At 54.1% G+C, this 264,988-nt stretch overlaps 99 protein-coding genes across 99 annotated transcripts; 50 read left to right on the top strand and 49 right to left on the bottom strand.

Annotated features, from left to right (window-relative positions):
• Positions 1–2,536: 2,536 nt before the first annotated feature.
• On the bottom strand, positions 2,537–3,575 carry J7T55_008420 (uncharacterized protein; the record flags this gene model as incomplete). The annotated part of the gene is made up of 3 exons (XM_053138735.1): positions 2,537–2,795; positions 3,054–3,256; positions 3,492–3,575. 3 exons carry the CDS (start codon positions 3,573–3,575, stop codon positions 2,537–2,539), a joined length of 546 nt encoding a protein of 181 aa, XP_052997696.1.
• A 228-nt stretch (positions 3,576–3,803) lies between these two features.
• On the top strand, positions 3,804–7,097 carry J7T55_008419 (uncharacterized protein; the record flags this gene model as incomplete). The annotated part of the gene is made up of 3 exons (XM_053138734.1): positions 3,804–6,290; positions 6,350–6,553; positions 6,624–7,097. 3 exons carry the CDS (start codon positions 3,804–3,806, stop codon positions 7,095–7,097), a joined length of 3,165 nt encoding a protein of 1,054 aa, XP_052997695.1.
• Positions 7,098–7,839: 742 nt separating this feature from the next.
• J7T55_008418 (methyltransferase) lies at positions 7,840–8,862 on the top strand (the record flags this gene model as incomplete). The annotated part of the gene is made up of 3 exons (XM_053138733.1): positions 7,840–8,210; positions 8,272–8,357; positions 8,438–8,862. The coding sequence occupies 3 exons, from the start codon at positions 7,840–7,842 to the stop codon at positions 8,860–8,862; spliced, it is 882 nt and encodes a 293-aa protein (XP_052997694.1).
• Positions 8,863–9,447: 585 nt separating this feature from the next.
• J7T55_008417 (u6 snrna-associated sm-like protein lsm6) lies at positions 9,448–9,888 on the bottom strand (the record flags this gene model as incomplete). The annotated part of the gene is made up of 3 exons (XM_053138732.1): positions 9,448–9,473; positions 9,537–9,650; positions 9,780–9,888. 3 exons carry the CDS (start codon positions 9,886–9,888, stop codon positions 9,448–9,450), a joined length of 249 nt encoding a protein of 82 aa, XP_052997693.1.
• Positions 9,889–10,486: 598 nt separating this feature from the next.
• Positions 10,487–11,372, bottom strand: J7T55_008416 (uncharacterized protein; the record flags this gene model as incomplete). The annotated part of the gene is made up of 2 exons (XM_053138731.1): positions 10,487–11,177; positions 11,233–11,372. 2 exons carry the CDS (start codon positions 11,370–11,372, stop codon positions 10,487–10,489), a joined length of 831 nt encoding a protein of 276 aa, XP_052997692.1.
• A 1,423-nt stretch (positions 11,373–12,795) lies between these two features.
• J7T55_008415 (multicopper type 1) lies at positions 12,796–14,957 on the top strand (the record flags this gene model as incomplete). Its single annotated transcript, XM_053138730.1, has 2 exons — positions 12,796–13,477; positions 13,534–14,957. The coding sequence occupies 2 exons, from the start codon at positions 12,796–12,798 to the stop codon at positions 14,955–14,957; spliced, it is 2,106 nt and encodes a 701-aa protein (XP_052997691.1).
• Positions 14,958–15,634: 677 nt separating this feature from the next.
• Positions 15,635–16,390, top strand: J7T55_008414 (uncharacterized protein; the record flags this gene model as incomplete). The annotated part of the gene is made up of 1 exon (XM_053138729.1): positions 15,635–16,390. The coding sequence occupies one exon, from the start codon at positions 15,635–15,637 to the stop codon at positions 16,388–16,390; it is 756 nt and encodes a 251-aa protein (XP_052997690.1).
• A 663-nt stretch (positions 16,391–17,053) lies between these two features.
• Positions 17,054–18,379, bottom strand: J7T55_008413 (uncharacterized protein; the record flags this gene model as incomplete). Its single annotated transcript, XM_053138727.1, has 1 exon — positions 17,054–18,379. The coding sequence occupies one exon, from the start codon at positions 18,377–18,379 to the stop codon at positions 17,054–17,056; it is 1,326 nt and encodes a 441-aa protein (XP_052997689.1).
• A 2,710-nt stretch (positions 18,380–21,089) lies between these two features.
• J7T55_008412 (rna-binding protein) lies at positions 21,090–22,220 on the bottom strand (the record flags this gene model as incomplete). The annotated part of the gene is made up of 1 exon (XM_053138726.1): positions 21,090–22,220. One exon carries the CDS (start codon positions 22,218–22,220, stop codon positions 21,090–21,092), a length of 1,131 nt encoding a protein of 376 aa, XP_052997688.1.
• A 1,960-nt stretch (positions 22,221–24,180) lies between these two features.
• J7T55_008411 (pentose phosphate metabolism-2) lies at positions 24,181–26,119 on the top strand (the record flags this gene model as incomplete). The annotated part of the gene is made up of 4 exons (XM_053138725.1): positions 24,181–24,194; positions 24,454–24,561; positions 24,623–25,178; positions 25,241–26,119. The coding sequence occupies 4 exons, from the start codon at positions 24,181–24,183 to the stop codon at positions 26,117–26,119; spliced, it is 1,557 nt and encodes a 518-aa protein (XP_052997687.1).
• Positions 26,120–27,016: 897 nt separating this feature from the next.
• On the top strand, positions 27,017–29,208 carry J7T55_008410 (uncharacterized protein; the record flags this gene model as incomplete). Its single annotated transcript, XM_053138724.1, has 3 exons — positions 27,017–27,052; positions 27,128–27,394; positions 27,451–29,208. 3 exons carry the CDS (start codon positions 27,017–27,019, stop codon positions 29,206–29,208), a joined length of 2,061 nt encoding a protein of 686 aa, XP_052997686.1.
• A 1,323-nt stretch (positions 29,209–30,531) lies between these two features.
• J7T55_008409 (uncharacterized protein) lies at positions 30,532–31,644 on the top strand (the record flags this gene model as incomplete). The annotated part of the gene is made up of 1 exon (XM_053138723.1): positions 30,532–31,644. The coding sequence occupies one exon, from the start codon at positions 30,532–30,534 to the stop codon at positions 31,642–31,644; it is 1,113 nt and encodes a 370-aa protein (XP_052997685.1).
• A 325-nt stretch (positions 31,645–31,969) lies between these two features.
• J7T55_008408 (metallopeptidase family M24) lies at positions 31,970–33,451 on the bottom strand (the record flags this gene model as incomplete). Its single annotated transcript, XM_053138722.1, has 2 exons — positions 31,970–32,113; positions 32,174–33,451. The coding sequence occupies 2 exons, from the start codon at positions 33,449–33,451 to the stop codon at positions 31,970–31,972; spliced, it is 1,422 nt and encodes a 473-aa protein (XP_052997684.1).
• Positions 33,452–33,992: 541 nt separating this feature from the next.
• On the top strand, positions 33,993–34,487 carry J7T55_008407 (uncharacterized protein; the record flags this gene model as incomplete). The annotated part of the gene is made up of 1 exon (XM_053138721.1): positions 33,993–34,487. The coding sequence occupies one exon, from the start codon at positions 33,993–33,995 to the stop codon at positions 34,485–34,487; it is 495 nt and encodes a 164-aa protein (XP_052997683.1).
• A 487-nt stretch (positions 34,488–34,974) lies between these two features.
• J7T55_008406 (glycosylhydrolase family 18-2) lies at positions 34,975–37,041 on the bottom strand (the record flags this gene model as incomplete). Its single annotated transcript, XM_053138720.1, has 2 exons — positions 34,975–36,398; positions 36,984–37,041. The coding sequence occupies 2 exons, from the start codon at positions 37,039–37,041 to the stop codon at positions 34,975–34,977; spliced, it is 1,482 nt and encodes a 493-aa protein (XP_052997682.1).
• Positions 37,042–37,661: 620 nt separating this feature from the next.
• Positions 37,662–38,990, bottom strand: J7T55_008405 (ran gtpase activating protein 1; the record flags this gene model as incomplete). Its single annotated transcript, XM_053138719.1, has 2 exons — positions 37,662–38,732; positions 38,796–38,990. The coding sequence occupies 2 exons, from the start codon at positions 38,988–38,990 to the stop codon at positions 37,662–37,664; spliced, it is 1,266 nt and encodes a 421-aa protein (XP_052997681.1).
• Positions 38,991–39,839: 849 nt separating this feature from the next.
• On the top strand, positions 39,840–41,011 carry J7T55_008404 (zinc finger protein; the record flags this gene model as incomplete). The annotated part of the gene is made up of 2 exons (XM_053138718.1): positions 39,840–40,362; positions 40,425–41,011. The coding sequence occupies 2 exons, from the start codon at positions 39,840–39,842 to the stop codon at positions 41,009–41,011; spliced, it is 1,110 nt and encodes a 369-aa protein (XP_052997680.1).
• A 758-nt stretch (positions 41,012–41,769) lies between these two features.
• On the bottom strand, positions 41,770–42,441 carry J7T55_008403 (uncharacterized protein; the record flags this gene model as incomplete). The annotated part of the gene is made up of 4 exons (XM_053138716.1): positions 41,770–42,053; positions 42,106–42,210; positions 42,265–42,382; positions 42,436–42,441. 4 exons carry the CDS (start codon positions 42,439–42,441, stop codon positions 41,770–41,772), a joined length of 513 nt encoding a protein of 170 aa, XP_052997679.1.
• A 628-nt stretch (positions 42,442–43,069) lies between these two features.
• On the top strand, positions 43,070–44,824 carry J7T55_008402 (cytosolic fe-s cluster assembly factor nar-1; the record flags this gene model as incomplete). Its single annotated transcript, XM_053138715.1, has 1 exon — positions 43,070–44,824. One exon carries the CDS (start codon positions 43,070–43,072, stop codon positions 44,822–44,824), a length of 1,755 nt encoding a protein of 584 aa, XP_052997678.1.
• A 1-nt stretch (position 44,825) lies between these two features.
• Positions 44,826–45,748, bottom strand: J7T55_008401 (uncharacterized protein; the record flags this gene model as incomplete). The annotated part of the gene is made up of 3 exons (XM_053138714.1): positions 44,826–44,987; positions 45,037–45,511; positions 45,582–45,748. The coding sequence occupies 3 exons, from the start codon at positions 45,746–45,748 to the stop codon at positions 44,826–44,828; spliced, it is 804 nt and encodes a 267-aa protein (XP_052997677.1).
• Positions 45,749–46,532: 784 nt separating this feature from the next.
• Positions 46,533–48,078, top strand: J7T55_008400 (rgininosuccinate synthase; the record flags this gene model as incomplete). Its single annotated transcript, XM_053138713.1, has 6 exons — positions 46,533–46,566; positions 46,624–46,644; positions 46,703–46,820; positions 46,878–47,014; positions 47,079–47,185; positions 47,242–48,078. 6 exons carry the CDS (start codon positions 46,533–46,535, stop codon positions 48,076–48,078), a joined length of 1,254 nt encoding a protein of 417 aa, XP_052997676.1.
• Positions 48,079–48,641: 563 nt separating this feature from the next.
• J7T55_008399 (uncharacterized protein) lies at positions 48,642–49,057 on the top strand (the record flags this gene model as incomplete). Its single annotated transcript, XM_053138712.1, has 2 exons — positions 48,642–48,858; positions 48,936–49,057. The coding sequence occupies 2 exons, from the start codon at positions 48,642–48,644 to the stop codon at positions 49,055–49,057; spliced, it is 339 nt and encodes a 112-aa protein (XP_052997675.1).
• A 1,520-nt stretch (positions 49,058–50,577) lies between these two features.
• Positions 50,578–51,291, top strand: J7T55_008398 (uncharacterized protein; the record flags this gene model as incomplete). The annotated part of the gene is made up of 1 exon (XM_053138711.1): positions 50,578–51,291. One exon carries the CDS (start codon positions 50,578–50,580, stop codon positions 51,289–51,291), a length of 714 nt encoding a protein of 237 aa, XP_052997674.1.
• A 6,057-nt stretch (positions 51,292–57,348) lies between these two features.
• J7T55_008397 (uncharacterized protein) lies at positions 57,349–60,154 on the top strand (the record flags this gene model as incomplete). Its single annotated transcript, XM_053138710.1, has 2 exons — positions 57,349–58,655; positions 58,717–60,154. 2 exons carry the CDS (start codon positions 57,349–57,351, stop codon positions 60,152–60,154), a joined length of 2,745 nt encoding a protein of 914 aa, XP_052997673.1.
• A 2,630-nt stretch (positions 60,155–62,784) lies between these two features.
• On the bottom strand, positions 62,785–63,641 carry J7T55_008396 (ATP synthase H chain; the record flags this gene model as incomplete). The annotated part of the gene is made up of 3 exons (XM_053138709.1): positions 62,785–63,059; positions 63,411–63,501; positions 63,615–63,641. The coding sequence occupies 3 exons, from the start codon at positions 63,639–63,641 to the stop codon at positions 62,785–62,787; spliced, it is 393 nt and encodes a 130-aa protein (XP_052997672.1).
• A 917-nt stretch (positions 63,642–64,558) lies between these two features.
• Positions 64,559–66,110, bottom strand: J7T55_008395 (uncharacterized protein; the record flags this gene model as incomplete). The annotated part of the gene is made up of 4 exons (XM_053138708.1): positions 64,559–64,966; positions 65,018–65,094; positions 65,243–65,983; positions 66,062–66,110. The coding sequence occupies 4 exons, from the start codon at positions 66,108–66,110 to the stop codon at positions 64,559–64,561; spliced, it is 1,275 nt and encodes a 424-aa protein (XP_052997671.1).
• A 3,869-nt stretch (positions 66,111–69,979) lies between these two features.
• J7T55_008394 (serine threonine-protein kinase psk1) lies at positions 69,980–71,593 on the bottom strand (the record flags this gene model as incomplete). Its single annotated transcript, XM_053138707.1, has 1 exon — positions 69,980–71,593. The coding sequence occupies one exon, from the start codon at positions 71,591–71,593 to the stop codon at positions 69,980–69,982; it is 1,614 nt and encodes a 537-aa protein (XP_052997670.1).
• An 816-nt stretch (positions 71,594–72,409) lies between these two features.
• Positions 72,410–74,101, bottom strand: J7T55_008393 (pre-mRNA splicing factor; the record flags this gene model as incomplete). The annotated part of the gene is made up of 3 exons (XM_053138705.1): positions 72,410–73,869; positions 73,927–73,957; positions 74,051–74,101. The coding sequence occupies 3 exons, from the start codon at positions 74,099–74,101 to the stop codon at positions 72,410–72,412; spliced, it is 1,542 nt and encodes a 513-aa protein (XP_052997669.1).
• Positions 74,102–74,491: 390 nt separating this feature from the next.
• On the top strand, positions 74,492–76,006 carry J7T55_008392 (cyclin-K; the record flags this gene model as incomplete). Its single annotated transcript, XM_053138704.1, has 2 exons — positions 74,492–74,971; positions 75,032–76,006. The coding sequence occupies 2 exons, from the start codon at positions 74,492–74,494 to the stop codon at positions 76,004–76,006; spliced, it is 1,455 nt and encodes a 484-aa protein (XP_052997668.1).
• Positions 76,007–76,440: 434 nt separating this feature from the next.
• Positions 76,441–77,872, bottom strand: J7T55_008391 (tRNA-dihydrouridine synthase 4; the record flags this gene model as incomplete). Its single annotated transcript, XM_053138703.1, has 6 exons — positions 76,441–76,505; positions 76,569–76,619; positions 76,693–77,099; positions 77,167–77,491; positions 77,570–77,751; positions 77,823–77,872. 6 exons carry the CDS (start codon positions 77,870–77,872, stop codon positions 76,441–76,443), a joined length of 1,080 nt encoding a protein of 359 aa, XP_052997667.1.
• Positions 77,873–78,546: 674 nt separating this feature from the next.
• Positions 78,547–80,467, top strand: J7T55_008390 (phosphoribosylaminoimidazole carboxylase; the record flags this gene model as incomplete). The annotated part of the gene is made up of 3 exons (XM_053138702.1): positions 78,547–79,367; positions 79,446–80,187; positions 80,261–80,467. The coding sequence occupies 3 exons, from the start codon at positions 78,547–78,549 to the stop codon at positions 80,465–80,467; spliced, it is 1,770 nt and encodes a 589-aa protein (XP_052997666.1).
• Positions 80,468–80,921: 454 nt separating this feature from the next.
• J7T55_008389 (uncharacterized protein) lies at positions 80,922–81,749 on the bottom strand (the record flags this gene model as incomplete). The annotated part of the gene is made up of 1 exon (XM_053138701.1): positions 80,922–81,749. The coding sequence occupies one exon, from the start codon at positions 81,747–81,749 to the stop codon at positions 80,922–80,924; it is 828 nt and encodes a 275-aa protein (XP_052997665.1).
• Positions 81,750–82,354: 605 nt separating this feature from the next.
• Positions 82,355–83,349, bottom strand: J7T55_008388 (succinate dehydrogenase iron-sulfur subunit; the record flags this gene model as incomplete). The annotated part of the gene is made up of 3 exons (XM_053138700.1): positions 82,355–82,675; positions 82,727–82,878; positions 82,950–83,349. 3 exons carry the CDS (start codon positions 83,347–83,349, stop codon positions 82,355–82,357), a joined length of 873 nt encoding a protein of 290 aa, XP_052997664.1.
• Positions 83,350–84,571: 1,222 nt separating this feature from the next.
• On the top strand, positions 84,572–85,684 carry J7T55_008387 (5-azacytidine resistance protein azr1; the record flags this gene model as incomplete). The annotated part of the gene is made up of 1 exon (XM_053138699.1): positions 84,572–85,684. One exon carries the CDS (start codon positions 84,572–84,574, stop codon positions 85,682–85,684), a length of 1,113 nt encoding a protein of 370 aa, XP_052997663.1.
• A 1,418-nt stretch (positions 85,685–87,102) lies between these two features.
• On the bottom strand, positions 87,103–87,827 carry J7T55_008386 (extracellular matrix protein; the record flags this gene model as incomplete). The annotated part of the gene is made up of 2 exons (XM_053138698.1): positions 87,103–87,185; positions 87,245–87,827. The coding sequence occupies 2 exons, from the start codon at positions 87,825–87,827 to the stop codon at positions 87,103–87,105; spliced, it is 666 nt and encodes a 221-aa protein (XP_052997662.1).
• A 2,743-nt stretch (positions 87,828–90,570) lies between these two features.
• J7T55_008385 (uncharacterized protein) lies at positions 90,571–91,939 on the bottom strand (the record flags this gene model as incomplete). Its single annotated transcript, XM_053138697.1, has 3 exons — positions 90,571–90,699; positions 90,795–91,409; positions 91,487–91,939. The coding sequence occupies 3 exons, from the start codon at positions 91,937–91,939 to the stop codon at positions 90,571–90,573; spliced, it is 1,197 nt and encodes a 398-aa protein (XP_052997661.1).
• Positions 91,940–93,875: 1,936 nt separating this feature from the next.
• On the top strand, positions 93,876–95,874 carry J7T55_008384 (phenylacetone monooxygenase; the record flags this gene model as incomplete). Its single annotated transcript, XM_053138696.1, has 5 exons — positions 93,876–94,381; positions 94,445–94,602; positions 94,658–94,881; positions 94,950–95,352; positions 95,426–95,874. 5 exons carry the CDS (start codon positions 93,876–93,878, stop codon positions 95,872–95,874), a joined length of 1,740 nt encoding a protein of 579 aa, XP_052997660.1.
• Positions 95,875–96,171: 297 nt separating this feature from the next.
• On the bottom strand, positions 96,172–96,710 carry J7T55_008383 (ACN9 family protein; the record flags this gene model as incomplete). The annotated part of the gene is made up of 3 exons (XM_053138694.1): positions 96,172–96,257; positions 96,323–96,422; positions 96,492–96,710. 3 exons carry the CDS (start codon positions 96,708–96,710, stop codon positions 96,172–96,174), a joined length of 405 nt encoding a protein of 134 aa, XP_052997659.1.
• Positions 96,711–97,502: 792 nt separating this feature from the next.
• On the top strand, positions 97,503–101,513 carry J7T55_008382 (uncharacterized protein; the record flags this gene model as incomplete). The annotated part of the gene is made up of 5 exons (XM_053138693.1): positions 97,503–97,553; positions 97,601–97,791; positions 97,854–98,701; positions 98,813–98,992; positions 99,175–101,513. The coding sequence occupies 5 exons, from the start codon at positions 97,503–97,505 to the stop codon at positions 101,511–101,513; spliced, it is 3,609 nt and encodes a 1,202-aa protein (XP_052997658.1).
• A 151-nt stretch (positions 101,514–101,664) lies between these two features.
• J7T55_008381 (tp-dependent rna helicase) lies at positions 101,665–103,932 on the bottom strand (the record flags this gene model as incomplete). The annotated part of the gene is made up of 1 exon (XM_053138692.1): positions 101,665–103,932. One exon carries the CDS (start codon positions 103,930–103,932, stop codon positions 101,665–101,667), a length of 2,268 nt encoding a protein of 755 aa, XP_052997657.1.
• Positions 103,933–104,820: 888 nt separating this feature from the next.
• J7T55_008380 (plasma membrane snare protein) lies at positions 104,821–107,992 on the bottom strand (the record flags this gene model as incomplete). Its single annotated transcript, XM_053138691.1, has 7 exons — positions 104,821–104,859; positions 105,024–105,044; positions 105,104–105,539; positions 105,680–105,736; positions 105,812–105,983; positions 106,038–106,635; positions 107,423–107,992. The coding sequence occupies 7 exons, from the start codon at positions 107,990–107,992 to the stop codon at positions 104,821–104,823; spliced, it is 1,893 nt and encodes a 630-aa protein (XP_052997656.1).
• Positions 107,993–108,895: 903 nt separating this feature from the next.
• On the top strand, positions 108,896–111,523 carry J7T55_008379 (uncharacterized protein; the record flags this gene model as incomplete). Its single annotated transcript, XM_053138690.1, has 1 exon — positions 108,896–111,523. One exon carries the CDS (start codon positions 108,896–108,898, stop codon positions 111,521–111,523), a length of 2,628 nt encoding a protein of 875 aa, XP_052997655.1.
• A 727-nt stretch (positions 111,524–112,250) lies between these two features.
• Positions 112,251–112,675, bottom strand: J7T55_008378 (uncharacterized protein; the record flags this gene model as incomplete). Its single annotated transcript, XM_053138689.1, has 2 exons — positions 112,251–112,541; positions 112,610–112,675. The coding sequence occupies 2 exons, from the start codon at positions 112,673–112,675 to the stop codon at positions 112,251–112,253; spliced, it is 357 nt and encodes a 118-aa protein (XP_052997654.1).
• Positions 112,676–113,706: 1,031 nt separating this feature from the next.
• J7T55_008377 (proliferating cell nuclear antigen) lies at positions 113,707–115,754 on the top strand (the record flags this gene model as incomplete). Its single annotated transcript, XM_053138688.1, has 3 exons — positions 113,707–113,755; positions 113,876–114,081; positions 114,138–115,754. 3 exons carry the CDS (start codon positions 113,707–113,709, stop codon positions 115,752–115,754), a joined length of 1,872 nt encoding a protein of 623 aa, XP_052997653.1.
• A 1,056-nt stretch (positions 115,755–116,810) lies between these two features.
• On the top strand, positions 116,811–117,803 carry J7T55_008376 (proliferating cell nuclear antigen; the record flags this gene model as incomplete). Its single annotated transcript, XM_053138687.1, has 4 exons — positions 116,811–116,852; positions 116,922–117,351; positions 117,427–117,716; positions 117,786–117,803. 4 exons carry the CDS (start codon positions 116,811–116,813, stop codon positions 117,801–117,803), a joined length of 780 nt encoding a protein of 259 aa, XP_052997652.1.
• An 821-nt stretch (positions 117,804–118,624) lies between these two features.
• On the top strand, positions 118,625–120,092 carry J7T55_008375 (pyridoxine kinase; the record flags this gene model as incomplete). Its single annotated transcript, XM_053138686.1, has 5 exons — positions 118,625–118,678; positions 118,779–118,789; positions 118,874–118,953; positions 119,054–119,384; positions 119,492–120,092. 5 exons carry the CDS (start codon positions 118,625–118,627, stop codon positions 120,090–120,092), a joined length of 1,077 nt encoding a protein of 358 aa, XP_052997651.1.
• A 507-nt stretch (positions 120,093–120,599) lies between these two features.
• J7T55_008374 (deoxyuridine 5triphosphate nucleotidohydrolase) lies at positions 120,600–121,383 on the bottom strand (the record flags this gene model as incomplete). The annotated part of the gene is made up of 3 exons (XM_053138685.1): positions 120,600–120,909; positions 120,961–120,997; positions 121,071–121,383. 3 exons carry the CDS (start codon positions 121,381–121,383, stop codon positions 120,600–120,602), a joined length of 660 nt encoding a protein of 219 aa, XP_052997650.1.
• A 1,052-nt stretch (positions 121,384–122,435) lies between these two features.
• J7T55_008373 (uncharacterized protein) lies at positions 122,436–123,960 on the bottom strand (the record flags this gene model as incomplete). The annotated part of the gene is made up of 3 exons (XM_053138683.1): positions 122,436–123,338; positions 123,393–123,636; positions 123,755–123,960. 3 exons carry the CDS (start codon positions 123,958–123,960, stop codon positions 122,436–122,438), a joined length of 1,353 nt encoding a protein of 450 aa, XP_052997649.1.
• A 1,590-nt stretch (positions 123,961–125,550) lies between these two features.
• On the top strand, positions 125,551–127,041 carry J7T55_008372 (hnrnp protein e2; the record flags this gene model as incomplete). Its single annotated transcript, XM_053138682.1, has 1 exon — positions 125,551–127,041. One exon carries the CDS (start codon positions 125,551–125,553, stop codon positions 127,039–127,041), a length of 1,491 nt encoding a protein of 496 aa, XP_052997648.1.
• Positions 127,042–128,502: 1,461 nt separating this feature from the next.
• On the bottom strand, positions 128,503–128,808 carry J7T55_008371 (uncharacterized protein; the record flags this gene model as incomplete). Its single annotated transcript, XM_053138681.1, has 2 exons — positions 128,503–128,530; positions 128,597–128,808. 2 exons carry the CDS (start codon positions 128,806–128,808, stop codon positions 128,503–128,505), a joined length of 240 nt encoding a protein of 79 aa, XP_052997647.1.
• Positions 128,809–131,256: 2,448 nt separating this feature from the next.
• On the bottom strand, positions 131,257–131,902 carry J7T55_008370 (uncharacterized protein; the record flags this gene model as incomplete). Its single annotated transcript, XM_053138680.1, has 2 exons — positions 131,257–131,583; positions 131,690–131,902. The coding sequence occupies 2 exons, from the start codon at positions 131,900–131,902 to the stop codon at positions 131,257–131,259; spliced, it is 540 nt and encodes a 179-aa protein (XP_052997646.1).
• An 840-nt stretch (positions 131,903–132,742) lies between these two features.
• Positions 132,743–133,531, top strand: J7T55_008369 (uncharacterized protein; the record flags this gene model as incomplete). The annotated part of the gene is made up of 1 exon (XM_053138679.1): positions 132,743–133,531. The coding sequence occupies one exon, from the start codon at positions 132,743–132,745 to the stop codon at positions 133,529–133,531; it is 789 nt and encodes a 262-aa protein (XP_052997645.1).
• Positions 133,532–134,361: 830 nt separating this feature from the next.
• J7T55_008368 (uncharacterized protein) lies at positions 134,362–135,435 on the top strand (the record flags this gene model as incomplete). The annotated part of the gene is made up of 2 exons (XM_053138678.1): positions 134,362–134,548; positions 134,744–135,435. 2 exons carry the CDS (start codon positions 134,362–134,364, stop codon positions 135,433–135,435), a joined length of 879 nt encoding a protein of 292 aa, XP_052997644.1.
• Positions 135,436–138,390: 2,955 nt separating this feature from the next.
• J7T55_008367 (uncharacterized protein) lies at positions 138,391–139,828 on the top strand (the record flags this gene model as incomplete). Its single annotated transcript, XM_053138677.1, has 2 exons — positions 138,391–138,613; positions 138,711–139,828. 2 exons carry the CDS (start codon positions 138,391–138,393, stop codon positions 139,826–139,828), a joined length of 1,341 nt encoding a protein of 446 aa, XP_052997643.1.
• Positions 139,829–140,054: 226 nt separating this feature from the next.
• J7T55_008366 (saccharopine dehydrogenase) lies at positions 140,055–141,341 on the bottom strand (the record flags this gene model as incomplete). Its single annotated transcript, XM_053138676.1, has 3 exons — positions 140,055–140,581; positions 140,649–140,845; positions 140,917–141,341. 3 exons carry the CDS (start codon positions 141,339–141,341, stop codon positions 140,055–140,057), a joined length of 1,149 nt encoding a protein of 382 aa, XP_052997642.1.
• A 690-nt stretch (positions 141,342–142,031) lies between these two features.
• On the top strand, positions 142,032–142,833 carry J7T55_008365 (uncharacterized protein; the record flags this gene model as incomplete). Its single annotated transcript, XM_053138675.1, has 2 exons — positions 142,032–142,314; positions 142,394–142,833. 2 exons carry the CDS (start codon positions 142,032–142,034, stop codon positions 142,831–142,833), a joined length of 723 nt encoding a protein of 240 aa, XP_052997641.1.
• Positions 142,834–143,234: 401 nt separating this feature from the next.
• Positions 143,235–144,326, bottom strand: J7T55_008364 (uncharacterized protein; the record flags this gene model as incomplete). The annotated part of the gene is made up of 1 exon (XM_053138674.1): positions 143,235–144,326. The coding sequence occupies one exon, from the start codon at positions 144,324–144,326 to the stop codon at positions 143,235–143,237; it is 1,092 nt and encodes a 363-aa protein (XP_052997640.1).
• Positions 144,327–144,556: 230 nt separating this feature from the next.
• J7T55_008363 (prenylated rab acceptor 1) lies at positions 144,557–145,087 on the bottom strand (the record flags this gene model as incomplete). The annotated part of the gene is made up of 1 exon (XM_053138672.1): positions 144,557–145,087. The coding sequence occupies one exon, from the start codon at positions 145,085–145,087 to the stop codon at positions 144,557–144,559; it is 531 nt and encodes a 176-aa protein (XP_052997639.1).
• Positions 145,088–146,854: 1,767 nt separating this feature from the next.
• J7T55_008362 (uncharacterized protein) lies at positions 146,855–148,347 on the top strand (the record flags this gene model as incomplete). Its single annotated transcript, XM_053138671.1, has 3 exons — positions 146,855–146,927; positions 147,008–147,936; positions 148,003–148,347. The coding sequence occupies 3 exons, from the start codon at positions 146,855–146,857 to the stop codon at positions 148,345–148,347; spliced, it is 1,347 nt and encodes a 448-aa protein (XP_052997638.1).
• An 862-nt stretch (positions 148,348–149,209) lies between these two features.
• On the bottom strand, positions 149,210–149,995 carry J7T55_008361 (uncharacterized protein; the record flags this gene model as incomplete). Its single annotated transcript, XM_053138670.1, has 1 exon — positions 149,210–149,995. The coding sequence occupies one exon, from the start codon at positions 149,993–149,995 to the stop codon at positions 149,210–149,212; it is 786 nt and encodes a 261-aa protein (XP_052997637.1).
• A 1,611-nt stretch (positions 149,996–151,606) lies between these two features.
• Positions 151,607–152,605, top strand: J7T55_008360 (dnaj domain-containing protein; the record flags this gene model as incomplete). The annotated part of the gene is made up of 3 exons (XM_053138669.1): positions 151,607–151,634; positions 151,740–152,350; positions 152,528–152,605. The coding sequence occupies 3 exons, from the start codon at positions 151,607–151,609 to the stop codon at positions 152,603–152,605; spliced, it is 717 nt and encodes a 238-aa protein (XP_052997636.1).
• Positions 152,606–153,802: 1,197 nt separating this feature from the next.
• On the top strand, positions 153,803–154,962 carry J7T55_008359 (thioredoxin protein; the record flags this gene model as incomplete). Its single annotated transcript, XM_053138668.1, has 3 exons — positions 153,803–153,881; positions 154,006–154,568; positions 154,627–154,962. The coding sequence occupies 3 exons, from the start codon at positions 153,803–153,805 to the stop codon at positions 154,960–154,962; spliced, it is 978 nt and encodes a 325-aa protein (XP_052997635.1).
• A 3,287-nt stretch (positions 154,963–158,249) lies between these two features.
• Positions 158,250–159,413, top strand: J7T55_008358 (uncharacterized protein; the record flags this gene model as incomplete). The annotated part of the gene is made up of 1 exon (XM_053138667.1): positions 158,250–159,413. One exon carries the CDS (start codon positions 158,250–158,252, stop codon positions 159,411–159,413), a length of 1,164 nt encoding a protein of 387 aa, XP_052997634.1.
• A 1,261-nt stretch (positions 159,414–160,674) lies between these two features.
• Positions 160,675–162,228, top strand: J7T55_008357 (major facilitator superfamily transporter; the record flags this gene model as incomplete). Its single annotated transcript, XM_053138666.1, has 1 exon — positions 160,675–162,228. One exon carries the CDS (start codon positions 160,675–160,677, stop codon positions 162,226–162,228), a length of 1,554 nt encoding a protein of 517 aa, XP_052997633.1.
• Positions 162,229–163,252: 1,024 nt separating this feature from the next.
• On the top strand, positions 163,253–164,028 carry J7T55_008356 (uncharacterized protein; the record flags this gene model as incomplete). Its single annotated transcript, XM_053138665.1, has 2 exons — positions 163,253–163,703; positions 163,862–164,028. 2 exons carry the CDS (start codon positions 163,253–163,255, stop codon positions 164,026–164,028), a joined length of 618 nt encoding a protein of 205 aa, XP_052997632.1.
• A 791-nt stretch (positions 164,029–164,819) lies between these two features.
• Positions 164,820–165,564, bottom strand: J7T55_008355 (uncharacterized protein; the record flags this gene model as incomplete). The annotated part of the gene is made up of 2 exons (XM_053138664.1): positions 164,820–165,433; positions 165,540–165,564. 2 exons carry the CDS (start codon positions 165,562–165,564, stop codon positions 164,820–164,822), a joined length of 639 nt encoding a protein of 212 aa, XP_052997631.1.
• A 1,505-nt stretch (positions 165,565–167,069) lies between these two features.
• J7T55_008354 (uncharacterized protein) lies at positions 167,070–167,303 on the bottom strand (the record flags this gene model as incomplete). Its single annotated transcript, XM_053138663.1, has 1 exon — positions 167,070–167,303. One exon carries the CDS (start codon positions 167,301–167,303, stop codon positions 167,070–167,072), a length of 234 nt encoding a protein of 77 aa, XP_052997630.1.
• Positions 167,304–168,792: 1,489 nt separating this feature from the next.
• On the top strand, positions 168,793–169,323 carry J7T55_008353 (uncharacterized protein; the record flags this gene model as incomplete). The annotated part of the gene is made up of 1 exon (XM_053138661.1): positions 168,793–169,323. One exon carries the CDS (start codon positions 168,793–168,795, stop codon positions 169,321–169,323), a length of 531 nt encoding a protein of 176 aa, XP_052997629.1.
• Positions 169,324–170,139: 816 nt separating this feature from the next.
• On the bottom strand, positions 170,140–171,701 carry J7T55_008352 (g2 mitotic-specific cyclin-b; the record flags this gene model as incomplete). The annotated part of the gene is made up of 2 exons (XM_053138660.1): positions 170,140–171,600; positions 171,687–171,701. The coding sequence occupies 2 exons, from the start codon at positions 171,699–171,701 to the stop codon at positions 170,140–170,142; spliced, it is 1,476 nt and encodes a 491-aa protein (XP_052997628.1).
• Positions 171,702–173,782: 2,081 nt separating this feature from the next.
• J7T55_008351 (mitochondrial 54s ribosomal protein rml2) lies at positions 173,783–174,993 on the top strand (the record flags this gene model as incomplete). The annotated part of the gene is made up of 2 exons (XM_053138659.1): positions 173,783–174,743; positions 174,809–174,993. 2 exons carry the CDS (start codon positions 173,783–173,785, stop codon positions 174,991–174,993), a joined length of 1,146 nt encoding a protein of 381 aa, XP_052997627.1.
• Positions 174,994–175,253: 260 nt separating this feature from the next.
• On the bottom strand, positions 175,254–175,901 carry J7T55_008350 (fad-dependent pyridine nucleotide-disulfide oxidoreductase; the record flags this gene model as incomplete). The annotated part of the gene is made up of 1 exon (XM_053138658.1): positions 175,254–175,901. One exon carries the CDS (start codon positions 175,899–175,901, stop codon positions 175,254–175,256), a length of 648 nt encoding a protein of 215 aa, XP_052997626.1.
• A 1,585-nt stretch (positions 175,902–177,486) lies between these two features.
• On the top strand, positions 177,487–179,093 carry J7T55_008349 (pap2 domain containing protein; the record flags this gene model as incomplete). Its single annotated transcript, XM_053138657.1, has 2 exons — positions 177,487–177,887; positions 177,977–179,093. 2 exons carry the CDS (start codon positions 177,487–177,489, stop codon positions 179,091–179,093), a joined length of 1,518 nt encoding a protein of 505 aa, XP_052997625.1.
• A 6,595-nt stretch (positions 179,094–185,688) lies between these two features.
• On the bottom strand, positions 185,689–187,843 carry J7T55_008347 (MFS general substrate transporter; the record flags this gene model as incomplete). The annotated part of the gene is made up of 6 exons (XM_053138656.1): positions 185,689–185,704; positions 186,021–186,642; positions 186,696–186,712; positions 186,799–187,517; positions 187,603–187,642; positions 187,704–187,843. The coding sequence occupies 6 exons, from the start codon at positions 187,841–187,843 to the stop codon at positions 185,689–185,691; spliced, it is 1,554 nt and encodes a 517-aa protein (XP_052997624.1).
• Positions 187,844–188,695: 852 nt separating this feature from the next.
• J7T55_008346 (uncharacterized protein) lies at positions 188,696–191,711 on the top strand (the record flags this gene model as incomplete). The annotated part of the gene is made up of 7 exons (XM_053138655.1): positions 188,696–188,778; positions 188,901–189,456; positions 189,513–190,241; positions 190,306–190,513; positions 190,584–190,866; positions 190,920–191,403; positions 191,478–191,711. The coding sequence occupies 7 exons, from the start codon at positions 188,696–188,698 to the stop codon at positions 191,709–191,711; spliced, it is 2,577 nt and encodes an 858-aa protein (XP_052997623.1).
• A 2,592-nt stretch (positions 191,712–194,303) lies between these two features.
• Positions 194,304–196,494, top strand: J7T55_008345 (surf4 family protein; the record flags this gene model as incomplete). Its single annotated transcript, XM_053138654.1, has 6 exons — positions 194,304–194,467; positions 194,557–194,669; positions 194,748–195,241; positions 195,313–195,443; positions 195,746–195,807; positions 196,121–196,494. The coding sequence occupies 6 exons, from the start codon at positions 194,304–194,306 to the stop codon at positions 196,492–196,494; spliced, it is 1,338 nt and encodes a 445-aa protein (XP_052997622.1).
• A 151-nt stretch (positions 196,495–196,645) lies between these two features.
• On the bottom strand, positions 196,646–198,045 carry J7T55_008344 (uncharacterized protein; the record flags this gene model as incomplete). Its single annotated transcript, XM_053138653.1, has 2 exons — positions 196,646–197,898; positions 197,958–198,045. The coding sequence occupies 2 exons, from the start codon at positions 198,043–198,045 to the stop codon at positions 196,646–196,648; spliced, it is 1,341 nt and encodes a 446-aa protein (XP_052997621.1).
• A 2,000-nt stretch (positions 198,046–200,045) lies between these two features.
• Positions 200,046–202,644, top strand: J7T55_008343 (uncharacterized protein; the record flags this gene model as incomplete). Its single annotated transcript, XM_053138651.1, has 2 exons — positions 200,046–200,966; positions 201,019–202,644. The coding sequence occupies 2 exons, from the start codon at positions 200,046–200,048 to the stop codon at positions 202,642–202,644; spliced, it is 2,547 nt and encodes an 848-aa protein (XP_052997620.1).
• Positions 202,645–203,130: 486 nt separating this feature from the next.
• Positions 203,131–204,819, bottom strand: J7T55_008342 (GDSL-like Lipase/Acylhydrolase; the record flags this gene model as incomplete). The annotated part of the gene is made up of 2 exons (XM_053138650.1): positions 203,131–204,291; positions 204,775–204,819. 2 exons carry the CDS (start codon positions 204,817–204,819, stop codon positions 203,131–203,133), a joined length of 1,206 nt encoding a protein of 401 aa, XP_052997619.1.
• Positions 204,820–205,730: 911 nt separating this feature from the next.
• On the top strand, positions 205,731–207,963 carry J7T55_008341 (minoglycoside phosphotransferase; the record flags this gene model as incomplete). The annotated part of the gene is made up of 2 exons (XM_053138649.1): positions 205,731–207,413; positions 207,604–207,963. The coding sequence occupies 2 exons, from the start codon at positions 205,731–205,733 to the stop codon at positions 207,961–207,963; spliced, it is 2,043 nt and encodes a 680-aa protein (XP_052997618.1).
• An 831-nt stretch (positions 207,964–208,794) lies between these two features.
• Positions 208,795–209,469, bottom strand: J7T55_008340 (uncharacterized protein; the record flags this gene model as incomplete). Its single annotated transcript, XM_053138648.1, has 1 exon — positions 208,795–209,469. One exon carries the CDS (start codon positions 209,467–209,469, stop codon positions 208,795–208,797), a length of 675 nt encoding a protein of 224 aa, XP_052997617.1.
• A 4,764-nt stretch (positions 209,470–214,233) lies between these two features.
• Positions 214,234–215,898, bottom strand: J7T55_008339 (FAD-binding domain-containing protein; the record flags this gene model as incomplete). Its single annotated transcript, XM_053138647.1, has 3 exons — positions 214,234–215,202; positions 215,252–215,664; positions 215,733–215,898. The coding sequence occupies 3 exons, from the start codon at positions 215,896–215,898 to the stop codon at positions 214,234–214,236; spliced, it is 1,548 nt and encodes a 515-aa protein (XP_052997616.1).
• Positions 215,899–219,560: 3,662 nt separating this feature from the next.
• J7T55_008338 (uncharacterized protein) lies at positions 219,561–219,887 on the bottom strand (the record flags this gene model as incomplete). The annotated part of the gene is made up of 1 exon (XM_053138646.1): positions 219,561–219,887. The coding sequence occupies one exon, from the start codon at positions 219,885–219,887 to the stop codon at positions 219,561–219,563; it is 327 nt and encodes a 108-aa protein (XP_052997615.1).
• A 170-nt stretch (positions 219,888–220,057) lies between these two features.
• J7T55_008337 (uncharacterized protein) lies at positions 220,058–220,753 on the bottom strand (the record flags this gene model as incomplete). The annotated part of the gene is made up of 3 exons (XM_053138645.1): positions 220,058–220,192; positions 220,293–220,348; positions 220,594–220,753. The coding sequence occupies 3 exons, from the start codon at positions 220,751–220,753 to the stop codon at positions 220,058–220,060; spliced, it is 351 nt and encodes a 116-aa protein (XP_052997614.1).
• Positions 220,754–221,341: 588 nt separating this feature from the next.
• On the top strand, positions 221,342–222,161 carry J7T55_008336 (ubiquitin carboxyl-terminal hydrolase isozyme l3; the record flags this gene model as incomplete). Its single annotated transcript, XM_053138644.1, has 2 exons — positions 221,342–221,372; positions 221,458–222,161. 2 exons carry the CDS (start codon positions 221,342–221,344, stop codon positions 222,159–222,161), a joined length of 735 nt encoding a protein of 244 aa, XP_052997613.1.
• Positions 222,162–222,587: 426 nt separating this feature from the next.
• Positions 222,588–223,202, bottom strand: J7T55_008335 (uncharacterized protein; the record flags this gene model as incomplete). The annotated part of the gene is made up of 2 exons (XM_053138643.1): positions 222,588–222,691; positions 222,881–223,202. The coding sequence occupies 2 exons, from the start codon at positions 223,200–223,202 to the stop codon at positions 222,588–222,590; spliced, it is 426 nt and encodes a 141-aa protein (XP_052997612.1).
• Positions 223,203–223,825: 623 nt separating this feature from the next.
• J7T55_008334 (uncharacterized protein) lies at positions 223,826–224,500 on the top strand (the record flags this gene model as incomplete). The annotated part of the gene is made up of 2 exons (XM_053138642.1): positions 223,826–223,867; positions 223,958–224,500. 2 exons carry the CDS (start codon positions 223,826–223,828, stop codon positions 224,498–224,500), a joined length of 585 nt encoding a protein of 194 aa, XP_052997611.1.
• Positions 224,501–225,374: 874 nt separating this feature from the next.
• J7T55_008333 (uncharacterized protein) lies at positions 225,375–226,519 on the bottom strand (the record flags this gene model as incomplete). Its single annotated transcript, XM_053138639.1, has 4 exons — positions 225,375–225,836; positions 225,902–225,985; positions 226,042–226,287; positions 226,454–226,519. 4 exons carry the CDS (start codon positions 226,517–226,519, stop codon positions 225,375–225,377), a joined length of 858 nt encoding a protein of 285 aa, XP_052997610.1.
• A 1,197-nt stretch (positions 226,520–227,716) lies between these two features.
• J7T55_008332 (dna-directed rna polymerase ii chain rpb7) lies at positions 227,717–228,577 on the top strand (the record flags this gene model as incomplete). The annotated part of the gene is made up of 3 exons (XM_053138638.1): positions 227,717–227,965; positions 228,019–228,099; positions 228,167–228,577. The coding sequence occupies 3 exons, from the start codon at positions 227,717–227,719 to the stop codon at positions 228,575–228,577; spliced, it is 741 nt and encodes a 246-aa protein (XP_052997609.1).
• A 973-nt stretch (positions 228,578–229,550) lies between these two features.
• Positions 229,551–231,299, top strand: J7T55_008331 (uncharacterized protein; the record flags this gene model as incomplete). Its single annotated transcript, XM_053138637.1, has 2 exons — positions 229,551–230,576; positions 230,637–231,299. 2 exons carry the CDS (start codon positions 229,551–229,553, stop codon positions 231,297–231,299), a joined length of 1,689 nt encoding a protein of 562 aa, XP_052997608.1.
• An 831-nt stretch (positions 231,300–232,130) lies between these two features.
• Positions 232,131–233,844, top strand: J7T55_008330 (major facilitator superfamily transporter; the record flags this gene model as incomplete). The annotated part of the gene is made up of 3 exons (XM_053138636.1): positions 232,131–232,411; positions 232,500–232,883; positions 232,950–233,844. 3 exons carry the CDS (start codon positions 232,131–232,133, stop codon positions 233,842–233,844), a joined length of 1,560 nt encoding a protein of 519 aa, XP_052997607.1.
• Positions 233,845–234,549: 705 nt separating this feature from the next.
• J7T55_008329 (uncharacterized protein) lies at positions 234,550–235,659 on the bottom strand (the record flags this gene model as incomplete). The annotated part of the gene is made up of 1 exon (XM_053138635.1): positions 234,550–235,659. The coding sequence occupies one exon, from the start codon at positions 235,657–235,659 to the stop codon at positions 234,550–234,552; it is 1,110 nt and encodes a 369-aa protein (XP_052997606.1).
• A 1,187-nt stretch (positions 235,660–236,846) lies between these two features.
• Positions 236,847–237,662, top strand: J7T55_008328 (chitooligosaccharide deacetylase; the record flags this gene model as incomplete). The annotated part of the gene is made up of 1 exon (XM_053138634.1): positions 236,847–237,662. The coding sequence occupies one exon, from the start codon at positions 236,847–236,849 to the stop codon at positions 237,660–237,662; it is 816 nt and encodes a 271-aa protein (XP_052997605.1).
• Positions 237,663–239,640: 1,978 nt separating this feature from the next.
• Positions 239,641–240,627, bottom strand: J7T55_008327 (uncharacterized protein; the record flags this gene model as incomplete). Its single annotated transcript, XM_053138633.1, has 1 exon — positions 239,641–240,627. One exon carries the CDS (start codon positions 240,625–240,627, stop codon positions 239,641–239,643), a length of 987 nt encoding a protein of 328 aa, XP_052997604.1.
• A 4,000-nt stretch (positions 240,628–244,627) lies between these two features.
• J7T55_008326 (pre-mrna-splicing factor atp-dependent rna helicase prp16) lies at positions 244,628–247,582 on the bottom strand (the record flags this gene model as incomplete). The annotated part of the gene is made up of 1 exon (XM_053138632.1): positions 244,628–247,582. The coding sequence occupies one exon, from the start codon at positions 247,580–247,582 to the stop codon at positions 244,628–244,630; it is 2,955 nt and encodes a 984-aa protein (XP_052997603.1).
• Positions 247,583–248,061: 479 nt separating this feature from the next.
• Positions 248,062–249,720, top strand: J7T55_008325 (periodic tryptophan protein 1; the record flags this gene model as incomplete). The annotated part of the gene is made up of 2 exons (XM_053138631.1): positions 248,062–248,282; positions 248,334–249,720. 2 exons carry the CDS (start codon positions 248,062–248,064, stop codon positions 249,718–249,720), a joined length of 1,608 nt encoding a protein of 535 aa, XP_052997602.1.
• An 888-nt stretch (positions 249,721–250,608) lies between these two features.
• On the top strand, positions 250,609–251,821 carry J7T55_008324 (mrna splicing factor rna helicase; the record flags this gene model as incomplete). The annotated part of the gene is made up of 3 exons (XM_053138630.1): positions 250,609–251,051; positions 251,112–251,491; positions 251,544–251,821. 3 exons carry the CDS (start codon positions 250,609–250,611, stop codon positions 251,819–251,821), a joined length of 1,101 nt encoding a protein of 366 aa, XP_052997601.1.
• A 956-nt stretch (positions 251,822–252,777) lies between these two features.
• J7T55_008323 (superoxide dismutase) lies at positions 252,778–254,001 on the top strand (the record flags this gene model as incomplete). The annotated part of the gene is made up of 2 exons (XM_053138628.1): positions 252,778–253,072; positions 253,217–254,001. The coding sequence occupies 2 exons, from the start codon at positions 252,778–252,780 to the stop codon at positions 253,999–254,001; spliced, it is 1,080 nt and encodes a 359-aa protein (XP_052997600.1).
• Positions 254,002–254,484: 483 nt separating this feature from the next.
• J7T55_008322 (uncharacterized protein) lies at positions 254,485–255,891 on the bottom strand (the record flags this gene model as incomplete). Its single annotated transcript, XM_053138627.1, has 1 exon — positions 254,485–255,891. The coding sequence occupies one exon, from the start codon at positions 255,889–255,891 to the stop codon at positions 254,485–254,487; it is 1,407 nt and encodes a 468-aa protein (XP_052997599.1).
• Positions 255,892–260,248: 4,357 nt separating this feature from the next.
• J7T55_008321 (uncharacterized protein) lies at positions 260,249–262,508 on the bottom strand (the record flags this gene model as incomplete). Its single annotated transcript, XM_053138626.1, has 2 exons — positions 260,249–262,212; positions 262,409–262,508. The coding sequence occupies 2 exons, from the start codon at positions 262,506–262,508 to the stop codon at positions 260,249–260,251; spliced, it is 2,064 nt and encodes a 687-aa protein (XP_052997598.1).
• Between the last annotated feature and the right edge of the window lie 2,480 nt (positions 262,509–264,988).

Raw genomic sequence — 264,988 nt, 5'->3', positions numbered from 1 at the left:
GAGATTAGGTTTGTGTCACCTGACGGGGAACAGCAGCACACGTGTTAGGGAGTTCGTCTCTGGTTGCATTCTGGCCCCCAGTTATCCAATGTTCTGGGCAGAACAGGCCGTGGAACGTGATCAAAAACGCAACCATCCAGTTTCCAACCCTGGCGGGGAGCTGCTGCGGGTGGGAACAGGATAGATCTCGGGAAGAGGCTCCGATCGGAGAAAATGAGACACGTCCAGTGATACGGGGCACGGCAGCGGTTGACGGCGGTCTGTCTCGAAAGCGAGCAGTATAATTAGTCGCGAAGTCTTGATGATTTCACCGGTGCCTGTGGGATTCTTCGCATCTGCAGGCCAGGGTCAACGTTGGTGCCAGGGACGGAAGGGGGTTGCAGGTCGAGTCAGGGGGAAGAATCGATATCGCAGGGTATCGGCAGTTGCCGCTACCGCAGATGGTGTGGAGACTATGCCCAACATCTGCGTGCGTGCTGCTGATCCATCCACTCATCTCCAGATTGAGCTGTGGAGTTGATTTCCTATTTTAGGTCTGACCCCATCCTCCCGGAAGACTGGAACTCTGTACCTTTAGACGAGCCCGCCAGAGTCCGCCAGGCGAGGCACCTGATCCACCTCGCGATGTCTGCACACCGTCTTTCCACATTGCCATCAGAAGTCCAAGTCCGTGACTCAGGGGCGCATGGCGGTGTCCCATCGTGGCACACACGCCACATCGCCACATCGCCACATTGCCTCATCAGTACAGACTTGCAGACTTGCAGACTTGCAGACTCGCAGAGGTGAGGTGCAGACGTGCAGAGGTGCAAGATATGCAGAGATGCAGAGGTGCACACTCGCAAGTGTTGCCGCGGGAGGCAGGTTTCCAAGAACCGTGCGACCCAGGACTGCAAGTGCGGAATGTACGCACTGCATTTGGAACAGCCAGTAATGTTGGATTCCAAAGTTCTCGACTTACACAGCAGCTGGCCATGCTGGCCGCTCCCACAGTACCGCGGGACGCAGGATCGGGCAGGCTCATTTGGGTCGACCTTGACGTTGCATCATGCCATTTGCTTTTGTTTGACAAGGACCCGGCCGTACGGGACCGGGGATTGCTGTCGGCCAGTCAGACCTCCCATCCTCCCCTACAAGACCCCCCAGGGCCCCGGCGAAAACTCCGCCGACTTCGTTAGCGGTCCACACTTGATGTGCAGAAATATCCGGCGCCAGGTGTGACTGCAGCGCGTCCAAAGGGCTACAGCTGGGCTGGCTCACCGTTCCCAAGCTGGACCTCCCCCCAAGGTGTGCGACCAGCTGTGTGGTAGAGTAAACAGTCTTTTGGCTGGCGCCCGACCCTTGTCTTTGTATGGCATGTACAGTCGTATCGCCCTCGGCCAAGGATGGGTCTGAAGGAGCTGGATCGACTAGCAACCCCGGGATGAACGACCAAAGTCTGGGTCGGTGGTGACACCGCATGGATTATGGATGGCGGCCGACGCTCAGTGGTGATTTTCCCCTTAAATGCTGTTGGTTCCTCGAGGACATGACATGAGTCGCTGCACATTTCGATGCCACGAGCAGACCGTGTTTTTTTTTCCTTTCTCGGGGCTCCTCTCCTGGTGATCGATTGCGTGTCTCGTCCGACGGTAAAGCCTTGACCTCCTCCAAACAAGGCCCCGCCTCGACGTGCCAGACCCTGTTCCTGCTCACCTCAATACATCCTCATCAGAGACGCCAAATCTGGAGTCGAGGCTTATGGTGCCATAGATCTCGCCTTTGTGGGGATATACCAGCAGCAAGAAAGGGGAACGAGAACAGACGGTGCGTATCCACTCACATACTCTCACACATACAAATCCACATACACATACACATAACACATATACCCTCTCTCACCAGCCCAAACTTGGCGGGCGGAAGACGTATGCTTATTACTGCCGGTATGACGTGCAGATTCCAACAGGGCGGGGAGGGTCTCCATGTGACAAGCGCACGCGCAAGACTAGAGGCGTGTAAGCAATTGAGTGAGGCTCTGCAAGCATCCTACCTGGCGTGGGCTGCATGTTCTGCATGCCGACGTCGTGTGTGCGAGAAGGTGGGTGCCCCAAGCAGGCAACCGGATGAGGCTGAAGAGACTATAACACGTAAGTTCAATCCATCTGGGGACTAGCCCAGCTAGCGCGCCCCTTTCCACCCCTCTTTGGCCGGGATGGGCGTACTTTGACGTCTGGCGAAGCTTGTCCATGTGCCCGTTGAGTCGCTGACCGCGGGCGAGAGAAGGTGTCGTCGCCGCTCCTACTGAGTCACCTAGGAGCGCGTTCCTGAGGGCTTGGATGAGGCTCTTGAACATACGCACACACACACGCATACGCACACCATCTGTGCCATTCTGACTGCACTGCACTGCACCTGTAGCACTGCCCAGCCCAGGCAGACAGGCACAGGCACAGGCACAGGCACAGGCAACGGCCTCCAAATCGTACTAAAACCCCTGTGACAGAGACAGAGGAAAAGATGATTTGATAGCCGCCTGGGAGGTATATCTTCTTCTTTACACCGCATCGTCATCGTGTTTGCCGCTGCCCGTGTTCCTGGAGGTCAGACTTCTCCGAGACTGGGATTTGTCATCTTGATCCTCCAACTCCCAGAAGACTAAGACGGGCGTGAGGAAGTGTGCGGCCGCGCAAGCTGTGACTGTTTTGCTGACGGTTCGGTTCAGTTCGGTGCAGTACTGTGCAGTGCAGTGCTGTGCTGTGCTGCGCTGCGCTGCGCTTTGCTGCTGTCCTGTCCTGCTACCGTACTGAACTGTACTGTACCGTACCGTGCTTTTCTGTGCCGTGTCGTGTTGTAAAAGACTGGGTCTCTCAGCCATCCTATCTTATTTCAACTTTACTACTCAGGGTCACGCTGGGAGGCGCGCCGTTTGACACTAGCAGCTGGGCAAATTGGCGGGACAAAGAGTCTCTGCGCAACTCAGAGCTCGATCCTTGAAGCCGGAAGGTGCGCTCGGCCTGGGTCCCAGGACAATCGCAGTTGCAGATCGCAGTCGAGCCCCGGTTACGGCTTACCTCTGATCGCCTCTCAAAACCTCACCTTCCTGCCCCTTGCTGGGACTTTCTACACATTTCCCATCTTCCAGCTCGAGGAGGCCCCAGGAAAAGGACTTGAGGAAAGGACATCGGGGTACCAACTTGGCCCTGCCTTTTCCGTCCACTCCCTCTGGTTCGTCGCGCACTGGCTCGCGCACCACCTCCGCCTCCTCGGCCAACGTCTAACAAGTCAAGTGCAGGCCACCGCTTGGCTGCTAGCTGCCTCCCCTCGATTCCATCTTGCACGTTGTGGTGCGGTGCTTGGCTCACTTACTGCTCATAGGAAGGCACCAACTCCATTCCATCTGGCTGACTGTCTTGGCCAAGGCAGAAGCTCAGTCAGAGAGAGAGAGAGAGGGAGGGAGAGCATTGCACAAAGAGTCACCAGGCGCAACCCATACCTCACCTCCAAGTCACATAAAGGGCGTCGTTCTGAGGCACCCCGGCCTCACCTGCGTCTTTCGCCCCTTCTTCCCTGGTCTCTTCGCCAAAACAATCCATTGTTCTCCTTTCAGACCGACTGTCGCATCGCTGAGCTCTCGGTCTTCCGTCCACCTCCTCTCTACGTCTATATCAACAGCTGAACGGACCTCTTGGACGAGCCGATTCAGACCTCAACAACCAACAGCCCAGATTAGGCCTTTTCGACATCACATCCTTTCAGTCCGAGAATCTGAAAGCCCCCCATCCTGAAGAGCATCGTGGTAACGGCAGAGAGACCCTGCCAACATGGCCCCTTCGCTTGAGCTACTGCTCAAGATCTCCTATTATGTGTACCCGACTCTCGTCTTCGCTTACTACATCGTCTGTTACGCATTCGCAACATGCACTCTCCAGACAACGCCCTCGAAAGAGCAGCACCCTCGCCGCCGTCTCATGACAACTCTGATGCTCTTTGCTATTCTCACTTACTTGTCACAAGCGGTGCTCATCCTTTTCTCGCCCGGTCCCGTTCGACAGGACGCCATCGTCGGTCTTCTGGCTTGTGTTTTGGTCTATGGCCTTGAGTTGGCAATCTTGCACGACACAAAGTCCCCTCTGTGGTATATTTACCTGGGCTCATACGCCGTCGCACTTATCTTCGATCCTCTGCTGGAAATATCGTCTCTATATCTCAACCCAAGCGCCTACTTGAAATCCATCTACTTTGTGGATGCCTCGCTAGTTGCCACACGACTTGTTTGCATCATCACCGCTCTCATCACCTACTTCGTTTGGAGGGAGGGAGGAAAGGCCCGGGAATTCGGAAGTGACGCAGAGCGTCAGTCTCTGATTCGAAAGAAGGCTTTAGGAGACTCACAGGACACTCTTGTCTCAGACTATGGCGCCACCGACGGCAACTCGGATGATTCTGCAAAATCGTCAGGCAAAGCCCCCGAATGCGAATGGGAACGCCGCCAGCGTCTGGCCAAGGAGCAGAGAGATAAGCGCCTCAAGGAGACAGGGTCCTGGTGGACTTATGCACTGGGCTTCAAACTTTTCATCCCTTATGTCTGGCCCGTCAACAACCGAGGCCTGCAAATGCGCGCTGCGCTTGTCGGAATTTGTCTTCTCGCCAACAATGGACTCAACGTCTTGATCCCGACCCAGCTCGGCACTGTTATGGATACCCTCACAAAGTCATACCAGGGTGACGAGGCGCCCGCAACTTATTGGGACAGCCCGTGGGTCCAAGTTCTTATTTTCGCAGGTCTGAAGTTGAGTGCGTCCGAAGCTGGTATCAGCCTGCTTCGACGGAGACTATGGATGCCTGTCGAATTCTACGCCGACCGTGCGATAACTGAGGCCGCGCATTCTCACGTCATGAACCTTGATGCCAACTTCCACGACACACAAAGTCTATCAGACGTGCTGGTGGCCATTCAGAACGGCCAAAGCATAAGCAATATGCTGGAGACTATCTGCTTCGAAGCCCTGCCGAACCTCATTGACTTGGTCGTTGCTTTCATCTATCTTACCTTCAAATTCGGCCCGTACGAGGGACTCATCACAATCAGCACTTCCATAGTCTTCCTGTACATTTCGACTACTGTCATAGCGCGCCTTCGCTCCGCCCGCGAGACCGAGATCTCGGCTTATTTCGAGGAACATTATGTTCTGCAGTCGGGGATATCTGGATGGACCACTGTCAGCTCGTTCAACCAAGTTCAATACGAGGAGAATCGGTATTCCTCAGCAGTTCAGGACAGGATCGCCAAGCAGAAGGTTGTTTGGGTTGGCTACTACGCTGCTCACGCCTTCCAATACCTCGTCCTGCTCGCTGGTCTGCTTGCAGGTCTATTCCTGGCCGTTTACCAAGTCTCCCACAAGATCACTACTGCTGGGGACTTTTTGACACTCCTGACCTATTGGTCTCAATTGATGGCCCCTCTCAACTTCTTCGCTGGCCTGGGCCGCAACATTTCTCGTGATCTGCTTCAGGCCGAGCGACTGCTCGATATAATGCAAACGAAGTCGAGCGTCGTCAATAAACCAAACGCGCCCCCCTTCCAATTTAACGCAGGCGCTGTCGACTTCAAAGGTGTCAAATTCTCTTACGACAACAAGAAGCAGGTGCTGAAGAATGTCAACTTCTCCGTGGACCCGGGACAGACCATCGCCTTCGTGGGACAGACAGGCGCCGGCAAGAGCACCATTCTAAAATTACTGGACCGCTTCTACGACGTGACCGAAGGCGCCATCGAAATCGATGGCCAGGACGTTCGTGAGGTTGACCTACACAGTCTTCGAGCCAACATCGGGGTGGTCCCACAGAATCCCAGTCTGTTCAATGACACAGTCATGAACAATATCCGGTACGCGAGGCTCGAAGCAACCGACGAGGAGGTTTTCGAGGCATGTCGAGCCGCAGCTATCCATGATCAAATCCTTGGTTTCGCGGAAGGTTACAGCACGCGTGTTGGAGAACGCGGCATGAAGCTGTCTGGCGGAGAACTCCAGAGAGTGGCAATCGCCCGGGCGATTCTCAAACAGCCAAAGATAGTCTTGCTGGATGAGGCAACGAGCGCGATCGATACTGAGACAGAGTTCCAGATTCAACAGGCTCTACGCCGTCTTTGCAAGGGCCGCACCACATTCATTGTGGCTCACAGGTTGTCCACTATTGTCAACGCCGATCGGATTGTCGTGGTTATGGGCGGCGAGATCTTGGAGCAAGGCAATCACGAGACACTCATATCAGCCGGAGGCAAGTATGCCGAGCTGTGGTCCAAGCAGGTGAGATCATCTACCTTCTCAGTAACGAAAAGCCGGTGATGCTAACTTTGCGCCAATAGATCTTTGTCAAGCCCAAGGAACAAAATACGGTTGAGGAGGTTGATATGAGTGATGAGGATAGGCTGAAGACCCCTCAGGCAACAACCAAGTCGAATGCAAACGGTGACGCTGCAAACGGTGACGCGGCAAAGGGCGAGGGATCTACCGAAGATGGCGTGAAGCAATCTACGGAGGCCAAGACGCCGTCGGGACACAAGAAAGAGGTATAGACTCCGCTAAAGAATCATTACTATATGCATTCTTTGGCAGTTTCTAATAACCTCTTTCTTGTAGGGATCAAAGCTAAATCCGGGCGCCCCCGAGTTCACGCCACGCTCTATGGCTGCTGGACCATCGGAAGTTCACAGCCCAGTGTCCAGGGCTCATATGGGCGGCCTCTCACCAGTGCGAATTACGGCACCAAAGGCGATCACTCCGACCAAGGACCGTACCGTCGACGATCCCATGTGTTCCCTGTCCCCAGCGCCCATAGAGATGACATCGGCCACGCCAGTCAAGATTCTGGCTGAGGGTGGCCCTATTGTCTCACTACCCGGTCTAACCCGCCGCTCCTGGACGCAGAGCACTTCCGAGGGAAGTGTCGACAACGATTTCACGCCGGCCAAAGACGCGACGAAGCCAGCAGCTAAGCCAGCAGCTGAACAGAAACAGCAAACCCGAAAGGTCAGCTATAAGATACCCCGATATACTGGTGGTCGTCGGAACCAGTCCCGAAGCGAACCATTCGACAGCAATACCAAGCCTTGATCTTCTATTATCGATCGGGCTGTCATGAAGACACGAGAACACAGTATATATCGACGAGACCAATCCGAAAGAAGACATGAAGTAAAGTATGGATATCGTTGGAACATAAGCAACCGTAGCAACAGAGGCGGAGTGAGTGACAGGATGCATTGTTATGCTTACCTGTAATGGTTCTCTATTATTTAGACTTCGCTGTTGGGACATAATAAGGTCCATTGACGACGACTTAGGATGTCTTATCACAGCAACAACTCCATCACTTATTTACCTTAGCAGCTTTTGTCCCATCCGTGACTGTTCCTCTGCGAATTCCAAATGTAGGGCAATCGTATGAGCTCATTGAATTTGCTCCCTGAAAACGCTGTGTGATGTTGTCGAGCCGGAGTTCTAGACTCTGGGTAGATGTGTTCGCTGTCAAAAAGGGCTGGCATAGTGGTTGTAGGTTGCCTTTCAATCCATCATATTTTGTCATTTCCGTAGCCAAGCACTCAGTCGGCCCAAAATGACGCAAGAGCAACGAAGGAATGGTCTAGCTCAGCCAAAGTCAGCATTGCAACCTTCCCACCATAAGGACCAACAATTAGCATGACACCCTGTCTGAGCTCACCAGCATACATCCAAACATACGTGTCGAAAGCAATCCATCTTTGTCATCTACCGTCATAAGCATCCCCTTACTACGTACCTAGCGGTCGGGTATCCGCTCTACCGTCTCCGGTCCCACCAGGCCCCGCCGCCCACGATGTCCTCGGCACACGCCCTGGCGCCAGCAGCCGCGGACGGCTTCAAGGACGCCTCGGCGTACGACGAGCACCGGCCCTCATACCCCGCGGCGGCAGTGCAGAAGCTGCTCGAGCACATGCGGCTGGCGGACAGGCCGCACGCCAGGGTCGTGGAGATCGCGGCCGGCACGGGCAAGTTCACGGAGGCGCTCGCGGCCAGGCACGAGGGCTTCGAGGTGCGGGCCGTCGAGCCGCACCCTGATATGCGCAGGGAGCTAGAGCGCAAGGCGCTGCGCGGGGTCGCTGTTGGGGACGGCGCAGCTGAGGATATGAGGGCTGTGGTGGAGGACGGGTGGGGGGACGGGTGTGTTGCTGCTCAGGCTTTTCACTGGTGAGTGTGTCAAGGATTTCTTTTGGAAGGGAGGCTCATGGTTTCTGATCTGCTGTGATAGGTTTGCTACGGATGTGGCGCTTGACGAGATACACCGGGTGCTCAAGGAAGGGGCGGTGCTTGGGATGATTTGGAACATTGATGATTGTAAGACTGTCCGATCCGAAATCCGACGATGGGACCAAAATCTCCTCTGAACCGTGGCACTGAAAACCTCCCCCCCACAGACAACAAACCCCAGTCCTGGACGGCATCGACGGCGTGGGCCCAGCACCTCAACGACTGGGTGCACAGCCTGGCGACGAACGACGCCAACCCGCGCTTCCGCGAAATGGAGTGGCAGGACGTCTTCTCGGCGCAAATCAAGTCGAACCCGGTGCAGGTCCTCCGCGACACGCTGACCAACAACCTGCCGCGCTTCTCGGTGCCCATCGGGCAGGACACGGTCGAGTGGACGCACTGGCTGGGCGAGGACGCGCTCTGGCGGCGGATCAACACGCTCAGCCACGTCGCGATGCTGAAAGGGAAGGACAGGGAGGCGGGGGAGAGGGTGTTCCGGGAGGCGATGGCCATGCCAGATGTTGTGAGGAACGAGAAGGGCGAGGTGGAGTGTCATGGGCAGACGTATTTTGCTTGGACGGATAGGATGTAGATCTTCTGGTGCGCGGTGTTGAAAATGGCGAGGAAAGGAAAATGGCGGGAGATGAGTCGCTACAAGACGAGCAGCCCTCACGACATGGCCGGACTCCTCCTGGAGATTCCGCTACAGCAACGGCTGCCTAGGGTATAGAGACCAGTGGTCGCAAGAAGGATGAACGAGCTGCAAAGGTTAGACATGCCAGGAACGCTTGACGCGAGGCTTTTGGATGCCTGAACAATAATCGTAAAAGGCCAGGAACGGCACAAGCAGGCCTTTGTCAGAAGACCTTGGTATTGATATCATTGAGGCCTGATCACCTCGGGACTGTTCTAAAGTGTTGCGCTCGCCTTCAGACCTTCTTCGAAGGAAACATTTAGTCCAGGAATGGTTTCCGGAGCCACCGCCGACACTGAGTTTCCATTCGTGGCCTCGACCAGCACGGCCCGCTGTTCAGATATCATCCACGACATCGCGTCCGGGCATGGGGCTCCTTAGAGCAACCCGTCATCTTATCCCCGATGCCTTTAGCCCATCCAAAAGGTCGTCGAGCGACAGCCAATCCGTGACAAGTCCATCCTATCATTCGTGCATTCTGCGCTACGAGTCGGCAGAGATGTACATAACTAGGCAGTACTGTAATGAGCCGATGGTTGTTCTCAGGGTGGGCAGGGTCCTGCTTGACTTACCGTTGTTGCCTCTCACAAAAGCGTCCCCGTAGGATCGCCTCTTCTGGCCGTTGACGTACTCCTCAGTCTTCTCGAGCGCGATGTTCATGTAACCATCAACAGACTGAAGCTCGCCTACCTAGGCGGTCAGCATCTGCACATGTGAGATCGGACAATGAAGAGTGGACCGTGGCGGCGATGAGAACGAGCATAGGGCCGAAGGTAGGGACATAAGAGAGGGGCCAAGCAGCAGCTCCAACTCACCCTTGTACACGACGCCAGAGTTGAGCTTCACCGTCACCGCGTTGCCGATGATCTGGCTGAGGAAGCCTGATGGGTCCTTGCCCTCGTTTTGTGGCGCTCCGTTCTCCATGCTGGCCGCGTTTCCTTCACTTCGAGTTCTGAAGGGTTGCTGCTGAGAGAGAGAGGGTATTGAAGAGAGCCAATGTCGGTGTTTTGATCCGCAGCCTGCTGGTGAGAATGAGTGCCAGGTACTCGGGGTGCCCCACATATCTTCTGCCGCACGGACTGTCTAAATGCATATCTACGGTATTGCATTCCCTAAAGTCAGAAGATATGCATTTCCTGATGACATTCATGTGACATCCTTCTCACTTCTCAATTCATTTCATCATGCCAGAAAAGCTCAAAACTCGTGGCGATGTAAATTTCTTGTGTTTTGTGTGCTGTTTACCAGTATCCATTAGTTCCCCTCATTTCAAGGAGTCGATCTTTCTGCAATCCTACCAACGGCATCACCACCAAGACCATCAGGAATTCTCCTGATAGCTGAGCTGCAGCCATGTCTTAGCCTGCTTCCCCTACTAGCACCATTTTGATTGTTGAAAAGTGATTCATAGGCCACAATATTTCCTTTAAAAAATGCATGAGCGACTCCCCTCCGTCTTTTCCACTTCGTTGCCGTAAGTTTGACTGTGCAGAGCCCTTCCCTCTCTTCCGTGTTGGGCAAATCAAAGCTGGGCCGTTGTAGAACTCTGTCTCTTCTTCAAAACCTTGGGCTCAGTCTCCTCTTGGCATCTCCTCTTTCTCTGGGTCACCTTTGGGTCTGCCACACGAAGTGCGAAAGCCTTCACAACCTCGGCCTTGAAGCCAGGGTCGAGATGATCGAAGCACGTGGCCACGACCTGGCCTGGGCATTTCGCACAAGCAGTGACGAAATCCTGCGCGAACGGGATCGACTCGTTGACACACATGGTATAACCCCTCTGCAGCTTCGAAAGTAACTGGCGCATATGGGCCTCGGGGAACTTGACGTACACCGTTTCCCACTGTTCAGCAGTAAACTCTCCAAAGTACTGCGTCATCAAAGCCTCCTCCACGCACAGGCGCAAATTGGAGTTGCGAAAGCGCAAGCAAAGCTGCCAGAGTCTCAAGAGGAGATCGATGTAGCCGGGGAAGGTTCGTGCGGAGGACAAATGGCGGCCTCGGATCCTGAACTTTGGTGCGAAGGCTGATTCGAAGAGCAGGTTGACGTAGATGTTGAAGAGCTCAACATCGAGGTCGTCAAGGACGAGGAAAAACTTCTTTGGCTCGCCTTGGTTCAACTCTTCTGCGAAGAAGACCGAGGTAGCAATCAGTAGAGCTCGAGGGACTTTGAAGAACTTCTGCTCAGCTCGGATAGTGACGGTGTCGGTAAAGTCGCTGTACGAGCGTGAATACTCTTCCCCGGCGGACTATAAGTCTGGAGCACTCTTACCTGGCAATTCGAGCCATTCCGTCAGCCTGCTGTTTTATTTCTTCCTGCTTTGTAGCGGACGGATCATCTTTGTTGGCCATTGCGCTGGGCTTGCGAGCATCGGATTCCAGGGGATTGACGGTGCCCTCCTTGTCGTCCATTGCCGATCAAGGGCGTGTTGGAGGATTTTGAGAGTGCTAAAGGCAAGGTCGTGAGAGCTTTGGAGGGCTATTGAAGGATGTCGAACCAAGATGTGATGTTTTGAAAAGATTTGGTTCGGAAACGAGAAGAGAGATGCCGTCTCTAAAATCCAAGCTGCCCCTCGTTTCCACTACAGTCGGCAGGCAGGCCATGGGTGCTCGGCTGGTCTGCGTGAGCTACCCGTTTGTGGGGATATTGTGGCGGGGCAGAGAATTGGACGGAAACTAGAGGTCATACTATGCGATGGAAGTCTTAAGGAAGCTTCAGGGTGAACTTTTGTATTGTTTTCCTGGGGCGCGGTCTTCCGCAGGTCGTCATCGGTGAAGTCTCCGGTGGGGGGATCGTGACGACTCAAGCGCAATGCTATGAAAGGAAGCCATAATAGATGAATAGCACAAAGCTTTGGGCAAAAACAAAGAAGCACACAAAACTTGTTACCATTCCCGTGTCTGGTAATCGCACGCGTTCAGGGCTTTAAGTGGAATGGTCCTCATGTGAAGTATCCGCCAGGAGGCTGGCTATAAGGAGGCGACAGTGGTGATGTTGATCTAGCTTGGGAACAATACTCCAGAGAAACATCGAAGCACACTCAGTTCTTGCATCAAAATAAGGTGATGATCATGATTTGAAAATTTGTTGTCTGTCGTTCACAAGCAATGACAAAAGTACTTGGCACAGCATGTCCGCAGAAACCATTGTCGGTATGCATAGCATGACCAGTGCGCCCCTTCTGGACCTCATGTGAAGATTTACGAAACCTTTCACCTTGAAAACTTCCTGAATGTCTCAATGGTCCCTTACTTTGCTCTTGATGAGAATCGGTATGATATGATACACGTCTGTTTGGAACTTCGTCCATACTTTTGTCGCAGAAAACATTCGGTAAGATGATTTGGCCTAGGCTGATGATAATCCAAGACAGTTCAGTGGTCCTTCCCACGTTGCATTGGCAGGGGTCCAAGGGGATCGCCCCCACTCGCTGCATGACCCCTGCGACACATCCACGAGGTCAGGCCAGGGCCCCTGGTTGGTGGCGCCGCTGCTCGAATGTAAAGGGGACATCTGTCGACCTTATTGACTTCTTTCTCATCGGCGGAGCATATGTAAATCACAATTCAGCATGCAAGTGACAGCATATTTTGAGCCTTGACCCCGATTCCAGTACAGATTCAGGCTGCATTGCTTGCGCCAAGTCACCAGGTACTTACTGGATCAGAGGCTTGGCTCGGAGGAACAGGGGGATTCTGAGTTCACCTCTGACACTCTTACTCCCACTCAGCCGCACGGCCATACCAGTGTTCGTTGAAAAGATGAGAGTGGCAGCTGTTGGAGCTACTTGATCAGAGCGTAACGTTGGTTCCGAATACCCAGCCGCCGTCCAAAATGGGCGACTACAAGCAGGTCCGCTCATCTTCGCCTTCAAACCACCATCGCGACAGCGACGAACTTGAGCTACAGGAACATGATATCCCGGCAAAGACGCCGAATCCAGGCGACGAGCAGCATGAACGCCTTTTGTCGGATGACGACGAGGAGAAGCTGAAGGATGATCACGATGAGGACGACGACGAATCTGCTAGGAAGCGACGGAGAAGATGGTGGCGTCTAGGGCTGTATGGTCTCACCGGACTCCTTGTCCTGACAGCTATGGCCGTAGCGCTGAACTATTTCTACCTTGAAGAAGTGGAGGACGAGCCAGCCAGCACATTTCGTCGTCCGTCGTCCGACTATGTTATCGATCCGGACTGGGACTACGACGCGCCTCCCACGGTGCGCGAGTATCACTGGGTCATTTCCGACATCACAGCCAATCCAGATGGAGTCTTCCGGCCGATGATGGTGATAAACGGACAGTTCCCTGGCCCCATGATCGTGTGCAACGAAGGTGACACCGTCGTCGTCAATGTGGTGAATGAGGCAAGGAATTCCACCGCCATACACTGGCATGGTCTCTTCCAGAACGGCACGAATTGGAACGACGGGACTGTGGGTGTCACGCAATGCCCCATCGCATCGGGCCGCTCATATCGCTATGAGTTCGTAGTGAAGGGTCAAGCTGGTTCATGTAAGTTGATGGAAATTCATTTATTTGCTCTCTGTACTGATTTCTAAATTGTATAGTCTTCTATCATGGGCATCAAGCGGCCCAAAATTTAGATGGCCTAGCTGGCCCGTTGATTATCCTTTCTCAGGAGGAAAGAGATACTCAACCGATTGCATATGATTCGGACCGTGTAATAATGGTGCAGGACTGGTACCATGATCTATCAGATGGCCTACTGAGGAAGACACTCTCTCCTGGGAGCGAGGCGTCGCCAACCCCGAACGGAGCCTTGATCAACGGGGCGAACAAGGTGGACTGCTCCTTGCACAAGAATCGTCGATGTGATGCATCGTCGGCACTAATACCAACGATTGACCTCGCGCCGCACAAACAACACCGACTTCGGGTGATCAACGTCGGCGGTTTCGCCTGGTTTGAAGTCAGTGTTGACAAACATACGAACCTTCCTGTGACAGAAGTCGACGGAGCAACCGTCGAGCCGCTGTCCGACTCAACCTTACTCGTCGGGCCTGGTCAACGGTACAGCCTCGTGCTCTCCACCAACCAAACCGATCCTTCTAATCTGTACTGGTTCCGAGCACGCATGATCAACCACTGCTTTGCCGAGAATGTCCTCCCTGATGATGGCGTAGCTACGGCGCAGGCAGTTCTCAGGTACAACTCAACAGGGCCCGCGACCAAATCCAAAGGCCAGGCTGTTCTCCCCCACACCGAAAACGACAGCGGGAAATTTACAGTGATATGCAAGGACAAGGCCCCAGACACCTACAAACCTGTACCTGCGCGGCCGGCACCGGAGTTTGCGCACCACTCGTGGTATTTACGAGTGAACCTGGAAATCGGTGACTGGCGCTTAGAGAGAGGCTTCGTGAATAAGAGCACGTTCCGGCCGCAGCTGCAGTCTCCAACACTCCACCGACTGGTGGAGGGTCTGAATAACGCCAATAATACATTCGACGTGGAAGGCGTGAACGATAAGGCTTTTGATACTAAGAACGAGCTGGTCGTCAGCTCGGGAGGAGTCGAAGTGGTGGACTTGGTACTCCAGAATTTCGACGAGGGCAACCACCCCTTCCATTTACATGGTGCGCAGATGTTTATCCTGGCGGCAGGGCACGGCTATTTCCCAGGATACCAGGCACTAGGCCTCCAGGAGGAGGGAAAGGGTCTTCTGGACCCTAACAATAACACCATCATCGCGAACCCTGTCCGGCGAGACGTCACGACCATCGAGGCCTTTGGATGGACGTTGGTCCGTTTCATCGCTGATAACCCTGGCGTGTGGCTCTTTCACTGCCATATGATCTGGCACGCAGAGGCGGGCATGGCGATGCAATTTGCATCTAGGCTTGATCTGATGAGGAACTGGACAATTCCGGCGGAGAACACACAGTTGTGCGAGGCACCTATAGAAGAGCTTGAGAAGGGCTCAACGCCAAAGGATAGTATATGGTATGGACACTTCGAGGATGATTCCTGAATTTTACGGGCACATGCATGGCAAGGAGTTACTTTTTTATATATATCTATTGAGTGTATATACGCATAGATGAAGAACAGTACATCTCAAAGTCAGCCTTCAGAGAGAAGACAGGCGATTCAATGGGGACAAGAGCAACCTCGCTTCTCAGGTGGGGTTTCGCTCAGTTGTCATCGACATTTAGCTGACACTCGCGTAGGAGATTTGCTCGCGTGACGGCGCAAGAGTCGTGACACTAGATACTATTCCGTCCGAAGAGTTGCAATTGTGCTGTCAGTTGACGTTCTCTTGGTACGGTGAGCAGTCCTAGACAAAGTGATTCACTCTGTACCTGTACGCAGTGAATAGAATATGTCAAATTTCCAGCCCGGTGAATAGCCGTCGTCGTCGTCACTATTTCAATAAACACAACCCTACGCCCCCAGATATCTGACCTGCACTCAGTGGTATCAGAGACATATATATATTTCCCCTTTGACACGCAAACTCATTCTTGAGCAGAGTGCAAACCCAGAGCCCGAATCACTTTTAGCTTCCAGTAGGTACCAGCAATTTTCAAGCTCCCTCAGAATTCTAGACTGATGTAAGGTCATGAAGCGCAGCAAGCTCTCAGGAAGATTGTCTTCGTTGAGAGCACCCAAGAAGCTACACAGAGAGACACCCAAGCCCCAGCCACGATGTGCCACGAAACAATAACCCACTTCACCCGCTGCTCCCACAGCACCTCCACCATAAACACCTGCGAGCGCAGAAATCAGTACGGGCCAACCATCTACCACCCCTCCATGCGCCACGTCCGGCCCTGCCAGACCAACAGCCATGAGGGTCTGTTCGTCCAGCGCGACGCGCTGTGCGAGGGGTGCAGCAGGGTCAACTCTTGGATTGCTGGCGGCGGCGGCGATAAGTCCAACGGCACGCAGGGGGCTACGGCCTCGAGGAGGAAAGCAAGGCATTCATCAGTGCAGATGGCGAGGAGCTCTCAGTGCTACCCTCACGTCACACAGGGCAAACCGTCACCGAATATAGCTGAGTCGGCGTCCCCGGTGCCCATGACGGTACAGAGTGAGGGCCTGTGTGCGTTGCCCGAGGCGTTTGAGCGCGTCGTGATTGGCGATGATGAGAGAGAAATGACAGGGTCAGGAGGGGTTTTCTGGGCTGACGAGGGAATTGTCATTCATGGGAAGGCCCAGGAACAAAAACTGAGGTACGAGCCGTCCAGGCCTTCTCGGTTCTCCTCCAACAGGGGTGATGGAGGCGTGGAGCACCGCCTGAGTGGCTTGTTTTCTTTGTTGGGTGATCGTGGCGGAGGTATGAGGAAGCATCGTGCGGCAGTGAAGAAACGTGTACGGTTTACACCGAATATCGAGGTTGTCTACTTCAAGAAGAACTGGCCTACCTGGAAGGTGAGCAGGGAGTACAAGGAACACCTCTAGGTGATACTGACGCCCGTCTCTGCGTCTGAGGTCAAATTTCATATTTCGCGCTGTATTCCAGCCTTCGCTTGCCGTTGAGTGATTGAGAACTTAGAACGATGTTTTTCAAAGTATTGATTCTCTTCATTGTCATGCCCTTTCTCCATGGTCGGGGCCTTTTAAATATACATCTAGATGTATTTGGTGGCTCAGCTCGTAAGTCACCAACTTAAATATGAACTTCGCTCTCTCTCTCTGTTTCAACCACTGTAGTCATGCAATCAAGAAGTAGTCCATCACCCATAAAATAAGAAATCAACGAGACCAGCTCTGCTGGCCAGGTCTGGACTCGTCATCTGCGCCTCTAGTCCCAAACTGTCTGTGAGAAAAGAACGTGGGCAACCGCCCACACAACCACATCGGAGGTGAGAAAACCATCCAGCGACGGAAAAATAAGTCCTGAATGACGTGAACGGGGATAGAGAATTAGAGAAATTCCACGCCGAAAAGTGGACAAAATGCCTGGTAATTTTCCAAGGCCGCCTACTGCTCCGTGGCACGGGGATATATGATATGCAAATGCCAAAATATCCAAACTCCCGCGAAAAGGACATAACAGAAAATGTCGATCATTGAAGTGCTGCATCGAGCCAAGAACGCCTTCGACTTTACGAGCTTGCCATTCTAACGTTTTGGCTGATATGGCTTGTAGCCTGGATACGCGGCGGGCTCCTCCTGCTGGCCGCCGCCACCGCCTCCTCCTCCTCCTCCATTATAGGAAGTGTCGAATGTGTTTGCTCTGGCTGGTGGTCTGCTGAAGCCGGATTGGAAATCGAAGCCCCCGTTGTTCATCGGGCCAGGTGAGCTGGGCGCGGGGCCGGCGTCAGCCGTGTATTGTCTCCGCGGTCCTGGTCCTGGTCCTGGGCGACCGCCCGGCCCGCCGCCACCTGCTAGAGGTCGAGGTGATGACGAAGAGTACTGTCGCTGGGGGTTGGGAGCAGAGTCTGCTGAGAACTGTCGGAATGGCTGCCCACGTGGCGGCATGGGTCTTCGCCCTGGGCCTGGAGCTGAGTCCGCGGAGAATTGCCGTTGGGGCCCCCCGGGCCCGGGGGAAAAGTTGCGTTGAGGCCCGGGGGAGAAATTGCGTTGGGGCCCAGGGGAGAAGGTGCGTTGAGGAGCAGGAGAGAAGGTGCGTTGAGGAGGAGCAGGGGAGAACGTCTGCTGAACCGGAGCTGGTGAGTAGGTTCTCGGGGGCGCATCGAACTGACCGCCGCCGAACCCGTAGTCCTGCTGTGGCGGCGGGGCCGGTGAGCCACGTGGAGCGGGAGATGCGCGAGGGCCAGCTCCTCCTACGGCGCCGACAGCCCCTCTGGGTGGTCCTCGCCTTTCAGGCTGCGCACCGGCCACCCCGTACTGGTCCGTGGCTGGTTGAACAGGACCGTTCCCTTGCATACCGTATTCGCTGTATGCGCCATGTTCATCGTATCCAGGTGTCTGTACTGGGGATTGATTATATCCATATTCTGTGGGCGATGGCCCTGGCATTTGTCCATAATCTTGCCCACCAGTGATACCCCAGCTTTGCCCCGTGTGATATGAGGCCTGCGACTGATCATACCCATTGTGCATCTGGTTGTACGGTGGGGCCGGCGTTCCATATGCACTTGCTCCCGAGCCAGCACCCATGTAGCCACTGGCAGCGGCTTGGGCTCCTTGTGGTCCGTAAGGACTTCTGGCGTTCTGCCCAACAGGAGTGGTGGCGCCAGGTGTGGCTGCTGGCGACATTCCGTTCATAAGGGGTTGGTTCGCGCCGTTGCTCTCGGGCTTCCTTAGATTTCGCAACTCGACAGAGTCCGCCTCGGCCTCTAACCTCTTGCTTTCCGAGTCTCCCCAGGTCGGCATCGCTGGCAACGAGTCCTCTCCTTCCTCCTTCTTGGACACGTCGAAAGTCGCATACTGCGGCGGATCGGCAGCCTTCGGTCGCGATGTTGGTATGGCTCCCGCTGTCATGGCGGGTTCTGATCGATATCCTGAATGATCGGCGGCAGGAACGTAAGGGTCGTCGAGGTACTTCCGCCTGTGTTTCTTCGGAGTATCGCAACAACCGCAGCAGTTTCCACAGCACTTCAGGCAGTAACAGCACTCGCAACAGCAGGAGAGGCCGCAGCAGAGACATCTCGCAATACACCAAATGATGGAGAACACAAACAAACCCACCACTATGATTATTGCAATCACTGGCCATCTGGAGAGGAGTCAGCACACCAAGCACATCCACGGAAGGAGGACTTTCCACCTACTTGCAATACGTTGCCTGCATGCAATTATCCCAGCTGGAAAATGCCAGTTTGATATCTGATATTTGTCCCTGGGCCTCTGAGACCACGCCTCTCTTCTCGATTCCTGCCTGCAAGCTGCGCGCGATAATCTCCACCACTCCTCCCCTTACACTCCTCGCCATCGCGACGTCTATTGAAGGCATTTTCGCGTCGACACAGCAAACAAAGTGCTGAAAAGTTGCCCAAACTCGCGGATTCGAGAGACGTAGCACCTCGGGCGTGCGGCTTTATTGCGTCTCGTGAGAAATGCCGATTTTGCTGCTCCTTTCTCAAAACTCCATGGTTGGGTCTCTCCCACGTGGTCGGCAGCTTCAGTCGTCTGATGTTTCTACTCGCAACAAAATCTCCGAGACAGCCCCCAAATGCAGTCAAATGCGGTCGGTTCAATGAACGGTCGGACGATCAGCGGCTGGGTCGATCAGGGTCGGTTCTCTGTGACCAATGAGAATGTTGGGCGCGGCAGGAAGTCCCTGGCCTCTTGGGCGGCGTGAAGCAAACAGCGAGTGTCGTGTGGTGTTCTCAATCGAGCAGTAAAGACAGAAAAGTAGTCAAACAGGAAGAAAAAAGACAGACAGGCAGGCAGACCAACGAACAGAGCCAAGGCCGAAAGAGTGACTGTCGTGGAAGGAGGCAGTGCCGTTCAGGAAATGAGACGTCCAGTCTCTGCTGAGAATCGTGGGGGAGGCTGCACGCAAATAGGTGGGCGTGCGTGTCTGAGGAGAGCTGGGCGAAACCCCGGGATCCCTAGCGCAGATCTTGGTGTTGAGGTGCGCGCAAGCGGTCACAGAAGCCGCTGGGTCAAGCCACTCGAATGATGAATCGGAGCCCAGCCTTTTGGGGTGTCTCGCGAAGATGGCTCAGCCCCTCCTCGGCAGTGAAAATAATCCTTGACTCGCCCGCTGCGATTGCCCAGCTGGCCGCGTCGGATGTGATACAGAGAGCAAGCAATGATGCACGGGGGCTTAGATCTCTTCTTTCGATCTTTGAAGTCGTTTGTCGCAGTTGCAGTCGCAGACGAAGTCGAGCTCAGGGGAGCGCTGTCAAGTATATTGAAGGGTTGGAGAGGACTCCGAGGATCGACGTGAAAGATGGTCGTGATCAACGGCCAGCCCCTTTACGGCATGAAGATAGCCAGTCCCAAGCCTGGATGCACAAGCACAAACACAAGCACAACGACAAACACTGCTGAGCTTTGCGATAAAGTTAATAAACGACAGACTACTGGCAGTCAACCCCTCGCGACAAGGCAGGGGAAAAAAATAGAGCGGACGGGTGCAGCCCTGAATCAACCGGGCCTTTGCTCCAGGGAGATTGAGTGAGTGTAGCGAGCGGTGCGACAGGAAGAGAGGGGCGAGGGAGGATCCTAAGAGGCCTGCTGTTACAAAGAAAGACGGCAAAATGCCGAGTCCATACTTCAACGAGCTGATGGGGGCGCCAGATCCCAACCAACGACGACAGGGGCACTGCGGCAGCGGCACCAATCCATGGGCATTGGAGATAGATCCCCTGCAGGGCAGGTAAAATTGCGATGGAGCGCTTCCCGCGACGCTGACATCCGGAGATGAGCATCGACATGCGCGCCCAGCCAAAAAGACATCTGACAAAACTCGGTTGCTGGGCGTCTGAAGTCATTGCTTCCCGCCCGTCATTCGTTTCCCGTAAAAACCTACGTCAATACGGCCTGCTTAGCGCGAGCTTTGCCTCGTTGAACCTCAGGTTTTACGTATTCAGTCCTTGCCTTGTTGCCGGCAGCCGAGTCTTGACAGCAGATCCAGCTGAGCTGAGAAAAAGGCACCTGAGACACACCCGTCTCCTGTGACAGACAGGGGCACAATGATTTGACAACGAGTTATTTAATAGGTAGCCAGCCGGGGCAACAACTCTAAATTGCATGCTTAGGTCCAGCGGCCTATGGGCCAAGGATGCACCGGTGATGCCTTGCCCTCTTGACTGCCGCAGGTTGACGACAATGACGAGCCACCGAATGGTGTCCATTTCCAGGGTACAGGGGTAGACAGCGCAACATCCCATCTCAAACTAGCAATCTAAGCCTGCACAGTAGTCCCGGAGTCGAGAACGCAAATTGGCGGATTTGTTTGTTGATGGCGCCGAATACCTTCTATTCTACCTTAGCACCGTCTTATTAACCAGTGATGCCGCGATGGTGCAGATAGCCTTGCGCAACGCACTCATCACCTAACTTGGCCGCCCCTGGTCCCTGTTTCAAAATGACCGCCATACATTGCGCGTCCCCGGAGAGCCTAGACGATTTCGAGGGCCCTGGTGGTACCTGACGGGTGTCGGCTTCAGTATTCCCAGACTCGGCCTGGCCCCAGCGTCCGGTCGCACGTGCCGAGAACAGATGGACGAGAAGACGTCTCTCAACCCAAGAATTTCATACCGCCCTTGGTCTTTGTCCCAGACTTGACGATGCCTCCGGCCTGGGGCCCAAGGTGCGGCGAGTAGCCGTCGTCACCATTGCCTGCGCCGCTGCCAGACTTGTTGCCTCCCTTCTTGTAGTTCTTGCCTTTGCGCTTGTCATTCTTGACAGCTGCAGGCCTGATCTCCGTCGTGCTCTTGCGCACCACGACCGGGTGGCTCTGGATATACTTGCCGTTCATCTCTTTGGCCGCCTGGAAAAAGTCGTCTGGGTCGCTGAAGCTGACGAAGCCAAAGCCCTTGGACTTGTTTGTCCGCTTGTCCCGCACTACCTTTGCCTTTTGCACCGACTGCCAGCGGCCAAACGCCTTCAGCAGGGAGTCGTCTGTTGTTTCACCAGCCAGGTTACCGACAAAGATCCGCAGGTGCGAGGGATCCCATTCCAGTAGCGAGTCGTCAGCCCATTTCTTGCCTCCTCCTTCACGGTAAACCGTCTTCTGTTTGTCGCCCGCAGTGTTCGCGGCTCCTTCCTGCGCAGCCTTGGCAGCGTTTTCTGCGTTGAACGTCGGTCCGGAAGCAGTGCCAGGCTTGCCGCCGGCTGTCTTAGCACCAGCAGTGATGTTGGCTTCGGCCCCTTCCTTCGGTAGGTACGCGCTTTGCCACTGCGCGATCTGCGCAGCCATTTCGGGATCATAATTCGGATCGCTGCGGTCGAAGGGGTTCTGCGCCGCGGCGGTAGCAGTAGGGGCGGCGGCGGCACCCGGTTGTGGAAAAGGGTTGCGGATTTGCGGTGGCGTGGAGTAGGACGCCGTAGCCGGCGCACCGTAGTAAGCTGGCTGTTGCGAGTAGCTGGCTGAGTAGTTGTAGGATTGGTTTGATGCCCCGTAGCTGCCACGACCCGCACCTACGGCGGGTGCCTGTGGGTAGGAATAGGTAGAGGCAGCGGCGCCATACTGGGGTGCTGAGACGGGTGCTGCACTGTATGATGGGGCGCCGGAGTAGGGTGCGCTTGCAGCGTAGGTCGGAGCAGCACTCGTGGTAGGAGGGAATGCTGGCTTGAATCCGCCGCCGGTCTTGCTCGCTGGCGGTCGAGGAGGTAGAGATCCGAAACCTGGGGGTCCCGGATAGGACATGATGAATTTGATGTGCCTTTGAACGAACTTTTGTTTTGTTTCGTTGTCACGTACCTATGAGCCCAGCCCGGTGTCACACAGACTTTGCTCCTGATGCCCTTGCTCTCTCCAACGACAGAGATTTGTAGGATCTCAACGGCGCTGCTTCAGGCGGTTGAAAAGTGAGCGGTTGGTTGTTTGGTTGACAGATGGATGGGCAGTTGCTTGATGCGTATCGGGAGGCGAAGAGAAATCGTCGCAGCAGAGAGGTTTGGTCATTTCGACCTTGCTTTCGCTGAGGCCAATCAGAGGGACCGTACGGATCAGTCAGCAGCCGCCTAGAATTAAGCCGAGACCCCTGCCTGCCAGGCGTGCCTTGGGGTCGGTGAATCTGAATTGCAGCCGACCGTCGCACTCCGTCGCACTACGAAGGCGGCTAGCTGTCTGGGTACGTGCCCAGGTATCTGCCTGGCAACTCCTAGGTACTCACACAGCACACACAGGCTAGGCTATACTAGACGCTGTACATCCAAGACACACGTAAGTCGATAAGCCCCTCCAAAGCAGTTCTGAATGCATCTCCTTCACATGTGGTAGCCGCTCTGGCTGCTGCACCTGGTAAGGTCGAGGAATCTGACAGCTAGGCCGATGCCTTGGGCTGTTGAAGACTTATGCTCTGTCCCTGCTTGAATGACGCACTTTGGCGGGGCAGCCCACATCCCACTCTCAGTTGCGCCCCCATCCGCCCCTCTTTGAAGTCACGGTGTTGATGGCATTCGATCAATTCGCGGCTGTGGCATCTACTAAGAGCTGCTAGTCCTCCGTATCCCGGAGCCGCGAATAGCGATGTCGCTCGACGAGATTGGCTGGCTGTCTTTGCCGCTCGAGTATTAATAATGTTGAACCACTACGAAGACAGTACGCTGCAACTGTGGGCTGGCCTGGATAGTTACAGATGTGGTTCATGAATTATCCGGACTCGGCTCGTCCGGACCTGCAGCCACAGACGAATGTCATTGCATGAGGAGTACAACCTGCAATATGTTGGTCATGACACAAAAGTCGGCTAGAAGTGACCTGTCATGGACGCCTTTTTCAAAGCAGCCGGCGAGGCAGGAAGACACAACCGGAGGCAGGCAAAAGTTGCCCAGAAGTGGCTAGCTTGGCAATTGATCACTGCATCAACGACATCGACCGGGCGAGTTGCCATGACCAAATAGGAAGAAGGGGGTGTTGACACGGAGGCGCCCCGACCTCCCAGGGAGGTGTGTGGTATGGATAAGTGCAAGGCCCGAGCCAAGCACAAAGCACTTCCGGAGTTGCGAAACGCGAGAAGTGGACACCAGCACTCATGTGTCTGACAAGTTCCGACGAGATCGGTTTGAAGCATCGAAGGAACCCCCACGCTCCTCCCAGAGGGCCCAGAGGGCACAGTGGGAGGTGAGTTCACTGAAGGATTTCCGTGAGGAAGCGAGGAAGGGTCCGCAGCTTGGACGGGGCGGCGAAGGGGTGCGCCGGACATTTTGACCATGATTGTCGAAGGAAGTGACAAAGTGAGAAACCAAACCGTAGGCCACAGACAGAGCTATGCTCCTTGGCACTGGGCCAGAGCTGCGGGACCCGGGTAGAGATAGGTACAGTGCCTATTGTACCTAGTCAAGATCCTGCGCAATGCCTGGAGTACCAGCTGCTGCTGCTGCTACTGCTGCTTGCATTGGGACCTGGAAACGTCGGGACTCGAGCTTCTGAGTAAGCCCCCACCTACTTTAGCTCTCTCTGCTGGCACGACGACGTCTTCCCAGCTCCCCCGAGGCCATTCACTTATTCCCTCGAAAATTTCTCTCTCTCTCACCTCTTCAATTCCATCCATAACTTGGCCAAACTTCCTCTCGGTCGATTTCGAGACAGTTCATCCATCCAGAGAGCCAGCCTCCAACCCAATCAGTCCCCCTCTAACAACATCCCCTCCGTCGACCTCGCAATGTCTGGCGCAGTGTGAGTCCTCTCCCATCCGTCAACCCCACATCCTACCCCTCCGATGAGCCATTTCGCTGCTGCAGCGAACCCCTCCATCGAGACACAGTCCAGAGGCACAAACTACAGAGATCCGAGTCCTGCCTTCTGGTGCCTGATGCCCAATGGCATCCAGGTTCGATATAACGGCATGCGCAATTCTTAGATTGCTTTGACGCTGAGCGTTGCTTTCCATCCACATCTACCTTTGAAATCACTCGAGGCTGAGGGCTTGTTGCAGCGCCCGGCTCGCCAGCATTGCTGGCGGTATGACCACTTCAGGACCAAGCAATGCTGACAATGATGTATCTCCAAGTGCTGATCTCGGCCTTATCGGCCTGGCCGTCATGTAAGTCTCCGAATCCCTATATCGCGCTTGCTCAAGCGCTGTGGTGCTAACTGCTCCCCAGGGGTCAGAACCTGATTCTGAACATGGCCGATCACGGCTTCACCATCTGCGCTTTCAACCGAACAGTCTCCAAGGTCGACCGTTTCCTTGAGAACGAGGCCAAGGGCAAGTCCGTCGTCGGTGCCCACTCCACCGAGGAGTTCGTCTCCAAGCTCAAGAAGCCCCGCCGTGTTATGCTTCTCGTGCAGGCTGGCAAGGCCGTCGACGACTGGATCGAGACCCTCCTGCCCCTGCTTGAGGCCGGAGATATCATCATTGACGGTGGAAACTCCCACTTCCCCGACTCCAACCGCAGGACTCAGTACCTCAAGACCAAGGGTCTCCACTTCGTCGGCTCCGGTGTTTCCGGAGGTGAGGAGGGTGCCCGTTATGGCCCCTCTCTGATGCCTGGTGGTGACGAGGCCGCCTGGGCCCCAATCAAGGAGATCTTCCAGAGCGTCTCCGCCAAGAGCGACGGCGAGGCATGCTGTGACTGGGTCGGTGACGAGGGTGCTGGCCACTACGTCAAGATGGTGCACAACGGTATCGAGTACGGTGACATGCAGCTCATCTCTGAGGTATGTCGTCCCATAGATCTAGATGCGTCGCATAAAGACGGCGTGGGCTGACTGTCACATAGGCCTACGACATCATGAAGCGTGGCCTCGGCCTCAGCAACAAGGAGATGGGTGACGTCTTCACCAAGTGGAACAAGGGTGTTCTGGACTCCTTCCTCATCGAGATTACAAGAGACATTCTGTACTACAACGATGAGTCGGATGGCAAGCCTCTGGTCGAGAAGATCCTGGACCAGGCTGGCCAGAAGGGAACCGGCAAGTGGACTGCCATCAATGCTCTGGACCTGGGCATGCCCGTCACTCTCATCGCTGAGGCCGTGCTCGCTCGCTGCCTGTCTGCCATTAAGCCAGAGCGTGTTGAGGCTTCCACGAAGCTCGAGTTTGTCGGCCGTGCCAACAGCTTCGACGGCAACAAGGAGCAGTTCCTCGATGACCTCGAGCAAGCTCTCTACGCCTCCAAGATCATCTCATACGCTCAGGGCTTCATGCTGATGCAGGAGGCTGCCAAGGAGTACGGCTGGAAGCTGAACAAGCCCTCCATCGCCCTGATGTGGCGTGGTGGCTGCATCATCCGATCCGTGTTCCTGAAGGACATCACCAGCGCCTACCGCAACAACCCTGACCTCAAGAACCTGCTCTTCGACGACTTCTTCAACAAGGCCATCCACAAGGCTCAGCCCGGTTGGAGAGATGTCGTGGCCAAGGCCGCCCTGCTCGGAATCCCGACCCCAGCTTTCTCCACTGCTCTGTCATGGTTTGATGGATACCGCACCAAGGACCTGCCAGCCAACCTGCTGCAGGCCCAGCGTGACTACTTCGGCGCCCACACCTTCAGGGTCAAGCCCGAGGCTGCCAACGCCAAGTACCCCGAGGGACAGGACATCCACGTCAACTGGACCGGTCGTGGTGGAAACGTGTCTGCCTCCACATACCAGGCATAAGCTGGATGCATCTTGCTAGATAGTTGTAGTCAGAGATTGAAACGTCCGTTTAGAGAGTCAAAACGAAGATGTGCCACATAGCATTCACCTGGCCAAGATAATATGGAATATACAAACACTACCAATTCTGAAGACTATCCGCGCCACTGTGAGAAACCCAAGGAGATGAGGGACGTCTCAGGGAGCGCTTGATTCCCAACACACTAGCGTCTAGCTTCCAAGAGCTGTCTGAAGCTGTCTGGAGGACCAATTCGTTTTCAAGTGATGAATGCTGAATTGGGCAGCGTCGAACATGAGGCCGACATGGTTTTCTGCCCAGAGGCGTCCGATACGGCGCACAGAGCTTTCAAGGTCGTGCGTGGTGTCGTTGGTCGTAGCCGATCGATGCCGAGCTGGAGCTTGGTGGTTGACTATAAGATACGTGGTAGCTCCAACACGAGATTCTCATCAGATTGATGCACCTTGTGCTGTTGCTCCTCGTCCAGCCTGACAAAAGCCAGCAGTGTCTCGTTCTCCCTGAACTGTTTGGCCTCTCTGCCCTGTCCTTGCCCCTACCTACCCTTGCTGAACGAGGCCGTCCCAGTGGCTGGCACATCCTGCATGCTTACGTAACTGCTAGCTTGCAATTTCTGACCCGCTCCGTGGAACTGGGCGCGCATCTCTTTGGAGCGCGCGACCGACGCCTTTGCACCGTGAGCTGCGAATCTTGGGAGCCTGTCGCGAACACATTCAACCACAAGCGTCCTCCAACCATCAACGAATGCGCCAACTGCAATTGTGAGCCAACGGCATCGACAAAGTACGTCGTCGACAATACATACTGCATGTTGAGCAGCAATTTGAATCGCCATTTGAATTAGACAATCCAAGCCTCCCTCGGGAGCAACAGCAGCCAGGATGGGAGACCCGAGCCATAACATCAACGAGAAGATGGTCAGTTCGCAGCCCTGCGCGCCCATCGTGCCGTTGGCGGATCGCGCAATGCTAACATGTATTCTTCTTGTCTAGCTCCATCATCTGCATCTCATCAGCACCTATAGATATGCCGCGATGGCTGATGTTGGCGTTCCTGATGCTTCCAAGTGGTTGATGGCTGCCCCCAAAATCGCCCGCGACACCGCGCCTTTCTTTTGGACATACCTCGACGCCCCTGCCGACGGCACCATCATGCTCACGTGGCAACCTTTACAACGCCTGGATACAAACTTTGCAACTGATGGATACATTTGGCCATATCCTGAGACATATTTCCAGCAGGATCTTGGCAACGGGCTGGTCAGTTCTGTCATTCAACCTAGCCGCAGTGCCTTACAGAGCTGACGATACATTAGGTGTTGGAGATGTTTTTCCAAAGGATGGGATACCGACAGGGGGAGCAATTCGCCCAACACTCGAGGAAGCGCTTTCGCCTGGTCCCCAAGCAACCTCAAGTTCCTGGCGCGCCCCAAGTCGACCCCAGCCTCTGGATCGTCCACTACGGGCCCAACTCGGCTCAAGACCGAATGCCCGTTAACATGATACCTATTGACCCTCGCACTCATGCCATGATGCAGTCTCGCATGCAATTGCAGAGGGGCGGTCAGATTGCACGTAAAGAGTTCATGCTTGCTGATCGACTTAACTGGCCCACCATCAATCCCCCACGGGAGGGCAGAGGCCACCCAATGATGGCTCAGCAACCCCATCCGCGCACCATCCCACAGCAGATGGCCTACCCTCCCCAACCGCCAGTCCCAAACAAGCGGGCGAGGACTAGTGCCCACCAGAACCAGCAGATGATGAGTGCGGCCCCTTTCATACCTTATGACGATGAAGACGACACCCACCAGGGCGACGTCTTTGATCACATGAGTCCTCGCGACGTCAGTATGGCCAGGTACACGCGCAACCACGAGTGGATGGAAGAGGTTCTGGGCTCTGCCTACCGGATAGGGCAGATCACACCGGCAGACCTTGGCCTCGGCTTGCAGGGAGAGCTATCATCTTTGACGCAAGGAATTTACGAGGCCTCAGGTGTCGATGCGCACAAGAAGCCTCCAGCCAAGCCCGTGGTCGGCCATCTCGATCCCAAGCAGGCTGATGAATTCCGCAAGAGAGTCTCAGAGAAGATCGAGAATGACAAGGCTGAGATGGCGCGCCTGAAGGAACAGCATGAGAAGATGATGGACAAGTTCAAGTCGAACTCGATCCTCAACCGCGCCGAAAAAGACTTGCGCGTTGCTGTCGATGAAACAGGCCCCGAATTTTGGCGGCTTGAAGGAAAAGAGGAAGACGAAGGGGAGGCCACGACCCAATGGAACGGGAGTGAGCACAGAAAGGTCAGCGATATTGTTGCTGATGTTGAGTCAGCTCTGGGCCGGCATATCGCGGTTGTCAGTGATGTTAGGCGCATCCAAGACGGCGGATACCAGGAGCCAGCGCCTGAGCCCGAGAGTCTACCACTGCCTCCAGCTGCACCACTTCCGAACGCTAATGGCGCTGGGCAAGGCGAGCTATCCCGGCAAGCGTCACAGGCAGGCTCCCAGGCAAGTGGGGTCCTGGCTGGCGATTCTGATATCGACATGGGAGGAACCGCTGCTGGTCTACTGGACCAGATGCAGGGTGGAACATCATCCACTTCTACGCCTCAGCCTCAACCACCCACCATTGCGTCAGATGCAGCGACACCAGCCAACGCAGCGGCCACACAGGTGACAGCTGAGCAAGCCCCAGCAAATGCTTCTGAAGATGTCACAATGGAAGACTCTGACCAAGCCAAGGATGTGAGTACAGCTCCAGACCAAGGAACTGAGAGCGGAGATTGGGTCGTCGTGCCCAAGGGTGGTGTGTCACCAAACGCATCTGCTAGTGCCGCGCCTGTAGTGGACTCCGCCCCGATACCGACTGAGAGCATGGAAGCCAACAAGTCTGTTGATAACGACGATTTCATGAACTCTGCCGGTGAGGCCCTCGATCAATCGGCTGCAGATGACACGCCCGGGGACTTCGGTGACATAGGCATGGAGGATTCTGCCTTCGGTGAGGCCATGTATGGCGCCGAAGTGTCCCGGGACTCTGCGTCGAACACGCCTGCAGACGGCGGCGTGTAAGCCCAACTTGTCATTATACAGGGGGAGAAGGCTTGGTCGGCACGGTCTCAGAGCGACATGGTCTAAACAATAGTGCAAGACACAGAGAAGAGCGCCGTGAGGCGCATTTTGAGCCCTAGGCAATATTCCTTGAGGCTCACGGTGCTTATTTTGTAGTCTACATCCAACGTGGACTCTGTATTTGAGGATTGGTATATGTACGGTATATTTGAATGGAACTTCAATCCGCAACAGCACCTCGATAAGTCAGCGAGGTTGAAGGCCAGGTACTTTGCACCATGAAGAGCCATATGGCCGATTCCCAATGTAAGCCGGCAAGACGATGTCACAAGGCAAGATGCGTACCCAGTAAAAATCGGTATGGCCTGTGAACATTTGAAGACTCATCTAAGGCGATGGGCCGACCATGTTAGTGAAGCCGCGTGCCGAGCAAGGGGGGTTCGTTTGATCTCCAGAGACACTACGTGTCAGAGCTCCAAAGCCCCGGCCCAATTGGCGGGATTGGACTTGGGTGCCATCCCAACTCGGAGTCTTTCCTCATGCTTAAATTCAGGCTTAACTATCTGCTGCCATCTGATACGTGTTCCTCGCGACTTCTAAGCCCCGCGGGATCTCATGATGGCGAGACGAGCCCCCTTCATTCGAAAGCCCCTTCATTGTTCCGAGCCGGGCAGGACGTCCCTTGGCTCATGGCACGGCCAAGCTGGAGTGAAGTCACATCCGCGCGATCAGGGATAGCTGCCGTCTAAACATGAGAATAATAATGAGCAATCGTGAATGCTATAGCCCCAGGTTTCTGACCGTCAGCCCAGCTATCGTTGGGGCGAGCCGATTACCCGCCGGTGGGGATGGTTCGTGATGTCTGGTGATGTCTGGTGTTGATGTGCTCCGGCATCTGGGACAAGGAAGGCTCCTCGAGCCCGACGCATCATGTTTTAAGCCGTCATCCCAGCGTTGACAGTCTGCCATCGCATGTCTCGACCACACGCACGCTAAGCTCTTGTGGGGCGGGAAAGCTTATTGCATGATTACCCTCGGGATCCGGTTGGTACTAGCAAGGTAAATCATACAGAAGGCGTCGCGAGTGGTGGTGACTATGGCATTGGCATATATCATTTCTGCCACCACTCCCGGCGCCGACTACAACTGAATCCTATTGAGACCGTCCGATTCCTTTCCGTCACCCGTTCTCTTCTACACCCACTCTCTTTCTCACACCCAGCCTGCAGGCCAGCTTGCGACGGTTACATTCTTTTCTAATCTCACCTCACCAGCTCTGGTAGCCATTCTTTCCTTCTTCTACATCGTATAATAATTACCAGCATGCGTGTGTCAAAGGTCTTAGCAACGGTGCTGCTGGGGTTCGCTGTGGTGGAGGCAGCGAATAGTGACCAGAGTCAGGGGGGCCAAGCCTCAACGGATGTCAGCGCGGACAGCAACAACAATGGAGGAGGCAAGGCGAACCAGAAGCAAGCACAAGGGGGCAGTGACAATGGCGCCAGTAATGCGAAGAATCAGGACAATAGTCAGGCTGCCGGCAACGACAACCAGCAAGGCGGCAAGAAGTCCCAAGACCAACAAAACCAGAACCAAAAAGGAGCAAACCAGGGCAACAAGAATGGCGGCAACAAGAACAATGGAGACAACGGTCAGGGCGCTCAACAGAATGTGACACAGGGTCTTCAGCCTCTTCCTGGCAAGCCAGAAGCGGTACAGCAGTTACAACCTCTGCCAGGCCTTGCATCCGCACCGCCCGGCGCGCTGCAGAGCCTCAAGCCTCTGCCGGGAGCCCAGGCGAACGGGACCGCAAGCCTCAAGCCCCTGGGCGAGAACACGGCGCCTCCACCGCCGGGATCGGCGTCTTCGACCGTTGACCTGGCCCAGCTGACAGCCATCGCGAACTCGGCGAACGGCGCCGGAGCAGCCGCAGCGACTCCGGGGACGTTCTCGAACAGCACCGGCACCGGCTCCGCGGCGGCACCGCCGCAGCTGCTCATGCCCCCAGCCGAAGCGTCCGCCCCGTCCGCGAGCACGCCGTCCGCCACCCCTGCCGCGTTCATGACGATCCCAGGCGGCGAGGCCCCGAAGGCAACGGCCGCGCCGCCCGCCGAGATCCTGCCGGGGGCCGCCCCGCAGCAGGCCGCGAACCTGGAGCCGCTGCCCGGCAGCGTCTCCTCGGATGCGAGCCTGATGGCGCTTGCGCCGCAGACAATGACGACCATGACCCTCACGGTCGCCGCCACCGACGGCAGCACCGTGCTGGCCACCATGACCGCCCCTGTGAACGCCACTGCCGCGCCGGTCAGGAACTCCAACTCCACCGCTGCGGGGACGGTGCAGGTCGCTGGGGCGTCGTCGTCGAAGAACTCCGGGACGGCGGGCGTGGTGGTTGTTTTGAGTGGTGTGCTGGGATTGCTAGGGTACTTGATGGGATGAACGGAGACGCAAGGGCATCGTTCAGGTGTGGTAGCGGCGACAAGATGGAACAAAAGAGCTGGGTGTGGCTTTGAGGAGCTAGGTCTCCTTGGCCGAGGTGTAGATATGTGGAGAAGACGAGCATCGCTTCTGTAATTTCTATTAGCCAAATATCACCCAATATGTCTAGGACAAAAGTGGTCGTCTCTGTGATCTCCTGCCATGCTTTGTCAACATTGGATTTGAAGCCAATTTCTTATGATCTGCATCTATCTATTGCAGAGAGACCATCGATTGATTCAGTTGCCCGGAATGCATGTAATTATCCACTCAGGCGTGTACTTGTTCAGGGGTCATATGGAGAATTTGCCCTCCTTCCAGTCAAGGGGACACCGCCTTTCTCGGTGACCAGAATGGGATCTTCGAGCCTAACTCCGAAACCAATACTCCTCCCGACCTTGTACGCCTGCTCACTTGTCACGTATATTCCCTGGGCCATGTCAGTGGCATCATTCGAGAAGCAGCCCTTAACGGCAGGAAGGTAACTTACTGGCTCGTTTGTGACGACCTCGCCGATCTTTAGCTTCTCACTATTCGCTCCGTTCAAATAAGGATGTTCATGCATCTCCAGACCCAGTCCGTGGCCAAGTCTATGCGTATAGAAGTCGGCATAGCCGGCATCAGAGACGGGCTTCCGTGAGGCAGAATCAACTTCAGAGCAAGTCTCATTGGGGTGCATGAGATTGAACCCCGCAGACTGGGCCTCGTGAACGGTCTTCCAGATTCCTTGAAGCTCGTCACTGACCTCTGCTCCCGATGGCAAGATGGTCCGCGTCACGTCGCTGCCATAGTCGTGTAGTTTGGAGCCAATATCAATCAGCACATACTCCCCTTCCTCAAGCGTCTTGCCGTGCTTGCCCCCGTGGGGGTAGGCCGCTTGGTCACCGAATAGGACGATGGACCAGAATCCCTTGCCCACACCGGCGCGTGTGAAAAGGGCCTCGGCCGATGTCACAACCGTCTCTTGTGTCAGGCCAATCTTGATGCACTTCTGCAATGAGCGCACCAGTTCCAGCGTGAAAGCGTTGATTCCCTTCAGTATCTTGATCTCGGCCTCTGTCTTTACAGATCGGAGGGACTGGATCGCGTCGTTCATCGGTACGACGTCAATGCCCACTTTTTGAAGTCCTGCAGCGATCATGAATCTCGCATGCTCGTCCAATATGATCTTGGAGTAGCCAGTCGCCTTTGCCAAGACCTCATACGGCGATTCCTCTTCGGCCCACTCGATAACTGTCTTGTCACTGTATACCATCTCCAGGCCGGCGATGCGACCAGCCTCGAACTTGGGGACGAGGTAAGAGAACTGGGCATCCTTGTCCAAGATAATCAGAAAAGGGCGTTCTGAGAGATCGAATTCGTAAGAAACATTGGCGTAGTAAGCCGACGACGCCGACGGCTCGGCGATGAAGGCATCAGCGCCAGCAGCCTTCAGTTCGCTAGCCAAAGTGCCCTGTCGCCGCAGATACTCGTCCCGGTCGATAGGGGCCACGTCCAGGAGGCCGACATGTGATTCGAGATGAGACCAGGCGCACGTCTCCAGTGAGGCGGCAGACAGGTCGGACTCGGGCCACCAGACATCGCGGTGGAAGTACATGTCTATGAATGCGCAGAGGGCGAAGCCGAGGAAGAAGGCCCAGGCTATGGTCTCGCATACGCGGCCCAGCGCCTTCTTGCTCCTCCGGTGCCTCGGCTTCGGGACCGGCGTTGACGGGAGCAACGGGCGGTGTTCATCCCGGGATGTCTTGTCGACAGTATATGTCGGCATTGTGGGCTTCAGACACTGTAAAGAAAAGCCACTTTTCGGGCTTCACTTTTGACTGATGATGATGGTAATAGGTGGTAATCTAGTAAGTTGATAAGAGAGGGTGGATGAGTGAAGTCATCGAAGGTGAGATAAGGTGTGGGTCGCCGTGTGGAGGTCGCCGTTTACAGGGTCGCAGTGTGCAGAGACAGGGTGGTGTGCTTGAAAGATGACGGGTGTGGGTTTATCCCAGCAAAGCAAAATCACAGACCGGTGTTTATTCCTGTCCATCCAATTCACTAAGCTTCTTTATTTATTAACGCTCACTTCTTACAAGAGCCTCGACTCTTTGGCTTTCACTCCAACATTGTCTGGTCGAAGGAAATCTAAAGCACACTTCACGCTGATCAGGAAGGGACCTAGCCACGAGTAGTCTAGCAGACAACTCTGAAAGTATCCCACAGGGTCATCACCACTGGCACCTGGGTTTCCAAAGATAGCCAGCCTAGCAACTCATCTGATTCAGTCTACTAGTGTAGTGGTCTTCTACCTTTCTACCGTCATTATGCTCTCTCGTTTCCCCTGGAAAACTCCAGTCTACCAAAACACAGGCTCTACGGCTCGGGACCACCTAGCCAGCGAGCGCACATTTCTAGCATGGATACGGACAGGACTCGGCTTCATAGCCCTTGGGATCGCTATCGAGCGTTTCTCTCAGCTCGATCTGAACGAGTTGTTGAAACCTCTAAGGCCACCGCAGCAGCAAGGCCAGGACGCAAAGAGCGAACATGTTGATGTCGATGATGAGCCGCAGAAGGAACAGTCGCAAGTCATCGTGGGCACTTTGATGGCCCTCGGCTCGGGCTCGATCGTATACGGGACGTCACGGTACTTCTCCAATTTGAGGCTGTTAGAGAAGGGTCTTTTCAAACCTGCTTATCACGGTTCCGCATTCCTTGCCGCCTCCGTGGCTGGGATGGCTGGCGGTGTCTACGGGAGCTCAATGTCGAGGCGGTGGCGGGCACAGCGCGAACGTGAAGATATCAAGGATTCATCGTGAGGAAGTCCATGACACAGCGGCTTCCTAGCTCAAAATCGATCTTGGGTGTTGGAGCTGGATCGCGACCTTAAGCTCTCGTATTTAGAGACATCTCCTCTCATTGCCAGCGTAATCTGAGTATTATCAGCGTCTTCTGGATGAACCCATGGAGCCTCGCATTGCTTCGATGTCGGATGGGTCTCACAGTCCTGGGATCAAGGAATTGCGACCTAATCAGGCATGGTTTGGATTGCCAGAGTTCACAATTGCAAGGACAGCATTTGCTGAACAACTACAAAAAGGGCCTGGTAGCACTCTCGGGATTCTGCTTGACGGGGACCTGGATAGATGATCCGCAAGAGACATTCCATTGCTATCTATGCATCAAAGCTGCAAACACAAAGAGGACCGTCATGAGATGCAAACAGAAAATGCCAGGCAGATACACTGATGCGAAACGCCTGAGCTCCCAAGAAGCAAATGCCGCTCGGAGTCAACAAAATACAACTTATGCTCCTGCCATCCCGTTCTGAATGTTGACATACTGGCTTGTCGGATAGTTCAACAAGTTCCATCGACTATTCAGTGTTCCGAGTTCCTGGGACAATGCTCCAACCAGACTCTCCGTGCCCTGTTTGTCACCACTCGCCTCCCAGAAGAAAGAGCCCGCCAGCCCCTTTTGTTTCAAGTACACGCCCTTCTGTCTAGCGCTCGCGACATTGTCGTACGATATCAGCTCTTGAGACGAGGGATCATAGCTGTAACTCGCGTTGGCCGTCTTATCGTACAGCTCAGTAGCACCGGGGCGCGGCAGGTCTTTGTACAGCCAGAGGCCTGGGCTCTGGAGCGTCGCAGATCCTGGGCCGACCCCGTGGAAAGGCTGACCAAGGCCAGCTGTCATGTCGAAGGCGCGTCCGTACGTCGGCAAGCCCAAGAGAATTTTCGAGGCGGAGACACCTTTAGCAAGATAATCCTTGACGGCCTTGTCGGTGCTGTACTTGGTGGCACCCGGGATACTTGGGTTGGGGAAGAGGTTTGCCTGGTGCCCCGAGGTCGTGTCCCAAGATCCAGCGTAGTCGTACGCCATTAAATTCCAGGAGTCGAGGAATTGATCTGCTGCCTTCAGATCCAGGACGTTATAGTGCTCAGGCCCAGCAGAGCTGGCGACGGTGAGAAGGAAGTGGTATCCCCGCGCGTTGGCGGCCGTCCAGGCATCGAGCTGTTTTCGGAGCTCTCCAAGCAGCTTGACGAAGTCAGATGCCTGTGCCGCGTTCTCTGGATATTCCCAGTCGATATCGATCCCGTCGAAGCCCCAGTCTGTGACGAGCTTCACGGCGCTCTGTGCAAAGGTCTGGCGGGCCGTGTCGCTGGAGGCCACTGCCGGGAATTTGGGCGAGTCGTTCCAGCCGCCGATGGATAGGATGACCTTAAGCTGGCGGTTCTGCTTCTTAAGTAGGTACAGCTGCTTCACGCAGCCATATGCATTATTTCCCACGTCGTTCCACGAGTCTGTGGGATAATGCTTCTGCAGGTCGGCATATGGGTCCGACGAAGCGACTTTTCCATCGCTGCCAAATGAAGCGAACGCATAGTATACACGAGTGAGCTTGGAGGCAGGGAGGGATTGTGGTTGATAATTTGCGCCATATATTCCCCTGGTCAATTTTAGTTTGAAGCTCCACGTGAAAGGGGAACACAGAGCCAGTAACCAGTTGGTGAAGTATAGAGAGTTCTCGTAACCTGAAGAATTTGATATCGCGTTGTCCGAGGACGGACTTACGGCCGCGGTGGAATAAGGCTTTGGTGGAATTGAGATGTTCGGTAATCCCGACGAAGAGTCGCTCGTGGGCAGAGAAGAGTTGCCGTAGGATACGGGTTGCGTTGCATCGCCGAGGGGAGGTTGAACGACGGGGCTTGAAGAAGCGGCTGGTGCTGTTACAGTAACTGTCTTTTGACCAACACAAATAGGATCGTCACTCCGACGTTGAGGAATGGCTCCCCCAAACACAACAGCCAATATCGATAGAGTCAGAATAAAGGGAGTAAAAGCGATCATGCTTGTTGTGCCACTGCGAAAGCTAGAAGGAATTGAGTCTGCAATTCCATCATGACTGACACTCTGGGACCGAGAACGACTCCTAGATATCGTCCTGGGCTCCCTCGATACCAGCCCTTAGAACTCCTCAGCCTCGCCTCTGGCTGTGAGAAGGAATGCAAGTGCGTGTCGTTAGCCTCGCCGAGCAATCGATAGGAATGCCGGGGCAGCGCACACCCACGTGAGCGAGCGTAAAGAACAGTGAGACATCTCCCGCTCCCTAGCCTCTCGAAAAGCTTCCGCCATCCCTTCTCAACCCCCTTTAATATTCAGAGAGACATGATTGACTGGATACGAGAAAAACTTCAGTCATAGGATAGACCGTGGCTGGGCTAACATGCCAGATTGAGGGACTTACGGAACATGGCAAAACAGAGGATACCCCCTGGACTCCAACAATTAGATTAAATCGTATGACCTACGCACGTGAGCTGTGTTCTTGTGATCGTGGAAGACAATCTTACCAGGGGAAGTGAGCATCTCTGCGGTCGGTCAAAACGAGGTGAGCGAGCATGCTCGCGCCTGGGTTTGCCCTGAAGAGCTTCTGTAATAAGGACTGCTGGAGGAGAAACACCAGTGAAATTCATTTCCATGTCTTGAATACTTGACTGTGGTTTACAATTGTTATTTCCATAAGCGCCTAGAACAATCACTGGTAGCATATTACCAACGTCCGTACAGTACCTGGGCCTGCCAGTGGAGCATCCAAAAGGGTGTGTCAGGAGCAGGATATCCACTTAGCAGAAGGGAGAATGTAGATAAAAGAAGCATGCAAGAACAAGAACACGTCCGTACAGATGGACTTTCGAGTAAGAGAATAGTTGTGAGTGAGAGGCAGTGGAGTGGCAAAGGCTATTGGCGAGACTAGCAATATGAGCACATTGATGGAAGTTTTGAAGAAGGATTTGGTTACAGATTTACTCACTTGTTCTATCTAAGCCTTGACCGGTCTTTAAAAAATCCCACACCAAGTTATAGAGCACCTTCGCCTAACCGGGAGGTCGTATTGTATTCGGGTATCGTCTAATCGTTCCTAGCCTGACCTTTTGACACTTCTACTCCTTCAAAGCATGGACAGCCGTGCGTTGACGCTGTCCACTCTAGATTGAAGTCTTCTCCAGACTCTTGGCCAGATCGTCCACCTCCTTGTCCTTTTGCTGAATGACGGGCTCTTCTTGAGCCTCCTCGGCTTCCTTGACAAGCTTTTCGGCCCGCTCCTCAGGTCCGACATCTTCCTCCTCTTCCTCCTCTTCTTCCTCTTCCTCGTCTGAGTCTTCACTTTCGAGGTCGCTCAGACTGTCCAAGCCCCAGTCGTCTTCGATCACGACATTTCCGCCAAGCTTCTCCTTGCGCTCCTCCAGAAGCTCTTGCAGGAGAACGATGCCCTCATCGTCCTCGCTTAGCTTATTGCCGTTGAGTTCGACCTTCTTGAGCGCCGGTAGAGCCTGTTTCGCAGCCTTAGCCAGGCTTGTCACGCCCTTCGAGGTGATGTCGTTGTATTGCAGGCGCAGAATCTCCAGGTTCTTGTTGTTTCCTTGAGCAAGAGCATCACCAAGGAGAACGCCACCCTTGGCACCCAAAAGCGAGTCTCCAACGCCCAACTCCTTCAGCTGAGCCCAGGTGGGCGTGACCTTAGCAAGGGCCTTTGCACCCATTAGCGTGAAAGTATTGTCCTGCAGATCCAGCGTGACCAGGCCAGAAGCTTTGTTCAAACCATGGCTGAGAAGGTGCGAGATGCCCTCCTGACGAATACCATTCTGTACCATCTTGACCTCCTTGATCTTGTTGTGGAGGCTGAAAGCCTTGGCCCATGCCGTCATGCTGCCGTTCTCCAAGCGGTTGCGCCCACAGATCACAGTCTCCAGGTCAGGCACCGTCTTTCCTTCCTTGCGCGCCGCCTCCTTCTTCTCGTGGAGCTCACTCAGCGCGTCGGCGACAAGGATTCCTGCATGGGGGCCCAGGCCATTGTTGTTCAAGTAGAGGTGTTGCAGGGGCACGTGTGCCGCAAGGAATGCGACAAGAGGCGCTTGAGTGTTGAGACCGAAGGCATTATCGTTCAGGTTTATCGTGTGGAGATTTGGCAGGTTGAGAATGGAAGTGAGCAAGTAGGACAGGGCCTCTGGGATCTCGCTCAGGAGACGGCCGGTGAAGATGTCGGCGAGGTTTGCGACCTAGCTTCCTGTCAGTATGGCTGAATCAACTACCTCAAGAAGCCGCGACACAGGGTCGCTTACCTGCAATGTCTTCTTGGTAGCCAGTATCTCTCCCAGAAGCTTACATGCGCCAACTCCCAGAGTGTTTCCAAGTAGTCTTATCTCCTCCAGGTCGTCCAAAGCCCTCAGGTCTTTGATGTGAGGCTCAAGGTCCTCGGCTGTGGTCAGCTTTAGGCCCTTGCCTTCGAGCGAGAAGACCTTCTTGGAATCCGCCATGGTTGCAGTAGGAGCACAAAGAGCTGGGGCGCGAGCAAGATGAAAGAAATGTACACAGTTGGTCTGTTTCCACTGGGACTTGACAGGAAGCTGCAGCAAGTGTGACTGACTTGACAAACTTCAAAACAGAAGGAGGGCGAGCCCAGTGTCACTGGTCTTGGTGGGGGTGGGGCAAACAGTGACTTCAGGGGTTGCCCCTTGCAGGGGATCTGAGGTACTTGGAATGGTAGACGCTGACGCTAGCATTTACTCAAGCAGCTGCCGCCAGCCGTCGGCCTGGAGTTCTGATGGCAGCCAAGCTGCCTCACTTAGCACCAGGCAGGCATGTGCCTTTCGCAGGCCCATGTAAGTCGCGTCGCTGGAATGCAAGCGTCAAGTCTTTCCGCTACTACTATTGTCCTTTATGTAGGAACTCAATCATCGTACGAGATTTACTCAATTGCCTTTTCCTTGATTCTCTAGCATCAGAGTCGTCAAGAGCATCATTGAATCCACAGAAGCGATGTTATTGTGATACATCAATCAAGCCTGCCTCCGTCCCAGCCCTGTTGCTCGCCCAAGAAGAACGGCGCGTTGACTAGGCTGTGCGCTCAATCCCATCAACACATGAACACTCTGTTACGACAGAAAGGAGCCCTACAACAACTTTTGATGGCCACAGCGCATCCCTGGCCCCGTGATTGAACCGAAGATTGGCCTCATCTGCTGTCAACATTGACTTGTTGCGATCAACCCTGGCAGAGGTCGCTTACGACTTACGACGACCGCCTACGTTTCCTCCACTCGACCTTGACACAAGTTCTGCACCATCAGCGCTTGACGCCGCGCACGAGAATACCGACACGTACAATGTCCGACTCTTCTTTGTCCTCAGTGTCCTCCTCGGAGGCGGGCGATGAGTATGAACAAGTGACTCATGACGTGACGATGGACGAGACCGAGCACCCGGCGAAGCGCCTTAAGCTTGGTGATGTAGGCTCCGCGACACCTTCGGCCGTTGTCGCCGAAGCAGATCCAGACCCAGAACCAGAAGTGGAGACAAAGGCGGACGATTTCGACGATGCCATGTCGATATCCTCCGATTCCTCGAGCGACATACCCAGCTCACCAGCTAACGCGCGTCTTGAGGACGAAGACTTCCAACCGCAAGTCACGCAGTGCGTATGGGAGGATTGCGACGCTGGGGACCTAGGTACAATGGATAGACTGGTCAAGCACATCCACGATGAGCACATAGAAGGTCGGCAGAAGAAATACACCTGCCAATGGATTGGCTGCAGCAGGCAAGGTGCCAACCACGCCAGTGGCTATGCTTTGAAAGCTCACATGCGAAGCCACACACGAGAGAAGCCCTTCTTCTGCTATCTCCCAGGTAAGCCCCCATCTTGCAGCACGCGGCGATAACATCGTGGGACAACTCTGACATGGGAACAGAATGCGACAAATGCTTTACCAGATCCGACGCGCTAGCTAAACACATGCGAACGGTTCACGAAACGGAGGCTCTTCGACCCTCCGACCCTGTACCAAAAGGTCTACAATCTGGTGGTGCCGCTGGCAAGACCCCGAAGCTAAAAATCATCATCCGCACGCCACAGTCACATGCCGCGGGCCAGGATGACGCTGTTGAGGACGGGCATAGCGGGGACGAGAACTCTACAGAGCACTTGACCCAGCTGACAGAGAAAGACGGTTTCACAACACGGGAGCTGGAAATGCAGTGGCAGAAGCTCCATGCCGTGTGTAGAAGTCAATTACAGTGGGCGCAGGAGGACGCTGAGACCCTGAGAAAAGAATGTGAGAAATGGGAAGAGATAGTGAAGAAAGCTTGGCTGGAGAAGGAGGTCCTCTTGGATCAGACTGTCAAGAGTGAGCTCGGCTGGCATGAACGCAGACAAGCGATTCTGACAGGAGCCACGGATATTGTCGTTAATGGAGGTGCTTCCGAGGCGGTCTCTGCACCTGCGGACCCTTCCACTACCAACGGGGGTGCCAGCGGAGGCAATAAAGCAGAGGACTAGGGTTGCGGTTCACCAAAACAACCAGCCTTGCGACCCGGTTTGAGAATGTTCACCCACTGCGGGCAACACGATCCTTCAAATGACATAAGGAGTGCTCTGTCCTCACGCCAACCCACTCCCCATCACCCGTTCTTTGTTTGTACACTGGCTCCGCCCATCTTGTGCGAATCGCACATTTCTCTGGCCCAAGTGGAGGTGGAAAGCTCAGGATACATACCCTTCTGGATAGCCATCAGAGTAGCGTACAGAGGGCGGCGAGAGAAGTACATCCCTAACTACTGGCAATCAAAAGGCGTGATCAGTTCAGGTTGGCCCACGCGCAGGCGAGGGAGACAAGCCTGCAGGAGCGGAGAGCTTCTGTCGAGTGACTACTTGAGGACAGACATGATCATGGATGTCCAGGCGTCTTGTCGAAGCACGTTCATGAAACGGATTGATGGGCGTTGACGGTTCTGGTTCGGAACGGATGTGATAAAAATGCGAGAAATGCTTCTGGAGTTCAGGAGTCGACGTGGAATAGGAGATGGCTGGCAGCTTTTTTGATACACATGATCTCAATGTTTTATTTCTTTGCCTGCAAGATGTGTGGGGAACCATATTCTCAGGGCAAGACATGCATTCACTATGGCATTATTCTTGGTCTTTTGTACGAAGAATTGAAATTCAGAACACGCGAGCATATTAGAGCACGTCAAGCAATCGAAACACGAGAGGCTTCCTGCCTTTACGAAAGCCACAACACCGGGACTCTGGCGCTTCTACAGCTCTTTGCCTTTTCTCTTGCTCGCCTCTCTGTTCTTGAACGGGAATCCACTGGTCCTCTTGTCCGCCCCTGTCCTCTTGCTAATGTGGCTGCCAGCACCGAACATGAGACACCACAAGCCAAATGCTGCGAGAAATCCGGACCCCGCGGCGCCAATTAGGAAGCCCCCAGTGTTAGTTGCGTTGAACCTAACGTAACTGTAGAAAGCTGTGGATGAATGATATATGGAGGACAGGAGAATCACGGCATTGGCGAATGGAGAAATAGCATCCGCCGGGGCTGCTGTATGGTCAGAACGGTATACATCCTTTTGTTGCCTCATGTGACTTACTGTCAGTTAGAGAAGTCAAAGGTACGGCTCCTGTCAGACAAACGACGACGAGGCCGAGAGTGAGCTGCGCGAAACCTAGAGATCGCGCGAAGTATTGCTCAACGACTAGTTTGGGATTAGCACTGATACATGATGTGACACTTGCATTCGGTCACGCACGGTTGGCATGTTGGTAGTTCGGAGTGAGTAGTGATGCAATGAACGTCGGCCACACGATTAAAGGCACAGCTTGGATGGACAGCCAAGCCAGGGTCGTGAAGCTGTATGTCGAGACCGCCTACGGGATGTTGTCAGGAGGACTCATGTGTCGTGAGATTGATTTCCACTTACATCCATTCTTGCGGGTTGCCTAGGTAGCTCTGAGAGTCTGTTAAGTCTAGGTTCTACAGGCCGGAAAGCAAATGAGGCTGATACTGGCTGGTGGTGATCTCCCTCTTTCTCTCTAATAGAAGAACGGCTGATATTCACAAGCCAGACAATCAAGAAGCTCATTCTGCGGGCAGCTGAATTGATGACCAGGGTACGTCATCCTATAGCGTACTCAGGGACTGTGCAGTGAATCAAGAGGGGTATGATTGGGCCTGTTCTCTCTGCTGGTGGATCTCCCTACAGGGATACCCACCTGAAGGTCGCCACTATCCGATGTCGCATCGACTTTTCGAGCCTCTCGAAATTTCGCATTATCAAGCAAAATGACTGACTTAGGTATCTCCGGCAGGAACCAAACGTTCTAATCGATGCATTTCCTTCACTTCACGTACACACGCATACACATACACAAGCCAAACTTTTGAATTCCTAGAAACTCGCACGTTATGACACGACAGTAATTTTTACCACATCTCATGGATTACGTTTGAACCATCGTCTTTACGGCCCCTACTGTGCGAAGCTTCCCCTCGCCACCCGCGTTGGTCGCGATTCTCAACCTCCCCCCGACCCCACGACAACCCCTCTCGTCACTATGTCCGCGATCCTCTCAACCGACGCCCTCAACGACTTCATTTCACCTTCCGTAGCCTGCATCAAACCCATCGAAAACCTTCCTTCTCAGCCCCAAGACGACCCCTCCGCCCTCGAAAGCGAAGTCATTCTCGGCGGCCAGCAGCAACCCACAGGCTCTACAGCCACGTCCAACGACGGCCCTTCCAAGATCTCCCTCACAGACTGTCTAGCCTGTTCTGGCTGCGTCACCTCCGCCGAGGCCGTCCTTGTCAGCCTACAGAGCCACAATGAGGTCCTGAGTGTTCTAGATGCGGCCCCGGCACTAAAGGTGCGCGGGCCTGATGCGAGCGGGCGCTTCAGTGTCGACGGGCTGGAAGACCCGAACGCAAAGCTATTCGTGGCCAGCGTAAGCCCGCAGACCAGGGCGAGCCTGGCTGCCGCCTGCGGGGCCGGCACGACGGAGAGCCAAGCAGGGAATATGATTGAGGAGCTGCTGAAGGGCGAGCAGGGGCTTAGAGCCGGTGGCAAGTCCAACAATGGATTTTCTTGGGTGGTCGACACAAATACGGCACGCGAGGCATGTCTGGTGCTCGGGGCCGACGAGGTGCGGGAGGGCGACGCTGTCCTTTCAAAGCCAATTCTCACGTCGTCATGTCCGGGTTGGATATGTTACGCCGAGAAGACACACCCGCACGTTCTGCCTCACTTGTCCAGAGTGAAGTCGCCACAGGCGCTGATGGGCACGCTCTTGAAGACGACGCTCAGTAAGAAGCTGGGAATAACGCCTGATCGCATATGGCATTTGGCGGTCATGCCGTGCCTTGATAAAAAGTTGGAGGCCAGCCGGGAGGAGCTGACTGACAGTGTATGGGCAGGCGATGGCACGCCCGGCAGGGGAGTACGGGATGTCGATTGTGTCATCACCAGCAAGGAGGTGTTGATGCTCTCAGAATCGCGAGGTATTGACTTCTTTGGTCTACCCAAAACTCCAGTATCACAAACGAGCCCTTCATTCCCCGACCCACGGCTCCACAAGTTCCTCTTCCCCCAACGAAAGGGCCAGCGCCAGTCACCGGCTTCGGGTACTTCGGGCGGAAACCTTCATTTCATCCTGCAGGACATGCTGTTCAGACATCCCGGCGCACAACTCCAAGCTGTGAGGGGTCGAAATGTGGATGTGGTTGAGTATGTTATCGTCTCCCAGTCGGGAGAGCCATTATTCAAAGCGGCGAAATATTACGGATTCCGCAATATTCAAAATATCGTCCGCAAGTTGAAACCAGCCAAGGCTTCAAGAATGCCAGGGGGGAGGCCTTTTGGTTCCGCGAGAAAGCCCGCAGCGCAGGGCAAGAGCCTAGACTATGGTTATATAGAGGTCATGGCTTGCCCGGGCGGTTGCACCAATGGTGGGGGCCAGGTGAAGGTGTCGGACGATTTAATCGTTGAGCGCAACGGCTGGACTTCTAACCCGGGCCCGGAGGAGCAGAAGCAGTGGTTGGCGCAGGTCGATGAGGCGTACTTTTCTGCTTCTGACTCAGAGATGGAGGACGCCGATGTGTGTGCCTCGAAAGGAGGCGGCGCAGAAGATTTGGTTGATGGAATTTCTCCTTCGTACATTCGAGATACCCTTGCGCATTGGTCGGATATCACGGGCATAGATCTGGCGAGACTGGCGTGTACAAGCTTCCGGGAGGTGATCAGTGACGTCGGGAAGGATAACGACGACAAGGCAAACGTCGTCCAATTGGCCGGAAAGATTGGCGGAGGATGGTAGTTCAGCACAGATACACTGAATTGAAATCATCCCTCTTTGGCGCCGCGATTTGCAAAACCAAACCCGCCTCGCCCACTGTCATCTGGCCCCCTCGGCGCTCGAATCGCGTGTTCTGGGCCACGAGGAGGCGAAACGGTGCCAGCACCGCGCAATTGACGAGAGCCTGGCTTCGAGCCGGCGTCAGGGTCAAAGAGTTCCCGAAATGGACTCACATTGTTCCCTGGTCGTCGATCCTGCGCCTCGGTCTTGTTGTAATTCTCTTGGTTCCGCTGACCACCACGCCCACCCCTCCCACCTCGCCCACGGCCTCGGCCGCGATAGTTTCCTCGACCGCCCTCTCCTGTGAGAGGAGGTGTCGTAGTCCCTGGCGTGGACGCCCCTGACGACACCCCTGATGGAGCCTCGCCAAAGATTTTCGCGCGCGCCTCCTCGTACTTGCGCTGCTTCTCCTCGAGTTCGCGTTGCTGGCGCTCCCGAATCTGCTCTGGTGTTGGCTGCGGCGGCTTTTCCTCCTCCTCCTCCACGTCGTCTTGGATGGTCAGCTTCTCCATACCCGTCACCGGGTCTTTGGTCTTCACTGTCTTGGGCGGAGGCTTGCGACTGAGGAGCTTCATTTGGGGCTTGAAGCCTTGGGTGAGTGGGACGTTACTGGTGGCGGCTACGTGATATAACTCTGCGGGAGCCTCACTGGTTTTGTGTGTGATGTGAGTACAAGTAGTCTGAACGGTACACGTCTGAAGGAACTGAGTGAACATACGCTGCTTCCCATATTTGGCGGTTCAGCTCGCGGTGCTCGGCCCAGCGCTCCGCTTTGGTCTTGGGTGCTTGGGTTACAGGTGGTTCTCTTTCCTCTGCCTTGGCGGCCCTGTCGGCCTGTGTCTCCCAATCCTCGTCCCACGCGTCGGGTACTTTCTGGCTCCCCATTTTGATTTTTTTTCTTTTCGCCGGTGCTTGTGTAGTCGAAGACTTCTATGGTTCCCTGGTGTCGTTATAGGAGGCGGCTCATTGCTAGCAATATATTCGATCCCTTGTATGTAAGCAATGTCTTGTTGTTCCGTAGGTGAGCATCGAGGGAAAAGTTGAAAGTCGGTGTTGAAGGCCGAGTGTGGAGAGGACGGTGGTCCAATTTCAAGCACACACACACATACTTGGGAGAGAGCCAGCCGGGCATCGAGCCTTGAGAGCGCGCCAAACCGAGGAGCTAGGCCCGCAAGTGGGCTGGCTCCCTGGCTCCCTCTTTTAGCGCGCCGGGGGTTGCAGGGTTGCCAGGTTTCGCGGGGCTTATCGCTCAGGTGCAGGGTGATCCAACGTCGCAGTGGGTGCTTATCAGTGACTCTACGGCTGCCCCTCCAAACTTTTCCATCTGAGGCTTGCAGCACTTGCAGCTCTTGTAATTAAGTACACCGCTGCAGAGCACCGATCTCGCCCAGGGATTTTTGTTGAAATTTCGCTGGCCTCCGTCTCGTGTTGTTGTCATAAGTCAGAACTTCTTCCTTCCCAAGTATCTCCCAAGTTTCAGTCAACCTTTCTGTACCCCGTTCCTTGCTCTCTACAGCTCCACATGTGAGTAACTTGGTGTCATTGAAATTCGAGGCCCAAATATTCCCATCATCCGTTCTCCTTCTTCCTACGCGTCGTCTCGCTCTACATCTCCCCGCCGTGCATCAATTGACATCCTGTTTAGCCCATTACCTCAGAAACTACCATAATGTCCAAGGGCAAGGTGTGTTTGGCCTACTCTGGTAAGTCAATGGCCTACGAAGGGAGGTGATGGACACGAAAACTAACCAATTGTCTAGGTGGCCTTGATACCAGTACCAGTGAGTGTGTGGAGATAACTCTCAACTACAGCAATTGGACTGACACCTCGTTCTAAAGTCCTCGGATGGCTCCTGGAGCAGGGATATGAGGTTGTCTGCTTCCTGGCCAACGTTGGCCAGGACGAGCCTTGGGATGAGGTTCGGGCGAAGGCCCTGAAGATTGGTGCCACCAAGATGTAGGTTGCTTACAAGAGAAGTGCACACTGCGCTACATTAGCTAACCTCAAATGTAGGATCATTGAGGACCTTCGCAAGGAGTTTGTGGACGAGCTCTGCTTCCGTGCCATTCAGTGCAACGCTATCTACGAACAGCGATACCTTTTGGGAACATCTCTGGCCCGTCCAGTCATCGCCCGCGCTCAGATGCGAGGTGCGTACACATAGCACAGGATGACTCACCGAACCATGCTCATCTTTACTGACTGTTTCGCCAGCTGCTGAGCAGGAGGGTTGCGACTTTGTCTCCCACGGCTGCACTGGCAAGGGCAATGACCAGGTCCGCTTTGAGCTTGCGTTCTACACCATCAACCCTGACATCAAGGTATGCACTCTCGGAAACGGGCCTCCCAGGGATATTTCTAACCAAAGGTATCACAGGTCATTGCACCATGGCGTGACCCTACCTTCTTCAAGCGTTTCGCTGGTCGTAACGACCTGCTCGACTTCGCCGCCGAGAAGGGCATTCCCGTTTCAAGCACTAAGGCCAAGCCATACTCCATGGACGCCAACATGGCCCACTGCAGTTACGAGGCCGGCATGCTCGAGGATCCAGACCAGACACCTCCCACTGACATGTGGACGATGACTGACGATCCTGAGACTGCCCCCAACAAGCCTGAGGACATCAACATCACATTCGAGAAGGGCATTCCCGTCAAGCTGGATACCCTCGCTGACGGCAAATCCTACACCGAGAGCGTCGAGCTTTTCACTAAGCTTAACGCCCTCGGCAAGCTCCACGGAGTTGGCCGCATCGACATTGTCGAGAACCGCTTCATCGGCCTGAAGTCCCGTGGCTGCTATGACTCACCCGCCATGACCATCCTCCGTCTGGCCCACCTTGACCTCGAGGGTCTCGTCCTGGACGGCCAGTTGCGCTCTCTCCGTGACACCTTTGTCACCCAGAAGTGGAGCGAGCTTCTGTACAACGGCATGTACTTCTCCCCCGAGCGGGAGTGGCTCGATACCTGCCTGATCGCCGCACAGGAACGTGTCAATGGTCTCGTCCGCCTCCGACTCTACAAGGGCAACGCATATGTGCTGGGCCGAAGCTCAGAGACTGAGAAGCTGTACGACGCCGAGGAAGCCTCCATGGATACTCTCGACAACTTCAGCCCCGAGGACACAACCGGCTTCATCGGCATCACATCCATCCGCCTCAAGAAGTACGGTCTGCAGAAGCGGGCTCAGGGTGGTCTCACCTACACCAAGTAAAATTGCTCAGTTGAAAAGTCATTGTAGAAGATCTGAAAACTTGGTGTTCCTGCAACTGTGTATGCTGTGGTGTGCCTGGTAGGATGTTATTGTAGGCAGAAACAAAATTTCTAAGCCACTGCTGTGCCCGTAGCGAAGACTGTGAGATGGCTGCCATATCTCCAATGCCGTGTCCATTGCCAAGAAAATGGGGAAACTTTGTGTTCAAGGTCGTTTCAATGTTGCCTTGCGAGCCCAGCCATGTGCACCTAGACCATCCAGATGGGAGCAAATATGCGGCTGTTTAGATGGCAGTTTCTAGCAGATGCTTAAGCAGGGATCCCTTGTCGAGACCCGCAGTGGTGGGGCTGCCATCAGGGTCCCTCTCAACGTCACTTCATGTACGTACAAGCCTCAACTCCATTGCACTTCACTCAGGTACAGAACTGAATCCAAGCTTCTGAAGCGCCCGTGCACCTCTCCTCTCAACTCATTCCCATCTCACAACTAGTGAATCCCCGTTCCGACACGCGGGCAAGAGTTGAGACCATACCTCGCCGTGAAAACCAAAACCACACTTTACAATGAGTACAGACGCGATCATGCTTGACAGCCCAGCGCAGACTCCCACCCCCACCCCGAAAAGCCATAACCCAAGCCAACCTCCGGCCACTAATGGCGCAAACGGCGACATCACAATGTCGGAGACTGCAGCACCCACCAACTGGCTCAACAACCAGAAGTGGAGGGACGAGTACACCACAGCAAACAGCAGGCTGGAACACCGATCTTTCAAGACTCGTAAAGCCTCCCCCCCCCCCAATCTTGCTCACGACCCCCCAGGTCAGTGCTGCTTCTAACACAAGAGACTCATGCAGCGCGTGATCCCATGTTTCCACCCATGGCTCAGAATGTGCCGGGCATGACACCAGATCTAGAGTCTCGCCTCCGAAATCTCGTTGCGAAGCTCAAGGATCACGACAAGGAGATGACCACCTAGAAGCACCATCATCAGGATTTATGTCTTGAATGAACAGGGAAAGTCTGGGTGTTGGCCCCGCAAGTCCGAGGAATGTAGAGCAAGTGGATGAGAGATGGCCACATGATTGGAATCGAACACATCTCGCACGGAGCAAGCCTGGCAAGCAGGGTCATCTGTATGATCACGAATGGTCATGTGAAAGCTATCTCAGAGTCAGGGATTTTCAATGCAAGCCTTTGGTACTCTGATGGACCTAATTATTTCGGAGCCGGGGTCGAGGGGATGTCAGGCATGTGGTGTTCTGGTAGCAACCTCTACTGTGTGCCATTCTCAATGCGAGGCATGAATGCTTTGCAGTGGAGTCTGCAATGAATGAGATCAGACATATCCAAATCGCATTTGATGACCATGAGATACTGTTTTCAAAGGGGTCACGGTAATTTTCATGTCGAAAATGCTCCTCGGGAATGGGACTATTAATTCTCTTGGTGTCTCTCGACATTCACCAAGTTTTGTATAAAGTCTTGCTTCAAAGTCCCGGTGGTGCTGATGGGGTAAAGTTCAGCCTTCAAAAGTTGCACCGATGATGGACATCATTTGCCTGAACAAACTTTTCTTGTCCTGATTTCCAGTGCCTCATGTTCCACTACCCTTTCAAAACTTGGGGTGTACTTGTTTCTTGAGTTCCATTCCTCACCCTAAGTAGCGCGTTCCTTGGTATGTCATCTCATGAGACTGGGTCCCATGTGACAATGTTTCATTGAATGCCATTGTGATGAAGAATGTCCCTCAGCAGGCACCTCTCAAGGAGGACACACCATTTCTACTGGTCAAGTTGGACGGCGACGCATGTGATCCCCATGGTTGCTGTATGCTGGTCCGTACTGGAAAACGATGAAGCGTTTCAGGCGCTTTCTCCTTGATATGACTCTAGACTTGATTGTGAGTGTTTCCCACAATTTGAGTGAGTTTTATGCCCTCCCTCCACATTATCTTGGCATGTTATTATGCCCATCCTCATAAGAGCCCTCCGGGAGCTACTCGTTTCATCGAGCCCGAATGCTTGGCTGTATTCTGACCTTTTGATGTGAAGCCTCCTAGTCCTTCACAATTATTGCAGTTTCTCCACACAAGAAGGGCAAGTTTTGAGTGATAATACATTGTTGCCCGTAGAATGAAAAACGAAAACCTAGGGAAACAACCAGTAGCGAAGGCAAATAAATGGGTTTTCTAGGTTTTGTCCTTTGCAGATGATTTTCAATCGGTTACTTCCTCTCCTAAGCTTTGTGACATTTGGACAATAGTGTGGAAAGCTATTGTCGAGTGACTTGGTGTACTACGTGCAGGTTTCTATTGGCCCTCCTATTGTTTCCTCTGGTTTGAATGGAGCCTTGACGTGCCACAACTTCCATAAGAGCGAATGTATATAAGAACAGACTCCTCTCATCCTTTCTGAATTACTGTCCTTTGTCCAAAGAAGCCGAAATCCAATCACGCAACCCCTCTTGTCACCTGCTTCAGCCATCACACTACTCAAGATGAAGCGAGCCGCCGAGGAAGAGTACCCTACGCCTGCTCGGAGCAGCAAGAAGATTCGTGTCCGCCAGAGCCCCGACGCAGCAGCCATCAAGGCCATCAAGCTCCCAAATATCAGGGCTTCGCTGGAGCGAAATATCAACCTCGACCCAATCGACGTACCCGACAAGTGGGAGAGAATGGAGAAGATGAAAGCAGTCCATAAGGTCGTCAAAGCACCCAAGGGCCTCTACCAAGAAGAGCTATTCGACCTATCATCGCGCCGCCTCATCAATCCTCTCCCAGTGAAGTACGAGTGGCAGGCTCAAAAGAGCCCCCTCACCGGAGAGACCCTCCCCCTCAGCCCCAGTCCGTCCCCGGAAGTCGAGGACCGGTTCTGGTACCCCGCCCCTATCGCGGACAACATCAAGAAGACCCTTTTCCTCCACCCCAGCAACCGAGGGATCGTCTGGGTCGGCCCGTTCGCTGAGGCCAAGCTGAAGGAGGAGATCAAGAACTATCATCGCGTCAAGGACCTCTGGCTATTCCAGGCATCGGACGCATTCATGCCCGGCTACGACAAGAAGCACGAGTTCATCGCCAGCGTCTACGAGGACGAGATGCTGAGCCCCTGGGTCGTTTGCTGGCTGAGCGAGCTGATCGGAGAGGCAGAGGTGGGCAAGATCCTCGACCACGTGGAGGTGAACCTGAAGAGGTCTCTGGTGGAGCTGGAGTGAAGATGGTCACTGAGGGATAGGACTGGCACAGAAAGACCTGGGCGGTTGATATCAGTTACGACCGAGGCCAGTGAAAATGAAATGAACCGTGGAATCGAAATTGGACAAAGACGTCGAGCCATGTCGGTGATCTACGCAGCCCCCAAGCAGGGCGCAGGAGCCTCTCCCGATGACTTACATGATTTTCGTCCATCGAAACCTTACTCCCACGTTGATCGTCCCACAGGATGTACAAGGTTGTCCCACATGATTCTATGCTAGATACCGTTTAGGCTCTCAACGCAGCTCTGCTCGATTCCTTGAGACCGTCTGTGCCATACAAGTCTTCAAGTTTGGCTGCTCACTGCCAGGCAGAAACGAAGATCGCCTCGCGACGGAGTCTCGAGTCTACAAAGTGTTGATGTGCGCATTGGGATGCCCGCTCCGCAAGGTAATACACACTTATTCTTTCTGGACTTGTCATTTACAGCAGTTGTAATGTGTCCCATCGGCCACAACGTCCCCAAGTAGGCAAGTTTTTTCACGGTCGGATTCGTCTTCTCAGCTTCCGAGTCGTACCATAATGTTTCACAATACCTCATGCTTCGTCGTTGGCAGGCAAAGCCACACGTACATGTTTGAGCTGGACGGGTAAATGGCACGTTCCGACTGCTCGATTCTGCGCGTAGGTAATAAGACGGTGTGATATTGTGTAGGGGGCGCACGCGAGTCCTGCCCCTGCCGTCGTGTAATGAGCTGTGTTGTGCGCGCGGAACAGCGTGGTGGCGATACCACATCCGCCCAATGTCGCGTCGACGGCCTGCTGCGGCGAGAAACATGTGCTCCGTGGCGGCCCTCACCGCTGTTGCCCCCGGAGCTCAGCTTGGGACTGCCTGGGAGGCGAACAGGGAAACCAGAGGCGGGCACGGGGGAGGGTCTCCATGATCGGAAACGTGGCAACCTCGTGGGCGATCCACGCGCGATGAGACGTACACACGAAGTCAAAAAAAGGGGGGAGGATCTCCAAATCCCAACACTGAGCGCCCAGATGCACGGGAACGCTCCCGGCGTCCGGCTCGGAGAACGTTTCCGAGTGCTGTAATTGGACTGAAACTTCGTCCTGAACCTTACCTGGGCACGATGACAGGTGGGCAGAGGCGAGGCCCTGGATACATGTAAAGTTTATACGCTCGATGGCCGATGGTGGTTCGCGATTTGGGTCCGACCGTCGGGTCGGGTCGTGCAACCGGCAGTGGTGTGCAGCACCACCAAAAAGCACACACGAAGCCCCCTCGCTTCAACATCTTTGCCTGTGTAGCATGGAGTGCATCACAGTTGCCTTGCATTATCGAGATGCGGGCACTGGTTATAGGGGCAAGAAGCTCCGACTTGAACACAGCAAAGTTAACCTTGGGGTGTGGTCATACAGTGAGGCGGACGTACAAGAGTGTTCCTAGTATCCCAGTACATCTTCCCACAGACTGCACCGGAACGTTGTTCAGAGTTCAGAGTGGCCTGAGTGGCCAAAACTCATATCACCCGTGCTTGACCTTTTGATGGACTAGTCTCGACCGCTAGGGCACTCAAGATTTGGAAGAAGCAAAGATAGCCGGAGAAGAGCGTGGTCAGCTCAACGGATTTCCAGGCTAAGGAAGTGAACAACCATAGTATGACTATGCGTTGCTTGGTGAGGCGGGAGAGCTTCCAGATTGAGGTTCGGACATCACCACCATCGGCCTGCACCTCCCGTCACGGGCTGGCTCGTGTACACTAGGCAGGCCGCTCGCTCAATGCTGGGGGCGATGAGAGATGAGGAATGAGATTTTGTGGCTTTGCATGATCTGGTCTCTCGCCATCTGACTTGCATATACGATTTGATTGGTCCTACCTCGGGAACGGCGGTCGTTCCTTTGTCGCGTCACAAGTGTCACGATGTATAGGCACGCAGAGACACGGCCGTCCAGGACGGAAAATAGACATGCGGCCTGGCTTCCTCCGTCAGCCGTATTCCTCACCCCAGCCCAGCGCACGGGGCTGCCGCGCCTCGCTCCTCCCCGTCGTCCTCCATCTACACAGAGAATGGGGGTGGGTGGCTTCGCCATAGACACATGTACCGCGGCTTTGGAAAAGGGGATCGCTGTTCACTCAGTCACTGAGAGGTCCCTGTTGTGGTCGAGAAGCTGTTCTGTCCAGCACAGCAGGCATGGGCTACAGGCTGAAACCATGGGGACGCGAGCAGGTACCGTACTTGGAGTAAGTCGTAGCGAGCTGGTGCTGGGCGGATAGGGGCAAAAATAGAACTTGGAATTATCGATTCCTAGCTTATGGCCCCTTAGCTCGAAGTTCGAGGTTCGAGGTTCGAGGTTCGAGACGCACGGCACGACATGTTCGAGTTCGATTGGATTGCAGCGCATTCGGGCCTTCAGGCTTTGGCCGTCGTCCAGGGCACGCAAGGATCCTGGACGGCCTGGATGGCTGGATGGATGCGGCTTGTCTGTGGCAGGGGCTTGACATGTCGCCCCAGGCCGCCTAGGCGTACTGCCGTCACATGGGAGGAATGGGGATGAGACCAGACGCAGTTCTTTCTGTGCTTGCTGACATGTCAGCTTTGGGGGCCTCTTTGGGTATCCGGCACGCCTAGTTAGGTAGGTAGGTGCGCACGTAGGCACGCAGGCAGGCGGATTAAGCGAGTGAGTCCAAACAATCTGGAAGTACTTTGCTTCTGCTGTGGTACGTTGACGGTCCTGCACAGGCAAGTCGCCGCTGGCCGGCCAGGCTACTTATCTTGTCACTGTTCGATCCCTCCCTGGGCCCCCTGCTCTGCCCTGCCCTGTGCCCTGCCCTGCCCTGCCATGCCGCCTGCTGGTTTTGTCGCGTGGGAGCCCAAACTGGTTCAGTCGGGCCCTTGTTCGTGAGGCCTGCCCCACCTTCCCAAAGCGCAAGGGCGAGCTTGGGGGGCCCATGGACCCAAAGTTTCCCGCCCGCTCCCCCAACTTTTCGAATTCCTAGGCCCATACCCCCGTGGACCAGCACCAACAAAAAAAAAAGCGACAGTCCCGCCCACCCGTCCTGCTGCTCCCACTCGAAGCGTGAGATCAGACGGGCGGACAGATGTTACAACCAACGGACGAATATTCATACATGGCCTCTAGTCCAGTAGTCCTTGCTAGCGACAGACCTACAGACACATAGGTTCAAGACCAAAAGTCGAGACTCCAACCCAGAGTGAAGTGAGGTGAAGCCAAGTGAAGTGGAGTACAGTAGAGAGCAGCCAAGTGTCAAGGGAAGTGGAATCCGAACTGCTCAAGCACAACCAGACGGCGGGCAATCCCCTCCCCAGCATAGGCACGGGCACAGACCACAGACTACTACCAACACTACCAACACCTGTGCAGACAGACACAGACAAGATACCGCAGCTCAGTACCCACATTGGGAATCCCACGGGCCCGTGGCCTATCACAACCGCAATTCGCCACACACACGCACACAAATTACATCGACAGTGTCTCTGATCTCAGCTTTGAGCCCAGACACAGACACCACCGCTCCTGATTCGACTCGCCTCGACCCGACTCGACTTCAGCCTCCTTGGCGAGGACACAGAACTACCTGCCTTGAAATTACCACCCGTCACCACCACCTCTTCCGACGACGACCGACCCTCGGTCGGCAGCATACCTACCTCGAGTGGACTGACTGCCTCTCAAATATCTCTCTCCGTCCCATCCGGTCCCATCGCACCACATTGCAAGGCAACGCATCGCACCTCAACGCGTCGCCTCGCATCGCATGGTGCCATCGCCTCCTCCAGCACCTCGCACCTGGCCTTCATGACTCTTCGCCTGCCGTCCACAAGCCAGCAGCAGCATGTCGACCAACCCAGCTGAGGCCGCATCGAGCGGCAGTTTCGACCTGTTGCGAAGAGCGACGGCAAAGATGCTCTATAATCGGTCAGTCATCAGTGTGCCTCCTTACTCGCTCTTCCCGTCAATGATACACCTCACATCAACTTGACACCCGGTGATGGTCGTCCCAGGTTCCAAGTCTGCCCAGTCTGCCCGTCTGCCCCCAGTGGAGCTGCTCCCCCCAGTGGAGGGGTGCACCCTGCCGTCATGGCAGGACTCCCCCGCCTAAACTCCTAATTGCACTCCTTTGCTCTCAACATTACATTACTGTGTACGCCCATCCCGCGCGCACGCCCTGCCCTCTCCGCCCCATTGCTTCCTTCTAGAACCCCTAGCCTGCGTGGTACACACGAGCAATGCGCGTCACCACGCAGATGGACTGCCTTGTTTATTCCTGTCGACCTGTCTGCCTCTGCCTCCGCCTAGTCTACCTCCTTCACCTGCAAAGGCCAAGTCCGAGTGGATGACTTGGTGGCTGAATGGCAGGCAAGCAGGCAGGCTGGCTGGCTGGCTGTCCTGGGCCTTGTCCCATGTCCTGTCCTATCCTGTTCAGTCCTGTCCATTTACGGGCTCGACTGTCGCGCAGGACCCTTCTTGCAGCTTGCCGCGGCTGGCCCAGTCAGCTATTTTGCGAGGTTGCGGAATCTTGGAACAGAATTGCCATATGGCAGCAGCATGGCATATGGCAGATGCGGCAGGGTCCCCCTCCAGCATTTACCCACCAGCCCACAACAGAGTCCAGGCTGAGTGGGGGGCGACTGGATCTCCCCTCCAAAGAAGCATCCAATGGCACGCTCCACACCAGCGTTTCCGGCGACAATTGTATCAATTTGTCGCTGTCGCGCCGTGCCTGTGGTGCGGGACTTGCCCGACGTCGCCAGCTAGCCGTTATCACCTCAACGTCACGGATGGGTGAAGCTCGAGCAATTGCCCGTTCCCCCAGCCTGACTCGGTCTAGTACCGGTTTCCCTGGCCATTTTCTCCGTTCTCCCGGCTGCCGCGTTACCAGCCTGGGACTGGAGATTGTGCGATGTTTCGGGTCGCCTACCGCACCATCCATGGGATAGCACCACAGCACCACAGCAACATAGCACCATCCCATAGTGCCTGGGCTGCTGGCGCGCAGTTGGTACCTCCCGTGTACGCAGTACCGTACCCTGTCTTGGGCACACACAGGTACTCGCGGACTGGCCGAGCACCAGCTCCTTGGAAGCGCTGGGCGGTGCGTTGGGCACTGCACCTAGTCCTGCACCTGCACCCAAGCCTACACCTGCACACCGTTGTTGTTTCGTTTCCACTGGGGCCCCCTTTTGTCTGCCTGCCTGTCTGTCTGTACCTATCTCTGTGCCGGGTGTCAGAGTCTGAACTTTGGCCAAACACCCAGGGAGGCCTGCGGCTCCGGGAAAGCCTACTGCGCACAGCAAAGCTGGCTGGCCACTGCCCGCTCCCCGGTGCATCTGCCGCGACCCCCGGGGGCTGACTGAGCTTCAAATCAGTCGAGCGACTTTGCCAATGACTCGCTGACCGAGCGCGCCCATGATGGACCATCACTGCATCCACCCCACCCGGCTCCAAGTGAGGTCGAGCACCTTGACTTGAGCACCTTGTGCCTGGCGGCCCCGGGCAAACTCTCCCCCCACATGCCCACCTTTTGGTTCGTTGTCCCAGGCTCGGTTCATCAACCACAGACCACAGGCCGCACAGCTCCAGGTAGTCCCAAGGATGCTTGACCTCCAGCTTCGTGAGAGCTAGCCACGGAGGTGGGCGGGTTCTCGGAGATGATACACGTTACTGGCTGCGCATCTGGCGCTCTTGCATGCACTGTTTTGCAATCTCCTCCTGCAATTCGGCCCTGCTCCAGTAGTTCTTAGGCCCTGAAAGTCCCGAAAAACAGTGTGCCCCAGCATGGCTCCAGCACGTTGAAAATTTCTCCAATTTTCCCAGCCCAAGGACGTCATTCATTGACCCGCACATGGGCGCACCCCCTCCCGCAGATTAGCAATTCCCCATCGTGGCCTGCCTCTTTAAACACCCTGACCCGCACACTATCGTCACCGCTGGGACTTTCACAAGCTTACTGCCCCTGTCTTCCGATTCCTGCCGCCTGCCCCTCCGCCCTCTACCCTTTTTTTTTCTGCACCCTACCACCCCCATAAGAAAGCGAGGCAGAATGGAAAATCCAAATCCTAACGAGCGCAGCAGGACTGCCGCGGCAGACAACGACGACGGCGCAGACCAGATTTACGAAGCTCCACGCTCCGGCATCGCTACCCCCCAACCAGATCTTCAAGACAAGCGACTGCCCGGCATCATGAGCTACTTCACTGGCCAGGTTCGTCCAGCCTCTCTTCAGCGTCTGTGGTCTGGCACCTTTTCTGCGACGACACGGGCCGAGGCTGCGCCTTGTGATGCGCCTCAGCAGGGAAAGCACGGGGAAGAGCGAGAGGCAGAGGCAGATGCAGGGCATGACCAGCATCTCAATTCCTCCCCACCCTCACATTTACCAGTCAGCCCTGCTGAGCCCGCCTCTCGCAGCCCACCTGAGGCCCAAGGACCACCTCTCCTCCCTCATGAGACGGTGGGCGTGCTCTCAGAAGAGAAGCCTCCTCCCGAGAGCGCCGAGTTTCACCCATATCCCACTCCTCCCGCGTCTTCACGCTCTTCAGTGCGCGGTGCCAAGGTCGGCGAGAACTGTGGGGACGGCTCGCGGCAGAGGGCTGGCTCTGCTGTCACCCCGCCTCATCTCCACAAGACGAGCATTTCGGAACTCACAGGCATGAACGGCCGCAGACCATCTGCGCTTGTCCCAGTGGCCTCCGTCGCGGTCACCGAGTCGAACGTGAATGCTCGTCACTTCTCAACTCCTGGCAGTCGCAGAGATTCCACTTCACTTACCTCCCCAAAACACGAGCACCCCACTTCTGCGAAGAAGGATGATGTTTCTGAAGACCCTGCTTCTGTTCGTCAACTTAAGAAGCTAACAAACGACGTGGCTTCAAAGAGCGGCCAATCTACCCCAACCCGAACTTTGTCGTCCACGAAAGTAGCTCGGAACGACGGCACAGACGAGCGGAGGACAAGCGACGAGAGCTCGAGCGCCACGGGCACGCAGACCCCGCCTGGATCTTCTGCGCCATCAAGCTTGCCAGCAGTCAAGGGCAAACTCACCATCAAGATAAGCGAGGCAAGGGGTCTACGAAAATGTCGAGCCCCTTACGTGGTTGCCGTCTTTCAACGAAGCGAGTTGATTTCGAGCGGCCCACGCGTGGACGAAGATGATGATGAAACGGCAATCTCCAATGTCGCCATGGGAGGGGTCCCCATCCAACGGCAGGGCAGCGATTCAGGCCGACCGATGGCTATCCCGATGAGAAGCCGCCAAAGCAGCAATACCAGCACCGGCGAACCACACAGCTTCCGCAGCCGGTCCCAACGTCAGTCGTTCACGAATCCGAAGTGGGACGCCGAGGCTGTCTTGTAAGTTGGGAGAAGTGCGCAGACAGTTTGAAATGTACGGTTTGCTGATTCTGGCATGCAGTGACGTTGTCGACTCGGACATGCTTGTCGACATTTCCGTATACGACCAGGGGGCAAAAGGCTCGGAATTCCTGGGACACGTTGACCTGCAAGCGAGACGCCCGGACAGCAAAGAGCCGATCCGGGGCTGGTTTGCCCTGAAGGGCCACGCAGATACAATGGAGGAGAACGCTCCTACCGGCGAGCTATACGTTGAGGCACTGTACCAACGGACCGAGCGACGACACGTTGGCCCAGAAGATTTCCAAATCCTCCGCTTAATCGGCAAGGGAACCTTCGGGCAGGTCTACCAGGTCAGGAAGAAGGACACAGGTCGCATATACGCGATGAAGGTTCTCTCCAAGAAGGTGATCGTACAAAAGAAAGAGGTGGCCCATACTGTCGGAGAGAGGAACATCCTGGTTCGGACCGCGACATCAGAGTCTCCATTCATCGTGGGTCTCAAATTCTCGTTCCAGACGCCATCCGATCTCTACCTTGTGACGGATTACATGTCGGGGGGCGAACTATTCTGGCACCTGCAAAAAGAGGGACGTTTCGATGAGAAGAGGGCCAAGTTCTACATAGCCGAGCTCATTCTGGCTATCGAGCATCTGCACAAAAACGATATTGTGTACCGGGACTTGAAACCGGAGAACATCTTGCTCGACGCAAACGGACATATCGCGCTGTGCGACTTTGGTCTCTCGAAGGCGAATCTCACCAAGAATGATACCACCAACACTTTCTGCGGAACGACCGAGTATCTTGCGCCGGAAGTTCTGCTGGACGAGCAAGGCTACACAAAGATGGTTGACTTCTGGTCACTGGGTGTACTTGTCTTTGAAATGTGCTGCGGCTGGAGTCCGTTTTACGCCGAGGATACCCAGCAGATGTACAAGAACATCGCCTTCGGAAAGGTCCGGTTCCCAAGAGACACATTATCCCTAGAGGGGCGCAACTTTGTCAAGGGGTTGTTGAACAGGAACGCGAAGCATCGACTGGGCGCTAACGACGATGCCGAAGAGCTCAAGCGCCACCCGTTCTTTAACGACGTTGACTGGGAGGCCTTGTCGAAGAAGGTAATCACACCACCATTCAAGCCCAGCCTCAAGTCTGACACCGATGTGTCATACTTCGACCCCGAATTCACCAACGCCCTGAACACGAATGGTTCTCTCAACGAGCGAGCAGCTGCCCTAGCACGTGGCTTCGCAACGTCTACGCCTCTGTCACCATCTGTGCAGGCCAACTTCCAAGGCTTCACATTTGTTGACGAGAGTGCACTGGACGATCACATGAGAGATCGGCTACAAGACGACGAGATGGATGTAGACCGGAGCAAGACCAATGAATGGGACGACGCAGACGATGTCAATACTCGAAAGCCAAATCGAATGAGCGGGGTGGTTCGCACCAATGACGACCACCTTGTTGGTGGGGGCGATTTCGACATGTGAGAGGGCGACATCGACTGCCGATGCTTCTTAACTTTTCTCTCCCTCTTCGGGATACAAAAAAGGGCGATCGACGGTTTTCACGTTCATGAGATTGGTACTACGCATCACGCATTTGCATACGGGCGGTTCAGAAACATTTGCGTTTGGCACATGATGCAGCGCAAGGCCCTGGCGTCCTGGTAACAGAATTTGATTTCATGATTGCACAAAACGATTCTTTCGGGTGGGGGCCTCTTAGTGGGGGGTTGGAGTCCCTCTTGGTCATTTCGGAGTCGCGACGATTGCTTGGGCTCTGCTATTTAGCGAAGCCTGTACGAGTGGTTGACCACCAGCAGGATTGGGGAGGAGGTAGCACAAGCTGGTACGCTTCACATTGTGGACGTGTATCTGACAACAGGGATTGGTCGGAACGGCTGGCTAGCTAATCTGCGCCGCCAGGCAAGACCCAGATACTTCATACGAGTATCTTGATGGCCACTTGACACAGGAGATATCAACATGGTATGGTATCTAGCAAGTATTCCAAGGGCAGCAACAGAGCGCTTCGTCAGGGGTGGGAGGCGAGATCACGAGCTGTTCTACTCTAAAGGGCAGCCAGATACCAGCATGTATTTAGGTCTCCAACAGATCGATGGAAATCAATGCCTATGGTGGTAATAGTTAATGCGCTGTACTCAACTGGGCATGCCAGCCCTTTCATGTTGCCCTCGTGTGCCTACAAGCGAATAGTGATTTGAAATGAGTGAATGGTAGCATAACAGAGAACTCAAGTGAGATCCAGAGCTTGATTCGATGGTTCCCCTTGACGGACCGTGTGCCATGCAATCAGTGCATTTATCTCGCCACACAGATAGTTCTCCGCCTTTCGAGGAGCGCGTACCCAACATGCCAAGCGATCGACCCCTCGAGATTTTCTTGTTATTCTCCCTTAAAGTGGAGTGGGTGGCCTGGCAATGACAACGGCGACCGCAGTGAGAAATCGAATGGCGTAGAGGTAGACTGGGCCAGCGTTTCCCCTCTTACTCGTTTCCGCGTGCTCTGCTCTCTGGTGGTCCGTTTTCCTTCTTTTTCTCTCTCTCTCTCTCTCTCTCTCTCTCTCGCAGCAGTTTAGCTATTATGGTCGTGGGGCAGATGCCGGTCGAGGAGGAGCTGCTGGGAGTGGACACCTGGGCAGGAAGACATAGAGTGAGAGGAGCAGGAGACTCAAGATGAGCAAGAGACGCTCATATGAGCACACGAGCTCCATCTACCGTCTTCAGGTCCGTATCCACCCCCCGTCCACCGAGACCTAATTTATGGGTTGTCTTCGGCCGCAGGGAGCCGTGTGGCAATGCTTTCTCCGGACAGAGTCCCCAAGACAGAATCCCCAAGACAGAATCCCCAAGACAGAGTCCACGAGCAGGGCGACGGGCAAAAGTTTCCTTTTGCAGCTATCAAAGGTGCGTCTATATGCTACACATACCATAATGCTGTGCTATGCTATATACCGTGCTGTGAGTTGGGTATCGCATGAGAAATGCTCTCTCCTATTACTCTCTTAGTTACTCGATGCTAGCTTCTTCGTAATGTTTGCACGGAGCGAGCGTGGTCTCTAAAGTGATGGCAATTACTATCTGAGGGCCTCTTCGAATGCGACTCCCATCGTGAGCTTCTGCAGTCCTACCGTGAATCAGTAGTGGCGTCCTATAACTGGTATGTAGAATAGCGATCCATCGGGCGACCCCGGTGGGACGACGGTGAATACAACCAAGCGGTGTAGCGACCGAAGAGAGCGAAGGAATGTGTCCATACCGGCCATCCAGGGTCGGCGATTTTCCTCTTATCGCTAACTTGGCAGTTAGTCTCTTGAAGGAGATACTCCTAGATACCTGGGCTGGCAGGTCTCTTCGCTTTCCTGTCTGCTGTTTTGTATGCCTCGGAGGCCTGATACTGATGACAGACAAGGCTTGTCAGTCAACTCAATATGTTCGAAGTTCAAGAGTGCTTGTTTCAACCTGCGTAGCTTCTGATAGCAGCGGTGACGATGGCAAGGACGCTCTGTATACAGATGAGCCTGGCCTGGTAAATACTGGATCACACCGAACATTTCTCGTATAGGATGGGTACGTTGACAAGTAGCAGGTTTGTTTGCTGTACATGACACCAGAAGTCTAGTACAATTAAGATCCGGATGGCAACGCCTTCTTCCTTAGATATTCAGTAGTCAAGTGTGAGAAACCTGTTGTCCACGGCAGTCGTTGTGTTTTGCAGTATTGTGATGGAGACGACGGCGACACTAGTGCAGCGGTATTTTAGCGGGCAGATGCTGACAGCACATCGACGCAAGAGAAAAGTGGTAAGTGAGTGCCTCAATGAGGCGATGTCTGTCGATTCCCAACGTCGTAAGGAAAGCATGATATAAAAATGTACACGGATTACTCCTCCGAGTCTCTCCCTTGCTCCCGGCACACCTGACCTCCCTCCACCAAGAACGTCTTTTCGCTAGACATCAGCTGCGGCTGCTGTTTCCTTGTGTATATGGATGAGGTACTCCTGCGGACTCGACGCACGCCAAGGTCCTTCTCCTATCTCCACACCCTCGCTCTGCAATTCCATGTTGCCCGGCCGGGCTGCCTGCTTGTGCGGCAAATTTAGTGGCCGTGGGCGTGCTCCTCCTCGTCCTCCTCAACGAGCCAGTCCTCGATGACGGCGGCGGGCTTGCTGGCGTCGGCGCCCTCGCTGCCCTCGACCTCGACGGCCATGCTCTCGTACTCCTGCAGCGAGGAGGCCAGGTCGGTCTCCTCGGGGGACTTGGGCGTCTTGGGCTGGTTGAAGGTCAGGACCTGGCCCTCGGCGTCGTTGGCCTTGAGTGCTGGTGCCTTGTAGGCCTTGAGTTCTTTCAGGTAGAGTTCTTGGACGAAGTCGGCTATGAGGACAAGGCGGTGTTAGTATCGATGTGATGAGGATTGGTATCAGAGATAGCGTGGGTCGAGGGGGCTGCGTGTGTTGGTTGGACGGGTGGTGCCGGAGCAGTGAACAGAAGTGAATGGAAGAGTTGCAGGCTCTATGGAGATGCAGTAAGGTATGGCATGAAATGCAAGCAGGCCCGGGAGATGTGGCCGATGGGAAGCTTGGTCGGGCAGGTCGAGTCGTGACGTGATGCTATCTCCAAGGTCCGGCCCGCTCGAGGGCTCCTCCACCGCAATCCACCTTCCTGCCGCTCCCGGACTGGGGTGCGAACACGTGTAATGGGCGAAAGGGAAAATGCTCGACGTACCTCTTCGCGAGACCGTGGGGTTGAGGAAGGTCCTCATCTGAATAGAGTTGCGGCCAGCAAGTCGGGAGACTGCGGCGACGGCCTGGCGGCTCTGTGTTGCACCCGATTGTTAGCAGCCAGCTCTCTTGAAAAACGACTCCTGCAACGGCCGCCCGTCACGACGCGGCAGCGGCCATCGCCAGGCTCATCAGGAATTCGACATACGGAAGCTCGGGAAACGGAGAAGAGCATCTTGGCTGTTCTGGGGTGCTCAATTGACGCGTGAACGGGGGGGAGAGGCGGGAGGGCGAGTTGGATTGGTTGCGTTGGCTGGGCTGAGGTCTTTTCCAAAAAATCGGAAGGCCAAACGGACCATCATCATGGATGCTCGGAGCTTGCAGGAGCGATGGCGAGTCACGTGTTCCCCGCATTCACCCACCCCGGCTTTCTTCTCCCTCCTCAAGTGACGATGCCAGCTCTTTAGCCCCCAGATTCATGCCATCGCCTCCCCCCCCCCCCCCAAATCGATCTAGACTATTATTCTAGACCTGATTGCTAGGCCAGAGCCCAATGCTAAGGTTGCTGGCTGCACATGTCGTCAATGAACGTTCACTCATGTATACGTCACTGCTCTACTGGTCACCTGGGCATGCTGGGAAACAAGTTCACGATCTTGACAGCCATCGCTCCTTGTCAAGCGCATTTGTGGCACAAGGTCAAAAGCTAGTACTTGTCACATACGCTCTTGAACAAAACCGCCACACTCTCAAAATTGATAGGACGTCGTTACGGAGCCCCCTGTGGCTTACATCCCCATGCCTGTATATCCTACAGGGAAGCATCCTACAGCAGATTATCCCAACGGTGATTATCCTCTAGAAGGTTATCTGACAACAGGTCATCCCATAGGAGGTTATCTTATGGGGTTGTCATATATTTCACCTATTTCCTTTGAATTATTTCAGAGACACTGTGGCCGCGAAGCGGACACCCGACCTTAAGCTAGCAAGTGAATAAGGTTTGTCATCGTGATCTTCGTTCATTAAATATCTACAATTTTGTTACTTGCTCAGCGCAGAGTTCTCAGGCCTCTTCCATACCCAAGTCGCTCATGATCTAGTCTTCTCCACCCCTTACCCATTTTTCCTTCACCGAGGCTCATTCCTCTCTCATTTGTACTGACGGTCCGGATACCTGTTGAGGTTCATCTCATCCCCATGCTCAACATAGCCAGCCCCCGACGCCTTGCGTCCTTCTATGCTGCCGTTCGACCTTCTGGACCTGGACCGGAACGAGACCAGTGTCTTGACGACTGCGTACACCAGGTACATGATTACAGCAATCACAGAGTAGGCAATGATCAGGCTGTTGCTTGCGTCGGTCAACTGCAGTCCCAGGCCGCCGTTGATGACTCCCAGAACCAGCCAGAGCCGACCCCACCAGATGTGGGCATGGCTGAAGATGCCGCGGCTGCCAGTCTTCATGAACTGCTGGTGGTGGATGAAGCCGAGAGCAGGTTGGATCGCAAGCACGCAGACCACAACAGTGCCGAGTTGAACGTGAGAGTTGGTAAAGAGCTGGAGGCGTGGTCAGCAATGACAGACGCATTCGGTCACGGTTCTACTCACCATATTCCGCTGCTGAGCGCCGTATACGCCAAGGCCGAAGCAAGCCCACATGAGCAGCCAGGTCACCATCTGCCAGCCTAGGAGTTCGTCAATACATGATGTCTACATTCCTAGGAGCAGACCAAGGGGCGGCAGATGTCGCAGAGAATCTTGGTCTCCTACGCCTTTTACCAAGCCACCTTACCGCTGCATTGGAAGGAGAAGGATCCATTCGAGTGTACTAACCACTATGGAGTTGCCATTTCCCGAACAAAGGCATTACAGCAGACCCCAGAGGATACAGAACTGCAAAAGCAATCGCCATACCGAGGCCATGGGCCCAGATGACCGCACTACTAGGTCTCACCGTCGTGGTGCCGCTGGAACCCGACGACCCTGACGACGAAGGCGTCGTGGCTGCAGCACCGACGAAGGGGTTGCTGTCCGAGGTGATGCTCGCTTGCGTCAGGTCCAAGTTGAACTCGGAGTGCGCATCATGGTACGAGATCGACTCCGACTGGCTGGTCGAGGCCAGCGAGGACCCTTCCTTCCACGCCGCGATCCACGACGAGCCAGAGCTGGCGACGTTCAGGGTCCCACCCGACCACGACTCGCAGTTCGCGCACTGCACGTTCGCCACCATGGTGTCCCCGCTGACGCCGCTCCCCGAGAGGAGCGTGAGCTGCGACGCGGTGGATGCGTCGTACTGGGGCTGCTGGTGGCCGGTACCAGGCCTGGCTGACACGGTGACGTTGCCCTGGCCGTCCTGGTACATGATGAAGATGTTTGCCCCTTTCATCTGGGTGCCGGTGCCCAGGGCTACCCATGAATAGGTCGTTGGTGCTGAGATCTGGAAGTAGATGTTGCCGCTGCCAGATGAAGCCGTGGTGCTTGGGACACCCACGGCGTAGCAGATGCTGCCTGAAGCGCAGTAGCTAACTGTTGCTGCGCTTGCTGAAGTTGCTGCTGTTGCTGGGGCGTCAGCAGCTAGGACGAATAGTGAGGGCTGGTACACCGATATGGTGCGCGAGTGATCGAGGGCGTGTGTGGGTTTGCTTCACTCACATAGAACCGCAGCCGCAGCCGCAGCCGCGAAAGATGAATAAGTCGGCATTTTGACGTGAACACAACACTTTGCGTAGATATTCTGTCGCAGGAGATGTTGGCGTCGAATTGACTTGATGTCAGTGTCGTGAGATGTCCGGCACGGTTCCTCGCGTCCGATTTCTCTGGAGGGTGGAAGAGGGATGTGACGAGTTGATATACAAATATTACTCCTATGCCCAGAAGCTCAAGCACCGACCTCGATGCTGGGCGGTGTATTCCAACAGTCAGGGTATGTGGATCCTCGTGTAAGTTAGAGTTGGAAGGATATGTCATGTCAGTGCCGATCGAGGCTACTACTCATGTGAGGGTGGGAAAAGCGCGGACCACACGCCGGACTCGAATTTGGGGGAAAATGAAAACGATGAACAATGGCCCGTGACGCGGCGCCAAGCAGGGCTTGAGCTTGACGAGGCTTTTGAGACAGGTCGGTAGCTAAAACGTTGGCGCTGGTTGGCTCTGGCGGTTGACAGTGCGGCTTGGAAGAAATGGGTACGGGAATGGGCTGGGATGTCCAACTTTCGAAGTTCGAGGCTCCCCGGGGAGCCAAGGGAGGGACGGACAGGGTATACACCCAGGCCGAGCTCGACAAGATTGTTTCGGTGCCGTTGGACGTCAGGACGTCTGGGAAAGGACAAGACAGGTTCGCGTCGCAGCAGACTGGGACTGACTGACTATTGTCGAGGATTACTTATTCGTTTAAGCCTTACTGCTGACTTAGACAAGGTTGGTGCAAGTTGTCGTTCTTACTCGTGGTTAGGCCTTCCTGGTCGTGCCTAGCTCGCTTGAGCAAGATGAAAAGAGACTTGCGAGAGGGACGGGGTCAAGTATGCTCGTGTCATACCTGTTCCTCCCTGGCTGGTCCTTCGATTTTTATCCGGACCTTTTAGCTGGGCTGTCTTGGGTTGACAGACGGGGAGGGAGGGATCCTGCGCCCGTGCAAGGCACTTGACACCAAGCCACTGAACCCATCCGATAGACCTTTCCGTCCCTTTTTGGCAACTCCTTTCGTCTGTGCTTCCCAGATACACGAATAATACAGCCGAGAGAATGGGTTGCTACTGTACCTGTGCTCATTAGGAGAAGACGGCTTCGCCTCGATATGGGGCCCATCAACAGACCACTAGTGTAGTAGTAATACATTACTTGCACACAGCTGTGGGTAGGACTGGCCCCCAGTAAGGACCCAGGCGACCCCTAGCAGCAGCAGCGAAGGGGGTCCAATAGAATGAAGCGGTATTCTCAGCATCTCACCCACCCCACCATCGCGGTGATAGGGGGAAGGTGCGGTACTCTAGGTACATTGTGTCCTGCGAGTCGATCGCCATCAGTCTTACTCGATGTCACAGTGCAGGTGCCCAGAATGGCATCTGCTTTCCACGCCGCGCAGGTGCCGACAAAGGGCGCCAGTTCGGAGTGGCGCGGCTGGAAATAGATAGATGATCTTCAGCCTGGAAGAAGACCTTTCCGTCCGGTAGCGCTGACAATAGCGCCGCAGGATTGGCTATCATGTCCAAGAATGTGAGTGCGATTGTGATTGGGGACATGGAAAACGTGAAAGCATGAAAGCATGAGAGAGAGAGAGCATGAGTGAGACCTGAATCCAGCGAGTGATGGATCGTGGAGCTTGCGTGTCATGAATCCCTGGTCCGGTGGGTGAGACAGCGGACGAGCGAGCAAGTTTCGGCTCTGAAGTCTGGTGTCTGGACACACACATGCACTCACTCACACACGCACACACCATCACTTCTGTAACGGAGATAACAACGTGTGCTGCAAGGTTCGGCAAAAGGGCTGGGCTTAGGCTGGGTTGGGTTGGGATTTGGATTTGGCCTTGGGGGGGTTTAGGTTGGGTTCCTCCCGTTCGGTAAGGCTGCCGAGTGTGATCCACCCTGAGACGCGACAGGGCCAACCAAGGTACAATGCTATCGCAGATATCTACCACACAGTACAGTGCTGCATAGACCGCATAGACTGATGATAGACTCCACGTATCTCCTCACTTGACATCGTTCTGCCAATCGAGCCAAGGGTTTTGACAATCTCCCCTCGGATGACGCCAAGTCCCTGCCCGCATTTGATCATCACGAAATGATAGTCTTGCCAGCCCTGGCTCAGCTGGACAGGGTGGGCAACCCCCACCGAGGAAAGAAAACCCTCCGTCACTCCGCCTCAACTCTATAATGTGGGCTCTGCAGGGCTCTGCAGGGCTGCTATCAACGACACTGGCACGTTGGAGTATGCAGCGACAGTACCTCGCCGCGGGCAGCGTCGCCGTCACCGAACTAGCGAGAAAAGACTCCGATGCCTCGGAATTTATGATTCAAACACGTTTCATCGGACACTGCGCCCGCCGCCGTGCCATCCCCGTCGCTCGCTCCCACGTCGAATCGCATGGGCCTGGCCCTCTTCCGCATCACGGGCCTTTCGTCCCATCTCTGTCGTCGCTGTCGTCCGCACGCTGCGTTCGGTGTCAGTAAATCACCGTCCGGAAATCCGAGATAAACACTGCGAGTTTCGGTTCGAACAACCGCCCCATCCCGGCCTGGCCCTCGCCTGGTCTTGCCCTGGAAGACACGTGGGAAGGCGGAAATACATCGAGCTTTCTCGGGTTTACGAGACGACATGATGATGACGCTGCCGATGAATGTCCATGCACAATGACGGGTGTATCACCAGCGCCCTGCGGGAGCCCACAAAGCTTCACCCACCCCAGCGGCCGGCCCTATCATGCATCTGCCATTATCTCTCCAGTCCAGAAGGGCCACGCACCACAGCACAGTAGCCGAAACACTGGAGGCTGCAGGCTCTAGTTCTATCAGGTCATCGCACGGAAAAGTGGAGGGAGATAGGGAAAGGGAAAAAAAATAATGCCAACGTCCCAACCACCAAGCACCGTTGACCGCGATCAGCACTCTTTCAAATCCCGGCCCGCACTTGGCACGAAGCTGTCCCTGGCCGGCGCGTCCCAAGCCACCCTTGGCTTGCGCGGCCCACCTGACAACTACCTGCACAAGATCGGCTCATGCCAATCTTCGACCCTTTTCTTCCCTTTCCCCCTCAACCAGGCCATGGCAGGGCGCGCGGGCGGGCCTTGGCACCACCCGCCCCCGGCGCGCCGATACGCGTGTAATTAGACGTCCACGTGCCGTCAAGACAGTCCCGGGGAGCTGGCTAGGTTGGAATGTGGTCTAACACCTTCCGAGGAATGTTGTACTCGGTGAGCCTGACGGCCAGACTGTCAGTGCCCGGAGGCACATACGTTCGTATCTGACCGACTTCTCATCTTTTAGAGGCGCCCGCCCTACCCGCCGGGGCTTCGCAACGGGGCACGTATTGGCGCCAAGCAGACACAATATCTCGCGGTCAGTATTATAAGTGAGGTCTCCATTTTACATAAGGCTCGTGAATTCCACGGTCATGGATTGATAAGCAGCCAAGGGCACGCAATTTCGCCAGGGGACGGTGGTGAGGGTGATTCTCGTGACCATGCCAATACAGAAAAGGAGTAAGTATCAATACAGAATAATTAACTATGCGCCCTGCCGGCACTCGCTAGTCTCCCTTCTTCTGCGACCGTTCCTTCCTCGAAGATATGTCTAAACTGTTGACTGTCTCTATCACCATGATTTGCTCCACTCCCCTTCAATTCATGCGTGGCCTGCCCAGTGCAATGGATGTAGAATCGCTTCTGTGGACAGGCAAATTGCTGATGCCAGATGACCCTACGTCTTAAGCCTGTATCATCTATGATAATGGACCTATCCAGTATCTCTCCTGTTGTCTTTGCTGTATCGCTCTCTGTCCAAGCTCAGATCCATCTGTGGACCAAGCCCCGTTCTGTTCTGTTTCTTCGCAGTCTAAGGGAATAATCTTTCTTCAAGCTTTCTGAAGACACGCAAATCCATGCGAGTTCAGCAAGCTGTGGCTCGCAGTGAAGCTGAAGTTACCAAACGGATTTTCCTCCGAGTTGGATGCCGTCGGACTGAACGGCTCAACCAGGGAGGTCCGCGGGCTGAGGCTCAGCTCCGTGAACTCGGCAGAGAAGTTCTCTGCGAGCTCCGGGTCGGTGATCATGGGCTGGATGGGCGGCTCCATCTCGCGGGCGGCCAGCTTCTTCCAGTCGATCTTGCGGAAGAACCGGTGGCCTTTGATGATGGCCAGGTCCTTTGGCATGTGGCTTCCCAAGCGCTTGTTTGGCTCCTTACGGAGTAGACGGTTCAGGAGGTCCTTCGCGTCAGGGCTGAGGAAGTAGGGTATGACCAGCTTCTGCTTCAGGATGTTCTGCTGGATCTTGTGGTTGTTGTTGCCGCGGAACGGCGGACTGCCCGTCATGAGGTCGTAGGCAAGCGCCCCAAGCGACCACCAGTCCACAGCCTTGCCGTATTTCTCGCCCTTGATCACCTCGGGAGCCATGTACTCGACCGTCCCGAGCATGGAATTGCAAGCGGCATCATCAGTGGCAACCTTCGAGAGGCCAAAGTCTGTGAGAAGCAGGTGGCCCTCGGAGTCCAAGAGAATGTTCTCGGGCTTGAGGTCACGGTAGACAACGCCCAGCTCGTCATGCAGGTGCGAGAGAGCCAGTACCATCTCAGCCAGGTAGAAGGCTGCAGTCGGCTCAGGAAACATGCGTTCCTCGGCGAGATGTGTGAAAAGCTCTCCGCCTTGGCCGTATTCGAGTATGAGGTACAGTTTCTCCCTGTCTTGGAATGCATAGTACAGCTTGACGACAAACGGATGCTTGTTAACAGACTCCAAGATCTGGCGCTCTGTCTTGGTCTGCTCGACGAGCTTCTTATGCACGACGAGCGAGGCCTTCTTGAACTGCTTCTGCGCGTACAGTCTGCCAGTAGTTCGCTGCTTGACCAGGATGACTGTGCCGTAGGATCCCTTGCCCAAGCATCGCAAGGGTTCAAAGTCGTCCGCTGTCTTCTTGAGAGGGCGGCTCGAGAGGTCTCCCTCGATGGCCTCGAAGAGGGTGGGGCTGTCCGAAGCAAAACCCTGGTCCGGGGCGCTCGCACTGACAAAGTCGTTCTCCAGGCTGATCTCGTACGAGGTCGATAACTCGGAGGCCGCCTCGTCCCCGCTTCCGTCACTGCTATTTGTTGCGTTGCGCACACGACGTCCACCGCGAGGTCGGGCCAGTGGCGACCCGAGTCTGGGCAGGCTGCCGCTACGAGTCACGGAGCTCGCGCGCGAAGTGCTCGCGCTGTCGAGGTTGAAGGAGTCGACATGCTGGGATCGCAAAAGTCCGATGCCGCTCATAGCGGGAGAGGCCACCGGTCGCAAGGCGGGGCTGCAGTTGGCGCTGACGACGTCGTCGATGATGGGGTTCTTGGAACGACGGCCGCGCAGGATCGGGGTGGCAGCCTTGTCGGCGGCGATGAGTCGCGGTGTCGCACGCCCATGGTCGGAATCATCGTCTCCCGAACCGCCTGAAGTCTGAAACCCGCGGACAACGGTGGTAGCCGCGGGTGCGCCTCCTCGTATCATGTTCGTGGTGTCTCGTTGTCAGAGTCTTTGTGGATTGTGGTATCTCGCTCTGACCAAGTCGCGATCAATAATCGCGTACTAGGTCGTTCTCGACGGGTTTCGCCCTTCAAGGCGCGCCTCGTCGTCCCTCGGGGTCGCAGCGGGAGTCGTTGAACTCGTTTCGGGCTAGTCGCTGGTGGCTCTGGAGGCGCATCTGAGACTTCAGGAAATGGGGAAACGTGGGCTCGCGTGTATCGTTACTGGTATGCATTTGCAGTTTGTCGGATCTGGTCCGTCGTCGTTGGTTTTCTTTCGCAGGGAGTGGGCTGACCTTTCACTTTGGAAGTGATGAGGAAAAAAGATTGAAAAGGGAAAGGGAGGCAGGCAGGCAGTCAGGCATAAATCTAAAATTACCGGTTCGCAAATGCAAGAAAATGTGGGGCTTCTGACGGCCCGCTTGAAAACTTACTATGGGCCCCTGTTAGCGCTGATCCCCCAGATCCACCGGCGGGCGCTCCCCACCGCAGCAGACACTGGCACCTTGGGACAGCGGCTTAAAGCGGCTGTTTTACGCAGCAAAAGACAGCCTGGCCACAGTTCTTTCACAGTCCATTCACACAATGAAATTCGGGAGTGGTGAATCCAGATCATTCCCGACATTCCGGCGGTTGACTGTCACGGCAGTGAATTAATATCGCAAGGGCCCGGGGGCCTGAAATGGTAGCTCGCCATGTGGCCGTCGGTCACCGAAGCCACGCTTGATCCGGTGCCTGTAAATTGTCACTGTCTGGGTATCTACAATTGTTCTTCTGCTCCTTCTTTCCTTCACTCGCCCTACTACAACGGCTCCATCTCGTTGCGCGCCCAGAGCTTGATTGTCCTATCGTGACTACCAGACACAATCCACCTGCCGTCCCTTGAAATGTCAACCGAGCTTACTGGCGCCGTGTGAGACTCGAGCGAGCTGATCAGGGAGTAGTCGTCCATTGAGTAGACGTTGACCTTTCTGTCAAATCCACATGTTGCAAAGAAGGTCGCAGACTTCTTTGGTATCTGCGCCCCCTTCTCGTCTTGTCCCGGAGCCTCGCCCTCCACAGGGTCATCAAGGCCCCTGAACACACGTATGTCGGTCACTCCGGATGTGTTTCCTGCAAGATTGCCACTCTGTACGACCTTGCGCACATCCCAAACCTTCACGAAACCGTCGAGAGAGGCCGACAATATCCTATGCCCATCTATCCAGCTCGAGGATGTTATGGGTTGGATGTGGCCCTCGCAGAGCATGATGGTGCGGCCACTTCGAAGGTCCCAGATTCTGCCAACACTGTCCATCCCTGCCGTTGCAACCAGTGCGCCTTCCGACTGAAAGCTGACGGTCATGACGGCCCTTGAATGTCCCTCCTGAGACAAGAGCTCACTGCCGGTCTCAACGTCGTAGAGCTTCCATGTCGTGTCTTCACATGCGGTGGCCAGATAGCGTCCCGAAGGATGGAATCCGATCTTGTTGACCTTTGGCCCACCAGGCTGGGATAATGTAGAAAGAGGCGTGTCTTTCTGAAGTGACCACAAGTGGACAACTCCATCTGCTGAAGATGATGCCAGCTGGGCCGTCTCACTCTCTGGAGATGTGGCCCCGGGGAGCCAGTCGACTCCGCCAATCTTCGACGTGTGGCCCCTTAGCGTCTTCTTAACTTCCAGATCAGGTGTTGAAACGACCTTCAAGCTGCCACCCCAGTCGCCCGTGGCGCAAAGCTGCCCCTGTGGCGCCAGCCTGACGACACTCAGATACCTTTGTCCTCCGACCTGTGAGCTTTGTAGCTCGAAATCCTGTAGCTGCTCTTTGATCTGCTTTCGATGCTTGACATGCGTCCGCAGGGGGATCTTAGCCTCCTGCCGTTGGAAATGAACTCGCCGTTTTGCTCTCGGGAGCGAGTACTTTGCGATCTCCACCCTGGTTAGCTGAAGCTCGTCAGTTCCTCGCGTGTAGTACTCTTCCTCCTGCTCCTCGTCGTCTTCCTCGTCAACAGCGTCATCCATCTCGATATCGACGCCACCCTGGCCTTGAGCCTTTGCTTGCTCAGCCTCGTCGGCCAAGGTCTCTCTCAATCTTTCGCGGCGGTCGGCAGGGTTGTTCTCGCCGAAAAGGGTGATTGGCAGCCCTCTTTCGCGGAGCATGCTCTTGATTGCCTCATCGTTGGTCGGGACGGCCAGACGCGCCGCCATGCGTTTTCGCTCGAATTGGGACAGCAGCGCCGATGCATTTTCGCCTGTGCCGAGTTCATAATTGTAATCATTGGCTGCGCCTGTGGTCAGCTCAAATAGCACTGATAGATTGGGTGTGCCGGTATACTCACGAACTTGTTCAAGTGTCAGTCCTCCCCTATCCTGCACAGAGGCACACCAGTCAGTCGAGCGCCGCGCTGTTGTATTGTTTTGAGCAAAGGCAGGCCACTGAAAGCTGCGGTTTGGTTGTCTTACCTCATCCATGGGATGGTCCTCCACAAACGCCTGTCTCGAAGGGTGCATCATCTTGGCCGAAGATGGTGGTTTGGCAGCGAAAATCAACAGACAATAGGAAGCTGCCTATTGAGCTTGCGCTGGGAGTCTGCTATTGAAGGTTGACTTTGACCTATTGTACTGCCGGGTAGCCAAGGCACTGAATGGATTGCCTGCCGTGAATATTTGGCAGTGGGGCCCGCTATTGACGCGCCCGCAGGGGCTTGGCCGATAAGGCGATTGCAGCGTCCAACTTCAACTCCCCGTCTTTCATCATCAACCTGGAGCGTGCCTTATTTCTACTCCATTTCCGTTTGTCCATGGCTACTTAATCCAAGTTCGCATTCCGCCACACCCACTACTTACCGTTACAAAACCAAAGTGAGGTTCCGGAATCGATTATCTTGTATGATCTAAGTTGCGATGGCCAGCATCGACAGATACCGACCGCCTCGGGAAGGCTACCAACCTCCCTCTCTACCTCCGAAGCCCCCTCGCCCATCCAGATCTCCGTCAAAACAACGCGACATACCGCCGGCAGTCCCATCGCCTCCGACTCATTCCTCACGCACATCCTCCCTCCCACCGCAGTCCCGGCGAGGCGCACCGTCTCCGGCACAAGCCTCGCCTACCACACCACGAGCCCGCGCACACCAGTGGTACTTCACTCCAGATGAGGCCCTCAGCTCGCCAAGTATAGTCGATGGCCTTGCGCCGGCCGATGAGAGACTGAGAAGAGCGAAAGGGGTCAACTTCATCTATCAGGCTGGCGCGATGGTCGAACTTCCACAGACGACATTATGGGTCGCCGCGGTCTTCTTTCACCGGTTTTACATGCGTTGCAGTATGGCCGAAGAGAAGGGCGGGATACATCACTATGTTGGTTCCCCGGTCGCAAACATGGTGTGAATGAGTTGAAGAAGAAAGGAAAAACGCGCTAACACAATTGCTCAACCGGAATAGAACATAGCTGCGACGGCATTGTTCCTCGCAAACAAAACCGAGGAAAACTGCCGAAAGACGAAGGACATCATCTATGCCGTGGTCAAAGTTGCCCAGAAGAACCCTAGACTCATCGTCGACGAACAAAGTAAAGAATATTGGAAGTGGCGTGATAGCATTCTGATGCATGAAGAATTAATGCTGGAGATGTTGACTTTCGATCTGATGGTGGACAACCCATACCAACGACTCTACGAGTGTCTAACTCAGCTTGATATGCTTCACAACAAGCGCATTAGAGATGCTGCTTGGGCATTCTGCTGTGACTCGGCGCTCACAGTCCTTCCATTACTCATGAACGCCAGCGCAATCGCCGTGAGCGCGATATTTTTTGCGACAGTCTCGCTGGATGAGAAGATCGAAGATGGAAGAGACGGTGATCCGTGGTGGCGAGTTCTGAAGGGCGATGAGGCACTCACCCAATCAGCCATTAGTGTGGTGATGGACTTTTACTCGGAGAACCCTCTTAGGAAATCGGACTCTCGCTACCAAGGATCACCAATCTTCAGTCTGGAGAACACTAGGCGAGGGCGCGAGCTACCCAGCCAGACAGAGGCTGGTTCGAGTCACAACGGCACGCCGATGGGAACGGACCGTGGAACACAAAGCCCACGAGCACGGTACCAAGGCAGGCCGGATCGGGAAGATGATGTTAATGGCAATGCCGACATCAAGAAAGAAGGCGGGGAGAATGGGGAGAATGAGCCAACTGACGCGGCGGCATCGCAACACAAGGGCGACTCTGATGCGAACCTCAAGATTGCAGCCAACGACGTCGACAATCACTTGGCTGACCGAAGAGCCAACGGCCTCAGCAACGGCCTGAAGTCACCAGGCTCGAAACGAAAGACCCCAGAGGCAGACCTGGAAGAGATGGACCGAGACACTAAGCGAGCGCGGCTATCTGACGAGGACGAAGGAGAAGTTCCGGGCTAGGGAATCACCGGAATTAGGCTTGATAATTGTTCGGAAAACGATGAGAGCGCCACGATGGACACTGCCTCCAGCAGCAGTAAGTCGGCGACGGGATAGCATCCCATACATATGAGGCTTGCGTCACAGGTTGGTCCATGGAGCCCTGACATCGCCCCAGATATGGAACCCGCTCTTAATAAATCATCACATATTATTTGGCAGACTTCGATGGGGCATGCGAGCATCCCAAGGATGACGGGAAAGGTTCCACCGAGCCCCCTTTTTCAAAGTACATAAAGGGTTCTCGGAGTAGCAGGCGAGGGCTGAGGCTCGCCAGCAAGGAGTGATAGACTGCGATATCCCAGGATGACAGGCATACCATTAGGGCGTGCTCCAGTAGGACAGGACGGCCGAACTCATTGACACTGATATTCCAAAACCTTTTTGTATTATGCCTATACAGATGGTGAAATGGCCCTGCCTACCCCCTCCTTGTTGCCTCTGTCTTTCAACTTCTCGTCTAGGAAATCAATCAAATCACACATGCTTGCGCAATCATACATTTCCCCTCTTTCTTTCTTACTGAGCAATGATCTTTTGTCGGGACCGTAACCTGGCCCGCACATCTCACCAACTGTGTTTGGTCAGTAAACATTCGGCACTCACTTCTCAGCGGGATTAACAGAGTGAACTTTGACGGAACATACGGTGATGCTGGACAAGTTTCAGCGGCAGGGGCGCTCTCACAACCTTGTTCATGAACAGCTGGACCGCCTCCCAGGGGCAGGATTCATAACCGGCGAACAGAGCCGGGTTTGCGAGGAGAGCTCGGGCGGACATAAGACCCGCCAATTTGGGCAGATGTGGTTTGATACTTCCCTCGATCTCGACAGAGGGGAGTGGTGATGCGTACGGCAGTGACCCCATGGAGAACACGTCGCCCGATACAAGGATAGGGAGTTGGTCTCCATACTTGTTGGTGAGGAGCTCCAATGCCTCGAGATTTATGGGCGTCGTTGATGGTGTGTTGCGGGTGCGAGGATGGATGGTTAGGAAATCGATGTTGCGATCTTGGGAGTTACCTATTACTGTCTCTATGAAGTCCATGGTTTTTCTTAAAGAAAGTGTCAGGGTGAATCCAGGGCCAGAGTCATGGTAACGACTTCGATGCAAGAACTTACCTGAGATCCTTGTGTACTCTTATCTTCACACTCACGCTCCTTCCCTTCGGATTGTTGATGTCTTCCTCCTTTCCTACGGCCCACCCTTCACTCCTCAGTCTTTGCCGTGTCTCGAGCACTATGTCCCTGACCAGCTCTCGCTTCTCCATCAGAGCAGCGCCGAGAGTCTCCGCGCAGGCCCACGATTGGGGGCAGCCACAGTTGAGGTCGACGCCGTTCACATAAGGTGCGACCAGGGACGACGCGCGGGCTACTTCCAAGGGTGAGTTGGCGCCAAACTGGACTATTGTCGGCACCCGTGGTCCCGCTGTCGAGATGGTGAAGTCTAGGCGGCATGTCAGCTGTGGTTCCCTTTGTTCTTTACTGTGAGAGGGAAATCCTGCTTGATCCCAAGAAAACTCACCGCTGTCTCGAGCAATGAAGCTGCGGTTGAACTCCTTCGCTAAAATCATGGGAGTCCAGCATAGATCCGTTCCGTAGGCATGTACCGTCTGTCTGAAAGCGAGTTTGCTGTACCTCACCATAGGCGCGCAAGCGTAGAGCAGTCTGCCTTGACTCTTGACCAGGTCAAAGATTTTGAGAGGACTAGAGGGAAGGTCATCGTCAGTAAATAGTGGGACATCCTCACCTCCATCGTGTGAGGAGCGCAGACTTACTGCTCCAATTGCATGAGCGATGTGTCGTCGTGCTCGTTTTGAGAACCCATTCTGACGATGTTTTCACACTCGGCAACAGCTGATAAATTTTCCGATTGAGCTGCTATAGCCTATTATTCTCGAGCGTCTGGGTGATGGGCAGCCGTTGCGAGCCTCCCTCATGAACTCAGAGGTCTTTGGGGTCCCGAGAAGTGTGAGAAATGAGTTTATCGATGACACATGCCTCCATGAACACTATCTTAGTATTCGGGGAAACACAGACAAATTTTATTCATCATGAAGAAGAATTCCAACCTGAAAATAATAAGCCGGGTCCATATAGGCTTCAAAAGAGCGTCTTACTTCGTTCTGGCCGTGCCTTCATGAGATTTCAGGAGTCATTCTGGACTAAGTGAAGTGAACAACCCTAGCACCTCTCTTGAGCGCTGGGTTCACGCAGCCCCAATACCATGACATGATTGGCTCAGACACGTCAGAAGGACCCACCTTTTCCCAAATTCAGTCACCTTTGATTCATGTGAGCCATCAAAAACAAACCTGTGATATTTTCCTCGAGCTGCCTATTCCCTACAACGAATAACGAACGGTGCCCGTGTCTCACAGATACCCCGGGGAGACAATTGACGTCGGCTGCGCAGTCTGTCATTTCCGAAGTAGCAGGAAATCACGTCCCCCAACACTCAACATAAGGGCAAGAGGACCGCATCTGTACATCACCAGCAACATGACTGTAATTGGTCTTCTGGGAGGCGGCCAACTAGGCCGTATGCTCTGCGAGGCAGCCTCTCCCCTCGACATCGAAATCGCCATTCTGGACGAAAAGAATGCCCCGGCCAAGCAGATCAACAGCAACAGCAAGCATGTGACCGGATCGTTCAAAGACGCGCCCAAAATCCGGGAACTGGCAGCCAAGTGTGACGTCTTGACAGTTGAGATCGAACACATCGAGACCGAAGTGCTCGAGGAGATTGATGGGCAGGGCAAGGTTTCTGTGCATCCATCCTGGAAGACACTCAGGTTGATCCAGGACAAGTTCGACCAGAAAGAGCACCTACGTAAGGAGGGCCTGCCTATAGCCGAGCAGATGGCTATCGAGAGTGGTGCCACCATGCCTGCGTCGTTGCAGCTCGCGGCTCAGGAATTCGGGTACCCCTTCATGTTAAAGGCCAGGAAAGGCTCCTACGATGGGAGAGGCAACTTCAAGATATCCAGTGAGGCGGACATTGACAAGGCATTCGAAGAATTTGGTAAGCTCTCTTGCTACGCTGAGAAGTGGGTGCCGTTCGAGCTGGAGCTGGCCGTCATGGTCGTCCGGACGGAGGACAACCACGGCAAGACAAAACGAGTCATCCCTTATCCAGCCGTTGAGACAATTCACGAGGACAACATCTGCTCCAAGGTCTTCATGCCACCTCGGAGTGTGCCTGCTCCGATCTGTGAGCGGGCGCAGAAAGTTGCCTGTGATGTAGTTGAGAAGCTTTGGGGCAGGGGAGTCTTCGCTGTGGAAATGTTCCTCACTAGAGAAGGCAAGATATTGGTCAACGAGTAAGTTCTTTGGCGTGCTTTTCTGAGGTCCATGACCTCAAGCACATATTGATGCAGAATTCGCTGACCCCTTTCAAGAATCGCTCCTCGGCCACATAACTCAGGCCACTACACCATCGAGGCTGTGCCGTACATGTCACAGTACAAAGCACAACTCTACTCCATCCTGGATAAGCCTTTCCCAGAAGTCTTGGAGCCTCATGTGTCATCAAGTATCATGGTCAATGTCTTGGGTGGCGCAAATGCCGATTCTCATCACCGACTAATTGAGCAAGCCGAGAACTTGCTCGGCAAAGGAAAGGCCGTGTACCCGCATATGTATGGCAAGGAATCCAAGCCGAGTCGAAAGATTGGTCACATTACCGTCACAGGGTCTTGTTCCATCGAGGAGCTGGAGAAGTTCGCCCAACCCTTGATTCAAACTGCAGATGAGATCCGCCAGGAGCGCCTCCAGGCATCTAGCAAAGCTCTCCGCCCAACAGGGGCAGCGAAGTCAGCAGCCGAGGACCCGTTGGTTTTGGTTACCATGGGCTCTGACTCCGATCTCCCCGTGCTCAAGGCGGGTATCGACATCCTGAACCAGTTCGACGTCCCTTGGACCGTGGACATCACGTCCGCGCACCGGACGCCGAGCAAGATGGCTGAGGTGGCCACCGAGGCTGCTTCCAAGGGGATCAAGGTCATCATCGCCGCGGCCGGAGGAGCTGCTCATCTGCCGGGGATGATCGCCGCTTACACCCCATTGCCGGTCATTGGTGTGCCCGTCAAGGCGACACACCTTGACGGACTTGACAGTTTGCTGAGTATTGTGCAGATGCCTGTAAGTATCTGACTCTTTTACGTCGCCTTCGTACTTGGACTTCCTAATGAAACCCTACTAATGATGATTCCAGAGAGGCGTACCTACCGCAACCGTCGCGATCAACAACTCCACAAACGCGGCACTCCTCGCCATTCGCTTCTTGGGAGCGTTTATACCTGAGTTGCACGATAAGATGAAGAACTACCAGCTTGAGATAGAGCAACAGGTCCACGAAAAAGCAAATCTACTCAAGGAAATCGACGTCCAGGCATATCTGGAAAAAATGGGAAAGAAGTGAATCTTGTAACCATGAATGAGGATAAGACAGGGTAACTGACAGCCAAAAGAAAATGATGTTTTCATCTGGACCTCTTTCCTCCATTGCTTGCCTGTGGCACCCTCTTGTTGGTCTAGTACTTTAACTTCCACCCTGTAGCCAATATAGATGAGAGATAGACAGAGCAAGATGGTCTTGTTTCAGCGGAACATCTCTGAGAGAATATCGTATTGTACTCAAAAGCAGTGAGCCATATTACACAGAGGTCTGAGGAGAGAATACTGAATTAGTGATTTCTAGGTGTTTCTAGCAAGTGTGCAGCCTCCCAAACCTATTTGACCTCGTCTCTCGTAGACGCAATTTCCTAATGACTTCTAGCCGACAGCATGCTCGCACTCGTGGTAGACGGGCTTAAGGCCTCACAGACAAGCCCCTCTGAAAAAGTAAGCAGCCTCTGCGGATCCAGACCGGCGGACTACTGGCGTCGTCGGAGAAGAAAGCCAACATCGTCAAGGGACGGGAGCACACCGTGCCGATCGATACTCTCATCGATGCCCTCATCAACTAGGTCACTGTCGATAGTGACAGACTCGGATGAAGTTTTCCGGGCGGGACTTGCATCCGATTTCTGACATTCCCGAATCCACGGTTCCTTTTTGCACCAAGCACGTTCGAACATCTCAATTTCCCACGGTGCCCTCTCGCGCAATTTATCTTCCAGTATCTTGGAAATGCATGTTGTGTGTTCTTCCGGATTCTCCAGAACATCACAGTAGTCATAGATTGGCTTGAAGACTGGGGGATACGTATCGCCCGTCTCCGCGTCCTCCTCTATCAGCCGTGCGATACGTCTCGCCAGCCATGTGATTTTTGGAGCACTCGTGTCGTCGAGTGAGTCTTCAACGTCACGGGATGCGGTCCAAGAGCTACCATTGTTGACGCTGTTGTCTTTGCGACTGTCTGAGAGCAGGTCGTCTGGTGGTGTGAAGCATTTTGATTGAAGGAAGTCTGCAACCTCTCGCAGTGCTCCACATTCTGGCGCCTCCGAGATGGATCCGTCAGACACGCAATTTGCGAGGGATGACCATGGCAGTTGCATGACGCGAGATGCAATCTCGGAAAGTTCTGTGTGCTCTTCTGGCGATAAATCGCAATGAGTGTTGTCCCAAGGGTGGTGAGCATCGATCTGGGGCGCAGGCGCAGTGGCAGATGGGACGCCACTTGCCTGGACTCTTCGCGGTGTTGGATTCTGAGCTGTCCCCGTGATGAGAAGGCATGACAGTAGGAAGAACCTAGTATCCATGATGGAAAATTCGTTCAAACGTGGTAGCGCTTGTTAGAAAAATGGTAGACGAGTGGGTATTGGATTGATCGTAGCGAGCAACAGGATTGGATACGAGAGGAACAAGCAACAGACAGTTGTGAGATAAAGTTGTTTGGCTGCCGACAAGCTCTCACGGGCAGGGAGGTGTCGAGAAGTGGTGGCGACAGACACAACTCTCAGGAGGCCACGGCCGCAGTGTCCATGCCACAGCAGGATCTGAGCGAGCAGCAGGCGCGATCCAGCAGGTTCCCGGGGCCAGTCCGGTCGTGGCTACATTTCTGGGAGTCGCCCCTTTCTCTTCTTGTAATCAGCTCTTTCTCCCTCGAAAGCTCAGCAGAACACGTGTGGGTGAGCCGATGGGCCAAGTCTTGGTTGTGACTAACATCGCACGCTGTTGGAATAAGATGCCTTGAATTCTGAAAATTCGATTCGTAGATACTATCACAGCGTGAACTCCGGTCCTATGCGCGAAGGCATACGAGTAATCCCAATGTACAATTCAATCCCCACGCATCGCTGCCTCCTGTTGACCGACGAACCAAGAAAACCCTTTTCTTTGAATGTATGTCCTTCTAGACTTCTTCTTACACAGCCATCTCCTTCTTAATCTCCGCAATGGCCAGACCAGGATTCAGACCCTTGGGGCAGGTCCGCGTGCAGTTGAGAATGGTGTGGCAACGGTACAAGCTCATTGAGTTGTCAAGAGCATCCTTTCTCTCGGCCTTCCTCTCGTCTCGGGAATCGATCAGCCACCGGTAGGATTGCAGCAGGATGGCGGGTCCGAGGTACTCCTCAGAGTTCCACCAATACGAAGGGCATGATGTCGAGCAGCAGGCGCAAAGAATGCACTCGTAGAGACCGTCAAGCTTTTTCCGGTCCTCCTTGCTCTGGCGGAATTCCTTGCCCTATGAAATCGTCAGCACAAGCCCAAACAAACAACAGAACATTGATCTTACGTCAGGTGCTGGTGTGTCTCTTTGAAGGTACGGCTTGATGGACTTGTATTGCTTGTAGAAGTGCGTCAAATCTGGTACCAGGTCCTTGACGACGTAAGTATGTGGCAGGGGATAGATCTTCATCTCCTTGTTCGAGTCGGCCGGGATCCGGCCTGGTAAGAACAGTCAGTGTCAAGGTCTAAAGATAACTCGTAGCCAGAAGAGTCTCTTGAAGTTTACTTACACAAGCAAGCCAGTGTGTTCATGCCGTTGATGTTCATCGCGCAGCTACCACAGATACCCTCCCTGCAACTCCTACGGAAGGTCAAGGTGGGGTCCAGCTCGTTCTTGATCCGCACCAATGCATCGAGAACCATAGGTCCGGTCTTGTTCAGGTCGAGTGTGTAGGTCTGCATTCGTGGCTTCTCTGTCGGTTGGTCTGGGTTCCATCGGTAGATTTGGAAGCTCTTCAGACGCGACGCCTCTGCGGCGGGCGTGGAGTGTGCGTTGGAATCCTCCACCTGGGCTTTGGGCTCGGACACGCTCGCCATGGATCGTGATGCAAGCATGGTGGTCGCCGGCCGGAGCATTGGCCTTGTGGCAGCACCCAGGAATCGGGTGGAGGTGGAGCGGAGAGAGGCCATCTTGTGGACTGGTCAGGGATTGCGATCGATCGTGAAGCCGTGAGATAGTTCAGTTCATAAGAATTGGCTGTCAAGTAAAGAAACAAAAAGAGGTAGTAGTCCCAAAGAAACTACGCACGATCTGAAACGAGAAGATTAAGCCTCCTGTTTGGTTCGGCACTCTAGGCTCACCTGTGGCGATGGTCCAGAGTTGTAGAGGTCATCGACATGGACGCATGGACTGCAGAGCAAGTAACCGAGTTGCCGACCAGCGAGCGCCCGACCAATCAGAAGGCGCTATTTAGTCATTTTCCTACCGTTCTCCGGGATATCACGTGCCGGGAGCAACACCCGTCCCGTTTCTACTGCAACGGATGAATTCAAATCCCTCGGCATACTGTAGCCACCTAGTCTTTTCCATTCTCTTGCTTCAATCATCCATGCCTGCATCTTGGACTGTGTGATGCACATGACTTCAGAGACAGACAAGATATGGGTCACTTGAACCTTATCTTTCCACCTGAATGCCATAAGGATTGCTGCAAGCCTACCAGGGATGCTAACAGCAGGTGGCCGTTCCACAGCATGCTCGCATTCTACAGCACATCTGCTTCGACTCAGAAAAACGGGCCCTCACCGGGTCAAAACGGTTCAACAGCGATTGGCTGGATAGCGGCGGCGTAGCGATTGTTACGCAGTGCCTTTGTTGCTGGAGCGCTAATGACATAATGCCTAGGTGCTAATTATGGAGCTCTCTATCCGGGGCTTCTGCGCTGCTTGTCTCGAGTGAGACTCTTAGTTTGATGATTTCCGTGACGGACAATCAGCGGCTGCGGACAACAGATGTCGGCTCGCTCGCTCGCTGCTCACTCCCCCTCTCTGTCTGTCTCTCACCCACTCCCGCGTCTCCGAAAACTCCTGCCGATGATGGTTGCGGTTGAACGATCTGCAAATACGACTTGAAAGTAAAGCAAGCCCCGCCGGGCTTTGCGCAATTGAGAGTGTTCCCCCTTGCCTGTGCCGTGTCGTCCAGACTCCTGGCCAGCCGCCAAGGCGCAATGGCAACACCCAGCTGTACGACCAGGTTCGCGCAGTCAATTCGACCACACCTGCATTGTAAGCGCCCTGTATGCGACCCTCCCAACAATGCCCTGGAAACGTGCTCAATATCAGCCCATTCGCAGCAGTTACTCGTTCCTCCAGAGCAGCTCGGTCCCCAAAACACATCACACCACTATCCCGAATGCCAACGATATATCGGAAGCTCTCCACGACACCGTCGCTGAGCTTGCAGCAATCAGCGAAACAGTTCACGTACAACGTCGCCGCATCCTACATCGCGAAGGACCGACCGTACGATCCCTCAACGCACGTCTTCCACTTCAATCCCTACAATCGGGTCCAGGCCCCGCGAAAACATACCAAGCGCACCCGGCCCGACAGTGGTCAGGATGCTTTCTTCGTCACGCGTTTAAACACGGGCGGTGTTGCCCTCGGCGTGGCAGATGGGGTTGGCGGGTGGATGGACTCGGGTGTTGACCCGGCGGACTTTTCCCATGGGTTTTGCGACTACATGGCCCAGGCAGCATACTCTCACTCCTCGAGTGGTGACCCCAGAGCACAGAACCTGACTGCCCGCTCTCTGATGCAGACAGGCTATGAGGCCATTTGTGGTGATCCTGCGGTCACCGCCGGTGGGTCGACTGCGATCGTTGGGCTTCTCGAGCCCAGCGGAACACTCGAGGTTGCGAACTTGGGAGATAGCGGGTATATCCATCTACGACTCAACGCTGTACATGGTTCCTCTGAGCCACAGACACATGCGTTTAATACGCCATTTCAGCTGTCTATAATACCGCCGTGGATATTGCGGCGCATGTCGGCGTTTGGGGGGTCGCAGCTCGCAGACATGCCCAGTGACGCCGAGGTCTCGCGGCTTAGCCTGCGTCATGGCGACGTACTCGTCTTTGCGACCGACGGTGTGTGGGACAACTTGTTCAACCAGGACATACTTCGCATCGTGAGCGCGGCCATGGAGGGCAGTGGTGCGTGGGTCCACAGCGACGCCGGAGGAATCAGGGTCAGGCCAGATCTGTCGCCCTTCACGAATACGTCGTCGAGCGGAGATGGGGACGGAAGAGCGGCGAGCCTCCAGAGCTTGATAGCTACCTCGATTACCGGAGCCGCCAAGGCAGCGAGCGTCAACACCAAGCTGGATGGGCCATTCGCGAAGGAAGTGAAGAAGTATTATCCCATGGAGACGTGGAGGGGTGGCAAGGTGGATGACATCTGTGTTGTCGCCGTCGTGGTGTCTGAGACCACATCCGATGACGCTCCGGTCAAGGCCAAGCTATGAGATATCGACTACTGTGTCGAATGAATTGGCATGAACTCGCTAGGATACATGCCAATCTTGTCTGACTGGAGTGGCATTCATTGGTGTCTGTGTCGACGGACGCATGAGCTTGACATCGTCCGATGTCAGCATCAATCAACGATATATGGGAGCGCGTAGGGTTACGCATGGCTTGAAGGTCTTCGAAGTGGCTGATCAGAATAGCATTAGGGAATTCAGAAAAGCAGATACCTAGACTAACTCATTCGGACGGCAAGGCAACTTGAGGCAATAGGCGTTCGATAAAGGCAGTCAATAAAGAACAGAAATTTGGTAACCATCTGAATACTTCTCAAAGCTTTGTGTGACCATGGGATGTAGAGCTCATTCGACGCCAGTCTTCCAGATATTGAACCCGAGGGCGAGACCGCTCTCCTCGACCGCAACTCCCTTTCACCCCGGCGTCTCCGACGTGCGAACCACACGTGCGGCCCATGCCGAGATCTGGGTTTTCCCGCATCTGCCGAACCCAGAGTGGAAGACAGCCCTGCAGACGCGCAAGCTCACAAAATAAACGCGGCCGATCCTAATCACTGGGGACGGAGATCAACGGCGACGTTCCGATCACCGCTCGAACAGACACAGGCCGAGGTCCCAGAGACGAGGGGGGAAAAAGAAAAGGGCCATTCCCATCAATCCGTCAATCAATCAGGACGTATGCTGTGGACCCACACATTCCCGCCCGCCAGCTGGGTGTTTGCCGATCGCTCGCGGCCCTCTTTTTTCCTCCCCTCTACTGCAAGGCCTGATTTGACAGCCCACCAATCTGTCAGTACAGTAGCGAGTAGTTGCTCAACATCAGACGAAAAAGAAACGCTGGGTCGATCTCCTTTGTCCAACGTCGAACTACTGTAGGCAGGCCTGTCTGCAACCGGCCGTTGCGTCCGGTGCAGATTGGCGACGTCGAAACAAAAGCGACTCCGGGACGGGAAGCTGCAGCTGCAGATGCACCTCGATGTCACCACATTAGGCTGCGGGTAGATGCTGTAGGAGATTCATTGTGCATATGTCGATCACCGGCATCATCGCGAAATGGGAAGGAGCAAGTATTTCTCGGGTAGATGATACCCATTGTATTAATTTTTTTGTAATGTAATTGATTTCGTCCCTGATCAACTTCACTGCAATATCGTACCATCATCGGCAAAAGCCGTTCCAAAGTTCATGGCTTGTTGTGTTTTTTTATCCCGTCCATTTTGCCTTGGGTATCGCTCTCTCGTCGACACAGAGCCTGTGGGGGCAAAAACCAAAATCATGATGCAGAGCGTGAGGCACGTATTAAAACCACATGTAAACCCTATTATGTACCGCTACCGAAGAGAAAGTAAAAGTTTTCAGCAGCTCGGTCTATCTGTCTGACGACATTTGAAATTGCCTTCCTAGTTGAAGATCATCAGGGAGACAATGGTGCCCAGGATGAGAGCCAGAGGAGAGCCCAGCTTCTGGCTATCGTTGGTGTTGACTGGACGCCATGTTAGTGACTTGGTAGCAATGTGGTAGGATTGGAACGTGGAGGCTTACCTGGGGTAGACGTAGAGGTAGAAGAGGAGCCAGTAGCGGTGGAGGACGTCTTGGTGGAAGTGTGCTTGGAGGAAGATGAGGAAGAGGTGGTGGTGGAGTTGCCGCTGGTGGTGCTAGTGATGCTGGCGCTGGAGTTGGCGCTGGCGGTGGACGAGGCGGACGAAGAGGTGATGGTCAGCGACGACAGGGTGGTGGAAATAGAGGCGCTGCTGGTAGTAGCGGCAGAGGAGGCGCTGGAGCCGGTGGTGGCGGCAGCGCTGCCCTGGTAAGTGAACTGAGGGCTGTAGTTGGGAGAGTTGGAGCTGGAGTCGGCGACCTCGAACGCGTAGGTGTCGCTGGCCAGCGTCGAGGGGGGGTTCCAGGTGAACGAGGAGCCGGTCACGCCCGAGGCGAGGACCTCGACAGTCTTGAGGTCGGTGCTGGCGCCGTTCTTGAGGGTGACGGTGACGGCACCCTCGGAGTCGGACCAGGTCAGGGTGAAGGGCTTGCCAGCCTCAACGGCGTAGGCGCTGTTGGTGAGCTGGATGGCCCAGGCGGGAGCGGCAGCCGTGATGACGGCGACGAAACCAGCAGTGAACTTCATCTTGGCGATTGGGTTGGTTAAAACTTGGTGGATTGATGATCAAGTTGATGGGTGAAAGAAAGTTGGGACTTTGCGATGTTATGTTAGTGGGATGGAAGGTTTGGTATTGAGTTTGCAGAAGGCCTGAAATAGAAAGTAGGCAATGCCAAGTGCTCCGAAGTGTTTTGTCTCGGGTCGAGACCGAATCACGACGCAAGCAGTAGGCGAGGAGGAATGACGGGTGAGCGTGTTGTTTCGCGGGGCAACTTACAAGTTGATATTAGTTTGAGGATTAGAGTATTAATACTGAAGTCCACGTTGGAAAGAGTGACAACGAACGGCGCCGATTAGATAGATACGGTTGAGGGAGGAGAGGGAAAAAGTCAAGACGAGGCAGAGGAGGCGGAGGCAGTCAGTCAAATAGTCTATGTCTGTTCGTGTGTGCCCAGTGGCAGGGCCTGCAAGGCTCGACAGCAGGAAATGAGCCGGTCGAGGCGGAAGCGCAGAAGGAACCTCGTGGACCGTGGGAATCGTTCGGGGGAGCAGCACAATGCGACTCATTCCAGCAAGGGGCTGTCCAATCAGGCCGCCTCCAGGCCGCCGGCCCACATTAGCTTAAAATGAGCGAGATGATCCCAGCGCGATGGCACACACGGCCTTCTGGGGTTGACTGGGATGTCAGGGCCTGCCAGGGCCTGCCCAGTTCAGGGCCATGCCGAGTTGGGTCAGAGGCCACCGGGGCAAGGATCCTCGCCGGCGCGGATTCAGGGGGGAAAGCCACCTGCGCGACTTACAGACCTGCAGACTTGCGGGCTTGCAGGCTTGGTGATGGCGGCCGCTGATCCTTCCCCAGTCCCCTTGGCCTCATTGGGATTCATTGGGTTCATCCGGGCGCCTTACCATCTCATCCTCATTTGCCATCTCTTGCCAGCTCACACCACCAAGGCAGCCAGCGCAGCCAGAGGGGCGGCCCCAGTGCCGCGAGCAGGCTGGCAGGGCGAGCCTCATCCCCCCCCGCCAGCTATTACAGTACTGTCGTGCTGGCGGACCGGCAGGACTGGTTTGCCCGTCTGTTCGTATACAGTAACACTAGATCTGATGACTGCGCCTCTCTCCTGTCTCGACTGCGTGCCACACGTTGGCGGATTGGCCAGATTTGCCAGATTGGCTCGATTGGGCACACTGGCACACCACACTACAGGCCGTGCCGTGAGGCTGTGTGCCTGCACTTGACTATAAACATAAGGTTTCGACGTGCCGAGAACAGTCCTTTTTGGCCACGGCTCGCCTGGCGGTTGACGGCCTACTCCGAGCCAGCCTTCTGAGACTCTGTGTCGCGGGGCCCGAGGAATTCAGCGGCTCGTCATTGTCGCAGCCGACCTCGTCATTCCATGCCAATCTTGCAGCGCGCTGGCGGTGCTACGAGAGGTAGGACGTTCCAAGCTCCCCCAGCCTTTCGCTGCTTTCGCGGCCAGGCAGCTAGGCATCTTGGTCATCGATCGCGTATCAGTGGCAAGACGTAGCGGCGCGCCCTCCTTGGCCGCGGAGAGCTGAGATGTCTGTGTCCTGTGGGTCTCTGCGCGCCGCTCCATCACCTCTAGTCACGACCCACCTAATAGTCCATAGCACTTGTCACTTGTCACACTTAGCACAGCTGTGGTGCACAACGTCTCCTGTCATGTTGCCCTGCCAATCGATCACAGTCATAGCACTGATCCTGTCAATTTCTCCTACGCCTTGCGCTCAGTCCCTAGTACAACTAGGCATCCCGTCTCTCGTTATGCATCGGTCACGGGTTTGACAGTCAGTGTGCCGACAGAGTTGGAGACTCGCGAGCTTAAAACCGGGGAAAAAAGTCAAACTGGTCGAGGCTTTCATTTTCAGCAACTTGGTCCGATGCCTAGCAGTACCCAAATTTCCGGGCCCCCAGATGGGCGTCAGACCGCCAAGCTTTGCATGACCCAGTTATTTCGGTCCCTATCAGGAATGAAGAGCCTGTACCTGCATCACAGAGGACACGGTCCCTGCAGCATGTACCCTTAGCGGTGGCGTGCTAATAGGCCGTTGTTCCCTTCTTCATCAGAAACTTGATCTGCAGACGGTGATCGCCTGGGAATCTTGCATGGCGGTAGTCTAGATCACCGAAATGTGACTACCATATTATTACAGTAGCACGCGAACGCAAACGTTACGACGGCGGCCTCTGGCCTGGCAACCTGGCTCGAGCCTGGCACGCCTGGCTGTGTTTTCGGATTATTATTTTTTTGTTTGATCTGGTACAGCCCATGTCGATGTTGCCTTCCTCACTCAAGGGCCGGGCCTCCCGAACGGAGGCGACCTAAAGCCCGGTAGCCGAGCGTCGAACGATTCGAATGATTGTGCATTCCCTATTCTACACTGGGAATCATTCACGCACGACTCGCCATCTACAGGCCAGCGAGTACACCGTCCCTCGGCAAGGCGTTTGTAAGGTCCATCGGAGATGATTTTGTTGAATGATGAGTTAATGCCGCGCTCCGCAGTGGCCCGTATTACCGATACGACATAGCGGTACGGGTATGCTTCAAGGATCAGGCCGGGTGAAAGCGAGTATGAGAGGCGGGTGGTCCACTCTTGGTAATTGGCAAGTCTCTTGCATTCTCCGCCGGCCGAAACGAACCAGTCGCCATCTGGATTGCCAACAGCAAGGCGGCTTCTGCGTCCGATGCTCGATCTGCTCTTAGACGCGCACTGCCGCCGGCTTGAGCCGCCCGATCAACGTCGATCAATGACCGCCCTCCCACCTGATTGTGTCCCGGCGAGGGGAGGACTTGGTGTTAGCGATACCAAGCCTTGCCGGTTCTTGGAGCAGCTGTTGTGGACACTTGACGGAGCCATTCGTCACCTTGCACTTCTGATCAAGTGCACCTTATAGCAGCCATATGTGGTGCCTCAGGGCAGAACACACTCGACCACACCTCGCCTCACCCCCTCGGTCTCTTCTCTCACCATATTGACGACAGCCTCAAGGCTGCGCATCTTGTCCACAAAATCGTCGAGAGAACCGCCAACCCCGAAGTAGAGTCTCTTTGCAGCAATCACGGCCATAGCTTGGCGACTTGGCTCGGCTCCACGCTCTCTGCGTAAAATTGTGAGCAATGTATCAGTGAAAGAGCTCAGAGCAAACGGAGAATAGATGGTCTCCGCGCCCATAATGAGAGTTTGTGTGGCGCCGCCACCGCCCGAGCCGCTCGGCAGTGATGCAGAGCTGCTGTAGATCAACTCGACGAGTTCGGGCGACCAGCCCCCTGATACGAACGACACATTGATACTGGACGTGGTGAGAAAGCTCTTGAAAGAGTCGATCACCTGTTCCGTGATTTCCAGCTCTCCCTCAACGGATGACAAGGCGTCCTGGATGAGCTGGTCGTGGTATCGCTGATGTAAAGCCCACGCGAGGAGTAAATTGGGCATCGTGACAAGCTGTAGGACGCTGGGATTGTAGTCGGCAAGTGTGAGGATCAGGGAGATTTGATCCTCCTGTGAACCCTTAGACGTCTGAGCCCTACTGAACAAGGCCCACTGGAAGAGTGCCAGAGACGGCAACGCAGTGCCGCATCCCAGCTGTCAATGGCGAGGCAAAGTCAGTGAGCCTCTCGATTGGCGGACGGTACGAGAACAGTTTCTTTTTGCTCACTCACCTCGATGACATGGAAAGGTGCCGAGGCCAGGGAGCTGGGGACGTCTTTGGCTGCGAGGACTTTGACGAGGTCAACACTGCTCTCCCAGCTCTTGAATCCCCCCTCGTAGATGCCGGTCTTGACGTCGTGGGCTCCTAGGCCTGGCTCCAGCTCATCGCCTTCAGCATCCTCCTCTGCCATCAGCTGGACCCTGACATCCCAAAGCTCTCTCCGTGGAATCCGGATCGAACCCTTGCCGTCCAAGTCCACGTCCAAAAGACTGTATGCTATCTTGGACGGCAGCTTTGACAACATTTGCCCCAGGTCATGGTGCACTGGAGGGAGCTGAGGTTTTCCTTGCACGGGAAATGCGCTAGAGGTTGAGGCAGCAGGTGCTGGCGCTGAGGGAGTGTTCTGCTGCGCAGAAACATCCTCGTCTATGTCATCACCGGAGAAGGAGAAGGAGAAAGACATGGGTGATGAGAGGTGAGGTATCGATTTCTGAGTGTGATTCGCGTCCTCCACAGGCGGTGTTGGTGAGCCTAGAAACTCATCAGCTTGCGATTGGCACGATTCGGAAAAAAACCCGAGGTCGTTTTTTACGGCAGAGAAAAGAACCACCGTATGGGTGGGTGGGTCCCCCGGCTCCAGCTCCAGCTGCCCGGAGCCGAATGCTTCACAGGCGGTCCGGCGCTGTGGTGAGCGCGCCCGTTGACGAGTCGCATCGAGGCATCGCCTGCCATGGCCTGCAGGAGGAACAAGGGCTTCAATTGGCCCCAATTGGCCCAACCCCGTCTACATCCGATTCCAAGGGTCTTGAATGCGAGCGCCGCTGACGCTCATCACGCCCAACGTTTGCCTCCAGGTCGCCTCCAGGGTCGCCTCATGCGCCTCATGCACCCTGCAAGCTCATGCGCCTCCTGCTTTCAGCTTTTGACGATGAGACACCGCAGCTGAACATGCAAAGATGTCAGTCAGAACTGCCCAACGTGCACCGTGCGTGCAGGCGAAGGGAGTGGCTGCCAGTGGCTGCTCGTCCGAGACACGCAGCCGTTCCTTCACATGCACCTCACATCGCATCGCATCGCACTGCCCGCCCCCACGAGCTGGAGGTCCGGCAGACCACATGACTGCCCAGGCGCGAGAGCTCAGGCAAAAGCCTCGTCGCCCTAGCAGTCGACCCAGATACCGCACCTAAGCCGCATGCCGCAGGCCAGCAGCCGGGCTCGGTGAAACCCACAATGTGGAAGCTCTGTTGCTATCATCCTGGCCCGCCTGGATTATTGCCCCCTCCCTGTCCCATTCGCTACTCACCGCCGTCGCGGCCAGGTCGGAAGAGGCTGAGCCTTGTGATAGGACAATTTACGATCGATGTCGCTTCCGCCCAGGCGGGACTTGTCCACGCCCAACATCCACTCAAGCATCCGCCTCTAAGATCGCTTGATGCACCCACATCAGCGGGTACACCTTGCCAGCTGCATGGTTGTGTGATATGTTTGTACAGACTACCATGCCTATGGGAAGTGGGCGTTTTACCGATATCCCGGTTCAATCGCCTCCATTTACTAACAGCCATGCCGCTCAACTCTGGCTCCGAGCATGCGAGCTCCTCCTTCCGACCATCCTGCCGCATTACTAGCCCAGGAGGATGGCTTCCTCCTGCTGTTGAACCTGGTGAATCCCGGCATCCTGCCCACCTCGGATGAGTCTCAATCATGGAGCTACCCAGGAGCTGCTCGACGCCGTCGGCCAGGCTGCATAATTCTAGGCGGGAAGCATCCCGGGCCTCATGATGAGCAGGTACGTGCTGGGCAGACCAGCACATCGGGCTCGGCGGGAACTGATGGTCGATGGCTATCTACCTACCCTCCGTAAATCAGCCAACAGAGCTCAGTTCCTTCCTTCTTATGTTCCATTTTGTGGCCAGTTGGCAGGGACCGACCCTTAGCTTGCAGGCGATAAACTTCTCACATTAGAACTATACGGGACTCCACTCCTGCGTGTCAAGCGACCAAAAGAGGTAGGATTTGCCATGTGAGGGAGGAACGTCGAAGTCTTCGCTGTCCCGAGCTGTTTGTCGCTCGTTTTCGCTTGTCCAATTTGCCCGTCTCGTTGACAAACCCATATATCATTGGGTTGTGTGAGTGGAGAGGATCGGAACTTAAAGAGCCTCAAGTGTGACTTAAGTGAATGCACTCCTCATCACAGAAAGGATCACGCCTTGATAGAAGCAGTTACGTATCTGCCTTCGATCCTGCGCGTTCGGCACTTCGATAAATACTTGGTTCCTCGATCGATACTGGTGCTCAGGCTGCTTGGAGAGACAGTCCTACTTCTTTGCAAACCTGCGCCGAGAAGTTGTATTGTTCCGTGTCTTCACCAAGTTTCAGAACAGCTTGACACTTCCAGAATGAACGGCCACGCACACACAAACGGTAACGGGACGCACCCGGTGTATACCGTCAGGGATCAGCCCCTCGGCACTCCGAAGCCCATCCGGATCGTTTGCATCGGCGCCGGTGTCAGCGGCATCAACCTTCTTCGTACTCTGCGACTCAACATCACCGACTATGAGGTCCAGATATACGAGAAGAACAAGCAAGTGGGCGGGACTTGGTTCGAGAACCGCTATCCCGGCTGCAGATGTGACATCCCCAGTCACTGCTACCAATACTCATGGCGGCCAAACAAAGAGTGGAGTAACTTTTTCGCACCAGCAAAGGAAATCAATGATTACTTGTGTCAAGTATGCAAGGAAGAAAATATGATGGGCTTGATCAAGTTACAACACCAGGTCAACGCTGCATGGTGGGATGAGCCCAGGAGTGTTTGGCGTCTGAAGGTCTTGGACTTGCAGACAGGAGACGAGTTCGATGACGAGGCAAATTTCCTTATCAACGCGGCTGGGATCTTGAAGTGAGCAATACATCCTACCCTGGACGTACACCAGATGAGTGTGCAAGTACTGATATCAAGCAGCAACTGGAAATGGCCCGACGTACAGGGGCTCCACGACTTCGAAGGGGAACTGATACACACTGCCTCATGGCCAGAAGAGTACGACCTCACCAACAAGACTGTTGCCGTGATTGGTAATGGTGCATCCGGAATACAATTAATACCAGCGATCCAGCCAGGTGAGTTGTCAGAACACAGCCTCCTCGGAACCGCATCTTCTGATGGTGTGCATAGATGTCAAGAAGATGTACCATGTTGTTCGCACGCCAACGTATATCCCGCCGCCATGGCGACAAGGGCAGGTCATGATGGGTGGCGGCCAGATGCTGAAGGAGATAAGTCTCGATGCGAAAGAGAACTTCGTTCCTGAGCAAATCCAGAGGTTCGAGGATGATTCAGACTTCTACAAGCGTTTTGTGAAAGGCATCGAGAAAGACACCAGCGGCAACTTTAGAGTGGTAAGACACGCACACACTCCCGGCATGTACCGAGATACACGAAGGATGCTGACTATACCTCCTTCTAGATGATGAAAGACGGCCCCATACAAGCATTTGCCAGCGCCAAGATCAGGGAGTACATGACGATGATGCTGGGCGGCGACGAGAGTCTGTGCAAGGCATTGATACCGGACTTCCCTCTCGGAACGCGAAGGATGACGCCTGCACCTGGTTACCTCGAGGCCCTGCGCAAAGACAATGTGGAGGTCGTGAAGGGTGACATCGGAAGATTCGTGGCGGACGGTATCGAGATGAGCTCCGGAGAGGTTTTGAAAGTCGACATAATAATTTGCGCGACTGGCTTCGATCTCTCATTCCGGCCACGGTTCCCTCTGGTAGGCCGCAAGGGCAATCTCCAGGACGTATGGGGCAAGGAGACGCCCAGGGCCTACATGTCCTGCGCTGTGGCTGGGATGCCGAATTATTTTAGTGAGTCTAAGAACTCGCAAATTCATACGACTCACCCAATGTTTGCAGTTGACTAACGAACTTGCCACCACAGCATTTCTCGGCCCCAACGCTCCCATCGGCCACGGATCCGTCTTTACCCTGAGCGAGCACATCGCCAAGTACATCGTTCGCATCTTGAAGAAGTGCCAGACGGAGCACATCCGCGCCATAGCGCCAACCCAGGACGCCGTCGACGACTTCAACGAGCACATTGAGCAGTTCATGCCGCGCACGGCATGGGGAGCCCCTGGAAGGTCGTGGTTCAAGGCGGGCAAGGAGGATGGGCCTGTGGTCGCGCTGCACCCGGGGAGTCGGGTGCACTTCTTCCACATGATGGAGACCTTCAGGGGAGAAGACTTCGAGTACATATATGACTGCGAGAACGGCATTGGTAAGGGGAAGCAGAACCGCTTCGCGTATCTGGGAAATGGGTTCTCGGTGAGGGAGCTGGATCAAGAGTTTGACTCCACATGGTATCTGGACGAGTCGGCTATCATTTGAGGTCGGCTCTATCTTCAGTGCGGACGAGGTCTCTTTGGCTCCGGCGTTGGGATGGTGCGGCTGCGTTGCTTTCCTTACCGTCAACATGGCTTCGAGGGATGGTCTGTTAGTCCGTTAATATTTGGAGGCCAGGTCACGGCCATTTCATGAATAATCTCAAGTGTGCGAACAGAGACACATTGGCCCCAACTTCCTGCCACCATCCTCACAATCATACTGCGTGCGTGCCAATTGGCAGGTAAATGTTCGTTTGTGTCACTTGGTACAATATGTGGTACATGGCATTTCAATCTCGCTTCATGGAGCTGAGCTGCCCGGCTCTCCTTCCTCGCGGCTTTTCTTTATCGCCTGCATCAGCTCGTAGAGCTGCCCTATTTGTTGATCTGCGGCGGCCAGGTCAGCATGTTATCAAGTCTCGGGGCCGAGTCAACTTCTGGAATTCACGCACCACTCATCTTCTCAACCTTGCCTGGATCCAACTTCTCGCCGACCCAAGCATCGCCCTCTATTTTCTGGGCGTAAAGCTGCCACTCCGTCAAGAACCCAATCTACAAATGTGTCAGCGAAATTTCGAAACAATGTAATGGCTTGATTGAGCAAGGCATGGTCTGTATTACCAGATGTGCAGGGTTGTCAACGTTGCGGTGCGCCCTGAACTCTGCCTTGATGTACTCGTCGCCCAGCACCCGCATCTGCTTGGGCAGATGTTTCCGGTGCGCGCGGAAGAGGCGCCGGTAAAGTGGTATTGGCGGCAGCAGGGCGAGAGGCTCGGGCCTGAGGCCATTACCGCCGCGAGCGGAGGTTGCTGAGGCCAGGAGGCGCCTTGATGAGTTCATGACTTGTGGTGATTGGTGAGGGCCGGCTCTGCTCGTTTGGCCGAAGAGATGACTAACTCGCATTTGTTTCAAACAGGTATTCAAGTGGTGGAGCTTGTATGGTCAGCTCAATGTACGTTTATTTGAATCTTCTCACCAGTGCTGGGATTGAAGATGACGCCGAGTCGAAGCCATCGCAGAGTGATGTCCCCAATGCACTATACGGGGAATTGGTGGATCACCCAGGCCGGTACCTAACGTAGTGCTAGAGTTGTCATAGACCTTGCGTATTTTTGCCCCAAAGTTAGGCGCGCGATCCAGGATCCGTAACTCCACATTGGCGTAGTTTTCCCTGTAACGTACCATGTCCTTGGCTGTATCATACGGCCCGCTTTTCCACCCTCGACCGTTTCTCCCTACTCAGGTCTTCTAAGTTCTTGATCCCCACGGCCACTCCACTGTCCGCCCGGTTCATCATCATGTCGTTCAAGTGAACCGTGAAGCAATTCCCGAATTGATGAATATGTTGTGGCAGTGTCGCTTGTGTCTGCGCCAGCAAGGCACGGCGCTTTCCAGCGAGCAAGGGCGCCCCATTCGCTCGGAATCCTACGTCGAGCTGTGCCGCAACGGGCCGTAGCCAACAAACTCGGCATTCCGCATGCGATAGGCCTTCGAGGCAGCCCAACATGCATTGCAAGGCCCACAACCAATGGATCTATGCATACCGAGGTTGCAGTGGAACAACGGCATCGCTGGGTCTTCCAACCTTCCTGCCATAAGTGTCCCAGCCGGCCCCGTCTTGACCTCGCTCCCATGGCTTTACTCACCTCCCTTTCGAAGCTGAGGACCAGTCTTTGCAATGATGTACGAGCGTATCTTTATCATGAATTAGTGGCATTATTATTGCATAGCTGGCGATGTCAGTCTCGAGTGAGAATGAGCCCGTCAACCTGCTGGCACTGGATGGCGGCGGCATCAGGGGAGTTTCTGAGCTCGTCATACTTGATGAAGTGATGAAGACAGTGCAGCAAAAGGGGAACCTTGCTAGTCTTCCAAAGCCATGCGACTATTTCCACCTATTTGGGGGCACGAGCACTGGAGGGTCAGTAAATTTCCAACCTGTTTCCACAATTGCTGGTGAGTTGACGCACGAGACAAACGCAGCCTCGTAGCAATCATGCTCGGTCGCTTAGAAATGGGTACTCAAGAAGCGCTGGAAGCATACGATAATTTCGCCAGCGCGATCTTCTCCAAGAGGCGGCTTAGCATCACGGAAAAGTACAAGGCCAAGGCCCTCGAAAAAACGGTCAAGAAACTCGTGCGGGAGCAAGGGAAGGGCAGTGTTATGCGGAACCGGCGGCCAACCCAAGAAAAGGGTCATGCTTTCGTCTGCACCATGCCCGCGCAGCGACACAAGGAGACCGTCTGCCTCAGGACATATGATGTCGCAGGAGACAAGTACCCTAACTGTCTCATATATGAAGCAGCTCGGGCGACCACCGCGGCGACCACGTATTTCAAACCAATGGCCATCAAGGATGAGGAAGGCAAGGAAGAGAAGTTTGTGGATGCCGCCTTGGGAACTAATAACCCGATTTCGATCTTATGGGACGAGGCTGTCAGTCTTTTTGGCAAGAAGCGCAGGCTCGGCTGTGTCGTCAGCCTTGGCACGGGGTCTCGCAAAGTTGAAATGGCACCAGGAGGAGAGAAGCTCATTGAGAAGGCCAAGTTCCTCATCAGCGCGATCAAGGTGATGAAAGAGATCGGAACTGACTCGGAAAAGGATCATGAGAGATGGCAGACAAAATTTGAGGAATTTGACAATACTTATTTCCGTCTCAACGTTGACGGAGGTGCTCAGGGCATTGAGCTATCGGACTGGGAGAAGATAGGGGAACTAAAAGCAAGGACCAGGGAGTATTTGCAAAATTCCAAGGTCAAAAAATCGATTGATGACCTAGCTGAAGTCCTTCTGGGAAACAAGAATTCAGGTTTGAACCTTGCTCATGGCGGTAAGTGTGGACTCGCGACTTCGCCCTTGACAACTTTTTCACACCTTGTCAACTCTTTCTACCCATCTTGACGTGGTGAACCAAGATGATTTTGGCTGATTGATTCAATAGCCAGTCTCAGCAAAGAAACCACCATACCAGCAGAGCCAAGAGCTATTCGCAGGGGTAAATCTAGCAACATCTTCACAGGCCGAGAGACAATTTTGAAGAGGCTTGACAAGCACTTTGGACCTCGTGAGCCCGGGAATACATCAAGGCGGGAATTCCACCTCCGTGGCATGGGCGGCGTGGGTAAGACCCAAATCGCCTTGAAGTTCACGGAAAGACACGAATGGAGGTAATTGTATCGTCTCTTCCGTTTATAGCCGCAGTGCTGACTATTATAAGATTTCATATTATGTGGGTGGATGCCACCGACGCTGTCACTACGGAGCAAAGTTTTAAGCAGATAGCCACCGTCATACTTGGCCCAGAGGAGAGAAAGGACCCGGTGCAAGATGTCCTTACGTGGCTGCAGAAAAGTGACGAAGAGTGGTTGCTCGTGTTCGACAACGCCCCAGCCACTAGTCTCGCTAATTACTTGCCTGACGGAAACCACGGCAACGTCCTCTACACCAGCAGACAACACAATTTGGAGCCACGTCTTCGGCCAGAATGTGTTGCGTCTATTGAGACAATGGATACCCCAGAAGCCATACTCCTCTTGCTGCGATCCGCCCAGAAGCCTGTCGAAGATAGCGACAATCATGAATTGGCAAGGCCGATCGTCAATGCATTGGGCTTATTGCCTTTAGCTATTGACCAAGCTGGGGCCTACATACATATGGCGCCTTGTCCCCTAGAGGAGTACTTGGAAGTCTTCAACGAGCAAAAAGAGGTGCTTCTTCGCAGCCCACGCTTCAAGGGCAGCGATGAGAAGCGGCATGTCGCCGTCTACGCCACATTCAATATCTCTTACAGGGCTATCAAAGCCTTTGCTGACAAGAAGGAGGACCTTGCTAGGGCCAAGGACGCTCAAACTGCCCTCAAGCTCCTCAACCTGATCTGTTTCTATCATAACGAGGGTTTCATTGGCATCATTTTCGAACGGGCAGCCACAAACCGCTACCGAATGGGAAGAGTGGAACATTTCCCCTGGAAGGCTTGCGAAGTTGAACTTGAGGATCTAATCGAGACTTTTGAAACAGACATCACACCGGAGCATCCCGACGGGAGAGACTGGTTATGTGCCGACGTTGTCCACGGCCTTGGTTTCCTGAACGAATTCTCACTCCTCAAATTCGACATCTCTGTGGATTACGTCAATATGCACATCCTCGTGCATGACTGGGCGAGAGACCGAATGGATAGCAAAGAGAAGTCCGACTGGGGGGTTGCGGCTAAGAGCTTGATCATGGACTCCATCACAATCAAGGGTGACGTTCGAAGCCTTCAATACCGCCGCGATATAGTGCCACATATGGAAGCCTGCCTAAAGCGCGTCAACGCTGAGCATGATGATCTTGCTCTAGAGAGTGAATACCTGATCACAGCGGCGAAGGTCTTCCAGCAAGTTTTCAACTTGGATGCCGCAGAGGCCATGTTGGAAAAGGCAATAGAGTATAGGAAAATTTATTTCGGCCTGCTTCATCCCAGCCCCTTCAAAGCCATGTCTGCGCTTGCGCGTCTGTACGCCGATCGTACGAACTATCCAAAAGCGGTGGAGTTGTACTTGGAGGTCATAGACAGACGTACACTTTATCTGAAGGAGCTGAAGTGGCAAGCTTTCCAGGAAGCACATGCGACTACTGCGGACGAAGAGGCGCACCACAAGGCCGTATTTGACGCTTACGACCCTCTCGACGATCAACAGCTCCGGAGCCTTAAATCTGCGTTGGCGTCCGTCCTCGTCACAGTGGATAATATGTCAGCAGCCGCGGATCTTTTCGTGGAATTAATGAGATGGAACGAGGCAAAACATGGCAGCGGGAGCGAGCAGGCGCGCAAGTTCCGAAACTTTGCCGAAAGAGCTCGAGTCGCCCAAGACCCCCGGAACGGCGGCGATAGCAAGGACATGACCATCCAAGGGGCACAAGAGAACCTTGAAAATACGAAGACTGAGTTGGGAGAATTCCACCCCTCAACGATGCGCGCAAAAAAGCACCTAGCTAGAGCGCTGATAAGAGCAGGCGCATTGACGGAGGCACAAAAGCTCTTGTGGAACGTGTGCCAATGGAGCGAGGACCTCTACGGCAAGGACTCTTCGCAGCATGCTGACGCGGTGCTCGAGATGGCTCATTTGCTATGGCTACAGAATCGATTGTATGATGCAGGGGACATGTACACTCTTGCAATGTACAATTACGGCATCAAGCTCGGAAAACACCACCCGAAGACCCTCGGAAGCATGCAACACCTGGCAGTGTGCTTCGCTGGCAGGGCTGAGTTTACAAGGGCTGCCGAAATAATCGAAGATTGCCTGGGTGGATGCAAGGTCGTCTTGGGCGCTGACCATAGCCTGACGCTCTTCTGTGCCCATGCCTCAAATCAATTTCGCTATTACGAAAAAACAGTCCCAGAATACGTCAGGGCCGATGTTTACAACAGCGCAGTTGAGGCCAACAGAGATGCCTGGGGAGACCTGGCGCCGCAATGGATGCAAGAATGGAAGCCTGTTTCCACAGAGACGATGATGCGTGAATGTCTTGAGCGCGGAGAAACTCTTCAAAAATACAAATTGGAGGAAGTCGATGTTGAAGGTTATCCTTTCTTTCAGCTGACACCCGTTGAAGAGCACGTGGGACTGCAGGCGATGGAAATTACACTGCAATGACAGAATCGAGCTGGTGCACGAGAGGCTTTACTGGGCCTCCACTTATTATTCTTGTTCGCTTTCAAGTGACTGACGTATTAGATGCTTTGGCAATTGTGTTCATTTCTTGTGCTTCCCGACCAATGTCGAGGTTGTTATCCTTGCAAAACGATTATGTCTCTAGAGCATCAAGAACCCAGTTTGACTGCACAACGCTCACCTTCTTCGCGTAATTCTTTGTTGTGAACACGTGCTCGAGGAACATGATAGCTTCCTTCTTTTGACCATGCAAAACGCTGGAGGGGTGTATTGCCACCACATGTTTTCCCTGTGTCGTGACGTAGCTGGCATCTGGCGCAAGAACTGCTGTTTTCACGGAGAAGCCCTTCAAGAAACACTTCAACATCAACTCAGCACGATCCGGAGACATAGGATTGAAGGGCTGAGGGTCTGGCTCTGGTGTCTCCAACAGCATCTTCTCCTTGAGACAGAGGCCTCGGAGCTGCTTCCGAACGTTTAATGCCTGCCGCATAACCTTCACATTAATCTTCCTGCGCTGGCACCACTCGGCTCGGTCTGCATTCTCTGCAGTGTACTGCTGAATGGTTGTCAAGTACGTGAGGAGATCGCCTTCCCTGCGATAGACCTCCTTCCGATATTCTTCAACGTTCTCTCGCTCTTCCTCGGAGCGAAGCTGGTGGAATATATCCTCTCCAGCCGTAAGACATGAAATGACGTCGATTGCTTCCAAAAGGCAGTCGTATTTCGGGTCTGCTGCTGCAAGAAGCACTCTCGCATAAGGAGCTGTCACTGGAAAAGACGCCATCTTTGTACCCATCTCGGTAATCGATCCGTCATCATCAATGGCTCCTAAGATGTGCAAATGAAGCAAAGCCTTGTCAAATGCTTCGTCGTCCGGTGTATCCATGAGGGGGAAATTGTAGATATCAGTGATTCCTCTGGATTTCATTGTCAAGACGGCACCCAGAGCATCGACCCTTAAAATTTCTGGCAAGTCCGCATCTTTGAGTGACTGGAAACCCTCTTGCGTATAAAGTCTGTAGCACTTTCCTGCAGCCTCTCTCCCTGCTCGGCCAGCTCGCTGAATGGCAGATGATTTTGAGATGGGTTTTGCCAAGAGGGATTCCATTCCTAACCGGACACGAAACTCTTTTACCTTGGCCTTTCCAGTGTCGACAACATAGCGAACACCTGGCACTGTGACTGATGTTTCAGCAATATTGGTGGCTAGAACCACCTTTCTCACAATCCTGCCTTTGACGGGTTGAAAAGCCCTCTGTTGTGCTTCAATGGACATCTGGCCGAAAAGTGGTACAGGAACAAGTTTTGGAACGGTGGGATCCAATGTCTTTGCGTAGTCCTCGATGATCTTCTGAGCAGTTTCGATTTGCTCCTGGCCTATGAGGAAGGCAAGGATATCACCAGGACACGGTTGCTCTGAGTGAATCTTGAAAATAGTCTTCAAAAGAGCGTCTTGGACGTCAGGGACCGGCTTTGGTGTATGTATCAAGTCGACAGGATGCAGGCGACCTGGGATATCCAGAACAGCTGGCTCCAGAGTTCCTGTGCCATTCTCAACCGTGAAAAAAGACTGGACGGATTCCACGTTGGCGGTGGCACTCATCACCACAACCTTTAATGGGACACCCCCACGGCCATTCTTGTCCCCGGAAACAATTTGTTTGAGAAAGCCAGAAAGCAAGTCGACATCCACGCTTCTCTCGTGGATTTCGTCAACGATGACGGCGCTGTACTGTCGAAGGTGAGGGTCACGAAGCAGCTCTTGCAAGAGCATACCCTCAGTGAGGAACTTAATCTTCGTTCCTCGTGGCACATTGTGGTCAAACCGCACTGAATAACCGACCAAGCCCTCACGAACAACGCCTGCTTGGCGGAGTGGCGTGCCCGCTTCGCTTGAGACTCTGTGGGCCAGTGTTGTTGCAGCTACCCGCCGTGGTTGAGTGATGGCAATGACACCCCCGACGGACGCATCGGTCACTCTGTTGTTTTCCGAGCGTACCTTGACCGTCTTTTTTCGACACCAGTCTTCCGTAAAGAGAAACTGCGGGACTTGAGTACTTTTTCCAGAGCCTGTTTCCGCCGCGACGATAAGCACGTCATTAGTTCTGAGGCCATGTCGAATCTCGTCCCTATGCTTCCAAATCGGCAGCTTTTCCCGCTGCCGCAGAAGCTCCCTATCTCCCGGCTCCCTGTTGGCTCTTTTCTGGCTGTTCTTTTTCACATCCTGTTGAGCCTGCTTCTTGACAGGTTCTTGCTGTGACCTCTGCTCGGCGGGATCATCATGTACAGTCTTGGTGTCTTTTGGCTTGCTGGGAGCGAAGTAACCCTCTAATGAAATTTTCTTCTCACCGATCCTGATGAAATTGCCAGAGTCTGATGTTTTCCGTCGTTTGGTCATGGTGATCTTGCAGCGGAAAAAGAAGGATTAAGCCGTCCAGCAAATATGTGATGGTTCAGGTTGTCGTCGTTTTGCCAGGGCCCCGTAGAGAATTTATGAGCAGGTGGATGGTGACCGAACAGAGGGTGTTGTAATTGGTGCAGAATTCATAGGGAATTTAGCGTATGGATGGCCTGTGCTTTTCACTCTCACTTTCAGCCTCGTCGGGGTTCTTGTTCCCTTTTGGCTTAACCCTGGATATTGACTTTACAGAACCGCCTCTCCCCATCGATCCACTGGGCAAGACCGCATGCCAGCGCTATTTTACAAAAAGCATTCAAGCCCCATTTGCGCGCTCGCTTCCTATCTCCTGCCTGGATACTGAATAGCGTGCCTCAGTAACCGTGAGTGTACAACGTTTTCTCTCACTGAATGTCAGCAGCTGTTCTGCGGCTGTTCAACGAAACTACGTACAATAAGATGTGCTATCAGTTTCGACTTAACTATTAAGAATACCCCAGTACCCTGAATTTAGCCACAGAGGAACACTTTGGACACGAAAAAGCCTCATGGAGTCTAGAGTCCGGAAGCGACTCGCTCGCACAAGATTACAAGCCGACATGAAGCATGAAGCCCCTGAGACAAGCTTTTCTATGCTGAAGCAGAAGTAATTGCGACACATTCTTATTTGACGACTTCGATTTACCGTCCGGTCTACCCTGCGCATACAATCCTTCTCACAATTTCCTCCGCACATCAAAAACGTAATCAGGATGCCAATGAGGAAGCCCTGAACGTCTACACGAGGTCGCGAACCGACAGAGCCGGACCAAACAAAATGCCAGGGTCCCGAGTGAGGGTTCTGCAAAGTATACGCAACATTGTGCTGATGCCTGGTTTTTGCTGTGCTTAGCGGATGCGGTTCAACTTCTCGCGATTCATCCGGACCTGTATAATTGCAGGTTAGTAAAAGGAAAACCACACGATACCAAGGCGGAAGACTGCAAAGAGGCTGTGTTAAGTGTCCGATACGCCTTCGTTTGCGATATCGAATGTTTCGAAGCCAAGCAGGTAGACCTCGCAAAAGAATTTGCGGGTGAGAGGTGGCTTACACGATCGTCCACTGCATCGATCTGTGATTCCATGTTAACGATGTGACCAAATGGTCAGGGCTGGTGGTAACCAAACTCACCTTCCCTCCAAGCCTGTCCAGACGGCCATTCTGCGTCGTGAGATTTGTTCCCATGCCGATAGCAGCGCCTTTGAGCCTGCGCGTCATGTCCATCAACTCATCTACACCTTCATCGATTTGTGTTTCGTCGTCCTCGTCTTCCCTACGTCGCGCAGCTTCTACCTCATCTACCTCCTCGTCGTCGTCATGAAATAGAAACTTGCTTCTCTCGGCCCCACCGCGCTTCGCTCCAAGCGACCCTGGTTTGTTGCCAGAAAGGTCATTGAACGTCGTCTCCATCTGTTGTTCGGATCGATAGGCGTCTCTCGCTGTGTCCTCGCGGATTTCTTTATCCTTCTGGTATTGCGCAAGAGTGGCAGCGTCTCTCTTATTCAGAGTCTTTTTCGAGGGCCCCATCATGCCGGAAAACATGCTGCTATTGATCTTGTTGAGTTCCCTAATATGATTTCAGTCAGTTGCTCATGGCCAGCATCAGTGGTGGGGCAGGTCTCCCTCCGTGAGGCTTCATGGACAAGAAATAGGTTCAAAATGTAGCTTGGTGGTGGGATGACGAGGTAAATGAAGAATTCAACTTACTTGGTCTTGGCTTCCGATTCGCGACTCATCACCAGCGCCGTATCCACGTTTCGCTCCCTTTTCAATTTTTGTCAGTGGGTGTCACCAATGTGACGGATCTCTTAACCACAAAGGAGAGCTGCAAGTCCTTACGCTCTTTGGAGCCGGTTGTCCTGCTCTGCTATACGAGCCGATGAGGATGCTGCAAGAGCGAGTGCTTGCCGCCCAGCAGCTAGCGATCGATTGACGGATTCCACGCCAGCCTTTCTGACGGCTCTTGTCTCTTCGTTAATGAGTCGAGCTTCTTCCCTATCCCTCTCCTCCTCTGTACTGTGTCAGTAACATAGACCTTGCCGTCTGAGCATGCGGTCGTCCATACCAGTCATCTCCCGTGGAGCACCATAGCCCCCGTATTCATCGTCTGCTGCTGGCCCCTGTCCTTGCGCCTGAGGCATAGGGTTGTATCGATCTTGAGCATTGCCAAGTAAGGTATTCTTCGAGGGGTCGTTATCGTACCGGCTCGGGCGAGATTGAAAAGCAGGAGGTCCGTTCGCTCCATTCGCTTCATTCGCTCCCTGCTGTGGAGGCACGTATCGACCGGCAGCACCACCGAACAGTTCATTGTTCTCCGCGCCGTCGCCAAGACCGCCGTACCCACCGGGGCGCCTCTGGTTGGGACTGAAGGCCGAAGCATTGTCGTTGTCGTACCGGTTCGATCCGTACCCATTCTGGTTGCCGTACTTCTCATCTCCGAATCGGTTGCTGTCGCTTGCCACCGAAGGGCTCTGGTAGGGCGGAGGTGCAGTGCTAGAAGCGAACGAGTTCATGCGCGGGTTCGATGGAAGACCACCAGGCACGCCAGGCGCACGACCCTGAGCGATGTCGGCTCGAGCCTGCTGTAACGCGGTTGGTGGAGCGGCGTAGGGGTTCTCGTCGACCGCTTCCTTCTTCTTCTTGCTGAAGAGACCCATGCTGAGCTGTATTGGCGGTTAATTTGCGAGTCTTGGAACAGAGGTACACCGATTGTGCTATATGGAATGGCAGGATGAAAGAGTGAGAGAAAGAGTGAGGGCACAAGTGCTGCCGATCTTTAGGAGCGTCCTTTATTCTGATGTAGGACGTGAAAAGGGGACGGAAGGGTGTTGAGACTGCGGCGTGTTTCGAGAGCGTTGACAGGGATAAATAGGAACAGGTAGCAGGTGGGGATCACAGCGGCCTGAAGTGGGAGGGTTTCAATGCTCCCAAGATGCTAAAACAGTCGTCAGGCACGGGGAGTGGGACGGGTTTGTGCAAGAGAAGTGGACGCCTGCAATTAGCTTGCGGCCGTCTGGCACCACTGGCTGGCACTGGCCGCTCATCTCATCGTTCTAGCGGCCTTGAGAACCCGCCTGGCCGTAAGCTGCCGTCCATGCAGATCCAGGACCCCGACCGCCCCCTCGTAACAAGATTGCCACATGCCGGGGTGTGCGTACGTGGTAGGCTACCCCATAGCACTCGACCAGCATTGTACTTGAACCACAGCCCCCATCGAGGACCTGATCTGACGGACGAACACGACAGGCATGATGGCATTGGGACAGCCAGCCGCTGGCCGGCAGGATCGGGCCTCTGCCCTCCCTCTACGGGATGGGGGAATGGCAAGCTGGGAGCCCCTTTCCTCGGATCATCAAAGCGGGCTGGCGGGATCACAAATGGACTCGAGAAACCAAAAAGTGGGTTGCCATGTCAGGCATGTCTGGGGGATAGGTACTGTATCAGTCTCACCTTCTCGAAGGCCCTGCCAAGAGCACCTTTCGCTTTCTGCTTCCCACCTTTGCGGGGGCCATTTTTATTAAGGCGGAACGGCAGGCATGACTTGTTGTCTGCACCTGCACCTGCATCTCCAGCACCTGTCTCCGATTCAGCATCTGCAGGTTTAGCCGCGGCAATTGCGCCTTTTCGCTGCTTCTCAGCATCTGTGTCCGTGGTCTTTCTGGTGCCGGCGCCATGTTTCGTAGATGATGCAGCGTTGGGCCCAGCAGGGACCAGACGCTCGACGGTATCAGGGCGAGCATCAGCACCAGCACCAGGCTCAGGTGGCTGTAAATGTGGCTGTGGCCGTGGTGGACGTGGCCTGTCTATCGTGTCGGCCTGCACTTCGAGTTCTTTCTCGCCTCCAGGGTCCTGGTCGTCGCTGTCGCTCGTGTCTTGCTGATCGGCCGTTGCCTCGTCTAGTGCCGTGCTTAACTGCGTAGCTTGCCCCGGTCGTACATCCTGGTCGACTTTCTCGTCTCCGATCGTAGGCAGTGCCCGGGAGTCCACCGTCGTGGAATGTGAGATGCCATGTGCTGCCATGGTCGGCAACGCGAGGGTTGGAATTCTCGCAGTAGATTTGATGCTTATGGGGTCTTCGTTTGTCGCGCTGCTCGTTTGCGAGGCGGAGCGGCGTGACTCTTCGTCGCTTTCTCTGCCTTACCCGTAGTGAGTAACAGGCCTGCCTGGCAGTTGGTTTTAAGCTGCCCGCCAACCCTGCTGCAATCAAAGGAAGGGGAACTAACGCCACCTTTCCCAACTACACTTCACACACCTTTATCTTCACTTTGATAAACTCTCTGGACCAAGACCACTCAACAGGGGCCTGGAACTGCAAGGAAACCAAGCGAGACTGAAATCCACTCCAATTCAATTGATCGCTAGATTGCAAACATGCAGTGCTAAACAGCGCAACGCTGCAGACGGTCTTGAATCTTCAAGATTGTACCGCAACAGTAGCTCCAACCTCTCGAAAAGAGCAAGCTACGAGTCAACCCACCACACTCTCTCTGCGAAAGCAGTCAATACTAGGTCAAGATGTTACCTCAAATACCGAAGAGCTGTCCTCCTTGCATAAAGCTTCTGAGAACTATACGAAAATCCACCGCATATTGAGTCTTGTGGATCGTCGATACACCCGACCAACGATCGCATCACTGTCATCCAGACTCAGTACAACCCCTTTATCCTGACAAGCCGAGCCTCTAGACGACTGCACTCACCAAAGTGTCCGGCTGCCAGATTCAGGAGATTGAAACTTGACCACGGAGTGGCCTACCTTGGCTGAGTTGGATGCGCGAGTGTGGGATAGCTACGTGTTCCCAAGACCACCCGTTGCTGCTGCAGTTCACACCGCTATACCTGCCTATCCACCCGGCGCTGTCTTTCACCCGGCGCATCTGTTCTGGTACTTAGATAGCTGGGTCAAGTTGGTCTCCCTTGATAATGTCAGTGTTTACGTTTGAGACGGAGCCCACGAGGGTCTCGTCCCCGTGGTTACGTCCAGCCGGGAACCCGGAGGAAAGTGTCACGAAATTAGAGGCCGAGCCACAGGAGGGAGCAATAGAGTACAAACTTCATTTGCTCCTACGACCCAGACGGCCGTATGAGACGATCACATCCGGGACAGCTTCGGGGTCCCAGCGTCCTGGACGGGATGAGCCTCATTCGGTTACAGACTTATCCAACAGCAACCTCCCTAATGTAGGTCGTCTGGCCATCAGTCCGTCTCCGACAGATAGCACACGGCGGAAACTTTCCTCTGAGCCCAACACTACAAACAGCGAATCGCGCAAATTGCGTCTCTACCATCTCACAACTCAGCTATTATGGAGGCTTCAGCAATCGATGAGGTACAATCCGCTAGGCACGACCGACTCGTTGATACCCAAACTCCCTGATGACAGCGTTGATCTGGCTGGGGCGGTACGGCTTGGAAACTTGTGGCAAGGCCTGGAGGAGTCCAAAGGAGCACTGTACGAGATAGGAGTCTCAGATGATGGCACGCTGGTCGGACTGCCCGACGACGAGATGGAGGAGAGTCTCTTGACTCTTCGAGTAATGGCAGCGAGTCTTGGGTGTGTCGTGGAAGTGACTCGGCGGCAGTGTGTTGGGAGGTGTGAGTGGACCGAGAGATCTCTGTCGAAGGAAGGTGATACTGCTCCGCAACCGGTCACTCATCACGAGAAGCTTTATGTGGTTGAGGCGTTTGTGAAACCATATCAGGGCATTGAGGATCAAGTATCGGACACCGTGGACCGAACAACCTCTGTTTCGCCAGGGAAATTAGCCGATGTGGAAGCCAATTCGACAACAGAGCAGCTTCGAGTCACACTTACGGGTCCTACTGACGGTGGCAAGTCTACGCTCCTCGGTACGCTTTGCACAGGGATTTTCGACAATGGCTCAGGCAGAAGCCGGACCTTTTTGTTACGGCATCGTCATGAACTCACGTCGGGAATGACTACCTCGGTCTCTCAAATGTTGATTGGCTACAAGAACAGTGGCCATGACGAAAATCTCATCTACAGTTTCTCAGACCGCAATATTGACTCCTGGGAAGGCATACACGACTTGTCGCGAGACGGCAGGCTGGTCTTCGTGTCCGATTCTGCTGGTCATCTTCGATTTCGAAGGACAATCTTGCGGGGCCTTGTTGGGTGGGCACCCCACTGGACGATACTGTGCTTGGCCGCCACTGATGGTGAGGCTAAGGGCAAATCTACGCCGACGTCCTCACAGGATGAGGCAGACTCTCCAATGGGTGAAGTGAACCAGACAAAGGCGTACCTGGATCTATGTCTCAAACTCCGCATGCCTCTCGTCATTATCATCACGAAGCTCGATGTTGCTACCACCATAAGCCTTCGCGCAACGCTGACGAAAGTCTTGGCTGCGATTAAAAGTGCTGGGAGGATACCGAAGCTTCTAATCAAGCAAAGAATACAGTCTGATCCCACGAGGGTTCCTGCGGTAGACGAAGATGACATACAGCCTCTAATAAACAGCATGAAGAGCAGTGGCAACCTGCTCGACTTCGTCCCGATTGTGTCGACAAGTGCTGTGAAAGGCGAAGGAATTGGCCTACTCCACGCACTGCTCCAGAATCTGCCAATACCGCCAACGCCAACCGCTCGAGACTACATCGGTCTAGCTCTGAATCCTGAGCAGCCAGATTCTGTCTTTCACATCGAGGACAAATTCAGCCTTTCTGCCTTGTACGGGAATGCTGTGAAGGATGACGAAGAAGCTGAACATGGGACGGTTGTTGCGGGATATCTCCGCTTCGGCCACCTTGCTGTAGGCGACCGAGTGCTGGTAGGGCCTTTCCCACCAGAGGACGACTCGAGTACTATCACTCCCGAAGACCGGGCGTCGCCTGGCGGAGAAGGACTATCCGTCTCGCACCACTCGTCCTCAGAGCTCAGCCGGCTCGCGATGCGGAATGCTGTTCCGGCCTCTGCCATCAAGGGTGAATGGTACAATGCCCAAATCGCCACCATCCGCAACTTGCGTCTCCCAGTGCGCGTGTTGGAACCTGGCCAGGCAGGCACCATTGGTATAGTCTTTGATATGCCTCACGAGGACCTCTCTGACAGTATCTTTGAGCGTCTACCGCGGCCGCTGCCTAAGATACGGAAAGGGATGGTGCTAGCGATGCCCAGCAAACACATGGTGGAGACGGGCCTGACACTGCAGGCAGCAAGCGGCGTCACTGCCGTCTTCGAGGATGCTTCCGCGGACGAGCTGATAGTGGGGAGTACGGTCAAGGTCTACATCGCCAGTGTTCGCGCCTCGGCCAGAATCGTACGCGTGTCTCCGACGTGGACGTACCCTGATACAAGTGGTAGTGGAGCGGAAGAAGACGACGACGACGTATTCGTCATCAGCGACGAGAAGGACTCGGCCAGGCAACAGGATAATGGAAAGCTGGTATACGAGGTGCAGCTTGAGCTCCTCTCGCAGAGGGAGTGGGTCGAGATGGGCTCACAGGTTGTGATCTTGGAGGGAGGCAGCAGGGACAAGTCCGGCCTTGAGGGATTCGTTGGCAAGGTAATAGAGATAGCGGAGTAGTACATAGACAATAGCGTTGTTTGATTTGTTGTTAAGTTAGCCTTGGTATAGAGAGCTTACCACTTTTTCTTCTCATCAACACTCTATCTTTCATCATTATGTCTGCCTTGTCACTGCCGTAGGCCGCTCCTTAGATTGCCGTCTGCCTAATTGCCTGAATTTGACGATGACACAGCCTTCAAGCATGCTTCCCATGGTCTCTGCCTGTATGACTGTGCTCCGACTGTACCATTGCGTGTCCCGCTGATTCTTGGTCTATAGTTGTGAACGGAACGGTCCTCCAAATCCGATTTGTTCCCGTGGCCGGAAAGCAGAATATAAGAAAGCTGATCGATGGTGCATCTAGCTTTTCAAAGAAATAAGCTGCGCATGTCACTGTACTGGAGATATGATTTTCCTTGATGAAACTAGCGATTAGTAATCACATATTGTATTTGTATACACTGCGGATGGTCATGGCAGGAGACCATATCATAAGCTCCATTCTGTATCAAGACACGATGGCATTGACAAAGTGGACGTGGTCCTCGTGAATAGACAAGCTGACCGGGCACTTCTTTGGACTCGTTGAGCACATTCATCTGCCTTCTACGAGGCTGACCCATACAACAGGTATGACATCCGTCATTATCGGCATGCCTACGATGCCTTCGTGCCATGACGCCATCCGATCAATTTTTGAGTGCGCCTGTATCATCCTCATCGCCCTCCCCTCCATACGGCTTTCCTAAGCCCTCACCAACCCGTAGAACAGTGTCCACGTCAGAACAAACCCAGCCAGTCCTCCAGATAGCCCACTAGTCCATAATTCCAGCTGTCCGCGAAAGTAACGGCTCGTATCAAAGGCAGGCTTCCCTGCAGACAAGGAGGCCGGGGCGACGCGGATGGCGTAGAAGAGCAGGGCTGTCAGGAGGGTGAAGCCGATGTAGAACAGGAAGCCGCCATAAGACTCGAGACCGAGGATGCCGGCTGCGACACCGAAGAGGGAGGCTGTCAAGGATTGGAGGTTGGCGAGGGCCTGGGGGTGGATTCGCTTGATTAGCTGACGATAACCTGACGATGGGGACAGGGCGTGGTGTCTCAAACCTTGGTGTTGTGCATAACAGACTCCTGCACAATGGGGGAGATTTGCAGCTCCTTTTCCGACGGCATCTTGGGCTGCGGTCGGGAATCAAGATTGCTGTGATGAAGCTTGGGGCATCTCTCCTGTGCGTCTGAGGTTGCTCACCAACTGGGGCAGTGCTGGTTCGAGCGCGGAATGCCAATGCTGTCGTCGATCTGGAAGCTTTGGGAGCTTCTTCCCGCCTTCCCAAACGGATCTACCTGGGTACCAAGCCTGCCGCTAGGCCTCAGCGGGAATCCCTGCGGCTTTCCCGTTTCATGCCGCCCTGAACCCAGCCGCTGGCAGGTGTTTCTCGCCCCAAAAATGGCACCTGACGGCCCCGAACTGCGGCCCCAGCTTCTTAACCGCAGACCGAGATGAGCACTGGGCCAATCCACCGGGGCCCATCTACTTGGCAGCACAGCACCAGAGGGCAGCCAGCGGTCACTGAGCACTCGTTAACATCGCTTGCAATCCGAGTGTCCACTCTCGACAGGGACAGTTGGACCCCTAGCTCGTTCCTGTCGACTCATTTTACTTTGATGAACACCCCTGGCACCGCCCAAGCGAGAGAGGGAGCGGTGGGCATACGAGGCTCGTCAAGTGTCCTTCTTCCCTTTTGATTGCACATGCCTTCCTTTGGTTCTTCCCTCTCTCTACTGCACTGATGTGAGATAGCGATTGGCAATTGCATTCATTTGCAGACAAAGTTGGTACCGCGCAGATCCAGATCTCCAGCCAAAAAACCCATACTGGATACTGGCACTGACTCTGGCACTGACACCTTCGTTACTCCGTACAATACACACCGATATTCCGATCCCACCAATCCTACGCACTTAGTCCACTGTACGCCACCGCCTTCGACTCCAAGGCAGTGCTTAGTGCCTGTTCTTCTGTTTCGTTTCGTTTCGAGGATTCCTTTGTTGGATTTGGGCCCGAAATACCGACCGACCCCTTTCAGCAGCCTCGGGAGTCCGTGAACTCCTCCGTTGGGATCATTTGCCTTTTTGTGCACATGTAACCGCATGGCTGGTGCAACAAGTGCCGCAGCCCGTTACCCTCGATTTAGATCTCTTTCATGGAGACGGTAATTTACGACGAGACTCCTCTCGCCGAGTACCTCAAGGGTCAGTCCACGACCTGTGCTTGCCCTTTTCCTTCCAACGACCGTACTCCTACTCTTCTTATCAAATGATTCAACATCAACATGCGGCCCCTCACGCTGACCGGATTTCTCACAACAATAGACGAGGGCGAGGAACAGCAACGTGACTGGGCGCAACAGGAACCAGACGTTATCATAGACACACCACCGCCGAGCCCGCCAAGTCCCTCGTTCGCGCCCACGGGCAGGCCTTTGGTTAAGGCGCGCTTCCGCAGCAAGATACCCGACGCGCTCAACATCAAGCTTCCCACGCCCAAGAAGCGCCTAAGCTCTTTGCAAGATGGAGCGGTAAGAAAGTCCTCGCGCGACTACTGTCATCTTTGGCTGATCAACGAGACATGCAGACCGCAGTCGCTACCAAGCTAGACCGAGCAGACAATTCCAAATTCCTGGAAAAGTTCCGCTATACGATCGTTGCCTCCCAGTTATTAAGTGGTCACTCGATATTAGGGCAGCATGGCCAAGCGCAGAGCTCCAAGATCCACCTCGGAAGCGGCCAAGACCCGAACATTCCCACGCAAACTGGCCTGCTCCTCACGGCTGTCGGGGCACTTGGGCTCGCCTGGTTCATCAGCTGGCTATATGGCGGAGGATACACGCACCTGTCGAAGAGGAGAGTGGTGGTATTTGTGGTAGTGTTTGCCGTTGCTGGTGTCGCGTCACAGGCATACATAAGGCAACAATGGCTCAAATATGTCAGGGAGCAGGCATTGGCAGAGATCACAACCTTCGTGTCAAGTGCGCAGGACTTCGACAGCGCATCGAGCGCCGCAGTGGCACTAGTCCAGGAGGTGGAGCTTGTCTCACGCGGATATCGCCTCAGCGCACCACTGCCACCCATCAGCCGAATCGAGGACCGCAGTCAGACTCGGAGATGCGTTAGACTCAGGAAAGCATTGAGGAAGAGCTTCGGAGGGATCATTCCCAAGTATGAGCAGGCTTCCTCGGTGATCAAAGGGTTCTCTGAACAACTGGATCTGGAACGGTACTACGACATCTACGACATTAGCGACCTTGACATGTCGGATGCTTTGCAGGGCTATTCGGAGAGCGAATTCGAGGACATGGAGTCCCTGCGAACCCTAAAGATCGTGGCATCACGGTTCCACGTGTTGCGAAAGATGTTTCTCTGTGCACTCCTCTCGATGGAGGCGAAGGGCGACGACTCCGATTTCTTGCGATGGACCACCGTTGTTGAATCCCTCCGGACACTGAATGAGGCCACGACTGCGTCTTATAAGCGGCTAGGAGAGATCCTTGGCGAGGAACAGTCATTCCAGGCCCCGGTCTCGCTCGCAGACAAGGGCCCGCTCTCACCCGGACGCGAGAGATGGCGCTCACAACTAAGCAAGCTGAACTCTCTCACAACGGGTATTCGTGGGCTACAGGCCAAGATGACACTGCTGCGGGAGGAGTCCGACCGGGCCCTAAACACTGCTTCGGACTTGTCAGAGCTGGGACCGAGCCTGATGGCACAATACGAGTCGATTGGTCAAGATCTGAAGATGCTCCAACAGGCATGGGAAGACGGCAGGGCCGCTGTGGCATCGGGTATCGACCGCAACGAGAAACGTCTGTCGTCTATCAGTGGAATGCTCTCCCCAGCCATTTCCTTGGGCGGACTGACCACTGTTGAAGAAAGCGGTGGCAGTGTCTCGGACGCGCTGAAGGCACTCACGGGAGAATCGCCTGACAGTCCTGACGCGGGCAGTAATTCCGGAGAAAGCGAAGAGATATTCGAGGCTGTTGCCGGTCCGCCACAGCGACCCAGGAGTATGCTGACGAGAAGTGAGAGAATAGCGAAGATGAGAGAGGAACGTGAGAAGAGGGCGGAGACGAAGGAGAAGTTCGACGCGAATCGCGGGATGCTCAAAGAGCTCGAGATGGTTATCAACCTCCGCCCGAACAAGAACAGGAGGCAAACGCTGCCACCGAATCCGAGCCGTGTCGTCTCCCTCTGAGCGACTACCTCTACGGGCCATATCCCGTGCCGCTCCTTTGATGACTAATGTTTGCTTGTTTTGGTTTTTTGGTTTACTTGCTCCATGCTATTGCATCCATGGGCTATCGGCGTTTCATCCGGCGGCGGTGGTGTGACGGCGGTACACAGTCCTTTAAGGATACCTATTTTTCTCATCTTTTACCACTTTTCTTATGTCCAAAAAATGCATACAGAGGCGATATCCAAGCGACCTGTACAGTACCACATAGATCTTGAGGGGCGACGGAACTCAGGGGTCATACGGCGTCGAGGATATGTTTTGTTTGAATCCAAGGGTCCTTCTGGACACGGAAAATAGTCGATAATGTTTGGTCACTGTACAGTAGGAATATATTGACTGAAATTACAAGCCAACAATAAATCAACAAGAATTTATCAAAATGACTACAGGAACAGTATCGCATGGGATTCCGCCCAGTCTCCCAAAGATGTCCCTTTAAAGCTCACGACTCTGATAGATTGTGCAATCCAGGCATTTGAAGCCCCTTGTTTCCTATTCGATGGAATATGGACTGGGAAAGCAGACTGCCGCGTCCAAGGTCAGTAATTATTTTCTCTAGTGGTCAGAGCGGCTTCTCAGCGGTGACATTGTAAATCTGAAGGAGGGGACAAGAGGCTACCGTGCAAGGATCATGGGGGGTCTCAGCTGCTATCAATGGATGTACACATGTACATGATTTGGGCCCCACTAAATTTTAATGGGCTCCGTCCGACGCGTGAATGCGATGAGCTCGCGCCTGGAGGCGCGTCATTCAAAAAGCCTGGGCTGCGACTCTGGTTTACTTACTTTCTCTCTCTCGGTGCCTACACAAACTCCAAACACATTACCTGCTTGCGCAAACCAACTACGACGCGATATCCACCAGAGATTCCCGGACGACCACTTCTTTCTATCTCACACTCCCCATAATCCGTTCAACAACTCTTCTCTTCACACATTCAGTAAGTCCTGCGAGGCGCGACAGTTGAGCACCTCCCCGCTTCTACGCGAACATACACTAAATCCAAAGCAGCAATGCTTGAGGCACGATTGGAGCAGGCGGGCATCCTGAAGAAGGTAGGAACAAGTTGCCCCAAATAGTTCCTTAGAATAGTGGGCTTTTCTGACATCTCGCTCGTCGAAAAGGTTGTCGATGCCATCAAGGACCTGGTTCAAGACTGCAACTTCGACTGCAATGACTCCGGCATCGCCCTGCAGGCCATGGACAACTCGCACGTCGCGCTCGTGTCCATGATGCTCAAAGCCGACAGCTTCGCGCCCTACCGGTGCGACCGCAACATCGCGCTGGGTGTCAACCTCACCTCCCTGACCAAGGTGCTCCGCGCCGCCCAGAACGACGACATGATGACCCTCAAGGCCGAGGACGCGCCCGACAGCCTGAACCTGGTCTTTGAGAACACCGAGAACGACCGCCTTACCGAGTATGACCTCAAGCTCATGGACATTGACCAGGAGCACCTGGGCATCCCCGAGACCGAGTACGCCGCTACGATCACCATGCCCTCGGCCGAATTCCGGAGAATCTGCACAGATCTGTTGGCCATGTCTGAGTCTGGTAAGAGCTTCAAACGGGATATACAAGTCACACGTGGTGTGTCACGGCTTGGCTAACATGAATCGACCGCGACAGTCACGATCGAGGCGAGCAAGGACGGTGTCAAGTTTGCCTGCAGCGGCGACATTGGCAACGGCTCCGTGACACTGCGCAGCCATCAAAACGTCGAGAAGCCTAAGGAGAACATCGAGATTGAGCTGAGCGAGCCTGTGTCCCTGACCTTCTCCCTCAAGTACCTGGTCAACTTCTGCAAGGCCTCGGCTCTGTCGGAACAAGTCAAGATTTGCCTCTCCAACGAGGTGCCTCTCCTGGTCGAGTACAGCGTGCAGGGCAACAGCTACCTGCGGTTCTACCTGGCCCCGAAGGTGAGCCTTTATCTACCTCTCCCAACTTCCTATCTGAGCTCGATGCTAATTACTTTCCTAATCGAACAGATTGGTGACGACGAGTAATTGTTTGGAAACTTGCTTTGATAGACGGGCGAGAATAGACACCGTGAGGCAGCAACGCCTTGCCACTCCGGAGAAAGTCCTGTGCAAGTCGCCTTCAAAGGGAACTACACCAATATCGTGATTGCGGGACACATTGGTTGGCCCGACTTCGCCTTCAAGAGCAGAGATATTACCTGGGCTCCTCCTTTTACGGGCGGATCTGTGAAAATTGGTGGACTCGAGCTTGTCTGGGCGTTGCAGGATAATGCACTGTTATCATCATAGAGAAGGGTAGTGCAGCAGCATCATGTTTGATACGATATGCGACGGTAATGAAAAAAAATGAGACCTCAAACACAGCACCTTTGAAGCGCATGTGCAAGTGAAAGTGTATGGTGTGTTTAGAGCGCAGCTGCAGCTATGCCAGGCAGGGTCACAACGTGGGGTTCCAGCGTCCCTCCCGAGATCCTATCCCCTGGCATCTAGATCACCGGCGCCGAGCCTGTCACTTTGCGGGGCACTTTTTTGTATGAGTCCGACGCCTTCGCTGTGTCATTCGAAATTTCTAGCACGCTTGCCGGTGATACCGTAATTGGGCGCGACATCGCACGTACGATCCTCCGTCTTCTGAAAGGATCTGAAATCTTGACTAGTCTAGTCCACTGCTGTAAAACTGCCTGTGTATTCCCAGACGTCGCTTGGTCTTCTGCGCTGCGCTTTCCCGTCACTGATCCGGGTGCATACATGTGCATACCAAAACCACCTGCACTTCGAATCCCAACCCGCCGCCACCCTACCACCCCTTTGGCTTTATGGGCAGCGTTAGCCAAGTCGCACCGAGGATGTCAGCCGATTTGCCAGTCCCAGAGACTCGCGTCCTCGCTGTTGCCAGTCATGTACGGAGACGTGCCCTCCTCTTCCCATGAGCACATACATCCACCCTCAACCCATACACACAAAGAGACAAAGATAGAGGCGTGCTGACAAGATGCGAAGGTTGTCTCTGGGTAAGTGCCGCACATCCCCCGCGAGGGTACGACTGAACGATCGACCGCTTCTCCCTGCTGATCACGGCGCTGGCCGCACCACAGATATGTCGGCAACAAGATTGCCGTCTTCGCGATGCAGTCGCTCGGCTGCGACGTCGCCGCGCTAAACACGGTGCAATTCAGTCAGTTCCCACCACCACCTCTCTCGATCTCATGTGCGCGCGCGCACGCGCATAGCCTGCAGATGAACCCGTCCTGACACTCTCCCACCGCGCGAAACAGGCAACCACACGGGCTACAAGCAGGTCAAGGGGACCAAGGTGTCAGCGCAGGAGATCACAGACCTCTACGATGGCCTGAAGCAGTCCTACCTCGACGACTTCGACATGATGCTCTCGGGATACATACCGGGCGCCGAGGCCGTGCAGGCCGTGGGCCGCATCGCGGCTGAGCTCAAGGCCAAGGCCAAGTCAAGGCCGGGGAGCTTCTTCTGGGTGCTGGATCCGGTGATGGGCGACAATGGAAGGCTGTACGTCGCCGACGACGTTGTGCCCGCGTACAAGTCCCTGCTTCCGCACGCGGACCTGATATTGCCGAACCAGTTCGAGGCTGAGTAAGTCTCGCCGCCCTCTCCTTCCAGCTTTGCCCGCCGGCTCTACGATTTGGCGCCCGGGAGCAGAAGAAAAGGAGGTGCTAACCGCGCGATTTGTACGAATATAGGCTCCTCTCCGACGTCAAAATCACAGACATGACCTCCCTGACGCGCGCCATCGAGGTGATCCACACCAAGTACCTCGTCCCGCACATAGTCCTGACCTCGGTGTCGCTCGACAACGACGGCGACGCGAGCGAGCCGGGCGCGGCCAGGACGCTCTCGGTCGTCGGCTCGACCATGACGGCGTCGACGCGCAAGCCGCGCGCGTTCAAGATCCGCTTCCCGGCCATCGACGCCTACTTCTCGGGCACGGGCGACATGTTCGCCGCGCTGATGGTCGTGCGGATGCGGCAGGCCGTGACGGCGGCGGGCGGGCCGGAGGCGGGGCTGGGCCGGACCGAGTCGTGGCTGAGCCCGGACGACGTCGACGCGCTGGACCTGCCGCTCGCGCGGGCGGCGGAGCGCGTCCTGGCTAGCATGCACGAGGTGCTGGCTGCGACGTGCGAGAGCATGAAGGCTGAGGTGAAGAGGGTCGAGGCGGACATTGGTGGGGATGACGAGAAGAGGATGCACCTGGCACGGTCGAAAGCCGCCGAGCTGAGGTTGGTTAGGCATCTTGGCTCCCTAAGGGAGCCAGTAGTCGAATTCAAAGCACAGAAGATGTAGATGTTGCAAAAGAGGAGCATATCTTGGTTAAACCCTGGGTGTTTATACTAGAAGTAGACGGAGCATCTGTTGCAAAAGCAGAATTGGACTAGACGAGCTAATATTGAATCTTGCATTTCCCATTATCTCGCCTCACAATTGCAGGCTGCACGAATTCTGTCTGTGGTGCATCTAATCCGATCATGCGGTCCTAGTAATGGACTCTCAAATATATGCAGATGTTCTTCCGCGTTGTCGCCTTTTCCCCGATGCCAATATCCTACGGGCTCGTAACCAAGCTGTGCAGTACCGATGCTTTTCTCACGTGTAAGCTCATCATCGTGATGGCAACCGAGGAGGCACAAGTCTCTCTCAGATAGCACTTCCCATCCAACACGCCTCTGAAAACCCGATGTATCTATCACTCCACGGCCAAGGCACGTCCTTGTTGGACTTGGCCTTGCCAACACCCGGAGGCACGGCAACAGCAGCGTCCACGGCCCTCTTCTTGTCCCGCAACCAAGCCCCCTAGGACGATGGTTTCTCAGCCGCAGCAGGGGCAGCAGCAGGCGCATCGGAGGCGCCGTCCGTCGTTCCGTTAGAGGTCGCCGCGGTGCCAAACCCGCCCGTGGACCCGAACCCACCTGCGCCCCGCACGCTCTCCTCCAGCTCGGCGACCTCTAGCACCTCCGGGGTGTAGATGCGCTCCAGGACGAGCTGCGCGATGCGGTCGCCCTCTGAGACGTTGAAGTCGGTGTCAGAAAGGTTGAACAGCAGAATCTTGACCTGTCCGCGGTAGTCTGCATCTATGACACCGGCGCCAGTGGTCAAAGAGTGCCTGAGTTTTGATGTTAATGACGTGCCCCCGGCATTCAAGTGAGCGACTTACTTGACTGCGAGGCCAGAACGGGGAGCGATGCGGCCATCTGTTGGGAAGTGATTAGCTTCTGGCAGGTCTATGTGCGCCCCTTGTCTTGCTGTTCTTTGTGCATGACTTACAAGTTCCAGCAGGTACTGCCATGCTGATGTCAGTGTCGACGACGGCCTTGCCCCGCGCGGGAATGACTGTTGCCTTGGCTGCGTAGATGTCGTAGCCGGCTGCGAAGGCACTGCCGCGGGTGGGCAGACGTGCCTTGTCAGACAGCTTCTTGATGAGGAGAGGAGGGGCCTGCTCCATTGTGGTGACAGGGACGGTGCTGCCGTTCTCTTGCGCCATCGTGCTAATGGTCGAAGTAGTTCCGTCGGTCTTGACGCGTTTGGCAGGGGGAGAGCTCGGTGGTGACTTGACTGAGTTGTTCTTGTCGGTGTTCATGTTACGTGAGAGAGGGTCGGGAGAGACGCAGTGTGCACGATGAGGGAAAGACTCAAGCGTTGTTGTTGCAACAGAGATTCATGGCCATGGTGGTCCCTTCTTTCAACTTTCACTTGAGCAAGGATATAAATGGAAACCGCGTTGCGTGGACGCGTTCGCTCCCCACAGTTTAATTGGCCAATTGGCCGGGAGGACCCACTCTTCAAGCAACTGGGTAAGCCTCACTGTTTCTCTACTATCTCTCCCAGAGAATATTTTGCTCTGTGTCTGATCGTGTTCTCGTGGAGACACTTTAGTACCCCTCGTCTCTAAGCCACACAGAGGCTCTAAGTCGACATTCGCAGCTCGACTTCATTATTGAGGTAGGAGACGGGAAGGCAGTACTGATCTACAGCTTTAGCTCCATTTTCACTTAGAACGCTGGAGATCATCGTCCCATGTTTCCATTTTCTCATCTATATCGCTGCTGAGCACCTGTAGGTAGACAACATGAGTAGATGAGTACGGGCATCAGACGAACCTGTCATCTAGAAGTTCAGGCAACGATACTACTACCGTGTCGAAACCAACGCTGTAAAACATAAAGCGACCGTCGACCAGTCATCTTCGCAGGATATTTCCTCACTACGGTGGAAACAGATGCCATCTCTGCACTTGACAGTATATACTATGATGATACCTCAAACTTGGGTACTTTCGGCCCAGCATTCGAGAAGGCGAGCCTTGATCACAAGTGCCGGCTCAGGCTTTGATTTCGCCAAGAATTGGGACTTGGCGCACTGCTTTCCCTGTTGGAGTGAGTGAAGCCAAGCCAGACTTGCGTCTGCAAGTAGTATGCAAGAAGTCGATGTAAACGTTGTCATATGAATGTTTGGCACCGAGGTGTTTGAGCGACCTGCATAACATGTCTACTACAGCTTGTCAAACGCCTCCTGTTGTTATGCTGGGCGTCGTTCCGTCTGACTAGCACTGATCGACAGTGTCGGGTTTGATTGACAGCGGAGCGAAACGAGGAACGACACAAGGTGGCCTAGATCATCCCGTCAGAGCGCCTAATCGCCAATCTCTCGGCCAAAGTCCACGAGTCGCAGGCGCTTTGAATCTCTTGGATGGAATTCGGCAACCTTCGATCGAACAAGCAATCGCACGGCCGCCGACTCGTCAGAAACATGGACATATGCATCCGAGCTCGAACTCCCAGAATCCATAAGGCTATTCATGAGCTCCTCCGTGAGTCTCTGCATCTCTTCTCTGGCTGCAGCCCGCTTGTCACTCTCATCGTTGTCCCTGCCTTCTCGTTCTTGGCCGCCATCAAACATGTCGTCAATCCTCCGCTGCCTCTTGTCCGTGCCAGCGTCTGGCTTGGATTTCTTCCGCTTGCCCCTTGCGCTGAAGCCGGCTTCTAGATCGTCTGAGTCGATTTCCATCATGTCACCAGCCACAGGGCCGCCGCTCTGCTCAGCGGCCAACATCAAGGCTAGTTGCTCATCGATAAATTTCTTCAGGGCCTTCAACAGCTTGGATGTATCGGCATCGGTCTCTTTGATACTCTTCTTGAGCTCTGAGATCCGTTCCCGGGTAACCTGTTTGGGACTCATGGCCGACCTCGACTCAATGCCCTCGTGTAGTGATTGTATTCGCTTCTCCAGCGCTTTGGTCAGGGCTGTTTGATCTGACAAATTTGCCTTCTCAGCATCCAGCCTTTCTTGGGCATCTTGAAGTGACAGTTTCTGTGAAGCGAGGAATTTCCTCGATTCGGTGATTGTCGAATTCGTGGTACGCAGAGCTACGAGTGCAGACACGACAGAGTCAGGGAACGGTAAGAACGGTTCCGACGCAGCAACATCTCGGTAGGCTCCAGCTACGGCGTGCAATTGCTTGCTTGTACCGATTTGTCCACTAGGATTCTGTTTCCCATGGCTCCTCCGTGCAATTGCAGCGCACTTCTCATTCTCCTGGGTTGTAGTCAGCATGAGGCGTCTATTTTCTCACGTAGAGTGGTGACAGACCTCTGCAAGTGCTCGCTTCAGCTGCTCAACCTTCTTTTGCAACTCTCTCCTGGAGCGCTCCAAGTAACCTGGGTGCAGGTCTTCGCTGGTCAAGGCTGCAGCGGATTCTTCCATCTCGAGCAGACTGAGCGCCGCCGTCGCGTCGAGAACGCGTCGGATGAAGCTACCCCAGATGCAGATTTTGGGCGGGATGGCTCTGGGGCTGTCAGGAGCGACGAGCTCGGTCCGATTGGCCAAGGCCCAGCTTGACGAATCAGCTCAGCTAGGGGTAGCTTTGTGAAGCAAGGGTCTAGAAGAAGGGTTTCAAGGAGATCTCAAGTGTGCATGTAGCATTTATGCGCCCAGCGAGCCCCAGCGAGCACACGGCAGCGATGGCAGATCCGGAAGACGGGAAGGAGGTGCCGCCGTATGCAAATCCCAGGCAGAAGTGCTTCATGGGTATTGCCATCCACAGCACACCTGCAGTACCCGTGCAGGCCTGGACGTGAGACAGGTGGAGGGAAATGTGTCGACGGGCTGGACAGAGCTCGAGTGACCGACCATTGGCATGTGCTTCTTGTTTCCTCATTCCGCAGTAAGATGATGCTCAATGGAAGCGGCTGACGTTTCCCGTCTCATTCTAACATCGATATACCGGCAGAGATGTTAGTTGCCGTTAGAGGCTACCTAGGATTTGGAGCTGCGCCCAAGTGCCAGGTGGCAGTCAAGAGCCGTCCCGTCTCCACTTCATCAGAACTTTGTGTAGCCTAGCACCCCTAGCCTGCCACGGCCAGAGCCTGCAGACAGCCCAGAGGCGCTGGGGAGCGTGCACGGGCCAGAGACCCATAATATTTGACCTCCTGCTCTGCCAGTCCACACCCTGCTGTGAAGGGGCAAGCCCGCCGACGGCACGGCACACCTCTCCTCCAGTTTCATCCCAACCAGCTTCTTTCACTGTGAGTCTCTGAATCCCCTCCCCACCCCTTCCGGCAAACCAAAGCACAAGCATCAGCGGCCTGCTGCATTGCCTTACGCGACGTCCGAACTCGCCTGGGGCAAGTTTACGCCTTTTCACCGCGACCCCACCACCGCTCACTTCACCCGTCAACCTCTTTCCTGTCCGTCCCCGTCGCCCAAATCTCTACCTCCCGCTGCACCACCACCCAAGATTCCCCTTTGGCGATCAATCACCCAGACCCTCGTCGCCACCGTCTGCGCCAGTCACTGTTGACCACTAACCCCCCTCCCTAGCTTGTGGTACACAGTACCCACAGATCGTCCCTCTATTTTTGCCCCGTTGGCAGTACGGTACGTGTAGCCCTAAGGTGTTCCTGCGGCCTCTTCTCCGTCCTGTTTCAGCAATCACCTCCCCTACCCAGCTCCCCCCAGCTTCCTCCCCAGCTCCCGTCAATGTTGATATTCCCCAGTTCTCATCACATCGCAACTCTTGTTTCGCACCTTCCTTCCCTTCTCTGCTTGTCAAACACTCGCCGATAGGGACACACACATCTAACGTGGTGCAGACAGACGAGGCCCAGTATCGACCGCGGCATCGAGCTAGCTCTAAGCCAGCCAACAGAAAAAGCGAGTTGGCCAATTGCCAAAGACGGCCACCTCGGGTGCTTGCTGCTGTTTGTGACGGAGCAAAAAGGTTTGAGATCTGGTTCTCTCGGTATCTTGCCTGCCTGCCTGCCTTACACTCTCAAGCCTCACCGTACCCGTCACCTTCTTCTGAGTTCTTTGAGCGCCTGCTTCAGCATATCAACTCTTCATCTTGCGCCTCCCTTGACTACATCTACCCGAACTCAAGCCTCAGCCTCAACCACAACCACAATATCTTTGGCCCGCACATCGCCTCGCCCTACCTCCCGACCAAAGCTGCACCCATCATCCATCTGAAGCAGTTATCAGAGGAGGTTGTCTTCCCAGCACTTCACCTCTTCCGCAGTGTCAGCATTCGCCCTCCGCGATAGTTTCACCCGGCCTTCACTTCACCCCCGAGACCTCGATCCCAGTTGCCCAGCAGTCCGTCCGATCCATCTACACCCACTCCCGACGCGCCACTACACCTGCACGTTTTCCTTGCGAATCCGCCCCCACAGGTGTAGATAAGACCAAAAATTCAATTCAATACGATTTCTCCCAAAACAACGGCCGCATTTCTGCTTTGCAAATCAATATGTCGGCGTCACCCCCAACTCAGTCCGCAAAGCGGCCCCTCGAGGAGACCTCATCCCCGTCCCGAACCGACCAACCAGATGCGAAGCGGCCTGCCCTAGACAAGGTCCTTCGTGGCGAGGAAGAGGAGGTTCAGGTCAAGGCCGATGTCCCCTCCGAGAACGGGCATGAAGAGAACGTGGAGACACCAGTTGCCGAGGCCAGCTCGAACGGCGAGACCAAGGCAAACGGAGACAACGTTGAGCCCCAAGAGGCTCAGGGTGATGCTGTGGCGCCCGACGCCGCCACGGAGACCAAGCCTATCGTGAGCACTAGCTCCCTGGGCGGCGGCAACTCGGCCCCGGCCGCTTCCGCCCATGACGAGACAGCTTGGATCCACATCAGAGCCGTGATCACGAGCCCTGAGGCTGCTACTATCATTGGAAAGGGAGGCGAGAATGTCTCCAAGATCAGGCAAATGTCCAATGCGAAGTGCACTGTCAGCGACTACCAGAAAGGCGCCATAGAGCGGATCCTTACTGTGAGCGGTAGTGTTGATGCTGTGGCCAAGGCGTTTGGATTGATTATTCGTACCCTGAACAATGAGCCGCTGGCCGAAGCCTCGAACCCACAGTCGAAGACCTATCCACTTCGACTGCTCATCCCGTCCATACTGATTGGTTCCATCATTGGGAAAGGTGGTGCCCGCATCAAGGAGATTCAGGAGGCTTCTGGTGCTCGACTCAATGCATCAGATTCGGTTCTTCCCCTCTCCACAGAGCGCTCCCTGGTTGTCATGGGTGTCGCCGATGCTGTTCATATTGCTACGTATTATGTCGCCAGCACGCTGCTCGAGCAGCTCAACGAGCGTTTTGGCGGCCCTGCTGCATCTGCTTACGCAACGCGGAGCGGTGGTCCGGCCGGAGCCATTCCGGGAGGGATGCAAGTAGTCCCTTACATGCCTCAACCTGCTGGTGGAAACTTTGGTCGAAGCGAAAACTACGCAAGGAACCAACCTCGCCATGACCCGCGCGGTCAACAGATGCCGCAGTCATACATGCCTCCGTACGGGGGCCAGCCACACCCTGCCCAGCCAAACCCGGCTGTTCCCATGCACTATGGTGGTGCTCAAGCCGGAGCAGCCTATGGACCGGCGGCTCACATGCAACAGCCTCACCATGGCCCTCACGTTGGCGCACACCCACATGGCGGCCCTCAAGCTCAACAGCCGATGCACGGTGGTGGTGGAATGCCTGGAGCCCCTCTCACACAGCAGATCTACATTCCCAACGATATGGTCGGCGCCATCATTGGCAAGGGAGGCCAGAAGATCAACGAGATCCGGCAAATCAGTGGCAGCGTCATCAAGATCAACGAGCCCCAGGATAACAGCAACGAACGCCTCGTCACCATTACCGGCACAGAGGAGTGCAACCGCATGGCCCTGTACATGCTGTACTCCAGACTCGGTGAGACCTCTAACAAGGGACCGGTCCCTCCAGCGCGAGGCTAACCTTCCGACGCAGAGAGCGAAAAGCATCGTATTTAGAGGTAACAACAAGCCTGGTAGGCGGAACCGAAACTTCTGCACTGGGCTCCGTGCTTACTGGAGCATCCCGACACACCTTGACAGACAGGTTTGCGCATTCGTTTCGCGGAGTATTTCGGACTGAATGAGACTGGAAGTCTGAGTGGGAGGAGTTATGACGGTTTCTAAAAACATTGGCCTTCCCGTCTGCGGATACACACATGGAGCACACTTCGGGGTTTATGACTTCATTAGTTCCAGCCGACTTGCATGGCAAAAGTCTTTCTAATGACACATTCTTTCATTTCTACACTGATGCCCTCGTCCTGTCGTCCTCGCTCTTTGATCATCGTCCACCGTCCTAGTTCGCGGCCGTCATCCTCATCTACCTCGTGTTGTACATTGCCTGAATCACAAGTCCCGTTCCAACATTCCCATTGATCATGACCGTATCTACAAAGTAATCATCCACGTGCCAACTGCCTACTCTCCCGTGCTTGGGCACACATTCCTATCTCTCTAGCTGAACAGCACTTGCACATCCTCGAGTTGAGGCCCCACCACTCTAACCTGCTTGCGGATGAAGTCCATTCGATCCTCCTGGTGCATCCTCCTGGCCCGTCGAGTCATGATGCTGCAGCTTTCGCATTGTTGCTTCTGGGCACGGTTCTCTTGGCTAATGTGGGAATGATTGCAGGGTGTTCATCGATGACAAATGAGTCTGTTGAGCTCTTTACGCGAATACGGATATGTGGGCGTTGATCGACTCGCCATTTATTTCAACGAGCAATCCTTGCAAAATCGCTTCGGACGAGATGGTTGAACCAGCATTATACAATGTGACTATAAATACCACAGCGTAAAAGTAAGTACTTCTTCATATTGAACAACCCCGCGAGAGCTTCTTAACGAAGAGCTTGAGACTCTGCAAAGCAGGTCGTCATGCTTTGCTTGTAGACTACTACCATTGCCTCACTACCATTGCCTGGCTCGCATGCGAAGCGGCAGTGAGTTTTCGCAGTCTACTTTATAATATTAGCAATTGGAAAGAGTCTGTAAGTTCGGGGTAAGTGGTTAGAAACATCTGACATTTACTAGATCCGAACATATTAATTTGTGACCTCTGACAAACTTCTGGAGACGGTTTGGTTGTTGGACAATAGATAGAATCTCGACGGATTCCGCGTATTAATGCAGCATAAACTTGTCCCAGAAGATCGCACGTAGCCAGACACATGCGAAGTTTTTGAAAATATTCATTTCAATCTCTTTCGTCAATCTGTGACTATATGATTCTGACATCATGCAACATGCAGTATAAAACAATCCCAATCAGCGCCAAACTGTGCCAACCTTATTCTCCGTGTCCATAGCATACAATGCATGTCATCAGCTGCGCTACTCAATCTCACGCCGCACCTTATTCGCTTGTAGAAGTAACAGTCTCTAAGACGATGAAGGTCCCCGTACCCAGCTGCGGTCCAAAACTATTAGCCATATCGCTCTTGCGTGTAATATTTTTCTTTACTCAGCCACTTACTTATTCCACATCTTCCCAATCAGACCAGGAGGCGGCCTCTGCTCATTTAAACTCTGACGACGTGCAATGAGGCTGGGGTCATTGGGGCGCTTGTTCTCGTGTAGGGATGCGAACAGTGAGGCGGAGCCGCGGCGACCTGACCTGGTTGGGAAGACTGGGGAGGCAGTGGAGGAGTCGGAGGAGACGGAGTTGGAGCGTTCGGTCTTATCCATGGTGAAGGTATTCAAAGCTCTTGTCTTGTGGTAAAATGGTGTCTTTCTTAGTGACTCTCAGGTTTAATAGTGTATGTAGGTTTATTGTAGATGATAGGATTACTCAAGATACCAATGAATGAAGACAGAGGGGAGCGGGGTATTTAACTGATCGCGATGGGAGTCTCCTAGGCATCCAGGCCGACAGAGATGGCTCAAGCTCTCGCTTGTGGACGTACCATGCGTCGCAGCGAGAACGAACGAGCTGGGAATAAGCTTTCACAGCGTCAACCCTGATGATCTCACCAATGAGGTGATCACCGTCTCAACCCAGGCCATGACGGAGCCGCCAATCTAGCCCCTGATCGGGACAATGACGATGATGGTTGGGGGAGCCCGTCCCAAGGGGGCAAGGATCCTACCGCGAGCCCGTCTGCCGCCTGGACCACGGAGGGCCTGAAGTCCGTCCGTACGTCTTATTGGGATACATTTCATAGTGGTCAGAAAGGCACGACGGCAGGTGTACCCTTCACCTTGGGACATAACACTACCCCGCAACAACTACTAATCGAATGATGGTCGCGTGCCGCTGAGACGCGAGAAACGCTGACCGATTGGGGGAGCTGACCAAGCAAATAGGCAGTGTCCTCCTCTCCTGTAGCTAACCGATCCGGCCATTGACTCAATGGCCCCAGAATCCATACGATCGCGGGTTCCAGAGGGTCTAGCCTTCAATGCCTTGACCGTCGCCAGCCCAGATCGAAGCCTGGGAGAAATGCTAGACCATATCCTAGGGGGGAATGACGAACGACTGACTAGTGCTGCCGCATGGCCTGATCGAGCTAATAAGTCTCCAGAGACTATCATCGAACTGGCCGCCCTGCCGTTTCAGAAGCTACTTACAGCAGCTAAGGGGCTGCTAAAACAAGGGAGACATATGTGTGTGTTTTGGCGCTGATCCGGACGGGTGAATCGAGTGAATCGGCCGTGACGATCGGAGCCGCTGTCGCTGCAGTGTCGATGACGATGGCGTGGTTCAGCCATCGGCCGCCAAGTGGGTCCCGCCTGAATCTCAGGGTCCGGGGCGACTGGGGGGTGGTCCGATTGTGGGGTACGGGTGCCCTGGGCTAATGCAGCCCTGGTGATGGGTGGGCTGGGCTCTTGTCTTGAGGCTTCCGAGCCCACACCAGCGGCTTCACCCGTCAAGAAATTCAACGGTACAAGCACTTGGACGTTTGGATTTCGTCAAAATCGAAGGCAACGGCAATGGTGAGCCAGGCGAGGTTTGTCAATTGGAGAAGCCTGTGGTTGAACAGGCACAGAGCCTGGATCACGATCATAAGCATGACGACCACTCCAATACGTGTAAGACGATTGGCTGTTCCTCCCTCACCCAGCTGTTGATGACCTCGCACCACACAACTCCACATGTTCCGCTCGGTAAATACCGAGTGACTTGCCGTGTCATATATACACGTCGCTTCTTATTTTGCTATAGCGCATTGATAAGGTTTCAACTGTCATTCAGTTAATCATTTTCCTGATAGTATCACAGACCTTAGAGTAGCCCACTACCACTGTCTACCTGCTTGGGTGCCACTAAGACGATCTCACTTACGGAGCATTTTGACAAAATGGAATTTAGTTATGCTCTTGCCATGCATATGAGCAAGGGTCACCAGCTATATGTTGGTGACCTCCTAATCTCGAGCCCTTCTTCCCCTGTCAGCGCCGTGGGTGTCAGTCGGTGCCTGGGCGGGGGTTCCGAGCAGTCCGTCATTTGTGTTCTCAAGAAACCTTCGACCTTTCGGGTAACCTTTTGAAGAGACTTTCTTCAGTTCTAGACTCTGGGTACGACATTCTAGTTATATTCGCCAAAGTCTATGGTGAGCACGGATCCCAGTAGCTGAGAGTGGTCGCTTTGGTGGTCTTGAGAGAGCTCGATAGAGTTGACCTTGTCAGTGGATATATCCTCATCTCTACGATCATTTCGTCAGTCTATCGACGGACAGCAACATGACAGGTCGACAGGACTGACTATGCACGGGTGGATGAGTGATCCTCCTTCTACGAATCGCCTTTCCTTAGCAATGGCGACCTGTGTTTGTTTCTTTCACTGATTCTGGATCCGATCAAAGAACGGATACTCGCAGCCAGTCGAGAGTCGCAGTTAAGCGTGCCACAAACCTCGTGAGGGCTGAATGGAAGAGATTGAGCCTTCCGAGTCGGACCCGTGGGTTTTCCACTGCGCGAAGTTTGCAATTTCTTGATGTCATTTTCAATTTGATGCGGAGAATTCAAGTAATCCCTTCTCTTATTCATCATATGGCCCATATTTGATGCCTTTGAACTGACTCTGGTAAGTGCCCATTATGTTACCGTAGAAATCTGTAAAAAAGACAAGTAAATGCCAATCTATCAAATTGATTAAACTGCTCTCAATTTCAATTGGAGCGTTTGATCGAAGCATCAGAGGTGCGCCGTCCCCGTCCCCGGAAAATTTGTCAGCCGGTAGCAGTCAATAATCGGCTTCCCCTCGGCCATTATCATCACTCCCACGGCGACCACCGAGTTCATCCACTCATACGGACTTCCGCCAGCTGCCTCGAACGTGATCTGCGTGAAATACTCCGCCTGATCCTGCGCAATAGTCAAAGGCTTGCCTTGCGCAGGTGGCCAAGCGCCCTCTGCGCCCTCCACAGGTGGTCCTCCCGTCACGGTCCCCACGGCATTGACCAAGATGAAATGGCCATCGTCGGTCTTGAGTGTATAACGAGCATTGAGCTTGGTTGGTGACTGTCGCCCTGTTAGCGATTTGCCGCCAGCGTGCTGTGATTGAGGGCCGTAAACCTGCCTTGGGAGAATCTATGCGTTGCGCCCAGTCTGCACCGCTATTCTTTACAATTTCGCCTTTGATCTGCGGCCCTCGCACCGTACCGCCAGTGATTGGGAGCACTATGCGTGAGATGCCGGTGCCGTGGACGTTTGGGATTGGAGATGCCCCTGGATCCATCTCTGCCACGATCCGGTATATGAACTCGAGGTGCGGCATGCGCATTGGGGGCTCGCCCGATGAGAACTCGTTGCCCGGAGAGGACGTATGCTTTGGTGTCATATTATTGGTTGAGGTCTTAAGAAACAGGTTAAGTATACTTTAAATGTAGTACGTATGAGTGATAGCTGATTCTTATGTCGGTTCTCCTCAGTTGTGAGGGCTGTTGGGGTTGGAAGCGCGGTTAGTATATCGGCATAGGGACATCCGAAATACCTCGGCAGCTACTTATTCCGACTCAGCATGATGCGGCTGTACCATCGGAGCAACATCGCTGTTCCGCAGGACAGCCCAGTTTCTTTTGACTCTTTCATATTGGAAAAGGCGCGTGTGTGACTTGCGGTAATCTGATTATATTTCAGTCGTTCTCAGGCGGGCCGGGGCGAGGGCCCAGGGCCTGAACCCAATTTGGTGACTGGGGCGAAGGGAGAGATGTTGCATATGTTCCCTATTTGTACCTAGGTATCCAAGAAATACTCTCGCCCGTCTACAAGTCTACCGCAAGTTCTTTTTGTTAATTTTCTCTCATTGAAAAACAGAAGCCTTATCGGTATGATCATATTCATGATATAAAATACGTGAGAGTTGATTCACTGCAAGCAGGGTTGGGAGCAGCCTAGTCGAAAGACCTAAAGTTTGTTAGCTTACTGGTCCCTCAGAACAAGAAGCTATTCTAATTCATTAATTGATGTCGAGCAAAAAGCCACACATACGCTGTTGCTTCTTCTGGCACGCGACGCATTGACTCATCCATTCCGGGCGGCAAGCTGTCCTCAGAAGGGGGCACAGCATCGGCTGAGTGGCACGAGGACGGAATTTCTCTATCCACCTTCGTCTCAGCACTCGCCAAGGGAACTGAATCTCACCTAGCTCTGTCCTATCCCGAGAGGTCGCATAATCATCATGTACGGTTCGGCCTTGCGACTTGTTCGTGGCACGCCGCGGGTTCAGGTCCGGTTGCTGATGCGGCCCTCATCTCACTACGCACGCGACGCAACGATCTCTGCCGCCCGGGACCAACATGAGAAGAGATCACATGGGTCACAACATTCGAACAAATCCAGCGGCCAAGGCTCGCGATACAAGAGTCGCTTTGCTCTCAAGTCAACTGTAGTGGCTGGCTTGCCCCTGGGCGCCTTACTCAAAGCTGAGAACGAGAAACACCGTGAGGGCTATGCGTTCAAAGACCCCTCTGGTTGGGAACGCATGGAAGCCGGCCCCTCGCTATCCCTCGATTTCATCATGAAGTATCATCAAGTCATGCAAAACGAATCTATCGAGGAAGCTCGCAGCGCCCACTTTGACTTTACGCGAAACGTTCTGGGGTTTTGTCTGCACGGAGATATAGTTGAAGAGGGATCAATGCAAAACGACATCATCTTCGGCATCGGCCGATACATAACAAAAGAAGATACCAAGATTTTCTGGGTTCCATCTCCAGTGGAGGGTAGGATGTCCACGCTGTGCTTAGCTGTACACCAAGACCTCAGCGACGACGATTATCGTTACATGTTTGTCGACAAGGTTTGCGTGGCTGAGATGGCGGCACGCGCCCTTGAGAAATTCGATGACAGTGGGACACATGTCTCCATCAGTTTCCACCATACTCAGGGTCTCTTTACTCTGTGTGTTCCTCGCGATGAATTCTTGAGAGTTTTTGAGCGCAAAAATCTCTTGGCCATTCGAGAGTAATGCAGCATGGCTAAGGGGTAGCAGCAGAGTTACGCCCGCAACGATACAAATCAAACTGGTCGAAAATTCCCAAACTAGTACTAGTATGCAATGTCGTGGCATGAACCCAATGGCTTATAAGTAGATCATATTCTATATACCCGACGGGAAAGGAAAGTTGCCTAGTTGGCTGAAGCTCTCGAGTATATAATACTACGCCCCGCAAAGCCATGTCAATGAGTTGCAAATATGGCTTAGTGTTGCTCAGACGGTCAGATAAATACCTTCCTGAGTAGGCAACTGCGATAGATAATGCGACGCTTACTTGGAACAGCCCTTGCGCTCGTATCGCTATTGTCCCACCTCTCCGCGGAACCACGTTAAAGCCGGCTTGACACATATACTCCACTTAGTCTGTAACCTTGATGTTACTTCTCAGTATCTCGAACTTGTCACCTATGGCACGTTGCAGTCCGAGGATGGTTCGACTACGGATCTGAGAGGGTCGCCGACAAGAGCTGAGTTCTTTAGCCGCGGGGAAATTGATGAGAAGGTTGGCCAAGAACCCTATTGATGGATACGACATGAGAAAGTGGGCGATCTTCTGCCCCATTAATTTTACCACCAATGTTGAAAACCGGTGAAAAAGATATATAAATTGCACACAGCCCTCCATGCGATTCATGTTCCGGCAACCCAAGCTGCGAGCACTCCCGTCTGTTCTACCGGCGACGTCCTCCGTGCGAATTTGGGAATAGGTGCAGTCCGATTCGCTTTCTGTCACGAGCATTTTGTCGTCAACTACAAACTCGATAAAGCAATCGCCGTGCAAACTGCACTATCTCGGAAAGATGAGGTACTACGCTCTAGCAAGAGCTCTACTGTTTCAGGCTCTTCTCTGCAATGTTCTCGCTGCCAATATAAGAAGCATATACTTGTTTAAGGACGTGCTGAAATCCAACACCACGGCTATCAAGACATCTGGCTTCAACAGTCTTATCATCTTTGGCGTTGGCGTCATCGATAATGGCGATATCAGTAAGCAGCCCTAGAAGAGTATTTCGTTCGTATGAGGACGCAACCCTGTGGATCATACGCCATCTCGTGAACTATCTCGGAAGAACTCGCTGGGGTGCAGCGTGAGAGACAGGTCATGAACAGGAGATGTCCCATGCCGATCACCTTTGACTCAAGAATATCCCTTACCTTGATTGCTAATTCTGTATGATGTAGTGTACTATTCGAACACACCTGGAAGTTCAGATGTGCTGATCGCATCCAACGGTGCCTATGTCGGCGGCACAGCGCTCTCCGACAAGGTCCGCTCGTTCAAGACAGGCACTACGGGCGTTAATCGGGTTGAGATCTCAATGAATTCGCAGCACATCGCCGATTTAATGGCAAGCCCGGGTCCCGGCTCCTCAACGAACCTGTACCGCAACTTCGCGGCGCTCAAGACAGCCTGGACCCTCGACGCCGTCAACAACGACGACGAGTCCATCTACGACGTCTCCAGCACGGTGGCTTTCGGAAAGATGCTCGGCGCCATAGGCTACAAGTACACCATCGCTCCATACACCAACTCGGGCTTCTGGAACTCGGTCAAGACGCAGCTCAATAATGGCCTCGCGGAGCCGAACCTGCTTCTGGACAGGGTCTATCTGCAATGCTATGACGGCGGCGCCGGCAATGACCCCGCGGGCTGGCAGACCACGCTGGGCTTGAAGGTTATCCCGCTTGTCTGGGTCACCAATGACTCGAAACCATCTTACGGCACGACGCCTGCCCAGGCGCAGACCAAGTTCAGCGGCTGGCAATCACGGAGCACGCTCGCAGGGGGAGGATATTGGAATGATTATGATATCGAAAAGATGGGATCGTCGTACACGGATTACGGTAATGTGCTGAAGACTGTCTTCCCTTAAGAGGTCAGTAAGACATGTTCGACACAAGCTGAGCCGACGCCAGCGGTCGTTTCGAGCCAAATCGTCTCTATTGTGTGTTAGCCGGCTTTACCACGTGTCGGAATGCTGCTAGTTGAAACTCATCTAACTATAGCTTCTGAAGTAACATCCGAATGCAAAGCAGACAATTGCCTAACTAAACTGCATGTATCCCGTCGATTTGCTCAATCAACGTGATACTAGTACTAGTGCAAAGTACTAAAGCAAACTAGATTGAGCCGAGTCCAGACCTGAGAACGGTACCGCTACCGCTACACTATAACCAGGACCGCTTCCTAACGAAACACCAGAATACCAGAACGCGTTCTGGAATACAGGGTGATCTTAACATAACTATTCCAGCACAAGGCCGCAATAGTAGCAGCCGAGATAAAAACATTTGTCAGCCAAACTGCCTTTTGTCAGCAACCTCATGTTTTCATTATGTACACTCATTACTAGCAAGGACACCCGGGCAGGGGGTCGGGGCATGGCAAAGTGCGAGGTCCGAGCTGGTCACTTATAAGATCCAGACTATTATTCCCAGCCTGCAGGAGCCCATGAATATAACCATATACTTGATTCAAGCTGTTCATCGGCGGATTATTTGCAATTACTAAAGATGGACTCGACAACCTTTACGCGTATTCCGTGGACCAAGCTGGTTCAGCTTATCGGCCTTGCAGGCGCCTGTCATATGTCAGGTTGGATAACTACCGTCTCTCGGGATCACTTTGTTGTAGACTATTGACACAGAGATCAATAGGATATGGAATCGCTCACGACCGTGTGGGGATGCATAATTTACTAGATATCCGCGACCGCGATGCTATCACCCGTGGTTGGTTCCGGGCTTGGGATTTCGGTCGCAGATATGGACCTTACATGACCCTTGGTCCAGCCATCCTCCACGGCTTCCTGGCATGGCAAGGTAGGATGACCCAATTTTCGACAGATCGTCTTTGATCTATCCTACTTGGGGCTCTGTACTTTTGTATTAATATTCTACAGGATGGGAAAACCAGCCTGCAGCAGCCTTCAACCTTGCGGCTTCCATCTTCTTGGGCGCAATTGGACCACACAGTTTCATCATTGTCTTTCCCACCAACGATAAGATGCTTGCCGAGCATGAACACCTGATCAATTCAGAAGGGAAGAAAGCAGATGACGCTCAAAGAGCGAGCATCGATTCCGTGAGGCAATGGTGTATCGATTGGAGAGCAGCGGATCTTCAGCGCACGGTACTCGCGCATCTAGGAGCATTATGCAGCATTGCTGCCACTCTACTCTCATAATTCTCGTAGATTGGCTTCAATGGTTATATTGATTGGGCGATGGGTGTCTGAGCAGTCTGAGGGTTACAGCTACGCACAGGGGCAAGCTTCCTTTGCGAGTTGAGAATGTATCAACCGGCGAAGGTCAAAAAAGTACTTGGATTTAAATTTGATGAACAGGCAAGTTTTTAGTACGCTTCAGATACATTGTCCGGAAGCCGTGTAAGTTATCGCAGGTAATGAGGCAAAGAGCGACAAACAAGATCTTGTAACGAAGCACTTAAGGAGCGTTGGGAAAACAAAAATAAGGAGATTTGAGTGTAAAAAGAAATAAAGTAAAAGAAATTTGACATTTATATAATAATGCTTCTCGTTAGTTCCACGCATTTTGTGCACTGCGCCTACACTACGTATATGCTCAGATTGCAGTCGTGACCCGAAGAGCCTTGTTAATCGATCCCTCAGTGGACCATGTAGCACAAATCGGGTTGATACACATTAGCCTTATATTAGTAACAGTGTACGTAGCAGGGACGAACGCCAACCACGTGTAGATTAAGTGAAAGCTCGACCAGCCCGAAGCTCTGCGTACCGCACTGAAATCACCGTTTTGCTAATTCTTCTCCCGCACGAGTTCAGTCCCCTCTGCCCTTAGGCCGATCATCAGTTTCTAGAAGCGAGGCGCGAAGAAACCTTCATATATAAATAGGAGATACCAAGGGATATAGCGAGTCAAACAGCCAGATCTACTGGACGGGAAGATTTGAGCATGCTCCATTCAAGGAAAAGCGAGGGTACACAGTATAATTCCGAGAATGGTCACGCGCTGGTGAACATGATTCGGTGTGATTGATTGACAAATATTCCCACCATTTATGTAATCGTCAGTCTCCCAGCAGAGTCGTACACACTTCATTTACAATCAAGCATGCAAGAGACTAAGCACTGCCTTGATACCAGAGCTGAACGGATATCAAAAGCCCCCAACATGGTCGTCATCGATACGTTCCAGTGCTACCACCGATCGCTCGATATCACGGCAGCAAAAGGCCGCAGGGCCCACCCTCTCGTGGCTGAGCAGGCCTGGCCGGGGTCTCGGTTGGCCTGCCGAGCGCCGTCTTTCTGCACGCCAAGGGCCGACAAATTACAGACGATCTCCTCCTCGCTTGTACCCAAACCCACACACCAGCCTGGCGTCGGGCGAGCAGCTGCAGCAGAGACAAGAAACACAGAAATAGCTCTCCCGCTTCTTGAACATGCACTTGGCGTGGCTTGGCCCCCTACGAACTGCTGCTAACCTGCGGAACGGTCGAACGGGAACCCATTAATTTCCCTGTTGAGTGCAGTTCCTTACTATGGAGACCACGCTCGATGAGTTCAGCTTGACAAGGGGGGATGTGATGTGATGTCGCTCGGGAAGCCAGGAAAGGCGAGCCTGCAGGAAGGCTGCATTCCTATCGTGGAAAGACAAGTGGATAGTAGGGGCGGAACATGCTGGTACAAGTAACCAAATCACCGCCCCACGGGCACTCTTCCCAAAAATTAAGCTTCTTTCAACCCCATCCCAGGCACAACGGTATTCATGCGTTGAGGGCCTTGACAATAGCTCGAGACTCAATTGACCAGTTCGTCAGGGCTGGGCATTGTGCTTTGCTCCGCCAGGATGCTCCCTTCGGACCTCTCGTGGGTGACCTTCGCCTCGCTCGTGCTCGGGGTGAGCTGTGCCAACGACTTCGTGACCAGTGGCTCGAAATCGTTCCCCAGCCAGTTTGGCCTGGACAGGAAGACCACGATATACTGGGGCAATCGAACAGGCTTCATAGCGGGGATCTATGTGTACACAAACGGGCAGAGTGACGACTCTGCGGATTACACTTGGGTATTAGGTTGGTCAACTGAATTCATTCTCTCACTCACCACTCCCTCCCTCCTATACTCGCACATCAGCAGACAGTTTAGAAACTTACATGTAACCTCGCTCAGCACCGAACTGCCCGGGGGACTCAGACGATGACTGCGTAGCCCATGACAATTCGGGCTCGGCCCCGTTTTACGTCAACGGGACGGCCGTGCCCCTTGGCTCGGGATATCAGCTTCGCCTATTGTGGACCACCTCGAAGCGCTACGATGATGTCGACGACGACACAGAAGAGACAGCGTCCCCGAGCTTTAGTGTTGTGCCAGCCGAGAGCATAAAGGGGCCGAGCGACGTCCCCAAGGGACTGGGCCCAGCTGAAAAGGCGGGCATTGCGATCGCGGTGGTCGTCGTGGTGGTATTCCTGCTTCTGGTATTATGGTTGAGGTGGCGAAAGGAGAAAAGGATCAAGCGGAGGAGAACGAGGCAGATGAGGGACGTGAGGGACTCGAAACAGGGCGGCTGGTATGAGAGGTGGACAATGGGCAAGAGGAAAGACACAGACGACAGCTGGACCGCTGCGAACCTGCCAGCCAAGCCCAGTCCCGCAGCGGCTGCCGATGTTCGTAAGGATAGCAAGACCGGTAGCGACGGGCAGCTCTACATCGACGACAAGGCCGAGATGCCCACCGACGCGGGGAACCGGCATGAGGTCCACGCCCAGGGAACCAGCGCGGCGAGGAACAAGACCGAGCTGGACGGCACGAGTGCGCCGCTGGGGCCGGCCGCTGTCGAGTTGCCCGCGGAACCGGTGAGCGGACAGAACTCGGCATTGCAGTCGCGGACGGCGAGCACGGCGACCTCGGGGACGATGTTTGAGTACAATCCCAACCCATCGTACTCGCTGCAGGCGCCGGCCTCGCCGCACCCAGACGCGAACACGGTATCACCGGTGTCGGAGGGCGTAGGCGCGTTTAACTCGATGGCTGGTTCGGTTTCACCAGTGACTCCTATCGCCAGAAAGCCCGTGGGTGGAACGATAAGAGCTGTCCCGGAGCAGCAGCATCAACAGCAGCAATATAAAGATCCTGGGAGGCAGATAACGGTGATGACAGACGCGGATGATGAAGCTCCAAGAAGAGGAAAGTCTGCGATCCTGCGGAAAGAAAAGTCTCGCATCTGGAAAATGCTCGGTGGGGGGTCGACGAAGGGTAAACTGAACCCAGCGAGCGGCGCCAATGCTTGATAGGCTTGAATGCGATATACCTTGCGTGCGATTGACAGCCGCCACCGGTAAATCAAAGACTTGTTTGTATCTTTATATATGTTGGCCATAGCGTTTCCAACAGGAATCAGGCTGGTCTATGTCTAGATGCCTTGACCTTGTGTCTCAACAAACCGTATCCCTTACTTTTCGAAACCCATTTACCCAGAACGCCCGATACCATGCCATATCCTTGTCTGTGCCACTTTTACTTCTCCAGGGCTGAAGGGGGCAGGGTAGCCACCTTCTCCTTAAACAGCTTGTCAGCGCCAGCCCAGACAGGGTCGTTGCGCCAATCGTTCAGCTTGAGTAGGTGAGGCAGCAAGTCATTGCTAAACGCCTCAGAAGCCTCACGTGGCAGCAGCGATGGCAAATGGTCAATGCTGATGACCGATAGAGGAGGGCCCTGCTCCAGCGACGAAACTGGGACTGTCGGCTTGTCGAAGGTCGTGGCGATGGTGTAAATAGGTACGGGGTTGAAAGGGTTGGTGGTATCAGCGGAAACGTCGCAGACGACGGACAGCTTGCGGTCAGCACCAGCCGCCTTGATGGACTCGACGTTGACGAAGTGGGGGATCTTGGAAGCCAGGTAGATGCAGTTGATGAAGACGTCGCTGTCGGTGATCTCATTGAAGGGGCCGCCCTTGGCCGTTTCGGCCATGTCCCACTTGAGGATGTTCTCCTCAGGCACACCAGCACGAAGACACAGGTCCACTGCTCCCTTGCCGCAGCGACCTACGAGAGTGAGGATATTAGTATTGCCCTAGACATATTAAGCAAGCAAGTAAGCATAAGCACTCACCTAGTGCGCCGATGACGATGACCCGGGGCAAACGACCGGCCTTCTTCTCTCCATCCGCCAGACCCTTCTTGACATCCGCGATAAGCTCGTTCTCGTTAGGGTACGAAGAAACGCTGTGCAAGGGCTCGGATGGGTTCGTCAACTGCCAAGCCCAGTTCTCCAGGGCAAGCGCAGCTCCGGCAAAACCAGCGTGGTATCTGCATTGCGCATAAAGTCAGTATGTCTATTTCCACGATCAGTTCTAGAAGCAGCGCGGCGTAATCCTTACCCAAAAGCAGCAACCCGCCTCCCAGTCTTGGGGTCTGCGAGGAACTCCAAGTCCAGCAGCGTACCACCACCCCTGGGGAAGCGAGCCAGGACCTGGTCCCAGTTCTCCTGGCCCTTATAGCAGTGGGCAAACTGAACGTGGACGTGCTTCAGGGGGAAGGTCTCCTCGCGCAGCTCCTTGAGGCCGATGATGATGTGGTCGGCGGGCGCGTCAATCCATGACTCCTCCTCGACGATTTTGGCGCCGACCTTCTCGAACTCGGCGTCGTCGAAGATGCGCGTGGTGCCTGACTTGACGCCGCTGCCCTTCTCGACGTGAACCTCGTAGCCGGCGTCGATGAGGGCCTTTGCTGTCGTGGGTGTCAGGGCAGATCGATGCTCGAGAGGCTTGGTCTCGGCACGCAGGTGCAGGACGGTGGGCGCCATGTTGAGCTGCTGGCTAGGTGTAGACGTGCTGGGCTGAAGCTGGGGTCTTGTCTTGGGCTATCACGTCCTCTGGTACGGTCAATTGGATGAATTGAAGGATGTAGAAATAATTTAGAAGGTTGACTCACCAGAAACAAGCTTATGTACGAAGTTGATCGAATGTTGTTGACCTTGATTGAGTCATCCCATTGACATAGACAGGTACCTTTTCACCCCTCCTCTACCTGGGCATGACACCAGACGAGGGGCAGAGTTTTTCTCCACACAGGGCCCCGTTGATCGGAGCACTGACGGGACCCCTGGATCTTGCGAATGGCAGCGTTCCTGAATCCGCTAATGAGTTAATGAGCCCCCATGAGCCCTTGGCAGAGAGTTGCCGTTCAGGGGTCTCCTGCATGTGCTTCTTTCAACACCCCCAGCCCCTCGATTTCACCGCTTCGAGCTCAGGTGAGCTCCAGACAGCTCTCACTCCCGTCCAATCTCATCACGGTCGCAAAGCGCTTGCTTTGCATTCCCACACCGTGAGCTGTCACCACTGGATCCTCAGGTGGCGAAGGAAGACGCTTGCCATCTGTTCGAACGGGGCGATCTGAACCCAAAGGGACCCAGTGCCACACCCACGACAGCTCACTTACTCCGCATAGTAAAGTATAGCAGCGTAGCTGCTCCACCTCGTCGCTTTCATTCACCATGGGCTTTATGGACGGTTGGGACTCGGCATCGGTGATCAGCCGCAAGTCCCACCACTCGTCAAAGCATCACTCGTCCAACAAGCGCCGCAGCAAGTCGGGTTCGTCCCTTCTCCGGCCGAAGTCCAGGTCGAGGTCCCGCTCGAGGTCCCCGGGGGCGCGCTCCATTGCAGCATCCTTCTTTGGCGGCGATGAGGACAGGCACCGCCACTCCCGGCACGAAAGCAACCGGGGTTCCTTCTTTGGGATACCCAATGTCTCGACAAGAAGCTTTTTTGGCATGGGTATGTCATCAGCAACCCCACCTGCTCAGTCTTATAAATGGGCGCGTCCTGACCTAACACTAACACGCAACCTTCGCAGACAAGCACCGCTCCTCGACGTCCTCTTATCGCCGCTCACCACGGCCCAACTTCCTGACCCGCGCCTACAAGCAGCTCAAGCGCCTGCTGCGGGACCTGGTCTACTACGCCAAGCGGCATCCGGTCAAGGTCTTCACCCTCGTGGTCCTGCCGCTCCTCACCGGCGGCGCGCTTACGGCGCTTCTCGCGCGGTTCGGGCTGCGCCTGCCCCCTAGCATTGAGAGGATGCTCGGCGTCGGCGCGCGGGCCATGAGCGGAGGCCCAGCCGGCCTGGTGGGCGAGGCCGTGAGGATGGCGAGCGGTATGGGGGGAAGAGATGGCAGGGTGAGCCTCGAGAGAGGCTACGATGGTGGGATGCAGTGGGAGAGGAAGAGCTGGGAGAGGGATGTTGGTGGTGGATGGGGCGACGGGCTGATGAAGTCAGTAAGGGACTGGTTCTGATCGGTGTGCGATGTTGGCGACCCAAGGCGGCGACACCTTGAATGAGGTTCATGAAGAAACGACATGATGATCTTTTTTTTTTTTTTTTTTTTTTTTTTTTGAAAAGCCAGGCCAGACTACAGTGGCATTCGGTCTTGAAATACCTATATATTCGAATATACAGAATTAATTCTTTTTCCGCCACACCAAAAAAACATGGTATAATATCATCACAAGCAAGGTGTGTGAATGTTCAGGCAGGAGAAGTCGATGCTATTAGCAGACGTCTTTCTATGAAGTCAAGTCTAACAAAACCGGCAATATTAATTAATACAGGCCCATGACATTATCCATTAGCTCCCTAGACATGTTTTTGCGCGCGCACAAGGAGGATCCCCGGGGTATCGTGGAAGAAGACTCGCTCATTTGCTGCCCTTTTTCTTGCGGCCAGTGCTACCACCCACAGGCTTTCGTTTAGGGGACGATGTAGCCGATGAGACCTTCTTTGATCGCGTCACAGGTCGAGGTGGTGGTGTAGGCTCCCGTTCCTCCTCGACAATGATCTGGTCCCGACTGCTCGAAGGCCCAACGTTTGAGCTCCCAATGCGCACACCTGCACCTAGATCATCGCTTGTGTCGTCATCGTCCTCGCTGTCGTCACTCTCGGTGTCGTCAGGACTGATTTGCCTGGATTGGCGCCGAGCAGCATTGTCTGCGCGCAAGGGGTCCAGGTGGACTTGAGAGCCAGATGGAACACGGGAACCAGTCATCGAACCATGATATGGAGCTTGCGGGCCTGATGTCATGTATCGAAAAGGGTCATGCGCTGAGGGAATAGACGATGTAGACGCGGATGCGCCGTACTGTGGCATCCATGCTTCTTCGTGAGGCAGAGGACCACGAGATGAACGATGCCGCAGGGACGGGTCAGATGAATGTCTCGGATTCGAAGGTGGACCTGATGGCTGAACGTAGGAATACTGGAAAGGGGATGAGCTTAGTTCGCGGTCGGATGCCCTTCCAGAAGATCTGCGAGATTCGCGAGAATCTGCGGTTCCGGGACGGGATGACGATGGGTGAGCGAACCAGCCCACAGGAGGTTGAAGCCTGCTATCCTGTGTTCTCTCAAACGTCCCTGGCGATGGATGTGGAGGCAAGGTATCATCAGGCGCAACCAGCGCCCGGTTCTCCTTTTGAGACATTGGTCCTAGCTGCGACAGCGGTACCGCATAACGCTGCTCCCTCTTCTTTTTGTTCCCGCCAGACTCGGCTTGCATGCGCTTCCGCCGTTGTTCCAAGGCTGCCAGCTCTTTTTTGTTCAACCTGACCTCTTGCTTGCCTTTTGACTGCGCTCGTCTTATTCGTCGCAGTGCGGACTCGACCAAGGCGTTTTCTTTTTCTTGAAGGGCGAGCTGCGTTTCGCCCTCGGCGTCCAGTTCCGAATCTTGATCCGAGTCAGAAGTGTCGTCGTCGTCGTCTGATCGTTCGTAAGCCTTCCTACGTGACCTAATCATGCTCTCTCCCACATCTACCCCTGTGAAACGAAGCGGATCGCTTGAAAAACGCCTCCCCGAAGCAAGACCAACCCCTTGTGTATCAGTGTCATCACCGGTTCCTAACTCTTCCACCACTCTCTGGCCATTACCCCACACACTCTGCCCGTAGCCAGCAGCCATGTAGTCCCTCTCTCGCCTCGATGGTCTTCCCCATTGGGGCGCACGTTTGGGAGCTCGCGGCCGACCACCTAGACCGCCTCCCCGGAAAAAGCCTCCTCGAGAGGCTTATCCATGATAGCTGCGTGGCCAAGAATGACCACACCGCTGGCGCCAATGAGCCACATGATGGTGCTGAAAGGCGAAGAAATCAGACCGATCGGGATGGCAATGACGTACAGACCGGTGTACAGCTGGGAGGTGGTGAGTCGGGTCTGGCCGATCTCGAGGTCCTGGCCATTGAGCTTGCCAATGAGAAACATGCCGAGGACGACGAAAATGATGTCGAAAAGAAGCCAAGGGTTGGTGAGCAGGGCATAGATACAGAGCATGGTAAAGACAACAGCATAGTTGCTTGAGAAGTGACCGAGGTTGTAGTTGACACGCGACTGGGCTTCGGCAAAGTTCTCGGGCTTCGACAGCCGCTTGAAGTCGAAGAATTCAGAGATAGGCCGCAGGTTGGCGAATCGACTGGACAAGGAGGAGGAGCGGATGCTATTAAATCGGTCTCCCAACTGGAGACGGCTCGTCAGAGCGTCGATGGGGATCTGGATTCGTGCCATTGTTGCAGAATAAATTTGCGGCTTGGGCTTGATGTCGTGACGGGTTCAGGCGTCGCAATTGTGCGCAGTGGATGCTGACGAATGCCGGATTGGAGGAAGTTGGCCGTTGTAGGTGCAAAGCAAGGTAGCAAATGTAGAGGCGCGTTCCAGGGGCCTCTGTTTGTCGACGAGCGACTGGGTCGACGGCCTGGAGTCCACAAAGGAGAGAAGAGGGGAAAGCTGGGAATAGAGAGAGTGTGACAGTCTAAGAGACCTTATAGAGGTGAATGAATAGTCGGTGTGGCTTGTTGATGATGATGAAATGGACGGGCCAGGAAAGCGCAGCTGAAGTCTGTCTCCAAAGTGGTAGATAAATGTAGTGTCTGTCAGAAGCTGCTGCAACTGTAGGGAAGAGATCCGGGCACAATACGTGGCGCCCCTGTAACCATATGTTTGGATCCCGCCCGAAACAAGGAACCTGGCCGCGCACTCCTGAATCCTGGTCCTGCGCTAAAACAAAAAAAGACGGAGAGAGAGACGAAGGGAGGCAGCAGCAATCACGTGTCAGAGATTACCATTTTCCCCTTTCTGCTGGAACATTGAGTCTCTCTGCATCTCACATTCAGAAACGTGTCTAATACCTCCCGTGCAGTTGACAGACATAGCCTCGACAGGAATGACCTTCAATTCCTCCTCCAGGCAGTGACAGGCTGGCCCCGCTGCTTGGCCGCTGCAAGCTGAGCTAGCAAGGCAGGCATGCATCTTAGCATGTTGTGCTTGCTGGATTGCTGGGTGGCTACTGCATGACAATGCACTTATGGCTCAAGGTTGGCATTGGTGGGTTTGCTCCCATTTGATGATGATACTCTGTTCCAGGTAACCTACATGCTAGACACAGCGCTATAGCTGCCACCTGGCCTAATGCAAATACTCCACTGAGAACGCATAAGCTCTTGGGCAGTATCTTCGGAAATGCGCAGATACCTGGTTGCCTGGATGCCCAAGCAAATACAGGACATGTGGCCTATATCTTGAGTCTCACAACTTCATCCATTAAGTGCTCATTCAGAGACTGAGGCACGTGCTTTATACTTTACCATAGAACAGCCCAAATACAGCCTGTCGAACCCAAATATGTACTTCTCAATATACAAAGGTATGTTGCCAAAAGAGCCCGTTCTTAATCATAGAGCGGGAGTACCCAGTGAAAGGCTCTCGGATAACGTTTCCGGGTTCTCCTCTTGGTGAACTTACTGAGCAAAGCCATAGAGACTAGACTCACTGCTGGCTCATGCAAACAGCCAAGAGAAGTGACGCGGACAACCCAATGAAAAATAACATGCATTGTCATACCTGCTTATGTCCACGTAGTAAATCATCGAATGGTGGTCTGTACCTGGATAGTGGCCAGGCACCACTATGTAGCAAATTGTGGCCTAAATGGGCGCACCCTGAGACCGCATCTTCATGGGAAATAGGCACATGGCCATTCACCAGAGCCGGCGGCTGATATTCAGGGTCCTGTGTGGAGAAGTTGCACTCTAGGCCCTGGGCTTGCAGGCTGGAAGCTTGTGCGACTCCCAATGGAGGCAAGCAAGTGCCAGGGGGGCTCGGCTCGGCACTGCTTCAGACCAGAAAAAAGGTCCTACTTTATAGTACAGATCGCAGCTTCTAAATTCCAAATTTACTCCTTAGAGCCCTTTGGTGCAAACACCAACATTTTCCTGGGCTTGTTGCAACCCGAACCTTTTGGAGATTCATCAGTCAACACCCCATCGACATGCAATCATGAAGTTGTCTGTGGTTTCCCTGAGCCTTTTGGCTCTCCTAACGCCTCTGGCCGCCGCTTGGTCAAAGGAGGGTAAGCACATCCACCCAAACATGCACAATTTCCCAACCATGCTGCCGCATTGTAGCTGATCTTAACCTTCTGTCGTCCAGATCGCGAGATCTTCCGTGTCCGTGACGAGATCGCCACCTTCGAAGGCCCCGACGTTACCTTCTACGACGTTCTGGGCGTCACCTCCGCGGCCACCCAAGATGATATCAACAAGGCCTACCGCAAGAAGTCTCGTTCCCTCCACCCCGACAAGGTAAAGCAGCAGCTCACCGCCGAGCGTGCCAAGGCCAAAAAGGACAAGAAGAACAAGAAGGCCGGTGTCAACGTCGCCAAGCCCCCCTCGCAATCCGAGATCAAGGCCGCCATCAAGGAGGCTTCTGACCGACAGGCCCGCCTGTCCATCATCGCCAACATCCTGAAAGGCTCCGGGCGTGCTCGCTACGACCACTTTGTGGCCAATGGCTTCCCGACGTGGAAGGGCACCAACTACTATTACGACCGGTACCGCCCCGGCCTGGGCACCGTCATGTTCGGCGTCTTCCTCGCCCTGGGCGGCGGCGCGCACTACCTCGCTCTGTACATGAGCTGGAAGCGCCAGCGCGAGTTCGTCGAGCGGTACATCAAGTTTGCGCGGCACGCCGCGTGGGGCGACAACCTGGGAATACCTGCCGTTGACGTTGGCGCCGGTGGTGCTCCAGTTGGGACTGCGGCGCCCCCAGCTCCCGCTGATGAGCAGCAGCAGGAACAGGCCATGCCTACGAACCGCAAGATGAGGCGTATGCAGGAGCGCGAGGCCAAGAAGGGCAGTTCTTCAGATGGAGCTAAGCGTGGTGGTCGTCGAGCTGTTACCCGGGCTAGTTCTGGCACAGCTACCCCTACGGCCGCTGCAACAGCTGATTCCGCCGGTCCCCAGGGCGCAAAGAAGCGCGTCGTTGCGGAGAATGGCAAGGTCCTGGTCGTCGACTCTCTTGGTGACGTGTATCTCGAGCAGGAGGATGAGGATGGCAACGTGGAGGAGTTCTTGCTTGATGTAGGTTCATTCCAGTTCTGACCTTTCCAGCGCCGTTGATGCGAGCCCTTACTGACCCAAATGCAGCCCAACGAGATTCCCAAGCCTACTATCAGCGACACCGCCCTCGTGCGCATGCCAATCTGGTTCTATGGCCGCACCGCCGGCCGCTTCCTCTCCAAAAACCAGGATGGCGACGACGACTTCGAGGAGGTTGAGGAGGAGGCCTCAGACTTTAAGGAAGTCGCCTCCGCCGAGACGGACTCCTCATCCGGTGCCGGTGGCAAGCGGACTCCAAGTACTGGTTCTGCGGACGATGACTTTGAGCTGTTGGACAAATCGATCGAGGACGTCTCGGCTTCGAAGGCAACCGGCAGCCAGCCTCAGGCCAAGTCTGGAAAGAGCGGCAAGCGCAAGTCGAAGAAGCGATGAATGAGTCGCTTCCTCTTCTTTTCAGAAAATGCAGGGCAAGATATCGTCTTCCGTTGCGAAGAGGCTTTTGATTGGCGGCGTTTTGGTTGGCTTTTTCATAATGTGTATGAGAGCAGAGCAGAACAGAAGAAGGGAGGGGTCGCAGGCTGTATTTGCCTTGCAGATTGGGTTGTGGGATCGATGGTGACGAGTTTTGGACCACGCTGCGCGGACGTCAAAAGCAAAGTCGAGATACAAAGTGTTGCTTGAATGGATAGAACGCAACATGAAGGATGGATATGGTCTGGCGGAGAACATTTCTCTTGCACGTTTAGACGCTTACATGCATAAACACAAAAGACTTATCGACATAACGCACACTCTCACCATGTGATGATACCTTGAACGTAGCTGCATGAGTGAATCACTGGGCTGTGTTTTTCGTTGCCCATTGTCACGTCCGAGTCCGTCTCTGAGCGCGCATGATGTCCGGTCAATCAAGGCCCATTTGCTTGGTGACTCCCACGAATCTGTAGACATCCAGCTCTCAGCGAGTGTCACGCCCGGACGCTTGGAATAATATGCGCCACAGGCCCTGTCCAACATGGATACTCGAGAAATTGGCAGTCTGGGTATACAATTGCAATGAAGGGCCAAGCCGAGTATGATGTGATAGAATAATTCGTATTGACAAAACAAAACCTTGACGCCGTCTCCCCTGCGGGTAGTTGTATTTGTGCTATGAATGTATGCCAACGCCGCCATCTTCAGTGCCAATATGCGTAACCCAGTCTTTCGGTATCATTGTGCTGTGCCATGCCAGAAAAAAACATCATCATTGCTGAATCTCTCATTCCCGCCCGAGTGGAGTCAATTAACTCAATCACAACATCTCCTCGTCGTCGCCCCAGCCGCCGACCACCGATCCGTACTGATTCTCCATCCACTGCTGCCTCTCATAGTCTAGCACCCCGCCCGTCGACTGGTACACCGGGTCGGTGGCGATCTTGTACTCTCCCAATCTGCCTGCAGACGCGTTGTACTCCTTCTTGGCCAGCTGCTCGTACCCGCTCTGCATGTACGGCTCCATGTAGTTCTGCGCGTGCGGGACCCACCTTCCGTCGCCGGACTGCATGGAAGTGGGTGAGCTGCCGAAGGTGGTTCCGGTGTCAGTGCCATCTAGGCTCATGATGGTCTCATCATCGGGGCCTTGTCGTTGCTGCTGCTGCTGCTGCTGATACTCGTACCGCCTCTGAGCAAGCATCTCCTCCTGTTCGAGCGTGGTGTTGCTCCAGGTCAGAGTGGGATTGTCAGTCGAGTTTCTCGGGGGGCAGATGGTCCACAGCTGGATCAGCCGCGCCTTTTGGGCATCTGCCGCGTTGCGGAACAGCTCAACCTGGGAGAAGGAAAGGGCCGAGGTGTCCACACCGTGGTTGCGGAGGAGGAGCTCGAGGTCCTGCAGGTCTGACCTTGGAGGCTCCGAAGATGGTCGTTGCATGGGCTCATCTTGCTGGACCTGGGACGGCTGCTGGGCTGCGACATGAGCGCTGTGGTTGTAATGCTGGGAGATATAGACGATCTTATCGTCCTGGGGAGGGGTTGGTGGTGGTTTGGAAGTCAAAGTGAGATTCTTGGAGAAGAGAGATGATAGATCATCCTGAACAGCCATGTCGGGCTGACTGTTGACGATCATTGCGTTCTGGAGAAGGGTCAGCGTTGTTGTTCAGATATCTGGAGGGACTTTGTGCCTGCAACACTCCCTGCGTGCCGCTAAACCAGACAAAAGACCTCGTAGAATATGGTGAGTTCTGACAATGTGATGTCTTTGTTCTCCGCTCCTTCAATTTCCTTCCAGTTCCTCGAGAGATGAACCTCGAAAGCAACGCAAGAAGCAGTTTGTTGGGTTTGCAAGTGGAGATCAGCAGGTCGCAGGATGTCTTGACCGTTTGCTCAGAGTCGAGCCGCTCTGATGAGACAAAGTGGTTTATATTGGCTGGCTAAACTATGTACTTGTTGTACTCGAAAGCTGAACAAAATGGCAATGATAGACTTGCGAAAAGAAGAGTCTGGAGACTCTAGCTACTGAGCCTAAGAAAAGGGGGTTTGTCCGAAGCGGTCGGCCTCGTGGGTTGGTCGGAGGGTGGGAGATGAATCACGGTCGTCAGATGACGGATGGCGCGGGGTGATCGGTCACTGAACGGGCAATCGGAGAAACGGTGAGTGGCGGCTGTTCCGAGTCTGGGAGACTTGGTGATGGGAGGGATTTTATGACTAGAAGACAGCAGGGAGATGGGAGACAGTTGCGAAGGAAATGATTGTTCTTGTTTCGTTTTCCTTTTATTTGATATACAGTCGAGTTGGTCAGGCCTGGAATGAGATGAGGGGCAGAGAAGCGGTCCAGATGGTCGAGGTCAGGGGGAGGGGTCAGAGCATGCCGCCAATCATCGCTGGGGAAAGCAGGTCCGGACCCGTTCTGGGCAAGCCTCGATGGCGGCCTGGCACGTTTGGGCCTTCAGGCCTCAAACAGACCCAGATCCGGCTGTGATGGACATCCTAGATGTATGGTTTCTCTCTCCCAACGCACTCCCAATAGAGAGAGTCATGGTCGCATGACAGCCGTCTTCAACCGCTTTTGAAACGGATCTATTATCAAGACGCATGTAATGCCTGCCCAATAGAGCCATGACACGAAACGGGGTGGGAACCACAGATGGAGAGGAATCTCGAGTCTTCCGAGATATGACCGCCTCTGGCTGTCCTCTTGGAAATAAAATCCTAACCCACCGTCTGTAGTGCGAGTTCTGTTCGTAACAAACCCTTGTCGATGTTAAAAGATTGGGTTATTTATCATCAAGTAGGCATGATATCACACGCGACGACGCGACTGAAAAATAGTTTCATCGCAATGACAATGATGCCCAGACCTTGCAAAAAGGCATCACACACCAACTGGAGGGGTTGATCTACCTTAGGATGAATGGTCTAGGTCGCTATAGCATGACATGCCCATGACTGTGTCTGGTCAGTGGAAGCCACGTTTCGAGCGCCACAGATGACGTCTACCCCTGCCTATCTGGTGACTCCATATACTGCGTATCTCGCTGGCTGTATGCCAGCTACTCGACGGCTGAGCTCCCCTTCTTTGTTCACGGGCAACATGTGAACTTGTACCACTTGCTTTGCCACGAGTTCCTATTATCTCAACCTCTCAGACTTTTCCGACCCATAGTCCTACACAAACAGTGTTCTTAGAACCAGGACCTCAATCCCAACGTTCAAGATGGCCTCCGGAGCTCCACCAAACTACTGTAAGTCCTCTGGCCAACGATCCCTGAAATGCTTCCTGTTTAGTGGTGGAGAATCACCAACAACACGAACAAACCGAACAAACCGATAGCTAACACGCCCCTTAGACGCCATCCTTGAAATCCAGGAGTCCGCAAACACCCAGCAGATCAGAGATGCCTACAAGCGGGTCGCTCTCAAAACCCACCCAGACCGCGTCCCAGCCGACTCCCCTGAGCGGCCCTCACGCACGCGCAAGTTCCAGCTCGTGAACGACGCCTACTACACCCTCTCCGACCCCACACGACGAAGGGAATACGACAGCCAGCGCAAGTTCTATGGCGGCGGCACCTCCACCTCGGCCGGCGCTGACCCCTTCGGCGAAACTAACAATGCCAGCGGCACCGACCCCGGCCAGTCTGCCTACAGTTGGGCATGGAACTTCTTCACCCAGCAAGCCGGCACCCAGCAGCAGCAGCAGCAGGCGGGACAGGCGCAACAGGAGGCCGAGAATGCACAGTTCGGTGATGCCTTCGAGGAGATGCTCCGCGAGCAAGGCATGGCGGAGCCAAACGGAACTGCCAACAACCGGTTCTGGGGTTTGCTGGGGGGTGCGAGTGGTGGCGCCCTGGGCTTTATCATTGCCAATGTCCCGGGTCTTCTGGCCGGTGCGGTAGCTGGGAACAGACTTGGTGCGATTCGAGACACACAAGGAAAGAGTGTGTACGCCGTTTTCCAGGTGAGTGGCAGCGTTTTAATACTTTTGGGTGGTGGTCCGTACAGTTTCTGTCTGGGTGATCTCGATTGGGCAAGCCTCAGCTTCGATACGATATCTGCTCGTGGGGCTGCCTACGTCCTCGGTCTTTCGTTGGCCTAAACTGGGTTGGCTCACAATGCTGATTCTTCTTGTTCACAGGAGCTTCCACAAGGTGATAGAGCAAGACTGCTCAGTCAACTAGCTGCTAGGGTTTTCAGCCATGCTGTTGGAGTCTGAGGCGTGAGGAGTCATGGGGTATACCCTTGGAATATTGAAAGCACGGCGTTAGGGACGAAGCGCGGTACCAGTCTCGGCAGTCAAGACTAATGGAGGCCAATTTTGAGGTTTAAGGTCAGAAAGACAAGCTTGCGTCAATCCTTGGAACTGGTCAGAAGTGCCGGAACCGTATTTCACAGACAAGCCACCATGGTCAAGCGACTTGGCAAGCCAAACACTTGCCGGAAGCTGAATCCCGCTGGCGCCATAATGTGGGACGGACCTTGAGCTCTGGTTCCAGCCGGCCTCTTCAGGAACCCACTCATCACGATGGGGCAGGTAAGGTCATGATAATATCTTGCAAGTGACGATTCTGCCAGAGAAGTTGGGTAACTGGCAAGCTGTTTATTCCCGCGGACCCAAGGGATAAGAGAGCACTTCCTCCTAGCCCTTCGGCTTGTCTTCTATATTTCTATCTTGTTCCGACACAGCACCGAATCCTACCCTTTGTCGGTTGTTGCAAGCAATGATGGCAAGAAGTACTACTTGTCGACGTCATCTTAGAGCGAAAGAAAAGAAGAGGCGACCAATTTTATTCCAAATGAGGTCTTGAAACGGCGGTTTGTAAGGCAAAAACAACGAAGTATATGCATGCTCTCGGAATCAGTCTGGAATCATAGCTTGAGGCAGGATACGCCAAAGATAAGGAAATCTTTTTGTCACCTCCAGATCTGAATGCTTGAAGAACAGAAAGTGTCTAAGCATCTAGGCTTGTTTCCCTCAAAATCTGTAAAATCTTGCGCACAGCCTTAAACACTCTAATAGGATAGGTTAAATTCTAGAAGCACACTTAAGTCTATACTTCTGGTACATTGATCTCACAAAATATGTTGACTTACATACTGGCCGACCAGACTGTACATAATTTTGAGACCTCAAATTGTTTTACAAAATCAACTTCAATTTAGAGCTGCCTTTACTTTCAGGCTGACTGAGGTTATGAATGGTAGAGGGAGTCAGGGGCTGCCGGTGTCCGGGTCAACTAAAGGTCAATCAACGTGCCTGAGCGCTAACCAAAGTGGGTAGCTCTTATGAAAGCTCCGGCATGGCCGCGGGGCAGGCACTGCCTGGCCTGCTTCTATCAACATCGCCAACTTTCTGTCTTTGTTTCTTTGCGCCGCCACCCCAAATCTACTCCGTCACTCTACTACAGACAAGATGTCATCCTCAGTAAAAATCGAGTCCTCTGAGCAATTCAGAGGCCTGCTCAAGAGCTCCAAGATTGTCATCGCAGACTGTAAGCTCCCTCCGACGGCACCCCGCTGCGCAACGCCACAAAGGAGTCTCGACATCTGGAGCAGCCTCTTGGTACCCGAAGCCTTTTGAGAACATGACGGGAAGCTGACCGGCCAATTTCACAGTCTATGCGGACTGGTGCGGACCATGCAAAGCAATCGCCCCCCTCTATGAGCAACTTGCCGCTCGGATATCCAAGCCCGGTGTCGTCACTTTCGTCAAGGTGAACACGGAGACGCAGAAGGACATCGCCGCCGCCTACCGAGTCACGAGCATCCCCACATTCATCATGTTCCGTGATGGCAACAAAATCGACGAAGTCAAGGGCGCGGACCCGAAGAAGCTACAGTCCATCATCGAGAAGCTGACCTCCGAGATTCAGAACGTCGCCAGCGGTAGCGGCTCCGGCGGCAGCAGTAGTGCAAGCGGAAGCTCAGCCCTTGGCTGGCGAGGCGCCGAGCTCCCGAGGGGATACTTGGACGTCACAGATCAGATCGAGGTGCAGAGGACGGAGCTGCTGAACTTCGATGAGGACTTTGGCAGCGTGCGCACACTTCTCGACTCGTCGAAGCCAGGCGGTCTGAGCGGTGGCAAGAAGACGGAGAAGGATTGGGTAGTCAGCGATACGGACGAGCAGCTACTTCTCTTCGTGCCATTCATGTCCATGCTGAAGCTGCACACTCTCCAAGTAAGCTTCCAGCTGTTGGACACATGACCGCGCCGAGACTGACCACGACCCTGCCTAGATTACCTCCGTTCCGGACGAAGACGAGGACATCATGCGACCCAAAGTTGTCAAGCTCTTCACAAACAGACCACACAATCTTGGATTCGAGGATGCCGAGGGCGAAGCCCCTACCCAGCTGATCGAGCTCAGCGAGAAGGATTGGAACGCCGAGGGAACAGCCAACATCCCATTGCGTTTCGTCAAGTTCCAGAATATCAACAGCCTAGTATTGTTCGTCGAATCTGGAGACGGAGAAGGGGAGAAGACTCGCATCGATCGCATCAGGCTGATTGGCGAGTCGGGCGAGAAACGCGACATGGGTAAGCTCGAGAAGATAGGAGACGATGGTGCTTGAGAGGACTATTTCAGTATCAAAACCCAGTCTTGACGCGTTATTGGGCGAAGCTGTTGTCTCCCCCAGAGGAGGATCGGAGTCTCAAAGTCTCACATGCGCGCGGATCTGACTGGCAAGGGCGTGCCCAAATTGAGGCGCCATTAATGACGTATGATGGAAGCATGGGCGAGCATGGTAAAGATATCAATCGCGCCCCATATTTGGTTGGTGTCTCGGGAAAGACTACGCAGTACAGGACGCCTGCACCCAGGATCAAGAAGGCGCCAGGTGATATCAAAGGACGTCATGGAGTACCCAAAAGATAGACCATACATAGTTCAGGAAGCATGCAAGATGGATCTGTCCAGCATGCGACAGTGATAAAACTATAGGTAACATATGACAATAGCAGGTTGCTCCACTTCATGCGACCTTGCCCGACAATGCGACCTGCCAGGAATCCGCGAGGAACTATTGACCTCCCGTTCATCTCCCTAGCTTTCAAGGACCCAAGCCTCGTATTTTGAGGGCTAGATCACGGTCAAGATTCAATAGAGCTTTGACGATCCTCATATGAGCTAAATGAAGCAGAAAAGAATCTCAGGGAAGGTTGATATGTCCGACCTCCAACCACCACCCAGATCTGCCGCCCGGAGGCGTAAACTTCTGGCGTGGACGAATCGGTTGGAATAGCCGATTGCAATTAGGTTGATCTAGGGCACAACTTGACGCACGATAAATATCCATAGAGAATTGAGGATCCGAGCAACAAGGGGAAACTTGAAGTTGGCCAGCCGCACGAAGAGCAAGAGGAGGGAGGGAAAAGCGTAGCTTTACGCGCTCAGAACGAAGTTTTATGGTGTCGCGACTGAGAGTGGGGCGCCAGGCCGATTGGCCTAGCCCGAAGCGGACTAGAGGTCGGAGCGTTGAAGATCTTTGGTCCGGGGCGTTGCTGCTGAGTGCCTGAGTGCTTGTTTGTCTGACTGACTCCGAGTAGCCAGAGATTAGACAGTCGGCTGACTCCAGCGTCTCCTCGAGCGCTATAGAAAAGCCAGAGTAAGGCTCCATGATCGTCGAGCTGCAGCGTGGTACTGAACGGCCAATTTTGCAATCTAAATCCCTGTCGATATCGATTGCTTGGACTCTGTAGTCATCTCCCCCCCGCCGCGCAGGACTGCCGATATTGCTCTCACAACGCCGCCTCCTCTTGTCCTGTAGGCGAGCACACACACTCCCATCGGACACGCAAGCATCCCACGCTTTGTTTAATCTATCAGGCCTCGGAGTCCTTCCGAGTCTCGCCAATAGTCCAGAACCACGGGCCCGGTCAAACTGAGGTGGCTTGCATGTCCTACCACTCCTTCGCGAAGGCGATTTACGAATATGGCTTAGCCCTGGGTCTTCGTCATGCTCAGTCAACGGAGAAATACTCATGAGGCCTCATCGACTAAGAATCCCACGTCCGCCATTGGCATCTCACCGGATGCTCATTTCCTCAGCAATCAACTTGCTCAAGCACACCGTGATCGTCCCTTGGGTGCCATCTACGTGGACCTGGGCGTACCGTGTGATCTGCCTCGTTATCTCGGGATTCGAGCGTCTCTGTACTGGATGCGCTGGCATTTCCGCGCGACGCTTTCTCAGGCCTTGTTTACGGGCTTTTTACTTTTTTGTCCCAATATCCGTCTCATGCCCGCCTTCGGCAATGTGTAGCTGACGATTCAGATCGACGCCAAGCATCCGACTATGGAAGTCTAGTGTAATGACAGGTCGTTGACGCTTTGTGCTAGTATCGACAACATGAGCCAGCGTTGCAATACTAACGATTGGGAAACCCTGCAATCCGGTTGTCCCATTTTCGCTAATGCCGTCCACCGATCAACGCTACTCACTATCCCTCTGGCCGTGGAGGCAAGGGAGCCTCCCGCGCAACCCGGCACAATGCCCATGTTTTCTCGGTTGGGAAGAGAGAGCTGAGTCTTGCGGGCTTCTCACACGGTCAAATTGATATAAACTCGCAATTATGCTCAAGCATATCGCCATATCCTGGTACAATTTCACCAAGTTTCCTTCGAGAGCCCGCCGATCGAAGCTTGCTTGGCCTGAGGACGTGTATCAACGCCCTACGGCCATCTCATGCTGTCGTTAAAACTCCGAATATGGATTGGGTTCGGACGAACCGCATTGCCATTGGGGGTTGACTGCCCATTGCAGGATTCACCATCCTGGATCCGGCTCAGGAGCTCGGACAGTGGTTTATAAACGATCCCTCGTGCCTTCTATCACATGGCAGTCCATGCTGCTGCGCAACCCACGAGGCTATCGTGCTGTCCCTTGAGCGCAGGCGCGTATGACCACTATGTATAATCCTGCAATATCTTGCAAATCCACCTCATCTAATCGATAGTGTCTTCGCACCCCTGCCCATGCCTGTCAAGAAACAGGCTTGTCCTTGAACCATGCCACCCCATGCTCCACTACACACACATACGGGCGACTGCGGTGTGGCGGATGTCCCTATGCGGGAAGGTTTTCTCTCGGCTCCCAATCCCATCGGTGACAGGCAGAGCAGAGGCTGGCAGCACTTTGGTGGCATGTCAGCTAACTCCTTTCTGCTAACTCGCCGGTATTCATGCAAGACCGGCTATCCGGTTCTTTGCGTGGGCTGCTTGTGCGATGGTCTGTGTCAAGTGACAACGGTCGGACCCATAATCTGCAATATCGAGAAGCAGGGCTGCGGCCAATATTTCATATCTCTTGCTTTCGTGTGCTCTACCCTGGTCCTCACCGACTGTATTCGATCATAATGCAGACAAGAAAGACTGTATTGATAATTGCGACTCATGCCCCGCCTCTCACACAGACTCGCAACATGGACACTTCCCCTCTCTTAATGTATCTGCCGTTGACTCCACCACGAATATCGTGTGAGCAAGTCACCCTGCTTCAAGGTACACTTAGACCTACGACTAGAGCTGGACTGAGGCAAGATCGACTTGGATTAGGAGGTATATCTGGCATCCCACCCGCTCTTAGACGCCAACGAACCAGGAGCTGAACCAGGAGCCCGTTGGTGACCATAATTCAAGAACGTCGACGGCGCGAACTGGCGGCCACTTAGTGTGTACTATCATCTCGACGTGGGAACAAACCAGCAGGTCGGGCTTGGGTACAACAATTGAGCCAGAGTGGAGACCACAACACGGAAGGGGGTGACCTACCTATATCTCTCAGGCATTGCCCTAAACAGTTGTTTCCTCCGCCGCATGGGATCAAGCAGCTCAGCTTGTATGTCGCTGTCAGAAGCTATGGCTACGGGATTCCGCAAATTCACACAGCTACCTCCAGAGGTCCGGAATGTCATCTGGGAGCTCACTCTTCCAGAACCGCGTGTGCTTGACATCTATCCCGCATCGACGAGCCAGAAAACTCCGGCGAGGCAGGGCTTGCGCTTCGCAAATGAAACGACTGAACGACCGCCGGCCGCATCGGCCGTTTGCCGAGAATCTCGCTCCATCATCCTGTATCATTATAAGCCCCTGACTCTCGGCTCAGCGACCAAATACGTCGACCTGTCGCGAGATATTCTCCTCCTCGAATCCTGCCTTCTCGAGAGAGAGCTTTACCGCACACTGCTCTTTATGAGTAAAGTGGCCCGAATTCGCAACGATGTCCGCAGTATTGCTTTCGGAACCTCCTACAGCGCGAGCCTTGGTGGCATTTGGCACCCATCATTGGGTCGCGAAACGCCAAAATCGCAGATCAAGAATGGCATGACAAAGTTCCTGGAGCGGCTGTCTGTGTTCCCCAAGCTGGAGAGGGTGATCTTTGTGCTCTACCAGGAAGCACAGTATGAAGTGATGGAGTTGCCGCGGACGGTTAGTGCGTGGGACGGACACCTCAGCCAGAATGCGACGTTCTATTTGGCTGGGACGAAGCCTCCACAGGCCAGGGAGATATTCAGCAAAGCGTCGAGTGTTCATCATGGCCATGCCAACATTAAAGGAGAGCAAACTGAGCGCACTGGACCGACCTCGTGTACGATGCCCTGGACACAAGAGAAACCGACATGGCCGCACGTCAACGAGCTCAGATACTACTCGCTTGTCTCTGAAGAAGACTGTGATGCGCAAAAGTTAGACGAGAGGGATTCAAAATATTATCATGGGCCTTGGCCCTGCACAATGGAAAATCTGAGACGGTTCAGAATGGACTGGACTCGGGCTGTGGATACGGCTGTAGAGAAGCTGCATGTTGATGAGCCATCTCATCAAAGCTGCTGCAAGAAAAGAGGTCGGGACTTGGAAGACGAAGAGTTGCAAAAACCAAACAAGAAACAAAGCAGATCGACCACTGGGGTGGGACTCAAGCTGCCCGCCATGGAGACTGCGAGCTTGCTCTGGCGTTATGCACTGCCGGCCTCGTCAACGATGATTAGACGTCCAGCTGCGTCCGCCGCAGTTCTTGAGTGACACCTCGTACTCGAACCTCGCACTCGAAGGATGATCGGGGACTGGAGAGGAGGCAAGAATATGATAGAGGACGTCCTTCCATGGCTGCCTGCGGGTCCCTCGACGCAGATTCGGGCCGCACGGAGGAATAAGGCGGCGACTGGCTCCAAAATAGACAACCGCTGGCTTTTGAGTCAAGATCTCTTGGCCTAGATGATCAATCCACAATATCTAAACTCCACTGCTGGCCTCCATCTCACACGCTTCTGCTTCCTCGTCTTTGAAGTATCATTGGTCGTCTGGCCTTCCTGCAATCAAAGAACAGTACAGGTAGTGGAAGGCTGGCAGCTCAGCTCGACCTATCATGAACATAGTATGTGATAGGCAACACTTGTCGCCTCTAGGCACCGATTTCAGTCGCACGGTTTTTGATGAGGTGGTAAGGATCGATGTTGAATGTACACAGAACTTGAACGAGTCGGCTCCGTGGCACTGGCCAGCCAAGGAGGTGGTGCCACCTTATCGGTTGTGCCACCATTGTGGTTTGCGGGTTGTGCCCACAAGATTGACTTGCTTGTGCGCATCCAGATATATCGAAGCCATTGAGTGGATGATGCTGATCACTGTTGGATTGTGTATCGTCCGGCCAGTGCTGTTGCAATTGAGTTATTCCGAGCCCAGGGACGTACAGGATCGTGCTTGTTATCAACGGTGTTTCTTGCGCCATCTGCCCCCCAGCCTGCGGGCCTGCACGTCGAGAGGCCCCAGCGACATTTCTGGGCCAGCGGTTCGTCAAGCTGCCGTGCAGACCTGCAGACCTGCAACCAATGCGACATCGAGCTTGGCCGGAAGAGGAAGGAAGCCCATAGCCGGTGCCTGGATCTCACTTGGGCATGGCATCAGGGGTCCTGTTTTCCCCATCATCATCAATTCCCGTTGCTGGAGCACGAACAAGTGCTTACTTCTACATCGACCTCTTGACTCCTCAAATTGCACTGCATCCTCTTGCCCCTCTCTTTTCCTCGGATTCACCTCGGATCTCCCTCTGGACATCGCTCTAGATGGACAAGAACGACGCGGCGACTCCAGCACATTAGTCTCAATTATCATCTCGATCTGTTCATGATGGTCGGAGCATTGCACGCTCTTACACTTGATTTTGTATAAATTCTGTGCCTTGGATATCTATACCTGGCTATTCTTATCTGCTCTGGTTCCCCGGTTCGAAATAGAAAATAAAGTGAAAAGAAGAAAACTTTCTTCCGCCATTATCATTTTCACCATGACCCAAAACGCGCATTCAAACGGCTCAAAGAGCCATGCCGCTCACGACACAGCCACAGAACGGACGCCGCTTCTCGCAACAAACGACATCACGCCAACGGCAGACCCAGCAGTATCCGAAGCAACAACGCTACATGGCTCAGGCTCAGGCACGTTTATAGGAAACGCTGCCAGCGACCAGGATGAGGACAATGAACCACCTTTCCCGAAGTGGCAAATTCTTTGGATATGCTTCGCTCGCCTGGTCGAGCCGATGGCCTTCTTCTCCATTTTCCCTTACATCAACCAGATGGCTCAGGAGAACGGCAATCTTGATACCGCCGATGTGGGCTTCTACAGTGGACTCATAGAGTCCCTATTCTCGCTCACCCAGGCCATCTTCATGATCTTCTGGGGCAAAGCCTCTGATAGGCTTGGGAGAAAGCCCGTGCTCGTCTTCAGCCTGGTCGGTGTCACCATTGCAACCTGCCTGTTTGGATTTTCCAAGTCAATCTGGGAGATGATCCTGTTCAGGTGCGCAGCTGGTGTCTTCGGGGGCACTATTGTTACTATGCGCACAATGCTGGCAGAGCATAGCACTCCCGGTACTCAGGCCGTCATCTTCAGTTGGTTCGCCTTCTCGGGAAACGTGGGCATCTTTGTTGGGCCTCTCCTAGGCGGAGCTCTCGCCGATCCAGCCCACCAGTATCCTGGAGCATTTGGCCATGTCAAATTCTTTCACGATTATCCATACGCGCTTTCTAGCCTTGTGGTTGGGCTTTTGGGCTTCGTCTCTGTCTTTACCAGTGCCTTCTTCATCAAGGAAACTCTGGTAAAGGCACCCAGCTCAGAAAATGGTACTGTTAAGCCAAAAGAAGAAGGTCGCGGCATTTTGCAAATCATCAAGGCTCCAGGTGTCGCCATGGTTCTATACGTGTATGGACACATCATGCTTTTGGCGCTTGCTTACACAGCCATATTGCCCGTCTTTTGGTTCACGCCGATTGGATTGGGCGGATTCGGGTTCAGCCCGATTCAGATTTCTCTCATGATGGCTGTTAACGGTGTTGCTCAGGCATCCTGGCTCCTTCTGGTCTTCCCGCCCCTTCAGCTTCGCTGGGGAACCAACAAGGTCCTCCGCCGCTGCTCAGATGTATATCCCTTCTTCTTCGCCCTCTGCCCCTTGGGAAATTATATCCTGAGAGGCGGCTTCGATACGGCGTTTTGGATAGCGGCTCCGATCCTTCTGGCGATTGGTAGCGGAATAAGCATGAGCTTTACGGCGATCCAGCTTGCGCTGAACGATATCTCCCCCAGCCCCGCGGTACTAGGCACGCTCAACGCGCTCGCTCTGACTGGGACCTCGATCTTGAGATCTTTCGCGCCCGCTGCGTTCACGAGTCTCTTTGCCCTGGGGGCGAGGACGCAATTATTAGCTGGTTATGCCATCTGGGTTCTAATGGTGGCCATTGGAGTGAACTTTACGGTGATCTCGAGGTACATGCCAGAACCCAAGAAGAATCCTGCTCCGAGAGAGCAAGCAGTAGAAGGCGATGGAGAGGAGGCCACATGAGAGGGATAGGCGACTGATCATGGGATGAGCACCAGCTTCAAATGGGATACCTTGGGGCTCACCTTGAGGGTTAGAATAGATACTGATAATATAGACCAAATTTACGCCTCAGCCACGCTTGCATCGGAGATCCATTGGTCACATTTTTCCTGGCTTGGGAGGGGCACTTGGAAGAAGCTTCAGGCTGGAGTACTGGTGGGACTCTGTCCCGTGCCATTACTTTTGGCACCCATGCTCAGAGAAGTCTTGTTGGTGAAAGGCTCAACTTTCCGCGGGACAACTTTTACTGGCAGAGAGAACACTGGGTAGGGGAGATGATCAGCTATAAGTGAGCTGGTTTTCACTACTAGCCATCCGGCATCGATGTCGTCGTATAGAGAGCACTGATCTATACGGTAGAAGCAGTGGACAAAAGCGAATAAAACCATGCGGATATACAAGAATCGCTTCGGTGGGTAGGCAATTTTACAAGCATTCAGAAATTCACGTAAGATTTTAGGCACGAGCTTCACATGGAAGACGTTGTGCGATAGACTTTCGTATCCACTGACTTACATCTGGCATATGCTGCTCTCTTGAGCCTCCACAAAACTTTGTGATCCCTGCAAAGCTGTGGACGAATCCCCACGCCGAGTGATTCGGTGACATTGGTGTTGGAGGAATGCGCCGCCGGCCCACTGAGGTGCATCAGACAATCCATACTGTTGGGTGGCGTAGAAAACGATTGTTTTCCTAAAGCGGTACAGCGCCTCAGGGTGAGGATTGTTTTCCAGAAACGTAGGTACAACACAGCGGTGGAGGTGCTAAAATCTCACGCAGAACCTCTGCCCTCCTTATGCAATGATCCAATGCCAGGAATGCGACGTCTCTTACCATACCGCCTAGCGGAGTCTGAACCTAAGGCGGGGGGGCTTCGAGCATATAAAGGTGACGGACAGCACCGGCAGAATGAGCGTTTGCCCAGGTGCACACCAGAATCTACAGTCTCTATAGCTAGCTTCGTGCAGAAAAAGCAAACTTCAAGATGTCGGCCGAACGACGATGGAACCAAAGACGCTTCCGCATAGAGGAGTCAACCACGCAGAACGGCGGCCAGCGCACCGTTTTCATCGAGTACATGACTCCGGGCACCACCGTCCCGCCGCACTACCACACCCGCTTCGCCGAGACGTTCGACCTGCTCGAGGGCGCCATTACCGTGTATTCGTCGGCCCAGACTCCCCCCGGCGGTGACGAGGGCGCGGACCTCGACCTCCTGGAGGAGTCGGCCCGGCAGCTCGAGCCCCGCAAGGAAGCCACCGTGCCGCCCGGGGTCTACCACAAGTACCTCGTGGGCGACGAGGACACGGTGCTCCGGGTGGTGGTCACGCCCGGGGACGCGGACTTCGAGAGGGTCCTGATGATCCAGAACGGGCTGGCGGAGGATGGTGAGCTGGAGTCGCTGGGTGATAATGTGTTGCTGATGGTTGTGATCAGTCAGTGCTCGTCTCATTTTGATCATGCCCCTTCTGGACTGCCGGTAACGGCTAAGGACTCTGTGAAAAGCCGCCTGAGCTTCCCGCAGTCTTTCACTGTCTGCCCTAGGCGAAATAGCCCAAATACGCAGTTGGCTGATTCTATATCTTCTTTTTAGTGGGCTTGGCCGATGCTCACCTTCTCGGACCGGCCAGGGCCATGCTGGATGGTGTCTACGCGAGCCAGAAGCAAGAGGTTGAAGACTTGAAGGCAAAGCTGTTGGCCAAGTACGACAACGAGGACAGCTTGAAGAAGCTGCTGGCGAAGGATCAGTCGGACAGATAGCACGTTCTCCCGGAAGGGACGTGGCGAGCAACCTGCTCTCGGAGTCGACCATTTGCTCATGGGAGGGTGGTGAGAAACTGTTTAAATAGGTTCCTAGAGATTAGGGCGTGTGTGAACCACTGGTGACACTTGGTAGAATGAATGAAAAAGCACGAGTCACTTTGCATATTGCAGATCCCTCCAATACCCTGAACGCTCACTAATGAGGTTCACACTAACTAATCACTGTTCAGGAGGCTGGGCCTGTAGTCACTGAAATTGCTGACAAGAACTCCAGTACGACTGTTACCATTGATGTTTATCGAAACACATGTCACCAGTATCATCAGCAGTGATCATCATGGCTCTGAACAATGCAGGGATCAGTCACATAGCTCCACACAATCGACGACGGCACACGTAGAGTGGGAAATGATATAGAAATTGTATTGCAGGGCCTCCAAAAAAACTAGACAAGTAAGGATATCATCGAAGTATAAGAAAGATCCAAACTGATCCCTTAGAAAATTCCAAACACCACGCTGTCATTTCGTGCCTCCCAAAATTGATCCCAGCTTGATCCAGGCGAGATTTCGTCACAGAAGCTCCACATCCCAAGCACAGGATACCTTCTCAAGTCGTTCAGTTGAATAAAAAAAGATCTCGGAAGGTCCACGAATGAGAAAAGGGCGGAACCACCGGTCGCTGTCATGCTGGTGCTGAGAAGAGGTTCATCCCAGGACCAGGTGTGCCAGGCAAAAGGCTGGTAGACCTGCGCCCCCAGCACTCAACAGCATCGACAGAAAGTGAAATCAGCGATAATAATATTCTCTGCCCCTCTTTCGATCCTCGATGTTGATGACGATCCTCTCTCTATCCTCCTCGATCCTCTTCGGTGGCGAGGGCGGAGCGGGGAGGTATCTCCTCTGCGGCGGTCCTTCGACGTAACGGTACGTCTCGTATTCCCGCCTCGTCGGGACGGGCACCATCCTCTCCCTCTCGATGATGACCTCCCTCTCCCGCTCATCGTAATGGCTATGGCTGCGGCTGCGGCTGCGGCTTGTCTTCTTCGAGGACTTGGAAGACGAGCTGGACGAGGAGGAGGACCGGGTTGACTTGGTCTTCTCGGAAGGCTCGACATCCACAGCGATCACGTCGATCTCATCTCTAGCCGACGACGGCGGTGGCGGTGGCGGCTGCAAGAAGACTGGCGGTGGTGGCCTGTGAATGACTGGAGGCGGCGGAGGCGGAGGCGGGGGGAGAGCGAGCACAGGTGGTGGTGGCGGCGGCTCAATGACTGGAGGCGCAGGTGGTGGAGCAGGTGCTGGTACGACAGTTGTGATCTTCCTGCGAAGCGTCACACTGCCGGGGGTAGGTGGCTCAAGGTAGACCACCTTTTTCTTGTACCTCTTCTCCTTCACAGGCACTGCACGGAAAGCTAGGTCAGCGATGGGGTTCTTCAATGAACGGTGTGTTATAGCAAAGTCAGGGAGAGGATGTGCAAGCGTGTGGTTTTGGGACTAGGTCAATACCCATGACTGGTACGTAGAAGTACATGGCTGTGTATATGTGTATGTATGTAGACAGAGCAGTGGAGGTATGTACACAGAAAAGCAGGAAAGATGAAGAAATTGGGCACACTGACTGATGAGTAGTAGCCCGGAAACAGCAGCTGGTTATTGATTATAAGAATTTACCCAACGTTGTCGAGAAGCTGTGAGGCGCAGGCGGAAGACGATATCGTCGTGTGAGCCGGGGGCGCGCAAGCGAACGTATGGTGTATATTCGTGAATCAATGCAGCAGTGATCTGCGGGTACCGTGTCTGCGACCGTGAAACAAGGTGCTATTTATATGGTGGATTCTCGGGGGCCCAGTAGAAAAGCTTAAGTGTGCCTGAAGGCGGGTCTCGGCTTGACGAAAGTGATGCGGTCGATGAGATCCGGGTCCAGGAGGAATGTTGGGGGCGCGGCACAATCGCAAAGATGTGAGGCGGCCGCAGGTATGGTTGAAGGTGGTGGGGGGATGATGGATGACGGGTCGAGAGAATGGGCTGTCTGTCTCTCGGCGGCGGGTGAGGAAGGGCTGAAAGGTTTGAAACTAGGAAGATGTAAAAACAAGACGCAAGGGTTTGGCCTGGAAGTCAAGTGGCCAAGGTTGGGTATATATTCGGGGCGGGAGAGTCATATGGAGTCTATGCTGCGTTATGATATGTGTGTAGCGCAAGTCCACGCGGGTCGACATCACCACATGGGGGCAGCGCATGTATGTGTACTAAGTAGGCGGAGGGACCGCCCTCGTAAAAAATGACACAGCCCGTCTGCGACCTTGATCACTTGCCCAACCTGCGCCTCGGAACGAACAACAGTGACATTCTGCCACCCAGAAGGGCCAAGCTAAGCCATTTTCCCTCCTGGCTCTTCCAAGGTTCGGCAGGTCTGCCCATTCCCGACAGGGTATCGTGGCCCATCAGCGAGTACAGAAGCATTCGAAGGTGCCATCTGCGGTGATGGAATTCCAGGTCGCATCTGCTCCCAGCAACAGGCTGCGACAACCCCTGCTACCCTCCACATGGTTGAGGGAGAGGGCCGTCGGGAGCATCTTCCCGTGGGCTGCGGGCGTGGTTGGGCAATGGGCCAGACCTCGCATCAGGCGATGACGTTGGCCTGCAGACCCAGACCACTGCCCAGAAAAGCAGGGAAAAAGATTCCAGGGTCTTCCTCAAGTTCTTGGAGGGCTGGACAGGCCTGGTGCGCTGGAGTGGGTGGCCTGGAATCGATCATGAGTGGCTGCAACAGAGCAGCCCCCCTGCAGGCAGGCCCTTCCCTGGCATCAAACTTGACAGCAGCCGAGCAACTCGTGGTCTTTGCCTGCTGTATTATAGCATGACGGCATCAGCAGCCAGAGTGGTAGATTCGTTGCCGAAACCTGAGTGCGCCAGTCGCTTTGATAGGGCTATTTCGCACGTCTAGGCGCTGAGGGCATGAACCATGTTGCTGGTGGTGTGCGCCGTGACCAGGAACTCCACAACGTCTTCCAGAGGCATAATAGGTCGTCCCAAATGTCAATAAGGTTTCTGGTCGTCTTGAGCGAGGCGGCTGGGGAACCATGCCCGCGGGACCCAAAAGCAAGGCTGGGCCTGGCCGATAGGGTGATAGGGTGATAGTGCATCGAGCTTGCTGAACTTGGGAAGCCGTTCTTGGGATTTGGGCCGCCAGGCGGACGGTCGGTTGCCCACGGTTAGCCTGTCGGCATACAGGCTGTCTCCGAGGTGTAACCTGGTAGACACGGCAACCATCGCGAGACCGCTCACGGTTTTGGAGGCGGTTTCATAAAACAATTTCCTCTCTGGCCCAAGGCTTCGCGGTCCGGTCTAATGTAGCAGGCAGGTCGGAAACCACCTGACAAGTGCATAGGGCGTCGGCACTCAGAGCGGGATCCAAAATGCCGCAAGTCATTGGGCAGTGATGATGTTGGGCCCAATCGTGCTGTGACCCGAGAACATGGAATCATGTCCAAGAAATGGAGCAGGAACAAGCAGAGAAGAGTCGGCCTCGGAGGGAAGAGGGTTTGGGTGGCTCGCAACTTCTTTTTTTCGGTGCCCAAGTGGGTGCGATCAGGTTTGGCGCTGGGCCTGCTCGCAGCCACGGGGGATCTTGAAGCCTCAGGTTCTCTTTCAAGATTCAAGGTCCAAGAGGCGAGTCGTTTTCAGAATCCAGACTGCTTCTCTTGGTCTCGTGAGGGAGACAACGCTCATCCGCAGCAGCGCAGGTACACGACATCCGTGTTCATCCTGTGCCTGTGTAAGCAACCACGCACCCACGTACCCACGAGTGACTTTCTCGAACGAGGGGTGGGCCCAGCATGTTACACAACCCATAGAAGAGGGTGCCTCATGATGGATGAATTTGAAGTCCCGGCATGGAACTCCCATCTTTGGTCTGCTGACCGCTTGGCAAGGTTTCCACCCTCGACTGTGTCTCGGCAAGGTCAACGAGTATCTCCCGGATGGCCTACTCTCTCAAACATGCTTCCACTCGAGTTTGCCATGCTGCTGACTGGCTACAACAGGTCTCTCAAGGTTGCATACAAATACTCCAATCGCAATGTACCGTATTTTCATGAGCCAACCCTTTATTGTGGTCCAAGAATTGTATTGTTATCGGGGTCTTCGCCCAATGAAGGGGTATTCTGTCTTCTGAAATTCCATCGCTCTCAACTGTCATGCTCCTTTGACAACCTTCTTGTACACTCATATTTTTCTGCTTAGACTACACTCAAGAACTACGAAATTGGACAGTGTACATTAGTTGTTTCAATCAGCCACAAGTAAGTGGATGTTGATGTAAGTCACTAGTGACTCCTTGGATGACGATCAACCTTGTGAGTGAGAACGGCCGCCATGACCTTGCCTCATATATGACAACTCGTGGGTCCTCTCTCACTTAAGTGGAAGTTCCATCATTATTCATAATAATTAGGATACGCAACGGCGAAAAGTGTTGGACGCAGACGTTAAGGATGAGACTGAAATGGTCCTGAGTGACTGACATGAACACGCTGCCTCTGGCATGATTCCCCTTAAGCGGAGGAAGTTTGTTACCCATACCATGACACGGTGGGCTCGTGGGTGATATAAAGTCACTTGAAGGAAAGAGCTCTTCTCTGAATGAACAGTACAAGACACCACTCAGTCTCTCAACCCTCGAGCCGGAGATGGTAACATCACAGAGAGAGAAACCCACCAATAGCCAGAAGAGCAGCCCAGCCCAGCCACTCGCGAGCAAATGTCCAACACCACCGATGACCCAAACGACCCCTCCTCATTCCTTTCCAAAAAGGCCCGCCTGGCCCACTGGATCACAGGCGGCACCAACCGCGGCCCATCGACCATGTCCTCCTTCAACCGGATGGTCAAAGACCGCAACGACTTCAAGAAAGCCAGCCAGGCCTGGGCTCTCGCCCAGGAGCGCGGTCTGGACGAGCACCAGGGACGATGGGGCAGGTCCGGCCTGCCGGGGGCTGTGGACGAGGCACGGGGGACAGCGCCGAAGCCAAGGGGTATGGCGTTGGTCCGGTGGTTCCGGGAGAACGGCGGCGCTGGGGACGGCAGGATTGGACGAGGCGAGCAACCTGGAGAGGCGGCTGCGCAGCCCGCCCAGCAGCAGCAGGAAAGACAACAACAGACGGGGCCCATAGAGGATGACATATACGGCGCGAGTGATGACGCCGGGACAACTGAAGGAGACAACACTGGCGATGGCGATACAGCCGCGAGGACAGTGACCGAGATCACGGTTCGGGCCACAGCAGACTGATGACCACTGCGGGGGGTGTCCCACGCGTGCTGCACAACAATGAAAGAATGAGGTGGTCGTACGCTGAGCCGCACTTCGAGTGTTGCCACTGCCTAGTCGACATGCTTGCAGAAGTAATACGAGGCAGCCCGTCGCATAGCATCAGTTTCATAACAATGATCCCTTTTAATTCCCGTCTACCGTAAAAACACAAGCTGGTAGTCCAACACGACATCGGTAGTATGTACAGTCCAATGCACCACCTCCCTCGTCACCTTCTTCCGGCCAATGCCACTATGGAAAAAGAAGCAAAATCCCCTCAAAATGCTGCCGTATCGTACTGATCATCCAACCATTAATATGACTCTTGTCGCTGAACCAAGCTAGAGAGCAATTGAGAAGAGTGCCTGCGTTGTTGAGGACCAAGCAGTGCCAGCAGCAATAGCAACTTGAGGGTTGATGGCGGAAGATGCATCTTCCGATAAAAATAGAACAGAAACCAACACCAGTTGGATACTTTCATGCCATGAACACCCCTTTCCTGCATCCCTGAGCAGACCAATAACACCCGTACGCCGCCGCAATGACCGAGTAGCGAAATCCCGAAAGGTATCATCATGACCTCTCCGCTTGCCGCGCAATGAATACAGATTGGCGCTGAAGAGTGTGATGTTGACATAAAGCTTCGTCGTTGGCCTATGAATTCATGCAGTGTCGTAAACTTGAGTAGTTGTTCACATGCTGAGCGTTGAGAGCTGTCGTAGTCAGAGGCTCGAGGCTATGTCGTTTCATGACCAAATGGCCGTATTGAATGACAGCCAAGCACACGACAGCCTCTTACTCATCGAGAGGTATGTCCAGGTCGTGGATGTCAAACGCGGCCGCGTTCTTCTTGGCCCACTGACGCGTCAGGATAGACGCCTTCAAGAACTTCTTGCTGGCATACTTCTTGAAGAAGGCTTCATGGCTAACGGGCCGTGCAAGGTAGTCAACCATGAGCTGGAGGACGGGCTCAATCTCTTCCTCGGTGTAGCCAGCATAGAATGCCAGCGTCGCGTCCCAGTCACCTCGGTCCAGGATCAGGCGTGCCAGGTACATAGCAGTGGCAGCGACATGAGAGGGGCGGTATGCCATGAAACGACGGTCGACGACGCTGATCTCTAGCAAGTACTTTGCGACGGTCCGGGTTTGGATGTCGTAGTTATCGGCCTTGGAGATGCGGCGCAGGAAGTTCATGGGGTTGGGGTAGCTGAGATCGTACTCGAGAGTCTGGAGGATGAAGCGCTCGGCAGACAGAATCTCAGACTCGGAGAATCCGTTGTCTGCAACGTGCTTGAAGTTACCGACATGAGGCGACAGGACCTCTTCGTACTTGGACGCGATGAACATCGCAGTGATGCCCACCAGCTGGACACGGTCGAGTTGAACAACCTTTTCGGACAGAAAGCGGTCAATGATGTTGATGGCCAAGAACAGAGTCTCTGGCAGGAGGTGGAACCGAGTGTGAACCTCAATGAGCCAGTCGACCAGGATGCTTCGTGTCTTCCACTCAAGCTCATCTTGGTGATCCATGTAGTCGGGGTTGGGAAGCGAGCTAGGCTCGAGTGTGAGAAGGTAGTCGAAGATCTCGTGCGCATACTCGGCCACCATCAGAGGGTCATCGTGATCCTCCAAGTCCAGGTTTTCGACGCCTTTAGGGTAGACAAATTCGCCCTCCTGGGGGGAAGCGGCGGGTTTAAGGGCAGGATCAGCAGCCTCGAAATCCTCCTTGGTGCGTCGGTTCTCCTTCTCTGCAGTGTGAACCTTCTTGCGGACGGGCTCGCCCTCCTCGACGGGCGTCTTCTCTTTCTTCATGGCTGGAGCCGCTGCGGGAGGGGCCTTTCTCTTGGAGCCGATCTCGCCAGGGCCTGATGCCTTGGTGGTCTTCTTGGTGGCATTGGGTTCCTTGGATGCAAGTGGGGCACGGGCGCGTGATGTGGCAGCTGATGTGCTCTTTTGGACTCTGTTCGCTTGTGTGGTCTTTGAGACAACGCCGGTTTTGGTGGCGGTGACCTTCTTTCCCTCGGTAACCTCGACCTTGGTGACATTGGAAACATCACCAAGAGCAGCACGCTTCCTGGTAGCGCCTGCGACATTTGTGTTGACGGCTGCCTTTTTGGATTGCAGGGGCTTGGATGGCTGTGACAGCTCGTCGACATTCAGGGCCGCAGCCTTAGCACGTGTAAGACGGGTTGAACTGCCGGTCATGCTGTTCTCGTCATTCTCGCTGGCGATGACGCGGGCGCGCGTAGTACGTCCCTATGAGCAAGGTCAGAACGGGTGCTGTGCCACAATATTGGTTGATATATCGCGTAATTAAGTTAGTGTTATGGGTAATATCTTACACCTGCGGGAGGCATGTTGTCGATTGACGTGTATTAAGATACCCGAACACTAAGGGGTTGCTGCAAAGTACAGTCAGTAAACAAACGAGTCATGCATTAAGGCAGGAGGCTCGAGGCCGGTTTGATGTGTGTATGTGTTGTTTGGTGTGGTTGCGGACAGCTGGAGGAGATGGTTGTGGATGGGAGGTGCTCAGCGATGTGGAGCTTCTGGCAGCTCGGCGCGTCTGGTGAAAAATATTGCATTGGGGACAGGCTCAATGAAGACTGACATTGAATACTCGGCAACAAAAATGCAGAGATGATAATTGTCTCTAGACGCGTGGAACAAACAATGTCAATCAACAGAGCGGCCAGCCGGATAAGATGGGTCTCGATGAGTATGGTATGGATGCCCGAGGACAGAGCAGCGCGTGGATGTGTGGGAAGACTGATGACAGTGGGTTGGCAGAGCTGTGGATGTCCTGACTTTTTGCCTGCTGCTTGAGGTGATGCTGCTGTTGTCGCCGTCTAGTGTTGCAGAGATGGATGGCTAAAGAATGACCTGCTCCTAGGAAGATCAAGACTGACGGAGATGATGGGGGTGGACGATGGGGTGGGTAGCAGACGGGCAGACTGGACGGAGGCGTGTTTATGTGCAGGGCAGGCCGAGCGGACAGACCTTGTTTTTGAGGTCAACGGGTAGCAGAGAGTGGGAGTGGAGCCCCAGTGCAGGTGCGGGTGCAGGTAGAAGAGAGTGAGTGCAAGTGCAATTGCAATTGCAGAGAGCTGCCGCAACACTTGCACGGTGCCAGGTGTGGGAAGGAGCGTGTTGCGGACGGAGCGTGAGCGTGAACGTGAGGCGGACGTGGACGTGGACCCCTGCACCTGCAGCACCTGCAACGCAACAGACCGCGACTTGGGAAGAGCCTGCTGCCACCCAGACCACACCAGCCAGACCAGACCAGCCCAGGCACTGCACTGTACTGTACTGCAACTGCTCGCATCACTGGGACGCGTCCAGTCTGCACTGCAGCAGTCTGGAGTCGAGGTATGACAATGAAATTGCGCGACGACGAGGGGCCATGAGAAGACGCAATAGAATTGACAGCCACTTACTGGAAATTGTGCAATTCAAGTCGCTGACGTTGAATGTATCTGTTGACGAAGAGGAGAGAGGTTGTCTGTCTGGTGTTTAGAGAGTGTGTGAAGAGGTAAAGTCCAAGTCGAGACAACCTTGGGAGTGAGTAAAGGCTGAAGCTGACCGGGCTGGGTGGACCATGTATGGGTAGCTCGACTGTGGGGTCGTGCCGGAAGTCGACGCGACAGAACCCCCGACCTTTTGTTTATATTTGGATGGGCCTTTCCCTCCCGCAACCACGGCAACCGTTACTCAATCGAGCCGTTATTGGCCGCCAGCACCGTTGCTGCTCAACCCCCAGCTCCAAAGCTTCAGGGTAGCTCTCACGGCATCAGCTACGTCCATCTCCATGACACCAGTGGAGCCATGCTCTATGCAGTCTGTGACTGTTAACCTTAGTCTATCTGTTTATGAATTGTAGCAAAGCTTACAGACCGCCGACAGGCCGCGTCCGAGACACACTTCAACACCGGGGGACATAGTCCATATATACACAGAGACGTGGACTCCAGGAAGGGATCAGGATCTTAGACAGTGCCGGTGAGGCAAGCACGGCTATCTATTGATTATTTTGCTCCCAAGTATACGCAATTGAATGTTGAATATACGTGCGAGCAATTCAATCTGTTAGAACTGAGATGCATGACACGGGGCTCCAACCGTGTAGCGTCTTATATTGGGACGGCTTAGTCATCACCAGACCCCTGCCATCGGCGTCGGCGAACTTTCGAATTTTCGAGCTTGACACCACCAAACCAGCTGTAGGCCCATCAATCCGGCTGCCCTACAATAACGCAAGGTGACCTCAGACAAATCGAGTCGAGCACTCTCGCCTTCGCTGGGTCCACTCTTACTAACTCGAGCCGAAGGCACAGAGTTCTACTTGCATTGATGGCTGCCCGGCCCAATTGAGCCCACCACATCATAGGACGCCCAGGAGCTCGAGCCTGAGCATCCACATCTGCCCACCCCCCGAAAGATGCTCCAGCCACGGTTAAGGCCACTGGCCTCGTCCATCAGGTCGCTGCTCACCGCCTCTACCTTCGCACGAGCCTATGCCAGCAAGACGCCTACCCGGGAGAAGTCGACCGCGCCAGCACTGCGCGCTGAGGAGTCCATCCAGCCCTCCCTGAGAACGGACGAGGAGGAAACCGTCATCCTGCGAACCTACAAGCCCCGAACCCCCGGCGTGCGGCATCTCAAGCGCCCCATCAACGACCACCTATGGAAAGGGAGGCCATACCGGGCGCTGACCTTCCCCAAGAAGGGCCAAGCAAGAGGTGGCAGAAACAATACGGGTAGGGTCACTGTGCGGCATCGTGGTGGTGGACACAAGAGACGTATCCGGACGGTCGACTTTGACAGGAAGGCCCCCGGGCCACACCTCGTGGAGCGCATCGAGTACGATCCCAACCGTACCGCACACATCGCCCTGGTCTCGAACAAGGCGGATGGCAAGAAGAGTTACATCATTGCAGCTGATGGCATGAGGGCCGGTGACGTCGTCCACAGCTACCGAGCCGGCATCCCCAAGGACCTGCTCGACAGCATGGGTGGTATTATCGACCCGGGTATCCTGGCCTCCAAGACGGCGCATCGCGGGAACTGCCTGCCCATGCACATGATCCCAGTGGGCACCATGATCTACTGCATTGGGTCGAGGAGAGATGGCCCCGCCCGTTTCTGCCGAAGCGCGGGCACCTACGGCGTCATTGCGTCCAAGGAGGAGGAGACGAGGGACGACGGTACCAAGATCGTGGTTGGAAAGCACGTCAGCGTGAGGCTGCAGAGTGGCGAGGTGCGCAAGGTGGACAAGGATGCCATTGCGACAATCGGTGTTGCGAGCAATGTCCACTACAACTACACCTCGCTTGGAAAGGCTGGCAGGAGCCGGTGGCTGGGTATCAGGCCAACAGTGAGAGGTGTGGCCATGAACACTGGTGAGCCACGATTTCCCTTCCTCAAGTACATTCCGTGGGCAGTCCGCACGCTAACACTCGTCCAGTCGATCACCCGCACGGTGGTGGTCGTGGTAAATCCAAGGGAAACCGGCACCCGGTCAGTCCTTGGGGCACACCGGCCAAGGGAGGCTACAAGACCCGCAGAAAGCACAACATTAACAGGTTTATTGTCACGCCTCGCGTGCGCAACATGGGCAAGAGGAGAGACAGGAAGGGCGGCTCGTCTTGAGTGTGATGAGGAGTCTTGTCTGTACATATCCGAGCTATATATGTAAGACTATTTGTACAACGTCACTCTTCAAGTGCCTGCGATGGTCATGCTCCACGCCCGGGACCATCTGCTTTCATCCCACAAGGGAACTGAACTCCTTGGTGCATAACTGGCTTACCACAGATAATAGAGACTCAGGAACCATACTGCGCTCGAGCTTACCACAAGATCGAGGCACCAACCATAACGATGACAAATGTTCCCACATCGGAAGAAGATCAACTCCAAAGCCTCGTCAACCCAGCCGGGTCCGCTCCTAGGACAGGATCTCGCTCAGGTCTCGGCACCGACCACACCTCCTGATAGCGGCCCTCGTGCTCACCCCCAACTGCAAAGTCCCACTTGGCACCGACAGGATACGCCCCGATCATCGTGAATCCGGACAACTCAACACGTTCAAGGCCGGCCCTCGAGCCCCCATCACCACCTTCGGAGACGTGGTGGTGGCCGTCCCCGGGCGTCAGCAGCTTGAATGTGCTGTCGCTGGGCTCCGGGTTAAAGGTCTTATGTGCCAGCCCCGCGGGCAGGACAAAGACGTCCCCGGCGCGTGCATGCACCTCTATGCCCCCGGCGTCACCGTCACCACCACCAGCACGCTCGTCATCAGCGACGCCGAAGCGGATGGTGGCCTCGCCGCTGAGGACGGCCATGCACTCGTGCGCGGCCGAGTGGTAGTGGGACTGCTGGGTCGGCCCGTACCTGAAGATCCATTGCACCTGCCAGCCGTTGGCAGCGAAGGCGTCGTGCACGGCGGTCGGGGATCGCGATGAGGGCGAGGGGAAGAAGCGGGGGTAGTGCAGCAGAGGGAATGGGGAATTAGGAATCCGAGATGTCGGTGGCAAGCGGTATTCCTTGACCTCAACCATGGCCGCGGGAGGCTAGAAATGTATATAAGGGTTGCTATGAAAGTAGTGTACGGTCATGTGCGTTGGGCTCGAGGAATTAGAATTTGATGCCAAGATCAATTCCTGGTGATGCTTGAGTGGTACTGTAGATGTATATGGTAATTCTATCAAGTTACCTACACTAGATAGGTAGACTGATGGAAAGAGGTTGATGTGCCGATGCGACGTCGGGCAATCCATGCCATGCCCAGCAATCCCCTCAGAGACAGAGAGCTGTCAACCCCACACCCCTGCGCTGACGCGGAGATTTTATCAAGATCGCAATTCGATCCGGCATCGAGGCGTCCAATGGCGACCAGACGTCGACCGAATGGCGTGCCGGATAAACAAATACCACAGTATGCTTGTTTCTGAGCCACTGCTATTTTGGTCGCAGACCCCGATCTCGGTTGTCACCGAAAGACATATAGCTTAATTCTTTGTCCCAGAAGTTGAATCGGTTGCGCCTTGCAAAAGGGGCTGAGCTGTGTGGTGCAACACAACAGCGGCCCCCTCGGATGATACTTATTACCATTTGGGCTGCTTTGTTGGTCCTGATACAAGCAACAGCATGAAGTCGGTTTCCTATTCGATCGCCAGACAGTCAAGAGTGGACCGCGCCTGAGTGCCAAGGTCGCCAGGCTCACAGAGTCTTGGTCTACCTCATCGCAATCTACCGCAGGCGCTGACAGTCTGGCAGTCAGTTGGACGCCCTGTGCCAAAAGCCAAGCCGGCCAACAGAAGGGAAGGGATGCTTCGAGTTTGCTCGCGGCGATCATAGCAATGCCCAGAGGATCATCTCGCACATCGCATGCCGCGGTCAGTGGCTGTGCCAGCTGCCTCCTTTTTCACCTGCCTTTCACCCTTCATCTGGCCTCTAGTTTGGTCTGATCTTTGGCCCTTGGTCCTTGGTCTGCAGTACCATTTTAGAAGCCCCCAAACCCCAAACCCCCAAACGCGCGCTCCCTTCCTTTGCAGAAAGGAGCGCCTTTGTGCGGCCGGTACCTACCTTAGGCTCCTGAGGACCAAGACGCTACGGATTATAAACCTTGGGAATCGAAACCACGCGAGCTATTCCCTCCTTCGGCTTTGGGTTCGTATTCTGGTTTTTTTGCACACGCACACACATCCCTCCACACGGCAGTTGGAAGGAGACTACCTACGAATCCTCTTACCAACTCCTCCAACCAGCCAGCCACCCACGACATTAGTCTCACAGTAAGCTCGAGAGATCAACATACGCAGCTCTGAGGGACCTAGACCTCCCTGCCTGGCTGTACCCACGACGGTTCCCACTCACTCGCCCGATTCCCCGTTCATTCGTTCATTAATCAAATTCATTCACACGTTCCCCGGACAATTGGCCAAGAAACCCTGCTGTTAGGAGCTGACTCGGACCACAGCACAAGGCCGTCTCGTATCACATCGGCGGGTACTGACACTTGATCTGGGAACGGGGACCTTTGAATGCTGTACCCGAGTGACGACTAGTCCTCTTAAACACAAACGGCCCGCTTGCCACCACCACTTCGTAGCTCCTTTCTTTGATCTCTTAGCTCCCCCCATCATGTCGAGTGGTGAGCCGAACAACGGCTCGGTGCCCCTCATCCCTATACAAAGCCGCCGCCAGTACTCTCGAGTGGGCTATGACCTAGAGCACGACCCCGACGATCACGACGACCGCGACCGCGACCATCACCAGCACGACGCCTACCGCGACTCTGACATGCGCCACCAGGTCGACACCTCATATCCAGGCCCTTCATACACCCCAGACATCAACATGGCTCGCACACATATCGCTGCCCAGCTGCGGCCCCGGAAACGGTCAACCAGGTCTGCCATCACCGTTGTATCCTCATATGTCTTTGACTGGATCATCATATTCGTCGCATTGGGCGTCGCCTACTATATGGGCAATCACCCACCCAATAAGCGTCCTTTCTTCCTCGAGGACCCAAATATTTCGTAAGATCCAGCTCCAACTCCGTCTCCAGCTCTCACAGACTGGGTACTGGCCGTTCGTTTCCAGAGTTTCTGGTGCTAACCTCCCCTAGATTCCCCTTTACAGAGCACGAGACAGTCCCACCATGGCTGCTTGTCACGTGCATGGGTGCCATTCCCATTGCCGTCGTCCTGATCGTCTCCCTCATCTTCGTACCCGGAAACACCGTGCCAAAGGGCACGCCCAAGTCCTTGATCTGGAAGCGCAAGCTGTGGGAGCTCCACGTCGGCTGGCTGGGGCTCGCCTTGTCCCTGGCGTCGGCCTGGTTCATCACCAACGGGATGAAGAACCTCTTCGGCAAGCCGCGCCCTGACCTCCTGTCGCGCTGCAACCCAGACATCGAGAACTTCACCAAGTACATCGTGGGCGGCGAGAACGTCGCCGACGGGTTCCAGCGGCTCGTCTCGGCCGAAATTTGCCGTGGCATGGACAACAGGGACGATGCGCAGGAGCTGCTGGAGGACGGGTTCCGGTCCTACCCGTCGGGCCACTCGAGCTCCGCCGCCGCGGGCCTGATCTACCTGAGCCTGTTCATCGCCAGCAAGTTCGCCATCACGTTCCCCTTCCTCGCCCCCGCGCCGGCGGGCCAGGCCAACCCGGCGGCCACCTTCTCCGCCTTCCCCTCCCGCCACCCGGGCGCCCGGCGCCTACAGGCCACCCTCGAGCAGGAGTCCCTCCACGCGCAGACGCACGACCCGGCGGCGTCGGACCTCTTCGCCCGGCACAACAAGCGGCTGGCGTCGGTGCGGCAGCAGGCCGCGGCGCCGCCTCTGTACCTGCTGATCTTCGCGTCGGCGCCCTTCTTCACGGCCATCTTCATCGCCAGCTCGCGGTGGTTCGACTTCCGGCACCACGGCTTCGACATCCTGTTCGGCTTCCTCATCGGGCTGGTCTGCGCCTTCTTCGCCTTCCGCTGGTACCACCTGCCCATCTCGCAGGGCGCCGGCTGGGCCTGGGGGCCCCGCTGCAGCGACAAGGCCTTCTGGGCCGGCGTCGGCAGCTTCAGCTACGCCATGGACTGGGAGGACCTCAGCCAGGAGGCCCCGCCCGTGGACGAGGAGGCCGCTCTGGGCGGTGTTGGCGACAAGGACCGCTCCATGGCCAGCACGGGCAACGGCCTGCGCGGGGGCGAGGATGGCGAGGAGGCGGCAAGGCGGCGTGCGCAATAGAAGACGGACGAGTGTCTTGCTATTTTTCTATTTCAGGGTGTTGGAAATTTGTTCAGAAACCACATCATCCGTACGGCGTTCTGCGTGGATTGGGCGGGACAGCATTTAGGTGTGTAGATACGAAGGCATCGGTGCATCGGGCTCCAGAAATAACGCAATTCTACGTTCAATATGACCATAATGACCGGCACCGATTGCACACTGTATTCGTGAATTAGGAAGGTACAGATTATTGACTTATGCCGCATGTTCGCCCCGGGCTCTCGCAGTATCGAATGGGTGGTGGCACTCAGATAGGGACGAACCACCAGCAATGTAGACATTGTGTAGTTTTGCGAGGGCATGTGGGCACGATTGTATCGTACAAGTCAACGGTGTGGAGATCTAGACCTGTGGATGCTTCAGAGGATTGAAAACTTGCCCTTCCATGTGCCTGCTCCAAGAACCAAATACTAGCCTGCGAGCCGCGGACGAGTGAAGAAAGGATTCGGTGGATGGGTAAGTGTTTGAGACATCACGCATCGCTGCCCGCCTGATATATGGCAGAAGACCAATGTGCACTGCGGGGCATATAAACATGTCACATGGTATCGGGACGGTGCTATTGTGATCGTCAATCACTGGGATTATCTGCCTGAACAGGTATCAATGAGGCAAGCCGTAATGCCTAATGCATGACCATAAACTGCACGCCCTGCCGATGCAACTGAGGTATTTCCATCGTGAACCGTTAACCCTGCCCCGCCTGAACGCCATAAAACACACAACACAAGTCAAGATCTTTGCCTCTTCGGCCTGATCGGGATGTCTAACGGGCGTGAAAAGTGAGGGTGACAAGTCCAGCGCAGCGTCTAGCCGGCCACGTGTTGAGCACCCGCCTCAGCCTGCGCGGCGGCGGCAGCACCCTCCTGGAACTCGAGTTCCTCGTCGTCGTCCTCTTCTTCCTCTTCTTCGTCATCATCGACGTCGCCGTCGTCCTTAAAGCCCGGCTCGACCTCCTGGCGCTTGAGCCGGCGGCGCATGGTGTCGCGCTGCTCATCCTGCCAGCGCTCGAGAGCGGCCGAGGCGTGGACCTTGAAGCCGTAGCACCGGGGTGTGTGTCGCTCGGTGGACTTGGTTGGCGTCAGGGAGGGGTAGACCTGGAAGAGGATCTGGGCGAAGGAGGTGCCGAAGTAGGCGCCATCAATAGTCGCGTGACGACTGGACTTCGGGTTGTAGAGATCCTCGCAGCGGGCGCACCAGAGCTTGACGGGCTTCTGGTTGGGGACGTCGGTCAGGCCGACGGGTAGGAGGGGGTGCGAGTTACAGTGGACGCGGGGGCATTTGCCAAAGTCGGCCTTCTTATACTTCTCGAGCTGGTTCCCGTCGTTGTCAGTTTACACGCCCTTGACACAACACTCGGGATGGCGGGGTAATGGTGTGGGTTGATGCGATGCCAGGCGATGTGATGCGATGTGACATGACGTGGAGTGACGTACCATCTTTGCAAGACCCCTAGTCGTGACAATGTACCGAGCGTGGACAAGGCCGTACAGGTGGCGGGCAGACTTCTCGATGGCCTCGCGCATGTCATCGTCGCAGTCAAGGTCGAAGACGTCTGTGATCAGGTCGAGCGCATACTGGTAATACTGGACTTCGGTGTTCAGGCCCGTCAGATTGAATCTATCAGTCAGGTATTCCTCGTCGATCTCGCAGAAGTATTCGTTGCCTCGGGAGGAGATGAACTGGTCGAGGTAGTAGCGCGTTAGCCCAGATATTCTCGGCCTTTTGCCTGGCGGCATGATGAAGACGAGGGGATGCAGGTCTTCAAGTAGAGAGCTTGGATCCTCGAGAGGGGTTGAAGCGGATGCGATGGGGAAGTGAAGGGCAACAATGCCGTATGAAGTGGGGAGTTTGCTTTCTTGAAATGCTGTGTGGTGCATGCGGCCAGGCCCCAACCCAAGGCAGGTCGCAACCGAACAAGAAAAACAGGACGACGAGACTTTGCCTGCGACGGGATGGGATGAATGGGAACTTTGGTTGACATACCCAGTCGCGCCAGTAACTGGTGTAGTCACTCTCGCTCTCAGAAACGAAGTCATCCATCATGACGGCGCGGTCTCTATCGCTGGCTGTTCCGGGGATGGTGTCGAAGTCCTGGATAGTGTCCAGTCAGAGCAACACGACCTCAACACCAAAGCAGCCTTCAAAAACCAGCTGCTTCGTCTCCTTAGCCTTGTGATCCGACTCGTTGCCCTCTATGCCAGGCGCGTCACCGTCAGCTCTCGTGGTGGGTTGATCAAGTAAGTGGTGGTGCCCAGGCCGGCGTGGAGAGATGTAGTGTAGCGGGAAGAGAGAGGTGCGAAAGTAGGCGGTGATGGCGGGGAAGGTCAACGGAGATGCGGCTCTGCCTCTGCGGCCCAAGATTTTGGAGCGGCGAAGCGCCAACACGCCAACATGCGTGCAGGGCCTAGAACAAACACTGCAGCTCTCCCAGGGTCCAATGCTCAGGTCTCTCCTACTGTGGTTGCAGCCGGCCGACAGGGGTGAAGGCCAGACAGGGTTCGGTGACTTTGTCGCGCTCTGATGCAAACTGCAACAAACCATCCACAACCATCTTTTCCCACCCAACACCATTGGTCGCTCATCAATCCGGCATTTCCACGTTATTAAGTTGACTAGATATCAAGGTCGCACGAGGGCGATGCCTCCAACAGTGAGCCTAGCCGCAACATCGTCAACAAGTCCTTGGTCACAAGTAATGTTGCTTTGACCTGCTGAAGCCAAAATTTCCGGCTATTTCGAGGTCGACAATTTCCTCTAAGTGATGATAACGGAATACGGAATTTGGGCAGAAGGCTGGCAAGGTGACGCGAAGAAGAGCAACGACAATATCCGAACCAAGGATTTCTGGGTCAGAACATGGCGCGATGGAATTTATCGCTTGAATCACTTTTGATGTTTGACAGGACATACAAGTATCAATTTGTTCTCTTCAGAGGTCAGATTCAGTGTCATTATACAGATTACTACTAATAAAGAACTATAGTATATAAGTGTTCGCGACTCCAAGACTTTCGTCTCTATGAAGCGCAACTCATTGAGCTTCCACTGCCTGGCCACGTGGGAGCATGCAAGATTTACTGCCTTGCACGGCGGCACTTCTCCAGGTCGACCGTCTTGGCTGTCGCCTGCAGCGTGCCGGCATCGAACGACCCACGGCCGTCCAATCCGGCGAATCCAGCCTGGTCAAAGTTGAAGTAGCCTCCGGTGGAGTCAACCGTGACACCATAGACCTTGCGCTTCTCGCCGGCGGCGTTGGTGTAGGTGACCTCCACGCACTGGCCGCAAGCCGTCTTGTCGTCAGCAGCCCAGGGCGTGGCGATGATGCTATAATAGTCCTCGAGGACGTCGACGAAGTACTCGTACTACCGGCAAGGGTTCTATGTTAGCTGAATTCTAGGTTTTGGCTCTCCTGGAGTGGGTGGACTCTTACGTTCTTCACGATGCTGCTGTTGGGGGCAGCAGAGCAGCCGAAGTCGGCAATCTTGAGGCTAATGTCCAGGTATGCGGTGGCGTAAGAGACTGCATGGAGTTAGCTTGAATATGACACGGCCGGCACAGATCGAGGTGGCTTTTACCAGGTACAGTAGTGTCTCGGGCCTCGACCTCCTTGACGTCTCTAGGGACGGTCGCCGCAGAGGCCAGGGGCGCCGCAAAGGCAAGGACGGTGGTGAACAGAGCCGAACGCATTTTGCTGAGACTGAAGGATTTCCGAAGAAGTAATGAATGTGTTGTTAAATGAGTGACAGTTGTAGGGACAGGCAGAGGAATTAGTATTAAAGAGTGACGGATTGGTTGTAGAGAGTAAGACCAGTGGCGATCGTAGCAGAGAAGACGAATTACTTCTTATACTTCGCGCATACGATGCAGTCTCGTGAGCCTTTCGTCGTCCAACCTGTGATCCACCGTCATGTTCGAATCGTGAACACCCGGTCCCGGCGCTTCCGTCGTGCGCGTGTCAAGCGGGTATTGCTTTCAAGCAATTTGATAGAGTTCAGTGGTTCGCAGACACGACTCGGGCAGCTGAAGCTTCTTCCCCGTACTTCACGCTTTTTGCTCATGGGCAGCACCGTTTGGGAAATTACGCCCAAGAAGCTCATCTCGGGCTGTCGAAAGTTCTCGTACGAATCTTCAGCTTAACCTCTTTGCCCTTCCACCACAACTTTCCAGGAAATTGACTTGCGCGGGAGAGAGATCCTTCCGGGTGCATTCTGGCATGTCAATTCCTGCTAATCACTCGGAACTCTGCCTGATTTGCATTCGGCAACCACTCAATTACATTGCTTCCGTGGGCACGTCTTGAATCGACGGTCCAGTGAAGCGGTCGTGACTTGACCCGTGCTATGGCTTCTTTTGGCATAAACGCGTCCGAATTTCAGTCTCGGCATGGTAATGTTTACAAGACTAGTAGTTATATAACATATCTTGAGAAATATCATTTAGTGAGTCATAACAGTAGCGTAGGCTTAAAATTTGATTTCTCTCTAAGTAATTGTCTCTGTAAACTTCAGAAGAGAGAGTCAACTGCTCCTGAGTGGAATGTGAACAAAGCTATTTATAGCATAACTTTCTTTGAAAACAGATCATGACTACCAATAGGCTCGAAATCTCTAAATCGAAGGGAGCGGCAAAGGAGTTGACATATTGGAAGGAAGATCCAATTTTAATTTGGATTCTTCATCCGCTGTAGGACTCATAGCAACCATTGAGACGCTCTTGGATCATTGCTATTAGTTACAATTAACGCAATGTAACTCAATGGTTACACTTATCTGGTTTGATGACATTCACAGATTATTGTCCTCACATACTTCGTTGACGTACTGGCGGATGGTCCCTGACACTTACGTGGCTACTCTCATCCTACGTTGATAGACCACATTAATAAAATTAGCTCCCGGGCTCTTGGGTTTTGTCCTTGCGATAGATCACACCCTGAAAATATCATTGATATTTGAGAGCGAAATGAAACAACTTTAGTCATCGCCGTCCTTCTGGGCAAAGGCCGGCCATGGAGCTTTTTGTGTTATCTGGTTGCTGACTTGCCCTTCCGCTTGAAATCTCAATCGTCTCCAAACTGAATGTTCTTGTAATAACAATAAGTGAGTGAGAGATAAGGCTTTATAGCTTCCATCTAGAAGAATTGACATATTTCTTCAAATATCTGATCTTCTGGTTTGGTTAGAGACGTCCAGAGATGAGTCACCTCTCATCTTAACACGCCCACGTAGCAGCACTTCCCTAGATTGTGATATGGATCATGATCTCCAGACTCAAGATAGACAGTGATAATTACCATTACATCCACCTTATAATAATTGACAGTAGTTCTAATCCTGGAGAAGTTTCAAGACATTCCTGTAGCGGACCTCGATCAAGACAGTTGATGGGAAACAGCACTCGCTGTTGCAAGCCTATAGTAAGTTTACCTATAGGTATTACATCATCTCAATCTAGCCATATTTCTTTCAATTGATCTTAAGCCATCGAGAAGTCGACATCCAGGATGTGAAGCTGAGGTGGTACCCAGAGAGCTGAGCCAAAGCGCGCGTTTGATCAAACTGATTCGACCAACACTTTGCACATCCGGACCGATTTGACCTCTAGTAGGTACAAGGCAAGACTGAGCCCTGATCTGGCAAATTAGCAATCTTTCCTGGTACAGTGGGCATATTCATGAAAAGTAAAATCTTTGCTTTCGTACTCATCTGAGCAAATAGCCCGAAAGCTCAAGGTGCTGAAGGTGCGAACTGTTTGTCCCCAGACGCGTGAAATCAAAACAGGAGACAGTGCTATTCTTCCATGTCATCCCGTCGAAAGCATCAACATGGCACAGTAATTTTAGGCGCTGATCTGCGTCCCGGTCTGGAAGGGAATGGGATGGTGGGCACACATTCACAGATCTGGAGCCAAGCCAGGTCTATTCCGACCAAAAAAGTTGACATGGACGAGCCATGAGCAAAACAAATGTCCTCGGATACGGGGAATCGAACCCCGAGCTGGTGAGTGAGAGTCACCGATGTTAACCATTACACCATATCCGACTACGGTGTGAGGACCTGTTGTTGTTGTGCCTCCCTGGTTGTGTGGGTGTTATAAAGCTGCTGTGTGGGGTGGAGACTGAAAAGTTTTGCTCGGAGCACGCCCGGTGGGAACCCGCATGCTCCAAAACACTGACCGTGCAACGCCTCAAGACCAAAATCTTTCCTTTTCAAAAAGGGTCGGTGAGGAATGAGATTTTCAGGTCTCTCATTGCTTTCTAGACAGGCAATGCCATGCGTGTTGCGGAAAAATGTAATGTATCAATTGCAGCTGTTTGTGCCCTCAGCAAACGTCATCTGCCGCATGCTAGCTTCAGTGAGACTCTTTCAGCCCTTTTTTTAGGACTTCAAGCTAGACTCTGTCATTGGACGTAGAATCTAGGATGTTTATAGCCTCACTTCGAAAGCTTGTTCTAGAGTTCACTGTAGGTCGTCCCGACGGCATTTACTTCTCAGTTCTGACCAGTGACTTATAATAAGAGCCCCATATTTTAGAATAATGAAAAAGTCAATCATATCAGCTCATTCCTGAAGTTGAATTCCAAGTTGAGTCAGTAAGTGCTCGGACGATGATCATCGCCTGCTAGAGAATAAATGGCATCTTTCACAGTATCCATGGCTACATAAGTGTGGTGTCGATGTCTCGAATCAGAGTCTCCTGATATGTTTACTGTAGGTGCAGACATTTGGTTTAGTCGCAACACAGTATGTAAAATATTCCCGCTACATCTACAAACAAGCTGCCCACATCGCAGGTGGGATACACAGAGTGAAAACCCACACAACATCCCGCTCGAACCCAAAAAGCGCTAGCAACTGCATCAAGACCCAACTTGCTACTGACGCTACGATTTGCGGCACGGTAATCGCCATGTTATGGAATGCCAGGAGCAGAGGTGTATCGTCTTGAAAATTGCCATGATCAGACTCGACTTCGTCGGCATCCGCTTGCAGCGACATGATACCAGTCTCACTAGTGGCAATATCGTCTCCCGCTATGGTCAGAAGCTGCGACTGGGCTTGTGCCGAAGCTTCACACGCAATCAGCGCGTACGGCACCCAATTCGATAATGCGAAAAGTATACCATTGCCGCCGAGCAGGAGTGATACCGTGGTTGCGATGGTAGGCGAAAACGGACTAGTGGCCATTAAGATAAGTAGGCAAATTCCAGTCAATGAGGCCGCAAGTGCTGCCAAACTCGGCCTCCAGACCCATCGCATAAGCTTGTTGCGCGTGTGGGCTAGTTTGATGCTGTGGTGATGGAGGGTGGTCTCATCGTCAGTCTCAGTGTCGGGCTGTCTTCCAGTGAAGGCACTTCTATTTACGGATCGCCGCCATACCATGGAGACAACCACGAGAGTGACCAAAGCGGCAGAGTGGAAGAGTAGTGCGACGCGAGACATGGCATCTCCAGATTTTGATGGCAGTGTTGACGAGTCTTCTTCCGGAGTATCGGTCTTCTCGTCTAAGAGACAGTCAGTTTGTTAATTAATGGGCTAGAGAAATTGGCAGACGAACAAACGAGAGAAGTGAGTCTAAAAGTTCGAAGCTCTGTTAGCGTAACGACTTGACCGTGAAGCAAGTAGCACATATCGTTCATGAGAAGGACTCGGCAACTTACGCGCTGGTGTAGTGCAGAACCAAAAACCAGGCGAACCATGACACCAGCTGCACACGGCACGTCTGTCTTGTCATGGGTGGCAGATGGCGCGCCTTTTCAACGAGCCAGCAAACGTGATCACGTAGTGAGACGCGAACCGTTGTTTCCTCCTTTCTGCGCCCCAAACACTGCTGCGGCAAAAGCCTCGCAGTGTCCGTCAAGGCCACGACACATAGTAGCAACGCCAGGACGGAAGTCACGACAACACTGAGATTCCAGAAAGCCGGACTATACACGAGCCCAACAAGAGCGACAAATACGGATCCCAGTGCCGAGAAGCGACTGACCCACAACATGGCGGAGGGCTGGTGCTGCGGTTGGAAGCAGTCAACCACAGAAGAACGGAGGCCGAGCGCGAGAGGCTGGATCGAGAAATTCAAGGCGTAAATGCTCAGGCCGGCAATAATGTGTGAACCTGTTTCTGCCGCGCTGGGAGATTCAGAGCTGAGGATGCTGCAATCCAACCTCACTGCGAGCGACTTAGCCGTTGCCAGGACGAGGAAGGAGACGATAGTCCCGACGCCGCCGAGAAAAATAAAAGGTTTTCTTTTGCCCCAAGGTCCATTGCATTTTTCGCTGATCGCTGCAACAATTGGCGGCCCAATGAGGCCTGCCAATGGCCCGGACAACACAAAGATGGGCATCTGGGTGTTGGGTACTCCGAGCGAAGACAGGTAAGGCTGATAGGTTACTGTCAGCTCTCGACGACACAAGAATTGCCTTGAAGTTCACACATCGGGGACTATATTCTCCAACAAAACTCACAATTCCATACACCTGCTGAATCGTCCAAGCCAGCTGCAGACTATGATGCGTTTATGGTTAGTTGGCTTCTTGCAACTGACTCCGGTCACCTAGGCACCAACCCAAAAAAAGGAACGGTCAGGACGAAGAAGTCCCATTTTCTCGGTCTTCTAACAGCCGCAGCATCTTCTGCAGGATTGGAAGAGGGTTGCTTTCCCACGAGAGGGGCATTGTCCAGATCTATGTCGTCGTCGTGGTCCATCATGCGCCTAGCATTGTCGACGGCTGATTGGGAAGCGGGAACACAATCTTCAGAAGCTGTGGTCAACTCGAAAGAATAAAGAAATAAAAGACAACAGGGTATCACTCCTAAATGGGTTGATTTGAGCATCAGGTGTGGTTTCACCGGCATGTAGATGCGAAACAGGAGTTGTTCTGTCAAGAGTTCGGTCCGAACATGCCAAGCTGGAGCCTTCGGTCCGAGCCTTGAACTTAAGTATCAGTCACAATAATCACAAGATTTTTACACTTCTTCACGACATTAATTACACAAGTGAGAAGTACTCCATAATTGAAGAACACGTCTGTGTTGTACGACTCTCGTAGAGCCTAGGCGGCACGGTTGACAGAGTGATTGGTTTTCATCCTTCCACCTGAAATCTCGGCACCCTAAAAGGACAGAGTGCCATTAGCCGACGATGTGGAGAATGATCAAGGAAAGATACCGTCCTCAAATTGAACAAAAAGTTGGCTGGCTGAAGCCTGAAGTATCGGGTAGCTGCGTCTGAGATAGTCCTACGTGGTGTGGTCTCATGCAGACCGTACCGTTCGACTATTTTCATCGCGACCCTTGTGATTGCCTCATTACGTAAAAGACACATCGTAACCTTTGCCGAAAGAATTAAATGCATGACGACGATGTTCTTGCTCAAAATAAAATACATCGCTGCATCACTGCACAAACTGGGCCATTTCCCCGCTGGTGGGCTCCTCCGTTTGTAGAGACTGGAGGCGCCAGACCGCTAGTCCAGTCCGAGACTGAGACTTCTTGGGACTGAATAAAGGAATTTGATACTCAGCCAATGCAAATAGCCGATGAAAGATGATACATATCATGGGAGAAGCTGGAATTTTCTCGGCATCGCCGAGAGCGTTTGCTAGCACGCTTGCTTCAGTCTCGGCTCAGGCCCATGATCAGTTAGTCCTCTATGCCCTTAGACTCTCTCTTTTGTCCACCTGGATACCTCCTGCAATTTTTGGCTAGTTTGTCACGAACACGGCCTCTTTGAATCCGTGACAACCCGGCAATAACAACTAAGCTACCCGAGCTCTGACGTGGTCATGGCGAATGCCAAAGGCGAATGCCCCGTGGGAGCTGAAGAACTTGAAGGCATGTGTGAGAGGAGAACTGGAGTTTACAAACGCATCAAGGCAGATTTTGAGGAATGGTGTGTCGAGCAGCAGCAGAAGTTTCGGATAGAGACGCTGGATCTTCAGGACGAGCTGCACCAGCTGAGGAAATGTCTAAGTGAGATGGAACAGGAAGAGCGGAGAGCTACCACAGGGCTGAGAGACCTTCTCCACCGCCCCTGGATGCAAAACACACAATCTCCGGACAGCGGAGAGCTATTTGCTGAAGGAGACAGATGGGTGAGCGAGTTCCACAGCATCAAATCAGAGAATGACCATGGGCTGCGCAGCTCAGGACATGGAGTCGACAAGAAGAGCATTCTGGAAGGTATCAGAAAGACTCGGAAGAAACTTGATGACCTACCAGCGGAATACGCCGCAGCCCAGAGAGAGGAGACACGGAGACTCAGGGCGCGGCTGGAAGAGCTGTGGCAGCCTCAGAGTCAACAAGGTCCTTCCAACACGGTGAGTCAAAGTACATGGCTTGCTATGCTTTTTACTGACAATGTAATATTCGACAGCAGAAGCTCCTAGACAACTCCGTTCAGGGGCGGATGAGACCGAGCCCAGAAGCGGCCAACCTTGGTGCGGAAGAAGCCTCTTCGGAAGAAGCCTCAGCGGCGACCTCTGCCGCAGCTCACGGGCAGAGATGGAGGCCTCCACGAGAAAGGCAATTCGAATCTTTCAGCGCGATGGGTACTGAAGAAATAGCATTTCCACTGCGCTCAGACATGCTTCCTTCCTCAGATCAGCCCAATACATTGTCAGCTCCTGCGAAGCCGCAGTCAAATACTGTTCAATCATCAACCACAGATCGCAGGCCGGACCATTCTATGATTCGTTCGAAACACAAGCTTTCCAAGCCAGCTTCTAGAGGCTTTGTCTCTTTCCGAGATCATCATGGGCGGTATCAAGCAGAGAGGGCGACTGCTGAATGGAGACTGCATAGTGACAAACGGAACGGTCCCCTGAGACACGCGGTTCCTGGACCAGGTACACAAGACCAGAATTCGAACCCTACATCCTCGCCCACTTCAAACACACGCGGTCACCCAGAAATGTCTATGTTACCTAGCATTCCTGCTGAAGGAGTGCAGGCCATGAAAGAGCCAACTAGTGACCGACATCTCGACAATACAGAAACCCCGTCTAATTTCACTCAGAAAGCACAGACGGGCGCCGGGACTAGCACGATCACTGCTGTTCACTCGATACTCCGCGAAGCTCTGGATCTGAACCCCAGAGATAGAGTAAGTGTGGTGGATTTTAGCGTCCTCGTTTCCATGAATAGAGGTTAACATAGCTAAGATGAAGACACTGTTCGAAACGCAAGAAACTAGGCGCGGGAGCCAGGCCTCGGTGTCCGATTCTGACTCTGAGCTGCCGCTTGCGAAGAAGCACAAGGCAGAAAAGACGATACTTTTTAAAGAAGTCAATGCCGAGAACAAGGATTGGAGACACGAACAGATCTACAGGATCAATGAGTTTCCGGCGAGGTCGAACAAGTGGTATATCTTTCGCTGTAAGCGGCACAGAATGAGTTTCTTGAACGTTGGTGGAGCAGCATCGCACCTCACTGGAAGGGACCATAGCTCCATTCGTTGTAAAGGCGATCGAGCAGTCGAGGAGCTGGGAATACGTGTCATTGACTGTGATGCGAAGAAAGCGTCGCGGAACAATACTGCGCATGAGCTCGCGTGTGAGCAAGGTTATCGCCCGGATTCAGTCGTCAGAGGACGCCATCGCGCTCGCCACCGTGCCTCAGTCGCAGACCGAACAGAACAACAATCTGTCACTCCCGGAGACTCTGACTGGTCCCGAGAAGATCTGCGCACTGGACTGTCCAGGTGCAAGAGCGGCGATGCTCAGCCATTGGTGAGCGTTATCGAGCCTGTGCCAGGGGAGCTTTATCAAGCGTACTGGCCCAGTGAAAAGTGCTGGTATCCAGTAACAGTGTTGCCCTGGGGAGACTTACGCGAGGTCGGAATGGTTGGCCGCTTGGATGACACCGACCTCTTCAACCAAAAGCTTCCAACCTGCTTTGCCGTGGTAGCCTCGCAGAATGGCCTAGAAATTGCCGGATGGAAAGAAGACTTCCAAGACCATGGCCGCCGCGTTTCTGAGCGCAAATTTCCTTGCCTGTTCTTCGACGGAAGCTCTGCAGTCTTGCACGCAGAGGGCTCATCCTCGAAATCAGTGACACGAAACCTTGCTTGGGTCATGGCGAAACATCTGCGATCCATCAATTTCCGCCACCCGCACGGTCACATCTTCAACGAAGCCGGCCTTGCTGAAGCTAAATATTTCAGGGAACAAGTTGCAGTGTTGAACAATCAAGCTATCCGAGAAACACCTGAAGACTCTCGACCCTTGATTGCACGGGATAGTGGTGTAGGCAGCGTCCGTGAAAGCGTGAGAAGTCCCCCCTTCCCTCCGACTGTTGGAAAAGAAATGGCAACGGAGGAACTGACTTCTGTCCACTCTAGCCTCATCGCAATCATGCTGAGCATCTTGAGGCCGCGGGGATGGCACATGACCCAACTCCCAGGCCCGAGAGCTCTAACGATGGGCGTGTTGTTCCGCGTGATGGGTGGCATGTTCATACGACTGACTATTACCGCCAACGAATTGATGAAGCCCAGACACAACTGCTTAGGGGCCAATCTGGATCGTCAGAGCATCACGGAAATGTCTTCGAGGCTCAGCCAAAGAGGCCATAGCCGAACTTGGGTTCGTTCTCTACACTGCAGATACTCGCAGCCCAGCCGGGATGTCGATCCAAGCAATGGGTTTTGGATTTCAGCTAGATCCTCAGGACGGCTCGGCTGGCTGACAGAGTCTTTCGTGTCTGAAGGATTGACGGTTCCCAGTGTGAAAAATCGTCACCGTCATAGAGCCGGACTTTCAAGTCTGCCATCGGGACGGGGAGCATGCATTTCTGTTTCTGTGGGAGAAGACGGCGAGTCAGCATATGTAGATGTCAAGTTCAGCAGGAGATAGCATTTCCACGAGTGGTAAAAAGTGCCTATATTCAGACCAGGGCTCTTGTAATATGTTCACATGGATCTTGTAGTGTGTCCCGAATGCTCTTGCAATTGGGATTGCTTTGATGGAATCCCGCTCCCATCCCTCCTCCGCTTCACTTGGTCTTTTCCTGGCTTCTTATAAGCAGTCTTGTGGATGTTTCAGGGTACCAGATATTACCGTGGCTTGAGATACAAGCTAGTTCGCCTAACGCGCCCTAGCAATCTCATCTTCTTTAATCAGAAGTCAGAGCATCTATAATGTAGTTGTCGCGTACGGAACTTGTGTCTGCTTTGAAGACAAAAAGAGACCACAACGTTGAATGGTCGCTATCTGCGCATTATTCTAAGTCAATTTCCGCCAAAGTTCTATTGATTTTATTCTGCTTCCGAGCTGCAGAGCTATTTTGGGTTGTAGCTTTGGGTGAGTAGGCCGAACAGCAAGTTAAAAGGATGCCCATTAGGCAGCTCCGAATTTGCACCTCTGTTAGAGATGCTGATTAGTGAGGAGCTTGTGTGCACCTCATTATCTCTATAGAATCTGAGCTATGCTTGGACTTGTTCTATGTCCAAGGCTCGGCATTCCCTGCTTGGCCACCTGCCATGACTAGACAATGACCGAAACAACTAGAGCCTCTTAGGCCACCAGACCAAACATAAGACTCAACGCAAACTAGGTTCGTGGCTGCGGAACGGATGGCTGCCACCATCTTTCAAGCCAGCCTTACGTTATATCTTTCATGCAGCCTACGTCTACGGCAAAGTACAGTCTTACCAGCCGGACAAAGATTTGCCAAGTCTTTCACCCCGCAGCCTGTGTGTCGTAGCTTATTTTTAATCCATCACGCGTAGCTCAAACGGTACGATTGGCAGGTATGGCAGAATGCCGCTGGCTATGTCAAACGTTTCTAACAAGTGGCCTCGGAGACTTAGTATGAGAAGAGCAGTCGAGTCAGGCGCATCGTCCCTGGATATTTAGGCGTACCGAGGACCCGTCATTGTTGAGTGCCGTGAGAAGATGACTCGACCGAATGGAGCAAGATTCTCCTTTCGTAAGCTGTCCATGTCAGGTGGCACCGGGATGATCGGCAGCCGAGCTCTTGTCTGATGGCAGTCATTGTGTTGTAATACCAGTTTGTTCGCGCGGCTTCATTAGCACCCGGTCGATGCCGTTGGGACGCTGTGCGACAGTGATAGAGGCCAGAGAGAGGAAACATTGAGCATTGATCAGTGCGGTGGAATGTATACTACCCTATCGAGCATGGACGGAGTGATGGTCGTTTTTACTTAGTGCCTGTCTTACTGTACGGTATCAGTTCCCGGATCAACTTTACAGGGCGACAACTTGAAACGGAGGGTGAGGTGGCCAGGCACGCCAGGGTCCTGCCCCACAAATGCGGTCTTGTTTCCATTCAGAGAGACATCAGAGAGCAGAGGATTGCTGAATGTAATGTGTACCTTGATAGTCTATGGCTAGCAGGTCCACGAGAGTAAGAAGTGTCTGGCCTGTAGAACAATGTTGAAACTGCTTACCTCGAGCTGGCCTCTTCACACCGGAGCTGGTTGGCCGGCTGGCGTCGGCGGCATGTTCCCGAGGATCGATCCTCGAGGCCGAAAACAGCTCCAGAGAGGTGCACAGGTACACTGTTCCCATGGCCCACAAACCCCACCTTTTGTTGGGTTGGAGCTACAGTACCTAGGCGTGCTAGGTACCACGGAATGCACATCAGATCGCTAGCGGTTTTGCGGGTGGGCCCACCGCTCCAGCTAACTAACACAATGGATGGTCTGGTCCCTGACGGCCCACGGCCCACCATCCTAAGCTAAGCTCCGGCTTTGAATTGGAAAGGACAAGGTGTCGTTAATCCACAGCTCTCAGGAACCCTCGCCTCGGGCCTCAATACTTACTTTGCCTTCTCCGCCTCGACAGCTCACCACACACCACTACCAGAGACAGCCTCTCTCTGTCCTTCTATCTCCCTAACCGCCAGGGTTTAGTCCAGTACAGTCCATTCAACGGACTGATTACTTGCTTTCATTGATATCCTGCATCTTTTTTTCCCCCTCTGCCTTGAACATCGCAGCCCAGACTGGATCTTGTCTGTGGTTCACCCACGTCATTCAATTTCCTTTTCCCTCGAGCTCCTCTTCCCGTCCGTTACGGCGCCTCTCGTTTTGGTTCGTGCCACGACCACAACCATTCGTCGCACCAGCGGGCCTGCCTCGAGGAATCAATCGTCCTCCCTGTTATTCCGGGGTAGAAAATAGAGGAATCCTGGTGTTTTCGAGATGGCTACAATGCGAGGAAATGCAGGGGGCTACGGCATGGGAGCACCAAGCTATGGCGGCATCAACAACAGCCCTTCTGAGGGCGGCAACGCTCTGGACGCCATCAGGCAACAGACGAGCAAGATCGAGGACATGCTCGACTCCGCTGCCGAGCCAGTGAAGCCGTACGTCAACCTGACGCGGCACCTCGAATACCAGCCCGAGGCGTTGCATGCCCGTGAGCTGTGAACACGTTGCTGACAGGACATCACAGTTACATGCCCGCGATCGGCCGCTTCCTCATCGTCGTGACATTCCTTGAGGATGCTCTGCGCATAATAACACAATGGAGCGACCAGATCCTCTACCTACACGACTATCGCCACAGTAAGCATTCCCAACTTCGTAGAGGCTTGGGGGGGGGGGTCCTATTTTTGGCAACAACTTACTGATCTCCTCTGGCAGTCCCCAACGGCCTCACCCATATCTTCCTCATAGTCAACGTTCTCGCAATGGTCGCTTGCTCCACACTTGTCATCGCCCGCCGCCACTCCGAATATGCCGTCGCCGGTCTTATCGGTGTTGTTGTCACACAGGCCCTCGGCTACGGTCTGATTTTCGACCTCAACTTCTTCCTGCGAAACCTGTCCGTCATGGGTGGTCTCCTGATGGTCTTGTCAGACTCATGGGTTCGCAAGACCAAGGCCTTCGCTGGCCTGCCCCAGATCGAGGAGAAGGACCGCAAGATGTACTTCCAATTCGCGGGTCGCGTGCTCCTCATCTTCCTCTTTGTGGGCTTCGTGTTCAGTGGACAGTGGTCCATCTGGAGAGTACTTGTCTCCGTCATCGGCCTGGTCGCATGTGTCATGGTTGTGGTGGGATTCAAGGCGAAGTGGAGCGCCACACTGCTGGTGTTCATTCTGAGTGTGTTCAACGTCTTGGTGAACAACTTCTGGACTGTAAGTTGCTTCACCCTCGAGATGACGTTATTTTCACGAGATACCAAGATACTGACTGAGCGATCACACAGCTTCATGAGCACCACCCCCACAAGGACTTCGCCAAGTACGACTTCTTCCAGATTCTCTCCATTGTCGGCGGTCTCTTGCTTCTGGTCAACAGTGGACCAGGCCAATTCAGCATTGATGAAAAGAAGAAGGTGTACTAAGCCTTTTGAGGCTTCGGAGGTTCAGCTGGGACGGAAGTGCCAGCGAAATTAGAGAAATGGATAAATAGTGCGGGATACTGGGATCTTGCGGGTTGATCCAGTGTGTAGCGGTCGGGTACTTGGAGCAGGGCAAAGTTGTGGAAAACCATCCCGAAAGGCGTTTTACGGTTGAGTGGGCAAAATCAATATTTCCGCGCATAATTGCCAAGATCCAATCAACGCTTCAAGGCAGGAGGTCGTCGCTGTTGCGTTGAAGAGTGGCCGACACCCTTCATCTCGCGGCGCCCGTCAACAGTGCTGCGCCAACCAATGTTCATTGCTCGAGGCTCCGCTTCGTGTGCGCCAGTTGGGAAGGAGGTGAGCCATAGCAACTCCCGCCGAGCAAGCCCTACAAGTTTACATTGTGACTGCGCAGACGATTCCCAGGGGCGGCTGCGGTCGTTCTCACGGAAGACCGATGTAAAAGAAGGCCACTGAGTCAACAAGAGCTAGTATGACTTGAGATGCTTGATTCGTATATATTGGGTCTAAGGGACCGCGTACTCGGTGACATACTATCTCTGCCACCTCGGTTGTTAGTCATTATATACATAAGCGCTATGTAGCTGTGTGCGTACATATATCGACACTCATCTTCTTGCCAAACATTGCCCTTTCTCCACGAGACAAGACCTGGCCCTCTCCTTCAGCCATGCCGTTGGTCTCTTCTGCGCCTCCGTGACACCGGGCTCGATGACCCTTGATGCTGACAGCGACCATCGCCGCAAGCGACAGGCAGGGCCTGAGCAGAGCCTGGTAAGAGAACCGCTGCCGTCCTCCAGCCGTGCATTACCCAGGGATTGGAACTCTGAACGACCTGCTGGCTTTGGTTTCTCAAGATCTACCAGTATCGTAGTGCTTCTCTTATCCGCACGGCCGTGCCTGCGGTCCCCTTCCGCGGCTGGCCGGGCGTTTGGCTCAACGACTGTGCCCACCAAGCACTTTGAGTCGGACACTTCGGCCACTCGAGTCAACGTGGCTGGCAACATCGACCTTGGCAGATAGCTGCGCAACATCCAGGGCCTCGAAGCCCATTCGTGTCACTCGAAGCCCATTCGTGTCACTCGAAGCCCATTCGTGTCGCTGAATCCAGTCGTTTCCACCCCTTTTAACCGGACGAAGTCATTTTGAATCGGCATCCAAGTGATTCGTACACTCAAGGAATGTCCAAGGAGGCTATCGCGTCCTTTGCTATCTTAATGATCCTCTTGCACTGTGGCTCCTCACCAAGCGAATGCTTCGCACGCACGCCCACGGGCCCTACCGGCCCAGGCAGCCCGGCCTCTAACAAAGCGTCAACCTCGGCGTGCCGGGCCACGCTCCGCTCCTCCAGCTGGGTGACGATGTCCTTCAGGCCCATCTGCGAGAAGCGCAGGGACTTGCTCCCGGGGCCCTCGGGGCCGCAGTTGACGCCGTAGACGTCGACCTTGAGCAGCGCGCGGATGGTGAGCCTCCACATGGCCGGCTCCATGGTCACGTCCTCGTACTGCTTGGCCGCGCCGCACAGGTTGTCTTCCGAGCCGAGCTGTCCCCACATGCCGCCGTAGCCGGGCAGCGAGAAGTGCATCTGGCGGCGCTCGCAGATGGCGCGGGCCGTCTCGATCTCGATCATGTCGATGATCCGGCGGTAGGCGTCGACGACGGAGGGGAACAGGGCGCCGAGGATCATCATGTTCTGGAAGGACGACATCGTGATCGTCATGCTCTCGGTCAGTGGCGGACAGCAGACCCGGCAATGGGTGCTTTCATGGGCCGCCTTCGTGGCGCTTCGGGCTGCCCGGATTGCCGGCTCGACCTCCGTAGGGAGATGTGTCAGGGCGTCGAGGGCGAGATACAGGTTCGCAAGACAACCACAGCTCCCTGGGGGGACTGATGTGGATCTGTGAGCATTCTCAGGGGTTGATGCTCCCTGTGACGACAGGCTGGGAGTGCTAAGTGATGGCGGCATATGCACACTTGTGTCGCTGTTTTCCGGCGGCGGTGGGGGTGGGTAATGGTTGTCAAAACTAATATCGAAGCTCCAGATATCCCGTTCCAGCGGGTTCGCCTTGGGTTGCCACTGTTGTGCATGAAAGGGCTGGGTCGAGACGAAGTCTGGGCCGAGTAGTTCCAAGAAGCTTGCATCCGGATGCGTGCCCAAGCTCGGGTCTATGAACGGCGATGGGTCCATATCCATCAGCATATCCGGAACTGCCGTAGCAGGCTGCTCTGCAGTGGTGACATAAGATGGCTGCTGGGCCAGGATGGTATCTGACGCCGAAGATGGCGGTTTGACACTGGCACTCTCCGCCTTAGGCTTCTTCCTCGGTCTACCCATCTGCTTCTGGGCCGAGTAGTGGCAGGTAAGGCCTTCTTTTTTGCATCGGGCACATCCGTCCGGCTCCTTGGTACAAGCAAGTTTACGAGTCCCTACAAGGTGTCAGAGGAAGGTTCTGAGGGATGAGAGTGCGCATAGTAAAAATACGAACGGCAGTCATCGCAGGCTCGGTGCTTAACTGGGCCTGCTCCTGACGGTGACCCGTTATGGGTGGTTGGTTGATTTGGTAGGGCGCTCATGTTTTGTGGTCGAGTACAGGCCCTGATAGCCAGTACCCGTGACAAAGCTCACGGTACGTACAAAATCAAAGAACCGGTCTTCGAACATGAGTGCTTGTAAATTGTGGCTGTTGATGATCGAAAGGTTGGAGGTAGCCAGGCTACACGCAGATCGGTATATGTAAGCTGCGAGGGGGCCCGTCTCTTGGCGTGTAGGACGCGGAGTGGCCCGTGCGCAGTCAGACCATCGTTTATGCGTACGTACTCGTTGTCTACCTAGGTCTGCCGTCTACGTCCTTTCGGGAGAAATCAAACCCTGGATATCAGACTATAAAAGTACGTAAAACTTTCCCACTTGTTGGATCCTTCAATACGAATTGCAGAGAAGTGAAAGGGGTCGGAGTTGCTGGAAAAGACTACATGTTTGAGTGTGAACTCAAACATGACATGGTACTTCTGCCACACTTTCACAATGTCTAGGCTTGTTGGACAGATTAATGTAGCAATGCCAGGAACACAAATTACAATGCCAGTCCAAACAGGAATTGCATGTGCGTACCCTCTCCAGGCGAGACGAAGGATTTGCCTTTCTCTTCTTGGGACTCTTGTTTGCAGCTAATCCAACTCGTCAGCCTCCATGGCAACAGACAATGCATTGAACACATGGATCCGAGATATCATAGAATTGAGAACAGTCTGCACGCCATCTCATGGTCAAGAATTGTCTGAGATCAGAGCCAAGTGTGGTCACTTAAGTATTTGCAGAATCTACACAGGTAAGTCCTACATAATGCTGTCTTTGCCAAATTATATGATAACCATCGAGTATCAAATGTAACTGCAAACCGCAGGTTGAGAGAAAATACAGGAACCGATGGAATCAACGTGAAATGATGTTGTGAAAGAGGCACTACAGATTTGTAGCCGTTGAAAGATAATGTTTGGTGGAACCTCTGCATAAGTTGCCGGTGTCCTAAGAAATTCTTGGAAATCAGTTCCTGGGCCTTTATGCCCACTTTTCCTCGCTCAACTCTTGTTCACCACTTCTCTATGTCATTCAATACGCACAGCATCATTTTTACAATTTTCAACTTGCCCTAAGCTGCTCGCATAACTCATTTTGTCAATGTTTGGAACAATACGAAGATGAGGCAGTTGTCACTGTAGTGGGTAGCCCGGTACTAGTTAGAAGCGCCGGATTCCTTGTATATCACTATTCACCTTCCAGATTTCATACACAAAAGCCCGATGAATCGGGTTCTCGACGATGCCCACCAACAAGTGCTCGGCCGTGCGGTGACGAACATCATTTCCACACCTATCGCGGAAGAGATCTTCGCACAAATCGTGTATGGGCTCCCATTAAGACGTGTAAACGCTGTCCTAGACAATCAGAGACATCAAATCTTAAGAGGGGACCCGAACGACAATCGTCCTGAGTTGTGCCCTGGAGCACTTGAGCAAGCGAGGGAGTTCCAGGGAAAAGTAGATATTATGGGCTGGGAAGTTGCACCATCCCTCGGTGCTCAAGAAGGTTAAAAAAATACAATTGGCAGTTCCTAAACGGCTGACTAGCAGCTGCGAGAATCTGGCAGCCGGGCAACGGGCAACCAAATGGTGGGCAAAAGGTTACCAGCAACCGAGTCTCTTTACCCGCCAACGATAATCCATCCCCCAAGCAGCGAGAACGGAATCCTGATGCATAGTCACGGTCACGTAAAGTTGATCGACTTCGGGTATGAACCGGCTCGCGTTGAGATGCGTTGGGTCAGAGGGGTGGTTGAGGTGATCCATACACAGCTTATAATTGAGCGGGTAAGTACCTGGACTGCGTAGGTTGAGGGCCGGGCCCCCTGCAGTCCAGCTAGCCGAATCAGCTCACCGCCCTGCCGCCAAGCCAAGGTACAGATTCCGGCAGAAAAGAAAAAAGTTCCCAGTTGCCCTCAGTGTAAGGTTTCTTGCGGGAGGATCAAGACCAACAACTCTCAAGTTGATCCCAGCAATTTGCTTCCACCTTGCGAATGAACGTCAACAATATGAGGCTGAGGTCCGGGATCAAGACCCCATCGGCAGAGGGCGTAAAGCCCGTCCCGGAAGCCGTGGAAACACCCCGCAAGACCTCGATCACCAAGACCAAGGTTTCCTCGGCCAAAATTGACCCGTCTTCATCGAAGAGCAGTGCGTCTCCCGCAAGACGAGGTCGCCCACCAAAGAACCGTGACCCGTCGCCCCTCAAGCGGAAGGCAGCTTCACCCGTGGAGGAGACCCAGGAGGAACCCGAACAACAAGCCGAAGAGGCGGGTTCCGATGAAGATGGATTTGGAGACGTCCAGCTCGAAGGCGCATTGTCCGCAAGTGAAGACGACGATTCAGACTCTGAACACTCGGGAAAGCATGCCGATTTCGACGGCGAGGATGATGATGAAGAAGGTGTCGAGGACCCAGATGAAGACGATGCGCTCCACAGCGACGATATACCCTCAGACGATGATGGGACCTCATTGAAAGTACCTCCGCTGGAGCCCGGCCAGGAACCGGGGCTCGATCCACCCAACACGAATCAAGACGATAATGACCTGCGGAACTATCGAGTCGAGACTGATGCGAATGGCAACGAGAAATACGTTTACGACGAGATAGATGCGGTCTACGATTCGGACGACACGGATGCGAATGAGCCAATCAACACAATCGGCGACATCGACCTCAAGTTCTACGATTCCTATCCTCACATCGGCTACGACATCAATGGCAAGAAGATCATGCGCCCCGCTGCCGGTGAAGCTCTGGACGCCCTCCTTGATAGCATTGAGGTGCCCAAGGGGTGGACTGGCCTCACGGATCCCGCAACTGGAAAACCTTTGAACCTCAGCCGGGACGAGTTGGAGCTCATCAAGAAGATCCAGACGAACGAGCTTCCTGACGGCTACGATCCCTACCCTGTATGTGACCTGGCCTTGCCTACAAGATAACATCATTGCTAATCTTTTGCAGGACACTGTCGAATGGTTTACCAGCCATGAGGAGATCATGCCCTTGAGTGCCGCCCCGGAACCAAAGCGCCGATTCCTCCCCTCCAAGAACGAACAGAAGAGGATCATGAAGCTGGTCCGTGCTATCAGAGAGGGTAGGATATTGCCATACAAGCCACCGGAGGAGCGCGAGGAGGAAGAAGAGGAGGAAGTTCACTTTGATTTGTGGAAGGACGAACAACCCAGAGATCCCCATGTTATGCATCTCCCTGCGCCAAAGCTCGCGCCACCAGGCTACGATCTCAGCTACAACCCACCGCCCGAGTACCTGCCGACAGAGGAGGAGAGAAAAGCGTGGGAGGAACAGGACCCGGAGGATCGCGAGAAAGAGTATCTGCCCCAAAAGTACGACTCCCTGCGGAAGGTTCCTGGCTACGACATGTTCGTCAACGAGCGCTTCGAGCGATCTCTGGATCTGTATCTTGCGCCTCGCGTGCGAAAGAACAAACTCAACATCGATCCCAACTCGCTTCTTCCCAAGTTGCCGAGGCCGGAGGATCTCAAGCCTTTCCCGACAGTGTGCCAAACAATCTTCCGAGGCCACGAGGGCCGCGTTCGTACGCTGTCTGTGGACCCAAGCGGAAAATATCTTGCGACTGGTGGTGACGACGGCACAGTGAGGGTTTGGGAAATCTTGACAGGACGGCAGCTCTGGAGCGCCAGGCTCAGCAGTGACGAGGCTGTCAACGTGGTTAAATGGAGGCCTGCTAAGGACTCATGCATCCTGGCTGCAGCTGCTGAAGAGGACATCTATCTGATCATACCTACTGTTAATGATCCACCGCTTGAGCAGGCGAGCCGGAATATTCTTGATGCCGGGTTTGGCTATGCCGCCAGTAGTAAGGCCTCCAACCCAGCGATCGACAAGACAAAGGAGCCAGCCGCGAAGTGGGCGCGACCAGGTTCGAGGCTTGAGGACGAGGGCGTTCTTGTGAGGGTTACTGTTCGGTCAACAGTCAAGGGACTAGATTGGCACAGACGTGGCGACCACTTCTGCAGTGTCTCACCGACAGGGCAGAGGAGCTCGGTCGCTATCCACACGTTGTCCAAGCACCTGACACAGATACCCTTCCGGAAACTCGCAGGTCTTGCACAAGCAGCACATTTTCATCCTTCACGGCCCCTTTTCTTTGTCGCTACACAGCGCATGATCCGCTGCTACGACCTGCAGAAGCTTGAGCTCGTCAAAACCATCCAGCCCGGCGCACGGTGGATTTCCTCGTTCGACGTTCACTCAGGCGGCGACAACTTGATTGTGGGATCTTATGACCGCAGGCTACTCTGGCACGACCTGGAGCTGTCGACACGGCCGCACAAGACCATGCGCTTTCATCCCAAGGCCATCCGCGCGGTGAAGTACCACAGGGACCTGCCTCTTTTCGCCGATGCATCGGACGATGGCACGCTTCAGATTTTCCACGGAAAGGTTGTCACGGATCTGATGGAGAACGCGACCATTGTGCCGCTCAAGATGCTGAGTGGCCACAAGGTCGTCAGTTCGCTAGGTGTGATGGATGTTGACTGGCATCCGAGCCATCCTTGGCTCTTCTCGGCTGGAAGCGATGGGACTGCTAGACTCTGGATATAGACATATGGCGACGAACAGCGAGAGGAGACCAGGCAGGGAAACATGCAAACAGGAAAGAGGGGGCGCTTGCTGGCTGAGAACATGGTGTATGCATGCATGGGCGTGGCGTTTGCGAGAGGGCTAAGCCAAGAATACCAATAAGACAAAAAGTAATCATCAGCTAGGGGCTCTGGCTAGCCATCTTCCTCCGTGATGCATTCTCATCCTTCCTTGCTCAGATCATTGGGCAACTCGGTGGCAGGCTAGGCAAGCATGTCGTATCGACACCCAATTACTTCGAGACAGACAAAGCCTACCTGCAGCTGAGGATCCACCTGTGCAGCCTCAACTTCCTTGATTCGAGTAAATCTGGTTTGATGCTTGGGCTCTGTTATAAGAAAGCCTGATGCTGACCGGATCAGGTTCTGACCCGGTTCACCGATTGATTGTCTTTTCTCTTCTCACTATCCTCCCCCCCTGCTCTATATTTACACACAAGTTCTCATTTTACTCATCAACACCGTCCTTGAACTTCTCGAATAGGCTCAGATCCACCGCCTGGGCCATGACCACGTACCCAGCCGGGTTCAGGTGCAGATAGTCCCCACTGTCATACAACGGGTTCAGCATCGTCTCGTTCGCAGGGTCCCTCACAGCGGCGTCAAAGTCCACCACCCCGTCGAACCGGCCCGAGGTCCTGATCCACTCATTCACCCTCTGCCTCGTCACCTCCCTCGTCGGGTCGCTGTACGCCTGCACGGAGCTGTTCCCACTGAACGGTGTGATGGTCGCCCCGAAGACAGGCAAGCCCTTGGCGTGCGCCAGGCCGATGACCTGCGCGTACGCCGCGAGGAGCCTGTCGCCGATGGCCGCCTGCGCAGCGGATGTCGCGGCCGCGGTGCCGATGTCGTTGACGCCCTCGAACAGCAGCACGTAGCGCACGCCCGACTGCGCGAGCACGTCCCTGTCGATGCGCCCCAGCGCGTTGGGCCCCAGCCCGTCGTTCAGCACGCGGTTGCCGCCCGCCGCCTCGTTGACGACCGCCAGCCCCCGCTGCAGCGCCGTCGCGTTGCCCGCCTGCAGCCGCCGCACCAGGTTGTCCGGCCACCGGTCGTTGCGGTCCGTCGTGCTGCCGCGGCCGTCCGTGATGCTGTCGCCCACGATCGCGAGCGCCCCCGAGCTCGTCGACGTCGGCACGTACGCCTCCACCGCCGAGATGAAGTACCAGTGTGCGCTGCTCTGGGTCGCTGAGTCGGTCGACAGGTCCCCTGCGCCAGTCTGGTTGCCCGGCGCGTAGAAGGATGTCGTCCGGCTGCCTGGGTGGCCCGTGATGCTGTTGGTAGTCTGTCCTGTTGACAGGTACAGCGAGATGGTCAAAATCTGCTGTGAGGTTACTGGATAGTCGATGGGGTCTGAGATCACGCGTGCGCCGTTGGGAATGGTGAAATTTGGCAGGCCGCCGGAGAACGTGAGCGGTACCAGGGACTCTGGCTTAATGGCAGAGGTCCCGGCCGAGCCGTTCAGGGGCACCGCGATGGTGGCTGCTGTGATGGGCAGGTCTGAGCCGCCAAAAGCGTTCGAGATGACGAGACGGATTTTGGGGGCCGACTGTGTGACAAAGATTGTCTGGCGGATCGTGGCATTTTGGAAAACCACGCCGGTAGCGTTCTATTGGAAACGGTCAGCTCTCGCCAGGTCCGGAATCCACGGGCACAGCGTCTAAGAAGCATTTGGGGGCAACTTGCATATGGCGTGGGTGGGAGATTGGCTGGCTCAACAAGCTGGGGCATAGTCCCCCAGATGTCGACCCACTGGTTCTCTTTCTGCCTCTTGACATATGCTGCTGTCCATGATTGGAACAACAGGAGGGCCGCGAGGGCCACCTTGAACACATATCCAGCCATTGGGGATCTAGACTGCAACACAGCAACGCCTCGGATGAATATCAATCAGGAAGAATGCGCACGACATTGCTGTGGGCGTTAGAGGAGAACCCCGGGGCTCCGGTCGAGTTTATATTCTTGCCGCAGCCCGTGAGTACAACGCAGAATGACGAAACTTAAATGACCTCGTCCCGGCATTATGGAAACAAAGGGTCATCTCGCATGTGACATTAGGCTAAATTGCTGCTCAGAGCAAATGTCGACGTACCCCTGAGAAGCTAAAATGGGATCGTGGGGCAGTGGAAGACGACATCGCGGAGATGATCTGCGGGGTGGACAGGGAAGGCTCTGGGGCGAACAGCGTTCATGAGCATGGGTCAGACTTGGCTTTCACCCGATGGACACTGGCTTCCCTGCAGCCGAAGCTAAACCAAGCTTCGCCATCCGAGAGTCTTTGTCTTCGCATGTCAAAGACCGGACGATGATAGGGATGTCCTGGAAAGAGTCAGGGGTACTGGTTTGGAGAAAGTTGGGGAGAACTTCACCCCATCCCACTGGCAGTGAATTCGAGAAAGCTAGCAGAACAATCGAGATTTGAAGCGCAAAGCTAAACAGATACTATCGTCGATCCTGGCATTCAGGTACAGGCTTGCTGATTTCCACACTCACCAAAGCCAATTATGCGTCTTTTTCCATTGTTCCGTTCTCGGTCTCCTTTCTTTGCCTCACATTGACGTCTGTCAATAACGTGCTGCCCTGCAGGAGGCTGTACTGGTAGTATGTGAAGCGTTTGGAAAACGTCTGGTGTGGGAGCAAGTTCGAACTAGTTACTGTAACGTGTACAATTAGTTCGAAAACGGCACAGTCTCAATTCAAACACATAAACTTATAGAACAGAGTAAATTAAGTAAGCTATCGGTAAATTTGTCTGTAGCCAAAGCTACACCCTGGCTCATAGAATCGCACCATTCAATTCAAGTCAATTTACTATTCACTTGTTGTTTACTAGTGAATACTGTAACGCTATCAAATGGCGGACCATAAAGCAAGGCAAACTGAAGTGAAAATTGGGTGAATATGTAGTGAGCCAGAGATTCAAGCCCATATTTCAAGAAAAGAATTAAGCCTGACCTATCTACGGCTTCTGATCCAGATCTTGTTCCAACCGAAATCAACAGGAAGACGGTATCAACGAGACAAACGCCCCTACAAACTCAAGCAACAATGTCTACTTCCCTTTCTCATCCTCCGCCTCCTATACAAGACGGCCAAGCCATGCAGCAACACTCGATTGAATGTCAACTACTCCAACCTCAGTCATCAGACTCTTCTTCCTCCCAGTTCCCCATCCGTATCACGCCGCCTGGTTATCCAAAACACCCAGGTCCACGTTCACCAGTTGAGGCGTTCAAGGAGTCACGACGATGGATGATGTGGAATCCAGACAAGGATTATGATAGTCGACCTGGCTTTTGGAGGTCAAGTTGGGTCAAGAAACCCACGCATGACGACGCCCGCTGCCTTGTCGATGAGATGGTGCTCCGCAACGTTCTACCCAGGTGTTTCCTGATGACAAGGACCGATGATGGTGGCGATCAGGGAGCAGCTGCACAGATCTCATTCTTCTCAAGAGGATCTTACAATCAGCTTTTCACACTTCACTGTCGATGCCATCTGCCAAAACAGCAGGAACACGCTGCGGAGCCCCATTCTCGCACGAATTCGGATGTCGAGTTGATCGAGCCACGCTCACCATCGCCCCCAGGCTTGTCATCATCCTCGCCTCAAAATACGCCTGAACAGCCTCCGAATAGCAGCAGCTCCAATGAATCTTTCTTCTCCTGCAAGTCCTCTTTGCTCTATCACGGCAGCGGCATCAGCAACGACGAAGAAAATGCCGATCACTCTCACATACCCACAGAGGTCCTCCTGCGGCTCGCCAAGCCTCTAGACCCGTACTTCAAGACGGAGAGCGAAGTAGCTACAGTCCATTTCGCGCGGGTCCGCGGGATCCCTGTGCCCAGGATCTACGCCTACGACTCCTCCGCCGCCAACTGCCTCGGCCTCGAATGGCAGCTCGTCCAGAAGATTTCTGGCGCCGCCTGCGACCTCGAAGAAACCGCGGAGGAGGCCTGCGACGCCCTCATAGCACGTGGCGTGGTGCCTGATTTTGCCCTGGGGGAGCTGGACAAGTCCGAAGCCTGGGTGAGGCTCGGACGTCAGGTGGCGGGCTCGCTCAACTTGCTGCGATCAGGGGCCCGGCCTGATGGTCAAGGTCATTCACAAGCAGCTGGCTTTGATGGCATTGGCAGCTTATGCTGGGATTTTGAGAAGCACGAATTCGTCCTGGGCCCTGTCTGTGATAAAATCTTCATCAAGGGCCGGAGGCTCCTGTATCATGGTGATAATGGAGACGACCCAGACTTTCCCATATCCCGTGGGCCCTTCCGCACCGCAGGGGAGTATCTGAATGCACAGCTTGCCATATTGTTGCGAGAGTCTAAGGATGAGAGCCTGAGTCTTGCTGACAATACTGTCACCAACATGTCTTACGCAACGACTGGCACTGACCCCGACAGCGTCCCTGTCGATACATACACACGCCTACGAAACTGGTACACAAAGGCCGATTCAGAGATGATCCACGACCAAGTATCTAAGCTTCGTCATATAATACTGCCGTGGCTCGTGACTCAGCTCACTCCAGGACAACAGGAGCGAATACAGACATTCATATCCCACCCGGACCTCCACGTGTCGAATGTTCTTGTCTCGAGGCGACTCAAAGCCCAACTTGATCATAACATCATCAACGGAAACAACAACAGCAACAGCGACGGGCAGGGAGAAGAAGAATTTGAGCTCACTGCGATTCTTGACTGGGAGAATACCAAATCCCTCCCGGATGTAAGTTGATCCCAAACACTCTTTTCGCCTGTTTGAAAGTGTTCATATCCTTCCTCTGTTCTTGAGTGGCTGATCTTGCATGTTCTAGTATCTCATCATGCCCGTTCCTGTAGAGGAGTGTTTTCGATGGCCCAAACCTACACTCAGACGCCCAGCAATTCGTCACTCAGACTGGCGTGAGATGTTACAGCTACTGGGCAAAGCTGGGGACGGCGGCAGCGGCGCACAGAGCCCATGGATAGATAATGGTTCCTTCACGTCTTTGCCTGTGCCGGATTCGTTTGCGCCGTGGCGCCGTGGTGATGAACCGGGAGTCGAGGCTGATGATGCCCAGACCGCGCGCGGCAGTGGGAACGGCAGCAAGGTCAATGGAGATGGTGATGCTGCGCATGAGGTGCTATCTCAGCCACGACAGTTGATCAATGCAGAGGTCCTACTTCACTTTATCGACTTTCAATTGAAGGTCTTCATTGGGGAAGATTCATGTCAGTGGATCAATCAGCTTGCGAAGAGTATTCAGGCTCATATCGCAGTGGAGGGAAAGAAGTAAGGACGGTAGTAAGGGGGATATGGGCATATAAGTTCGTAGCTTGTCATTCGGTGCGGGTTGAAAGAAGCAAGCTTGTGAAGAGATCTCTTTCATAGTGACAGATACTATAGTCATGGTGCGTGGCAAGCAATACCAGCACTTGTCAGATGCCAACTGCCGATGGCTCATGTCCATTCAGTGTTCTTCCAAACTGTTCTGCTACCGAGAACCCTGCCTTCATATGCATTCGAACTGTGTAAAACGGCTGTAGAACTGATTCAACATATCCTAACTCTTTTAGAGTCTCATGGCCCCTTTACTTTTCCCCTCATCAAGACTTACTCTTCAAATCATTAAGCTCAACGCACACTGTAATTTTACCTGATTAATCTGTTGTTGGAAAGGGTTGGCGAAGGACTCATACCCTCATGCGACACAATGGGGAATCAAAGCTATAATCAATCGACCAAAAACCTTAAAAGCCAAGAGAACATCCGATCCATCAATGAGCACATGCCGCACCAATGCTGGGCAACCGTAAAGGCACCGATTTTCTGATGCTTAGCCCAGCCCACTAGGCCACCCCACCAGAATGTCTTTGAAGACAGCAATCCTCTTAATATATGTGTACAGACCAGTAATGGGACGGAAAGACGCGAAGACATGCTGAGAGAGGAAGATAAATGAAAAGAGAAAACTAGATCGGAAGGCGGGGGGGGGGGGCAAATCCGCCGTGGCGTGCGACACGGCGATAAATGGGACTGTCAGGGCGCTGGCACGTGGAAACGGAAGCTGTGCAGTACACACAGTGCAGAGCGGTACATCGGTTTTGAGAACTTTTCCCAGGAAGTCTCAAGCTTCGTCAAGCTCCATTTGGGAGCTGTAGGTGGTGACGTAGGGCAGGTGCTCAAACACAGTCCCTATCGCCTGTGCATCACGCCCAAAGCTCGAAGATTGCGCCGGAATGAAGACGAAGTCGAGGCTGCCGTCGCTGCTGCGGCAAGTGGTGCTCTTCTCAAATGGTAGGATACTAATTTGATCGCAGCCCACCGCAATACGCAACCAGCCGAGATCGCCATTGATCCATGCTTGAATGTCATGGATCAGTCTGGGAGTGTTGTCTGGACCGAGATTGGCCTGGGTGAGGGGTTGAGGTGGGCTGTCTTCGTCGGGTGTGTGAGGTTGCGGGTCGCTGCTGACGTCTTCAGGAGCGCCGAATGTCAGATCGGTCGCCGTCGAATCGGCGGACTCCATCTTTGGATTGATAGTGGGGTTTTTATCTGAGGTGTTGACGCCGTGTAACCCAACGCCCAAGGCGTGGGGACAGCAATTGGTGTGCGACGGCTTGCAAGCCAAGTCAGAAAGGGCATCATCACCAATGATGCTAGCAGGCTTCTGAGCTGGCGAGATGTTGCATTCCTTGAGTTGCGGCCTCCTCTTTTCGGAGTACATTCCTTCCTGAACCACAACCCAATAATCGTCTTGTTCCTCTTCGGTGTGGTCTATGTTGCTAAGTTTCGGGGCCATCTCGCGTGGGTCAGTCGGAGTGGTTACGTGAACTTGATGGGCAAAAGGTTGTTGACCAGTGTGGCTGCTCAATGTCAGTACCCGGCCGCTCTGTCGGCAGCACGAGGAACTGGGAACTAACTAGAATCTGTGGGTTTACAAACCACCCAGTAAGGACTGTGAGGAATTCGAGGGCCCCAGGTCAGTCGAGCCAAGCGTCGCAGACGTGGCAGGTAAGTGGTGAGTCAAGGAAGGACTCTGGTATATCAGATTGGGAGTGCCTGACAGTGTTGAACGCCAGGTAGGCTTCACGTAATCGTTATAGTTGATAAGTAAGGAAGTGTGAAGGAAGGAACAAGAACGAAAAGACACAACAGCCACCCACGTCCAGATCCCAATTTTCGCGTTGTCAGTGTTGTAAAGTGTGAGCGGGAAGCTTTGGAAGGGAAGCCAGACAGGTGGGATGGCAGGGAGAAGAGGGTGGGTGACGCGACATATTTGAGTCGTCGGCCCGGACAGCACTTGAGGAGCTTACCCATCTCTTGGGACAAGGAGGCAGTCCAAGGTGTGGGGGGAGGTCGCACGGCACTGCCCAGACCTAGCTGGTACCTATCCTCGATGGGCTCCTTTGAGAAAGCGAGGTAGTGTAACTACCAGGGGTGTGGAAGAAGTCTGTAGTAGGCTGTGGTTTTGGGCTCCTATGCCAGGCGTGTGGGCCCAGTCTTGACCCTGTCCACTCGTAAAGGTTATTGCTTCATGTACGGCTACCATCCTGTCAACTTGTGATACCGGTGAAGAAAATAAGTGACCAACGGAGGAGAATGCAGGGATTTGGCCTGTTTGTCGCCGCCATCGGGGAAGAAGATGGCAGAGTAGAGGTCGCGTGGTGGCTGAGTTAGAACGGCCAGCGAACACGTTGGCTAGCCCTCGTGCGTACTGCGGTACGTAAGTATGAGACCCATTTCGGTGGCCAGGTCTGTACATTGCGCCCATGCGCGACGTTGGCAAAAGAGACGGGCGATTTCAAGAACAAACTTGCTTCGGGCGGGCTTGATCCATCGATCCTTGCTAACGGCGGTAGATTTCGGAGCTCTGGGTTGACGGAGGAGCGTGACGGGACATTTGTCCTAGACTCGTCACGGATGAGGAGTCAGACCTAGGCCAGTCCTGGACTCGACACAAGCAGCGACCCGCGCCCTCGCCCGCCTCACCTCGGACCCTGCAAGAGCCGGTGCAATTTCACCTCTGGTCCCGATGATCTAGAGAAGAAAATTTCGCTCTGGGGGGAGCAGACTGGGCTGAGCCGTTCCCCATCCCCCGCACTTGAGCGCGTGGGCGAGCGCGCAATTGTCTGGTGGAGGGGTTGGAACGAGCTGGGACTGGATGGTGCGTTGTCGCATCCAAACCATTGCGATAGCTTGTTGGATGCAACCCTACAGGAAAGCTCCGGTCGTAGGGCTACCAAACAGCGGGTTTGGTTGGCCGACTGTCGTCCTCGATGCAGGCATGCTGGAAGTTGTCAGTTCTGTCCCACCGATCTCGAGAAGGGCCTCCCCTGGACCTGACGTTGTCACACTCGACCATGACAAGGCAGGGCAGGGCAGGGTAGGGCAGGGAAGATGGGAGGACGGGGGCTGGTGCGAAAAGCAAGACAATAAGCGCTTCAGCCGTGCGACAGTTCCCGTTGTTCGGGCCTGCTCCGGGCATTGGATGCTGGATGATGGATGGCGCTCTCGCAGGGTTCTGGCATGGTGGACCACTACGGTAGAGAGATGCACGTCAGTTGCATGCGGCACGCAGGCGAAGGCGACGATACCTGTTTACTGCGTGGGGACATGGCAAATTCCGTGGCTTACGGGGGGCAATTGGCGACTGAGGTGGATTTGGACTGCTGTTGAAACAAAGAACAAAGCCGGCAAGGGAAGAAGACAGTAGCGTCCATTATGCAAACCGCTGGAGCCTGCGGCGAAGAGCGGGTAGGGCAGGGGCAGGAACAGGGACAGGGGCAGGCAGGCAGGTTAAAGAGCGGGTCCAAGGGAGCTTAAACTGCTGAGCGGCATGGGATACGTACACTACACGGCACCTCACGGTCAGATACGGTTCGGAACGGTACGTGGCTGCTTTCACTAGCATGTCTATGCCACAGTGGAACCAGCACATGAAGTCCCGCCGTACAAGCCATGCTGACACGCAATTTTTCATCAAGTAGAACCTTTCGGATTAAAAGTCCGCAATGGTCATTGTTGGTCTCTCGGGCAGGCCTGGCAGGCTGGAATGAGCATGTACTGCTCCACAAACGTGTCGGATGAGGACCTTGGTTGAGCGGTGTCTTGCGGTAAGTTGCAGTACTGGCCGCGTAATGATCCTCAGCAGTCCAACGCGGCAAGAAGCATCAGCATCCACGATCAAAACAACCCTGTCCGTTGAGGGAAATCACATTCACGAAACTAATGCATACTGCCAAACTTGGGGGCGGAGGCAGGATCAGCCTTGGGGAGCGGGGGCAAGCACGATCGAGGAATGATTGCCGTGGAGGAGGCGAGCATCCTTACAAGGAGTCAAATAATTGACGCACCCGCGGTTCGCTGCCGTCTTTGTTGGCGGTCAGCATCCTCAGGCACGGGCAGGCTGGCGCGGTGTCTCTCCCTTCAAAGCCTGGGCGAAGGAAGGAAGCGGGCAAGGATGAGTTGGTCTGATCCCAGCGCACCATGACAATAGGGATCGGCCGCCGATCGCCTTCGAGAAGCACGCTAGAAGGGTGTCAGGCTGGCAGCCAATTTCACAGTAGATGCTGCGGTACATTTCTGCTGCATCTACTGTGGACTTGGCTGCGCCCCGGCCTGCCGTTGTTTTGTCGATCGGTCCCGATCAATGCGCAGCCGAGTTGCCAGCCTGCCAGCCCAGCCTGCCAGTCAGTCAGTCAGTCAGTCAGTCAGCAGCACATGCAAGGAGCAGGCGGTGTGACCGGGTGAACAGACCTGCGAAGACGTCACTCGCCCGCCCACTGCTTGTTGGCGCGTTCGTGGCTCGCTCGACATTGGGCAATTTTGATGTTTGATGTGGATCTCGTATTTCGCCATCCAGTCACGGCAGCATCTTCGCTGGCCCAAGGTTCCTCCGCTCCGCAGAGCCTCAATTTTTCTGTTGAGTGCGCGCATGCAGGCGGTCGTTTCAGAGTGAGTCCGGTGAGTGAAAAGCTGGACTCACCTGACACAATTCATGGGCCTGGGGAGGAAGGACTCCTCTCAAATTGACCAATACCGGCGGGCCTGAGGTCATGAGCTCGTATCCATCAAGTGTCGAATCACAGACCCTGGAATGATTTATGGTGCCCGAGTAGTAGTATGCTTGTTGAGGAGGATGCATTTTACTGTTACAGCGGCGGTAGGCAGAGGTAGCATGTGGACCTGAGAATCGACGCATGGATGGGGGAACTTGGGGGACTTGGGGGACTCTGCAGGGAGTCTGGGTAACCCCTGCTATCTCTGTTTCTCCACAGTTGGCAGCGGATAGCTACTGCCTCGAAGACATGCGACAATCAGAAACAAAGCTCGCAAAACTTGGTATCACATCTTCAATGGGGCTCAACCGCTGCACTTCTAATACCATTGTGTTTCTGGCCAGGCAGTTACGCTCCGGCCACTTCTGACTGAGAAATTTGCTGCATGACCACATTCGAAGTGGAGCGCACATTCTGAAACGCCACCAAGACCGTATGCCACACCTTCGGCCTCTCATGGATAATTTTCAACAGCCGCCTGAAACGGCAAGTATCCTTCTGAAATATGTGGATAACCATCTCTTGACCGACTCTCACAAGAATCGTTCATTACGCCAAGAGATCGATTGGCTTGCAAAATCCATACTCGATATCCTACGTGAGGTAGGCGTATTCAGGCAGGCGTGCTTAATAAATTACATCTCTTAGCTGTATGGGAAGACTGTACATGTGCATCAACACATGTTTGACTTAGAGTGATATATTAACAATGATACAATAGTACCAGACCTGACGGCAGCAGCGGAATGTTCCGAGCTTTTTAGAGTTTGCGAGTCGTAGCCCTGAACCCGTGATCGAGATACGATAGAATGATAGCTTACAGATATATGATCTTTAAGGACTTTCTAAGTTATTACTCAATTTTGTCTGCAGTCATTCCAGAATCAGTAATCCTGCCAGGCCAAATAACCAAGGCTAATTGCAATTGTGTGTACATTTTGGATCTCTTGTGCAGTCGGAATCACTACACGTTGGACTCGGAATCGGTGATGTAATGCTACATATAGAGTTCCGCTTTGAGTTTGCAGCCTCTTAATGTGGGGCTAAACTCTGGAGAGCCTATTTCAACTACTTCAAAGACTTTGAGGAGCAGGGTTTTAATGTCATGACTAGTATCGATTCTTTTCAGTAACGGCGAGGCGGTACAGATCCATGACACAGGCTTTTTGGGGGGGAGTACTATGTCAGCTTAGTGAAGGCCCTTTGACTTAAAGGCTCTAGTTATTTGTATTTTTTCCCTCTTTGCCTCTTCTAGTTTACTTAATCTTGCCAAGTAAGGATAGGGAAACCAGAAGACTTGAGGGAGGGAAATCGTCGGGAGAGGGATATGTAGGAGGGCAATGATCCGAAATCGTGCTCGATTTTATACATAAAATATGTAATGCCTATCTTCTGAAGGAAAAAGAGGTGTAAAAATAAGGGAGGTTCGAAGTCCCTTGAAGTAGAATCGAATATTTGCGTAGGCAAAGAGCAATGTACAGTAATCTGGCCTGGTAGCAATGAAATCATTCCATGTCCTCAACAGCATCGACCTTGAAGCCTCCAGGCATCAGTTCAGTGTAGACCTTGTTGGGGTCATACTTCTCCCTGATCTCCTTGAGCCTGTCCACGCTCTCCTTGCCATAGCTCTCAAAGACCGCCTGCCCAGCGTCCGCGTCGTTGAGGTACAAATACTGACTCGTGCCATTTATCTTCTGCAACGCCTCGTCCATGGCAGCGTCCGCGCTGACCAGCCACTCCTCGATCTCGGCGTCGTTGGCAGCATCAGACCAAGACACCGACTGCTCGACCCAAAATGCAGGCTCCTGTGGAACATTCTGGGGCATGCCGGCCGACTGACGCGCCATCGTGGGGGTGACGGCGTTGAACGCGAGGCCGGTGAAGAAGCCTGGGGCGCGGTTCGCGAGGCCGTTGGCGGCGAGCGAGTTGAAGAAGTTGTCGTGCACGATCCTGGCCGCCTCCGTGGTTGCCTTGATCGGGACAACGCGGAACTTTTGCCTGAAGCCGTATCCCGCGCCACCGGGCGCGAAGGCTGGCCGCATAGCTTTGGAGATCTGGGCGAGGGTTGTTGGCTGGAGGGTTGAGGAGTCATTGATTGCCTTCAACGTAGTCCCGGAGTAAAATTCGGCGAAGGGACCGGAGGTCGGCGCAGTCGTGCCATTGAAGAAGAGAGTTGATTCGTAAGAAGGGGCCGTGTAGTTGGGGCCCCAGCGGGCAACGGGTGTGACAGCAGCGCCGGTATCTTGGTCACCGTTGTTGGCGAAATTGACGAGGGCGTCGATGTACGCATCACGAGTCTCGTTGGTATCGCCGTACACCGCGTTCGCTACGAGAGGTGTCGGTGCATAGAAGGTCTGGAGATCGAAGCGCGTGATCAAGGCGAAAGAGTTTCCACCACCAGCAAGGGCCCAGTGGAGATCAGAATATTCGTTGTCGGCTGTAACGGTGACGATTGTACCGTTTGCGAGGACCGCCTGTACTTGGGGTTAATTTATATTGCACAGAAGTGCGAGAAGGTCATACCTCATAAGCCTTGATCTTCCCATTTGAGGCTCCGAGACCCAGGTTGTAGCTGTAGTAGCTTATGCCTCCTCCAAGCAATAGACCTGGAACGCCGACGGGTGCTAGACGTCCTCCAACGATGGTCAAGTTTGAGCCATCCATGTACTCGAAAACATCTCCCCAACGCGGGCCAGGACCTATGGACATAGTCTCCTTGTCTTCAGATAGTTGAAGCGTCTTGAGGTTGCTACTGGAGATAAGAACGCCGGTAGAATTGATGTTTGCAGCATCCGCGATGGGCATGTGACCACCTCCGCGCATGGAGAAGCGGGTGGATGTCTTCACAAGAGTTTTGATGATCGAGGAGAGTTCGGTTGCACACGCTGGCGTAACAACGCAGGCAGGACTAAGCCAAGCAGCGGACGACCATGATCCTAAGCACGATAAGCTGATGGACAGACAGCATTGTGAATTCTTCGGGTTTTCCCTTGGATGTGTATACCTTCATTTTCGGCTTTGTACCCCGCGTCTTCGGGCAGCAACGTAGTATTCGGGTGGGCTTGCTTCAGAAGCGCGCATGTTTGAGAGGGATCCGAAAGCTGTGGCGCGTTTGCTGCTACAATACATGCGGCGGACGCAGAAAGAAAGAGGGCGCGAAACACACTCATGATGGAACGAATGATGTTGGAAGACCTGTGGATGTGGTGGGTAAGGTGATGGCAGACGACTTCACGTAGCAGCACTCAGCATTATATATTACCGCTGATCACAATGAGGATTCAACCCTCGTCACTCTGCATCCATTACTATTTTGATATTCCAGGTGACGTGCATATTGGCCACTAGTTCGCTCGGTTTCCAGGGTACGCGAGGGCAGCAAGGCTGAAGTGCTCGCCAATACGTATTTCGTGGAATATCCAGCTAAGCCTTTCGAGGCCGAGGGTCAAGTAGTGTCTTGTTCCTGATGTAGCCCATAATATGTTTGTTCCTGCAACGGAGATGTAGTATCGTACTCGTACTGTTGCCGTCGATGAACTGTGCTCCTAGCTGCGGACTAGTTAACCCCGTTCGATTTGTGTTGTTTCATCCGCACGACTTTAGTCGCTCACAATAGTCGTTTTCGGGTCTAGATCTTAGGGTCCCCAATTGGGGTCAAGCATAATGACTGGATTATACCACCAGCTCCGCCCCACTTCTATCGCAGATCAGGGTCGCTCTCGCACTCGTATTTGGATTCACAGATGATCACCCTCGCTCCACTCCCCAAGAACCACGACTATATGCCGCAATGGGAACCACATAGAGAATGTCGGAATAGATGCCAACAGTGCAAGCGTCAACGCGGTGAGATAACGACGCACAGCGCGAGTGGCTATGACGATGACTCTATCTATGGGATACCGCTAATTCGGTCCGCGGCGGTGAACATGCACCACACGCAGGCAGCGCCCCATACGAATCCGAACGCATTCTGTTGATCAACGCTAGAAAATTGTCGCTCACGATCACATGCCAACCACATTGCTCCTAAAAACCCGAGCATCGCTTCCTTCGAGAGAAACAGCTTTCGGTCGCGACGCGTCCTCGGTTCAGCACCGCCCAATACCTAGTCTCCATCTCTCGCCAACTCCAAAATCGGCTCGGCATATGCGGGTTGGAAATAGAGGTCCGAATTCGAACTCATGCATGGAGTTCCCGCGGACCCCACAATGCCAACGAAGTGACATGCGTTCATGGTGCCTTGCATAAGACGGCGGCCAAGGCCAGGAGATGTCCTCATAAGCCTGCAGTGAAGGGAAAGTCAATGGCCCGAGTGGATCCCCGATGGAGATAATCATCGTTATCCATTATCGTCTCGATGCCGTAAGTCATCTGTATCCAGCCCCGCTGTTTTCTCGTTCCAAGGATGAAAAAGATGCTTCCCATAATCGAGTTTCTCTGTCCACCACTTCCCCGTTGTTCTTATGCGCCTCGAGGCATTGCAGGTTCAAGACAACACAACGAAATGAGCGGGCCGTATTTTTCTCGGCCTCCCTGCATACCCTAAAGGCTCGAAGTTATCCCATTTGTGTATTTACTCGACAACTGTGCTATATGCGACAAGATCAGTCATAGCGCCTCTTGGGCCAAGATTATCTGTCGTTTTCGCATGTCAAGATTGGACCCTTGATTTGGCGCTTGGTCTGCCGGGCTATGCTGTCCCTCCTCATTACAAATTCATAGCTTCTGGTCCTAATCCTTGAAAATACCCCAGCTCCTTGTGATAGTGGTGTGTTGCAGGGGTGACGGCCCAGGCACCGTGCTGGAAATAAGGATCGGTATGCGACAGGATCGGGCCCCGAGTCGGATGCCCACCGGCATCGCTCAGTGGAAACAGCAATATTTGCAGCTCTCGACTTCGGGTTTTAGACTGATTGAGTCAGGTATTTGTCCCTCAATAGGGGATTTCTCGAGTTACGCTTGTCAACGAGTATTAACGCGCTCCTTCCCTCAGCAGTCATGACATTATGCTAGAAGTTGACCATGATTGCCATGAGACACGCAAGTAAATTGACCTGAATTGGCAGCAAGTATAAATACCTGGAAAATCGAAGAGCAATATATTCTGAACATTGGTGCTTTCAAAGTCTCAGCTAAATTAGTAACGATGTCGATAGCGAAGCAAATTTCTTGCTCACTTCGCCTATGAGCAGCCTCTCGCGAACGGGTACGGACAAGTCAGCCGAAGTCAATGCAAGTCACTCGGATGGAGAGATTTTGACAAGACTCTAGTCACATTTGCAAGACAACAGTACCCGACGAGTACTGTTGAGTGGAAAACCAATGGTTGTTCCCTCAATGAACAAAGAGTAGTAGATATCCTGGTACATCGTCCATGCCTTGCAGACCTTGACAATCTAAGGGAAGCTGCCAGATTGGTTGTTGAAGAGTGTCTCCCCACGAATGATGGAAATGGTGAAGCTTTCAAGGAGACGTTTCTTTTTCTACCGTCGGCTAGCCATGGAGCGAGGGCCGTGGGTCAAGTGGGCGTTGTCAGTGAGCTTAGCCGGGTTCTCTTTATTCATCAGTAACCAGCCCGGGGGCACTCTATCCACATTTCTTGTCGTCGCATGTTCACAGTGTTTACCAAAAAAGAATCGTCGGCCCGCATTCTCGCCAAGCCTGGTGCGATATATGCCGAACCTGCCGACTCAACGACTACACAATCACAGCCACGCGCGAACTAGCGCGCAAATGGCTAGCACTACATAGTATAGAGATTGGCGTTTCCGGAAACCTCGGGCCTCTAAATATGGGATCAACTGTCGGTGCTCAGACCTTGTCCGGCAGCCCGCTCTTTCAGTCAATATGCTCCTAGTAGATACTGCTGGTCCGATTCCCCCACTACCTTCCATTAGTATTTTAATGGTGGCAAATTCGTCTACGTAGACAGCTCCGTTGAAGTCTTTTATACGACAGGTCTGGAACTCGCCAAGATGACAGTGTGTCGACCAAGTACACAGGTGAGTCTGCTATCTGGACATAGTCACCCGCTGTATCCCCGTCTGGATGGAGACGCCAAAGAAGGGGCAGCGTATCTGGTTTTTGAAATTGTTCCAACATCATCAACAGCTTACAGCATTCCAATCTCGCACCTCTTCCATCTCAATTGAACGCTACCGGAGTGTTTCTGTTGCTGGCCGTGTCCTTGTGCTGAAGGCCATCCATAGCCCAGCAGGACACCAGTACTAATTCAAGCAAGGAAGCTTATTGGACAAAGAATCCGTGGAACGAAATGGACTGAAAAGATTATACCCGCACTTGATTAGTTGTCTCAATGACACTAACATGAAAAGATTGCCAAGTCATGAATGGAAATGAGCGAGAAATACGAGTTACAGTCGACAACAGAATCTCTCACATTATTGTCACCATATCTCCGACAGGTCTCAATGGTGATTCTGTGTCAGAGTGAAACGCCCTTGGCTGATTTACGTGAATACGTTTCCAGCTTTATTTCCTCTGATAGACTCTCATAGGCCCAAATTAACGTTCAAATAGTTTTCATTCGTACATGGGCGAAAGATCCGTGATAAAAATAATATATTAAGGAGAGTCTCTGAAAAAAGTTCTAGAAGTGTGTGTATGTCATAATACCAATCCCTGGAAGCCGCCCAGCTCTATATCTCTTGAGTTCTCTTGTTTCTCGTTGTAGATTTGAGTGTTGTAATGCTCGAAGCCGCCAAGTGCGTAACTTCAAGCCGATAAAAGAAAATTTCGGACCGATAAAAAGTCCATCAAAGCCACCAGTCTCATTCCCCACACCTCTCCTGATGTCGACTTTGTGCCTTTAAAGGTACTGGCAGGTAGCATAGGTCTGCTCCTGAGGAGGTCCAATAGGGACATCAGAGGCGCTTCCGTACAGCACAGTGTCAGAGCCATCGACGCCGTAGCTGTGGCAGACTGTGTTTCCGGGGGAGTCCGCGGAGATGGAGGTGAAGGAAAGCTCGCTGTAGATGGTGGTCGATGATCCGTCAATGGGCACGTCGTAGGTTACAGTGTTGTCGGCGGCGGCCCAGAAAGTAAGGTGCACGTATTCGGAGCGGGCAGCCTTGGTTGACGGCGCTGCGGCGGCGAGGCCAGCAAAGAGGGTAGCAGCTGCAGTGGTGAACTTCATTTTGAAATGGTTACAAAAGTGTTGGATCCTGAAATGGACGATGTGTAGTGTAGATGAAGTGAGAGATTTGCTTTGTGTGAAGATGTTGGTGCGGATGATTCTTTCAACTTCTGTCATGAGTCGAGGATCTATCGCCCATTTTATACTTGGATAAGTGCGATATCATCTCATTAATGGATGTAGTAATTATGAGGCTTCTGTGCTCTGGTGTCCAGCCTCCATGTGGTCGGCCGCTCGGGCTCAATGCGACCGGGCGGTGACCGCCTTCGTGCAACGCCTTGTGAGCCGTCATAGTCTTGAGAGATCTACGAGAGCCGGTATCAGCTGAAGAGGCTGAGTTCCCTGTGGTGTAAAACCCCGTGGGTTGAAAGTAGTCAGACAGAGAACGACGTGGCGTGGGATCACCTCCAGCCAGTGGTACGATTCGAGTACGACAATCAGCTCGAGCACCTGAGTGAGCCCTGAGATATTCGTTAGAATACGGTTTTCGGGCATTACAGTCTTACCAGGAGTCAGCAACATTGAAGAGCGGGGAAAAGCTCTGAATAGAGGGAAACATGACTACAGCTGACGACACAATGCTTGCTCTCGCAATGTCGTAGTTTCAAGATACATGTGAGTTCAAGAAAATCGATCATCTTGTAAAGGAGCCTGCCGCGATTGCTTGTGCAAGGAACGATAGTTCTTGGGGGTGGATGTAACCAACCGACTTTGAATGGGAGATGTCGGTTAGGAGCCAAGTCGATAAGCTTATTTTGCGGCTGTTGATCCACTCGGCTTATCCGGGCGCATTTCGGCGAAGCCAAGGACTCAAGTAAGCGCTGGGAATCATCTGATTTGTGAATTGTAGACGTGGAAGTCGGCATTGCGTCGGAAATGCAGTGCTGGCTTGGGTGGTGGCTGCTGCTGCTGGTGCTGCTGGTGGCTCAGACGCTGGTAAAAGGATTTAGGGTTGGCGTTGTTTGTCTGGTGCAGCGAAGCACAGCAGGATGGAGGGCAGCGCCCACAGCGCCCACAGCGCCCTACCCCAGGTGGACCCGCTTTTCGACCAAATTGGTATAAGATGATTGGGTGAGCAGGGCGTGCTAGCCCGCAAGAGCGGGTTGCCAAGGAGAATCTGCCGGCCCACGGGGTCCTTTGACAGGGCTGGGGTCTGACGTTGTGTGAGCAGGTCGCACCTAACCTAACCCAAACCTAGTTTGCTTGTGTCACTGCCCACGTCAACGTCAAGCCGCTGGTGCCTGCTAACTTGCTGGGTATACTACCTAAGCTAACTCCCACCAAGCCCATCTGCCTGAATGTGAGAACTCACACTAACCTGACCCTGACCTGCCTGGACTTCAAACACTGAACGCCCAACGCTGAGCGCTGAACCTCCGCCTGAATCTCACATCAGACCTACCAAGAACCGTCAGGTGCTTTGGCATCCAGCCTTGAATCTCAGCCTCTCCACGATGGCGGACCGAAAATGCTGGACAATCTTGGGTAAGCCCGTCAGACCATTGCACAGCAGGCGCCGCAAGCATCAGCCCCCGCCGTACAGCCCGGTGTCCCTAACCCACTCATGTAGAGAACAACCCTGAGGTCATGAACGCCCTCAAGACTAAGCTCGGCCTCTCGGACGAATTGGAGTTCTACGATGTTTACTCCCTCGACGAGCCTGAGCTCCTGTCCCACATTCCAAGGCCAGCCCATGCCCTTCTTGTCATCATCCCCCTCACCAAGCCGTGGGATGACGAGCGCAAGGCCGAGGACGCGACCCAAGACGACTACGCCGGCTTCGGTGAAAAAGAGCCCGTCGTATGGTTCCAGCAGACCATCGGAAACGCCTGCGGCTCAATTGGCCTTCTACACTCTGTCATCAACGGTCCAGCAAAGAACCACATCCTCCCAGGCAGCGACTTTGAGAAGATCCGGCGCGATGCCATTCCGCTGAACATGACGGATCGCGCCCAGATGCTCTACGACAGCGAGCCCTTTGAGGCAGCCCACAAGTCCGTTGTCAGTATCGGTGATACTGCTGCGCCACCGGCCGAGGACACTCGTCACGCCGGACAGCACTTCGTCTCATTCGTCAAGGAGGGCGGCCACCTCTGGGAGCTGGAGGGTTCGAGGAAGGGACCAATCAACAGAGGCGCTCTTGGTGAGGATGAGGATGTCTTGAGCCCCAGAGCTCTGGAGCTTGGGATCAAGAGGGTGATCAAGCTGGTGCAGGCTGCAGGCATCGAAGACCTCCGCTTTAGTGTTACTGCTCTTGCACCCAAGTCTTCGTGATTTCACCCTTGGTAGGCTATTTTTGACCTTGAGTGGTTCCTAGGCAGCCAGCAAAACCGCTAGCACGTAGTGCTGATGCATTCACTTTTTTCATCCAAACGTTTCCACACATGCCAACCAAGTGTCCCGCCTTGATCTGTCTTTCCCATTGGCACTCGCCCACGAACTCTTCCATCTAGTGACATGCAGCACATTCGTGACGAACTGCTCTCATGCAGCTAACACTGCCGCATGAGACTCCTTTTCCCGTGAACTTAGAATTTAACAATCCCACAAGCCTTGACTAATTATTGCTGTTTTTAGAAATGTTCCAATTTTTTTTATTTTCTTTTTATTCATCACCTTTAATTCTGACACTACCATACCGCACAGCAAATACAAAGGAAATCAAAGACATCCGAGTACAATTGCTCTGCGATGACTTACCTACCATGTACGGACAGACCGCATTACCATAGAGCCGCTGCTCTGGCTTCGATCCCCGCGGACGGGACTGCTAGCAGCCCGAGGCCGGGTAAGAGCCGGTGGAGCTGGCGTACTGGGTGTTAGCAGGGGCCGAAGCTGACTACTTGCCTGAGGGGCGTGTCCCATCTGGTCAGCAGGGGGCGGCCCTGAAGTAATATACAGACGGCCTCGAGGTCCCGATGCGAGAGTTGCTGCTGCAGTGATATGGAGCAATGTTCCAAACGGGTCGCGCAGTAGATTATGGGTCTCCTCACCTTGGTCACCTTCGTCAGGGCTGATGACCTCAAGGTCTTCGTCGCCGACGGAGTTGACGCTCTGTGGCGGAGAGACGGCAACGGGTGATTCTGATTTCACAGATTCATTCTTTCTCTTGGGTGGACGGCTACCTAGGTCTGTGTACGGATTCCGGATATAGTCCTCAGAATCTGCAGAGACGCCCGATGCCCGTGTGCCGAGCACCCACTCCACAGTCTGGCTTGAAAGCCTGTGAGGGCTATTCGCCTGAATGACTTGTCGAAGCGCAGCAACCGCACCCGAGTTGTCACTCGAAGAGGCTGCCAAAAGAGTTTCTTCCATTCCGCGAGCAGGCGGGGCGCATCTTGGAAACTGGGACCTTGGAAGCTGGTACCCTAAAGACTGCTGCCGCCGCCTTGTGCGGTTGAAAGGGTTCCACCAGCTAGGCATGGTGGTCAAACGACTCACTACGGTCGAAAGTCAGATATTCTTGGTCTCTTGTCTCTTCGGAAGACTAGATGCAGCGCGAAAATTCACACTGCAGTTGAGCTGGCTCAATTGTAGTTTGATGCGTGAGGTAGTCGGGAACACTTCGGCCAGGACGAAATCATCTGTGATTTTATATCCGGGACTGTTCCAATTCGCGACTCAGCCGTTATTATATCATGACAATGCCACTGTTCCTTACACAAGAGACGAGTATGAAAGGGCCGGCAGGTGGCGGTCTAGGCCCTTCATGGAGCTTTTGAACAAAACGATTGTTGAGGGACACGGTCGTAAGGACATGCCGAGATCAAAAGCCCCGAGCCGCGTCGAGTAAATTATCCATTATACCGCCTGCTTCTCTTTTGTTTATTGAGCAGGTCGTCCCGCTATGTCTGGAATATATAAATCTGGAGAGCCCTGCCTCTGGCTCTGGCCAGGGGCACGAAAGGTTTTCGACTTTCATCTGATTCATCATCATCATGTGCTTCACAGAAGGGAAATCGAGAAGGCATTACCAGGAAGTAATTCCACCCCGGCCCGTTGCTCCCGTTCTTGCGGGGGACAGATACTTAAAACCCAGAACAGCACCACTAACACCTCCGAATTCAAAGACGCGCAAGAGAGCTGAAGCACAAGTCAAGAAAAATCTTCGCCAGGCTGGCAAAGTCGAGTCGAACCGGCAGAATCGCTTGTTCGCTCCCAGCAACAGTAGTGTGGACGAAATCCGTACACGTACTCTCGCTAAGGCTAAGCAAAACAGGTCCCAAGCTCCGCCGGTGCCAGTCATTAACGACAGCAGCGAAAGCAGCCTATATCCCGCGCCGTTAAACATCCGCAAGAAGACGCCGCAGCAGCAGCGCAGTCCTCCACAAGCGCACGGGCAACAAGCAGACGCGAGGCCAACACACCTAGGCGACACCACTCCGGCACTGAGAACTGCTGTAAGCCCAGCGGACCAAAGCGACATTCATCCCGCGCTCAGAAGCGAGCCCCAGACCCACCGCCGTCGTGCGTCGACCGCATCGCAGTCCTCCCTCGAGAGGGAAATTTATGCTTATCTTGGCACGAGTCCTGGAAACTCTCCTAGGGAATCCGAGGTCTCGCTGCTTAACATCACAGAGAAACTCCCATACACCTCCTCACGTAGAAGGTAAACTGGAGAAAAACCACAGTGGTTATCTACCACAACATTTCCTTTGTCATATGTTCAGACGGGAACAGGCAGAGAAGCTTCCGAGAAGCTTCCGTCCCATCACTTCCTTTTTGAATTCGGGTATCCTGTGAGATATCTTCTTTCTTTAATTCACTCTTTTCATATCAGTCCGTAGCGATTTTCTGATTATTTGATTGTTTTTCTCCGTGAACCCTTTCTCACTCATCTCCCTTGCATGCAAACAAAGCGTGGCTGAAGGGGCTAGATGAGTTCTGATTGCATCTTGTGTCATCGTGCCAAAGTAGGCGCCCACTGGAACCGTAATATTGAATGTGGCTCTTTCTCATGCAGGAGACAGTGCTAGACCGAGTGCAGAAGCGTAATATCCCTTCACATGAACCTAACAAAAAACATTCCATGCCGCTATGAAAGCAGCTGGAGGACTGAGCCGGGTCCAACTAGTGGAATCAACTCCTTGAGCGATATTGACATTTGGGCTTGTGTAACTGTGGGATGGCGGGGCGGCTTGGAACACTGCCATGTAGATCCAACTCGGCGTTTGGGGTCAAAGCAGAGTTCTGCCCTTGTCCCCGCAAGACTTTGTGAAACCTTAAGGCACATTACAGTGAGCGTGGGTTGTGGATTCGGGCAGCGGTCGACCGAGCTGCCTGAGAAAAGTTCGGGTAATCGCGGGCCATACTGCAATTTGGGTGCTGACAACCAACATCTTGCTGACTGTTCTGTGGTGTCCCATGCTATCTCATCACCTCCATCGTATGATGGAGCATGCCGCGTGCGATGGATTGTACTGCAGCGACTGGCATCGGGGGCAAAAATGGTGATAAGATCGCGTCTGGATTCGACATCTACAGCACCTATTGTGCCTTTCCATTCTTATCCGCCCGCTCAGCCCTGAACTTCGCGATGTTCTTCTCGACTTGCTTGTCAACGCGTTCCTTGAGCTCCTTCCGGTAGCCAAAGTAGAACAGCAGCTCCAGCCAGACAAAAAGCGGCGCAAGAAGCAGCGCTTGCATGAGGTTGTCGAGCAGAGCCGGAGCGCGGCCCTCGAACTTTCCATGGCCCACGAACTGCAGGATCCATGCCACGGCGAAGATACCTCCTGCGATCATCGTCGACGTTTTCGCATCGACGGAGTAGAAGTAGTTGTCCGCCGCGGCCATTCCCAAGCAGATAGCGCAGAGCAGGCTGCCGGTTACCGGCTCCATCAGGACGTAGAATCCGCCCCAGATAATGCCTCCGATCGTGCACATGTTCAAGGGAAGGTACTCGAGCGAGAGGGACGGCGGCAGTTGGAGTAGGACGCCGGAATTCGCAGCCTGATTCGCATCCGAGACGTCAGCATGATCGCGTGGCTGGAGTTGATAATGAAGGGCGGGCGTACCAGCAGGAAGCTCGTCATCAGTATGATTGGCACGCAGCACATGTGTATCCCGATGTTGACGACATTATTGTGGTAGGAGCCGTACTGTAGAGGCACATTAGCTCGTGTTCGCTGGCATTGAATGGTTCGTCGACGCTCACAAAGACCAAGTGGCGCTCCAAGTCAAGAGACATGTTGGCGTCGGCGCTGTTGGCAAAAGCAGAGCTCAGTGAGACAACACGGTGATTGGGCAGACAAGGGATGATCGCAAGTCGTCGGAGGTTGCGGCTGGAAAGATGAACGCCAAGCGCAGTCGCGTCAAGGTTGGGAACTGGCGACTTATTCTTATAGGGAAGGGTGGGGACCTGATGTCGGGAATTGTTGGGCGGAGTAGTCGCGAAGGTTTGCTACGCGAGGGAATCGTCTGACGTCTCCTGATAGTAAGTTGCATTGTTGGTGAGGTGCCTCGGGAACGGGGGCCAACTGCAGCCGGTAAGAGGTCCACAGGCCTGGTTTTCCGCTGCGGGAGTGCACTGGCCAGGAAGCCGCGGACCCCTCGTCGCCCTCGCGCACCCGTGGATCGGTGCCCAGGTGGGTCCCGCCCTTGTCATGTTTGCACCCAGCCGTGCTGCCGTCCATGCTTGTTTGATGGGACCTCGGGTGTCTCCTCCAGGCAGGTGAAGCCCTTTACCAATCTACTGTCATCTCGAAATCTTGACCTCGGGCCAGAGCTTGCCAGGTTGCAAAACTTGGGGAGCTACCCCAAACACCCCGTCAAACCCAGCTAGGTTCGAGTCCAGACGTTGTACATGTACCTACGAAGTACACACGACCGAATCGCATCTTGAAGGGAAGCCCCGTGACATTACAGACGCGGCAGATCTTGAGACCACAGTAGGGAACATCATGCTGACTTGTGACACCGCTTCCCTCCCGGGTGCAAGCAGCCCTCTCACAATGAGGCATGTACAGAGCTATACTCGACCATTGTGTGCAGAACCCTGTTCATGTACATGCAGTCTATCGGTACCTTGGTACTCAAGTAGGTAAAGCGATCGTCCCCATGTGGCCTGTCCCGATTGACAGTGATTTGGACCTGCCAAGCATAGAGCTCTTGAGCCTCAATTTGTGGGGGTCTGGGTGAGGTAACGAAGTCTGCTAGTGAACAAGGCAGAATGCAAAGGAAACTCTATGTCGCATCGATAGTGCTTCTCTCACGTAGACTTCGGCACTGTGGAACTGGCGCGTGCTTGCGCTTTGAAGGTGGGCCCTGCACCCCTGCCGCTTGTGGTACAAGCTCGGACGGCTTTTGGAAGTGGACGTCAAGCCTTCCAAGTCCTTCGAATCGCATTCCTAATCCGTGGTTCCCATCAGCCCTTTCCCTCTCCCTCGCCGCCCTCTCCTCCTTGTCGACTTGCTCAGTCTCCGCCCAAAGACGAGCCACTCCTGCGAAAACAGCCTCCTCATCCCGGGGACCCAATTTTGGGGGGATCACCGTTCTTTACCTTCTTGGATCTGCCTTGTTGCCGAAGGCGGTCTCGATACGTTCCACGACCAGCAGCTTGCCTCCAAGGTCCTTGGGCGCAAAACTTGCCAGCCGACACTTTTCATCAGTTCAGAGCACTCCTGCGACTCAACAGCTTCCCGCGATACCCTTCGATCGAACCCCTTTGATTTCGACCTGACGCGACACCCATTTCGCGGCTGCGACCAGCCCTTGCGAGCGGTCAATCACAGACGGCTCTACCATCTCGAGGTTGCGACACTTGCGCCGTCCCATCTCAAGCCCAACCCTTGCGACCAACTCCCGAAGAAAAAACAGAATTTCGAGAAAAGATGTTTTTCCTGCACAACCTCACGCGTCATGTCACGCTGCACCCTTCCTACTTCGGCCGAAACATGCACGAGCTGGTCACCACAAAGCTGCTGAAGGATGTCGAAGGCACATGCGCAGGCAACTACTTCATCATCACCATCATGGACACATTCGATATCTCGGAGGGACGCATCCTGCCTGGAAGTGGGCTGGCAGAATTCACGGTCGGCTATCGCGCGGTCGTGTGGGCTCCCTTTAGGGGCGAGACGGTAGGGTAAAAAGCGCTGCGCATGGCTACGATCATGTGCTAACCAAGCTCAAGGTTGATGCCGTGGTGTTCTCCGTCAATCCTCACGGCTTCTTCTGCCAGGCTGGCCCGCTGCAGCTGTTCGTGTCGAACTTCGTACGTACCGCTGCGCCATGAGGGGCCTCTTTGTTTGGACTTTCCTTCAGGCTGACCCCTGCTTTAGTTGATGCCCAAGACCTGCAAATATGACGCGAACGCGACCCCGCCCCAGTTCACCGATCACGAAGGCTTGACAATCGAGAGCGGCTCCCACGTTCGCGTCAAGATCGCCGGTATCAGGAACGAGGTTGGCGAGATCAGGGCTATTGGTAGCATCAACGAGGATTATCTTGGGTACGACAATGGATTATTTCACTTGGCCTCTAACTGCTTGCTGATGAAGTCTACAGACCTCTACAAGACTAAATTCCCTCGTAATGAGCGTCTGGAAAAGATCTTGTGGATGCGCTCCAAAGTCACGGAACTGGGCCAGAAGCTCAAGCCGAAATTCGTGGCATTTCTAATAGCCCAAACCTGTTCGCAGATGAGCTGGGCGGCTGCGGTGCACTCGGGCAGCATTCGCTCTGGCTTGTGAGCTCAGCAAAAGTGAATGAAGTTCCCCGAGCAAATGTGTGTCTGTGGTCTAGGTAATGCTGGTTCTGGTCGTTATGCGTGGCTCTACTCCAGAGCCGATGCGTCGACAGGTTCGTATGCCGGAGGTGGTTCAAGACCCTGGATGGTGACGATCCCCAAAAGAAGGAGATAAAGGCTTATGGAGCACAGAGAAAATGTGCAAAACGACTGGGGCATGGCCGCTCCAGCGTAGTGAAAAGCCATATGAGTAGTAGCCCCTCATTTCTAGCATATATTCACTGGATGAGAACAGCAGAGAAACTCTTCTTCTATTACCTCGAAGCTGACCAGAGTAGTTTCTTGAAGACCGGTGTGAAGACACACTGAGACTTGGGCGCCAAGACCCGTTGCCTATCTGCTCAGTATTGATCTAGTATGAGCACTGAAAACTTTAAGCATGACGAACAACATTATTTATATGATCCCGGGCTTGTCATCTGTTCTGTTAGGAATGTGCTGCTTATATGCTGGACTGATTTCATGTGGGGATGAACGGTGCCTAACTGAAGGAATCACTTGTTCTGCGACCGCAGGTGCTACTCTGGTGCCTTATGTGCCTGAGCAGCCTCATGATCACCTCCCGAACTTTTGGATTCGAGCGGTGTTTCTGGCGTCCGCAGTCCGGCGCCCTCTAGTGACCATCCGGTCCTTCTTTCCCCAGCTCGATCTGGCGCTTGTTTTCTTTCCAATGTCCTGGTTCAAAACCCGTCGCTATGTTCCTTATATTCATTCATTCGCGGGGAGCTTGTATGTTCCAATGATCGCCATTCGCTTATCTCAATCGAGTATCCCATCAATACCGTCAGTCTTTTCTTCATTCGCTCTCCCCCACGCTTTGGCACCCATCCGGTTACGATCATTACAGCCAGGAAACCGGCATCTGCACATGAAATACCATGGACGGATCCGAGCAAAATTCGAACTCACAACAACCTATGGTCTCCGCAGGGACAGCAGGGTCCAGCACCAATGCGTCTTCTCCGGGCACCGTGGCCCTCTTTTCGACCAACAATCTAACTCAAGGCTTCCGAGCCCTCAAGGAGGCCCTGATGCGACACCGCCGTTCCCGCCCTTCGTACAGAGTGCCCTATTGGCAAAGGCGTGTTGCCGTTATGGAGCGAATCGACGAGATCGTCCACATTGCGAACGAGGACGATAGGTACGGCGAGCCGCATATTTTTGAGGAGCCTGATGCTGATGGAAGGTGGGAGCTTCACGTTACTGGGTATTCTGAGCGTCGCCGGTCTAGTAGACGCGTCGAGGCCCCAAGCCACGTTGAGAATTCCAGAGCGCCGACGACTTCGTCCCAACAGTACTCACTTTCAGATGATCTTGCTGCCAGAAGACCTGATAACGCCTCCAACGCGGCTGCCGATGGGGCCCGTGGCTTCGGCCAGGACGAAGCTCGCGATATAGCGCGGGCCGAGGACTCGTCTCTTCCATCAGGGTCCGGTGCTCACTTTTCCGAGTCATCAACCGAAGCCAGACCATTCGATACGCAAAACAACACAGACCGTCACAGTGATATGGCCGACAGAAACGAGGAGAATAATGAGAACCCACAATCTTTCAACACCACCGACTCGGACGCTTCCGAAAGCGACAGCAGCGACGACGAGGATGTGGGCGCGGAAGCAGAAGCAGGCGGCGCGGAATTGGAAAGAATCTTCCAGCTGTTCGAGGACGTCCCCACGTGCATCCAAAAGGCCAGGCATCTTCCCGCTATAGACAGTGACGAACATGGAATCATGGCTGTCAGCAACCCAGAATCAGGGTGGAATCACATCGACCGGGCGAAATTGCCGCCAAGAATACAGAAATTTCTGGCGGAGTTTACGCTCCAGGACGCCGCAGCTTTCCCTGACGGTGCCTACCCAGGCCCGGAGCTCAACGGCGACTCTCATCGCTGGCTACTAGCCACGCCGCGTAAGGAGTTCATCTGCGACACGTCGACTTTAGACGTGTGGTATAGATCCCTCGCCCAAACGTACCAGGCGAACTCACCGCAACAGCCGCTCTAGGAGCTTGCGGCAGATAGCATACAAAGAGAAAGGCAACTCATTCGACAATCGAGGGAAGTCCAGGGCCGCCAGGGCCCTCGGATCCGTGGAAATTGCCGGGCTAGTGCCAACCGCCGGCGAGTCAGAGGCCCCAAGTCCCTACCGCAATGCAGCTGGCAATTCTGGGGCGAGCCGGATGACACCAACCGCGGTCCTCAAATCATCGTCACTGAGCCGAGCGGAGCTTCCCACTACCTCATAGACCTCGAAACCTTCTGGCTCAGGGCAAGGCAGCGTCGCGAGTACCGCTCTGGGCAAGCTGTGGGTTACGCCCAGAAGAGCAGGATAGCGGATAGGATGGAGGAAATAGCCAGCGTCGACATCCAAGAAATGGAACTATACGCCGAAGATGAGATCCCCGAGTGCCCTTCGTACACACCAGCTCATAGCACGATATGGTGGCTGAAATGGGCGAGAATATTCCTCGGCCCTGGAGCCCAGCCACGGGGTGTCCTGCCCATGTATCACGCACGCTCGTCCTCTGAGGATTCCGAGAAAGCGAAACTGCTTTGTTATGACGGCGCTCAGGAGGAAGAGCCACTCGAGGAGAAAGCGGAAACGGCTCCCTCCCTGGGTGTTGTAGGTACTTTGCGGAGACTGGCGTTTTGCTTCTCGAAGTCCTGATAGGGCTAGCTGTCCTAGCGAGGGATTACGTCGAATTGAGAAAGAAACCAAAGCGACAGAGAGAAAATTAGGTACAGCAGACCGAGTATGTCTCTCGGGATTATGAATCAAACGAAATTATCTGGGATCTGGAAGGCCGCCCGAGGTTCCCTTGAAATAAGTGCAAGACTATTGTGAGCGCTGGCGGATTCAATGTGGCCAAGAATCGCAACGTCGGCGTGATCCTTGTAGTGATCTTGCAAAGGGCGCGAAAGCCCACGACAGTCTACCGTTGGGACAATTCCCAAAGAGGAAGAGTTGCTTTTTCTCGAGCCGCGGCTAATCACTGCCATCGCTTTTGATTACTCAACTCCCGTAGCCGCTCAATTCCTAATGCGCTACTCTTTCGCTGATCGCCAACATTATCATCTCTTCTCGACGCATCAGGCGCAGGAATCGTGCATTCCTACCTCCGACGCAGGATGCCCTAGACAGACAGGCACATAACATGGCTATCTGGTGCCGTAACACCAGATGTCTGCCTCGATCGAGTCTAGCCCCTGAGAGCCCTTGCACATAGATTCCGTCAAAGTGTTGAGAGCAGCCCTGTAAGCCATGCGATTCAAGGTCCGACAAGTTGGGTCCACTAGCGGGTTGATCACAAAATCAAACTAGGCTGTGGCAGTATATATCAGATAGCCAGGTCCAAGTGCGACATGAGATCTCATGTACCCATATATCGAGCTGCAGGGCTGCGACACCGGGCAGGACGTTTCTTGCTTATTCAATTATTATATTTTCTAATTGCTCTCCTTGAAATTTCAGTCATCCCTTGTGTCTTCGTGTTCAACGATGGAGAAAGCATCCACGAAATTCGACCCCGAGAAGTCCAATGACAGTGCCTTGGGGGGACCAGTGCCTTCAGATGATGAAAATACCGTGTCTGGTTTTGCTACAGATACCGATGCCACTGTTGAGAGGATGGAAAACGGGGGCATCACCCCTAATGAGAAGGCCCTCGCGTCCGACTCGGACGCTTCAGATTGGGAGCAGGACCCAGAGAATCCGTACAACTGGGGCACAGCAAAGAAATGGTCACAAGTTGCTATGTGTGCGTCCTTTGCATTCCTAGCGTAAGGAATCTCCCATATAATTTCCTTGCCAACTTGTATCTAGGGCTAGAAGCCTTCACATATTTTCTAACATCGCCCGCTTCTCCAGGTCTCTGGGGACTTCGATAATGTCGCCCGCGACAACACAGCTCCAGCAGGAGTTCGGCGTCAGCATAACGCAATCAATAGTCCCGTTGTCGCTGTATGTCTTCGCCCTGGCCCTTGGTCCTGTGCTCGGTGGCCCCTTGTCCGAGACCGTCGGCCGCTATTCAACCTACACATTCCTGTGCACGCTCGGCGCCTTTTTCACCCTCGGCTGTGGACTCGTTCACAGTTTTGCGGGACTCTGTATACTGCGCTTCCTAGCTGGATTTTGTTTCGCACCTTGCCTAGCTGTGTCGGCTGGCTTGCTTAACGATGTTTTCAGGCCGATGGAGAGGGGTCTGCCGTCGGCTATATTTATATTGACGCCTTTCCTCGGCCCGGGCATAGCGTAAGTCCTCCCTCCTCAGATTCATCATTCATATAGGCTGGTCACTTTGCTGACTTGCAGACCTAGCCCTTTGATCGGTGCCTTTGTCGTGAACAGGAAAGGATGGCGCTGGACACAGTGGACTATGCTGTTCTTCTACGTTCAAGCTATGATAATCGGTGTTGTATGGGGCCGCGAGACCTACGCACCCGTACTTCGGCGCAGAAAGGCAAAGAAGCTGAAAATTCCCTTGCCTCCGTCTCCATCAGTCGTCGCCCAGATCAAGTTGTTCGTCACCGTCGCACTGCTTCGGCCAGTCCACATGCTCTTCACCGAGCCCATTATCGCCTTCATCTGCCTATACGTCGCCTGCGAGTTCGCCACCCTCTTCTGCTTCTTCGCCTCCGTCCCCTATGTCTTCGGCAAGATTTACCACTTCGGGATTGAAGAGGTGGGGCTGGTATATATCAGCATCGTCGTCGGCTGCCTCGTTGGGTTCGTTACAATCGTCGTTTGCGACGTGTGCTTCTACAGGCCGCAGGCGGCTAGACACCCTCCACACCAGGTCCCGCCCGAGTATCGCCTCCTCCCGGCGATGATAGGCAGCGTACTGGTCCCTGTGGGGATTTTCTGGTTTGGCTGGACGGCGAGACCTGGCATCTCGTGGGCGAGTCCGGTCGTAGCGATCATGCCTTTTGCGTGGGGAAATATCTGTCTGTTCGTATCAACCACGCAATACATGGTGGACACTTTTCACGGGACCACTGTGGCCAGCGCCATGAGCGCGAATAGTCTGGCGAGGTACGGGCTGGCCGGCGCATTCCCCCTTTTCACGGTGCAAATGTACCAGAATCTCGGGGTCGGATGGGCCACCAGTCTGTTGGGCTTCATCGCAGTGGCATTGCTCCCGGTACCTTGGGCACTATTCAAGTTTGGGGAGACTATAAGAGCAAGGAGTCGGTATGAGACTGCTCTCAATTAATGTCTTGTGGGGCCTCTAATGATGGTGTCGTGAGTTGGAAAACGGAATACTTAGAAACAATCTGCTACAGAGAGCTCTTCTGTTAGCCCTGGGATGGCCACGATGATAGATCTAGACGTACAATGGCCGGCTCACAATGGCTGGCTCACAATGGCTGCCGATCTATAGGTACTATAAGGTTTTCGGGATAGAAAGATCGAGTCTATGTTCTTTGGCTTATACAACTGGTCCAATACAGAAATATACTGCACCTTTCGATAGCGCGCTATATCAATCTTGGAACATTCCACGCGCATTGTGTTACCGCTGAATACTGTTCGCCTGACGCGCTTGGTCTTCGCCTTCCCATGTCAGTCCCTGCCACGATACATGCTAAAAAGGCCGAGCTAGGAAATACACCGTCACGTCCACCAACATACTAGTTCCACTCCGTCGTACGAAACTTTTCAATCTTCTTCAGAGACGATGTCATCGTTAGTTAGAAGACCTTATTGAAACCCGACAAGTGGCCCCATGCCCCGGGACATGACAGAGCCATCAGCATATGTCAAGAAACTCCGTGCCGTCACACCGATCGCCCTATGGTAGTAAACGACAATTCTACGCCATTTCACTGAATGTTCTCTGTTAATAGACAGTTGCGCCCAGCAAGACTGGAGTCAATCACGTCTCTATACAGGGCGATATAGCAGCCCAATGCAGCGCTCATGCCTCTAACTCAAAAACCAGAGCATTGCCCGACCCATCTCGCGGTCCTCCTTTCACTAGATCACCTTCCCATTCCCAAATATCACCCCTTAAAGCTGCCACTTTCACCCAGTGTTGACAAAGATAGATAGGGTCCTCATCGCCGTAAAATGATGTAGGGACGTCGTACGTCATGACCCTCATAAGGTTGTTCGGATCGACCTTGTCCCACTTCCACCTGCCTGCCAGGTAGCTCGGCTGATTGTTCGCGATGTTGACAATCACCACCTTTAGCGGCCTCGGTGGTGCCGACTCCTCACCAGCCGCGTTCCCAGTATCATCGCCGGCAACGCTCCCAATTGCACTTCCAAAATATTCGCTCTTCATGCAAGTGCTCTCAAGCCCATCTGCTCGAGTCAGCACCACCGTGTCCAACTCTCGCATCCCCTCCACAGACTTCCAGAACCTCTCATCCGCGTCTACATTGTACAGCGCAAGCCTCTTCAGTTTCGGCCACAGGGTCCACACCGAAGTCTCCTTCTCAGTTCGCCACTCGGGTTCCAGGATATCCAGGTACAACTCATCTTGCACGCTCACGAACTCCTCGATCTCGGTGAGCAGGCTAAAGGCCTCCCTGAGCGTCTTGCGCACGTTGAGGTGGTCATCCGCCGGGTAGAGGCTCCGCAGGGGGATGTCGACGACGAGGCGGCGCAGCGTGGGATGGATGAGGCAGAAGAGCTCGCGGATCCATATTGCTTTCGGCTGGTCGTCGATGCTTGAACCAAATGGGGAGAGGTACAGGTTTGTTATGGGCCGTAGGCTGCTGCCTGGCTGAATCGACAGCGACTTGGGGATATCTGTGCCAGTGCTGTTGTAGCCCTGGATCCTGTGCTTGGTGGATTCGACCGTGTGAATCAGGCCGCGCAGGCGCCTGTCATTGTCTATGTATAAACACTGCTCGCGGAGGTAGTTGGTGGCCACTGAGTATGTCGCTCGGCAGACAAGGGTGAATGAAAGGAGGGCCTTGGTGGATGAGTGAGACGGATTGTGGATGGTTCGCGGATCACCCAGCAGGCTGGCGATGATGCTGAAGATGAGCTCTAATGGTAATTTTGGCAAGTCGCTCATCTTGTATGAGCCAGGATCATTCTTTTGATATCAGACTGCCTGGGTCGGGGTTGAGTGTAAGTGAGAGATGATGAGAGATTGGGCCAGGGTAGCTGCCCCTCAAGGTCGGGGCACGCCTAACCCTCCTGGGGACCAGGCGGCGCGGTTGACGAGCAGGAATCCGGCCCTTGGAAGGACTTGATGGGTCTCTACACATTTTCAATACCGTCGAAAACACTAGATATACTCGTTGCTCAAGTATGCCGACAAGTGAATTCTGTGGGAGTCTGATCGGCAAATTGTCATGCCATCAAATACACTTTTATCACAGCTCTACGCGACCCCGTCACAGTATCGTGAAGAAGTTGGTGTGAGCACTTGCACACGATGCCTTTCAGCTCAAAGCGAGCACCTTATACTGGCCATGATCGATCGGGCTCAGATATACTTCTTCCGGGCTAGTCGTCGATAAAGGACCCTAGATGAGAGCTTTCAAGGCTGTTTCATTGAAGCACGGCAGAAGTCCTCCGCAACACGACGTACTAATGCTGAATCTTGAGCTTTGCATCATCGGTGATATATTGGTGCCTCGGAAGACGTTGTTCAAATGCACATGTCGCTATTGGCTCGTCGACTCGACGGACCTTGCATCCAGGCATAAAAGTTCCAGCTTATGCACTTCATTGTACAGAGAATGGTCTGCCTGTTTTGGAAAAAGAGTAAGAGTAGGCATTAATTACCACTCCTACTCGGTATGTAGGCGAATGCCCCTTAATATGTTCACACACGCGTCTACTTGTGACCCACTAAGCGAGCATTTGAGGAGATACACGGCCCAGTATTTTCTGGGCGGCCAGGTGGTCGGGAGCCCGGTAAGAGGACCCCCGGCTCCACGTTGTACTGTACCGTAGACCCTGGAATTCGGTACTTGGGGGCGCACTGACCATCCCGCCCGGGTCCAGACGACGACTCCTTGTGCAAGGCAATGTCAATTTGGCATCTCGTCATGCTCGTCCTCGCCAATCCACTTGCACCTGTCCTCGCCGCAAATTTGTCCTCATGCAGCAGCATTGACACTCCAATGCGCCCTCTCCCACACAGATGAAGCCTCGGCTCCTATCCATTCGCTAATTCTCCACACCGTCGCCGCCATCCCAAGCTCGTCCGATTCCAAAGCCCCGGTCCCTCGCCCCCTTCTCTCCGATGATATGATCCGGTTCTCTGCGCTCTTCCGCCTCCCGTCCAAGGTGAAGCGCCGCGCCCGGCGAAACAGGATGGCGACCCTCTTCTACCTCTTCCTGCTGTGCGTGCTGCTCCTCGCGCCATTCTACGCCATCTACCGCCCGCCCCGCCTCCTCATCCGCTACTTCCAGCACCGCTGGCCCGACGTCCTGTGGGAGGTGTCAACACTGCCGCGCGACGGCGACGGGGGCAAGGTGATCGCGCTGACGATCGACGACGCGCCGTCCGAGTACACGCGGGAGATCGTGCAGCTGCTGCGGGACAACGACGCGCACGCGACCATGTTCGTTATCGGCGGGCAGGTCGAGGGCCGCGAGGAGGTCCTGCGCGAGGTCGTGGCCGCCGGCAACGAGCTGGGCAACCACGCCATGCACGACGAGGCCGCGCGCGCCCTCGACCTCGGCACCCTCGAGGACCAGATCGACAAGGTCCAGGGCCTGATCCGCCAGGCCTACGCCGACGCCGGCGTCGCCGCCGGGGCCCCCAAGCACCAGTACTTCCGCCCCGGCAGCGGCCTGTTCAGCACCGACATGCGCGCCATGGTCTCGCGCCTGGGCTACCGCCTCGTGCTGGGGAGCATATACCCCCACGACCCGCAGATCCCCCACTGGCGGCTGAACGCCTGGCATATATTGAGCATGGCGCGCAACGGAGGGATTATCGTATGCCATGATCGGAGGAGCTGGACGATACCCATGTTGAGGCAGGTGCTGCCCGAGCTGAGGCGGAGGGGGTACCGGATTGTCACCGTCTCGGAGTTGCTGGAGGCGGCCAGCGAATGATTTGAACAGACCGGCAGCATGAGCGTGTGTGCATAGCACTGGGACTAACAGGCATATTGTGGGCGTACTGGCATAGAGATGAACCTTTCAAGTTTTAGAGACAGGGCGATGAGGATCACTTGAGATCGTGTTACTACGGCGTGGGATGGCTCGGCGGAGTATTGGTAACTGCGAGGTAAATTGTGTATCTGCCATTTTTGGGTCCGCTTGCTACGTCAAAGAGGCCGAGTACCGGTTGATGGGAGTTATCGCACATACACAGATACTCCATGGTTCATTACTGTGCCAATGTTTGCAACACTGCAAAAGACTCTCAGCAACCTTGCAGTCTGGTCTCAAGCTGGTGGCGCTCACAACGACACCGTTGCCCTGGCTCCCAGGGTGCGCTCTGCAAGTCCAAAAACAAGTTGTCCGGCTGCTTTGGTGATCTGATCAACGTCCTGACTCGCTTGCTTTTCCGCGCCTTAAAGTCAACTTGCATCATGATCGTGGCGGGTCTCGGTTCTGCCTTGGTGGACAGAATCCTAGGCTGGAAATTGTGTCTACACGTTCGTCGACCACCGAGGACATCGCCGGACGGGCAACATCAGATAAACAACAATAGACAAAATTGATTCGTTCTTACGAGGTTACGAGGCCTTTTTGCGGTGTCTTGGCTCGCCAAGTTGATCAACAGTCCCGTCCGCGATGACGACACGGGAGGTCCAGCGCGGTGGGACGGGGTCACCAAAACCAAGCAGGGTCTGAGCACCCGTCACTCTGCATCAGACAATTAAGCTTGGTGAATAGAGTTATACTCCCACAGGAACGTCGCCAGGGAGAAGGTCACATTTAGGGTTTCACGGAATGTCGCATGAAACAAATGGAAACCTCCATATAAAATCCTGGCCATTATAGGTGGGAGGAAAGGTTGGCATGAGCTGCAGGCCGGCAGAGCAGTCACTCGTCCCCGTGAAACATTCCCAAACGGCACTGCCCAGGAGCTCCAGAAGCGGGGAAGGAAATCTGGCTGGACCGGCGGCCTCGGCGTTCCGGTCTGGTGAAGCTGTCGTGGGAGGCCGGACGGCCGGGGAACCAGCCCCAACTCGACACCGCGGTGCCGCAGCCGTTGTCTATAGATAAATACTGTGTAATCAGATGGCGTTTGGGACAAGACGAGATGATGCCGCCGGGCGCCGTCTGAAATAGATTAAACCCACAGAGCTGGCACCCACCCCGGCCCGCCCGTTCCCCCAAGCAGTTAGTGCCCACTTAAATTGACTACGAACTGCCCCCCAGGGCCGACCGAGGGCACGGCCGCATCGGCGAGATGAGCACTTCATAAACTCAAAACATGTCAACGTCCAGGAAAGTCCGGAAGCCCACAACAGCCAGTCCCGAACGGCCAATTGGGTCACATATGCTGCAATGGAGGACCTTCGTTTCTGACGGTGTCATAATGTCTTAATTCGTTTCTTTGTGTGCCGGGATCTCGCCGCTGGCGACTCCACGAGCAGCTGTGTCTTTCGCTACAGAGTGCGCTTCCTTTGTGCTTTGAGCCACCATTCTCAGCAGACCATTTCCTCTCCCCCCGCTGCCAATCGTCCGACCATCCGTCATGAGGTGAGAAGACAAATAAAAATTGTGATGTAAGGAGAGTCCAGAATGAAGTAGTAGTAGTAATGTAAAGTTCTCCGAAATGAGTGGCTGGAGAAAGTAGGGGAAAGAAAGAGAATCGCGCTGCTTGCTGCCACTGTGGGCACGGGGAATAAATAGAACAATTTAAAATGAACTCGATCCGCACAACTTCTCAACGCCTCTTGCCTCACGACACGCGGTACCACTGAAGCTGTCCAACCTGAATAGAGCATCCTGAATATGGGGTATAGAAAAGAAAATCCAATCCGTAGTCGATCCGTTGGGTGGCCAGTCGAGTTTTATGGACCACTTTGTGAGTTGTGCTTGGTGATCGCTACTCAAGCCGCAGCCACTCCTTCGCTCAAATCCACTGGGGAGCCGGGGCCCTCGCATGCCTCGTCGTCTCGCTGAAGAATGTAGCGAAGAGGCTCTGGATCTCAGAGATGTAGTCCTCGGGTGTGAACTTTTTGAGGCCGAGATCAGCTAAGTCCTGCTCCTCCTTGGATGCCGCGGCGCGCTTCTTGTCCGCTGCCGTGGAGGCATACTCCTCGGCCAGCTCCGTCACCTGTGCCAGCTCTTGGCCGAATGGGTGGGATGATTCGCTGGCGGGCTCCTTGTGGTGTTGACCTGACGCAGATGTCGACAGCGCAGCGGGGACAGGTGGAGGTGCCATGGGCGATGTTTTAGGAACTTGCTGTCCGCCGATGGAGTGGTGGCTGCTAGCCGTCGTACTGGTTGAGGCGGACGATGACCGGGAAAAACTGAAGCTCCCTTTGGTGGAGACGGTCCGGCTGGAATGCTCTGATAGTCTCGAGACAGAAGGTTTACGGCCAAGGGGTTCATGGGATTTTGACTCTGCGAGCCTCGAGACGGATGGTTTCCGGGCCAGGGGCTCATAAGATCTCTTTGTGTGCGAAGGAGACCGCTTCGGGATGGATGGCACCTCTGGTGTTGGCACGGAAGACTGGCCAGGGAGAGTGAAGTAGCATGAAAGGTGGTTCGGCTCGGCAGTAGAAGATAATTTGGTGTCTTTGTCCTCACGGGGGAAAGGTGAGTCTGGGCTTGTGAGAGGTGAAGAGGCTCCAGTCGGGATGTGGTCAGAACTTCCATCAGATCGAATTGAAGAGGACGACGTTGATACAGCGGTCTTGGGCTCCTTCTGGATGTCCGGGGCATTGTAAGAAAGCATGTTGGTAGTGTGGATCAACTCGACTGGTCCCGAGATCTTGCTTCGAATGGGACCGCTGAGAGATCCCTTGACGGTATGGCTCCTGGATGGCTTGCCCTCTGAGTCGCCGCCCCCAAAGACCTTGGCCCGGCGGGTCGTAAACGCTCTGGCTAAAGACATGTTTGCTGTTGTGGTGAGATGTGGTGAAAATGGCAGGTTTTCAATCCTTTTCCGAATGTTCTCCTTTTGGCACAGGAGAAGCTCTCAGTAAGATGATGAGATTTGAGCTGGAGTTTGAGATCAAAGTGAAGACTCTTGCGCTGATTTTACCCAAGGTCAAGAGTGAGTGACGTGCCGTGTCTTAACGAATAGGTCACAAACTGAAATGCGACAAACGGTGAGTGGGTGGGTGCAACCTCAACTAGTCGAGTGAAGTGCGTGATTGGGTCTGACGTCGCTCTGAATCGGTCGGGTGCACAAGTGCTGCTCTCCAAAATCCCCAAAAGCCGCTTGCCGAGAGTCGGACAATCACAGGTGACCTTTCCAGGTGCAACACAAGATTTGATCCAGGTGACGAGCGGCTAGCGGAAGATGTCTCGCAAGGGCTGTGGAGTTTTATGTCGGGACTTCTGGAAAGGTTGGTGGCAATCGGCAAATGTACGTCCCCGAGCTTGGAGACTGGAAAGAACAACCGGAAACCGAGGGAAGGCAGGCTTGCCGCGAGGTAGTGTAGAGAGTGATATGGATGAGAAAGAAACCAGGTGTGCTCTTCAGCTTGGAACCAGTCCTTTTGTGAAAAGTGGAAAGTGTAAGGGCCTGTTTGGCCTTTTGCAAGTTTGGCTGACAGTAACGGGCAGTTGGGTTGAGGTGATAGCTGGATGGATATCGGACGATTTTGCTGAAGCTTCCGGTCCCCCGCCTCCAGGGTGAGTTCACCAGATTCGAGGCGTGTTTCGAACCTCGAGCTTGGAAGTCACTGCTGTTGCAGAAGAAGCCAATGTCTGAGTCTCCTGCCCTCCTTTCGTAGTGCTATTCTCAGTCCAAGCTTCCCGAGATCGACGGTGCAGCACCGGGCTTCGAAAATCGTTTCCAGGCTTATCAGAGTCAGTCGTCCTCGCTTGCTTTTGTTTTTGCTTTTCCTGCCTTATGACTCTGATGATGTACCAAAGCCCTGAGGATGATTCAAGGAGTGAAATGTGGCTGTGCGAGTAGTTGCTGGGCCGTGGATTGTGACTGAATATCAAGTCCGGTCTCTGGAAGGAAAGGCGAAGATCCCCACTAGTGTCTACAAAATCGTTCTCGAAACCTGCGATGGCGTATCCTGTAGATGGAAATGGGTGGCTTATAAAGGGAGGGACAGAGTACCGCAGACCGCACAGTGGATGACGACTGTCGTCAAAGGAATGACTGACGGGTTTGAGAAGAATAACAACGGCTTGGAAGCCTGGTGATAAGAGAGAAGCTCTACAGAGTCGCCCTGCAGGAGAGAGCATCAGAGGAGGAACGCGCAGTAATAAAAGTCAAGTGGAAAAGGTCGAGTGGATCGAGCTCGGAGCACAGCATGGCATCCTTGCACGCAGGGCAGTCTGGTCCTCCATCTCCCTGTGGAGGGAAAACTTGGCTAGCCCCAGGTACAGAGAGGTAGATGAGACATGGCTTTTGGCATTGGACATACGCAAGCGAAGAGTCCTGTGAACTTCTGATTCAGGGGTACCCACTGTTAGCTCATGGATGGTATGACGGGCACCCTTGCGTCCCGAGGGCCACTCCCCCATCTTCAACCAGATTGCCCGGCCTGAGAGAAGCTCGACGAGGCAAATCTTTTCCTGTAGCTGACGAAAAGACGACTGTGCTTCGTTATCCGGCGTCGAAGAGTTTGCTAGAACGGTGAAGAAACTAACTGTTAGTCCAGTTGCCACCGCGCACTGGTATAGATCGAGCTGCTCGGCCTGCTCGGACAGATCTTGAGCCACATGGCGCTAGATTGATCACCTCTTGGACACACTTTTGCAGGATAGGATGACATCTCCCTACTATGGACTCATGTCGTGGGCTTTGCTTGCTACTGTCGCCTCGGATCGGAGATTCGAATCGACTGCCACGTAAACATTCCCACCCGCGCTGCAACTGACAAGAGGAAACACAAATCGGTTTGGCTCGCACCCTCGAACTGTCAAGTTCAATGGTCTAGAGCCTATTAGGCTGCGGTGGTGCTATGTGTGGTACACGAGGACGGTGCAGTGACTCTGCACCCCTGGTCTGTGCAGCAGGGGCAGCATTGATTGGCGGGGGTCAAGTCCTCTCTAATCTCCTTTGGGCAGGGACGATGCAGGAACCAGGGAGGATGTCACCCGCAGTCGCACCTGCACCTTGCAGGCTGGACCACCAAGACAGCAAGAGAGGACCACCAGAGTAGCAACGACCCACTGGCACTGCATGGCGCTGCATGGCGCTGCACCTTTTTCATCCTTCCTGTCCTGGTCTGGTTCCATTAGCCAGAACCAGCTTCTTGTTGGCCGCTTTTGCCTCCCGTGCCTCCCTCCCCCTATCACCAGCATTCTGCTGTGCTACTTATGGTACGCGTACCGTACTCCTGACCTGGCTGTTGTACGTGCATGCGCCATCATCATGACCTGGCGATGCGTGTGTCTTAGCCGCTTGATCTGGTTTGAGGCGGCCCGCGAGGAAAACCACGCACACGCACCTAACAGGACCGGCTCTTGGGAACGTACCCGCTACCCCGGACTGGTGGACTGGTCAACCTCAGATCGCCCGGTAAAACAAACTGGCAACGCACTGATGATCATCACCCGGTCACGTCAACCAGGCGCCACAAATTCGGCCTTCAGCCGGGCCTTCTTGCTCTTCGCTGGCTGTCGACGAGGCTGCACACGAGCGACAACCATCTCGACTGCCAACGACTGGGTCTCAAAGGCTCGAGTGCCATGCCTGTGGGCTCTGTGAGCATCCAGAGACATCAGCGTGGACCCTGCGATCCTTGGATGCTCGGGTTCCTAATTCTGTATCTCACTTGTCCGCCTTTGAGTCAAAGCAGCTCAGCAGGGATGACTCAAAAAGTGATCCGCACCACGAGCTACCTCAAGCGGCCTAGCTGCCCGTAGATGAAACCGACCGAGGCCAGGCGTTTCTCCCATTGGCACAATGTTCCAACCCTCCACAGCCAACCAAGCAAACCATCTCCGAATGCGAAGTGCCGCTCCCCCAGAAGCTTTTCATGCTGCTCTGTCAGCCAGTCTGTCAGTAAGTCAGTCCGGTTGTCGCCCGATGTGCCCAGCCTGTCAGCCCATCTTCCAGCTCTTGTCGCTCGTTGAGCAACGGCGCCGGCGGCAGCTTTTGTGGAACTGATGCGCGACAAGCACTCTATGCCAACGGCCCGATTTGGCTGCACACAATCGCGACATTGTGCCTTTGCGCGCGCCAGGCGCCTTGGGCGCCTCAGTAGCGTCCACAGCACCACACCATGCCCACGAAAATCCGCCGTGCTATCCATGTATGTATGCTGTGAAGTGACAATGCTATCTCGTCACGCAGCCATTTTGCGCCTAGCAGCAGGCGCATGACCTCAACGCTTGCTCCCAGTGGGGTTCAACACACCTGCAGTAGAAGCGTTTCGACACCTGCTGTAGCGCCTGTGCTAGCCTGGCATACTGACATGCCCAAATTGGCAGAGGGTCGCCGCGGACAATACCAAAACTGGCAACGTCCTACCAGACAGAGCACAAATGATCGGCGAGTGGTTATTCCCGCCCGCCAGGGAACATCCCGATCTGGGTGCTGTCCTTGCTACCAGGTACACAGCACTGGCATACTTGGCCACCAGAGCTAAGGGGGATCTAGAGGATCATCAAACCTGGAATTGCTTCACGCGGCTCAACGTCTGCGCAATGCATGGGCTTTGTCCTGACTCCTTCACATTACACGATAACTGATTTACTATGCGGTGCGGACTCAGCTAATGCGTCATGTACTGCCGCGACAGCAGCTATACGCACTTTCCCTGACACATTAAAAGCGTTTAATCATCAGCTAGCTGGCGAGTGTTGTAAGTGTTCTGCCCGCAAACGGGGTTTAATTTACGTATGATCTACTTGACTCTTTGTCTTTGAGGAGACTTCATGAGGATGCCCTTCTAAGGCTTGTTGGGTGATCAGAAATGGAACTACCTGAAGGCCATTCCACCGCCCCGTCTCTTGACCACAGGTTTCTTGACCGCTCCAGACGTGACGATCTTCTTCTTCACCGCACTGGTGCTGCTGCTTGTTTTGGGTTGGTCCTCCAAAGCGAGCTTCTCTTCCTGCTTCTTTTTATCCTCGGCCATCTTGGCCTCGATCTCCATCTTCCGGTTGAACTCCGTCTCGATGACCCTCTTGTCTCTAGCGGAATAGCCCTTCTCCTTGACTGAGTAGAAAACACCGCCCAACTCCGCTAGCCAGTGCGGGTCGACGCTTGTTACCGTCGACATATACTCCTTGCTCGTGAGGATGAGCTCGTGGTACACCACGTAGTCCGGCAGAAACCCAAGCCCGTACAGCGCGCTCGTCGGGTGCAGTTGCACGGTGACGCTGGTGCGCAGGTTGATATACTCCCCTATTCCTTTCACCTTGGCAGCCTGGTGGTAGTAGCCGCTGCAGATGCACTTGCGAATGACGTCCCAGTCGGTCCCGCACGATACCATCTCCATCTTCTGCATGCGCATGATGTCTAGCAGCTGGTCCCGCACCTCCTTCGCCCGCCGCAGCGACTTGGAGTGCAGGAAGTGCTGCGAGCACCACCTGTCGCTGTACCCGTTGGACTTCCACTGCGAGTACACGTGCAGATACGTGAGGTGGTCAGACTCGGGGACGAAGAACTTCTCCCGCGCGGCGTCGGATTCCTCCTGGCGCTCTTTGGGGCGGAAGAAGACGTTGGGGACGCTCAGCATCGACACGATTGTCACCATCTCCTCGCTGCAGCCGTACTCCTCGGACATGATGAGAAGCTTCGCGAGCGAGGGGTCCATCGGGAAGGCATTCATCTTAGTACCGAGGTCGGTTAGTTCGCCGATGTTGTCGAGCGCACCCAAGGCCCACAGGTCGAAGAGAGACGTCGTAATTGTCTCCTGCGGCGGTGGATCCATGAAGTCGAAATCCAGTAGATCCTTGACGCCGAGGGACTTGATGAGCAACACGGTATTGGCCAGATTGGTCCTCTGAATCTCGGGGATGGTCTGTATGTACAGCTCATCGTTGAAAGCCTTCTCTGTATAGAGCCGGTAGGCTTTTCCGGGGCCTGTCCTTCCTGCACGACCCGATCTCTGCCCTCCATTGGCTTGTGAGATGGGAGTGATCTGCAAAGTGTCCATACCCATCCTTGGGTTGTAGACCTTAAGCTTCGAATACCCAGCATCCACAACGTACATAATACCGTCAACCGTGAGACTGGTCTCTGCAATATTGGTAGCCACAATACATTTGCGCACACCTGGAGCGGCTCGGTCGAAGATCTTGGCTTGTAGATCTGCGGGCATTTGGCTGTAGATGGGAAGGATGCTGAGTTTTGGCGGGTCGTTAAGAGCATCGAGCCGCTCTTGGATCAGCTCACAAGTACACTCAATGTCCTCCTGGCCTGTCATAAAGACAAGAATATCTCCCTGTCCCTGCGACACGTGGATAGACAGCACTTGCTGAACAGCTTGGTCCACGTAGTCCTCGACGGGTGACCGGTGAAACATCACGTCCACTGGGAATGTCCGGCCTGGAATAACAAATTCGGGTGCACCCCCGAAAAAGTCTGAAAATCGTTTGGAGTTCATCGTCGCCGAGGTGACGATGAGCTTCAGGTCCAGCCGCCTCTGCAAGATTTTCTTGAAAAGGCCCATGAGCACATCGGTGTTTAGTGCTCTTTCGTGAGCCTCGTCCATGATGACGCAGGAATAGCGGTCCAGATCCTGCTCGTTCAGGGATTCTCTTAGCAAAACACCGTCAGTCATATACTTTATGACCGTCTCTTTGCTCGTGCAGTCTTCGAATCGAATCGCGTAGCCAACAGTACCACCCAGCTTGCACTCCATTTCCTCACTGACACGTTTTGCAACACTCATAGCCGCCACACGCCGGGGTTGTGTGCATCCGATCATGCCCCTATTTCCATAGCCGTCCTCGTAGAGAAATTGTGTCAGCTGAGTCGTTTTACCAGACCCGGTCTCGCCGACCACGATGACCACCTGGTTGTCTCGTATGATGCGCAGGAGATCCTCGCGCACAGCAAAAGCCGGCAGGAATTCACGTTGCTCTCGCAGCGTCTTGCTCTGACTGAAATTGCTTGCGCCGTCGTTCTTCGACATGTGCTCGCTGAACTTGTTCGACTGAGGCTCGGGCTCCTTGCCGTCCTCTTCCTTCAGTACGGGCAGCGCGCTGTCCGTGTCGTCGTCATTCTTCACGCCCATGACATTCCCTAACGTCGTGCCTGCGATGTTGGTGGCTTCCTGCGCCTGTTTCTGTCTTTCCCGCTGTTGTCTCCTTTCCTTGACAACTTTACTCCCCTTCCGACTGAACACTGCCATATCACTCTGGTAGTCTCTGACCGCGGGCACCGGGTCTAGCTGTTTCGTAAATATTGTCCTCCCGTCCAGAAATGGCGGCCGTAGATCGTGAACAAGTAAATGCACACGCATAGTATCCTCGTCGTCCTCGAATTCCTGACCGCGGCGTTGCGCTACTCCGGAAGACAGCATCCGGTTTGTCTCCCACGCATCGATCTCCTTTTGTTTCTGGGCCTGCCGTGCGCTTTGCTTGTCAAACCGTCCAACACGCTTCTCAACTAGGTCTCGTTCGGCTTGCTGGGACTCTGCCACTGTGTACGAGCCGAAAGGGTTGTGAGATTCATCGCCGAAGGCGTGCCCGAACTCGTCTCCAGCGTACCAGTCCCGGTCGAGGGCTGTATCATCTTGGTCTTGCGCCTCAAAGTCGTCGGCTTTGGCCGGCTCAGGCGTGGCCACATCACGATTGTCACGGGGAGTCGAACGGCCTGACGAGAAGCGGCCGTTCCGCGAAGGTAAGTCGCCCCAGCGGTCATCGGATCGTAAGGGGTTGAAGTTGAGCCTCCGCCGCTTGGGATCCCTGCTGTCGCGATCCATTGTCGTTGTATCAATGACACGATCGCCCCAGTGCCGGCTTGGTCGTTTCTGAGTCTAGGATGCAGGATGCTATTTCTCGGCTCCGATTGTGAATATCGTGGTCGGTCCACTCCTTGTTAGGGGTCCTCCTAGGCGTACGAGTTTCGTCTCTGTCCTCGCTATGCCATGGGGCGATATCAATAAGCAAAGTCTCATTCGACAGCAGCTAATGTGATAGCCAGACGTTAGTGCTCCTGGTACTCTCGAAACCTTCCACCATCCACCTGGATTCGCGAAGTGGTGAAGCGTAAAGCCTGGGGGAGCTTGAGAAAGCGGCTGGCTGCAAAGCGCAAGCTAGACGTTGGAAAGCAAGGGTGCGCTTATCGATAAGCCCCTCGACCAAAAAGTTTCCCAGACGGTCGAGATTTGCGGTCAACTCTCAAGATTGTTATATTTCCAGTCGCAAACAAGCTGCACATTCTTGTGGCCCAGTTTCCAAAATGTCTATGATCACAACGGCAACATGGGCACCGCGAGGATTCGCGGCGCCTTTCCCACAAAAGTACGACTTTGACGAGGAAGAATTCGAGCGCATCGCCTCGTTGGCTAAGCTCAACTTGGATGATGCGAACGATGATCTCGAGGAGGCGAGAGCAAAGGAGGAAAAGGGAAGCTCAGATACGGAGGACTCAAAGAAGGCCTCTGACGCAATCAAGGATGAGTACGTGGTATGATCTGGTCCTTATACCATTCCTTTCTGACAATATCGCAGCATTGAAATTGATGACGACCTGAAAGAGTACGACCTCGAGCATTATGACGACGACCCAGAGGAGGACATAGAAGTTGCGCAGAGCATGGGCATGTTCGGCAACGTCAAATCACTTGCATACTACGAAAACAACAAGGCGGACCCCTACATCACGATACCAGACGAGGTAGACGACAACGAGGAACGAGAAGAGCTACAAATCCTTGCGACAGACAACCTGGTGCTCGCTGCGAAGGTCGAGGACGAATTGGCACATCTGGAGGTCTACGTATACGAAGATGATTCCGACAATCTCTACGTACATCACGACATCATGCTTCCTGCCATACCCCTGTGTGTCGAGTGGCTAGACATCGCCTGCGGAAAGTCAAGTGTCGACAAGGATGCGACAGCCAACTTTGTGGCTGTTGGCACCATGGATCCCGATATTGAGCTATGGGACCTTGACACAGTGGACTGCATGTACCCGAATGCAATCCTGGGACAAGGAGGCAACCCCGAGGATGAAAAGAAGAAGAAGAAAAAGAAGAAGTCGAAGAAGGCGAATGACGAATATCATGTCGACGCAGTGCTGTCGCTTGCAGCGAATAGAAAACACAGGAACCTGCTGGCTTCCGCCTCTGCTGACAAGACTGTCAAGCTATGGGACCTTCACACGGCAAAGTGCGCCAAGTCTTACACCTACCACACGGACAAGGTCTGCTCTCTCGCATGGCATTCCGTCGAATCTACGGTCCTCCTGAGTGGCAGCTACGACCGCACCATCGTCGCGGCAGACATGCGAGCGCCAGATGCAAAGCCATCCAGGTGGGGTGTTGAGAGCGATGTCGAGAATGTGCGGTGGGACCCGCACGACCCAAACTTCTTCTTCGTATCTACCGAGAACGGTGTTGTCCACTACTACGACATCAGGAACGCGCCTTCAGATCCGGCCAAGAGCAAAGCAGTATGGACACTACAGGCACACGACCAGTCCGTTTCGTCATTTGACCTGAACAGCGCAATACCCGGGTTCATGGTGACAGGGTCTACAGACAAGACGGTCAAGCTCTGGAATATAACATCCACGGGTCCTTCATTGGTAGTGTCCCGTGACCTTGATGTTGGAAAGGTCTTCTCCACGGCATTTGGGCCTGATCCAGAGGTCGCTTTCCGGCTAGCAGTGGCGGGCAGCAAAGGCACAATGCACATCTGGGACACCAGTACGAACGTGACAGTGCGTCGTGCGTTCGCTGGCAAACTTCCTGATGTGAAACCGGACGAAGAGATCAAGGAGAGGCTGGTTGGTATTGCTAATGATGAGAGCGACTCTGATGATGACGATGAAGAGGAGGAAGAGGAGGGTGAGGGCGAGGGGGACGGAGATGAATCCATGGATGATGATTAGAGATCTCTTGGAAGACTTCAAGTCTAGTATGGAGCAATCTCAGTCAATGGATGAGGTCAATCTCTAGAGATAATGTTGGTACCAAGCCATCTCCAGGCTGTTTCCGAACGCCTATTTTATGTCATGTACGATCCATCACCCAAGACACCAATAAAGTCTAGTGTCGTACTTCGAAACCAGTCTCGCCTTCTGCTACGTCTCGGTCCTCCGTGTCGAGCTTGACAACCTTGGACCCACGTGGACCAGCATCGACGTCCTTTAGAAAGGTCTTGAGGACATCGTCATCGCCCTGAGCCTCGCCTTCAACCTATGGCATGGTATTAGATTCAACGTGTTGCGCGAATGAAGTGGTACATTGCCTTGCCTTGTTGTTTGGCGTGTTGCGGACCCAACCGGTGATTCCATACTCGTTTGCCTGCTTCCGGGCAAAATATCTGAATCCAACACCTTGAACCATACCTCCGTGGGCGACAAAGTACACCTGGTAGAGTCAACTTTGTTGGTTGGCCCATTATGAGCTGGGCAGCTATTTAACTTACACGTCGTGTCATGTCGATGGCTTCTTGCTTCCAGCTTCTATATCTAGCTGTTGGTGGCTTACTGAAGCGTTGGAAAACGCAATGTATGCATGTAGTAACATAAGGTTGATTGACATCTGAGATTTAGAGCTGTGCTAGACCTTCGCGCCGCTGTCAAAGGAATGCAGGCACTGCTCTGACATCACAGGTCCCCAGACAGCGGGATGCGGCTGCCCTGATAAGATAAGGGAGCTTATTTCGACCGCCTCCCCTGGTTTATGAACCACTCGTGTCTCAGCCGTCTTCTCTTCCCCATTAATCAACAACTACAAGATCTAATATCAAACACGCCGTTTCGAAGTGCATCACTATGGCCACTTCCGATATGGATCCGGCGACTACTGAGAACCCCGAACCGCAGGTCGTCTTCAAACCTAGCAAGAAACGCAAGCACTTCAGACAGCGCGCAGAGGAGTCGGAGACCAAACCAGAGGATGCGACACATCAGGGTGCCGCGCAAGCGCTCCCAGCCCAAGACGGCGAGGCCAACCCTCGCGACGCACACGATGGGAATTCAGATACGGAACAGTCGTCGGTGGCAGAAGCGCTCCGTTTACGCAACGCTCGCAAGGCAAGACTCAAGGGCGTTGGCTTCCGGCCAGAGGGTGCACCTAAACTCCCGGACGAGATGAACACGGAGCGGAGCCTCGTCCTCAAAGAAGATCCAAGTGGCCCGGACTCCATGGATTACGGCATCTCAAGGCGTTTCGCACCACAGGCAGGACTGGTCGGCGAGCTTGTCAACAAGCATATGTAGGTTGCTCCATCTGCTGCACTGCATCGTGTCATTCTGGGCATGGGCTGATCATGTAGGGAGGAATATATAGAATCCGAGTTGGCTAGACGGCACGCCGCCGAGAAGGCTATTGAAGCAGAGAACATACAAAAACAATCTTCGCAGCCGGCGGGTTCGAGCAGCACAGATCCAACCAAACAACTCGGAGAGCGGCCGACCATGCATGGTAAACTACAGGAGGTTGATCTCGGCGAGGAAGTCCGGATGCGCAATGCGAACATGACGGAACAGGCACGCAGGCGCCTGGCAGGCGAGGCCGTCGAGGTCGGTGACGACAGCTCGAGGAAGCGAGTCAGAATCGGCAAGGACGGCAAGCCATGGCGCGGGCGAAAAAGGCGCGGCAGCGACGATGTCAAACGTGATCAACTCGTGGAAGAGCTCATGCGAGAGAACAGACGTAAGTTCCCATGGTCAAACTCACATTCAGTAATTGGCTAACTCAAACGCAGTGGATGTATACGACATGCCCGCTAAGCCGGAGGCTTCTGGTGAGCCGGGCTTCGATGAGGCCGCAGATGAGAAGATCGCGGAACAGTTCCGCCGTGAGTTTATGGATGCAATGTCCGAGAGACGGCAGCAGCGGAAAAAGGCAGCACCGCAGCCAGCTCGGCCTGGAGCGAAGCAAGAGGAGGTGCTGAAGGGGCCGAAGTTGGGCGGCAGCAGGAATGCGCGAGCTGCGATGCGCGATCTCCTACTATCGCAGCAAGAAAAAGACAAGAAACGATAATCTCTGCCGCTTGACCGCCGGATCGATGGCTATACCCTCGCTTCGGTTTGGGGACGCAAGATCATCGGCGTTATCTCTGTCGAGTTAAGAGGATAATGATTTGATCGAGACGATGAGTTCGTCGCGATCGCCAGCAATGCTCACCAGTTTCTGCAGAGGACTGTGGCCAAGAGGGTGACGCTTATGCCAAGTTTCAACATAGAGGTGCAGACTGTCCTGCGATCGACTGACATGAAAATGAGAGCATTCGAGCATTATCCAAAAAGAGCTCTGGTTTTAGCAAAGACAGTCTTTGGTACCATATTGCAGTCTATACCACTGCAATTCTCATGAAATAAACTCACGAATTTGGGCAGCGCTGAGTCGCTGACCTAGATATTGTGCTCACTTTGGGAGAGGCGCCAGCTGTTAGGAGATCACTGCGGGCTTGTGGACCATCCAACAACTCAAAAGACACGCCTTCCATAAGATGGCTGCCTGAGAGCATCACAATAGATTCATTTGTGTAGCTGCATGAGGGATTCCTCAGCATACAGATGAGCAAATCGTTATCGTCTTCCCACTCGTATTTGTGAATGAAAGGCAACCACTGTCGTCTGGTCCTCTGTTCCCCCAAATCACCAGATGTACGTGTATGGTCAATGATTAGGCCGGGAAAGCGACTTTCATGAAACCAGGATCAATTATCTTACACCGAGGGCACGTTCGAAAAATTTCGAAATGGAATACGCAACAGCACTCACCAGAATGTCTTCATTAAGAGTAGTTCACTTACATGACTTCGATGGTCTGCAAGGGCGGACAGTGGTTACGTCGATCGCTGATTACGTAACCCGGCGTGCAGGGGCCGGTCCCAAAAAAGTTCAGAGCTTCCATATGATCCAGCCTAAGCCATTGAGCGCGCGACACTGTTCTTCGGTAGGGGAGCAGCAGGTCGACTTACACACGCGACAACCATGTTCAAGCCCAGATTACGGATACCAAGGGGAGCCGGCGCCCCAAGGCTGTCCTCAGCAGTCCCCCGGCCTGCGCCGTTGTCACCCTTCGCGGTTACTGCGAGACACCAGCAGCAACAACAGAGGTCTTTACACGCCTCACCATCACGGCGGCTGCACAAGGTCGCCCCATTGACCGACGATGCCAAGTTCGAGCAATATGGTGTGCCGGGCCTGTTGACGACCGAGGGATTCGAATTCGCGTACACCAACTACCAATCGTGGCTGCTAGAAAAGCTGAACCAGATGACAGCAGGTATTGGCCCCCTCGCTTCCTACGGTCCCATGGTTCGGGAGGTCCAGGGCAAGCCACCGCGGCGCCGTGGACTTTCCTGCAGACGCCCGACTTGGCCCTTCTCTACATCACCTGGCTAACCCGACTTGCTTCTCCTCCTTTTAGGCACCTCGTTCGAAGGCAAGACCACCCTCGAGACGCTGATCCTGACCGCTCGCGAGCCACACCTCGCCGCCACGTTCAACTATGCGTCCATGGCGCACAACAACCACTTTTTCTTCGACGGGCTGTCCAAGACCGGCGGCAACGACAAGAATGAGCATATTTCCAGTCACGCGCCGCTCGCGGCCATGCTGGAGATGTCGTTCGGCAGCCTGGAGAGCCTGCGGCGCGAGCTCATCATGACGGCCGACGCCATGTTCGGGCCGGGCTTCGTCTGGATGGTTCAGCAGATGGACTCGCCCGGGGCGGTGGCGCGGCCCTTCAAGCTCCTGACGACGTACCAGGCCGGCAGCCCGCACCCGGGCGCGCACTGGCGCAGCCAGGGCGTCGACATGAACAACCACGGCGGCCAAAGGGAGGGCGGCGCCGTCATCAAGGAGTACTTTGACAGGCAGAACATCGCCAACAACCGCGAGCCTCTGCACGGCAGCGGCGCCACCGCCTCCAACGCCAGCAAGGCCGTCAAGTCGCCGCCCGGCGGCTCCCATATCGTCCCCCTGCTGTGCGTCAACACGTGGGAGCACGTCTGGATGTGGGACTACGGCATTGGCGGCAAGGCGAAATTCGTGGAGAACTGGTGGGAGACCATCAACTGGGGCAAGGTGAACGATCTGGCCCACATTGACGAACCTTACAAGATGACTGCAAACCCGAAGATCAGCATTGCCCCGGCTGCTAGGCGGGTACCTGGGGTCGCTGCGGAGCGCACAGCTGGGGCGCCTCAGTAACTGCTGCAACAGCGGATTTGATGATGCTGAAGTTGTCCTTAGGTGCGCGAGAAAGGGGGGGGGGGCTTATGGCTACGGCGAAGGACATTTGCGCTCATGACGCAGAAGACCTGTGACATATCAAGTGTATAAAGTACCAAAAGGCGCACAAATAAAGAGGCCAAATCAGACTCGAGTACAACCAGCGCCTCCCCGCTTCAAGTGTGTGGTCTTATGAACAAGAAGCCTCTTAGACATGGCCGCACTGCAAATCGTATACTTGTCACATTCAGCAGTGGGGGGGTCATTGTAGATGATCTATCCAGAATGGAAGAAATATATGTACTCATATGTGTTAAAATAGTAAGTAAGAGCCTTCGCTGGTAATAGGTGCTCGTAAAAGACAGGTATCTCAGCCCGTTCCACTCCCTATCCAAAAAATGTCAAATTACACAACGCCATCCCATGCAAGCTTTGTGCGGTTCGCAGTCTTTCTAATTACTTTTACCTCCTCCTACCCTGAGACTCGTCCATTATGTCCGTGAAGGAAGTCATTCTATCGCCCGCGTACGTCTGTGGGGGTGTAAGAGGCACGTTCGAATCGGCGAAAACATCTATGTATGCGCCGTTCGGATCTCGTGTGACCCTCTGACCGCCGTAGTCAGATATCGGCGAACCCAAGGCATCCCGGCCTTCAGCGCCGACGCTGACCCTGTTATCTTGGCCGCCGAACTGCCGCGCCGACGGCATCTTGAGCGGTGCCTGATACGCGCTGTTGTGCGGGTCCATGTAGTCGTGGACGGCATACATCGAACTCACTGCCCTCGGGGTTGTTATCCTCGGGGGCGAGTGAGGCACCGAGTGTAGGCCGCTCATGTCCACCTCGCTCACGGGCCGGTCGCCACTCATGCCGAATTCCTTCTCATAGTCGTCTTCCGCGTCCTGGAATGACCCGGCCTGCGGGCTGACTTTACGCCCAAAGTCGCTCCTCATCGCACCCTCGTCCACAATAGGTTTCGAGATAACGGGGCATCCTTCCCGCAGAGAGTTGGTCATGGGGTTGTTGATGATGTTGCCGAAGGAGGACGACCGCGATGATCGCGGGAGCTCTGTCTTGGCCTCGTTCTTGCGCTTGGCTTCCCTCTTGATAAAGAACCACACCAGCATTCCCAGGAAGACCGCAGCGGCGATGCCGCCCACGACACCTCCGGCTACCAGGCCAGCTGATGGTCCATTCGAACTGCTGGAGCTCCCGGATTCCGAAGCGGCGGCTGCGGACGAGGCCGTCGACGAAGATGATTCAGATTCCGTCCCCGTTGCAGAAGCCTCACTAGAGCCAGATGAGGTTGCAGAGGCTGTGGCAGATGCCGATTGTTGCGATGCGGTGGTCACACCAACAGTCTCGCTGCTCTTGGCCGTAGATGGCGCCGTCGCGGTTGATGACTGCGCTCCGGTTGTGAATGGCTTGGCGTTCTGGTCTTGGTTGATGACGCAGTTTGTGCCGTCGCAAGAGTAGCCAAAAGGACAGCACAGACCGTTACATTTTGGAAGCGTCCCCGTCAACGCGTTGGTCATCACCACGTTCTCCGGATGTAGGGTTTTGTCCTGCAGACTGATGTCGCAGGGGATAGGTTTGATAGCGTTGCAGTCGTTGGCGTCGGGACAGCAGAGCGCCGTCGTCTGCCCAGCGAGGGCAATACATACTTGGTCCGCAGGGCAGCAGAAGTCATCAGGAAGGCCGGCCTGAGAACATTGTGTGTATGATGAGTCGCCGCATGTTGAGTCCTGGCGGCCGAAGAGTTCTGCTGGTGATACTTGGATGTAAAGGGCTGAGGCGAAGGAGGGTAGTGCGGAGAGAAGGAGAAGTGCCGACGCCTTTGACAGCGCCGGGCTTTTGGTTTGTGTCTTCATTGATATGAGTGTGTCCCCAACGATGTTGTTTGTTCGTTTGTTTTGTTTCGTGCACCGTAGATGTTGGTAGTACTCGAGGCCCGGCGCGTAGCGCGGTGGGTGATGTGTGAGTTGCGGAGCACCAGACAGTCGGCGGTTGCAAAGGAGTCGACGTGGAGAATTACGGGGGGAAAGACCAAAAGACCAAAGGCCTTTTGCAAAAGGTTATGAGCCGAGAGGCATAGATGTATGATCGACAGTGTGATTTAGGTCACTCTCAAAGGCAGTCAAGATGACAATTACTTGTGACTAGGGCGGCAAAGCAGAGGAAACAAAGACTTGAGGAAGACAGATTCGAGAACAATGCCGATGTAATGTGAAAGAAAAAGCAAGCTCCCCCGGGGAGTAGGTGCCGTCCGTATACAGACCTGACCATGCGGATATGACGTTCCAGAGGTGGCAGTCTGGACAAAGACGACCGCCGTGCGTGCCGCCTGAGGTGACAAAGACCTCGCCCAGGCCAGGCATCGCCCGATGGCAGGACGACTGCTGGCCTGTCTGCGTGGGGAGGTCAGACGCACTTAGACGCAGGAGACCCATCTCGCGGCCTCGATGTCCAGTCGAGGGCGAGCCACAGGGAGTGCTTGGCGGCAGCAGGGCAATGCTCAGTCATGGCGAGTGGCCGTGGTGTAGCCGCCAGGGCAGGGGCAGTCAGAAGAGTGCCCATGTCATTCATAATTAGAAGCCCCTAGTCCGTCTCAGGGCACGCGAGCAGCGCAAGATTTGCGTGCAGAAGAGCATGATGGATGCGGTGGGCAAGGTGGAAACATGTCATCGGCGGTGCCAGACGGGCATCCGGGGCGCATCCGGGGTCGAGTCGTCGTCCTGATGGCGGCATGGGTGGGCGAGCGCGCGGGTGCGAGACGCGGTACGGGGCAGTGCGGTTTCGACGTGGGCGACACTCGGAAAACGAGAGGCCACGACGAAGCGCCAGGGCCGGGCGGCAGGCCGGACAAGGGTTCTGCTCATGCAGATAAAATTTGAGAGCTGTCTGGGCTTGGGTTGGAGAGGGAGAGCAGGGCGAGGTGAGGTTGGTCGGCCGTCGAGGTCCATCAAAGAAAGCCGCAAACGGTTGGCTGGCGCTTATTCAAACGGAGACAAGGGCCAGGCACGAACTGCACCAAACAGGCCAGGGTCGCACGGCTCAAGCGGTGGTCTACCCGTCTCAGATCAGTCCAGGCTGGATCTCGTACCCAAGTACCTCGAGTACGTACATAGTCTACCTAGCACCCTAGACACCTACTGTAGATAGGTGGTCCAGTCTACCTGCTGTGCCACATCCACATCGCCCGTCCCGTCTGTTGCCCAACCTCGTTTCTGTCTGTGCTGTGCAGACGGTAGCGGATACCATGTCGACGTGGTCGCGAGAAGGACCGTCTTCTTATCTAACTTTCCGTGTTGGCACCAAACACATGCACGATTCCGAACTGCACTTCACTGCACGTCACCGCACCCAGCCAGTCGCACCCGCACTCCACAATGTGGAGACGCCGTGAAAATCCATGAACCCGAGTGAGGCCTGCGACGAGATCAGCGAGCGAGCGACAGACAGACAGACAGACAGACCGACCAACCCGACCCTGTGACTTGACTTTTCGCACACGTGCACACAACTGGCACGCACATTCAGACAATTCAGGCATTCCGCCATTCTGGCCCTAAGGCTTTGCACGGCGGTTCGTGGGTTTCCACATCTGGTCTTCCGCGATGCTTGCTATCACCCAGGGTCAGCTATATCGTCCCAACATGCCTGCTCAGCCAGGCCGATGGTAACCCGCGAGACACAAGAGATCACATGAGCGCCACGGCGTGGCACACCGCTCACCGTGAATGGCCCGCCGGACTTATCAATCAGTAGCAATGGACCGGACTGGACGGGACGGGCTGGATGATTCGCCTGGGCCGAGAAAGAAAGAAAAAAAAGCCTTGACGATCCCGTACCGCCCACGTCCCAAAGTGATCATCCCTCGGTCCAGAACAAGCTCGAGGCAGTCACTTTCAACGCGCTCGCATCCCTGTCCCGGCACCTCGCAGTCGAGGGGACCATTCAGGCCCTGCCGATATGGGCTGGATTGGCAAGACAATTAAGAATGCCATCCACGGGATCTGATTCTTCAGCTCGTCAGGGTTCGACGACAATGCCCTTGTCCCTTCCTCCCTTCCCTCCGAGGATCGCCCCGAGCTAGACCTACCTATCCTGTCTCTCCCGCTCCCTCCCAGCAAAGAACCAAGCCACAACCTTGGAAAAAGAGTCAACGCCTCGCCGGTACCCGCAACTGGGGCCGGCGGCGAAAACCCTCACCGACTCATCACGGGCCAAATCATCGGTGAACCCATCGTGAAACTCAATACGTACTCTACAGTAGTAGCACACCTTTGGTCACATGGGAGGGAGTGAGTCCATCAAAGACCCCAGAAACGACGCAAAGCCTACATCGGCTCGTGTCCGCTCGCTTGCCCGCAGCCAGGTTTTTTTTTGCTTCGCCCTTTGCGTTGTCTGGCCCATGCGCCCCCCTTGCTCGTGACGATGACTCTTCTCGTCCCTTCTCTAATTGTCACAGATCTGCCTCTGTTGCGAATGTGAATGGGCGGGCGGGGAGACAGAATGGATGCACCCTTTGACGTGGCCTGGGACGACTGGAATGCTGTCGTTGCAGGACAAGCGGTCACATGGGCTGCCACCTCAGTAGCGATGACTGGACGTCAGTCAATTCAGAAGCAGGTTTTGCCCTGTCTCCCGTGGCTGTGTCCCCATTTTGGAGGGGCTCTTGTTTCAAGCCACCTTTGGAGCACGGTCAGCGCCGACCGACTCCACCGAACTTTCTTCTATGTGCTGTGGGGGAGGGGGGCTACCGCTCCTCTCGCACAAGGGTTAGGGTCCGTATAAGTGATCGAGGCTTCTCCTAAATCAATATGGCAAATGTAGATGAAAGGAAAATTCTCAGAATGATGATGTGAAAGATGCACACCCTTTCATACCAAGTGCTGATGACAAGCCATGTCTCGAGCAAGTTAGAGGATCATGACGCTCGGCCGGGCGTGGCCTCCGCCGCGACACTCGTGAGAATGCCCGCAACCGCTCCGGCCAGAAGATCAGCCAGGGCGGAAGGGCGACAAGAAGTATTGACGCCGAAGCCTGGCCTCTGGCAATCAATCTGCAAATCAATCAATCAATCAAATGACATGATGTATATGAAACTCGAAATAGTATGAGATGAAGAAAAAGGCAATTCCATATGTTTAAAAAAAAAAAACCTCCTTCTTTCAAAGCCGGCGGTACGCCGGGCAAGGGGGAGGGGGGGGGCCTTTACTTATTCATTTCCTTGCCGCCAGCCCAGGTCCCGATGCTGACTGGCCGCGATGGCTTCAACCCTCAGCCCGTGTCCCGTCGCGCGCGTCTAGAAAGGACGAAGAAAAAGTTCGACACCCCATTCTTTTCCCCTCTGCTTCCGTGGCAACGACAGTAACCGCCCTCAGAACCCAGGAATCATAGTTTCAAGTTTACGCGCAAGCTGCCAATGGACGGCTCTTAAGCACTGGTTTGCTTCAAATATTGTGTGATTTTGGTTCTTTGGGAGGGTATTTATCGACTTAGATTACACATTTGCCCAAGATAAAGGTCGGGCTGCCCCCAATGTGAGGAGGGAGAGACGCGCTCGCCTGTGCATCCAGATCATCTCTTTGTCTTTTCCAAACGCAATTCCAAATGCTCCCAAATATTGTCCAAAAGACTGGATTGGTATCCCAGAAAACACCAGCAATCCCGATACGTCAAAGACATAAGGCAAAACTCCTGGCCCCATGCATGCTTTGGTATACCGAGAGCAAAGCCAATTGATGACGAACAACCAGGAAGAAAGTGGGAAACAACAAAAAGGTTCGTCTTATCATCCATCGCACATCAAGCCCAAAGGCATGGCACTGTTCGCCCACTGACATCTCGCTTCCATTCCATGCCATCATCTGCCCGTCTCATCATTCGAATAACAATCAAAAAAAGCGCAGCTTTCCAGTCCAGCTGCGGGTGTCCGTTGAAGGTCCAGTGTCGTCCAAGAAGTTAGGTATCGTTTGATGAAGTCCTCTCATCTCAATTTTGCCTTGCGGCAGCCTCTAGGGTCTTTGGTCAAATCTCAAATAAAAAGGGGTATAAGTTGAATATAAAAAAGGGTATGTGTGTGTGTGTGTTCTTTTCTGTTTGTGTTTTGGTGGATGTAAATAACGGGGCGATACCCCGCATCGCCACCGTCGGCAGCAGGGACAAGTACGCGGGTGCGTAAGGCGCAGATGCAGACTTAAGGGTATCCCTTCGCAGCATCGTCTAGATGAGCAGGAAATCCCAGCCCTTCATCTGCATCACGTCCCTCCAGTGGACAAACGCCTGCTGTCCCTGCTGCTGTGAATCTTCAGGCTTGATGCCCGCCGCAGCGCTGGTTGCCGTGCTCGGTGAGCAAACAAACCCGTCGTTGCGGGCCCATACCTCACGGAGCAGGGAAGCCACGCGGCCGAATGAGCCGTAGTTGGCCTGTTCGCCAAGCTGGGCGGCGCGATCTTCGAAGAACGTGCGGAATGTTGAGCCTACGCCACTCATCGACCCACCGAGCAGGTAGACCCAGACCAATGAACGGTCGAAGCCACCCGGTCCCGAAGGGATATGCTGCAGTACGTTGGTCAAGCGCTCGACGAGATCGATGCAGCTGGGCTGGGTAGGGTTGAAACCGGGCACAAGACTGCACAAATAAATGCGCGCTGTGAGGCGGAAAGCCTGTGTCATGTTCTTGGACAGCTGCTTAGGGCTCAGCGTGCCGTTGGCATTGAAAGGCATTTTGGGGCCAGTCTCGCCCATCTCCGTAAAACCAATCTGGTCGCCAAGGACATGGACGTGCTGGCAAAGAGTAATGTCGTCCATGCCGTCGCGCTTGAGGGCTTCAAGGCAGGCAATTTCGCTGATAAGGTACATGACACGGTCCTCGCAGCCCATGAGCTCACGGAGGCCCAGTGAGTGGTTGACTTGGGACAAGTGCTTCTCGCGGTAAGTGTGCGCAAAAGTTGGGGCGCGGCCCATCATGGTCGCGCCGAGAATGTCAATCCACGCGGTGAGGGTCATGCTGAACGGGGTCTGGGAGAGGGGGTGGTGCTCGTCGGAGACCATGTGGGGAAGGTCGAGTTTCTGCACGAGCGAGATGGCAGCTTGAAAGTGCTGGTGCCACGCGATGTCAGGGAGCGCGTCATCAAAACGGCCGACACAGCATTGAAAGAAGATGAGACCCAGAGCAGCGTCAAGGATCTCCTGGTGATCTTCATCCTTGTTGAGGGCGTCGCAGAGGGAGGAGATGGTCGAGTACCTGTGGCGCATGATATCGCTGTCAATCTGCTGCAACATCTCGGCGTTGACATCCGGATTTTGTGTCATCATGGCCTTGTAGTGTTGCGCTGCGATGCTCAAGCAGCAGTGCAGGTAGCCTTTGTTGCTCTGTAGAGCGGGCAGGATGAGATCCGAGCCAACGGAACCATGCTGATTCGACTCCAAGACCGGGAATAAGGTCGGCAGCACGAACTGGATGAAATGATCGAGGAGTCTCTGGTCGCTCTCATCAAGCTCAATGGCAACTTGTCTTGTGTCCACGGCAGGGCCATGAGCGAAATCAAAGAAGTTGCAATTCAGAGTCTCTTCGGCCAACGACTCCCGCCGCTCAAAATTGACCTGCTCGGTCCATTCCCCCTCAATTGGGAAAGAGGACGGCAGCATGGTACCAGGTGGCGGAGGAGTTGTGTACGTGCTGAAGGTTGACGTTGATGTCTCTCTCAGTGTGGGCACGTCGTTGACAAACATTTGTCGCTCTGTCTTGACGTCAACCTCGTAGGGTGCGTAGGGAGACATGCCGCTGAACACGAAATCCGGATGCATCTGAGCATTGTATGCAAATGGCTCGGTGACCTGCGGTGGGCTGTTGAAGTCGAAGGCAAACTGCGAATCAATTGACTGAGACCTCGTACGGTCAAGAGGGTCGGAGAAGGTGGCCGACGTGGGGAGTGAATGCGACAGGCCGGGTGGTGAAGGCATCGAGGTCTGGATTGTGTGTGAATGAGAGTGCGAGGCCTTCTCGGACAGCTTCTTCCTCTTGATGATCATCTTGATGTCGTCCTTGTGTTTTCTTCGTGCATCGTTGTTGCTCCACCACATGGGTCGCTTGTACTCGCAGACGAGACCGAGATGCTTGCAAGCCGAGCACATGGGGGTGCCTTCGTCGCACTTCTTCCGTCGCAGTCTGCAAGTATAGCATCCTCAACGAAATAGTTATGTTAGCCATGATGCTCTAGGTATGATGGTTGGCCAGCAATTTGAGCCCAGGTTGTAAGGAAAGGACGAAAGGAGCGGCAGGCGACCGAGATGGCAGGCCAGGAAGGGAAAGCGGCGCGGGTGTAAGTCAAGCAGGGCGGGCAGTGAGCGACAGAGCACATGAGGGAAAAAGGCACAAACCTGTTCTGGAGCGGCGATGCATCTGTGCCTTTTGTTTTGAGTTGGCATTGTTGGTAGCCTTGGAGGCCGACTTCGTCTTGGTTGGCTGTGCGACGGCCATGTTGGCTTGCGATGCTCTCATGAGTTCCTCTCGGTGGTGGTGACCGTTGGGGGGTAGTGTTGACATTTGTATCCTCGCGGACCTATTCAAGGCAGGTACCTGCGTGCAGAGGCAATCTCCAGGGGTACCCGGTCAAGGGGTGTGTGAGTATAAGGGGGTAGGGGTGGCTGGGGGAACGGTGTGGATTGTCGACCTGGGTTGATCTTCTGGGCCGAGCGAAAGCGGGAGGGTCACAAGCCGGGGTGTCCCAAGTCCTTGTCGAAGTCCAGAAGCTCGCAATCCGCACTCGCTTCTCACACAAGACAAGCTCGACGGGCCACTTCGGGGTTGTTGTGCCGAAAAAGAACAAAAAGCCCCAGTCTCTCCAGAGCCGGATAACTAGTATTAAGAATTTGTCGGCGAATATCGTCCGATTGATTGTTTGGTTTGGTATGCGAATGATTGACTGGTTGCGAGCAAGTCCTGCTTGCTGTTGACTGGATTTTGTTTCGAAAAAGGAAAGCCGACGTTGACCGTGTGCTGGTAGACCGTGGGAGGGGATATTAAAAGAGAAGACAAAGACTCTAACTGGACGACACCTAATAACCCATAGACCTTGAACAAGAGAGAGAAACAAGATATCACAGAGCCTGGTGTTGGATGGCTCAAAAGACTTATATCGTGGCCGCCATCTCGACGGCCATGAACCGCTGCTGATTTTGCGGGTTGAGTGTGATTCTAAATTTGGAACTGCCAGCAGCAATGACACGCTTTCCTATCTTTGGGCCACATTTCCTTGCCCTACCACGGAAAAGCATGTAGGGCACGCAACTGGCCAGGCTTCTGTGCAGGGCCTAGGTACCTGGACATAGCGCAATGGGCGGAAAGAGACTTCCCCCCCTCTCATGTGCTCACACGTCAATATGGGTCCTGCGCTTATTGTTGCCAATGAGCGGTCTCCCAGAAGGTCTCACTCGGATGTGGGAGCCAGCATCTGCCCCACCCACAGATGGCGTTGTCGAACTCTGGTAGGAGGACGAGGACAAGGGCACAAGGGTATTGTACCGCTCGTGATGCCGGCCGATGCTGTTGCGCGACTAAAAGAGGCAGCTCTGGCCTGATGGTTGCCCGTGAAATGCCACCTATTGGCGCAACTGTGCAGAGATCATGCAGCCCGCAAGGAAGCTAACGACGGCCGTCCATTGCCATGCATAGATGGCCTGCCTGGATCCTGGCTGCCTTGCAGATCTGATCTCGCAAGGTTTGGTGCACGACCCCAAAGGTGGTCTGAAAATGGCCCAGCACCGGGCAGCTCGGCCGTACGCATGCATGGGACTATGGCTTCGCCTTAGCTATATGGCATATTGATTGGGATGGAATTTGGGTCACGACGTACCACCTGGGGGCGGTGGTGATGATGCTGTACAGCGCAGTCGTGGTCATGGACTGCCGAGGAGGGTGGCAGACAAGTTGAAGCGGGACTTTGCCGAAAGTTTGACATCCATGCCCCGCAAGTTCTCTCTCCAGCACCACATTAACTGCTCTTGTTGAGTGTGGCGGGTCTTACCGGTCCCCGAGCGGGAGCTTCAAAAGCACATACTAGAGGATGTTCTTGTGGCTGAAAAGTCTGTAGCGTGTGTCTCGGAGGAAAGTGAACGGCGAGCATGGCAGGCGTGGAAGCAGACTCGACTCTCATCCGATGATCATCCTCCTCTTTACCCCCTAGGCCAACCCACATCTTAGATTGCACGAATGCAGATGCAGCCATCCATAGCTTCCCCGACCCCAACGCGCAGTGATGGGTCCAAGCTGGAATGAAATGAGCAGCCCGTTGAGCGATGTGGTTGCATCCGCTGGGGGGAGGGTGGGATGGAGCCTGTCCGGAAAGGTCTGTTGGCAGCTAGGGACTATTGCAAGGTATGCTCGATTTACTCCAAGCGTTCTCGATCCAAACCGTAATGATGGACTGATCCATGTTAACGTAGGATGGAGTCCAGGCTGAATTCTCTATCTTGAGGTGTCTTGTATCCTTCTATTGTCGATCACTCAGTCCATGGTGAACCAAAGGCTTGTACTGGCCAGGAGCAACCCAGTCGGGGGGCAGCAATCGAATATGACCTGGTTGACGATGGTTGATACGGCTGATACGGCATGTACTGTGCGGCAGCAGCAGAAGCAACACTACTACGGTTCTCTGCGTTGAGCGTGGAGCGTGGTCGCGACTCGTGGCAGGACAAGAAGGATGGGGGGTGGGGGACGCCGGCGATCCCTGCGAGGTACCCAGCACACAGGCCGTCCTCGGGCGTGGCAGAGAGCGAATTCCGTGGGGAGCCACAACGGGTAGAAGCGTGTGCCGGAGGTATTGTTGCCGTGGGATCGAGTAACACTCGTGTTACTGGGCGACTGCTCGTCTGACATTGATCTCTGCAAGCAATGCTCGGCTGGGACATGGGAGACGGCTGTAGCGCGCTATGCCGCTGAGATGGCAGGACGGCAGGATG

Source organism: Diaporthe amygdali (genome assembly GCF_026229845.1).
Source record: "Diaporthe amygdali strain CAA958 chromosome Unknown NODE_4_length_2575358_cov_65_588622, whole genome shotgun sequence".
NCBI lineage: Eukaryota > Fungi > Ascomycota > Sordariomycetes > Diaporthales > Diaporthaceae > Diaporthe > Diaporthe amygdali.
The sequence above is the reverse complement of the archived record's forward strand: the minus strand, read 5'-3'. Positions and strand labels throughout refer to the sequence as shown.